At 37.2% G+C, this 278,316-nt stretch overlaps 9 protein-coding genes across 10 annotated transcripts; 4 read left to right on the top strand and 5 right to left on the bottom strand.

The window, feature by feature from the left end:
• The first annotated feature begins 788 nt into the window (after positions 1 to 788).
• On the top strand, positions 789 to 14,769 carry LOC125227139 (aromatic-L-amino-acid decarboxylase-like). Its single transcript, XM_048131361.1, has 5 exons — positions 789 to 1,040; positions 12,020 to 12,140; positions 12,425 to 12,538; positions 12,918 to 13,037; positions 13,342 to 14,769. Exons 1-5 carry the CDS (start codon positions 961 to 963, stop codon positions 14,407 to 14,409), a joined length of 1,503 nt encoding a protein of 500 aa, XP_047987318.1. The 5' UTR covers positions 789 to 960; the 3' UTR covers positions 14,410 to 14,769.
• Positions 14,770 to 14,903: 134 nt separating this feature from the next.
• Positions 14,904 to 16,202, bottom strand: LOC125227140. Its single transcript, XM_048131362.1, has 2 exons — positions 15,921 to 16,202; positions 14,904 to 15,309 (listed from the first exon to the last, which is right to left on the bottom strand). Exons 1-2 carry the CDS (start codon positions 16,084 to 16,086, stop codon positions 15,173 to 15,175), a joined length of 303 nt encoding a protein of 100 aa, XP_047987319.1. The 5' UTR covers positions 16,087 to 16,202; the 3' UTR covers positions 14,904 to 15,172.
• Positions 16,203 to 18,653: 2,451 nt separating this feature from the next.
• On the bottom strand, positions 18,654 to 25,844 carry LOC125227391 (cysteine desulfurase, mitochondrial-like). The gene is given in 9 exon segments (XM_048131699.1): positions 18,654 to 19,372; positions 20,235 to 20,367; positions 22,219 to 22,392; positions 23,575 to 23,694; positions 23,697 to 23,858; positions 24,752 to 24,917; positions 25,127 to 25,381; positions 25,513 to 25,592; positions 25,663 to 25,844. Coding segments are annotated over 9 exon segments (1,362 nt in total). The 5' UTR covers positions 25,781 to 25,844; the 3' UTR covers positions 18,654 to 19,218.
• An 11,402-nt stretch (positions 25,845 to 37,246) lies between these two features.
• Positions 37,247 to 40,729, bottom strand: LOC125227310 (negative elongation factor E). The gene is made up of 4 exons (XM_048131594.1): positions 40,279 to 40,729; positions 39,522 to 39,675; positions 37,931 to 38,110; positions 37,247 to 37,468 (listed from the first exon to the last, which is right to left on the bottom strand). The coding sequence occupies exons 1-4, from the start codon at positions 40,544 to 40,546 to the stop codon at positions 37,264 to 37,266; spliced, it is 807 nt and encodes a 268-aa protein (XP_047987551.1). The 5' UTR covers positions 40,547 to 40,729; the 3' UTR covers positions 37,247 to 37,263.
• A 6,864-nt stretch (positions 40,730 to 47,593) lies between these two features.
• On the bottom strand, positions 47,594 to 51,415 carry LOC125227308 (ras-related protein Rab-30). Its single transcript, XM_048131592.1, has 3 exons — positions 50,943 to 51,415; positions 50,612 to 50,856; positions 47,594 to 48,152 (listed from the first exon to the last, which is right to left on the bottom strand). The coding sequence occupies exons 1-3, from the start codon at positions 51,120 to 51,122 to the stop codon at positions 47,954 to 47,956; spliced, it is 624 nt and encodes a 207-aa protein (XP_047987549.1). The 5' UTR covers positions 51,123 to 51,415; the 3' UTR covers positions 47,594 to 47,953.
• Positions 51,416 to 58,450: 7,035 nt separating this feature from the next.
• On the top strand, positions 58,451 to 65,057 carry LOC125227482 (MPN domain-containing protein CG4751). The gene is made up of 7 exons (XM_048131808.1): positions 58,451 to 58,964; positions 59,051 to 59,167; positions 60,241 to 60,475; positions 60,996 to 61,089; positions 61,566 to 61,735; positions 62,271 to 62,519; positions 62,734 to 65,057. The coding sequence occupies exons 1-7, from the start codon at positions 58,779 to 58,781 to the stop codon at positions 64,353 to 64,355; spliced, it is 2,673 nt and encodes an 890-aa protein (XP_047987765.1). The 5' UTR covers positions 58,451 to 58,778; the 3' UTR covers positions 64,356 to 65,057.
• Positions 65,058 to 65,447: 390 nt separating this feature from the next.
• On the top strand, positions 65,448 to 90,525 carry LOC125226865 (chitin synthase chs-2-like). The gene is made up of 23 exons (XM_048131017.1): positions 65,448 to 65,615; positions 66,008 to 66,099; positions 68,691 to 68,935; positions 69,422 to 69,588; positions 70,488 to 70,818; positions 71,746 to 71,948; positions 72,599 to 72,914; positions 73,541 to 73,761; positions 74,291 to 74,370; positions 75,406 to 75,557; positions 77,199 to 77,672; positions 78,318 to 78,518; positions 79,152 to 79,378; positions 79,768 to 79,935; positions 82,328 to 82,633; positions 83,296 to 83,525; positions 84,841 to 84,958; positions 85,435 to 85,587; positions 87,139 to 87,315; positions 87,830 to 87,997; positions 88,780 to 89,017; positions 89,283 to 89,425; positions 89,898 to 90,525. The coding sequence occupies exons 2-23, from the start codon at positions 66,011 to 66,013 to the stop codon at positions 90,039 to 90,041; spliced, it is 4,551 nt and encodes a 1,516-aa protein (XP_047986974.1). The 5' UTR covers positions 65,448 to 65,615; positions 66,008 to 66,010; the 3' UTR covers positions 90,042 to 90,525.
• A 1,140-nt stretch (positions 90,526 to 91,665) lies between these two features.
• LOC125227607 (chitin synthase chs-2) lies at positions 91,666 to 139,712 on the top strand. Of its 2 annotated transcripts, none has more exons than XM_048131952.1 (23): positions 91,666 to 91,802; positions 105,472 to 105,574; positions 122,386 to 122,630; positions 122,935 to 123,101; positions 123,407 to 123,734; positions 123,807 to 124,006; positions 124,390 to 124,708; positions 124,785 to 125,005; positions 125,099 to 125,366; positions 125,559 to 125,821; positions 126,027 to 126,237; positions 126,460 to 126,660; positions 127,042 to 127,268; positions 127,523 to 127,690; positions 129,298 to 129,603; positions 129,713 to 129,954; positions 130,173 to 130,329; positions 130,530 to 130,682; positions 131,024 to 131,200; positions 136,926 to 137,093; positions 137,702 to 137,945; positions 138,264 to 138,409; positions 138,818 to 139,712. In XM_048131952.1, exons 2-23 carry the CDS (start codon positions 105,483 to 105,485, stop codon positions 139,010 to 139,012), a joined length of 4,698 nt encoding a protein of 1,565 aa, XP_047987909.1. In that variant the 5' UTR covers positions 91,666 to 91,802; positions 105,472 to 105,482; the 3' UTR covers positions 139,013 to 139,712. The 2 variants fall into 2 exon arrangements, with proteins under 2 accessions (XP_047987909.1, XP_047987911.1); XM_048131954.1 differs by lacking the exon at positions 131,024 to 131,200 and adding an exon at positions 131,394 to 131,570.
• A 363-nt stretch (positions 139,713 to 140,075) lies between these two features.
• LOC125227608 (COP9 signalosome complex subunit 8) lies at positions 140,076 to 141,812 on the bottom strand. Its single transcript, XM_048131955.1, has 4 exons — positions 141,652 to 141,812; positions 141,464 to 141,534; positions 140,869 to 141,050; positions 140,076 to 140,414 (listed from the first exon to the last, which is right to left on the bottom strand). The coding sequence occupies exons 1-4, from the start codon at positions 141,703 to 141,705 to the stop codon at positions 140,164 to 140,166; spliced, it is 558 nt and encodes a 185-aa protein (XP_047987912.1). The 5' UTR covers positions 141,706 to 141,812; the 3' UTR covers positions 140,076 to 140,163.
• Positions 141,813 to 278,316: the final 136,504 nt, after the last annotated feature.

Genomic DNA, 278,316 nt, shown 5'->3' on the forward strand with positions numbered 1-278,316 from the left:
GGCTTTATGTCAACAATTTCATAATTTTTCGCATTTGTATCAGTGTGTGATTTTTCTTCAACATTTACTTACTGTAGCAATAATCATTTATCATTATTACAGGTTGGCTGAGAGTTATTAGAAGTCTAGCGACTTCTAATTGTTCTAAGTCAGCGATGTTATGTCTGGAGATAAATAAGTATAATGACTCAATAGTTTTGTCATTGATAACAATAAAAAATAAATAATGATAGGTAGGTAATTAATCGTCTTAACACGTCACAAAGAGACCACAACACTTAATCCATTAAATACTTAGGTACTAAATATTAGAATATAACCTAACAGCAACTACCTATAATATGGTCCAAAATGGACTTGAATATCTTCGTTCAGATGTGTTTTAAACCCCCATCTGCTGCAACCCCCTCTACCGTCCTAGCTACTTACTATACACCCATGGTATCTAAGCCAAAACTTCTGACCTTCCAAAATACAATAGCAGTTCGTATTTAGTTGTAAGCACTACAAGGAGGCAAGCAAACGATTAAGATAAGTCGCGCGCACCTTAACCTGGCCTGTAGCCAGAATACAGTCGCTTACGCTCCGTGGCTAACGACAAGGAATTGGCACGCACCAATATGGGAGAGCGATAGAGAGAGATAACTTCATTACACTACGGCGCATCAAAGATTGCACTCTTGGCTACAGGCCCGGTGCGAGAACTCGCGATTCTCATAGTAGAAAGCTTATTGCTCGTGCGCATATAAATCCAACTCTCAGGCTTCGAGACACCATTGTCACGCAGATCGCCAACTTGGCAAGTCTTAATTAACTTGGTTGATTAAATCTTGCTCATCGGACGTAACGACTTAACCGTTTTATCTTCGGCTTTTAAATTGAATTCAACAAGAAGCTAGTTATTTTTTTATTCAAGATTGTTAATTATAATTTGAGGCGATAGTGTTTGTGTTTAAAAAAATGAATTCTACGGAGTTTCGGGAGTTCGGGAAGGCGGCAATCGATCTTATGGCGGATTACTACGATTCCATCCGAACAAGGTAGGTAACAACAAAGTAGGACTATTCAAATATGCTCAAAAATTAAGGATAGGTATATTTTATTAACTTAAGACGATACAGCAGGGGTCAATTCTCCATACAAACGCTCTCGACTATTTCCTCCCTGGATTTTGAAGATAGAGCACTGATTTTTTCAACACAGATTATTATTATTTTTTCATCACATTTGCTGTTTAAAGGTCTCATTGCGTCTACGTGTACTGAAGAATAATGTACTATTTTATTCCCAAGGGAATAATGGATTTAGTTTTAAAAATTAATACAATCCGTCCAATACTTCAGGCAAAGGATGTTTCAATCAGCCAAGGATTTTATTTTTGCACAGCTAAAATTTGACTATTAAGCTATAAAAAAAAATTATATGGTATGCAAAATACATTTTATTTATGTTTTACAATTATTTCAGTGTGTTTTACATTTATTATGTAAATTTCCAAAAACGGCCTTATGGCGCAAAAAAGGTGTGGTATTCAAAATTGCTAACAATTAGCCAAAAATACTAAACGGTCCGACATAGATTCCGTCCGCAAAAAATAAATAATAATAATAATAATAGATAATTTCATTGTTATTCAGATTCTCAAATTTCGTTACGATTGATAAGTTTTGAAGGAGGAAACAGTCGGGAGCGAAAACTCGATTTTAAAGATTTTTTCGCAATATATTTTAACTGAGTTGTTCTGAATGGACATTTGTTTTCGATAAATCTAGTTAATAACACTAGCATATTTAACTAAAATTCCCAAATTGAAAAGGGGGCTCCTTTCCATTTTAGCATTTTTGCTCCTGTAGCGTCTTAATACACATGTAGGAAATGTGAAAAATCTTTTCTATTAAGAAAATCACCCAGTTACAGAGTTGAAGTATGTATAGACGATAGTTCATGTTCAGCTACCTAGGCGCATTTGGGTTGCACTGGTGGATGTTCTGTTGACTAGGTACTCTTTGATTAGAGTCCTTGAAAATTGAAACAAAATAAATAAGAGCAAAACCAGAAACATAATTAATATATTATAGGTAGGCTAGGCTAGTTGGTTATACGTAACCACTTACGAAAAAACTTATTACGGGTCATCTCAGATGTATGTTTCCATTTAAACAGGTGATCGATATTAGAGACCTTGTTTCTATAGGGCTTTTTCTAGCATTAAAGATATTTATGTTTTTATAAGTACCTGCGTAGTTATACTAATTATTTCTTAGTACAGTCTCAGTGACCGACATTTAAGATTTCGTATTTTTTTTTTTATCAAAAGAACTTCGTTATCGTCTAATTAAAAATTTAATATACCTTCTACCTAAAATTTGTTATAACGGTCTTTGCTAGCCTCAATTAAATGTATATTTTTAGTGTACCCCTTAAAAAACCCTATACTGAACTATTACATATATTTACAAGAACGTGTTATAACACGTTAATATATTGTCACTACTTTTAAAAAAACTTGTATCTTCGTCTGTCAATGAAAAGAAAATTGTAGTAAGTATGTATGGAATGCTTGTAGACTTACTGCGTTTTAACTTTGAGGAACATCGTGAGATACGAGATTTTTTAAAAGTAGTGACGATATATTATTATAAATGGGAAAGTGTGTGTCTGTTTGTTGACACGATGAATTGGCACGATTTTTTAAGTGGAGATAGTTGAAGGGATGGAGAGTGACATAGGCTACTTTTTGTCTCTTTCTAACGCGAGCGAAGCCGCGGTAAAAATAAGATAAGTGCAGCGAGGTTACATTTTGTTTTTCAACTTAAAATAAGTATCTCTTTATTCGGTACAGAATGCAAATATTGCAAATTTAAATGCAAACTAGCTCAGAACAGAACCTACTGTCTCAGATTAAATTTAAGTTTATACCTACTGTAACGTACTTTTAAATATCATAAACTAGCTTTTACCCGCGGCTTCGCCCGCGTAATAAAAGTATTCATTAAGATTTTTATTTGGATCCGTAGGGACCATAGGTTTCTCTGTAGGTATATTTATCTGCGATTATTTCGATTGCACATAATACTTTTGCTTGCAATGATTGTAGAAATATTACACATCGACCACAGCGTAGGTAATTCTATATACGCTGGGGAAACCTAAAACATCCCACATAGCCCGTATTTCGACACTATGATCGGTGGGTAAAAAGTACTTTTTCTATTATCCCTTACAATTTTTTACATTTTGCTTATACTTATCGCAAACGTAATCTTCAAGCAAGCAAACAACGATCGTCTTAGAGCACATTGATTGTAAGAGACCGCCGACCGATTATCCGTATCCCGCTAACGATACCCATATTATCCGTATCCGTATCGCTATCGCTATCGCTATCGCTATCGCTATCCCTATCGCTATCCCTATCGCTATCCCTATCGCTTTCCCTATCGCTATCCCTATCCCTATCCCTTATCAAGATGTTTAATGATAAGTATAACACTTTAAGTTCTCGCGCTTTGTACACATTATATTTAAAGTCACATACAGGTCGAACGCGATTAATTAACATTATTTTTACCTTTTTTCCCAACGTTTCGGCCAGGTTGCACTGGCCGTGGTCGCGGAAGACTGACGTCCCAGCAAAATGTCACCGGAGATGTAAACAACACAAAACTACCCGATATTAATTTATATAAATGTTCGGGGTAGACAAATAAATATAATCTACCCGCTTTTAGTTAATGTTTATTTCCCACCATGTTTATTTTAAAGGTAAAAATAATGTTAATTAATCGCGTTCGACCTGTATATGACTTTAAATATATGTTTAATGATTTCTTATCAAGTGCTAAAACATAAAGTTTCATGGTTTTATCATTTAAAATTAAGAAATCCCATACAAACTTTCAACCTCTTTTTCAACCCCTTCATCCCTTTTTTTCGAAATAAAAAGTAGCCTATGTTCTGTCTCAGGGTCTAAAGATTGTCTGTTCCAAATTTCATCAAAATCCGTTGCGTGGTTTAAGCGGGAAAGCGTAACAGACAGACAGACAGACAGACAGACAGACAGACAGACAGACAGACAGACAGACAGACAGAGTTACTTTCGCATTTATAATATTAGTATGGATAGCAATTGTCAATTTTGTATAGACCACAGAGATATTACAGTCAGGCGCTTGTACCTATTTCGTTCTCATATTGAGCGATTTTTAAAGATAAATAATTACTTAGTATAATTATTAATTACATTAATTACCGTATGATCACGGAATTGAAACGGGATAATTTTTACAAAAAAATATTTATTGTATTAGCACTTAACAAATACAAAAATAGTATTAAGTACCTATCTTTTAAATTTATAATGATCCGAAAACTTATCTCCACTCCATAATAAAATTATAACATTGCGTGCTTTCTAAAATCCGACATTTACTACTCGTAGATTATAGACAAATCGATAGGGAGATGTTTCTTGTTACAGAAAATCTAGACTACTTCTCAACCTGAAAGAACAACATAAGTGTCGCTACCCCTCTCCTAGCCGCCTACGGTACATTTACAAGTCCGTAAAGGAGAAGGATGGCAACTTATTTGTGTGTGTATGGTCAATATATATAATGACCACCAAACAGAATGCATGGTATACATACCTGACTTCTCTATAGATGATTCATCATCCACGCTCACGCTGTCCCAACCTTCTCGGGGGCAGGTGAGCCTCTAATCTGCTTCGCTTGCTTTATGTTACGGCGGCTGATTGTCACTCCGTGATCTGTGGGTTTTAAGTGCTCATGAATATGGTATTCTCCTAACAACCGTCCCTAGAGCATACATCATCGTCATACTACTCATACTAAGGATTGATCTTATTCAACCAGACAGGGTACACCAAATACAATGTCCTCGGACGCCTACACGCCCAAGTGGATAGTCGAGACGTACCGCTACACTACGGCACGTCTGTCTGTAGCTCGGCGGGTGTGAGGACGTGCTGAACTGTCAACACCCTCGTACCTATCATACCGACTACTCTGGAGAACTCGTCTTCCAGGATTGAGAACAGTGAGGGCCGTCGGCGTACCTCTCGACCCCCGGCGACCTCGTCTTTCCGGGCTGAGCTAGGTACGCTGCCGACGTGCCCCTCGACCCCCGGCGACCTCGTCTCTCCGGGCTGAGCTGAGCACGCCGCGGACTCGCACCTCACCCTCTGGCGATCTAGTCTTACCAGGATTGAGAACAGTGAGCCGTCGACGTACCTCTCGACCCCCGGCGACCTCGTCTTTCCGGGCTGAGCTAGGTACGCCGCCGACGTGCCCCTCGACCCCCGGCGACCTCGTCTCTCCGGGCTGAGCTGAGCACGCCGCGGTCTCACCAGGATTGAGCATGCATGCTTACTCTAAGTGTGTCTACCTGTCACTTACCGGCACCTTTAGCGTGCCTTGTCTGCTCGCGCCTCTGGAGAACTAGTCTTCCAGGATTGAGTACCATACTTACTATTTAGATAGACAACTTGGCACCTAGTGGCACCTTTAGTGCGCCTTGTCTGTTACTAAGATAATCGAGGTAATAGCCTTTAGTTAGATATGGAAACAATTGTAAGAGATACCATTACACCACTGCGAGCCACCAAGTATAAATAAATACTTAGCTTTAGTCGTCTCTGCAATATCTGGATAGCACGTGGATCACTTCACTGTGTGTTACACTTTTAAGTACTGGCGCGTTTCTCGCGCCTCGTGGAATGTCTACGTGGCACGTAGTTTGACAACTTTGAGATACTTACTATGGCTCCACCCAGAGGGCGCCGCCAGTGTTGCCGCAGGGGAATATTCTTGGGGCTCTACAGTTTCGCTTGGTCGCGACAATAAGTACCTACTTAAAATTGCAAACGGGACTTATAGTCATACTACTTATGAAAAAAAAGCTGCACTTTTGGATGGAAGCAAGCCGCTTTGCATGGTGATAGTAGACATCATAGTAAACGATTTTTTCCGAGGATATCGAAATTTCATCCCTTAGGAAGCCGAGCGTAGCGAGGTGTTTTATGAAAATGAAAAAAATTCTATCTTTTTATTGTATCGTCCGATTTTGACAAAACGTATCTCAAATGAAAGGTATTGATTTGTGTAATTTAAAAAAAAATACAAAGAAAAAAAATTTGAAAGAGAAGTAAGAAAAAATAAAAAAAGTAAATTTACGTCTCGCACTGAAAATTGGAATTAGTACATTACGATACAAGTACAGAACTTGCGGTGCTAGTCTTGTAAAAAAACCGGCCAAGTGCGAGCCGGACTCGCCCACCGAAGGTTCCGTACAAACTTTCAATAGTTGATTCATCAATTGTTATTCATATTCTACTATAAATCCCTCTAGACTCAATTTCCCACATAACAAGTAATATTTAATACCTATACAATTTTATTATTAGACAACGTCCAAAGAAAATCAAGACTATTAGACTTCAATAGTTTACGTTACAACATCGTCGTCAGGACGCTCCTGATCCTGATCCGACTCCATTATATCAGGAAAAACGCGATGTAGGAAATGAGCGTTCAACGTACAGCGACATCTATCGGCAAATTGAGTAAACATTAGTGCGCGAGCTTAAAGTATGAAAGATGATATTTATGGGATAATTACTTATTGCGTGAACAGATTTTAACCATTTTTACGATACATTTTCCTTCAAAAAACGAAACGAAAAATAGTTTTGACCTAGTAACTTGACATTTACAGTTGGCCCCATTTGGCCCCCCTTTCGTTTTGACCATTTTCTATAATAAATATTAATAAATAAAAAAAATAGGTACTTTCAATTTAGTGAGGTTCACGATGTTCATAAATATTCCAAATTTTAAAGCGATCGCTTAAGTAGTTCTCGAGATATTTAGTAATGTGACAGACAGACAGACAGGGACAGAGCGACCATAAAGTTCCTTTTGTACCTTTTTGGTACGGAACCCTAAAAATCAGAGACCACTGAAACGTATCATCCTATATCATATATCAATATGAGCCTAATAGCCTAGGAACCATCCGGTCTTGCTACTACTGGGAAAATAACTTAATTCTAAAACAGTACTTTTTATGTCACCAAAAATTAAGTTTGGTAATTTGAAATAGTTTTTTTAGTTAAGCCACCAAAATTTGTGACAAAAAACGTATAATAGAATAAAAAAAATATTATTTTAATTCACTAAAAATCAGGCGAAAATGGAATCAGGACTTTTGTTTTAAATTCGACTACTTTAATTTATGACCTTTATAACACATTAAGAAACCACCTATTTTTGTGAATGATACTTCGTAGTAGCAAAACGCGGACTAATTAAATCAGTTATGACACAAGCAATAAAAGGACAAGTGAAGTTATGGTTGTTTTGTATATACATTATGTGTTGAAACACTATGAAAACTGAAACCACCCCAAAAACAAGACGGATGTTCAATATTTTACTAGCTCGGAATAACATTCACGGCAAAAATTACATAAGCAAAAAAATTGGAACAGACTTTTCGTTAGGATCATAATAAAGAAGAATAAAAATTAATCCACCTTTAAATGCTCGCCAAGAAGCGCTAAAACCACATACGTACGTACTGAAATAAGTATTTTCATATTCTTCTTACCTACAAACTCTCTACCATTGACGATGTAATTTCCTACATTATTTCAAAAGTGACTCATGTGTTCAACCGCATTTTCATTACATCATGGTATAATAATATATTTCGTCGCCACTACTATCGCTTAAATAGCTCAGGTTGTACTAGCGTAACGTAAAATGACGGACGGTCCTGATGTCGTGGGTTCGATCCCCGGCAGTCGAAATGAACTTTTTTTGGTTTTTATTTTATTTTTCTTTTACCGCCTTTTTACCCCCTTTATTTAAAATATTGTTTTTTTGTTGTATATAACATTTTATTTAATGCTGTGAGTAATTTAGGTACAGTCAAGATATTTAATTCCCTAGCCATTTTAAAATGTTTTTGACACATGTAATGCAATAAGGTCGAAAACTGTATTTCAGTATTAGTATTGATTGAAGTTAACCTAAGGTTCAACATCGTTCCTCCCCGCAACCGCAATACTCTGTCATAGCACAGATCAAATAATACTAGTCTTAGCTAACCATCGCTAGACGTTATGCCATTGAAATAAGGATTACAAATGTACAGTGACAGTTGTCCGGTATGACTCATAGATTTATATATTATTAAGCTAGATTGAGTTGTTAGGCCAAAAAGTGTGTCCACATGAGAGGGTAAAGTTGGGGCTGGTGTCCCTCTCGCACTTATTGCCACTGTCAAAATTATTTTAATGACGTCATCACTGTCATTATTTGGGGATACCAGTCAATATTCAAAGTTACTACCAAATCTACTAATACCGAATTAAAGGTTTTTTTTAATTGCGCAAATCTTTGGTTTTATGGCTTCATAATAATGACTTACCAATTCGCTACAAGGTATTAATATCCTTGCCTCGATATAATACAAAAATCATTTAAGAAGTTTATTAACTTAGTTATCATACAGGTAAAAACACTACTACTATAGTAATCTCTTTAACACTGGTCACACGTGCGAGAGGGACACCAGCCCCAACTTTGACCCTCTCATGTGGATACACTTTTACTATCCTAATAAGAACGTTTTTCTGCACCGGTGATAAAGTTCAATTTATTATGGCAAAAAAAGTGTGAGCTCAGTCCCTATTGAAAGTCCATGGTATGACTCAATGAAAAATTGGCTAAATAGTAATCGGAAAACAAGCAAAAAGGGTAGAATATATTTCTATAAGTTATTTCGTTGGATTACATTACAAAATTAATGTATAATACATTATAATACTCGTTTTAATTGTATAGATTTAAATAAATAATTTTATTAGTTCAAATTAATGACCGTCAAGGAACAAAAACTAATTGAGTCGCTATTAGACCGTTTTCACATTATCCGATTCGATAACGGATGTCGGAAGGATATCAATAGATGAATCCAAGATTCCGCCTGTAATGTATGGGATATCGGTCCGACATCCGATATCGGATCGGATAATGCGAAAAAGGTCTACATTTTACACTTTTGAAAACCAAGATTAATTAGAGTCAGTTGTATGGTCGGTATGTAGTGTAAATAAAAAGTCGAAAAGTAGTAGGTTCTTTCTATACTTTTTGCTATGTATTTTATATTTCAATAGGCAGGCTTCTGTACCCATATTACAGTACTTTCAATATATGCTATCCTATAATTAAATTCGGACACCCGCGTAGACACTTCTAATATTATTTGAATGGCATTACCAACATTAAATCTCCTTTTGAAAATAAATTTTAAAGAATATCCCACTATCAGATCAGAGCCACTGGTATTTAATTTAAAACAAATGCCTATAATAAATAAATCCGATTAACCTTTGGGTTGTCTGCTGTCGAATTTAATTATTTTCATAGAAAATATTTTAATTTGTATCCTTCCAGCTCGAGATTCTTGGAAGCCCTGTAAATTTTTCTTTGTGACAACAAGATATGACATGTCAGGAAATTTACACATACATACATTACATACATTTATTGTAATAAACGTAGTACAAGTGACCAAGATAAAGATGATACAGTAGGGTATTTTTAAAGTTTATGTAATGAAGAAGTAAAATTGCGGCCTTTTTTAGGTATTTCTATTTATGGAATAAATTGGAAATATCTAATACCTACATACTTATTATATATTGGTAGCGGCTCCATTCGTTCAATATTCGTTCGCAATTCATTTTGGCATTTAAGTCATTTGAGCATATTATGACAAAAGGTATTTTGATAAAGAGTTTTTAGTGTGTCGCAGTTCCATTTGCAATTTTGATACTTAGGTCTTTATACACTAAGTTGGTTATGGCATGTCCGATTTTTTCCTAAGCAGATAAGAAGTTAACGTTATTAGCATCAACAAGAATGTTATAAATGCAATTTAGACCCAGATTTTTAAAACATTTTTGTTATGAATTGTGCGTCCTTGTATTTAATGTCATTGCAGTAGCTTATACTTATCAACTTATAATATAAATAAAACATAAAAAAAATGAATTAAAGAAGCTGTAATATCTACGACCTACGTATGCGACGACTCAGATATGAACCCGTGACCTGTGGCTTGTAAGTCTAACGATAATCGCCGGGACTATACCTGGCCGTGACATATGGGTCGAAATTAGACTTTGCATAGCTTTCGCGTTTGTAACAAACGTTGCTTCAACGATTCTGAAGAATGGAAGAATACATTTCACAAGATGACGGAGATCTGTCAAATGGTAGACGAGAAAAACGTGAGATAGATGTATGTACTGACAAGTATATACTCTTTTCGACGACTGTCAAATCGCATGCCTAAAATAAATATGTAATTTTTTAAATTACTTTGGACTTTATTATCGGTGGGAAACGTCTGTTTTTAATCTACCTAAAATATTACTTATGTAGAAATAGGCATGTAATGAGGAGGAACACTCAAAGGATACGACAGATGGCGCCACCCTATTAGTCCGTGAGACGTGAGAGCGAGAAGCTGATAATTATGTTTTTTTCTCTCTCTCTCACATATGAATGACAGTGACATGCCTAGACTCTTGCATAGGCGCCGCCTGGCGGGGTAAAATGTCAGTGTGCCTTAACAAACAAACAAACGTTAATGTGTAATAGAAGAACAGAATAAATAGCATGCGACACGGCTCATCACCTACTCTCGGCCCAGCTCCACTGGCGTGGTGGTTTGCCATATGGATTCCTAAATGTAAGACACTAAGGTCCAAACCAAACCACGCAAAAAATGTAAATATATTATTAAATTAAAGTATTAAATAAAGGTCAAACTTATTGGGTGGATTATCATGCTGTTAATATTGTTAAATAGGGACAGTAAAAGTCAACCTCGTACTATTATCTGTTCCTAATTTGCCCGGTCAAATATTTAGATTTTTTATTTCCATATAAATATATTGGTGGTTTTTATATGCTAAATATCTGAAATATTATGTGCTATTCATTTCTGCTTAAAAATATCTGTTGTTATATTTGCTCTAGAGCACGTTAGAAAAAATTCAAAAATAAGAACGATATAATTTTCCATTTTAATTTTTCACGGTTAGCTCTTAGGCACCTATTACCAATACTAAATTACCTCACTGCATAAATTTCAACACCTGGGCTGTGCTAATCATCCGAGGCACGAAAGATTCAGACAATTTTATCTTATTATGCGTCTAATTGTCTACAAACCTGACATTAGCCATGTTAATTAGTACGCGATGGTAGGCAAATACCTAAAAACGGATGCACAATTTTCCTCCTATTGTTTGAGCCGTACAAACCGCTTTTTGCTGTGAAGTCCAGTACTTTCAGCAGAATCAATAATAAAATGATTATAGGCCCCAGTCATTGTCCGCAGATATTACGTCCATTCTTACATTGTTATCTAAGAGGTCAAAGTTGTTTGTGTAGATTTCCTGTAGTATTTTAAATTGGAACTTACCATACGGCTGAAATGCTTGATTCATATTTTATAAACATCTAAAATTTCATCTGGATGCGATATGTACCGGGTGTAAGGGTCGATCTCATTATTTAGGTTTATTTGAATTATAATCATACCTACCTGTAGTAAATTCGAGGTTAAGTAAGTACTATTCAGCGTTGATTGGGTCCGGTGTAAGAATAGACCAGGTAACAATCGTTCGAGGTTTGCGTTGATTGATTTCTTGAATAAAAATCCGTTTCTTATAGGAAAATATTTTTTTTTCCATATTTTAATCCATATTGTTTAAAACCCCCGACGCAAAAACGACGGGGTGTTATAAGTTTGACGTGTCTGTCTTTATGTTTGACGTGTCTGACTGCCTGTGTGTGTGTCTGTCTGTGGCATCGTAGCTCGCGAATGGATGAACCGATTTATATTTCGTTTTTTTTTTCGTTTGAAAGCTGGATTAGTCGGGAGTGTTCTTAGCATAAATTTTAATTTTTTTCAGGGATGTGCTGCCATCGGTTGAACCAGGATATCTATTAAAAATGCTGCCCGAAAACGCTCCTGAAGAGCCAGAAAACTGGAAAGATGTCCTAAAAGACTTCAATGAAGCAATAATGCCAGGCGTCTGTATTTTTTTACTCTCACTTTTAAAATGTTAAGAATCGTCATTTAAATATTTAACTATCTTCGAATCGATAAAATAGATTGTATTTCGAAAACGGATATTATCTGCCGTGTGTGATTTTTGGACCATGTGGGAAATGATGTTTTCCTGGATATTTTTCACGTCCTATACAAATCATTAAACGCCTATAAGACTTTAATGAGCAAATATTTTTAGGTTCGCAATTTCCTTCACTGAGCATGATATGTGGCTAACATAACAGGTTTTTTTTTTGTATTGTAGATAACCCATTGGCACTCACCCCAGTTCCACGCCTTCTACCCTACAGCTGTATCATACCCCGGCATCGTTGGAGGCCTGCTCAGCGACAGTCTTGCTGTCATCGGATTCAGTTGGGTTAGTTAAATCTTTAAAGACTAGTACATACTCCCCGAGTTACACACCATGCTCACAATTAATTTACCTCCGCCTGCTTGCAATAGCAATTCGGTGTGTGAGGGTGATGAAAAATCTTTTACTCTTAATAGCTACAGTTTTGCAATATAGCTACCTATACTATGTTCTGAACGGCAAAACGGAACTTTTGGCACACCTGGATTGGGTGATAGGTATAGGTGATGGATTGTCCAACGATTCCACTGTTTTAGATTTTACTCTTCCTCTATTTTGCCACAGTAAAGCTAGGTAGTTCACACGTAGACTATATTTATAGAACCTTAATAATATACATATGTCCATTGGTATTTTAGACATGATAAGTTCTATTCACTTTCAGATGTCAAGCCCCGCATGCACCGAACTGGAGGTGGTAACGATGAACTGGCTGGGCAAGCTGCTCGGGCTCCCGGAGGAGTTTCTCAACTGCTCTGACGGCCCTGGTGGTGGCGTCATTCAGGTACGCAACTCTGTATAAACTAGTCTAATTATTGTAATGTATGTGACCCCTTTAACACGATTAAGTTTCTAACTATCCTATCAAATCTTGAACATGACGGATGGATTAAATGGGGAGACAACCGGAAATCATACCTTTTGATTACAAACACCTAGCATTTGACTTCAAAGGACTTTAGCCTATCACCCACAAATAAATCTCTAATCATGGACTAATAAACATACCATGTGTGTGCCAATGCCAAAAAATTGACTCATCGCAAATTTCCGACATTCCCTTTTGCTCAACTTTACCTTTTTCACAGGGCTCAGCTAGTGAGGCAACTTTAGTCGGATTACTCGTTGCTAAAAACAAAACCGTGCACAGACTCATGGCAAACGATCCCAGCCTCGAGGAAGGCGAAATCAACGCTAAGCTCGTCGCCTACACGTCGGACCAATGCAACTCATCGGTTGAAAAATCCGGATTACTCGGCTCCATGAAAATGCGATTACTTAAATCTGACGCAGACGGAAGACTGCGTGGAGAGACACTTAAAAATGCATTTGAGGAGGACATTGCCCAAGGACTAATACCATGCTATGTTATTGCCAATCTTGGCACGACAGGCACATGCGCCTTCGACCCCTTATACGAACTTGGACCAGTGTGCAAGGACGCGAATGTATGGCTACATGTCGACGCCGCCTACGCAGGTTCAGCGTTCATTTGCCCCGAATACAGAGGACTAATGAAAGGAGTTGAATACGCAGATTCTTTCGACTTCAATCCACACAAGTGGATGCTTGTGAACTTCGATTGTTCCGCAATGTGGGTCAAAAACGGATACGATCTAATCAACACCTTCGACATTCAGCGTATTTATTTAGACGACGTTAAGACTAACATTAAAATACCTGACTATCGTCATTGGCAAATACCTCTGGGTAGACGATTCAGGGCTTTGAAATTGTGGACTGTTTTAAGAATATATGGCGCAGAAGGCATTAGGTCTCATCTTAGAAACCAGATCAGCCTTGCTCAACACTTTGCCAAGTTAGTTCGAGATGACGACCGGTTTTTGGTGGAGCCCGAGCCGTCAATGGGATTAGTGTGCTTCAGGCTTAAAGATGGTGACAGTGCAACACGCAAATTGTTAGAGAATTTAACAGAAAAGAAACAAATCTATATGGTGGCGGCAACCTACCGTGGCAGGTATATAATCCGGTTCGTAGTCTGTTCTCATTTAACGACGAGAGAAGACATTGACATCAGTTGGAAAATAATTAAACAGGAAGTTGACATGATCGTCTCGCCCAAGTTACACACCAAAACTCAAATCCCAGCATTAGGTCATATCGACATGAAGAGTTTATATGAAAAATCTAAGTAATTATACCTGCAAAATTATCAGAAATATTAGATAGATCCTAAATGAAAAATACCTATCTTACGATACCAACCTACATGTATAATAATGTATGATTGATATTCATTTTGCAAACATAGGTTTATATTTTTACTGCTTCAATTTGTAGTAGGAACGTAGTATTTGTACGTAAGTTATTCTTTCTAATAAGGGCACAAAATAGATTAGTTTATACCCCTAATATCTTAATGACTAAAATACTAATAGCGTTATTCATAAACGAGATACAAGGATCAATTAAATATTATTAGTTTGATTAAAATCTTGAACTACTGAAATGCCTTTTCTATTTGTATTAAAGGAATAAAAATAAAACATAACTAATTGAGGCTTGTAAAGTTGTATAAATAAGGTTTTTAGTATTTCATAAAACATAAAAATAATAAAGTGATTGTACATTACACATTGCATATTCATTTCCTGACCTCGGCTTCAGAACGCATAAAAATAAAGCAAAGTACAGTCTTATGTAAATTTATTGTATCAACTTGCTAAACGCAATGAATCACAAAGGTAGTTAAACCAACCTATTCTTTTGTTTCCGCGAACATTCATTGAAAGTCTATTAATTCCTCGTGTGTACCTATTGCATCAGCAGGGCACATGGTTCACACGCAATAGTTTCTCATTGTAATCATGACATAAAATCATGTCATGTCGCGTGCATCATGTGCTTGCCCTGCCGTTGCACCACTCTGCATCATCGCGGCCATGTTTTATTTCCCGTTTAAATGCAACTGCAAGTGTATCCGACGCAAAGTCCGTATGAGTATCCTTTAGGCATGCAGTGCTCTTGGCAGACGGATTCTTCTGTTGGGTCGTCGTATTGACAGGGTATACGGGCAGGGACAGGAACCTTGGTTTCTGAAAAAACAAATGTTTTATTTACCAGGGATTGAGTTAGGTACTCATTTCAGTTGTTTCCTACGGACCGTAAAACGAGATGGCTTTGAAATGAGGGATCATCCACATATTACGTCACACCAAATTTCAGGTTTTTGGACCCCTCCCCCCCCCCCCCCTATGTCACGCTTTTTTGTATCCCTTTAACAGGGCTTGTCACATTTAGTATGACCCCCCCCTCCCCCTTACACTGTGACGTAATATATGGATGACGCCTGAGGGCTGAGGGGTGACTTTTAATTCTAAGGCCTACAATATTTTGAATAGTAGCACTGATTGAATAGATTAAGTAATTTTATTTACCTTACTATTTTGCAAGGCTTTATGAATGTATCGTAAATCATAATCTAATCAATACTAAATTGGGACACGAACAGTTTGGTTAATCTAGCATAGCTACTTTACAAACTGTCTACTTACTTATTGGATAGACACAACTATGCTTTTCCGTAAACTAAACTAAATCTCACTTAGATAAAACCGCATGCAAACAAATAAATTATTCCTGGTATATCAAAATAAGACTACCGAGGATATAAAGATATTTAAATTGAAGGTAACGTATGACTTACCTGCTACAGGTGGCTTGGTCGTAGTCTTCTCTGGTAAACTTGCTACAACTGACTGGTCTACCGGTATCACTACATCTTGTCTTTCAGTCGTTCTTGGCTTCGCAACCGCGATATTCACTAAACAAATTGATACCACCAAAACAACTAGAGTACATTTAATCTCCATTTTGATAGTTGTATAGCGGTCAACTCGCGAGCGGCGACTGTTAGCAACCGCAACGCAACGTTACGAAATAGTGTGTAGAGGAGGGACTGAATGAACACAAGTCAACGAAAGGTTGCTTATATATGATCAACCCATTTTTAAACGCTTACGGTAGATGCGTCACAGCGTTGCCAACTTTATTTTGCAGTTCGCGATGTCGCTACTGTATATGCGCTCTTAAAAAATCTGTATGTTTGTTCTGTCAGGTTTAGTTGACAACCGGCTTCATTGTCATGGAATGGACTTTAATCATAGTTTTTCAATGAAAGATGAGTGAAGTTATTATTTCATTAATTTATGTAATTAATTCGAATATTAAATAATTATCTCCCAGTCAATTTTAACAATAGATAAAAAACTCAGTATAATAAATAATAATTTATTATGTACTTTATTATTTCATTAATTTATGTAATTAATTCGAATATTAAATAATTATCTCCCAGTAAACGGATAAAAAATATAATAAATAATAATTTACTATGTACTTATAGTAAACGACACAACCGGTAGTCGGTACCTACCTATTCGATTATGTACCTAGGTATGTACCTAATTAGGTATAAAGTAATTTCCTAACATACGGAAGGGTTGTTGCGAATCTAGCGTAGCTTGCTATTGCCTACTGAGCTATTGAATATCGTCACTACTTTAAAAAAACTTGTATCTTCGTACTCTGTCAATGAAAAGAAAATTGTAGTAAGTATGTATGGAATGCATATAGACTTACTGCGTTTTAAATTTGAGGAACAGCGTGAGAAACGAGTTTTTAAAAAGTAGTGACGATATAGCTTTTATACTCGGGCACAAGCACCTTGGTGGTATAAAACGCGGCCAATTTTTTAAACAAAGCGTAGAGTTAAAGGTTATAATTTGAATTTTGCGTCTTATTTAATAAGTTACTAGCTTTTGCCCGCGGCTTCGCTCGCGTTAAATTCGAAAATTGCGGAATGCTCCATACAAACTTCTACTCCCCCAATTTACGGAAGTGGGGGGTTAGAAAGAGACAAAAAGTAGCCTATGTCACTCTCCACTTAAAAAATCACGTCAATTCGCCGCTCCGTTTTGCCGTGAAAGACGGACAAACAAACAGACACACACACTTTCCCATTTGTATGGATCCAATATTAGTATGGATATATTTTTTATTTTCTTTATTTTGAGAACCCTCCATTCCGTTCGACACAGAAAACACAGTGCATACGGGTACCTATGTTTTGTGAATATACCTTTTTATTATAAATTGTTTGTGATTAAAAAAGCGGACTTTTAGAGCTTCATTTTATTAACATTTACATTATAATAATATATACTTAAATCAATTACAGATACAACAAATTATAAATTGTTTCGAGGTTGCATTTAATAAAAAGATTCTACGATTTAATCGAAATAACATAATATTTGAGTTATATTTTGGTAGCCATTATGCAAAAGAAGAATGTTTTTTTGTGTTTTACTATTATAGATGTATACAAACTCGATTGTAACTATTACTACTTGAGTTCGTATACGTCTATAATACTTACACGAACAAAAATACCTGGTCATAATATTTGAACTTTGTTCAAATGTTTTTCTTTGCGTAAATGTTCAGATGTAAACCGACTCTATTGTACTACATAGTACCAGGAAAGTTGTTTATAACAATGTCAAGGAAAAAACAACATATGTTGTATCAATATTGTGTCCTGTTCAACGCAACAACGTAACTAAACTTCCAGTGAAATTTAAAAACTCAAATAGATATTATATTGTTTGAATTATATAGACATTTTTATGCCACAATATTAAACTTAGTGTTTTCTTTGTCTTAAATATTACATCGCGTGTTACATTGTCAGTGATATTCTGATATTACTAGATATATAGAAAATAACAGCCATCTAAAAACTACCAAAAATATAAACAACCAGGGTGCCTCACATTTTCTAAACTTTTAAGACTAACAAAAAAAAACGCAAAATAAAAAAAACAATAAGTTGCTAATAAATATGCTTACAGGTGTAATGCGAAAATATTTGCCTTCGTATTGTTACGAAAACGTACTAACATCAACACTCTTAACTAATCATCGGTATGTTTTATGTCCTTGTAATAAGGATTACAAAATCTACAACTAACAGTGTTGCCGATAGTACAAGCGTGTCATGCTATTTCAGTCAGTCTCAGTACAAGTTGTACTGACATTGACTGAACTAGCATGACTAATAACGTTTCCGGAAAAATACGAAGGAAATCCTTTTCGCACTACATGCCTACGACATTTTATGTTCGCATTCACATTTCTACCAAAGATTTTCTGTAATGTGGACACCCTGATAACTATTTGTTCATAGCAGCATCAGCAGCCTATCCAGATCTCGAGGAAACTAAAAGCATTATTCGTTGTACAGTCAACCAATTTGAATCCTAGGCCACTGTAGAACCTTTGCACAGTAAACGTCAATGTGACTTCTTATGGCAAATAGAACATGGTTTAAATGAGACAGGGTTCTAGAGTGGCCTAGGATTCAAATTGGTTGACCGTACATAGGTCGATTCATAGAAGCTGGTCAACTAATAAAGTGGAAAAAATTATGAAATTTATCATTTCAAAACTTTTAATGATTAGTACTTTATTTAGACCAACTAATATGAATCGACCTGCACGTACATTAATTACGTCATTGACAAAAAAAAAACTATTACATGTAAATTACTAGAGTAATACAAATTGTAGTACGCCTTCTGTCGCAATATTATGGAACAGTGAGAGAGGAACATACAAACGCATCATTTGATACGAAGCGAAAGATTGGCATAAGATAGAACGCACATATACGGCACACATAGTACCTATCATAGGCTCAATTGCTTAAAAAGCGAAAAGAACGAAAGCTATTTTGTCCATCACGCCCTGAGTCTTGAGCCAGGTTTTCCTTTACGCTCTATATTATACGTCATACTCATACTTTATATACCGCATGACAGGATTTTACAAGGCCATCAATCAACAATACGACTTCTAATTTTGCTCACCGCATCTAACAGTATTTCTCGTCAATGACCATAGTAACAAAGGACATGCATAACTAACAGGACTCGACGACTTTAGTGCTGCGACCACTGTATAGTTTTGATGTCGACGCCTTCTTGAACCATCTCCCAGAGCGGGCTCATTTCTCGGAGGCGCTCGACGTGCCTGATCGTCTTCTCTGCTGTGTAGTCTACTTCGTCGATTGTCGTGAATCGTCCTAGTCCAAATCTATGGATAAAAAAATATTTGTAAATTAGATTTATCAAACCCTAGACCGTCATGCGCACGCCAATCTACACTACACTACAAGGTACACTACGTAATTGCGAAATACTTTGACAGAATTTTAGAAATCCGAAATTTATCATTCCACAATTTTTAATTTGACACAGTAAGATATAAAATAAATAAATAAATATAAATATTATAGGACATTCTTACACAGATTGACTGAGGCCCACGGTAAGCTCAAGAAGGCTTGTGCTGTGGGTACTCAGACAACGATATATATAATATATAAATACTTATATACATAGAAAACATCCATGACTCAGAAACAAATATCTGTGCTCATCACACTAATAAATGCCCTTACCGGGATTCGAACCCGGGACCGCGGCGCAGCAGGCAGGGTCACTACCGACTGCGCCAGACCGGTCGTCAAATATATAGGTCGTCAAAGATATCGATAACTACCTAATCATTTGTTTTGAATACTTATTTGATAACCAGAATAGTTTTGCCTTATCATGTGTACAGGAGGTTCAGTTTATGACATAAGAGATAAAAATGAAATGCTGATATAATTTTCAAGTATTTACCAACAAAATAATTATATTTTCAGTAAATTTATATAGTCAACTACACATATATTCGTAGCTATACAGTTTTGTATGTACCATATTTGTCATTCTACAGACTATTTTTTATGTCTGAATAGTAGATGATACTTTTTAACATTTTTAGATTTCATACCAAAAAGGTACAAAAGAAAAATGCCCTTTAGTTTATTTAACGTAAGGCAGGTTTTATTTGCAAATACTACGCATTCCAAAAACCCCAACGCATAAATACATGCAGAAGTAATTACCTGATAGAACTGTGCGCTAAATCTTCGTCTGTTCCAATAGCTCTCAACACATACGAAGGTTCTAAGGAGGCTGAGGTGCAAGCTGACCCGCTTGACAGTGCCACGTCTTTTAGAGCCATTAGCAAAGATTCGCCTGTAAACAAATTTACATTTTATGATTTATTCTTTAAAGCGAAAAATAATGTGTACTTATAAAGCATCGTAGAATAAGTAATAAAAAGAGTCTTGTCTGTCTACAGTCTCAAGTTCTTCGAAAAAGTAATGTGCCTACAATAGGGATTGCAATCCGGTCCGGCGGATCCGGTAATCCGGCCGGATCCGGTGCTTTTTTCATGCTACCGGATCCGGTGAAATTCGCCGGATCCGGGACCGGATCCGGGACCGGATCCGGTAATGTAATTTAATATGTTATAATAATGCAAAAAAATACATTTACGCTAACATTTGAACGTAGCTCAACAGGGGATTGCAATCCGGTCTGATTTCCAATCAAAAAATAATTTAATACGTACTTTTTTTGCATTACTAGGTCGTTTCGAAGTAAAATAATGTGCTCAAGTGACGCGTCAAACTTTCCGTCTTTAAACCTGTAGGTAGTGAAATCTGTGCAATTGTTTGCTTGGATGCACCAAACACTATCCGAAATCAAGACATATTGAGTATATTCCAGCAAACACCCATTAGTGAGGAAACCGCGACACAAAAAGTACATTGGCAAACAATTCCAAGAGTTCCCCCTAACGAAATAACGCAACCATTTCTTTCGGCTGGAAATCGCCTGCCACTGGAAGGAGCCTTGGCTCCGGGCGCCCTGTAAACTCATGGAAGCGGTCCATTGAGGATGAACTACGAGCGACCGGGTCGAGCTGGAGCGAGGCCACGAGGGTAGCTCAAGATAGGAAGGCACGGCGCGAGCTTGAGAAGGCCCTTTGCATCTCTGTGGTGATGTAGGACTACAAGAACAACAACGTTTTCAGCATGATATAAGAAGTATGAGGGCACATTGCTACAAGAATCATAAAAAAACAATTCAAAGCTTAAATATGAACATTTTTAAAAGGTATCCAGTAAGATTGTGGTTTCAGCAATAGCAAATAATACTAAGGTCAATTACTCTTGATGACTTTAATTTAGCTACTGTAGTTTTTTTAGTTCTTCTTTGCGTGTGAGAAAAGTTAAATGTAAATTAACACAAAACATAATTATCTTTTTTTAAATAGTTATCTCATAATGCATGTAGGTAATGTTATAATGTCCGTTCTTAATTGTGTCTTAAAAGCTCTACAGGTATTACTGTAAAACAATACAGTAAAAATAATTTTGTTATCCTATGAAAGTTTAAAAAGAACGAAAAAATTTTATTTGTGACTGATTATTTTAGTAAACTTTACTTGTTACCTGTTAAAAATGTTGATTTCTAAGCTTTCAACTTTTGGTTTATTAATCGTGAAGCAAAATACCATCATATTTCTCATATTATGCTGAAAACATACAAAAACAGTTACTATTTGGGTACTTTTAATCCTCAAGGCCAATCCGGCCGGATCCGCCGGATTGGGACCAAAATCCGGCCGGATTGGATATCAGACCGGATTGCAATCCCTAGCCTACAATCTACGGGTTTGAAAGGGGTTGGCAACATATGCGCGTGTCGTCATGGTGACTAGTTACCATTTGGTGGCCCATAATGTTTATTTGCTACTGACATGTAAAAATATACCAAACCACAGTATAATAAAGAGTACTATCGTACAGTATGGCCACTCCCGCTCCCCGCTGAAAGTGCCGGCCACCCCCTCTCGGTTACCTCATAGTTACCGCCTGTCAAAAACGCGAACAGTGTACCTGTCATATTTCACTCATACAAGCATAGTACGCATTCACCTACACGAGCTTAGACTGTGTGCTAGGAACGCACCTCTTTCATATATTTGATCACCAGTGTCCGAGGTGTGACCATAGTAAGAAATTGAACATGACATACCTTCAACATAAGCAAATGACAGATTGATACATCCATGGTAAGATTGTTCTGCGTCCCCGTTTCTGATGACGTGTGTCAGTTTTGAATAAATCTTGTCGAGGAATCTTTGTGAGAGTGTCTCCATCCAGGCGTGGTCATATTCCATCTCACGCTCGGCCAGTTCACAAGCAGCTCCTAGAATAAAAAGATAAAGAATTGATTTATTCTCTATGATACCCATGTTCAGCAACACGTTTGTTTTAGCAGGAGTGCTAGCTTACTGTCAGGCAGGCCTTATGCTTGTTTGCCACCTAAAGCGGCATTATAAAACCAACACAAGTAAATAAGACTATTACATTACTACCAACCAATTGTTTCTATGTTTCAGTTTATCTATCACAATATAATTAAAGAGGCTGGCAGTTAAACAGAATTTCAGTCAGTTAATTTGCAAAAAAAGAATTAGAATTTTCAGTCAAAAAAAGTCCTTCATTGGAATGACCCATTTTCAGCATGGATCTTCATCAGCTGAAATGAATCCAAACGCCTGCTAGAGAGTTATACGGTAATATGTGAGTGTGTTTAGTAAAACGTCCCACTTTGTTGGTTACCATTAAGGTGAGATTACTTGTATGTTTATATGAATAAACAGAAAAAGTGGCTTTATAGCAATCAACAAAGTGGGACTTTTTCCCGTGCACACTCACATATGAAGCTATCTTATCTTATACAAGAGGCGATGATATACATTTCTACCCCCTTATTCATAAACGTACACTAAAGTTATCAAGCCGATAAAGTTCGTTTATCCCTTTTTATCACACCATTACGTTGGAAAGGGACAAACGAACTTTATCGGCTTGATAATTTTAGTGTACGTTTATGAATAAGGAGGCTAGGCTTTAGGCTTGTGCCGTTTCGTTCATTGATCGGAGCGCTCCGATCTCGTTCAATTGCTCCCACGAACTAGTTCGCTCTTTTAGGTCTTTGCTCATTTAGTTCAGTCAGACCAGCGACCACTGCGGTCGGAAAGATCAGAACGAATGGGATCGACTAGTGTCAAAATGATACGAATATTCCACAGATAATAACAATTCCAGACCGAAAGGTTGTAAGTAACCGAATCTTAATATGAAAACTTGACGTTTTTGTGTCGCTTTGCTAAATAGCTCGCTCTCGGTCGGCGCAGTCACACACTCGTTCTCGATCCACACCGCTCGCGCTCGCCGATCCTATACTGAACTAAATGAGCAAAGACCGATTCTCAGAGCACGGAAAGATTCAGTTCATTTCGGTCATTGATGGGATTTTATTCCTAACAGTTCATAGTTCGTGAACGACACAAGCCTACTAAGCTTTAAGAAAAAGTGGTTTTACCTAATCCAACAACAAGAGGTGTAGGTACAGTGCCACTCCTCATGCCCCTTTCTTGCCCTCCTCCACTCTGTATCGGTTCAACGCGAACTCGTGGCCGACGCCGAATATACAGGGCCCCAACCCTTTGGGCCCGTAAATTTTGTGGCCAGATATTGACATCAGATCTATGTTCATCTTGTTAACATCTAGAGGAATCTTGCCCATGGCTTGTGCTGCGTCTGTGTGGAAGAATATTTTTTTGCTTTTGCAGAGCGCTCCGATTTCTGCTATAGGCTGTTTTACACCTGAAATTTTATGAAATATACACTCAATGAAATATACTTTGGTGAATTAGGTGGTCACAAAACTGTTCTATATTTAAAGTTGAAAAATGTAGTTGTAATTATTGTTAGACATGATACCCATTTTGAATTTCAAAAAAGTAATGAAAGGTGATGTTATCATGTGGGTTTGGATAACATTTGCATGGTAATTTTATTTTCTCAAACATGCAATGAAATATTGTCTTTACGTTCCTTAAAATGGGCTGGGAAGTATCGCTTTTTGAGCGCAACAACTCGAGAGGACTGTAAATGGAAATCATATTATTTTTTAGGCCTAGGCCTGCAAAGTAACTTTTTTTTATAAAATATTGTCCTTTAGAGCATTTTTTTTTATTTCATTGTATGTTTGAGAAAAGCACTATACATGCCTCGGGCGTGAAAACGGATTCCCGGCCTCTTATCCCTATCCGGCCTCCCGGCCGGTATATACCCACTTGGCCAGAAATCCGCATTTTCCCGGCCTCTGATGTAATGTACTATTTCAGTACAGATGGTGTTTTTACGCACTTGTGCGAGAAGTGGTTCATTATATGCCAGGTTGAAACATCGCAGTGCCATCTGTACTGAAAAACGTCGTACGATACACGTGCGAAAAGGAAATTCGTAAGTCATGTCGATTTACAACACTCCCTTTGGTTGTGTTTTAATTTAACGCCACTTGTTTCCAAATTCTTTTTTTACACACTTGTATTGTAATGTATTATTTTGTTTGTTTTTTGTTTTAACTTTAAGTTGAAGGTTTTTCAGTGAAGGCACTTCGTCTTTTTCTTTAGAAATAAATTAATTTATTCAAATTTCAAAATGAGATTTTTGCTTGTTATGTCACATGTTGAGAATAAAATGTAAAAAGTTACCTATTTCATTGTTGACTGTCATTATAGAAACAAGGCTTGTTTCAGGAGTGAGTGCCGCTTCCAGTTCCTTCAAACTGATGATGCCATTAGGTCCCACCGGCAGGTATGTAATCTTGAAGCCTTCGCCTTCTAGGGCTCTGCATGAGTCCAGTACACATTTATGCTCCTAAAAATGAAGATTAGGCCATTAAGTGAGTTTCAATAGGCTCATTAGAGCTTCAGTTGCATATGTATGAGTAAATAAAAAAACTAAAGACTTTAATCCCTAAGAAATGGCCAATGTATCAACTCTTTCCTTCTGTTATACTTATTGTACCAAATCTTTTTAGAAAACAAGACAAATAAACAATTACAGGGTTAAAAAAGGTGACTTACAATTTGAGTAGTAACAATATGCTTTTTCCTAGGTGCATAAAATCTGGCCACTCCTTTTACGGATATATTATTCGACTCTGTAGCTCCTGAGGTAAATATTATCTCTTTGGGGTCAGCTCCAATTAGATTTGCCACTTGCTCTCTAGCTAGTTCCACGGCTGCTTCACTCTCCCAACCGTAAGCATGAGTCCTAGAATGTGGGTTGCCATGCTGTCCTATGAAGTAAGGCAGCATCTTGTCAAGTACTCGAGGATCCTGAAATAGCATGAATAGTAAGTATTTAACCCACATACCATAGTGAAATACAAATATAAGTTACATATTACGCCAAAATATGCAGATAATATTTAAGTCGAACATCGAACTTCATGGTTATTAGCACTTACGACAGGTGTTGTTGCTTGAGCGTCGAAGTAAAGGGGCCGGCCGACCTCTTCATGTTTTAAAGAATATTTATCGTCAATATCTGAAAACAAATTTCGTTTATTACACGGTCTATTGCATCACAAATAACTAAGTGGAAAAATATTAAGTACCTGTACTGAGAAATTTGATATTGCCTTGTGTACACATTAAAATGCCGGCATCTTGCTGTGCAGATATTTTTGCAGTTTTTGAGAGCAATGTTATAACATTTTTTGATAAGCGAAACATTTTGCTATTTTTTTATGTATTTTTTATTACACCGCAACAAATCGTCAAATGCGCTCTACAAACTGTCAATGCCAATCTGATTTTTTTTTTTTTTTTTTTTTTAATTTATTGGGAGCATTGGCAACTTGGCCATCAGCTCAAACATACAATATTTAATAAAACAGAAGAAACAATTAAGTACAGGTATAACAATTACTATGTTAAACATAAAAGTAAATAATTGCACATATTTAAATGATAAACTTATGACTATTTAGTAACTACACAATACAATGTTTTATCAATAAGAAGTAGTTTCGATCAATTAAAAATTATTTACAGAGCGCCAATAGTGTGCATAACAAATTCACAAATTACAGAGTACAATTGTGGATATTTTAAAAGAGCCTGTACAGAGTTTGGCAGAACTTGAAAACCCGTATCCATGCACATGGCAACAAATAACAACCTCTGCAAATTAAATGAAGAACAGTTAAAGAAAATGTGGTCAAGATTACACAAATTAAAATTACAATATGGACAAGCAGCGGAATCACTTAATTTTAATCGGAAAAGATGTGCTGGAAAACGAGCATGACCAATTCGCAATCTACATATAGTTGTAATAAATCTCCTTTCTATATATTTTCTTTGATATTCAAACCACGACTTGGTGCTGGGAGCCTGGACTATTTCGGCTAGCCATTTGCCTTTAACTTCTTTGGATTTAGACCACGAGTTATTCCAACGTCTAATCATAAGTTCTCTAACAAAAGGAACTAAATCGGTATAAGGTACTTTTAAATTACAAACTTGAATATTTTCAGAAGATTTGGCTAGCGTGTCTACAAGCTCGTTACCAAAAATTCCTGAATGTCCAGGAACCCAGCAAAATTCAACAATTATATTTCTATCTATTAAAGAACTTAAACAGCTTCTTAACTTATAAATTAAATAGTTAACAGTTGCACTTAGACATTTATTTTTAAGAGCTTGTAAAGCGCTCATGGAATCAGATAGAATTAAAAAATTTGGTTTTATTTAAATAATTATCGTTAATATGCTCTAAAGCGTAAATTATGCCTAATACTTCAGCCGAAAATACAGAAAAGTAACTACTACATTCAAACACTTTTCCTAAGTTCAAAAAAGAATCATAAAACGCAAAACTGGTCCTATCTTTAGTCTTTGATCCATCTGTATATAGTTTAATAAAATCAGTCTTCATATCAAGAAACTCCAAGAAGTCATATTTTGATTCAAATTTGATGAGTTCAACAACCACGTCTCGCATGCTATCATAGTATTCATGTTCAAAACAGGGAAGCAAATGCGACCAATACACTATATCTTGGAATTCAAAATTTAAATACGTTATAACTCCACTTATGGAAGAAGAATTAGTAAGCGGTACTAAATTATAATTTGGTATGTTGACATAGGTCAAGTATCTATAAGCTACTTCATTATCACGACTAACTAACTTAAGGCCATATTTATCAGTAATATAAGATCTACGTATAAATAGAGGCACAATGCCAGCCTCTATCTCCAGAGAATTAATTGGAGATGACATCATAGCTCCAGTAATAATTCGTAGCGCCCTATTTTGAATAATATCTAATTTCCTTAAAAGGTGGATATTCGCATCAGCAAAAAACATACAACCATAATCAAAATTACTTCTAATAGCTGCGATATATATAGTCTTAAGAACCTTAGGGTCTGCTCCCCATTTTACTCCTGTTAACGACTTCAATATATTTAAACCTAGTTCGGCTCTTTTAGAAATAGTATCAATATGAGTTTTCCACGAAAGATCATAATCAAGAAATAGGCCAACGTATTTGACAGAAGACTGAGCAGGAATAACGCTAGAATTATATAAAACTTGAGGGTAATGCAAGCCATTTTGAGAAAAGAGAATTACAGAACTTTTGGAAACATTAACTTCAAGTTTTAGTGAATTTGTTAATATGTTATGAATACTACGCAGACAGTCGTTCATAATAGATTCACCAACTTTTATATCATTACAGTTTACATATAAAACCAAATCATCTGCATAAAATAAGTGCTTAACAGAATGCGGAATTTCTTTCATAAAACAAACCAAACTTAGTATAAATGTAAGAGGAGATAATACAGAGCCTTGAGGAGTACCCTTTGTAGAAACTTTAGAACCTATTAAAGTAGATCGAATTTTTAAAGTTAGAGATCTTTTATTAAGAAAATTAAATAACCAACGTAAAATATGCCCAGGAAACCCCAATATAGATAAACTTTTAATAAGATATGCGTGATCAATGTTGTCAAATGCCCCTTTAATATCTAAAAAAACAGCTAATGTATACTGATTAGATCGAAAGTTATTCTTAACATCGCCAATTAAACAACTTAAGTTATCTATTGTACTTTTACCTTTCCGAAAACCGTATTGAGTACTTGGAATAAGTTTGCTGTTTTCCGTAAACCACTCTAGTCTATTTTTTAACATTGTTTCAAAAACTTTCGCGAAACAGGATGTTAAGGAAATAGGTCTATATGACTCAACGCAATTAGGATCCTTATAAGGTTTGAGAATTGGAACAACGTGTTGTGTTTTCCAAGTTGGAGGAATACAATTATTTTGCCATAAATCATTCAATATTTGCAATAACACTTCTTTGGCGTGATTAGGTAAGTTTTTGATGACACTGTAAGAAATGAAATCAGGCCCAGGTGATGTATCTTTTTTATTTTCTAGTGCAGCTAAAAACTCATTAAAAGAAAAGTTGTTAACCATCCATTGGGCCTCCGGGAGGCCACAATTCTCAAAGTACTCATTAAGGTCACCATTTGATATATGATTATCGTCTGAAGCAATCCTGTCTAAAAACAGTGTCGAATTATCTGGATTTTGAAACAGATTTGAAGATGATGAAACTAAATTAAGTTTTGCATGCTTGAATCGGCGTATGTGATCCCAAATAATTTTACTCGATGTCATGCGATTAAAGGAAGAACAAAGATTAGACCAACACTCTCGTTTAATTTCAAATAGTTTTCTTTTCTTAAAGGCATCTAATTTTTTATATAAAATGTAGTTTTCTACAGATGGATATTTTTTGTATGATTGTAAGGCTATTTTGGCTCGTAAAACTACACATTCACATTCTTTATTCCACCAAGGAGTAGCTTTTAAATTTTTATTAAACTGGTAACATTTTTTAGAAAACGTCATTAATATGTCATGTAAAATACTCAAATACTTCGTATAATTTTCTAGAGGGTTATCTACAAACTGAAAAGCTTCATATTCGACATCACATAACTTTTTAAACTTGGCCCAGTCAATCTTTTTGAAATTTACATTAGCTAGTGAATTATCTTGGCGAAGATTAATACCCGGACTCTTAGATATTGGAGTAGGCGAGTCAAAAACTACACCAATGAGCAGAGGGAAGTGATTACTACTAAGAAGATCATCAAGAACAGATACCGAACAACTAGAGCTAAGAGCTCGGGATGCGAATACTAAATCCAAAACATTACCTTGTTGGCCAAACGGAGCAAAAGTCGTGATCGTGCCGTCATTTAAACAAACAAAATCAGAATTTTCTATAAAAGCATGAAGAGCCTTACCTCTTCCATCATTTTTTACTCTTGAACTCCAGGAGGAGTGATGTGCGTTGAAGTCACCTATTATGAGACGGTTATTGCTTACAAATTTTGAACACGAATCTTTTAATAAATCTATACTAAACTTACCATTTGGAGGTGGAGGTGCATATACACACAACAAATCTAGAAAAAAATTATTAATGTCAACAGTAATTAGAATATTTTGGAAATGGTACTGTGATGAAGTGTTGACAACACTAAACCTGAGTTTGGAACGGATAGCAATTGCAACGCCACTGTGGGGATGGTTAGAGTCTCTTCTAATGACAGTAAACCCAGGCAATTTTATAACTTTGCTAGGTGACAGCCAAGTTTCATTAATTAGTATGATGTCAACACTCTCATCACAGTTATGTAAAAAATGTATTAACTGACCTAATTTAGGAAATAGACTTCTGGAGTTCCAATGAAGTATTTTTAATTCTTTAAAACCTAACCTATCCATAATTTAAGTTGTGAAACTTGTTAAAAGCTGTTCTTTTACCATTTGGGAGGTTATAGGGATAGGACCAGAGGAAGTATTATTGATTTCTTTTTTCTTCAATAACTCTACAATTGTTTTGGTAATTGCATTAAGAACAATATCAGAGTTCAGGATATCAGCAATCACAGCACGTCCTTGAGGAGTCTTAGCAGGTGGTTTTTGCATCTTACTATTTGAGGTATTATTGGTATTGTTTTTAGGTGTAACAGCTACTGCAGCTGCCGTAGCATAAGAGAATTTGCCACTGATCTTGTTCTTAATTTGAGCAATTTTTTCCGCCTTTACCGTACAAGAATATGAAACTGCCGAATGGGGTCCACTACAGTTTGAGCACTTGAAGTCAGAAGGTGTGGGACATTCCTTGTAAAAATGTCCTGCCGAACAAATGGAACAAACTTGTGAACTTTTGCAAGCTCCACTACCGTGATTAAATTTGTAGCATCTGAAGCACTGCAGCAGTGGCCTGATGTACTCCTGTACAGGCATCCAGATGTGATCATAGATGACGTGGTCGGGTCTAGTTGCAGCCATAAATGTCACCAGAACAGTCGGAAGCGGTTTATATTGACCATTTTCTTGTTTTTTGGCAAATCGCTTCACACCGAGAACCATGCAGTCTGCTTTTAGTTCGTCAAGTAATGTCTCCTCACTGAGATCAACGGGAGCACGAATTATTCCTTGGCATTCAATACTATCGTAGGGGATTGTTGCCTTCCAGTTGTTGGCTTGTAATAGAGCATTGTTCAATAAAAATGCATTAGCATCTTTGGCACAACCAAAATAAACTTTTACATAAAAGTTACCCGCTGCTTTAACATACTGAACTCCAGTGACTTCTTTTAGTATCCTATTAACTTTGAGGATGTCCATGGGAATTTTATGCGTGGCCTCATTGGCATCGGACTGTAATAGAATGGCATATTCCTTTTTGGTCAGGTCTTCGTATATAGGATTGTGATCTTTGAAAAGACCACGCCTGCTTCGTATGTGGGTCATTTTTTGTTTACGTGATGTGCACGTATCATCAGAATCCGGTGTTTCTCTGTTTTTCTTTCTTTTTGAAGAAACTTTGGCGGTGTCTGTTTCCATGGGGGAGGGGCCGCCGCCCGCACCCCCGTTTCCCGGGCTCATCAAAGGTTTATTTCAAGAATTTCAATTTGTAGTTAGTTTTAATGAAAAAGATGACAAAATTATGTAGGTTTTGCTAGTAAAAAAGGACTTAAAACCCAATTAATGAAAAATTTTCAAAAAAGCCGCCTTGCTGTTTCGGATTCCCGCCCTTTTTTTCCATGCCAATCTGACATTGTTGACACTTGACAAGAATGACAGTATCCTCAAAAGACCGCTTTACACGTTTGTATGCAACATTGCTTACTCTGTTATCTATGGTTCCTTCTTCTGCATAAAGGCTGTACTACACGACACAATACAAATTTTATCCAAAGAGTAAGGAAATATATAACTGAAAAAGAGTAGCTACTCTATGGTAATTATTGCATGTATGGAAGGTGCTGCCATCTATCGGAGGACAGGCTAACTAAGGCGGTATACATATGCATACCTACATATATCAATGTATAGATATTATTTGTGGGCTGTGAGAATTTGTCTACAAAAGTATCACAAACATCATGAAGTCTTCGTACGCAGTTGTCGCAGTTGCGTGCAAAAGACTTCACGACGTTTGTGATACTTATGTAAACAAACTCACTCCATGAGGTTCTTTATTCTTGTAAATATCTTAATATTTTAAATTATTTATTATTTTGTAATACTTATGTAAACGTTTGTGATACTTATGTAAACAAACTCTCACTCCATGAGGTTCTTTATTCTTGTAAATATCTTAATATTTTAAATTATTTTGAAAATAAATATGAAAGATAAATACTGAGAACAAAGAGCCTATGTGGAGTAAGGTAGTAAGTAAAAAATCATGTTATTAAGAAAGAAATCAAATTTATTGAACATAATCCGTGATACATTGCCAATTAATTAATCGTCATCAGTAAGACACACACAAAATAAAGTCGCTGTCAATAGAATTTGTGAACTTGTAGTCAAAATTTCTTTAATTTCCATTCTAAGTCATCAGATACTGTCTAAATCCATGTGTTATTTAATCAATTCATATCACATTATGATCCTCAACCTTTTAAAATAATGAAATTGTGCTAAAATATTGATATTTTATGTGGTGGTTTGGTTACATTGTTGACAATTTATATTGACGGCGATTTTAAAAATTAACATTGATAAGACACATACAATCCAGGCTGTGCGGCCCAGGGAGATTAAATATGAGAACATATAGTACTGCCGTGATTAAAATTAAATAATTAAGCTGTTGTTGAGAAACTAGTGTTTGCAACTGGACATAATTAGGCCTTAAAAAACGGATTTTATCAAATGAACAGAAATTATGTAAACGTTTCATAATATACTATAGGTCTTTATTTTTTGTGTGTCTTATATTTATTATAATATAGTTGAGCAGAGTTTTTCATAAAATCCTCCCCATCATATAATAATTTTCCATCTAAAATTCTATTCATAGATCTACACCAACTGTATATTAATATGTTGATGCTAGTGTCCACAAAGCACTCTTTCACTTTTGCATTATGGTTCTCGCAATCAATGAAGTTGAAATCTGTAAACAGATCTATGAATGTTACTATTCTTAGCTTTATATTTGCCTTATAGCATTCATTATTTAAAAACGCAACTGTTGTGTCTTGTATTTCCTGAAAACACGCTAATAGGCTGTCAGAAGGATAGCAAAGCCACTTTTTGTGTTTTGTGTATTCTTTTGCCCTTATGTAGCTGTGCTTATCATCTTCTGGGTTGCCTAATAACGAGTTTTTACAAGTTTTGCAACCTTTTACAATCTTTTGCAAGACTTTTGTTAACGCCCACCCGCACACATAGCTTCTTTGATCAACCCCTGCATCCGATATACCCCCGCATTCAATTTCCATGGGCTCATCAAACAACACATTTAGGGATTGTGAGGGTGCAGATTTATTTTCTTTGCTGTTTATTAAAAATGACACGGATTGTAAGCAATCACTCGAGTCCTCTTCGCAATTTGAGTTGACCGAGTGATTGCTACTATAATTATTTAATAATAATGTTTTATAGGCACCCTCAAACCCCACACAATTAGGTGCCACATTACGGGCACCTAAACTCCGAATACTTCCGAAGAAGTTCTCTAGAGGGTCCTGGTTGAAGTTGCGAGTGAGCATAAATTCAAAAGAATACTTATGACACAACAGTTGCCAGATTACCTTAAAGCCTTCAATAGTTTTTATCAAATTCATTACTGATGGAACAGATTTAACAATTTCATTGGCATTGCGTTTTTTTAAAACAAATTTTACAGTTTTAAGTAGGACAAGAGCCTCTTGCCATAGAACATGATGAAGAGAATTTCTTTTTATAGCACCTGTGTACATTTTTCCAATCCGTGGATATAAACTAGACACATTTAAAGAGTCAAATAATTTGTCTATTGTAAGGACAAATGGTATTAAATTACTACACACTTCATCTACGCTTTTTCTGGCCACTAAATTGTCTGTTGCGACAGCCATGCTGTGACTGAACACTTGGGTTGCATTTTTCACCCTCATTTTTCTAATTTTTGCTGGGTCTATGTGCTCATTGGTCAGTTTAGGTAAGAGACGCAACTCGCCGTGTGATCTGTCAGCTTCAAACACCCGCTGAAAATACTCCCACTTAATATTTTTTGATATATTATTATGTACATATTTTAAATCTTTATTTAGTAAATTATTTCTTAGTCCTTTGATTAAGTGAGGAGTATCAAACAGCGGGATCAATTCATTTTTATTTATAATTATTATTTCATTTCGCCATTCCTTATTATCTTTGATATACGCTCTTTTTGCATCCATTATCAAACTGTTGATTGCGCTGACATTTGTCGACGATTGATCACACACGGTTGCTATTATAGTCAAACCAGTAGCTTGTACATTGGTTACAACATTAATAATAATTTCTTTTAGTTTACATGTCTTTAGTGCTTGTGTAAAGAAGTAAGCTACTGGTTGTTTAAAATTCTTCTTTACCCCTCTGACCATGAACACTAAAACATGATTAGCAAATTTTGCCGTCTTTTCACCATTTCCATAGTTTTCGAATCCCACAAGATCGTCTGTGTTACTATTATAGTGAATTTGCGGGGAAATCGACATTTCATCGAATATCAATGTGCACAGACGATCTTGAGGTAACATTTTAGACACAGTCTCTTTTAACTCCTTAAATACTAAATCGTTAATACCTGGAGATAATCTTATACTAGCAAGCATGGCCTTTAAAACTTTTTTTGATGGCAATGTGAAGTGCTTGCACATAAGCTTATAAGCTTTTGGGCTCTTTTTGAAAATTGTCAAAGAGAGAATTTTTTCATCTTGTGTGAACCTATGCCCTTTTTTCTTTTTTCGCCCTTCAAAAAATTGCATGCGAGTAAATAATTTAGCCGACTCTGGCATATTACTCGTTAATTTTTCAAAATCTTTTGCAGTAGCCAACTTCTTCTGCTGCCGAAGACGTAACTTGGCGGATTTTAATTTTTGGCGAAGTCTCCTTAATTCATTTTGGTGTTGTTGCTCCTTCCTTGCATTTTTGGCCTGGTATTTTTTCAGCAGATATTGGAAAGTTTGTTCTGAAAATAACAAGAAAAAAATTAGTGTCAAGATCCAGACTAAATCATACTCAGAGATTTGTAACGATTGAATTCCGGTAGGTTAGAAATTTTTACCACACCAACTGGTAAAGGCTCTTTTGATTATTTTGGGAACTAAACGCCACTAAACTTAGAATGTAGTCAGGTCCTCACAGAAAACCAGCGCTGCGGGTTGCCGCGGCGTCATGCTGAGTGAGGGTCCTATTTAGCGTTCATTTAGCGCCCCCTAACACACCTGGAGGCGGAGTGTAGAGAAATATGGACTGAGCTGGAACGATGCCAAGGTAGTGGCTCAAGATAGAAAGGCGTGGAAGGATCTTGTGGAGGCCCTATGCACCTATGGATTGCCTTAGGATATTCAACAACTTGTTTTAGTTTTTAATGATTCAGAGTTAAAATGTAATCACAGACCAGGGATATATGGTCAATATAAATCTGAAGTGATTTCCTGTTGATTCCTACCTGACCGACTCGCAAATTTGATATGGCTTGATATGTACTTACATACATACAATCACACATGTATCCCATAGAGGGGTAGGCAGAGAACAAGAAACTATTCAAGTTTCAAAACCTCTACGAAACACACTTGAAAACTAAGGGGTTGAGAGAATGAGAGACAACGAAATTGTGACAGGTTGCCAGCCTCTCACCTAAACCACAATTGAACCCATATCCCACGGTCGACTTCTATGACACCCACGGGAAGAAAGGGGGTAGTAAGAGTCTTAACCTGTCACCACACTTGTTAGAGAACAGACAGACAAGGTTACTTTCATATTTTTAATATCAATGTAGATTAATACAAAAAAGAATGATGTACTATGTATTATTACCTGCATTCATTTTCTTTCTTCTAGATCGAGTAGTGCCTTTTTCATTTACTGTCAAACAAGTACTTGCAGAAGACCCAGAAGGTATTGGAAATGTCTCTGCAGAAGGACCGGGCAGAGACCTCCCGGGCTGAGAGGGACTGGGCAGGACTTGGTTTGTGATGTCCATTAGAGGCCTTTGTTGCAAAAATTCTCTTCGGGGTCCACAGTAGCTATGGTCAGTCTCCACAATGCTTTTGATTGACTGCTGTATACCTGCAAATATAATATAATATCAATAAACCATATACAACAAATGGCATTACATTCTTAAGTAGAATCAATAGTTACCTACTCAATTTTGGCATGCAATATTTACTAACAAACTTAGGTACTATCAAAGCGGATCGAGTATTATAGAGTTACTGTCAAAGTAAAATGTGTAATCATAGTGCATAGACTGCCATCTCTCGACACAAGCTTAAAACTTTTAAACCTCAGTCTTGACAATTTGGCCCATGTTGTTAGCCTGATATGTGCTAAAATGTCATAAATTAATATTAGCGCCATCTAGCCCAGCGTTCCCCAAAAGTGTAACGCCATCTAGGCCACCATACCTTTTTCTCTAGGGTTTTTAGGTACGTTTTTTTCTTAAACTTTATCTTTGGTACTATATAATTATGCTTAATGCTAATAAGCAACAAGCTAGTTATTTAATGTAATTAGTTGCATCCACACTGAGCGAGGATGTGCCAATTCTATATAGACATGCCTTGGCCGAGACAGTGCATGAGTTTCCCATGCCATTTGAGGTTTGAATCAAAATGGGGCCTTATTTTTAACCACTTCATGTTTGGTGGAGGTTGTTGTAAAGTTGGTTGTATGTTTTACATAAAAGACTGTATTTACTTACGATGCAAATTCCTTGATGGTAATGCTGACGATAAGAGACGACCGAAACATCTTTTAGTAGAAGGATCAAAATGCTGATCACATATTCGCTTGCTTCGGAAAATCCGCATTGGATCTATATCCTTGAGATTGTCGCCAGCAGCTTCAACCCAAGCAGCGAATAAATCAGGGCGTTTATTAGGATCCGGGAACCGGTGAAGTGGTATTCCTTGCTCATCTAAAAATGAAATATTATATTTATAAGAACTTATGATGTTATAAACTTCTAATTATTATAAATAATGAAGCATCAGTTATTAAAACTTACCTAAGGAGTCACACCGAAATACGCAAAATCTCCTCCGTTGGAAGCTCATGTTGTAACCACAGCACAACGTTAGAACAATACAAAACTTAACAAACAACAATAATTATTAAAAGATATAACAAATAAAAAACAAAATAACTGAGATAAGATAACCTCAAAATCGCATCAACGTCCAAACCGAAAGCCAGAAAGTTGACAAGTATGACACTACATGACGTACAAGACGGCGGCTTTTTTTTTTTTTTTTTAGTTAGACTGTCGTCCAGTGGTGTCGCTGTCATCTATGCATTTGGATGACAGTTTTGAGTGTGCCCCCTCTGATTTTATCCATCCCTCACCAAAGAGCATTATTGAATCGCTAGGTTTTACGTCCCTCATGACGACAGGAAAAAAAGGGTAACAACTATGTAACAACTACACACGATTTTACTTATCTTAGCAAAGTCCCAGTACTCTTTACAGAGTACTAGGACTTCGCAAGAGAGGCAGATGACGGAACTTCGATTTTCGTCTTTTGCTTTAGGCCTTCAGATTTCTATGGAATCTAACATAGTTAAAGTAGGTTTGTTTAATACAAAAAAATGTAAAATAAGATTGTAACATTTATTAATCAAAGATATCTTCATAGACAAGCAGATTTCGTTTAGCATCTTTAGGCGGCGGGGGGTTTCGCGGCGACGCTGCTGGAGCCCAGGAGCCAGACGTCTGCGGGGGCCGTCTCGTGGTGGTCACTCGCCAGCCCTCCTCGTTGCCGTCCAGAGCCGTAAGAGCGAGAGCGGCTACATCCGCTGTGTCGAATGTCAGGAACACCCTGGAAAAAACATTTGTTTAGCTAGGCAATATAAAATCAGATTAGCAGTGACACCTTAGGGTAACTGCATACTCTTAGTAAGATCTGCCATAAGGTTTACAATTTACATTGATGATTTATACATCTGTTTAGATATTGTATGTATGTAAACACTTTATTGTACTTAAGACAAGTTGTAATTCATTGAGAGTCATTTCGTTTGTTTTAATAACCATCAGTACCATCACCAATGGAACAATTAATCTGCAACATTATTTGGTCCAAAGGTTTTGTGTGGATTGTGCATTAAAACGCATTTTACGATATAGCATGAGTTTCTTACACTTCTGACCAAGCAAGTCCATAGCATATCTGTTTCAGCACTTTCAGCTTTCACAGGTTTCAAAATTCCAAAATGTTAGAAAAATGTTTGCTAATGATTAAAAATTCAAACTATTCAAAGACTAAAAGTTGATAACATACTTGTCTTCATCGGGTTCCTGAGTATAAGTGAACGGCTCATAGCTGGCAAGGCGGCGCCGAATAACTTCCTCTGTAATCCGAGTGCCTGCCACCTGCAGTGTGCAGCTCTTTGCAGAGTGAGCAGTAGTTGTACTACCCGGGGTCTCACTTCCAGGTGGATTTCTTGGGCCCTTCTCTTCCCTTGAATTAAAAATTAATAATAATAAATTAATATTATAGGACATTCTTACACAGATTGACTGAGTCCCATGTTAAGGCTGCTTTCAAAAAAAACGTCAAAAGAATGTAAAATTGATAGTTTTAGTCGGTGAAATACTACACTTTCCGTTATCCAATAGATTTATTTAATTCAAGTTCCAGTTAGAGCATCTTATTATCTTGATTTTTATAAGACTGGATTTTTGAAAACTAACTCACTAAATTAATTATGAATTTTTCTCTAATGCACGTTTAGAAAAACGCACGTATAGAGCTGAATCAGTCGATCTTATTTGTAAAATTTGGACAATTTTGAATATTAAAACGGGTAAATTTATAATTCGTATATCCTGTACCACAATCATTTCAGACTAGATTTTTATTTTAAGTTTTTGAAAAAGAGTAACCTAGCCTAAGGCGAATTCAATTTTTTTCAGAAATTACCTAAAATTAAGTGACAATTTCTTTGAAAATCTACATCACATCGTAGTAAGTTTTGTACTAAATTAATCTGCAACGTTTACTTAAATTGCTGTTATGCCTTAGTGATTATAAATTGCTATTATTGATTTTTGCCAATTTTTTGAAAACGAGCCTTCACCGGTACAATTATTACCACTTTTGGACATTTTCTCATATTTTGTTAGACCAAGTAGAAAAAGTCCTATAATGTGATATATATTTATAAACTACTCGCAAAGCCCTTTAATTTGATACCACACACGGTATGATCGAGCGCTCGGTTGCGATTTCACTATTTTTAACACGAAAGCCCTCTTAAGCTGAAGATGGCTTGTGTTGCAGGTACTCAAACAACAGTAGGTATATATAATATACAAATACAATACATATAAAACATCCATGACTCGGGAACAAATATCTGTGCTCTTCACACAATTCACACAAATAAATGCCCTTATCGGGATTCGAATTTGGAACCGTGGCGTAGCAGGCAGGGTTACTACGCGCTAGGCCAGACCGGTGGCCTTGAACCCGGGGCTGTGGCGTAGCAGGCAGAAATAATGATTATAAACACTGACCTTTAACACTACAGACTTCTAATAAAAAGGTTCTTATTCTTATCACATATAAAACATACCTGTAACTTTAACTACCAAAGGGACCTTAGAATGCTGAAATAGAATGTCATTATCCGATGAACTACGAAACAACTTACGCTATTTGTTTACTTGTTTATTCGGTAAATATTCGGCAATGTAACCGAACTATTCGGCCGAATACGAACATTGAGAAACTTGCCGAATATGCCGAATACTGAATATTCAGCCCATCTCTACCTGTCGGCATGGAATACCACAAATATTATGAAGCAATGTTTGTGGTATTCCATGAAAGTATCTTTAAAGAATACAGTTTTAAAAATATAACATACTTATCCCTGGCTGTGACGAATGAATCATATAAATATTTGACTTTGGGAGTAGGCTTCTCTTCTGGTGGTGGGGGTTCTTGAGACGCGCTAAATGGCTGATAAGAGGCCACTCCGCCGACAGCGCCCGTAGATCCACTAAGCTTGCGTTCTCTTCCTGTAAATTGTTAAATAAATATTTAGGCACAGTATAAACCAAATATAATTTATTTTCCTGTAATTCTGACTGAGCTATTACAATTTAGACCCACTTAACATAGTATGCAGTACTTGATAGAAAGGCTTAATGATCATATATTATATTCTAACAAGAAATCAACTTACTTATATTTAAATTATTTAAGCTAACTATTAATACAAAGGTATTTATTTATTACTAGCTTTTGCCTGCGGCTTCGCTCGCATTAGAAAGAGATAAAAAATAGCCTATGTCACTCTCCATCCCTTCAACTATCCCTATTAAAAAAATCACCGCCATTTTGCCGTGAAAGACAGACAAACAAACAGACACACACACTTCCATTTATAATATTAGTATGGATGTATTTTTCTATTATACATGTGTTTTTAACTCAGGGGTAATAAGCTCAATTAAAGATTAATCCTGAGAATCACAGCTCTAGTCTAAGTTTCAAAATTATTCACAAAATAAGAACCAATACATAATTAAAGAACAATTTACTTTAGTTCACAATATAGGAAACAATTTTAATTTGTTTCTTTTTTTTGGGTAAACCAATGATTATTGAATATTTCTAACCTGCTCTTGGTCTTTTGAAGCTAGCATTCTGTGGTTGTGGTGGCGGGCTCTTGATAGCCTGTATTGCTCCGCTTTTGATCAACTTTCGTGCGATTTCTCGAGCGTCACGAGCTTCGGTCGGCCGTTTTGGAAGAACTGGCTTCTCTGGCTCCTGTTTGGGCGCCTTAAGGGCTTGCAGTGCTTTTTTCTTTTTTTTTAATTTCTGGTATTTCGCTTGAAGCATTAGTTCTTCCTCAGTAAGGTTTGAAGGGAAATGTAAATAGACCATGTTGTGTTCTTCAGAATGTAGTACACTTGTAAAAGAAAATGTTGCTTTTTACACGACTGCCCAAAAAAGAGTGTATTGTTTTGTGTGTTCCTAATTTTTCACTTATATTCAATGAGAATAATATTATTATATTAATAAGTATCACAAGACATTAGTATCCCCAACCAAAAACATTCACTTGGCAGTGCAGTGTTGCCAGCTGTGAACCACGATTTTATCCGATGTCGGTCGCAAAAATCTCCGAATTGTCAACCAATTCTCCGCCAGACCTTTGCAACCCATATGTTCCGTAACGCATACAAGAACCAGTTTTTTTCTAGCGAGGGGGGGGGGTCTGAAAAAAGTGCGTGCCTTTCGAAACCTTAACGTTGGTGGATTCAACAACCCAGAATATGGGCATATTGAATTACGCGCCTTTTTTTGTGCCAACATTTGGTTAACCGGCACGCGTTTTATAAAGACAATTGGCCGGTGAGCCCCTTTTTTAACATTTCAAATATGCCGCCAATTTTTAGTGCCAAATTTTGGTTCACCGACTACATTTTACACGCAAAAGCTTTGTACTCGCATTTTAATTTAATGGCTGCGCAGTTTGTAGCCGTCAGCGTCACCGACAGAGCTAAATAAAATATTTGTTTTTTTATTTATTTACAACATATCTGTTAGTGACTTGCCACACCAGAGCGTCGCGTGTCTGGCTTCCCACAGACAGTCTTAAAAATTCATAATCTTAAAAAAAACTTGTATGCAATCTGACAGTTCAAATCTGTCAGTGTCTTGTCAGTATCAGTTTGAACTGTCAGATTGCATACAAGTTTTTTTAAGATTATGAATTTTTAAGACTGTCTGTGGGAAGCCTCTCGGGGCGCGCAACGGACGTCCGCGCCACGCCACCTGAGTGTAATTCAAAAAGCGTCTCCTCAGTACATTTTGTATAGGAAGGACGTAAGGCGCGCCGCCAAGCGGCGCGGCGCACGCCCCGCCGCAGCCACACCACCTGGGTGGCCGGTCCCGTAAGGGTGCGCGCCCACGGCCGACAAAGTTGCTCGGCGACTTACGTATTTGTATGAAAAGTTGCGTTGCTTCATGAGCGCACTTTCATACTAGCCCATGGTCGCGACAAAAAAGTCACCCGTGAGCGCACCTTCTAAGCCTCTTTCTGCATTTCTTATGAAACAGCGTCCATCAGCGACGCGTCGAATCGCATTCGATTGTATGAGAACTCTATTCGACACAGTTCGGACGGACACTGACAGATCTGTCAGTATCCGTTTGAACTGTCAGTTTGTATACAGTCTTCATTTCATAATCTTAAAAAATCATATTATGAAATCAGATCGAGTGCATTGAAAATTCAGATTAATCGCAATCTGTCAGATCGATCTGAAAAAAAAAAACATAATTTTAAAAAAAGACGGACAGTTCGAATTGTATGGAAATCCGTGCACTAGATCTGATTTCATAAGGCAGGCCACAGACAGTGTAAAACCTGTCAGTTCAAACTGACAGATCTGTCAAATTGAACTGACAGGTTGCATACAAATCCAAATTCAGATAATGAATTTTTCAGACTGTCTGTGGCGTGCCTAAGACTGTCTGTTGCCGGCCTAAGGCGGAATCAAGCCGTATCACATCGAGTTCTCATACATTTTGAATGTGACTCGACGCGGCTCAATTCCGCCTCCGCTTTAATGGACGCGGTCTCATAAGAAATGCAGAAAACGAATTAACGTGGACGTAGTGGACGCCAGCAGGCTTTCGAGACGGTCAATTTAAGTGTTATGGCTTCTCGATGATTCCATTCCTCCACCTTCAATGTTTAGGATACATTTTTCTAATTTGCCGGTTTTTTTTACTGCCAAGATTTGGTTGACCGTCTATAAACAAAAAAAAATGTTTATAGTGAATTCATACTTTTTATTACTTAACGCTTTTATATCAGAAATGCACAGAACATTGAGAATATTTCAAATATTTAATTCATGCATTTAGGTTTTCCGAGCGGTTTAACTTTAAAAAATTAGGGACCTTTTCATAATCTCCGAAATTCTCCGATTGTATCTGATCTCCGTCAATTCTCCGCTAGAGGCTCAAATTCTCCGAAAATCGGAGAAAAATCTCCGAACTGGCAACACTGTGGCAGTGGCACTTTGCACTCTTCGCAGTGACGTGACAGTGACACTAGTGACTGAATACAGATAACAAACTTTTTTTTTCATTTTTTTTAAAGTATCGATTACAGGTTCATATCTGAAAATGGAATATTTTTTTCTCAAACATGCAATGAAATATTGTCTTTACGTTCCTTAAAATGGGCTGGGAAGTATCGCTTTTTGGGCGCAACAACTCGAGAGGACTGTAAAGGGATTTCATATTATTTTTTAGGCCTAGGCCTGCAAAGTAACTTTTTTTTATAAAATATTGTTCTTTAGAGCATTTTTTTATTATTTCATTGTATGTTTGAGAAAAGCACTATACATGCCTCGGCGTGAAAACGGATTTCCGGCCAAGTGGGTATATACGGCCGAGCGAGCGTGCGAGCGAGGCCGGATAGGGATACGACTCATTTTCCCGGCCTCTGATGTAATGTACTATTTTATGCAAAGCCTGTATTACAGCCTGGAAAGAGTGAAATTGAAAAGTGTCCGTCGTGTCGTCTCGTTTCCCTACACATATAAGAAAGGGACGGCACGACGATGTTGCCACTTTCTACTATATTTTTTTTGCCATGCTGTACATACATGGTGACAATGACAATACGCATACAAGGGCGGATCCAGGATCCAGCTTTGACTCGGAGAAGCGGAGGGAAAAGGGGGACATGGCTCTAGGGGTTCTAGGCTTAAGTGCGTTTTCACATTATCGGTTATCCGATCCGATATCGGATGTAGGACCGCCATCTTTGATTTTTGCCTTTGAAATCCTTCCGACATCCGTTATCGGATCGGAAAATGTGAAAACGCACTAAGGCTCAGGTGCGGGGGGTCATATCGTGATGATCCGACCCGGTCCCACACCTAGTGATTATTATAAAATAGAATTTCATAATTAGCATTTTTTATTTGTTATATGTTGTGTTGGCAAATATTATTATACGCTAACGCTATCGTGTTGATAATAATAAAACAATTCTGCATAAAAAATACAACTAATATAATATGTTACCCCTTATGTCAGACTTAATTACTTAATTAAATGTTACAACCAAGGATGATTTATACTCGTATGTATAGGATTGCCAAATTTCATACTAAGAATCGTACCTCAATTTTTAGCGCCACCTATTTTAAATACTACAATAACTCCACTGATGATGCCTACAAAATGTTTATTGACGTGATATCATGATATAAAAGAAGCATGTAATTTGTTGAAAAAATAAAAACACCCAAAAATATTTGGGGAAAATATGATTTTGGCAACTTCCAGGCTGCGAAACAGCGCCATCTAGTTTTAAGCCTAAAAGGCCCATACAATTTTAGGGGTACGCTTTTTAACCCCCGACGCAAAAACGACGGGGTGGTATAAGTTTGACGTGTCTGTCTGTCTGTGTGTGTGTCTGTCTGTGGCATCGTAGCTCCCGAACGGATGAACCGATTTCGATTTAGTTTTTTTTTTTGTTTGAAAGCTGAGTTAGTCGGGAGTGTTCTTAGCCATGTTTCATGAAAATCGGTCCACTATGTCGTGGTCGGGGGTTTTTTCAAAATTTTAATTTTGTGGTTAGGTTAGGTTATTTGGATGGGCTTTGTCTGTCCCGGTATTATACGTCCTTGGTTACAACACACAAGCATTACAAATATAGAGGGCACATGTTACAAACAGCATAGTAACGATTACAATATTGTAGGTATGTAGCACCATAACAAAATATTCTAGAAATTTGAAAAATTTGTATGCCCTCACATTTTTAAAAAATAATAAACATAATAAAAATTATTAAAGGTTTACTTTGGATATAGGTATTGTCAAATAAATTACATGTGGACAATTATGATGATTAGAGATATTAAAATTTGTTCACAGAGATACACACAATAATTTTTTTCAATGAATTTGAATATATATTTAATTGTGCTTGTGCACGGGAAAACGTCCCACTTTGTCGATATGGAGTTACGACTAGTTCCTAATACTACGGAACATAAGCTATCTTTTGGTGAAAAAATCATGTCTCTAGGTGCTATAGTTATTTAAAAAAAATTTACAAGTTTGCAAAAGCGAAAAACCGACAATTGAGAAAACGTTAATTTAAGTATGGGATGGTAAAAAACACACTTGTAGTGTGAAGTTATGCAGTGGTGGGTATCAAATTAATCGTCATACTTTAGGGATTTCGAATAAGTCTAAATCACGCATGTAATCATAGTATTTTTAATGTTACGGAGACTTAAACATAAAAACAGAACAAAAATATCTCAACGTGAATATGTCTATTTTTTCGAAATTTATAGCACAACATGCAGTTTTATCATTAAAGTTGTATTTATAAATGTAGAAATCATTCTATGGATGCCCTTAGTTAGACTGTATATTAAAAAGTGAATAAAAATATAATTGAAAATTATACTATTAAAAAAATACAAATGAATGCATAACAATTAAAAACATATGATTACTTAAAAACACACTGATCAAGCATAAAAAGTATGAAAACATCAAATATTAACTACTTTTTTATGCAAATAAAGTTTAGTGATTTTCTGTAGGGAGCGTCCCACTTTGTCGGTTTACTAAACGTTAGTGCTTGTTCAGTGAAGTGTGTGTGGTATATTAAACACATTTTATCTATGAGATAAAGGTTTGTTATTATTAACATAATAGTCATTGATACTAATGTCGTTTGTTTGATCTATTTTTACGGAATTTGAACTGAATATATTTTCGACTCAAGTTTAGTGACCCACTTTGTCGGTCTAGTGGTCCACAAGCTGAAAATTAAGTACAAGTATAAAATCAGCTTTTAAATCATAGCTGTCATGTTTTTCGAATTAGCATCCATGAAAATGTTTGCGATAATAATATATTTTTAATTAATAAGAGTTTAAAAGTCTATAATCTATAATAGGTATTAGGTATTAATTAATCATAAGTCATATCGAAATAGACGAAATATAACTTTTAAATAACTGTTTATTATTCATGAGATTTTGTGACCAGATTCTATGATAAAGTAAAGTGTTATTGTCGAGACAGTTTTTGGTTTTTTCCATAAAGGACTTCGCCAATAGTGTGTACGGCGCTAAAGACTAACGTGACTTGACTGTGATTCTTCTTCTTCTTGTCCTAAGCCTTATCCCATCATCTGGGGTCGGCTCTCCTTGACTGACTGACTTGACTGTGATATTTGCTTAAAAGAACTAAGTGTTTTCACTTTTGCGTTTTCTAATAATATCGCGAAGGTCTACAGGGGTCGTTCAGATAGGACGTAAGTAGATTTATTAAAATTATTTACCCCGTCCCCCTCTCCCTCCAACACCCTAGTCAGCAAAAGTAAGCATAGCTCTTACCCGATCCCCATGCTTATGTAAACATATTACGTAATCATCATCTAGACCCCTCCCCCCTACCTCCCATGTCATTAAAAATAAGCAAAGCAAACAAAATCCCCAAACCTCTATGCTTACGTAATACATGAACGACCCCACAGCTCAGCCCAGAGCCACTAGTATGTAATAAATTATATTTTTGACTGAAGGGATCCATAGAACTATTTCTGTCTTTTTAGCTTCAGAATACTTTTATATTCAAACTGCATACATGATTTTGACTAATTTGAAATCCTTAAAGTGTGGCGATTTATTTGATACCCATCACTCCATAACTTCAAAGTACAAGTGTGTTTTTGCCGTCCCAAAGTATAAAAGTTGTCGCTTTTTCACTATTGCAATATTTAAAATCATTAAAAAAAAACTATTGGACATACAGACATCAATCAATCTTTAAGCGTTATGGCTCCATCGATGTTGTCGATGATTCCGCCAACGTCAAGGTTTAAGAAGGCACGCGCTTTATGAAGACAATTGGCCGGTGAGCAATCAGCTGGGTAGATCAGATGAGGATCGAATGTAGATCTGCCTAAAACAGAACCAGGACAAAACACATACAGACATAATTCTTTCATCAAAAGATAGCTTAAGTTTTGTTATATTACAACTACCTACTCATTGAAAAAGTAAGAAGTTTTCCCTAAAACAGTCACAATAGTATGATATCCACGGTTTTTTATGTAACCGACAAAGTGGGACGGTCGGCACTCACTCAGCACTAAACTTTGAGGCCCTGAAAAGGTGCTTAAATTTGACATTTATGCACCGGCATCAAAATAATAACTTTATTAGAGTCTTATTAATCAGTTTCTATTGAAAACCGATTTTCGGTAGGTTTTGCCATATTTCACTAAACTGCCCGTAGCTCCGTAACTAGAACCGACAAAGTGGGACGTTTTACTAAACTCACTCACAATTATTAAATTACATGAACTAGTACTGAGTGAGCCATAAAATTGCGTTTGGAACTTCAAAAAGGTGCAGTTGTCCCATGGTGGCACTTGTAATGTAGCAACAGACAAACATAAAATTGTTATTCAAAAACTGGCTGTATATTATTAAACTAAACACTTTCATGATCATAAAATTAAAGCTTCTTTTATATACTAAGTATATTTTATAATGTCACAAAAAACCTACATGAATAAACAAAAAATGATTTTACGTCAAAACATCTTGTAAGTCACACAATGAAAACTAGTTTACATTTAGAGTAGGTATAGAACATTTAGTTTAGAGTAAATGACTACATAGTAAGATACATGTAGGCATAATAATAATTAGATAGTGGCAAAGCGAGCTTTTTCTCCTAGATCAAAGAGGATCGAGTATTATAGAGAGTTACTGTCGAAGTAAAATGTGTAATCACAGTGCATAGACTGCCATCTCTTGACACAGGCTTAAAACTTTTGAACCTCAGTTTTGACAATTTGGGCCATATTCTTATCTTGATATGTGTTAAAATGTCAAATATTAATATTAGCGCCATCTAGCTGAGCGTACCCCAAAGGTGTAATGCCATCTAGGCCACCATACCTTTTTCTGTATGGTACTGAGGTACGTTATTTTCTTAAAACTTTATCTGTCTATACGGAGTTGTCGGAGTTATATATGTCTTTGCCTAGATGTACTTTACCACTCTTACCAGTGTTTTAAAATGTATAGCCATTCCCAATTTAATTAGGCAAACATCAAACAATCATCACATTATACAGGATATAGATATACACATACAAAAAACATAGGATCTATCAATTTACATAGGAGAATGATTTTGAAATTTTGTAGATTCCCTTAACATTCGTAAACAATACTTATGAGTATATTAGTTCCAAGTAAATGTTTAAGCTTCAAAGCAGGTTCAGCAACTACAGCTAGGATCTTCAGGTGGCTCAGGGTTTGATATCTTAAAACTATCATGATCTAAAGTCTGCAACTCAATCCTGGATCTGTTTGATTCCACCAGCTGTAACGCAATGTCAGAAAACATTTCTTCAATGCCTTTGCCGTTCTTACATGATGTCTTGTATGTGGTGTTTATTAGATTGTGACATTGTTCACTGAAAAAGATACATTTTATATTTTATTTATCCGATGTATTAGAGTGGTCAAGGTAGTCCTACTCAATAATATCTGACCACACCCGTATTGTCAAGTTGTTTATATGTGTGTTAATATGTTATGAGCAATCATACTTTTGAATGATGAATGCTTAGAGATGGTAGATACAACACTGTTTCTTGGTTTAACATTGGACAAAAATCTACAATGGAGTCCTCATATAAAGAAACTAGCAAGCAAATTAAGTTCAGCCGCATACGCCGTTAGGAGAATCAGGCAACTGACTAATGTTGAGACAGCTCGCCTAGTGTATCATAGTTATTTTCACAGTGTAATGTCATACGGTATTCTGGTTTGGGGCAAAGCAGCTGACATACAGACTATCTTTGTATTACAAAAGAGAGCCATTCGTTCTATTTACAACTTAGGAACACGTGAATCAGTAAGAGAACTCTTCAAAGAAATTAATATCTTAACTGTAACTTCCCAATACATTTATGATAGTATAATTTATGTTTTAAGAATTTAGACTGTTTCACTAAGAATTCTGATATCCATAATTATAACACTAGAAACAAAAATAAGCTTGCCATAAAGAAGTTTCGTGTCCGTAAAGTACAGAAGTCATTTGTTGGGCAATGCATTCATTTTTATAATAAGTTACCTGACACTGCTTTGAGATTACCCCTCCCAGCTCTTAAGAACTACTTAAAAAAATCATTGATGTTAAAGGCTTATTACAGAGTCGAGGACTATTTGACAGACAAACATGCATGGCCCGAACCAGAAACTACAAAAAACGAATAGCAATTAAAATAATTGTATTATGTATAGAGGACACAGTTCAGATAAGAAAGCACATCAAATATTTTATATTTTATGTTGTGTAGGTAAATTACATATTTAATGATATTGAGATTCATATTATCTTTTTCTTCTATGACAATTTGATATGTTTTCTCTGAAGAAGAACGACGTATTATTAAGCAATAATATAATTTATTGAAATTGATTTCCTAGAGTACCTAGTCTGTTCATATTCTTTGATGAATACTTTTGCATGTTAAATTGTATGTTGTTATTTAATGCATGTTAATTATAAGATGTAATGTTTTGAAAAGAAGTTGCCCGCCGAGTTTCTTGCCGGTCCCATAGTGGATACCCCCCTCCCAACTGAGGGGGGACTGAAATCTTCTCGAGGCTGAGGCGTAGGGTTAGAGCCGGCGTAGCTTTATTTGACGTTCATATGCGCATTGTAATATGCCTACTTGAAAAATAAATATTTCATTTTCATTTCATTTCATTTTCATTTTCATAAAGGGTGTGCCAGGATAAGCTATATGATTCTGCCCCCGACAAATTTGGGCTTATAATTTTTATGGTTGGTGTGGCTCTACATCAGTAATTAATGTGCAAAATTTGAGCACCCCAAACTTTATAGTTTTTGTAAAAAAAAAAACGAAAAATCATTTTCCTTTGATAATTTTTTTTCTAGTAAACCGATTTTAGTATAATTTACATATGTTGTACATTGAGTCAAGATAGTTATATGACATAATAATATTCTCATTGTGTCATAGCAAAAAATAAAAAAAAGCTGATTCAACTTTTTTTTTAATTACTTACAGGTTAGAGACCGCTCTAGTTTTTTCGCCAATAGTACATCCACTAATAACCTACAACATATATTTTTTTCAAAATTTTATCTGTGGGAGAACATAGAGATATCTTTACATAAATTACTTTACATACATTTCCTAGACTCGCCTTAATATAACATAGTATGAAATGTGTGCAACCTCTTTAGAGAAACGTGCAGATTACATACCTACATAATACTGGCCACTTACATTTCGTCACATTAAATTAAAAAAAGTTTTAAAGTAAAAAATATAAAAAACAAAGTGTTTCTTACTACTCCTAACTCCTTTCGATTATAATATGTTAATAAAAAGCAACAATATGAGTTTTTTAATTAATTATTACCTGTAAGTAATTTAAAAAAAAAAGTTTAGTCAGCTTTTTTTTTATTTTTTGCTATGACACAATGAGAATATTATTATTTCATATAATTATCTTCACTCAATGTATAACATATGTAAATTATACTAAAATCGGTTAACTAGAAAAAAAGTTATCAAAGGAAAATGATTTTTGGTTTTTTTTTTTACAAAAACTATAAAGTTTGGGGTGCTCAAATTTTGCACATTAATTACTGGTGTAGAGCCACACCAACCATAAAATTTATAAGCCCAAATTCGTCGGGGGCAGAATCACTTAGCTTATCCTGGCACACCCTTTAATCATAAAAAATACTTGAACATACTTCTATTTTGTAAGCACTGTTTTACTAAAATGAAAGTTTCTATACAGATACGACCTTTGTACTAGTTTCATACTCATACTAACATAATCATAATAAATATTTAAAAAAATTTAGATTTGCTAATCAACATACCAGAATGTTTCTATGTCAGTATCAGTAACCTGTGGAGAAGTTCCTTCAAGATCAGACTTGTTTCCACACAAAAATATTTTGGCGTTTTCAGCATATGTCACAATATCCAGTAAGTGCTGACTCAAGACATGGAAAGATGAAGAATTGTCCAAGGAAAACACTAAGATGGCAGCTTCCGCAAATTTATAGTAGCTGGAGGTAACAGATGCAATTCTCTCCATGCCTCCAGTATCCCATAACTGTAACTGTAAAAAAAGTATGTACTTATGTAAAAAAAATGCATTTTACAAAAATAACTATAATTTAGTGTAGTGGTAGAGTTAGGACTGACCTTGATTTCTTTGTCTCCAACCTGATAAATCTTTTCAAAATGATCGAGTCCCAAAGTAGCTCTTCTGTCTGCATTGGGAACAAAGGTGTCATTGATAAATCGACGGAATATAGAACTTTTCCCAACACCATATTCTCCACATAATATTACTTTAAGAACTGGGGTTTTAACTACAGCCATCGTTGATCTTGCGTAAACAAGGTTACACAAAAACTGAATTGTATAATTAATTAAGACGATTAGACCGGATCATCTTCAATGATACATGAAATTTGTCGACACAGCGTATATTTTATTGACCATGTATGAACTTTTCTAGATCGAAATACAACGAATTCGTTAGATAATTATGGTTTACAATAGTGCATTTATAACAACATTTTATTTTATAGTTTACACTCAATAAATAAATAAACAATAATTTCATTCATTAATGAAAGAAGTAGATACTTGTCTTGAATTAACACAGAGTAGTAGAAATAATGAATGAATGTCAAAGTCAAAACAAAATTTGTCAAATGATGCCACAAAAATGATGCAAATACGTCAATGTTTTTTTGTAATTGCAGATGCGTATTCCACTATTTATTTGGACGTAGTAGTAAAATTAGTAAAATAATATTAAGCTTCTGTACCGTTATTTGAAGCCTATTTAATATATTGAGAGACAGCGATACTGCTTGTAGATGCGTAGCGGTTCACAGCAGGTACCTACAGCTGAAACACCTGTAAACAACTTGCAACTCCAGTTTTACGATTCAGGTTTCCCCTTCCACCAGGCGACCCGTGCCGTAGGGACGGCAACGATGTCACAGTATAAAGCAGTAATAACTCTTCTAACAAACTTCACTCCGCGCGGTGTGTCGAAAACTACTCTCCATATGCACCGAATACATGCAAAACTGGTAAGTATTGGGCTGGACAGTCGGGGCCGCGTTCGCGCGCTGTGTTGACGTGTTGAGTTCGGGAGAAAATGACGTCAGCACCGAAGACATATTTTCGTTACTGTAGTGTTTATGGGTGTATGGAGAACAGTTCTCAAAATGCGGAAATGTCAGAATGTTCTTTAGAATTCCTAGACACCCAGAAAAGTAAGTGGTTGTTATATTTTTGCAGTGTTAGGTACATTATTGCTTACGTAAATGGCGTAAAAGTGAGATTTAAAGCTAGAATGACACATTAAAATCAATAAGGATTTATCTGTAACGACATTTAGGTAGATGCTGCGATCTATCTAGCTCGAAAGTTTGGTACCTACTTAAATATTGTGCAAACATCTATTCAAACCTTTTATGTAAATACGATTTCGTCAGTATTTAAGAAACAAACACGTACTTGAATCTTTATTAGATAAAAAGGTAGAAAGAGCGTTGGTACTAGCATAGCGCCATACACAGTTACTACGAGTAGGACAGTAGCACAGGTACAACCCTGCGTGACCTTGCGCAGTAGTAACGACCGCGTCGCCGCTGCCGGAGATTAACTACTGATTTATCCTTATACTGTGACGATGTTTCATCATTGGCGTTCTGTTTGTCGGAACGTTCGGTTCACTACAAAAAATTTCTTAGAATTCCTTAATTCTTGGAATTTTTTGTAAGTTTAATCAAAAATATCGTTTTAGAAAACGGTTTTACCGTTCGTTTACTATTATAAATTAAATGTTTTAGAAGCTGAGCACCTGATCGATTCACTTTGAGCGCAGCGTGTCGCGTAAGTAAGCGATTTTTTATTTCTTTTTCAGTTATTTTTTTCAGTAAATCGATTCGTCTTAAGCACGGAACAGGTCAAGAAAGTAAAAATTGAAAAATGATCTCCTTGTCCTCTTTGAGACTAAAACAGTCCTAATTAAAGTCGTAATTGACGCGATTAGTGTTTGTTTTGCCTTGCGACCGAAGATGAGCCTGTGCTGTGACCTGATAATTTCCGTGCGTGCCCATTGTGGTAGGTACTGTGCTGCGGGATAAAATTCCTTTACAATCTCTTTAAATAGATTGATATTCTGTAACGGAATTCAGAAATAGATCAAAAGTCGAAAGTTAAAGCCTATAGCCGCCGGACTTGGCAAGGGCGTCAATAAATATTTATTGATTCTAAGTATCATGTTGGCTTTTATATCCGATCCCTGTGCGCCTTAAAATCGACTTTCCGCTCTAAAGAAAGGTAACTAACAAACCTATATCATTAGCGTCTTTGGGGAACATGTTTGTGTAATCCGAAAAATGTTCCGTAAATAAATATGGGCAATTTTAAATGCACAGTACGGCATCGTCAGGGATACCTCTGAAAAATGTAGTTTGGTAATGTTCTTATGCCTTAATCAAATCTAAGCCGCTTGCCAGTGGAAGTAAAGGATTACAAAGTGAAACTCAGGTATGTGGAGAGTTGTATTAATTACCAAATATAAGTTCCGGAAAAAGATAATTGAGAAAATCCGCATACGAGAGAGTCACTCTTTAATCCTTAACTATAATAATAGCGTTTAATAACGCAAGGCGAGCGTATTTGATTAATTTGATTACTTGGCTGCTGCGTAAGCAGAGTAAAAGGATGCATCATTGCACTAGTTTACTAAAAACTTCTTACCTGCGCAAGGTGTGAAGAAATTTACAACCAGTATGTTTTTATTTTGTGTATAGTCCGCTTAAGGATATTAAAGGCTAGTATAATAATTATTATTCTGTGGAAGCAGGCATTAGTGGAAAAAATATCAAGTGTTAAGACGGTGTAAAAGCACTAGTCTAACACAGTAGGCAGTGACCCTGTCTGCAGAGCCTATGGTTCTGGGTTCGAATCCCAGTATGGGAATATGTTTGTGTGATGCACACAAATAGCGGGACGTAGTTGAACGAAAGAGAGCCATCCTCTGAAAATAGCCTTTTATTTGAATGGCTTTTCCCTTTTTACGTTGAGATTATATTCAAATAATTATGTTTATATGAATTGGATCTTTTTCCTTTTACTACGTCCATTTTTTCCCGAGTTACGGTTGTGTTATTATGTATTTAAGTATACATATGTCTATAATAAGAGTAATATGTCGCCTTGCTACCATAGTACAAGCCTTCCTCAGTTTTTGGCAAAATAGATTCCCCAATGTCTATTTATTTTGGTACCGATAATAAATTTCCCGCTTATTAAGGCTTATGAGTATTACTATTTATCTAGATAAAAACCAGCCGTCTGCGCAAGACGTGCATCTTCCCATTTTCATAATTCCCGCCTGCGCAAGGTGTGTGAATAATATGATTGTTAAGACAGCTGAAAATTTTGCAGTCTGCGCAAGGCTTGCAATTTTCGTGACTCAATTTTCTGCCTGCGCAAGGCGATTAAATATTTTATTTAGCCTGCTGAAAACCTACCGCCTTCGCAAGGCGCGTGTTTACATATCCTGCGTCACAAGCAGATCAAGCAGATGTGGTATAATAGGTATAATACAATTAGCATGGTTCTAAAGCGGTTTTTGTCGGCCTACGCAAGGCGTTTTGAAACTTACGTGTGATGGAGGAAACAACACAATATGATAACGCCTCCTAAGCTTAGTACCAAGTGCTTACTTTGTTAATTACAAAGTCATTTTGACAGGGGTTATATATTTCTACTGCGGAATCACTTCCCAGTAATCATTAAATAGTCTTGAGAAGACTTGTCAAAGCGGACCCCAGGCCTTCACAGGCCGGGGCCGGGGCCAATGCCGGGATAACGCAAGGAGGATGATGTTGAGTCTGGTGAAGACTAAAAAGATTATCACAGTTATTGCTGGCGACTTGATAAACGTGGTTTCTTTTTTTTGTGGAAACTTTTTCCACTATATAGTTATCTACTACATATGTTATCTTTGTCGTTAACGACGTTTGAAACACCTAGCTCACGCTGACGCGGAGTGAGTTGACACGATAATATTCAAAATTAACCACGGTTTTATCAGCCTACTTATTTAGGTTTTAAAGTGGGATTTGTGGTCATTTAATCATTTAAGTAAACCTTTTGATAGTGTTGATGCATATCAAGGCCGCAGTATTCTTTGGTTCAGGATATTAACCGTTTCCCAAACATCTTAAATGGGTTATTTATTCTATTATTTTAATCAAATAGTTATCTAGCCCGCTGGCCGCTCCGGCGCCACATGAGGCCAATAATCTAAAGATCAGATTGCTTTGGACTGTTTTAGGTCATTAATTTGTTCAGTTAAGCCCACGTGGGCTGAACACATTTTAAGGAATTGGCTATGTGGATGAAATAGCAAACATTTTTGCATAGTTTTTCGCTATGTAAGAATGCAGTTGTGATATGTTATTACATATTTTGAGGCTCCAGGAACGACCTGAACCAATGTTACAAAGAACCATTACATTAAAATGTGTTCACATCCTCATAAAGTAGCACGGGGTGACTCGTCTACTCATTATTTAGTCCGAATGAAACAATACGTATTTAAATTATGAGTTTTAGGTTAAGATTACCGCCATAACACGTTTTTAAAAATAAAAGGGGGAAAAGGACACCTACGTAAGAAGTGATGAAATGTACGGGTTAATAAACCCAACTACAAACTTAAAACGCTGTCATATTACAGTTTTTAATCTGTTTTTTAAATAAAGTAACCTCTATGGTTAATAAATATATCACATTCATGGGGTATTCGGAAAACTATTTCTCATACCTAATCATTGTTTTTGGTAACAATATTTTGCAAGATAAGTACTTGATGTGGTTTCAAAATGATTTTAATACTCATATAAAGATGGACCGTCAAAACAATTTTAAAGCTATGCCGAATAAGCCCATGACCCATGGGGTTTTATGAGTGTCTCAAAATTTTGTTTGGACCTCAGATCTCGGAACTACAGATCTAGGTACCTTAACCTCAATATCATATTCTTCATTACAAAACCAGAAGGCTACGTCATGCCATATAATGGAATGATTATATATCTTTATGCTTCCAACGAAAATCACGGGTCTTACCCGCATACATACGTATCCTTAAGGAGAAAAATATTTGATTGTAACATCTTGCGCTTTCATAAGCTGGTTACCCAAAACGAAAAGGCATTTATATACGAAGAAAATTCTATCATCAGCATTGGCTTAACATGTGTACAAATTACAAATAAAACGCTTCGCACATGTGCGTCTAGCCGCCTAGGCGTTGTTAGCCTATGCCAATCCTTGGCTTAACAGAAAGTACATACATATTGGGTAAATAACTAACAAAAAAATATTAGGGAACTGGGAGAGAACTCTCCAGACAAAAAGTCTAAGGTTAAGTTGTAGCCTGTTAACCAAGGCAATTAAAAGTTGAACTGTTGTAGTACCACTACTACCAATTGCACAGGAGGTACTTTGTTTAGGACTGTATTCATACATGGATTCAATGACCTTAATACGTATACTCATAATGTATAACGAATGACTAAGTTATACTTATACAAAGCCTCAATAGTCTTGTTACTTGATATACTTACACTTCCTTCCTGGATGATAGATTCGTTTACCAAAAGAGTATCTTATGCTTAGGAGTTTTCAATGACGAAAAATTCACAAGTGTGCTTATGATAATAAGACTTTTTAGAATGATTAGATAATTTTTTTTTAGCACTTACCAAACGTGCCCAGATTATTATTTCCGTTAATAAAATTGGAACCACGTTACACATGGGTTCAGTATGGGTTATACCCAAGAGGCCAAGAATATTTCCGGCATACTAGAATGCTCGGGAAAATTACTAAAATTAGATTTCATAAAACGAATTAAGTACATCACGAAAGAACCATGATTGTCGGAACATTAGTTATACCATGGGTATTAAGGTTTTCAATAGCTGCGCACATTAGTGTTATACACTTTTAAAGTTGTAGCCGATTGAGCGAAATTTTTCTTCGCTACCAAATTTTGCCATGTCATAGCCATAAGGCAGTAATTATAATATTCACTGTCTATTATGTAATGCTGTAATTGCCGGAAATAAATAGTGACTATTTGGATAAGGCATTAATGAATGGATCAGTTCCTTAACTGTTTTCTATAATATCATATGTAATAATATCATGTCATGCAAATCAATATATCAATATAATGTACCTATGTCATGTCTATTATTCTATGATACTGAAAAGAGATAAACGAGTTGCGAGGAATTTGACACACAATCCAAAACTTTTTTTCGCTTATACCCTAAAAGTAATGATACTGCAATAACCCTACTTACTGGCAATTGCAGAGTCGGGGTCAAAACATTAAAAACATACTAAGTGTATTAAATTGAATATTATAATGAAATAAACGTAAACATAAGTCATGACCTGACCTTGTTAGGGGGATGAAATAAAAAAGTAACAGGTTTTTCATAATTTATTTTAATATCATTATGGGTATATACATAATAGGTATATACATAAAATTTAAAAATGTTTCAAACTTTCCTTACCGACGAATAATAAGTTACAATAGAAAAATAGGTCACTGTGCACTTATCAATTCAGTCACTGCAGCTGCTGTCAGCTGCAATTCACATTCCTCCATATAGGTACACAAGGTACCTATCTGATGTGTGAAGTGCACTTGAAGTTGTTATTTCCATTGGCGATTCAATTAATCACATTGGCGTTTCTTGACCACCAGGCGAATACAGACACGTCTCAATATATTAAATAGGCTTCAAATAACGGTACAGAAGCTTAATAGCAGCGTTTTACCTTACAATAAAACGCATATTAAGCGAAATACCTTATTTGAAGCCTATATTTTTAACTACGCCTGTGGCTACAACACTCAGTTGCAATAAACCAAGGCACATTTATTTTTCCATTTGAGGGTATTTGTTGTTCGCTGCTAGTAAACAACATTTTTAGACTATTCAGTTTCGAAGATACGTCTTTATTTCATTTCACATTTGAATTCATAAATGATGCAACTGTTTGGTAAGTGGTATATTGCAACTTCGGTTAAATTAATATTTTGAGAACCAATGATGAAACATCGTTGCCGTCCCTACGGCACGGGTCGCCTGGTGGAAGGGGAAACCTGAATCGTAAAACTGGAGTTGCAAGTTGTTTACAGGTGTTTCAGCTGTAGGTACCTGCTGTGAACCGCTACGCATCTACAAGCAGTATCGCTGTCTCTCAATATATTAAATAGGCTTCAAATAAGGTATTTCGCTTAATATGCGTTTTATTGTAAGGTAAAACGCTGCTATTAATCAAGTAAGGCACGCCACATTTTTAATTGCTAAAACTGAATTAAAGTTAAAGAAACCGACGAATATACAAGTTGTTGGAAGGTCTATAGAAGCCCCGGATTTTAAGGCTCCGCGCACACGGGCGACAAAGTTGCTCGGCAACTTTCGTATTTGTATGAAAAGTTGCGTCGCCTCGTGTGCGCACCTTCATACTAGCCCATAGACCGAGCGACGGAGACAAAACAGTTTTGTCGCCCGTGTGCGCGGAGTCTAACCGGATGTCGTATTTTTAAAAAGTAAAAGTTTTGTCTATGCTGAAGCGTTTTGTTTCTGCAATTTGTCGAAAATCACCGATTGGCGATTTGCCTTGTTTGACATTTGATTGATTGTATCGGTTTTGGTTTGGTTACATTATTAATTACGATACAATGGCAGAAAAGTGTTGTTAATGCTATTCTTCAGTGACGCGGTGCTTTATATCCTTTGATCCCTTTATTGGTGCTTTCAACACAGATTTAAATAAAATACCAATACGAAAGATTACATTTCAATCAGTTCCAGGCCGGTGTTGTGCTTTCATTTCAAGCTCTGCGATGTTTTTATCTAACTTGTGATTATAAGTTTTAAATAATACAGTTGGTATATCAAAATCGCCATGGATCTTCAAACGTCCCATTTGGCTGCTGCTTTGATGTCTGGCACTAACTCTTATGCCACTAATACAGCACCAGAGGCAGTCAAAAGTGCTCCTGATGAAGTTAAGGCTGATAAACCTACCGAGAAAGAAAGTTTAGAGGAAGAAAAAGAAGAAATTGGAAGTGGTGAAGAGTTTACAGATGAGGCAAGTGACTGGTATAATTTAAAATTACCTAAAAATGTGTATTTTCATACATTAAACATTATTTTTATGTGGCTTATTTGTATTAGGAATCTGAAACACAAGCAGGGAGCAAGTCTACACCTGGCAGAGGTGTGACCCTACAAATGTTATTGGAGGAAAAAATGTTGGAGCCAGGCAATGCTGCAATGACAATAGAATATTTGGTTAGTATAATTATTTTTCCCCTCACTAGCTCGGAAACACGTGTTTTGTCCCTTAATACCAGCGGGTAAAAACGCATTTTATCCACTAGTGGATAAAGTAATTTGACCTTGAATATAGTCAAATTTTCTGCTTTAAAATTAATAAAACTGGGTGAATCTAGTGATTAAGACGATTTACCACCTATAGAACTACTGGAAGCCATGATAAAGAGCGTTTTTTGTGTTGTACTTCCTCGCTATAGTGAGGGGAAAAGTTTTGTGTTACACATGGATGCAAACGTATTTTACTTCTCGTGTGTTGAAAAACCAAATACTATATAAACTCTTAGAGTTAATATGTGCAGCTTCTGACGTTTCCCATACAATGGAGCGGCAACAATTTTACTAGTGCCATCTAGCGGTACGAGTTGTTCAAAGTAGTTTGTCAGACTTTTATTTTAGTAAATTAAAATAGAAAATGCGATTACTTCATCTACTTTAACATTTTTAGACGGAATAAAACAAAAAAAATAAGAATGTGTGACTTTTTTTAATTTTATACTGTATGAACTAAACTATTTTGATCAATTCATGCCGCTAGGGGCGCTAGTGCGCGTGTTGCCAACTTTGGCACCAAGCTGCACGTATTAACTCGTAGAGTTTACATAGTATTTGAAAAAACTCACCAAGCTCAGGATTCTATTCTCGAACCACTCGCTTTGCTCGTGGTTCAACTAGAGAATCCTTTCGCTTGCTCGTTTTTCAGTCCCACACTCGGCGTTAAAATACAACTTTGCACCCTTGTATAACAAATAAATATTACAGCTTGCTCCACTTCAAAGACAGTACCTATGTATGTTTTGTTTTTATTATGCAGTGAATGACTTAAACACACATTTAATTAAATTTATTGGCAGTTGTTTTGATTGCAATACCAAACATGATCCATTATAATGAAACAATAGTCTACTGTTTTGTCATTAACTAGCTGTATTGTGTGATAGTCACTTGAAGTATTTTGAATTTATAATATTATGTGAAAACCATTTTGCATTTATGTTTCTGCAATTTTAAATATCTTTTTTTGCTTACAGGGTCAAAAATTTGTAGGTGACTTACAAACTGATGGTAAAATTAAATCCCATGAGACTGAAACTATATTTTGCTCTCCGTCCGCTTGGGCAATACATTGCAAAAGAATTATAAACCCTGACAAAAGGTCTGGATGTGGCTGGGCATCTGTCAAGTACAGGGGCAAGAAACTGGACACAATCAAAGCCACTTATTTGAGGAAGAAACAACTACAAAGGGAAAACATGCATACTGATGGTATGTTCATTATTTATTTAAAACCACAATATCCATAAGCTCAAAGGGCATAAGGCGGTATGGAACCTCAAGGCACAAAGGCACAAAATACCCCATTTTTGTTTTATTTGTCAGCCTGTTGTGTCCCTCTGTTGTGCAAAGGCTCAATCTCTTTCTCCCATGTTCACATCTCAGTCTATGACAATCTTTGGCCAATCTTTTTAAAAGGGGGTAATGGGCGAAATAGTTTCCTTATGTTCTTTAGCTATCTTGTTTTTCACTCCCTTTCGCCTAGATTCTAGAGTAATTGATAATATGAAATTGAAAATGTAGGGCTTAATGCCAGAAAACATTCTCTACAAGTCTATCATGTGCTAAACCACGTTTAAGTTTGGTTTGGACTTAATGGTGTCTGTTATTTCATTTAATGATTACTGTATTAAAAGCTACATTCATTTGAGTAATGACAGTGAGTGTATGAGGTATTTAAGTGATGTGTTATTTCTATGAACAAACATATAATATTAATTTTTATTTCCAGAGGAAACTGAAATGGAAGTGGAAAATCCTCCAGAACCGCCACCACAAAGGGTTGTGATGAAACACAACACTGTACCTAACAGGATGATGCAACAGTAAGTTTTTTTTAAATGTTACATTGGTCGCAAATAAGCACACAGTGGAGTCTCCATAGCCTATAAACCTGCAACTTCAGGGGTGTAAAATAAATATAATTATAGAAAAATAAACTTGGGCTACTAGGAAAATAAGATGTTACTATAATAGATTTCATTTGATTTTTATATTTATAAGTAGTGTTAGATTATCAAAATCACTGGATACATTATATTCGACCAAATATTTCATTTAGACATTACTTAACTTTATGTTTTCCTAATTATTCTGTTTGCCGTTCTCGTTCTTATCAATCAATGTATGTAAGAACACAAATTTTTTTTTATACCACGCCGGTGGCAAACAGGTGGCCTGATGGAAAGTCCGTTAAACAGAAAAAGATTAATCACTTTTTAGGCCTTTCACTAGATTTTTTTTCACTGTATTAATTATAATTACCATACAAAATACATAAAACATGTTCTGTTTGTTTCAGTGATGCAAATATGCTCATAGAGGCAGTTTCATTCTCTTCTGTAGGGAAAGTGCAGCCATTTTTGGTGTCAGTAAGTTCTAATGCTTGTCTTATACTTGATATACATTGTCATCTGAAGAAACAAGAAGTTTATGGATACCTCGCAGGAACATGGGACCTTAACAGTCACAGTAAGTATCATAATATTTAAAATAAGGGTCTCAGATCAGAGGGTCAAGGAAAAAGAAATAATAATAAATAAATAAAATCAACTTACAACTAGGGAACAAATCAAATTATTTTATTGAATATTTTTTGATTTGTTCTTTTTTCAAGTAGTCACACTACTATATATAAATTATAAATTGAAGTAGATATCATACACGAAAGAAAAAAAGACAAGGCCCACTGGTGGCCGAGCCGGGAAACGAACCCGAGTCTTCAGCTTACGCGGCTAATGTCGTTACCACTAGACCACCCACCCGCCACCACCCGGCTCGGCCACCAGTGGGCCTTGTCATTTTTTCTTTCGTGTATGATATCTCAATTTAATATAAACTTATTAACGAAAAATATTAATCGCGTCGTATATAGGCGTCAATTGAGCCAAGCGACGTTTTTTTGTTCATGCCTGTTCTGTCTCGATACGTTTTGGGAGACCCTACACTATTTATATTTTAAAAATCACAATTTGACTACTTGGAACACTGTTCATATTACTTACAGATGTGATGATAACTCATACATTCCCTTGCTTAATAAGTAAAAATGATCCCAGACCACGGGTACTAGTCGAACTAGAGATCCAGATGGAAATTGAGAAGCTTGGCTTAACTCTCCTTGGATGGTATCACTCACACCCGACGAATCCTGCCATGCCCAGTCTGAGAGACTGCGATAATCAGTTGGAGTATCAAATCAAGATGAGAGGGCCGTCGGAGATTTCGTACATACCATGTATTGGAGTCATATGTTGTAAGTATTTAGTTTATTTGTATTTGAGGAGTTGTGGAAATGGTCCAAGTAACCTGCACTTTTAACTCCAAGGCATTGGGCTGAATGAAGACTGAAATTGTAGTATGCAAACCTACATTGAGCTCAACTTGCTGTGTTCTTTGCCAGGTTTTCTTGACGTTTTATTTTGGCTTTTTACTTTTCCGTTTCCTATTGACTTTTAATTATGTTTCAGCCCCTTATAATCCAGAAAGTCCTGTCCTGGAGTCTTCATTGACCTGCTTCTGGGTGATGCCACCGCCGGAGCAGCGCCCCACGGAGTACCCGCGGCCCTTACTGCTGCAGTATAACATGATCCACGACACGCACCTCACTCCACATGCCATGGAACAGATCAAAAACAGCATTAAGTATTACTTCACTTATCCCGATGATACTTTCGTTAACTTCAAGGACAACTTCAAGCCAGATATTACATATCTAGACAAATTAAAGTCCACCTTGATGCCTAAATTCCCGCGGGAGCAAAGCGATGGTCTATTGTGGCATTTTATACGTGACGAACTAGGCTGCTCCTCTGAGCATGATGACAAAATCGACTTGGATGCTTTATTGGCAGTACCTCAGCCTATCCCCGTGTCAAAACCAAGTCAAGCCACATCTATTCCGAACTTTCCATCAGTTAGCACATTGCAGCAAATGGTCAGCAGGCCTGCAGGAGTACCCCCGATTAACGTTTCTTCAGGTCTCGGATCCGCTTCTCCCCACAAGTTTGAAACGCCGCCGTTAAACATTCCTCTTATGCCAACTTCATCTAAATCCTCTAAGTCAAGTACTCCATCATTACCATCAAGTTATCCAACTGGCTTGGATATGTTAACAAGCATGGCATTAGGCTTGGGGACATCTAACATGCCGATGCCTTTAGGGGCAGGCAGTTTGGAAAGTCTCGCCGCCGCAAACAGTATGCTAACAGGTCTCACGCCAGGGATGTCGTCTAGTTTAGCGGCGAGTCTGACCGGTGGGAAACTTCCTGACCCGCCTTCATATGCAGCTTCTTTACACAACTTGACAAGCAGCATTGGCAGCTACGATAAAACATCTACCAGCACTTCGACCAGTACCACTTCCGCGGCTCCCATACCCGCCAGTATTGCCTCGAATCTCATGATGAGCTCGGCAGACATTGCGAATGCCTTGTTCTCGGCTAGTAAATATTCCAGCGCTGGAATACTAGGAATACCCGATCCGATGTCCAAATCTACATTAGCCGCCAACAATATGTTCTTATCGCCATCTTTGATGAAAATGCAGGAGTCTCTCATGAAACCACTCTCGAGTAGCAGCCCTATCAGTACTAGAGTAGGTTTGGACCAGAGTCCACTCATGAAGTCTCCTCATGATTTACTAAAAGGCAACAAAGACTACTTGCCACCAGATTTTGGTAGTATCGGGAAGTCAAAATCAGACACCCCATTGGATCCCATGAATTTGACTGAGACTACGACGTCTTCAAAAGCAGAAACATCGAAATCAGACAATATTGACCAACAGGCGACCGATTTTAGCTTGCCTTCTAGGGTTGGTGGTGAGTCATTTTTGAATCAAATGCTGGAACTGACGAAGAAAACTACAATGCCCGATTATTTAGACTACAGTCAGCCGTTAAAGCTGTCAAAGTCTGAAGACTTATCTGCGCCAGCACCAAGCCACTCGTACTCGAGTACGGGGAGCATCGTGGACACAATATCGCAAGTTGCGATGGGCAATTACTCGGGCCACGATGAGCCTATAGATTACGGCAAGGAGCAAGATTATAGCACGACGCAAAGTACGGCTGGCGAAAATGGAAGTTAAGAATCTCATCTGTGCTACTTTTCTCATAAGTATTATATTAGCCTACTAGTATTACGTATTTGAATGTATTGTGTAACTAATGTCGTCCAAGCCTAAAGCCTAAGGTTTTTTGTCGTCACTAATGTTGCTAGAAGGATGTTATAGGGAGAGTACATAGTAGAGGGCAACAGCATGTTTATTGGCGCGAAATGCACTTGCTATACCGTGAAGTGTCAATGTCCCCTTTATGTTTTCGATTAACGCGCACGGTCTCTATTGAGATATAATGAAGTGCAACAGAATTTTTTGGAAAATATAGTCAAGTGTGTTTGGTACGAGAAGCATTCAACTTATACACTCGAATATTTGATCATTTTAACGAAATATGTTAAGAATGTGTGTGTATGAATTGTGATAAAATATTGATCGGTTTTGATACGCGCGAATAGTAAAATATTCGAATATTATGAAATGGTATGAATTTTACAATGATCAGCAAGATTAACTATCCCATCGAGTGATGAACGAATGTTATTGAAATATGTTATTTTTTTTTATGGTATAGGAGGCAAACGAGCAGACAGGTCGCCTGATGGTAAGCGATCACCGCCGCCCATGGACACCCGAAACACCAGAGGTGTTGGAGGTTGCCAAATTAGTATTGTAATGAAATGATTGCGTGCAGTATTTATTTTACACTTAATAAATTAATATTAACCTCAATTGTGTCACTCATTTTATTATCCTGTTTATTACCGGATTATGTCGTGGAAAGTAGATAGCTGTCAATTTTATCAGTTCATCGGAATGCAGAGATTAAGAGGGAAGTCCCTCGTAATAATTGCATAGAAAATGAAAATCTTATAAGAGAAAATATCAATTTAAACTTTATACTAATATGACCGGTAATATTTACGTAATTATTTGCAACAAATATTAGGTGCACGTAAATAATCTATACACAGATAGCAAATATGATAATAATATGTTATTTCCTTAATTCACAAGGAACTGAAATCACGGTCGCTTTAATGATTTTAGATAGCGGCTAAGTACGTAATCAAATCGATAATACAATGAAAGATAATTACTTGTAGGTATTTTATGCCTCAGATGGTTGACAACCCTACAGTATTACAGGCCGGTCTACTCAATGTATTAAAATCTATTGTTTAGTTCACAAAGTGATCAATTGATTTTACTGTGATGTTTAATTATAATTTTATACACAATTCTTGTGGCGGTTATCCAAATTACGTTTGAAAAGGGAATACCAAAAAGGTGAGTATATTTCGAATTAATTTTTATTTGTTAATCTCTAAAGTCTGTTGTTCGGAAAGTCGCGATAAGAAAAGGTACCTGTCTACATCAAGTCTACATTTGATTCCATACATATAACGACTCTTTTCTTTCCCTAAATAAAAATCTCTGAATACTGATACAAATAAGAATTAAACGCATTGTTTATTACTTAACTGTACAGGAACAAGTTTTGCGTCATAATAAACAATGTTGTCCTTGTTTAAATAACGATTAATGGTAATAATGATTTAACTATTGCAGCGAGTTTTTAAGTTTTTTTTTTCACATACGCACTGCTAGCAGCGTTAATACGTAATTATTGCTTTTTTATCACTTTGTTTGCTTTAAAATGAAAATGGCCGCTGTTGCAGGAAATGGCGATGTCCTCCGGTCTGAAAGGACGGAGAGACAGTGATGAAGATTCTGACGTGTACACGCCGCTCTTCAACGACGAGGACTTTGAGTAAGTTCTTTATCATTCTTAGTTTTAGGAGTAGGACTATAGCAAGCTATAGTATTCAAAATACTTACATTACTTACCAACTGCCTTGGCAACATTTCCAGGCGATTGTTTATAGAAAAAATATATCGTGCACATGTACCTACCTATGTAGTAGGTATTGTAACTCGCTAACTCGTTAGGCCCCCCACAGACGGGAGACAAAACTGTTTTGTCTCCGTCGCTCGGTCTATGGGCTAGTATGAAGGTGCGCACACGAGGCGACGCAACTTTTCATACAAATACGAAAGTCGCCGAGCAACTGTTGCCTCCGTGTGCGCGGAGCCTTAGACGTCATCATCCTCCTTGCGTTATCCCGGCATTTGCCACAACTCATGGGAGCAGAGGGTCCGCTTTTGACAACTAATCACAAAATTTGGCGTAGACACTAGTTTTACGAAAGCGACTACCATCTGACCTTCCAACCCGAAGGGTAACTAGGCCTTATCGGCATTAGTCCTGTTTCCTTACGATGTCTTTCTTCACCGAAATGTGACTGGCAAATATCAAATGATATTTCGCACATAAAATAAATAACGTTTGTAATATTCAAATAAATTACTTGCTAGTACCAAATTATTTTTTGTAAGAGTACGATATTTTATTGGTAGTTTCGACGAAGATTAAGATTACGATCTAAAAACAGTAGCATAGCATGTCATGCGAACAGTGCGTACATACAAGCAAGATGATTAAAATCAAAATACTTATTGAATGATTTCAACGTCCGCTGATGATAAGACAACATAAAGCTTTATTTTGTTAATAATGATATGAACGGATAAACAACAGATTTAAATTGCTAAGTCTGGTTTTTATTTGTGGATATTGGCATATAAAGGATATCTATATAACTAACCGTAAGTGTTTTGACTATCTCCCAGTTTGTACCTTTGCGAAACGATCGATGATGATATTATATGGAAATTCCTTACAATTCTAGAAACAGCCCGAAATGTATAGCTTACTCTGCTCCCCCCGCTTACCTGCGTGCGTAGCTGAATGCACAAACGCTCACGAAACGCTATCGAAACGAAACGCTCGTAGATATCTATCTCTATCGCTCTTGCGTATTGGCGCGACAGAGCCAGACTACCTTTCGCGGCGTTTCGTTTTCGTTTTGCGTCGTAGAAATGCCATTCGACTTCGGGGGCTTTCTGCGAATGCAGTCTGGCTCTGTCGCGCCAATACGCAACGAGCGACAGAAATAGATTGCATTTCAGAAATGCCATTCGGCTACAGGGCCTGTACCCTATACGAGGAATGCATTTAAAAACCTCGTTTTAGTGTGACAGTGCACATAAATGAACGAAATCGTTGTTTATCAATAGGTAATCCGTAATTCCCGGATTATCTTAATCCTTTTAGAGAATATTGACTAAATAATGACCTAATACGATAAGAATACTCACAGGTCTCACAACACCAAACTATATAAAATACCTTGTTTCGGTGTCATACTTACAAATTCATAACTTTTGTACTTATATAGGAAAATGAATAAGATTAGCTAGAACCACTTTAGTCTCATTCGGAATAAGGTGTGAATTATGTACCTATAGAAATAGACATGACGACACAGATACCGGAGACATGGGTCATTCCTCAACATATTAGATATGCATACGAGACATTAATATGAAAACTGTTTAATTGTTAAAAAATCACAGAGACAGTAGAGATAAATAAAGTTCGTTTAAATATCTACGTATAGTATTAGGCTGGTTTTAGCACACCTCGGACACTGGCGATCAAATATATGAAAGAGGCGCGTTCCTAGCACACAGTCTAAGCTCGTGTAGGTGAACGCGTGCTATGCTTGTATGAGTGACATATGACAGGTCGACTGTTCGCATTTTTGACAGGCGGTAACTGTGAGTTAACCGAGAGGGGAAAAGTGGGCGGCACTTTCAGCAGAGACGTACGCACGGATCCAATACTGGTTTTGTACTGTTTTAGTGAGAGCGGGACAAATCACATATCCGTTGCGCAGACGGACAGCCCCATATTACCACTCTATTGGGGTATATCCTCGATGGACACTGGCGATCAAATATATGAAAGAGGCGCGTTCCTAGCACACAGTCTAAGCTCGTGTAGGTGAACGCGTGCTATGCTTGTATGAGTGACATATGACAGGTAGACTGTTCGCATTTTTGACAGGCGGTAACTGTGAGGTAACCGAGAGGGGGTGGGCGGCACTTTCAGCGGGGAGCGGGAGTGGCCATACTGTACGATAGTACTCTTTATTATACTGTGGTTTTAGCGTCACGCGCCATACTGTAAGTTCAAGATTTTAAGGACGGGTCCGCGCGGACTCAACTTCATGCATTATACTGTGCATTAAAACCAGCCTTGGTATCTTATGCAACGTCTATTATATGTATAGGTAAACATGTATCTCTTCCTATTAGAGCAAAATGCATGTTAATCTTCACCGGAGTTTTTCATTAATATCATCCGTACATGGCGACCCTGCCGTGTAGCCTTGTGCTGCGCTCGCCAATACTTCTGTAGTAAAATTAGTCGCTGATATATATTTTTTCAATTTACAGCCAGCGAACCGCACAAGAAACGAAAGGATGGGACCTGTTCCTCGAAATCCCCGTGAAGAAGGAGAGTGGCTCCATGGCCACGACAGAATGGATAGATTTCAGTGTGAAGATTCTCAAAGTATTGGCATATATCGCCGTGTTCTCTATTGTTCTCGGGGCGGCGGTTATAGCTAAAGGCACGCTGCTTTTCATTACGTCGCAATTGAATAAAGATCGAGAGATCATCATTTGTAATAAGGCGTTGGGTAAGTTTATCAGTAATTATTTAATTTTACTATGCTAAAAATAAGCTAATTGGTATAAAATATTCAACGTCAAGTCTATATTGAGAATGGAAAGATTGGAAAGGATGAAAATATTCAGAGAATAACTATGAAAATGAAATAGTCACTGACAAACTTGCATTTTCGGTAGAAAATTTCTAAGTGAGAAAAACCTTGTCCTACTTACGGAAATGGCTTGAACTGGCTTGAACTGACAAATGACTATTAAGGCTCGAACGGTAATGTATTGAGGCTAACTAATCTAAGGGAAGTAGTTTATTAACAAAAGCAGCGGTATTATTATCTGGTCCTGATCAGGCCGTCCTTATCGCACTTACAAATAGTGCGATAGTGACGGCCTGCTATTTTATCGTCTATCGCGCGACCATGCTTCCCGTGCTGTAGTACGTGAACGAAATAACAAAATAAACTTTTATGCCAACAGTCTAATCGTAACATTTATTTCAGCATTGGACCAACAGTTTATCACAGTTTTGACCTTAGAAGAACGGATATCATGGCTGTGGGCTATTTTCATCGTATTTGCCGCCCCAGAAGTTGGAATCTTACTGAGGTCCGTCAGGATTTGTTTTTTCAAAACTGTCCCTAAACCGACTAACATGCTTTTTATTGTGGTAAGTCGACAGGTACATTATTTTTTTATTGGATAGGTTAGTCAGTCAGTTTGTCCGCCATCCATTTATGTTATCAAAAGTGTGATAATCTAAATTTCTATTGAAAAACTACCTAGAAAATGATTTCATGTGTAAGCATTGATTATTATGTTATCTTGTGTGTAGAGTCAACCAATTAGAATCCTAGGCCATTTTAGAACCATATCGTATTGACACCGTGCTTTGTTTGCTTTAGAAGTTAATTAGACTTTTATTGTGAAAGGTTTCTACAGTAGCCTAGGATTCAGATTGGTTGACTGTATGTCAATTTAAACGGTTTGACATGATTGACGGCCTCAGGCGAAATATCAATCGTTGACTAGATAGACGACCTAAGACGAGATCTAAGACTAGACTACAGTATAATAAAGAGTACTATCGTACAGTATGGCCACTTCCGCTCCCCGCTGAAAGTGCCGCCCACCCCCTCTCGGTTACCTCACAGTTACCGCCTGTCAAAAACGCGAACAGTCGACCTGTCATATTTCACTTATACAAGCGTAGTCACTGCAATGGCACAATTTCGATATCTATCAACCCCTTTTTGCCAAGAGTGGCACTGAAACTTTAGTAGTTCATGTGCTCTGCCTACCCCTTTATGGGATACAGGCGTGATTATATGTATGTGTATGTATGTATGTACAAGCGTAGTACGCGTTCACCTGCACGAGCTTAGGTTGTGTGCTAGGAACGCGCCTCTTTCATATATTTGATCGCCAGTGTCCGAGGTGTGACTAGACGCCGATCGAACAGCAGACTCTGTCAATGTCGCGCCCATAACGGATAACAATAACGGTCAGCGTTTGTGCATTTGCTTACGTAGGTACCCAGATATTCATTGAAACTTGTTCTTTCCCCAGGCATTCTTCATAGAAGCCATTTACACTTTGGGCGTTGCTCTTTTTCTTCTTCTAATTCTACCAGAGTTAGATGTAGTTAAAGGTGCCATGCTTATGAATGCCCTATGCTTCGTGCCTGGAGTCCTTAATGCCATCACCAGAGATCGTTTCGACCCTCGGTACCCCGTGAAGATAGCTCTGGACGTGTTGGCTGTGTCGGCGCAAGTAACGTCATTCGTTGTGTGGCCTCTCTTGGATGGGACGACTGTTCTGAAGTTGATTCCTGTTGCCGCCATTTTTATATCGCTTGGATGGTGGGAGAACTATATCAATGTCGACATGAAAACTTCTTGTAAGTAAAAAATTAAGAATATGTAACACGATCCTAATTTGTACTTGTTTACGTTAAAAGGTCTCTTTTATCAAGAGGATATATACCGGGATTGACAAAGCCCATACAAAAAAGTGTACTCTTGAAATGTATGGACCATAGATTTATATATTATTAAGCTAGATTGAGTTGTTAGGCGAAAAAGTGTGTCCACATGAGAGGGTAAAGTTGGGGCTGGTGTCCCTCTCGCACTTATTGCCACTGTCAAAATTATTTGAATGACGTCATCACTGTCCTTGTTTGGGGATACCAGTCAATATTCAAAGTTACTACCAAATCTACTAATACCGAATTAAAGGTTTTTTTTTTAATTGCGCAAATCTTTGGTTTTATGTCTTCATAATAATGACTTACCAATTCGTTACAAGGTATTAATATCCTTGCCTCGATATAATACAAAAATAATTTAAGAAGTTTATAAACTTAGTTATCATACAGGTAAAAATACTACTACGATAGTAATCTCTTTAACACTGGTCACACGTGCGAGATGGACACCAGCCCCAACATTGACCCTCTCATGTGGACACACTTTTACTAGTCTGATAAGAACGCCTTTCTGCACCGGTGATAAAGTTCAATTTAGTATGGCAAAAAAAGTGTGAGCTCAGTCCCTATTGAAAGTCCATGGTATGGACCTTTTAGGGATAAAACTAGATGGCGCTGTTTCGCAGCCTGGAAGTGGCAAAACTCGTATTTTCCCAAAATATTTTTGCGTGTTTTTATTTTTTATAAGAACAAATGATTTCTTTATTTTAATGTCATGATATCACGTCAGTACACATTTTGAAAAAAAATAATTTGTAGGCATCATCAGTGTAGTTATGAATATGATAGTATTAATAAGATTGTCAATCCTATATTAAATAATCAAATTATGTTTTACAGCGCCAACCGTCCTATACCTAAATAGTCTACGGGAGGGCATCAAGAAATCGCGTTACCACATGCAAAGGGTTCTTCCATTGGCGAAGATCGTTATATTCATGTTTTGTACCATGATATACTTACATGTCAATGAAGACGATCCTGTGTCGTTCTTTACGTCCGTAGGCGAAGCGTTTGGAGAACGAAATTATACAGCGTACGAGGTAAGTTATTAAAGATCTGAACGATATGACGCAATATAATCGGCTATAGAGAGAAGTCAGAACCCCCTCCCCCCGCCCCCCTCCTCCCCACCTCTGGAAACGAAATATAATACAAACACTTCTCTCTACAGCTGTGTACATCAACAAACTCGAAATGAAAATAAATATTGTATCAGAATGACTGTAATGTAACTAGAAGTCACTAATATATTCCCATACCGTTTTTGAGCTTCGATTCATGTTTTACGTTACTATGGTTAACGTATGGTTAACGTGAATCGAAACTGAAAAACGGTATAGGAATATTTTGCAAGGCTAGGCAAACATACTAAAGTGTTTTAGTTGACTGTAGCACGCATATACCTCTAGAACACGTTTGAGATATAGATATGTATAGCTTATTATGTATCGAATACATTGCAGGGCCTGGGTAAGTAGTCGAATGGCACAAACGCTCACGAAATGAAACGCTCGTAGGTATCTATCGCTATCGCTCGTGCGTATTGGCGCGACAGAGCCTACCTTTTGGGGCGTTTCGTTTTCGTTTCGCCTCGCATAAATGCCATTCGGCTACGGCACCTGATCCTACACCGTATCAGCCACTAAACACTAGGTAACACAATTTACTCAATAATACTTCTCATTTTCAGGTCCAAGTAGTAATAAGCGACGTCCTAGAAGGCTTATTGGACTTTGAAAAGACAGGCGGCACAACGGACATACCAGTTCACTGGCCAGCCGCACTCTGGGTCGCTCTCATACAAGTGGCAAGCGCTTACGTTTGCTTCGGCAGCGCTAAGTTCGCCTGCAAGATCCTCATACAAAACTTCAGCTTCACATTTGCTTTGAGTCTTGTTGGTCCGTTGACTATAAATCTGTTGATTGCGTTCTGCGGACTTAGGAATGCCGACCCTTGTGCTTTCCGACATACGATACCGGACTATCTGTTCTTCGAAATACCTCCAGGTATGTAGGCCTCTGCACTTTAATTTCATTCGAAATGGGATGTCAGAGCCATGAACTATTTAGCCAGGGATGGGACCTATATTAAAAATATATTGACATTATATTTTGCAATTTTTTTCATACGTGACGTATCATACATGATACAAAGTATCAGCAAGTATGATTCGTTTTTGCGACTTGAATTAAAAAAAACTTTACTTAACTCCGGTAAAAATTCACCCAAATCCAGACCTCCAGACTTTGTAAACACTATATAATTTCATACACGTATTGATAAAACTATTTGAGTTAAAACCCCCTCTTCTTCTTCTTCAACCTAGCGTTTTCCCGGCCTAGCGCCAGGGTCCGCTTTTCTGCTCTGTCTTCTCCACTTTGCCCGGTCTTCGGCATCCTTAGGCGTGAGATTGTTCTCTTGCTTGTTTGCTCTCACGACTTCCAGCTAGCGCTTCTTAGGCCTACCGGGGCCGCGTGACTTAGAGCCTTGGACAGTGAGATTAAGGCATCTGTTTCCGTCGTAGTCTACCGGTCTGCTGCGTATATGGCCATACCATCGGAGGCGGCTTTCCTGCAGCTTATCCTTAAAACACCTTAATGCAAAGTATTAATCCAACTTCATTTTATTACAGTATATTTCCTAAGAGACTACGTGGGCCGCGAAATGGCCTGGATATGGCTATTATGGCTCATGTCTCAAGCATGGATCACTCAGCACACCTGGCAACCGAAATGCGGCCGTCTCGCTGCCACCGATAAGTTGTTCGCCAAACCGTGGTACAGCGGGCCGCTTATAGACCAATGTCTGTTGTTGAACAGGACGAAAGATTGCGACGTTGACGTGGACTATGACGTACGTATTGGTTCTTTTTTTTTAAATGATCGAACACATACAGGCGGTATTGAAATGCCTTGATATGGCTAATATGGCTCATGTGGCAACTAAAGCGCGGGTGCTCGCCGCTACCGATAAGTTGTTCGCAAGGCCATGCGGTGGTACAGCGGGCCGCTTATAGATCAATGTCTGCTGTTGAAGAGAACAAAAGGTGTACTATGACGTGCGTATTTTTATATACACACAGAAGGACTCAAACGGCCTAGGTGTGGTGTGTTAAATTTTTGTCGCAGCAATAGATCAAACAAATCGCGCAAATGCTTTGCGAGAGGCGCTAATTTGTGAGTGTGTATAAAAACATCCCACTTCGTCGATTGCTATAAAGCCGCTTTGTCAGTTTATTCATATCAACATACTAGCAACTGTCGTCTTTACGGTAAGCGACAAAGTGGGTCGTTTTACTAAACACCCTAACATTTAGACACTGTAAGGATAACGACGAATGACAAAAATAGGTATAACTGATAATGAAAATACGATGTTGCAGGAATTAAAAGAGGAAGATGAGTCAGTGACAAGCTCCGAACGAGATGCGTATGACGCCCATCCATCAGATAATATTACGAGGTACAATATCTCAAACATCTATCCTCCATACATTTTCTTTTCATTAATTTGATCCTTAATGCAAGTGCGTTTGTTTGAAAAATAAATACATTCTTTCGGATGAGGTTATAGCAGAGTTAGTGTCAGGCCTGAGTGCACGCTCGGAGCGTTCGGCGGGGCTGTGTGTCTGTCAGTGTCTTTTTGACACATGACAGCGTCATAACGGTCCAGCCACGACATTGGTCTAAGCGCGACAGCGGTGAGCGGCAGCCATACGTGCGAATGAAAAGTCCCATCGCTGTGTCTCGCTCCAATGTATGGCTGCCGCGCTTAGACCAATGTCGTGGCTGAGCCGTAAAAACGTAAACTCGCGCAACCTAATGAAATTTTAAATAAAATCCCGTATTAATATTTAAAAAAATCAAGTACTTAAAAACAATATTACGCTTACTTTAAAGTTTAAACATAATCTAACACATGTTGCATTTTTGCGGATCTTCGTTAGTGTGTATTTTACGATGTTAATTTATCACGCAGGATTAACTTATTATGTCATTTATCATTCATTTTTATTTTTAAACTAGCGCTGTGGCAGAGTCTGTCATTTCGATTCAAATGACATTTCAGTGAAAATGAAAAATTGTTTAAGTTTGGTTACAATATTTTATACAATTTACAATAAGCTTTGCTAAGAGTCTAGTCTTCAGTAAGTTGATAGAAATCGTATATTTGTTTAAGCGCCTCCTTGTACACAGGGCCTACATAGGGCCTAATCAATTCAACCAATTCGAAATTAATCGTTAGATTTGGCGAACGATACGTCTTAGCCACATCGCAACATACTTCAGCAAACGAGCAGACGAGCCGCCTGATGGTAAGCAGTCATCGCCGCCCATGGACATAAGCAACATCAGGGGAGCCACTTATACTTCAAAACAAATGTGTCAATAATGTGAACTTATAAATCCGGGACAATAGTCATTTCGAATGAGTATTACACTAATTTATATGGATTCGATAAGATAATTGTATTCATTGTGACTATGACTTTTACAGAATATACATTTGTGCGACCATGTGGCATGAAACAAAAGACGAAATGATTGAGTTCTTAAAGTCCATCTTCCGCTTAGATGCGCACCAGTGTGGGAAACGCATAGAAAGGAAATACTTCAATATCATGTCACCAGATTATTATGAGCTTGAGGGTACGTATTTTTAATGGTACCTATAAATGGGCCATTTTTTCAAAGTTGTCTACCCCACTTTTTTTTTTATTTGGAAATTTTTATGTGTTTTCCACTCAGAATCGCGAGCTCTTTCAATCCTAATAGGAGAAAAAAAGTGTCCCAAGGTTTTTTCCCATTCCGTTACGAAGGTTCGAAAAAATGTATGGAAATCTTGGGACATTTTCTTTCTCCTATCAGGATCGAAAGAGCTCTCGATTCTGAGTATGAATCACGTAAAAAATACCCATGTTACAAAAAAGTGGGGTGGACAACTTTGAAAAAAATGGCCTAAATACTCGAAGCCTGTGCACACCGAATGCGTATGTATATACAAAGATGGCATGCGTGACTGGTACAGTCAACCAATGAGGAGGCACACTCAAAGGTTATGACAGATGGCGCCACCCTATTAGTCCATACGTGAGAGTGAGAAAATGATGTGTTTTTTCTCTCTTATATATGAATGACAGTGACATGCCTAGACACTTGCACAGGCGCCGCCTGGCGGGATAAAATGTCAGTGTGCCTCCTCATTGGAACCCTAGTCCCCACTCTACAACCATGTCAAAATGACAAGCAGTAAGAGATTTTCTTACAATCTGATTTATAACGTCACTATGGTTCTGCATGGTTCTGCAGTGTCTGTACGGTCAACCAATTCGAATGGCCACTCTAGAACCCTGTCGTATTGACACCGTGTTGTATTTGCCATAAACATCGCATTGGTTTTTACTGTGTAAAGGTTCTACAGTGGCCTAGGATTAAAATTGGTTGACTGTACATACTTGCGTATCCTGTGTAGAAGCAGCTTGTGTGTTCTGGTCAGAAATCGGACAACTGGGCGTTATTTAAACAACATAAGGTTCATTATTCCGAAAACTTCATACAAATGACGCCCAACTGTCCGATCTCTGGTTCTGGTTCATTCGAAGCAAGGACTATATAATACCGAGACAGACAAAGCCCATACAAAATAGCGTACCCCTGAAATGTATGGGCCTTTTAGGCTTAACACTAGATGGAGCTGTTCCGCAGCCTGGAAGTGGCCAAAATCATATTTTCCCCAAATATTTTTGCGTGTTTTTATTTTTTATAAGAACATGCTTCTTTATTTTAATATCATGATATCACAATACACATTTTGAAAAAAAAAAAATTTAGGCACCGTCAGTGTAGTTATGATAGTATTTAATAGGTGGCGCTAACTATTCAATGTAGGTACAACTTTAGCTTCACTTCAGTAAATAGGGCCGGTGCTGTTCAAGCGATTTTCAAACTGTATTAAACGGTTCTGACGAATGGTTTAACTGCACACGACTATTATTTTCCTGTGGTAGTTAGATTGGCTTTGTATTATGTAATATTCTACAGTTTATCTTATTATTATTGGGGGTATTGTGGGCCTTTCTGCGTCACGTCGACCAGTAGTGATCTATTGTGACGGCCCTTCGTGATTAAATATCCTTACTTATGCCCGTTGAATCCAAGAAGTTCCAGATTCTTTGGTCTTGTACCTCATAGGGTTGCAATACATGCCGCCCTAAGTAGGTACTTCTCTTTGGCATCAGTGGTCAGTCAGGACAGTTTATACAAGATAGCTTACCATAAAATTTCTTACAGCACACATATTCATGGACGACGCCTTCGAAGTATCAGACCACAGCAGCGAAGAATCCCAAGTGAACCGTTTCGTCAAATGCCTTATAGACACCATGGACGAAGCAGCCTCAGAGGTCCACGCAGCCAACATCAGACTCAGGGCACCCAAGAAGTACCCCACCCCTTACGGAGGCAGATTCGTATGGGTACTACCCGGGAAAAACAAGCTGATTTGCCACCTCAAGGATAAAGCGAAGATAAGACACAGAAAACGGTGGTCTCAAGTCATGTACATGTACTATTTCCTAGGTCACCGCTTGATGGACTTACATATTGCAGTTGAACGTAAAGAGAAAATCGCTGAGAACACATATCTTTTGGCTCTTGATGGTGATATTGATTTCCAACCTTCGGCGGTGACTTTGCTGATAGATTTGATGAAGAAGGATAAGAATTTGGGAGCGGCTTGTGGACGTATTCATCCGGTTGGATCAGGTTTGTGAATACCAAACTGTAAATGTGACTAAAGGAAATTTGTTGACGCTGACTTTTCCTGATAACGCAATTTAAAGGGCAAAGATTATAAATATAGTGTTGTGTTCCTGTCGGTGAGTAAGTGTTGTGTTCCTGTCGGTGAGTAAGGCTGCCAGAGCTCAACGGGGGTGCGGTGTGCTGATGACGGGAGGACTTACGGAACTAACTTGTTCCGTTTATTGTCCTTTGAGTCGTCGGCAACCCGAACTCTCCTTAGAACTTGTACACTCCTTTTTGCTGTGTACTTAACACAGCAAAAGGGAATGTACAAGTTTCTAATGGGGTGGCAACGCGCATGTGACACTGTTTGAGTTGCAGGCGTCCATAGGTTACGGTGACCGCTTTACATCAGGCGGGCCGTATACTTGTTTGCCACCGACGTAGTATAAATATTACCTAACGAGCTTAGATTTGTTTCATTTTGGCGTTTAGTCTTAGCTCTTTATTTGGTAGGGCCGTCCCAAACCAACGTCTTTTGAGCATCGGCATCTAGTTAGCGATATGGAAAATGGAAAATGGTATCTTTGTCCCGGAGACGCTAGCGGGGGCAGCCCTAATGTTGAAAGATTCTAGTCTATTCTATTCTATTCTTCTCTTTTTTTATAGGTTTCATGGCATGGTACCAAATGTTCGAGTACGCCGTCGGCCATTGGCTGCAGAAGGCGACGGAACACATGATCGGCTGCGTACTCTGTAGCCCTGGCTGCTTCTCACTCTTCAGAGGCAAGGCTCTCATGGACGACAACGTTATGAAGAAGTATACGCTCACGTCGCACGAGGCGAGGCATTATGTACAATACGATCAAGGTTCGCTATGAAATTTATTACTTTGTATAAAAAAGACTGGCAAAATAGAGCAGAAAATAAATAACGTCACCGTCTATGTAAAGCGTTTTTGCATGGCGCAACTATTTAGACATTTTTGTATTAGAACGGTCACGGTAACGGATCGGCTCAGATACCGCTGAGAAGACAGTGTGATGGCGGATCTATGTCGTCTACAAGCCAATGATTGGCAGGAAGCTGCGCAGGATCGGGATAGATGGCGTGCTATCGTTTTGGAGGCCAAGATTCTCTTTGGATCGCAGAGCCATATTAGTTAGTTATTTCTACTCTTTCTTCCCAAGCTGTAGCTTTTATCAACTTGCAATGTTTGCATGAGTGTTCGAGTGTACACATATAAAACTAAACTTGATCCCCTTCTCATTATTCCATTGGTCCACTTCTCATTCCCTGTAGTGCCAAGAACCTGCTCGGCAGTCGAGTTGCTCTATTCGAAGCCGCTTTGTAGCGCAAAGAAGACGTAGGCAATGAATGCATTAATTAACACTTTGTTGGACACTAGGCCAGATACAATAGAAAGAACAATGGGGTTACATCTATAAGCGTCTATTGGCCACGAAGGTGTGTGAATCACTCGCTTCATTTTTTAAATTTCAGGTGAAGATCGATGGCTTTGCACCCTCCTTCTACAGCGCGGGTACCGAGTCGAATATTCAGCCGCGTCCGATGCCTACACGCACTGTCCGGAGTCATTCGGAGAATTCTACAACCAACGGCGACGCTGGGTACCATCCACTATGGCCAACATTCTTGATCTACTTGGCGATGCCAAGCAAACCGTCAAATCTAATGATAATATTTCGACACTGTATATTGCTTATCAGGTAAATATAATCTCATTTATAAACCGCAAGTAAAAATATTTGATGCGGCACGCAACGTCCTGAGTCATTCGGCGAGTTCTACAACCAACGGCAACGCTGGGTGCCCTCCACTATGGCCTACTATGGAATCGAAACCAAAGACGACGTCAAATCTAATGATAACTGTGCGTAGCCGAAGGGCACAAACGCTCACGAAACGAAACGCTCGTAGATATCTATCTCTATCGCTCTTGCGAATTGGCGCGACAGAGCCAGACTACCTTTCGCGGCGTTTCGTTTTCGTTTCGCGTCGCAGAAATGCTATTCGGCTACGGAAAACTATTATGCAATACATTTGTAACTCATTTATGTTTTCAGATGTCGTTATGCTTATTTATATTTTTTTTCAGATGTTATTGATGGTGGGTACGATCCTGGGCCCGGGCACTATCTTCCTCATGATGATTGGCGCTATGAATGCCATCACTGGGATCAGCAATGTCAACGCGCTCATATGGAACTTCATACCCGTCGTGCTGTTTATTACTGTCTGCATGACTTGCAAGTCTGAAACACAGGTCGGCCATTTTCTTTTTCGACGAATAGGAGCTGTCACGAATGGAATGAATGAGTGAAATGGTGAATGCTAATATCTATGGGAATATATATGCATGTTTTTTATTTTATTTTTTATACAATTCTACTAGTTATTAAATTACAAATAAATAAAATGTAACATGTCCAAAATATAAACTAAGAAAGTAGAAAAAAAATATTGAAATCACTATCATTTTACGGGCAATTTAAACGCGGCCGTTTTGGCGCGCTCGATCAAGCGTAATCTGACGTCACACGTCTGGCCGTACACACGAGTGGGAGTGAGAAAAGAATATCACTTTCTCGCTCCCACTGACAGACGTCAAGTGTAACATGACGTCACGTTCGTTTTGAGAATTTTTGCGGGAATTTAAAAAGGTCACTATTTAAAAATTAAATTTTGCTATTAAATTACTATAAACTAGAGATGGGCCGAATATGGACTTTGCCGAATACGAATATTCGGCCGAACATTCGGTTCAGCTCTTACCGAACCGAACATTCGGCCGAATATTCGGTTACGCCATATTTTTAAAGCAAATGTTAAGATTAAAACTATGAAATGATTGATAATGTTTATACATACTACAACTATGTTCTTATAATTTAGTGGATAACTAAAACTTAGTTAAAACAACTCTGAACTCTTCTCAACTCTTAAACTACGGTTTTTTTAACTTTTTTACAAAACAATTGTGTTTATATTTTGACGCATTTTTAATAGTTCCTTAGAAAGCTACTAAAATAGGAGCTTATTATCCAATGGAATACGTAAGATCTTCATTAGTTATTTACTTTGTTTATTCGGTAAATATTCGGCAATGCAACCGAACTATTCGGCCGAATACGAACATTGAAAAACTTGCCGAATATGCCGAATACCGAATATTGGGTTGGCACAAAAGTAATGAGACACTTGGTTTACGTTTTATATTTATTATTATTATTTCAATACAAAAAGCTTAGTCGATGATGTAATCACCATTAGCATCTATGACTTCTTGCCAACGATCCGGCAAAGTTTGGATGCCTTTCGCCCAGAACTCTGATGGCTGTGCCTCGAAAAAGTTGTTCAACTCCACCTGTACATCATGGAAATCATTGAATTGTTTACCCCGCAAATGTCGTTTCAGGGCTCTAAACAAATGAAAGTCTGATGGTGCGAGGTCTGGAGAATAAGGTGGGTGGGGTATCGTCTCCCAGCCCAAGTTCTGCAGCTGTTGGCGAACGGTAGATGCGACATGAGGTCGAGCGTTATCATGTAGTAAAATTACAGTGGCTCGTCTTCGTCGTTTTTTCTTGATAGCAGAAGATAGTTCGGTGAGCTGTGTTGAATATTTGTTAGCGTTTACAGTTTCATTGTGGAATAGTTCATGAAACAGCATGCCTTGCGAGTCCCAGAAACAACAAAGCAAAACTTTTAAGCGGTTCTTTTGACTCAGCTTCGGTTGAGTTGGTGGCGTTTCTTCTCGAGGCAGCCAAAAAGCACGACGTGTATCGTTCTCATAATAAATCCATGATTCATCTCCCGTAACCAGATCAGTCAAAAACTCTTTACGTCGGGGTCGCAGCAAAAGTGATTGACAGATGGCGACACGGACTGCACGACTGGCGTCGGTAAGGATGTGCGGTACCCATCGAGCCAAAACTTTTCGATACCCAAGCTCATGCAGATGGTATTCCACAGCGTGGTAACTGCAGTTAAGTGCTTCCGCTAATTCACGAGTAGTAGCATCAGGATTCGATTGTAGTTCGCGGCGTAAATCGTCATCATTGAATGCAGGTGGTCGCCCTGAGCGTGACTGACTTTCAAGGCTCCTGTCTCCTGATTTAAAACGGTCAAATCATCTGGACACCGTGGCATGGCTTGTACTTCCAGCGCCCAATGCAGTGTTGATATTGTCAGCCGCAGCCCGCGCACTGTGGCCTAACAAGTACTCGTATATGTAAAGTGTTCGAACTTGTCGCTCGAACATTTTATTTCAATCTAACTAAACCAATCACGAGGGCGGCTTTATATACCCTCACATTAGAAGTACCTAGAATGTTCTACAACATACTAGAATATTATCGAAAACAATTAACTTAAGAAAGGAAATGTATAGAGTTTTGTAGAGTGTGTCATTACTTTTGTGCCAACCCAATATTTACCGAATATTCGGCCCAGCTCTACTATAAACTATTTTCAAAAGTATTTTGTAAAGCTATGGTTTTAGCAATAAAGATTACAAATAAAAATATTTTGGCAATTTTGGAGTTGCCTGCATATTCCCTGTTGTGTGATATGATATAATTTGAAAAGAAGTTATTGCACTTAAAGTCTTACTATGAAAAGTCACAATGTTCCTAACAAAATTATGTTTCTGATTACAGCTAATGCTTGCATCGGCCATAACATGTATATACGCCATGTTAATGATGATGGTCATAGTCGGAATAGCTCTCCAAATGGTCGAGGACGGTTGGCTAGCTCCTTCTAGTATCTTCACCATAATAACATTCGGCATTTTCTTCATAACGGCCGCGCTGCACCCTCAAGAGATCATATGTTTGTTGTATCTGGTCGTGTATTATATCACGATTCCGAGCATGTACATGTTGCTGATTATATACTCCTTGTGCAATTTGAATAACGTGTCGTGGGGTACTCGAGAGGTTGCGCAGAAGAAAACTTTAAAAGTAAGTCTTATTGAATTCCGTTACTACATAAAATCGTCAAATAAAAAAAAGGAGCTGGTAGCCTAGCGGTAGGCCGTTTTCACATTATCCGATCCGATATCGGATGTCGGAAGAATTTCAATAGAAAAAATCCAAGATGGCGCCTGTAATGTATGGGATATCGGTCCGACATCCGATATCGGATCGGATAATGTGAAAACGCACGTATGAGCATGCGACTTTCAATCCGGAGGTCGTGGGTTCGAACCCCGGGTAGTATCAATGTTTTTCGGAACTTATGTGCGAAATTCAAATGTCATTTGACTCATTTGATATTTGCCAGTCGTTTTTCGGTGAAGGAAAAGATCGCGAGGAAACCGGACTAATTCCAATAAGGCCTAGTTACTCGTACCCTTCGGGTTGGAAGGTCAGATGGCAGTCGCTTTCGTAAAACTGGTGCCTACGCCAAATCTTGGGATTAGTTGTTAAAGCGGACCCCGGGCTCCCATGAGCCGCGACGAATGCCGGGATAACGCAAGGAGGATGATGATAAAATTATCAAATCAATTTAATTGATAACCGATAAAGTAGAATCGGTCGGTTTGTCAACTTTAGTAAACGTGTATGAATAACGGAGTTAAAATTTTATTTTATCGTGTATCTAAATTACGTATTTTTTAAAGGAAATCGAGCAAGAGAAAAAAGAAGCAGAAGAAGCCCAAAAGAAAATGGACACACAGAGCGTTAGAAAAATGTTCGGTCACTCAGACGACGAAACGGGTTCCATGGAGATGAGCGTCGCCGGCTTATTCAAGTGCATGTGCTGCACTAACCCGAAGGACCATAAGGAGGACTTGCATTTGCTGAAAATCTCGAATGAGCTGGAGAAGATTGGGAAGAAATTGGACACTCTGTAAGTACAGTCAACCAATTGGAACCCTAGGCCGCTCTATAACCATGTCAAAATGACAAGCAGTAAGAGATTTCTTACAATCTGACTTATAACGTCACTATGACATAGTTCTACAGTGGCCTAGGGTTCCAATTGGTTGACTGTACATTACTACGTTTATGTTAATGGTTATAGGGAACAGCGGCTCTGTCGCAATGGAGCCGCTGTTTCAGTGCCGCAGTCGCATTTGATGCAGATCCTCTTACGTGTGTAGTGTAGAAAGGAAAGGAAAAATCTGTCAAAGTAAATCAGTCGCAAGTGTTCAATTGTCAGCTTGAAATTATAGTTACAAATCTCCCCGGTGGTGGCGCTAGGAGACCACCAAGGCATTGTTGCACATGAAATATGAGTGAATTACGCTGTCAGCGATGATAATTTTTACAAGCTTTTATTCAACTTGCCGTGTTAGTATGTTAGTGTGCGTCAAAACGTAGAAGCTAAATTTGACCGACTTCCCGGTTTCCGCTTAAATTTTTGCACACATATGTAAATTACGTGACAACGCAATATTATGGTATCATGGAGCTGATCTGGTGATGAAGCAGAAAGGTGGTCATAGGAACCCTGTCATGAAACGTCGTATCCCCATCGAGTAAGGGTTTTTTAGAAACGTCTCGGAGAGCAGTTAGATGACTGTTGAAAGAAAGGTACAGTCGGCGATAAAAGCTTGTGCCAAAAATGAATTTTGTGCAAAAAACTTATTTTCAGGTGGGGTTTGCATTTGTCATACCTAAAGATGTTCCTTTTCTTTCTTCTCTCCATACTACTACGTTTGTCTTTAGTAACCTACATAATTTTAGTCAGTACTGCGCAAGAGCCTCTTCTATTTTTCGCCACTCGTAACGGCACAGAATTCGATTTAGACAGAATAGAAGAAACAAGTTCATCTATTTGTATAGGGGCCGAGCGTGTCAGATTTTGTACTGAACTTGTTACTTGCCTGTGATTTTAAATTTATCTCAGGCCCTTGAGTATTCGTATTTTTTGTGTTGTTGCAATTAAATATCACGTAACGAGGCATTTTTAATGTTTTTGTTGACTTAAACTTACAAAAATTGACGCCCGAAAGCTGCAAGCTGCGATTAAAGACGGACAACTCAGTGGAATTTACTGAGTTCGTTTGACACGCTAAGTAGATACGTTTGCTTGATCTATGGTATATATGACATCTGTGCGTAACGGCTTTGTGTGTGCTCCCACCAGTCGCAACAAAATTATTTGTACCTACTTATTAATTTTCTCAATTTCTAATAAGAAAATTGTTATGTTTATTCAGCGGCGCCGTTACCGAAGCATCCGAAGCCCCGAGGCGGCGGTCCACCTTGCATTTGCGGGAGACACATTTATTGGATGATTTTGAAGAAGAGGATGACGTTTCTGCTGACACACCCAGGGTAATGATTTTTTTCTTAATTGATATTTCAGACCTTCAAGTACCATAACCTGATTTCAACACGTTGAACTGGAGGAGCTCAACTCAAGTGATGTCTTACCGTACAGATGGTGTACGGTACGCAAGTGGATACGAGTACTCACACTTCTCATTTACTAGTCTGATTACTTACATAAGAAATCCAATCTGTAATGAATGAAGGAAACACATTGAAAATGACACACGTGAAAGACAAGTTTTGCAAATCTCAATTTTTGTCGACATACGTGTCACAAAAGGCAGGCAGGCACACATGTACAGTGAGCTGCAAAATTGCATAGAGAAATGATGAATGAATTCATTGATAAATTCGCCATGCACTTTTGCAGCTGATAGTACATTAGAGCCTTAAGAGCGTGTCAGATATTTCTGCAGCCTTCTTTTTGTACATTAATTTATAGGATACGTTATGTTCATATTTCTTTGGTATTTTTACAGGAAGAGAGAGACGACCTGATCAACCCCTACTGGGTGGAGGACCCTGACGTGAAGAAGGGAGAGGTGGACTTCTTGAGTACTGCTGAGAACCAGTTCTGGAAGGACTTGATCGACACCTACTTGAGACCTATTGATGAAAATAAAGAAGAACAGGTTAGTCTATTAATGTTTACTGACAATAAAAATACTCTAGTATAAATGTGAAAATTAAGACAACTTTACATACTTACCCCCCCCCCACATCTAGCGTCTCGCGAGCGTAGCGTCGGTCCAACTGTATGGAAAAAGGCTTTGCCATACAGTTGGCCCGACGCTACGCTCGCGAGACGCTAGATGTGGGGCGGCCCTTATATCAATCTGGTCGCACACATCGCACTGTCAGCTCAATAAGACCTGAGTTGAGGATTCAGTAGAAGACAATAGTCAGCGGCTGATCGAATTATCCACCAGATATAAAATTAACTTTTTAACAAAAAATAAAACCGCCTTCAAAAATAAGCGCGTTACAAAACACGGAGAAACTAAAAAGCAAAAAATAATAAACCATTGAATTCAGATTTCTTATCGTATTGCAATAATCTATACATCCAAATTATTAACAAATCAATTATTTTTGTAGTCGGTACCAGACCTGTTCGTCGCCTTGCTATTGTCTGTTTGCCCCACCCAACCATACACAGGCTGGTACCGACTCCAAAAATAGTTGATTTGTTAATAATTTGGATGTATAGATTATTGCAATACGATAAGAAATCTGAATTCAATGGTTTATTATTTTTTGCTTTTTAGTTTCTCCGTGTTTTGTAACGCGCTTATTTTTGAAGGCGGTTTTATTTTTTGTTAAAAAGTTAATTTATTTGTTGATTTTTAGTGGTTCCTAGTGATATTATATGTATCAGTCCGAATATATGTACAGTAGTGAAAGAATTATCCTTTAACTCCTAACCATTGAGGAGTTGACCTTCCATCATCAGCTCAGCCACATAAAATCACTACCGTCAGGCGTAAATACTGGTGTACCTTTTAAAAATACACTAAAAACATTTCATGTGCCTATAACATTTGAAGAGTTCCCTCGATTTCTCCAAGATCCCATCATCAGATCCTGACTTGGTGCCAATGGGACCATCTCGGGGTTATACCCGTTCGATCAAAAAAAAAATTTTGAAAATCGGTCCACGATTCTCGGAGATATCGAGTAACATACATACAAAAAAAAAAAAAAAAAAACATTCAGTCGAATTGAGAACCTCCTCCTTTTTTGAAGTCGGTTAAAAAATCCTAGGCACATCATAAAACGACTCATTGTACACACGAAACCAATGTATTGTCTCCCTGTCGTAGTCCGTAGGTCCGTAGGCCTCGTAAGTCGGCAGGCGCTTTAGTAGTGCTCCTATTTCTAACTAGATAGCGTCACAAACGCTTAGCGTAGCGATCTATCCATAGCGAAACGTGACTGTCGTTGACGCACTAATATGGTAGAGTGATATAGAGACACAAAGCGTTTTGTTGTGATTGTGACCTTGCCTGTAGTGCCTGGTAATTAGTTAGACTGAACTTATCACATCAATAAATTTCATATGAATGCCGTCAAATTACACAGAAAGGATCTAAAAATATGGCGACGGTTTTTCAAAAACTCCGTTCTATGAGCCTACTGCACCTTAAGAAGAAAACAGTTTCCTAAAAATGCTAACATTTCAGGCTCGTATCGCAAAAGATTTGAAAGACCTCCGCGACAAGATGGTGTTTGCGTTCGTGATGCTGAACGCGCTGTTCGTAGTCGTCATCTTCCTGCTGCAACTCAACCAGGATCAGTTGCACTTCCAGTGGCCTTTCGGACAGAAAGTCGACATTGCGTATGACGACGAATCTAATTTAGTAAGTATAGTTATTTCATGACAAATGGGCTAGTGTACCGGGATTCGTGGAGGTCAAGGGGAGAGGCCTATGCTCAGCAATGGGACGCCCGGGAGTTATGTAATGGAAGAATAGGGGCATTTCCCCTTGACCTCCATTCCACAACTCCCTTACAACGTTATAGGCTAGAAAAATAAAACATTTAAATAATCTACTTAGTTGTAATCAAAATTGTTTGCTGCCTAGAGATTTGGTACAGATCTAGATGGAGCCAAACCAATAGGTTATGAAATAAAATGTTTACTCCTTAAACAATTGGCTCGATTTTAACTTTGAAATACGTCCAAAATTTGCTCTAGATGCCATAAAGATCGACAGAGACGGTGATATAGGACTATTAGAAGACTTCTCCATTTGTCAGAATTTGTAATGGCTACTTCCAACTCTTTCCAGCCGTGGTTAGCCTGGTTCAACTAATCGCCTCCACGCCACAAGGTTTTTGGTTTCTGATTCTGATATTCACATGTATTTTTAGGTACTAATCGAAAACGAGTACTTGATGTTGGAGCCGATCGGGTCGTTGTTCCTGATATTCTTCGGTTCCGTGATGCTGATCCAGTTCACCGCCATGCTTTTCCACCGGATGGGCACTCTAACGCATCTCTTGTCCACGGTCAAGCTGAATTGGTACTGCACTCAGGCGGTAAGTTATGGTTTTACTTGTTTACCATAGCTTTAGCAAGAAGGCGCTGGTAGTCAAGCAGTACCAAAGCGTTTTTAGAACTTATTTGTTGGGGATTTCATCACCAGGGTGTTTTCAAAATAAATCTCGAAAATCGAACTTCACCAGATCTGGACGTGTTTGGGCTCATTCTTCTCAGAATCACGAGCTTCTTTACGTCACGATTTTAGTATGAACCTACTACGAGCGTGACGTATTGGAAGGAAACTAGAATTTTGTATAGAAAATTTGGGACACATTTTTTTTATCGTCGGGATCGAATCAACTCGTAATTCTGAGAAGAATGAGCCCAAACACGTCCAGATCTGGTGAAATTCGATTTTCGAGATTTATTTTGAAAAACATCCAACAACAAAACCTCTGGTAAAAAGGTCCTTATGCTTCATAAGGTTATTTTTTATGGAAATACACATTACCGTTCATGTCTAATGATATTTCCTATGACAGTATGTCTTTTTTTATACGTAGACAACTTAAAATGACTATATAAAAGAATCTTTAGACTAATATTGTGATTGTAAATGTATATTCTTAACAATGTAAAAGTGCTTAGGTACTGTAAGTATTTAAATAAACAATATATTTAATTAAATTGAAATAATTGAGTTGAGTACAATTTTAATGCACATGTAAAATACGTAGGATCGCAGGCGACCACGTTTTGTAAATTGCTTACCATCAAGCGGCACGTATGCTCGTTTATCACTGATTCTACACAAACTAACCGTAAATTCCAATTACAGCCCACCAATTCAACCCAGCAAGACGTCCTAGAGACCCAAGTGTTCGACATAATCAAAGAGTTGCTCAACAATAAGAAGATAACAGACGACCCAGTAGCAGACGACGGTATCGACGCGACGCATGTGTCGAGACGGAAGACTATTCAGAATCTGGAGCGGCGGCGGACGGTGAAGCCGAATGAAGTTAATCTGGAAGCTAACTTTGAGAAAAGGCTATCGTCTGTCATTCAGAATCCTAGTAAGTTTGCCTGGTTATATAATTATGACGGTTTTAGGATATGATCGAATGAGAATACGCCAATCGTATTTCTAGGAGAAGACCGTCTACAAGTTCCTCGTATCTATAACTAAGTACTCCACTTACAGAAGGCCGGCAGATCAGACGGATGATCTTTTAGAACAAAAATGTTACATATCGGTGTTCTCCACTTGATATTACTTAATTAAAGATACATCATAAAAAAACTGTTCATATAAATTAATTTTTGTCTGCTTCTAATCAGAATCTGAGATCCTCGCCCGGCTACCATCGCTGGGCGGCACAGAGGCCGCGCGGCGACTCACTCTTCGTGCGCTGCAGGCGCGTCGAGACTCCGTGATCCAAGAACGACGCAAATCACAAGGCCAGCTCGGTCAAACCATCCCGGTTAGTAACTTAAGCTCGACATATGATCAGAACTAGAGTCCGGGGTATAGTCGCAGGGTATAAATGATCAGAACCAGAAGCTCTCGTAGGCTGATATACTCTATCATAGAAGTATGTTCATAGGCAACATGCCGTCCTTTTTCTTCACGTTGGAGAAAAAGAGAGGCACAGGCACCTATGATCATACATATGATAATGTACTATCGGCCGTAGGATTACGAATGCTAGGTGGGTGCGATTTTTAGCTTTTATTAATTATTCTTGTGAGGATTTTTCTTTGTGCTTAGGAGAAATAGCCTTCTTGCCCTCGACTTTATACGATAAACAAGGTGACTATGTTAAGCTTTATAGGTAAGTTTTTGTCTCAAGTCCTTCAGATGCCTGTGTTGCATACACCTCATATTTATATAAAACATGACACAGTTAAAGACTCCAATCTGACAGCAAACCTAAGTCTGATCTTTATTCGCAGCTCCGCCAAGATCTAGGCCGGCCGTCCACCTCAGGCGCATACGTGAACAAGAGCTACGAGCCAGCCTTCGACAGCGATGATGAGTCGCCGCGCCTGCCGCGACGCAGCACTGTGAGATTTAGAGAACCGACAGATTTGATGTAAACTGTATTTATTAGTCAATAGATTTGGAGTTAGTGCCGTAGCTTGGTTGTTTTAATTGACTATCTTCGCACGCAATTCCGAGTACCCGCTCTTGAAGAGCCTGTCAACTTCAGGCGCATACGTGAACAAGAGCTACGAGCCAGCCTTCGATAGCGATGATGAGTCGCCTCGCCTGCCGCGGCGCAGCACCGTGAGATTTAGAGAACCGACAGATTTGATGTAACTGTATTTATTAGTCAATAGATTTGGAGTTAGTACCGTAGCTTGGTTGTTTTAATTGACTATCTTCGCACGCAATTCCGAGTACCCGCTCTTGAAGAGCCTGTCAACTTCAGGCGCATACGTGAACAAGAGCTACGAGCCAGCCTTCGACAGCGACGATGAGTCGCCGCGCCTACCGCGACGCAGCACCGTGAGATTTAGAGAACCGACAGATTTGATGTAACTGTATTTATTAGTCAATAGATTTGGAGTTAGTACCGTAGCTTGGTTGTTTTAATTGACTATCTTCGCACGCAATTCCGAGTACCCGCTCTTGAAGAGCCTGTCAACTTCAGGCGCATACGTGAACAAGAGCTACGAGCCAGCCTTCGACAGCGACGATGAGTCGCCGCGCCTGCCGCGACGCAGCACTGTGAGATTTAGAGAACCGACATATTTGATGTAACTGTATTTATTAGTCAATAGATTTGGACTGAGTACCGTAGCTTGGTTGTTTGAATTATTTACCTTTGCTCGCAATAGGCTAGTTTCCTACTAGTCAAATCAGTTTCTTTTTAAGAACTGTCAAACTGATTTTCTAATATGGAGTTACTATAAAATACTGAGGAGTGACGTCACAGTCAATTGACATGGGTAAGGTAAATGGGGATATGGGTAAAATTGTGGCGTAGACAAGAAACTGGCAATCTGTCACTGCAATGTCACAATTTCGTTTTCTTTCAACCCCTTCATTGCCAAGAGTGGCACTGAAACTTGAGTAGCTTCATGTGTACCCTTTTATGGAAATATAGGCGTGATTATAAATGTAGGTAAAAGTATATTATTCTTTTATTCTGAACAACACAAACATACAGTTATAACTGTTAGATAAAACTATAAATCAAGAGAACCCAAGTTCCATTCGTGTTGTTGACACTGAAAGGAGAATAGAACGTTGCTTACAGTTAGAAATTTAACTTGACCGTGAAACCAGTAGTCGGGAGGTCAAGTGTATTGTTTAAATTTATCGCCTTTGTATAAGGGCCTATGCATTACAGCCTCTATGACCTCATCGCTTATGAAGTAATTTCTAATAAAGAAAAAAAAAATACAAAAGAACACAAAAAAAAATCTCATATTTATGATGGATGGCGTGAAGAACTTGATAAGTCGAGATGCTGAAATTTGAATTTAGAATATATTAAGTATTATGGTTCAGTTTTGGCCGCCACCACCAACCATCCACCGAAATTATCACTCACGACACATGGGACCCCTGACCTTATGCGAAATTTGAACAAAGATCGAGATCTAATTCAGGTCTGGGAACAGATTGGGACATAGAACAGGCGTTTAAGGTCTGAGTCACAAGTCAAAAGAGTGTCGGAGGTCCGCCTCAGACTCCGCGGGCCTTTAGTGAGCGCGGCGCCTTCACTCCGAGCGCACGCCGCGACCATGCGTTGTGAACGCTCGCGAGTGCACTCTACGCCTTATTTGAATATTGTGAAGTGACATTTACGGATATTTTGGATTTTTTTAACACTCCTCACATCTTATAAGGTAAGTTGTACACTTTAGATATTCTTAAGTTCATCCTTTGACCTTTTCAGTTTCACGTCTATCACCCGATCAGCTGCGAAAGTATGCAAAGTTATCTTATAACAAAATGTTCTTGCAGTTGCATAATACTGAACGTGTAACTTACTGGCGGGACCAGTGAAGCTTTTCAAGACTTGAAAAGAAAACTGCTAAAGCCTCTAATTTTGTGTGTATTTTAAGTTGTGCGTTTGTTCTGGTTCAGTTTCACTCGAGAAAGTTGCGAAACGGTTTCTCTTTATAAGTATCTGTTAATCATGAATGGTTTCTAACATCGGACCCTTCGATTTTCTATGGTTAGAGTGTATAATTAGAGAATTAGTGGGATCGCGTACATATTTGCAGTCATACGTAAACAAAAGTGAATGTAGGCGTTAGAAGTATGAATGGGAAACAAGGACAGACGTAATTAAAATTTCTATATGCTTTTAGAAACCTTGACTTGTAAGTAACACGATGGGAAGATTAATTCAAATTAGTAAACTATTTTTAACATACGTTTTCTGGAGCGGGAAACTGTACCAATAGAATAGTTCTAATTCCTAAGCTTTAATCATTTTGAATGGATTGATTAAAATGTTGTCCAATGGGTACATCAGTTACATAGATTAGATACCTAAGTATTTATCCAACGTAAAACATAAGTCCTATTCTCGTCAAAACCCCCTCTAATTTTTTGCCCCAATCCCTGGACACTGGGAAGGACATGTAGTACATAGATAAGCATTTTTACAAAATACGAGTAAACACGTTCAAATAACGGACTTAATGTTTCAAGACGTTACGCAGAATACACAAAGGTTGCCATGAACGCACCATCGCATTTACCTAAATATACGATTAATATAAAAAAATTAAAAATTGCTAATTAATGTATGCATATTTCATATAATTTGTGGCTCGTGTCAAATTATGTGCATATTGAAAGGAGCGCAGCCCTGCAAAAGGCCTCGCACGCATCCGGTTCCGGCAGAGGGTCGTTCTCACTTTGAGCAACAACTATTTTGTGATTTCCGCGACCATAATTAAATGCAATTAACAAACCGACCTTACGCACTGGCTCGGCAACTTGTGGGTTCACGTGAAATTCTTGTAATTTAGAATGCATTTATATCAAATTGTGGTGTCGTTAATTCGAACATTAGCTGGCGAACCTTGCGTAAGCCGCACAATAGTTTGGGTCATTACTGGTCAAGTCCCAGGCGTGATCGAGACGCAAATTCCCATGAATGTAATTAGATACACATTATAGATTTGACTGTACAATACTCCGGTAGTAACCCTCAAACGCTAATGCATAATCCTTGTATTAAACTCACTAGTATATTATGCGGTGTTAATCGACAGGTGACCTTTAACACCCGATGATATGAATATTACAAAACTGGACGCTGCGCCTCTGACATTCGAAATGTCGCAATAGAAACGTAGTCATCTCGAGAGTTTTAGTCATCAAAGTGACACGTCTTCATAATTACTGAATGTCAGTCGTTTACCAAGTAATATTGTGAAAAAGCGAACTATTGTGTTCAAACAATGTATCATACAATGTGCAAACTGCAGACATACAAGTAGGTACGCATTTCGGGCTAAATAGAGAAGTGAATTATTAATAGGGTCGTGACTAAGTTTGTCGTTGTATCTAGAGTTTGCTCTTATTTATTATACTTACTTGCACTAGGACTTACGCCTACGCTTGCGCACGAGAACAAAGAAAGCTGAACATAAATAAAATACGTAATACATATAAACATTTATTTGTGAAGGGTATTCAAGATAACGTCTTTTTCAGCTACATAACGAAAATTACCAAACTTTTGAGTTATCAATTGATGCGCAGTCGACTACAAAGAGATGTATTTTAATAAGGTGAAAATGTGGATACATCTATTTGTAGCCGACTGTACATAACTTAAAGCGTCATTTTACGCTGCGTATCTACAGAAGTTCTTAGTTCAAATTCTTCAACGAAGCTTATAAAAAAAGATTACAACAGCCTTGACAAATCAGTCAAATCCAGTCATTGGTGAGTAAACAAATAGTTGCACTTTCTCTTGTTTTGACCTCGTTAACTATTGATATTACTTACTGGTTACATTGGCAATGAGGGGGTTTCCTTTTTTCTAGAGAAATCGCACGTAATGGCGCATTAATGATGGTTAAATGTTATAATAACATTTATGATCACAGTTAGAATCTCTTCAACCGATCGTGTAAGATTTGTAAAAAAAACAGTGATTTTTGCCTAGTAAGTAGTGAAACCTCTTAGTTCGTGTGGCGTTGCTTATCAATAACAATGATAAGTATCATTGTTCAAAAAGTTTATTTTAAAATCGACTTTGATTTCGGTAATATCCATGATTATGATTATATTAACTTGCGCGATATCAAATTTTACAAATGGTGGAATTAATGCCTTATGGCATACTCTACCAGTCATTATAATGTACTAGCTTTTTTTCGCGGCTTCGCCCGCTTTAAAAAGAGGAAAAGTAGCCTATGTCACTGTCCATCCCTTCAACTATCTCCACTCAAAAAATCACGTCAATTCGTCGCTCCGTTTTGCCGTGAAAGACGGACAAACAAACAGACACACACTTTCCCATTTATAATATTAGTATGGATTAGTATGGATGTAGAAATAACAAAAAAAAATTAGTATAGTTCCAGGTTATTGTTGCTTTGGGTAAAATATTAATAGATTTAAATATTATGCAAAAGCGCGAATGATTATAAAACCAGCTACTTATTTTAATGAGACTAGCTAGAACTAAACCAACCTAGACTTGTCAAAAGTGATATTAATTAAACCAATTTAACCTTTATTGCAATGTCGTTGTCAAATACGACTTTGGTCTTGTATCTAATTATTTATTAATGATATTTGCTTTGTTCAACGCAAAAATCCATTCAATAATGAATGTATTGATTTGTTTTTAATAGTCACGCGAGAAACCAGTATTAAGAAAGTTAAAATCTCATTTACGAAAATAAAAGTGAGTCAGGAAACTGCGCGTGAGCATTACAACTAAGAAAAATCATATCTTTAGAAAAATGGGAAACTAGGAGAAAATTATCCATGGGTGTAATTTTAATTAATTAATTAGACATTTTAGTATAATTAATGTTTAGCTCGCTTATGGCTTACTTGTAATTTATGTAATTACTTAAATGTTGTTTGTTTCTCGCTTAAGTGATTTGTAATCTTAGAGAAATAAAATATATTTGAACTGAAGATATCTACTGTACGATCGTATAAAATACCCATAAAATTTGAAATGATGAAGACATTCTAAAGAGCCATTACCAAAAAAGCGTCTATTGATTGAATCACATTATTTTGTTTAGACAAATCATATGTAACAAATCTACAATATCGAGGAGGTCATACAACGTGCCTACTTGTAGGTATGTTTATGTTTGTGTGTTGAGTTAATTCATAGCATGAGCTCATTAAGGAACCGTGATTTGGCCATTTATTTCGAACGTTAATTGTCATTCATATAATTATAACTGCCTTCTTAACGACTCGTAAGGAATTTCAACCTCGACTGTGGTCAGACGAAAGCGGACCAATATTAGCATTACGCCTTTAGTAAGTTGGGGAAATTTCGGTAAAAATGGCTACTTTGTTTGAAGATGCGTACATGCGATCAGTAGGTAATTGCACTAAAAGAAAACCATAACCATTATAATCATGGTCGTTGCCACGCGTATGAAATCAAAAGTATCGTGTGAAAACTGAAAGTCACAGGTAAAAACACGGGTTGTGTGCTTATTATAATCAATGATGTAGCAAATCGTATTGTTAGTTAAATAAGAGGATTAATGTTTTCTATAGGTATGCATGATTCGAAATGGCCGCTGTGTAAAAGACATCAACGCGCCATGCGCCTACGCAACGATGTCTACAGGACTTACGTTGTAGACTATGTGGGCCTTATTATTTATATCTTATTATATTATAATGAAATGACAATATCGAGTATTCTCGTTGCATAATGAAAATCATAACTTCTGATTAGTTGATAAGAGTGATCACATCGCAACTCAAATAATTCGTTTCTGATTCCCTAAACTAAACAATAAAATATATAGATATGCTACTAATAAAATAGTTAGATAATAACTTTCGCTAGAGTTTGCGTAGCTCTGAGCTGTCAATAACCGACTGTAATACCTGATACGCAACTCTGTAATTAACATTATCGTGATAATCCCCAGGCTGTGGTGCAATCGGCTCTTTAATTCGTATCAAAGTTAGGGCAGGTTCAGATTAAAGTTTTCTTTTTGGAGCTATAGTGTTATCTTTCATCAGTAGCCCATGATTAGGCACTAGTCCGACCAAATCCCAGTGAGCGATGAGCTATCAGCGATAGAAATGAACAAAATATAGTCGCTCCCTTGGTGGGACTAGTGCCTTAGATAATCCAGAATTCCAAGGTGCCAAGGCGACGAGTACTTGCGTTACGATACAGCATCTAAATAGTTTTTTATGCAACAGGCGTTTAAAGGAGATCATAAAAGACGAGTGGCGTTATGTAGGGTTTTAAAGATCTATGCACGACCCTGTGAATGACGAATAACAGTTCGGGAGTAGAAAAACATTTGTAACAGATGTGTTTGGTTTGTTGTTTCCGTTTTAATTAATACAGTGCCGTGCCAGGATAAGTAGAACTACTCTTAAATCTAACCAATAAGATCCCGATTCAGACATTAGTTCGCTAAGGAGCGGATACGATAGGCATGTTGGCCACGCAGCCTGATCTTATTACGTAAACCCATCGACCAGATGCATAGCCAAATCTACTATGACCCAAAAGCAGCTAAATATGTACCAAATACCAAGCCACTCGTCATCTTCTTAATTACACTTAAATACATTACTCTAATGGCAGTTATTTTTCCATGAACTGCGAGCCATAATTGTGAACTTTTATGTAAATGTGCCCTTATTCCATTGCAAAGTAGTATCTAATAGTCAAACGTGAATGAGAATGAGTGAAAGTAGGCTGAGAGAATTTTAAGTTTAAAGACGGATTTGTAGAAGGTAATAACCAAGATAATATGAACTAGCAGAAAATATTACATATAATATAAATACATACCTATTAAAACTCTTCAGTAAACGAGAAGATCCATTTTTATATCAAATACCTAACATAAGTATGTACAGTCAAAGTATTGAACATTGGTACGAAATAACAAAAATATGTCTAATTATAGCCTTATTATCCTAGCATTTATTTTTTTTATTTTTATTTTTTTAGGGAATTTTAGGTCAATTGTACTCAGAATCACGAGTACTTTCAATCTCACTGGGAGACAAAGTGTCCCAGAATTTCCATACATTTTTGTTACTTTCCTCTTTTGTTACCCCACACAACATGTACGGAAAATGGTAACAAAATAAGAAAAAATCGTATGGGACAATTTTTTAACTACTAGGATTGAAAAAGCTAGTGATTCTGAGTAGAAATAGCATTTTTTTTTCAAAAATATCACATTTCATAAGAGTGGCGAAAAAACAGAAATGCTCATCTATTCTGTACATTAAGGTAAAATACGTTACGTACGTAAGCACTTGGCACTCAGTCCGTGTCCGTCCATTTTCGATATCTTGTCTTGACTGTACCTACGCTATGATCTATTCTGCCGTTTAGATATCTAACTAACATTTAACCCTTTTAAATGCATGAATTTTTCTTTTAACGAGATATTAATATATGTGATAGACAATGGTTTTCTGACTCTGGGAAAAATAATAAAAAAATATTTAAGATCGATTTTTATACTAAATCAGTGTTAGAAGTTAAATAGGCCAAATCTTATTTATACAAATATATCGTAATTGGTAAGTTTTCTTTTTAAAAATTTACTACTATTAAAAAGGTACACTATTTGTGAAACCTTTAATGATAAAATATTTAAACATAACCTAATTACTAACTCCGAAAAAATCAGCCTAAATCACATACTAAAAATCGCCATCGTCCTGTTTTTACGCACTTTTCCGCCATTTCATCTTAATCCTCAAATAATAAATAGTAAATCATTATATTATTTAATTTATTTAACTGTATATTAAATATAAATAATGAATAATAATTAAGAAATAAATGTGATTTTGGATAGCTACATATAGAGCCACGGGCCATCAAATATGTGATGCATATATACATCACCATGCATTTAAGGGTTAAGATCTAACTAGATTAACATAACAATACCACACAATATAAATACTTTAATAAATAGGAAGGATAATTGCATACATGTAATGTAACTGTCCAAGCAGCCGCGAGCGGACGCGCCGAGGCCGCGCCCGCCCGTGCACGCTCCGCCGACTTTCTGGCACGAACTTATGTTGGCCACGCTAACACTAGCCTATTATTTGTTTAAGGAAAACTATATCACTTTCCTTTTCAAATAGATAAATAATAAGTAGTTTATTCTCCCAAGGAAAGCACGTAGAGCAACGAACAGCAAATATAATAAAAATAATGGTTTAAGTAGCTTCCTAATATATAAGTAAGTACCTTGTTTCCCAGTTTGAATATAGAGTTTGAATATAATTCAGGTGGGTTATAGGCTATTACTTGTTTTTAACCCCCGACGTAGAAACGACGGGGTGTTATAAGTTTGAAGTGTCTGTCTGTCTGTCTGTGTGTTTGTCTGTCTGTGGCATCGTAGCTCCCGAACGGATGAACCGATTTCGATTTAGTTTTTTTTAACCCCCGACGCAAAAACGACACGGTGCTATAAGTTTGACGTGTCTGTCTGTGTGTGTGTGTCTGTCTATCTGTTTGTCTGTCTGTCTGTGTGTGTGTCTGTCTGTGATATCGTAGCTCCCGAACGGATGAACCGATTTGGAACTAGGTTTTTTTGTCTGAAAGCTGAGTAATTGTTTGAAAGCTGAGTTAGTCGGGAGTGTTCTTAGTCATGTTTCATGAAAATCGGTCCACTGCGTCGGGGGTTTTTTCAAAATTTTAATTTTGTTGGAAAACTACATAATATCATTTTTATTCGTCAGCTGTTTTGTTTTCCTAATTGCCTATACATAGAGTTCAGGAAATTGCCAGACAGAGGCATACCAAGCTAAGAGTCTTTTCGGAAAGTCAAGAGTCGTGAAATGTATGGGTCCAATACATTCCACGACTCTTGACTTTCCGAACAGACTCTAGCAAACGTGCTGTGTCCGTTAGTTTCTTTTTCTGCACTCAGGAATTCAGGATACAATTTTGATTTTGTAGTGTCCGAAAATTAACTAAACGCCACATGTAGAATTTTGAAGAACGACAAGAGTGTGCGGAGAGTGTGCCTTTGTTAAAGTTCAGTACTACCTGTATTTTTGTTAAGTTAGTTTTAAAATATTTCTTATAAATATGTACTGGTCCAAGTCTCCCGAACTTCTTTTATCCATTGGTAAAATATAAGTTTGTACAATTTTGTGGGTACATTTTACAAAAGTTAAAAATAGTGCTTAGGTATTTGCGTAAATACCGACGTTTAGTACGAGCAATCTAAACAGCCAAATATACCAACCGTGTTCAACATTCCATCTCAGCAGACTCCACGCTACACATAACTATTGCATCAAAAACGTTTCCGACAAGCCATTAAACAAAGCATTCCCCGCCAAACCGTACATAGCTTAACGAATGTAAGGCAGTGTTGCGCAGTCGAAGGCTGTATCGATGGTAGAGGGGCGGGGGAAATCATTTTACTTACCGAGTGCAAGCGAACCATACTCTAAAACTTCCAGTATTACTGCAACTCTCTGACTACACTTTTTCAGATATATCGGAACGCGCGAGATGCTCAAAACGGACTGTAACGCCTTAATAATAGACGCGTGTTTAGATATTTGCGAGCACCATGGACGCTCCGATATATTTGACAACGACTGCAACGCTCTCGAGTGCGGCAGCACTAGCGTTGGTTTGTCTCAGAGTTGCGCTTGCGCTTGGCAAGCGACGTAAACGCGTGGCCAGCTGGCGGCCATCAGCAGTGAAAGTGAACACGGGCCTCGCCAGACCGAACTCGCCGCTAAGCTGAGGGCTTAAGCAACTTTGTTACACTTACTTGATAAGTGAACGATTTATTGCTACAAATCTGTAAAGGTCGTTCGGTTATCTAGTTTTTTGTGATCAATCGTTGATGTTTCTTAGACTTTTATTTAGTGTTTATATTGTCAATTAGATCAGTAGGGTACGTTGTATTAGAGCATTTGCCGCAAAATGCCCTTCATTTCTTTGTGATTAATCGCTCTATATCAAAAAGGCATGCCTGCGGTATTTACCTATATCACATTCCGAAGTCACAGGGGTCCATAGGTTACGATAACAGCCGACGACGTGGTAAGAAACTGTAATCTGGCAAAACTAATTAGAATTACTTAAGAGTACCTATATTGATAAACGTAAGTACCTATAAGAAAATAGCTTTTGCGCTAAGGCACACTCAAACCACTGGGTATTTTCAAACTTTTTGATCATAGGCATAAGGTCCAACAAAGGTATGAGTAAGGTGCTGTAAGTATGTAAGTTCAGTACATTAGCTAGGCGCTTATCTGCCTATGTATTTGCGAGGGCGAGCCCATTGTCCGGCACGACTGGGAGTCGCTGACCTTGCGGACCCTGAAGCGCCATTCCGACTTTAAAAAAACTGATCTTGACTTGATACTCGTAGCCAATATTGGGAATTTTGTCCCTCACTTGTACATTTGCATAATACATTAGGCCCTGCGAAGTGAGATAACGGCCCATTTATACAATGCGAGAACTCGAATACTACTTACGAGTTGTTTACATTTTGGTATTTGATTAGTGTTCTGAAATATATCTAACAGTTCGCATTGCAACTAAAATCGTATGCAAGTTGCGAGTCGTGTGGCCCTAATATCAAATCAGTTTCCGAATTAGTTGAACGAATGTTGAAGGTTGTTCCTGCTCTCGAACTGCTTAAGAAAGATATCTCTAATAAATATCTCCATCGTATAAATAGTGTAGATAGAATAAATATGGAAGGAGAGCAATGATTTGCAAGATATGGTTTAGGTATTATGGTAGTCAACAATGACGTAAGATGAGAAAAGGTATTATGTTAAGATTTTTAAGATGAACTTTCGACGATAGGTGCTAATGGTAAATGAAATCACAAAAGTTTATTCTTGTGCTTAGCTGGCGAGTCTGCTAACACACAGATATTTGGATCAAATCCAAAATAAGAAACAATATTAAGTTCAAAGACTCACTGACGCGCGTGTCTTGTTTTAAGTAAGCGTGATGAAGAGTCGGATGGAAATATTTGCTGCAATTGGACATAAGTATTTTCATAGCATACCTAAGTGCGTTTTCACATTATTCGATCAGATATCGGATGTAGGACCGATACCCCATACATTACAGGCGCCATGTTGGATTATTTCCATTGAAATCCTTCCGACATCCGATATCGGATCGGATAATGTGAAAACGGACTAATGGATATGTAGGTGACATGCAGGTCTGTCTGCAAGTTTAAATCTCGCTTGAGTCATTATTATTCAGTAAAAAAAATCAGACTCCAACAAGGCAACACAATGGCGCCCACAAGCATAGGCACCGAGCAAGGACTAGTTTATGTACATATCTAGATAGGGATAGTATAAAGAATTGAGTAAATTCTTAGCAATGGAGCAGGGTGGATGACCGGCAAGGTCAGGGATCGCGGTGCGCGAAATGCAACATCTCTAGACGTGATTCATGCGAGCGATACTTGGATAGGTAGCTTTAAATTTGCTGGTTACATTATGCATGGGGTTTCAGGAAGGTTTTGGTATATTTTATAATGTATTCTATTAAGTAGGTATGTAGGTACCAAGGTCTTAATAAACGGTGTGGAATAGTAAGCTAAGATATTCTGCAAAACTGGGATTCTCGATTCCTAGCATAGACTTCCGTGGACTGTGGGTGGCACTCTGGTTGAATGCTCTTTTAGGTATGGTAAGGTGAGGTAGATGAACTCGAAAGTATCGATTCCATAGAGAGACAGAAACCATACGTATGTTCTTCAATAACCGATATGGAAAAATTACGTCAAGAGTCATTTAAACGTTTTATTTCTTGATCTATATTGGATAGAATAACTTGTGCCAGTTGTGCCGTTTGACCTTGTGACACAACTGCTTTAGTTACGCGTCAAGTGCCTTTCTGCAATAGTTCTAATTATTTAATTTTGTAATTAATTATTACCATGAACACGGTATTGGTGAATGACACGTTTTAAAAGCTATTTTAAGGCAATATAATGATAACGATAAAATGGCAACCAAAATTCTATACCTGCTTGAAAAATATGAATGTGATGTCACATTACTTCTGATGTAATAACATAACCCAAAAAAAAACCCGACACAGTGGACAGATTTTGAACACTCCCGACTTTACATACCCGAATACAGCTTTCAAACAAAAAACTCTTCCGAAATCTAAATCGGTTCGTTCGTTCGGGAGCTATGATGCCACGGACAGACACACACATAGACAGACAGACAGACACGTCAACCTTATAACACCCCGTCGTTTTTGCGTCGGGGGTTAACAAATTAAAAAAAACCTTGAAAATAGGTAAAGTAACTATGACTAAAAGCTAAGTCGGTAGCAATTTTTACAGTCAAGTAAACATCATAAATAATATAATCATAGGAGTTTAACACTTTCTCAGGCTGTGCTATCAAAATCGCTGCCAACTTAACTTATCTCTGTCTGACTTTATATAATTCTCCATGGACTCCATGGTCAAAGAATAGGTACAACAATATTAAAAATATTCTAAAAAACATTGATCGCTTAGAACTCTCGAACGCATATAATATGTAGGTAATGTACATACCTACCTAATCTACTTTATATGTACCTACGAGTATATTGAGTTCGATGCCAAAATATGGTAAGTTGCAAAACTTGGAATTCTGGGTAGGTACGTATTCTAAAAGAATCTGGAAATACCCAGTCTTGCTTTTTAATGCAATTCCTTACGTGAGTCAACAATGAATATTTTTCGCGAGTTTATCACGAGCAACAGGCCGATTTTAACTTACACCAAAGAGGATCGAGTACCTACCTATTATAGAGAGTTACTGTCAAAGTAAAATGTGTAATCACAGTGCATAGACTGCCATCTCTCGACACAGGCTTAAAACTTTTGAACCTCAGTTTTGACAATTTGGCCCCTATTCTTAGCTTGATATGTGTTAAAATGTCAAATATTAATATTAGCGCCATCTAGCCGAGCGTCCTCCGAAGGTGTATCGCCATCTAAGTCACCGTACCTTTTTCTGTATGGTTTTGAGGTACGTTTTTAGGGTTCCGTAGTCAACTAGGAACCCTTATAGTTTCGCCATGTCTGTCTGTCCGTCCGTCCGTCCGTCCGTCCGCGGATAATCTCAGTAACCGTAAGCACTAGAAAGCTGAAATTTGGTACCAATATGTATATCAATCACGCCAACAAAGTGCAAAAATAAAAAATGGAAAAAAATGTTTTATTAGGGTACCCCCCTACATGTAAAGTGGGGGCTGATATTTTTTTTCATTCCAACCCCAACGTGTGATATATTTTTGGATAGGTATTTAAAAATGAATAAGGGTTTACTAAGATCGTTTTTTGATAATATTAATATTTTCGGAAATAATCGCTCCTAAAGGAAAAAAAAGTGCGTCCCCCCCCTCTAACTTTTGAACCCTGTGTTCAAAAAATATGAAAAAAATCACAATAGTAGATCTTTATAAAAACTTTCTAGGAAAATTGTTTTGAACTTGATAGGTTCAGTAGTTTTTGAGAAAAATACGGAAAACTACCGGTCGGTTTTTTCTTAAGACTTTATCTGTCTATAGGGAGTTACATAATATGTCTTTGCTTACACTGATATAAATTAGGGTCTTCTGAAGGATGTCATTCGGATATCGTGCATTTCGTTCGTGCTTGCCCGTAGGTGTATTGGCGCGGGCGAGACGCACGATGGATGAAAGATATCTTTCGGATATCGTTAATATACTTTTGAATGAGCTTATAGGCGTAGGTACTCTAGGTACGCGAGTAGCGGTACAGTCAAAGCGTGAAGATGCGGCCTTTTAAAATAAAAAGTCGTGATTTTGGCGGCAATCACTCATAAAAGTCATAAATATTTACTGAGACTACGAAATAAATACGTAATAAATCAGCTAGCTCTTGAAAGTCGACACAATTCGATATTTTTCATTTTCAAAAACTAAACTCAAACATCAAAAATATCTGATACCGACGAGTTCGTTAGTAAAGTTAGGCTGGATAATATAATTGGGATTACCACTTATCATTTGAACTTTGAACGCGTTAAACTCTTTTGTATGAAATTGAAAGTATTGAAACGACAGCTGTTAACTAAATAGGTCGGTTGATGAAATGCTGCAACAGTTTCCGCTGAAATTATAAAGAAACAATATAAAGCTCATCACATTTGTGATACATTATACACTTAGATTATGTAAAGGAGTCCCCTCTGCCAACAAACTGTCCTGCAGTTTGGCAGAAGATTTAATATTGTTAAAAAACCGGCCAAGAGCGTGTCGGGCCACGCTCAGTGTAGGGTTCCGTAGTTTTCCGTAATTTTCTCAAAAACTACTGAACCTATCAAGTTCAAAACAATTTTCCTAGAAAGTCTTTATTAAGTTCTACTTTTGTGATTTTTTTCATATTTTTTAAACTTGTGGTTCAAAAGATATAGGGGGAGGGGGGGACGCACTTTTTTTTCCTTTGGGAGCGATTATTTCCGAAAATATTAATATTATCAAAAAACGATATTAGTAAACCCTTATTCTTAGTTGACTACGGAACCCTAAAAAGGGTTTATTTTGAGAATAAACGATTTTATTTTTATTTTTTTTATTTATAAACACAAATTTTACGAATAAGTAAAAATAAACTTCTTAGTTCTACTTCACCTACTACGACTTGCTTCTCTCTCTAATAAGATAACTTTCTCCTTACTTCGTTTTTTTTTAAAGTTGAAGGTTGACATAACATCATCAACATCATATCAGCCTTTTATCGCCCACTGCTAGGCCTCTCTTCTAGTATGCCACTTGTCCCGGTCCTGAGGGGTCGAGCTAGTCTCATTCAACATAACATAAACATATACCAAAGACATACGAGTATATGTATATATAACTCCGTATAGACAGATAAGGTCTAAGAAAAAAACGTACCTCAGCGTACCACACAGAAAAAGGTACGGTGGTCAAGATGGCGTTACATTACACCTATGGGGTACGCTCAGCTAGATGGCGCTAAATATTAATATTTGACATTTTAACACAGATTGAGAGATGACAATCTATGCACTATGATTACACATTTTACTTCCATAGTAACTCTCTATAATACTCGATCCTCTTTGCATATATTAAACACTGGTTCGTTATAGAAAATAAATTGTTGTGTGTATTTACGAGAATATTATTATGAACAATAATTACAACAATAAATTGCTCTGATAATTAGGTTAGATTAAGATCATAATATACATGTAATGAACTATTCATAAGAGCTTGTAACTAGGCCTACATGAATAAATATATTTTGAATTTGAATTTGAATTTATTCTTGTTTCCAGAGTGGTGAAAGATGGCGACGTCGGGCGGCAAGCGCCGCGAGGAAGGCAGCGACAACTCGGACGACGAGCTCACGCCGCTCGCCAACGAGATTTATGGCGGCAGGTCGGTATATTTCATCTACAACTTATACAGTGTGTTCACCTACAACGGACTCTCTTGTCAGTGGTTAATATAGGACATAAATAAAATACAATTAAATGAAAAACTAATCTAAATTAAACTAAATCTTAAAAGTAACAAAATGAAATAAGTAAAATAATTAAAAATATATATATATATATATTTATATATTTACTATCTGGGGGCCGATTTTTGAATCTCGGAAATTCGATTTCGTGAAATTCGTTCAATAATATCTCCACTACTAGCGATTTCAATTCTACTAACGGAATCGAAAACGAGTGGTCTTACTACTAGTTTTAAAATTACTAGCCGTCCTTTTTTAAAGCCGTCCATTTTGGGCTGTGTTGGTAAATAAATATCTTTTTTAGGGTTCCGTAGTCAACTAGGAACCCTTATAGTTTCGCCATGTCTGTCTGTCCGTCCGTCCGTCCGTCCGTCCGCGGATAATCTCAGTAACCGTTAGCACTAGAAAGCTGAAATTTGGTATCAATATGTATATCAATCACGCCAACAAAGTGCAAAAATAAAAAATGGAAAAAAATGTTTTATTAGGGAACCCCCCCTACATGTAAAGTGGGGGCTGAATTTTTTTTTCATTCCAAGCTCAACGTGTGATATATTGTTGGATAGGTATTTAAAAATAAATAAGGGTTTACTAAGATCGTTTTTTGATAATATTAATTTTTCGGAAATAATCGCTCCTAAAGGAGAAAAAAGTGCGTCCCCCCCCCCTCTAACTTTTGAACCATATGTTTAAAAAATATGAAAAAATATCACAAAAGTAGAATTTTATAAAGACTTTCTAGGAAAATTGTTTTGAACTTGATAGGTTTAGTAGTTTTTGAGAAAAATGCGAAAAACTACGGAACCCTACACTGAGCGTGGCCCGATACGCTCTTGGCCGGTTTTTTTATCGCCCGTATAAGACTTACACACTGTATGTGGTTGATGGCTGAACTTGAGTCTTTATACTGTGATTAGGGGCCTATTGCATAACAATTTACAACTTGTATTACAAGTGGAACTCTCTTTCTTATAAAATGAATTGGAGGGGGACTACCGCTTGTAATATGAGTTGTAAATTGTTATGCAATAGGCCCTAGGTCATTTCCAACTGAAATTCCAACGGGGATTCTAGAAAATGATCCTTATTGCATTTGATGTATTAGGACCCTTTACACATGGACCATCACGTATTTAAATAAGTCGTAGCTACAGATTGAGGTTTAAAAACTTTAAAATAAGTAATCGGTGGTGTCAAAAAATCGTTATTAAGTAACTTGGTCTGACTAGGTATAAAACTTTGAAAGATTGCATGGGTTTTTATTATTAATATGTAAATGGGTACATCACGACCTTGCAACTGCGATTAAAATCTATATAGCTTTTCGAAGTTCTGTTATATCAAAAACTACGAGTAAGAATTATGGATGAATCAACTTTTTCTTGCCTGTTATTGCCATGGTTACGGTCCCCTGAGTCACGCTGGTTTTATCTGAGGACCGTAACCATGGCAATAATAGGCAAGAAAAAGTTGATTCATTCTTATAACAAGGAGAGATATCGTCACTACTTTAAAAAAAAACTTGTATCTTCGTCTGTCAATGAAAAGAAAATTGTAGTAAGTACGTATGGAATGCATATAGACTTACTGCGTTTTAACTTTGAGGAGCAGCGTGAGATACGAGATTTTTTAAAAGTAGTGACGATATATTCCTTATATATTTTAACGGCGATCCGTAAACTTAAGAAAGTGAACCACCTAGTACAACAGCGTAAATGAACTCCGACCAAATAAATCTATCCTAATGTGTTGCAGAAAAGTGAATAACACAGTACCTACAGAAGAAGTTCAAGCTTCTGAAGAACAGTCAACAGAGATAAAAATAACCTATCACGTCTTCACACATACCTAGCCACCTATTTATCTCAGTTATGGCAATCACGAACATTTGTCATACCGTAAGAAACGGATGTTCACATACACATTCCATTTACTATCGGCTCGATTCAAACTTTAAGATACGTCATATTAGCTCTAGATACGATATCAATATCACTAGGATATGTCACAGTCAAAAAACGCGTTTCTTCAAACACTTCACTTTTAAGATTAACATATACGGCCGAATGGCATTTCTGCAACGAAACGCCACCGAAACACCGCAGAAATGTAGTCTGGCTCTGTCGCGCTAATACGCAAGAGCGATAGAGATAGATAGCTACGAAAGAAATATTATCGTGAGCGTTTGTGCATTAGGCTACGCACACAGTACTTCTACTTAAAATTTTATTCAAAAACGTGACGTGGCTACACGTAAACTTTTCGCTAGCCTCATTTTGTGCGAGATGTTATCAGCGCGCCAATCAAGACTTTTTGGAAACACAGCACAGCTAAATAAAATTATTCATGGTAGGTATCGTATTTAGCGTAAATATAGAGAGAAGTATGTATTTTAAAATTCTAAATCCAGTGGGTGTCGAAGAACAGTAAAGTTCACTGATTACGTGAACTCGCGTTATGTTGCGTATGACATCACCCGGTTTTCGGCCCGCCGTCACCGCACCATAGGGTCATCGTATCGAGATTCCATGCTGTTTTTTGCCGTTCAAGAGCTTAAATACTTCCTTGGTTATTAGAACGATTAAATATAGACACTGTTGTCTGAGGTGAGGTGTGTAAAGTTAAATAGAAATACATAGCCAAAGACAATGCTTGATTTATGAATCTAAAAAGATGAATATAGAGGTCAGAGGTTGTAAACAATTAGGAATCAAATGAGATTTATGAGTTAAAATTTAAGTATTATAATATACTTAAGCAGTATGAGTATGTGTCTGTATGAAGCCTTAAACATATGAATTAAAACATACATTCTACATCATGTTTTATGATTATGACATAATAACTGCTCATACAGTGAGCCTCTCAGTGAAAACCATGTGAATTTGTTATACACGATTACAGACTTAGAGTGAAACTGGATATTTGGTAACAAAATGACAAAAATACATTGCGCTTATAAAAACATTACATAGTTAGTTACAGGACTTCCAGGTATTGCCTAGTAACTTATTTTACTATAGATATACCTAACCGTTTGGTTAACGGCAAAGAGGATCGAGTATTATAGAGAGTTACTGTCAAAGTAAAATGTGTAATCACAGTGCATAGACTGCCATCTCTCGACACAAGCTTAAAACTTTTGAACCTCAGTTTTGACAATTTGGCCCATATTGTTAGCTTGATATGTGTTAAAATGTCAAATATTAATATTAGCGCCATCTAGCCGAGCGTTCCCCAAAGGTGTAACGCCATCTAGGCCACCGTAGCTTTTTCTCTAGGGCTTTGAGGTACGTTTTTTTCTTAAGACTTTATCCGTTTATACGGAGTTACATATGTCTTTGGTTAACGGTAATAATATGAGTACATTTAATTGTTAAGTAATAATGAGTAATCTCCTATGTTAAACAAGCAATTAAAAAATGCTGCAAATGGATTGATAATAGTTTAATCTATTGCATTGCAATGTCCTGAGTTCCTTTCATAATGTGCTAGAATATTTCCCAGTGTAGTCATCGTAGGTGGCAAGAGACCTTATTGAAATCGTACTGTTTCGTAAATATAACAAATATGATTGGCCTATTAAAGTACATAATGTATCTCCTTACTTCATACACATTCCTGTTCGCATACACTCGTTATTTCCTGCTAAGCAACACAAAGTAACAGGAAATTGTAACCGACAGTCTAGTTCCGGTTTTAAAAAGGTTATGATGTTTTCTTTCTCGACTTCTTACCTTCACAAGAGTACAATACTCGATCTTTCCTGTCCTGTCTCAAGTGTATTCGAAAACGCGACGTAATGTAAAAGTTTCAGTAATCTGTGCAGCCTTATACGAGATTTCGAATAGCGTGCCAAGCAGGATGTTTTAAAACACGGCTTTTCTAAGAAAATGAATTTACCTACATTAGGGGCTTTGATTTCTTTAGTGAAATGAAATTTGAATATTCCGCATCAGTAGATATATGAATATCTGTGGATATCTCATAGTTTCAAATAAAGACATCATCTAAAATGTTTATTTATCTTCTATAATTTTCCTTGCACCCCTTTTTCATGCTTTAGATAGCTACCGAAAAATAGGTTGGCAAAATAGGATTTTCCTATAAATAAGTATCTTAATAAATTTCGGAATATTAAAGCAAGTCACAGTCGGCTGTTTCTTTTTGTTCTCGGTTCACGTTCACCGATCGGTCACCCGGCCCGGAACCCGCTCAAATGCCAAGGTTGACAACTCAGCGACACAACTTTCGATCTATTGGCTGCGCCACATTTTTGCGGCCAACTCGATTCTTTATTATACAAGCCTACAACTTATCGTAATCATTCACATACTTTAAATAAAACTTATTTTGCAACACACTGCCCTAAATTAATACTAGTTTTAAGATTGTTATCATTGCTTTGTTATAATAATGTGAAACTAGTGCTTCCAATTTGCTTTCGCCGACCGCCATGGCTACTTATACGTGCAATAGGACCTTAACTGACAAGGGTATACGTGTAAGGAATACCAACCCGCTGATGTTCTACGTACAAAATGTATTTAAGTAGGTTACTACAACCAGCAATTTAGTAGCAGCCTAGCAGCGGCGCGGATTGAAAATGTGTCTATTTAAAAACTTGTGCTTATTTAGATTGAACGAGTTTAATATCGAAATTATGTTGAAGACACAAGTTGGCCAATCGTAAATCGCAAATTAGGTGTCACAGTGGACCAATCGTAATTTGACATCTTTCATTATATTAGAGGTCATTAAGACAAATAAGTGTTTTAATATTTTCATCCAAATGCGTTTCCAATTCTGTGCGACTATTCCGCTTATGGGCATTAAAATTAAACCACAAAATAAGACACAAAGAATTAAAAGGCAAAAAAGCTACCCAGAATAGGCACGATTGTTACAAAACCTACAGATATGGGAATCAGACGTGCATTACGCTTTATGGAGCTTTTACCCGAACGAAATGATGGTCGTTGACCTCTGGTTGGGCATTGGGCAAGAATCTGAAGATGTTGCGGCTTGCATACTAATAAACAAACATTGCGCCGAGTTCATGTTTATGGTTTTTACCGTACGATAGCTCGGGACTCTATACGTTAGGTACATTTTGCTATAGCACTTTGTTAGTCTTGGGTGCTTAAATTTAAACTTTATAATACATATAAAAGTAATAAAATTTTACAAATACAATAAATTTAAATATCAAATATAATTTTAGTATCACATCACACGTGATGTGATGTCATGTTACCTACCTTCATAGGTGATTGTGTTTAGTAAACCGTCCCACTTTGTCGGTTACCATTAAGGCGAGATTTACTTGTAGGTATGTTTATATGAATAAACTGACAAAGCGGCTTTATAGCAATCGACAAAGTGGGACGTTTTCCCGTGCACACTCACATAGCTTTGGTAATAAGCTTGATGTCCGATTAGCCTCTTAACAAACGTTTAGAGCTTCAGCAACGCTGCAGCAACGGAAATCTGACGATGTTTGTGTCAATTTCCGTGACAATAACACAAACATTAACTACGTTGAACATTCTAAACCACTCCTAAATGGACTTTAGCGTGAGTTTATTAAGGAGATTGACAGTTACACATTCTTGTTTATTGCTGCTGCAACGATAGGACAGTGATGATAGAGATGTCATATGTAACTATTAGTTATTATGTGTGTTAAACTGGCATTAGTGGCATTAACCATATCTCTTTAAAACAAGTAACAAAAGAACAAACGAAAACGCAAGTGCAGAGATCTGACAAAACGACGACGAATGACATAAGGCCCAGTAATGATGATTACTAACGATTCGCTCCAGGCTCAATCTGTATCGAAGTTGCATTACAACACTGTCAGCAATCCATTTACAGGTCCACCAACTTATATCACGACTTACCTCTTATCAAGATAAAGTCTTCTATTGTTTACATTGGTACAGCTCGAGTCTACTCCACTGCAATAGATTGACGTGAGTCTTTCGTAAGTTTTCGTGAGCTCGTGCGACATTGAGCGATCTATTGTTCGGAAACGCGGCGCAGGCGTCGGGCTCACACGTCGCTCATACCACAGTATAAAGCAGTAATAACTCTTCTAACAAACTTCACTCCGCGCGGTGTGTCGAAAACTACTCTCCATATGCACCGAATACATGCGAAACTGGTAAGTATTGGGCTGGACAGTCGGGGCCGCGTTCGCGCGCTGTGTTGACGTGTTGAGTTCGGGAGAAAATGACGTCAGCACCGAAGACATATTTTCGTTACTGTAGTGTTTATGGGTGTATGGAGAACAGTTCTCAAAATGCGGAAATGTCAGAATGTTCTTTAGAATCTAGACACCCAGAAAAGTAAGTGGTTGTTGTATTTTTTGCAGTGTTAGGTACATTATTGCTTACGTAAATGGCGTAAAAGTGAGATTTAAAGCTAGAATGACACATTAAAATCAATAAGGATTTATCTGTAACGACATTTAGGTAGATGCTGCGATCTATCTAGCTCGAAAGTTTGGTACCTACTTTTTATATATTTTTTTTTATACAACGTCGGTGGCAAACAAGTATACGGTCCGCCTGATGTAAAGCGGTCACCGTAACCTATGGACGCCTGCAACTCAAACAGTGTCACATGCGCGTTGCCACCCCATTAGAAACTTGTACACTCCCTTTTGCTGTGTGCCTACTTAAATATTGTGCAAACATCTATTCAAACATTTTATGTAAATACGATTTCGTCAGTATTTAAGAAACAAACACGTACTTGAATCTTTATTAGATAAAAAGGTAGAAAGAGCGTTGGTACTAGCATAGCGCCATACACAATTACTACGAGTAGGACAGTAGCACAGGTACAACCCTGCGTGACCTTGCGCAGTAGTAACGACCGCGTCGCCGCTGCCGGAGATTAACTACTGATTTATCCTTATACTGTGCTCATACTTACGACAGTCTGGATCCAGTCGGAGGAAGGTCATGCCATTTTATTAATGCACGATTTGGAATTAGGCTCGACCTCGATTTTGTTATAACAATAAAAAAATATCTCAGATATTCACCACTCTTGGATTTAGAGGTAGTATTGAAGCTTTTCAGTTAAAGAGTTGAATTCAGCGATAGTCTGCTTCTTTCATAAAGATGGTTGATCGATGAGGCGCAAGGTGACTTTAGAGATGATCGGATGGCTAACATCTATACCAGGGTCACCTAGCATTTAAAAAGTTTAATAACGTTAAATTGTATTGTACCTGAGAACATTCCCGGGTTGATCCATAAATATGTGCTGGCATAGCAGTTAATCAAACACATTCTTCGATAAGTCGGACTAACAAGACGTTCTAAAACCTCTGAGATTAAGGTAAAGTTCTGATCTATCGAGACTCGAGCTGTCTGCATAATAGCCAAGTCAGTGCTAATCGAGTTCTATGGATGCATCACCGCGCTGTAGTTCCTTCTGAACACTAAATACTTATTTACTTAGTGCTCTCTTATCTTTAATTACACGGAAGAAAGAAATTGAAGAAGAGTGACTTTCATTTGCCTTGCGAGTACTTATGCGGAGTGGCGTACGCGATCATACTGGCAATTAACTGGTAAACACTGACTATAATTTCACGTTCCGTAACCACTGCTGCAGAACGAAGAACTCACTGCACAGTGTTTGCTCTAGATCGTATGGGGACAAAATCATTTCATTACTTTTAGATTGCATATAAGAGTATTGTCAAAAAATTACTAAAAAATCAAGGTAACCATTAATTTTATGCTTTACAACCTTCGCGTAAGTTTAGTATAGAGGTACTTACCTACATTAATTTTGTACCAAAAGATCTATTTGGCTTTTCATCGCCAGAAGAGAGAGAGAGACAGTTCTTAGGCATATGGGGCGTGAGGAAGGATCATTCTACGTGGAAGAAAGGAAGATCCTTCCTCCTTAGTCATAATTTAAAAATCTCAAATGTACGGGATTATTGCACACTTCAGTAAGTATGTGAGTAAAATATTTCCAATGAAACTTTTTATATGTGCAATTTTTTTTATGGACGATACTCGTAGTAGGTATGTAATGAAAACACTATAAATAAAGAATATCATAAGCTAACATTTAATGTAGGTATCGTGAGAATTCAAATGGAAATAAATATATAATATGATTTTGCTGAAAAGCATTGTTTATGTCCTAACGCGAAATTAATATTTTGTCCACACATGAACGATGGCGAATCACCATTCGGTGTGGTGGTCGTCCGCTGGCCAAGCAGTCGGTATTGCGATCGCACCGTTCGCTGTCCTCGATCATACATAACAATGAGTTATTGAACAATATTCGTACTGACAGGACGCAGGACACGTTTATACGCTCCCGAGTGACCCTTGCAACTTTCCCTTTACCCTTCAGTGATGTGTGTCTGAGTGTATAGTGATTCTGTTTTGTTCATAATGAGTGACCATGATCGGAAAAGCTACTACGAGAAGGACGAACAGGAAGATATTTACGCGCCAAATAATAATAATTCGTTGTACAGCAATGGGACTTTACACTACTGTAGCATTTACAGGTTATGGTTGTTATGAATATTGCGTATTTTAATTGTACTAATTAAACAGCATGTAAGAATTACAAAACAATACCTGTCTTGTCTGTATGCGTTTGATGGAAGGCGTTACGTATCACTTAAATGTAATCAATCAATGCACAACTTTCTAATTTCATTCGCTTGGTGTAGAGCTCGGTACTGGTTGGTGGACTTGGTGGTGACACCATAGTATAATCACTGTGTAGTTAGTTGCAAATTAAAGCCGTCCAATTGTCCATCAACGCTATATATTTCAAACTTTATGCGCCTTTATGAAAAATATCGCAGAATCAAAATCTTTGACATTTTTTCTAATTTAGAGCTACCTAGACTTATTACTAAACACGATTATAAAAAACAAAATTAATCGAGAGTAAACATTATGCACTTATGTTATCTTAATTTCCGTAAACGGGGCAGTCGTGTTTCTCAGACATTTGCGGCGCGATTCGAACTTTAAGATATTTTTAAGATACGTCAGATATTAGTTCTAGATACGATATGGATCAAATATGTGTTGATTTTTAATTTTTTTATATTGTTGTCGATATAATTTTTTTTCTACCTTGCATCATGAGCTTTTGCCAGTTAAGTAGTTACGATTTCTCATATAACTTGTAAGGCATTTCTCATAATATACCGTAAGTGCGTTTTCACATTATCCGATCTGATATATGTCGGACCGATATCCCATATTTACGCCGCCATCTTTGATTTTTTTTCTTTGAAATTTTTCCTACATCCGATATCGGACCGGATGATGTGAAAACGCACTAAGTCGTAGTCATTCTCGTAATTCAATGGGTAATGAAACATTTATGAAAAAAAATCGATCATTTTTTCTCATTTGATCGAAAGAGCTCCATCGTTCTTCAAAGAAAAAGAATCAAAAATTTTAAAAATAAAAAAGTTAAATCGATAACACTTAAAATAAAAATCCCCATCTGTCAGTGTCAAAACCGACTATTTGAGAAAAGAACGTTTTGACTCTGACATATCCATATCGTATAGAACTAATATTTGTCGTATCACACATTATCTTAAAGCTCGAACCGCGCAGTTTTGCTTAGAAAACCGGCACAATGTTGTGGTTTCGACACTGGGCGGTGGGGCGGTGGTACCTTAGTTGTGACAGTACACGGGGGGTTTACGTAAGGTAATAGCTGGTTGGTAGCCCAATTAGCCATTACAACGGTCGCAGTGCATGCCTTTTGATATACCATCGAGGAACAATGAACCGTGTTAACTATTATAAAGCAGGTTATTATTCTCGAGATATTCTATGTGTTTAACAATCCGACGATTTAGGAAACATATTAAATATTAGGATTAGGAAACAAAGAGTGATATTTGACACAAAGACGCGTGTTAAACAACTTAAGTTACATAGGCAATTACCACTCTATGAATGGAATTCATTCACAAAGTAAGCACGCGTTGCAGTAATCAAAAAACAAAATGGAAATATTTATAATATTCTTGTCACTATGTCATTACTAAGATAAGATATAAAGAGAATAACATCAATAGTTTACCATTGTCAATCAACTTTTTCTTATAATCGGAACGATTGGAAACGGATTTACTGGGAAAAATGCGATCTCATTTCAAGTTAGCAGTGATAGCACGCGCCTAATTGCGTGAAGAAGAGGTAAACTAACAAAAACAATAGAATGTGCGACAACTTGGTAGGCGACTGAAGACTGTGTTGTGTTCCTGTCAATAAAGTTGGCAGATAGCTCAAGGAAGATGCGACGTGTTAGACTAGACGTTAAGAGATCTCGCACGCGAGTTTCAATACAATGCGGCTTTTGATACGCCAGATGAATTGGATGTAATGTAATGTAACTCATGTAATTTGCGAACTATTGAGGTCAATAGTTCGCAATTTATCTAAAATCGTGGGCGAGTTCGCACGCCGTCGAAATAGGACCTAGACTCAGGCCAAGCTAAGCAGCGATATTAATAGGGCAGACTTTGTGCCATTAAGAGTTAACTTAACGTAATAATTTCTTAGAACTTAGAAATAACCCTTGCGCAGTCTTGAGTTCTATGACACCAAAATCGTTCTCAACCTACTTAGCTTGACTCTACCAGCCCTGGAGTTGCAGTCATTCTCAGACTCAAGCCCGTTTGCCTCCGACGTCAAATAAAAAAAAACATTACACACAATCGGAAGGAAGTCACGGTACCGATTGAGCAGATACACGGGTTTCTCTCATGACTCTCGTCAGCGTGCGTCGCGCGTGTGAAAGTTGTTTTTCTTGCGTCTGCGTCGATAGCATTCGCCGACTGGCAGGTTTTAAGAGCAGCTAATATTTCGTATCGTAGCTATTTATAGTCACATAGATGTATGGATATATTTATTACTCTTAAACAACACATACCTATTGGCCTACGTTCAGTTCAGGCATAGGTTAACTAGCATTATCGTTGCATGATTTTATGTATGTATGTAAACACTTTATTGTACATAAGACAAGTTAGGACATAGAAATACAGTATAGTTATGGTGTACAAAGGCGAACTTATCCCTATAAGGGATCTCTTCCAGTCAACCTTTGAGCGAATTGAGAGGAAAAAAGTAATAAAAACATGATAGACAAACGAACACTGTACAGAAAGAAAAAATAGTTCAATTCAATTATTACCCCAGTAATAATTAGAACATGCAGCCTATTATACCAATATATACAAATACATAAATATACATATATACCTTATATTTAAACAAATATATATATATATATATATATATATATATATATACATACATAAATACAAATATATACAATATCATAATTAAATTAAATAATTAGTACTCAACCAGTACACAAGTCATTAGATAGCCATAACTTATGCAAATTCCTCTTGAGTGATGCTACCGATTGGGACTGTCTAATAGACAACGGCAATTTGTTCCATAATTGTACAGCGCGCACTGTGAACGACTCCGAGTATGTCCGGGTCTTGTTAGACGGTACAGCAAGAGTCAGGTTTGCACTAGATCTCAAGCGATGACTACTACCAACTGCCAGGTATGTAAATCTCTCGGAGAGATATGGAGGAGAGGCTGGATTAAACAGGACATTGAAAAGCAATGTCAAAATGTGCACGTCCCTACGCCGACGAATCGGTAGCCAACCAAGCTGAGAACGGAACTCAGAGATATGGTCATACTTCCGTAAACCAAAAATGTAGCGGATGCATACATTTTGTAGGCGCTCTAGCTTATCAAGCAGTTCCTCCCTCAGGTCCAAAAATGCAATGTCACAGTAATCTAAAAGTGGTAACAAAAGGGATCGTGCAAGCGTCACCTTGGTGTGAAATGGGAGAAAGTTTTGGAGTCGTTTTAAAGAGTGGAGAGAAGCAAACACCCTTTTACTCACCTCAGCCGTATGCGCAGCCCATGAGAGCGTCCTATCCATGGTGATACCCAAATTCCTAACAGTAGAGGAGAAAGCGATGGGAATACCATCAAAAAGAATGTCGGGTACCACCATTTCCGAAAGCTCTCTAATATAATAAGGGCTACCAACAATAATTGCTTGTGATTTCTGTGCATTCACTTTCAAACCATAATTACATGCCCAAATGCGTATCGACTCAAGATCCTCATTCATTTGCCTGACAAGGGAACGTACATCATCAATGCCAGCCGCTGCGTAGATCTGTAAGTCATCCGCGTAAAGATGATAAGAGGATCTAAGGGAGGTCGTGATACCGTTTATAAACATAGAAAACAGCAGAGGAGAAAGCACGCCCCCTGTGTGAACACCAGCGGAGAGTTCACACCAATCAGAAAACCTTTCATCTAGTTTAATTCTCTGTCGCCTTCCAAACAAGTAGTCGCGGAACCAAGTAAGGCTGACATGTGAAAAGTTTAAGGATTGTAGGATGCCAAGTAAAATATCAAAGTCCACTGTATTAAATGCGCTACTGAAATCCAGAAGAATCAAGATGGTAAGTTTCCTGTTTTCAATATTAAGGCGAATGTCGTCGGTGACTTTGACCAGCGCGGTCACAGTGCTATGTCCGGGGCGGAATCCGGATTGGAAGGCATTAAATAAGGAGTTTTTATTAAGGTGAGAGAGAAGTTGACAGTTTACGTGATGCTCTATGACTTTGGATAAAACTGGGAGAATTGAGATGGGGCGATACTGTGAGAAAGAGATAGGATTGGAAGTTTTAGGAAGAGGAATCACGTGTGCATGTTTCCACGCCGAAGGAAAAGTACCTGATAACAAAGAAAAATTAATAATATCAGAAAGGATAGGAGGAATAAAGTCCGCTGCAAGCATGAGCATGTCCACGCTGAGATCATCTTCACCGACGGCTTTGGACTTTATAGATTTGATAATGGAGAGAGTCTCTTGAGGCGAAATTTTACTAAACTCAAAAGTAGGTAGGTTAGAGCGTACTGTGTTGGCCAAGTGTGATAATGTAGACAGTTTAGTCAATGGATCAAGAGGAACTGTAGAAGAACTAAAATGTTTATTCATACCATCTACATCAACCTCACCTAAGCAAGCTGGTTGGTTTCTACCCACTCCGAGCGACTTTAAAAATTTCCATAGCTTCGCCGGTGGACAGTCCTCGATCGAATTATGGATATAACGGCGCCTCGCATCCCTACACATTTTATTGCAGCGGTTACGGAGTGAGATATAATGTTCACGATTACCGTCTGATGGATCATGGCGCAGCTTTATACGTGCTCGATCGCGTTTCGCCATGAGTTGCTTAATATCCGGAGAGAGCCACGGCGCAGGATAGTGTTTCACTCGAGTTGGTTTTAACGGAGCATGTTTGTCAAAAATGGCAAGCAATATTCTATTGAAGTTCTCTACCTTTAAATTAATATCGTTAACAAGTTCAACACTTTGCCAATCAGCCTGTGAGAAATCACTATGCAGTGCTTGCAGATCTATATCGCGCAAATTCCTACGCATCACTACTTTATGTTTTTTTTTTGGTGGACGAATATTAAATGAGGCATAAATCAAGTCATGATTGGAAAAACCAGCAGCATTAAACTGACCATGGGATGATACCAAATCTGGAGAAGTAGTTAGGATGAGATCTAAAAGGGAAGGGGGACCATTGTGAGGAAAATGTGTGGCATTGAGAGGTAAAACATGAAGGTTTAATGAGGTAGCAAGAGAATAAAGCTTAGATGAGCGAAGATCAGATTTGAGGAGACAAGTGTTGAAATCACCCATGATAATTGTGTGATCGAATCGGGGCTCAAGATCCATAAGGTTATTTTGCAATATGTCAAAGTAGTCAACATTTAAAGAGGGACTATAAAAAACACCAAGCAGAACTTTTGAATGGTGCAGGACAACCTCTAAGAAAAGATATTCTGGACATGAATTGGAGTAGACACTAAGAGAAGGAGAATGAGAAACCACTTGACAAGCGAGATTACTTTTTATGTAAATGGCAACACCGCCCCCGCGAACTTCTGATCTGCCATTACTAGAACCAGTCCTGTCATTACGAATCAAGCAGTACCCGGGCAAAGGATACAAAGTAGACGGAAGCGTGGGTTTAAGCCAAGACTCCGAAATGAGTATTGCGTGTATATTTTTATTATCACTGAAGGCAGTTAGTAAATCGGTGTAGTGCGCTGGTATACTCTGTGCATTTATATGGACCACGTTGAAGTTTTTCACTGACGAGTCAAAAGTACAATGCAATCGCTCACATAGCTCAGGCACGTCAGACACGTCACTCAAGGAGTCATATAGACTTGAAGATGAAAGCGAGAAGAATTCACTATCTAAACTGGCATTAGAAGCATCGGACAAACTGGACATCGTGAGTACCATTATATATTATAAATAAAAAATAAAAATACGTTATATATATTATTCAAAATATAATACAAATACAATAATATGTAACAGATATATTCAGCTATGCTAGTAAAAATACACAAAAGAAACCTACAACACACCTCAATTGCTCGCCGGTTGCTAAAATAGATACAAAGAGAAAAAATAAAAGTACATGAATTAATATTTAAACAGAACAGCAAGAAATCTTAAACAGAAAAATAAGCCTGAACACCCCAGCATTAACGAAACGCAGCAACAATACGTCTGTACGTCATAATTTATGTCAAACTGACAGTTTGGGGTGACAGCGCTGTCATTAGCATTTTTATGAACACCTTAATTCGGAAGTAACAAAATTAATGTAATAATAATTATATTATAAAAAACCGGAGAAGTTCAAGGCCAAAATATTTAAAAACCACACAGAATGCACAAATGTAAAACCACGAAATAAGCACAGACACAGTTAAACCCATATATATTCATCGCGGACGTAGATTCGGCCGGCGCGCAGGCGCAGGCCCCGCCTGTCCTCCAACACCATGACTTCCCACCGCCGCCGTCGACCCTGCGGCCTGCTCTGCCGCCAGAGCAGCAGATTCTTTGGGCGCCGGTAGCGCCTCAAGTTCGGCCAGCGACGTAATCTTGCGACGCACTCCATCGTGACATTGGACCACAATGCGGCCCTCACTCGTCCAGCTACCTGTGACTCCGTACTGTTTGCGTGCTTCCACGAATACCGCATGCCGGGAACTAGTTAGGAACTCGGAGATAGTTCTGCCAGAGCCTTTGAGCTGCTTCTTGGCGGTCCAAACTGCATCCCGGGTTCTATGGCAGGCAAATTTAAGTAAAATAGGTCTCGGTTTTGATGGTATACGAGCCTTGCCAAGACGATAACAGGCCAGAAAGGAATGCGCTGATATTGACTGCATCTTTTAAATCTTATTACAGCTAGCTTACTAGGCTTGAATTTATGAGGATTCTAGACCATCTGTCTAAGTATAAGGATTTACAACCTGGTTTTGATCATGTCAGGCAATATTTGATACAGAATACATTGCGAAAGATATACCATAGTATTTAAGCGCGCAAGTTGTGCCAGGCCCTTCTTCGGGTGTTACTGGCGAGGTTGCGGAGGAGTGCCGAAACGTGCTTGCGACCTCGTCCTATAGCCCTGAGGCGGTAATCGAGGGGTTTTAGTGGGTAAACCATGGGTCTTATTAGCCTATATGGGAGTCCCACATAACCATTCCAGGCCGGTCCCTGCGCCTGGGATGGTATGCGTAAAGCATTTCCCCTCGTTAAAAAAAGTAAATAAATAAAATATTTTTTAAGAAAAAAACAACCGCCTTCCTTTGGGGTTCTGGTGATAAATACTTTCAAATGTTGGATTATGTTATCAATTCGTCTGTATATTTTTTAATGTTTGTTATTCGATATCTCCGTCATTTCTGAACCAATTTTGAAATCTGGATGATTCTGAAGTACTTAAAACAGATGAGAATGATTATCAGAACGGAACTCTAACCAGGGGCGGCTCACTCTTCATCAGCAGTTCCACTGCACCAAATGTCACTGTTATGGACGTAAGTGCATGCTGTTCTTATAAAAATACCAAAGTCACTATAAGTGTGCCTTTCAGATTTGAGGAGTTCCGTTCTGACCATCATCAGCAATTCCACTGCACCAAATATCACTGTTCTGGACGTAAGTGCATGCTGTTCTTATAAAAATACCAAAGTCACTATAAGTGTGCCGTTCAGATTTGAGGAGTTCCGTTCTGACCATCATCAGAAATTCCACTGCACCAAATATCACTGTTCTGGACGTAAGTGCATGCTGTTCTTATAAAAATACCAAAGTCACTATAAGTGTGCCGTTCAGATTTGAGGAGTTCCATTCTGACCATCATTAGGAGTTCCACTGCACCAAATGTCACTGTTCCGTACGTAAATGCATGCTGTTCCTTTAAAAACACAAAAATCACCATATGTATGCCTTTCAGATTTGAGGAGTTCCCTCGATTTCTCCAGGATCCCATCATCAGAACTGGTTTCTGAGAAAAATGGGACCAATCTGTATCCATATACATTCAATCAAAAAAAAAAATTTCAAAATCGGTCTAGTAACGACGGAGATATCGAGGAACAAACATTAAAAAAAAACAAAACATACAGACGACTTGATAACCCCTTCCTTTGAGATTTGGAAGGCGGTTAAAAAAAATAAAAAAAAGGCCCTTCTTCGGGTACTGGTCTGGTGTGTATGAATTCACAAATAATTCAACAACATTTTTCTCAAATTTCAGTCAAAGAACGGTGCACGAAACAAAAGGATGGGACGCCTTCCGAGAATTCCCGCCGAAGCAGGACAGTGGGTCCATGGAGAGCCAGAAGTGCCTCGAGTTCGCAGTCCGGCTGGTCAAGATATTAGCTTACGCTGTCACGTTCGTGGTGGTGCTGGGATCTGGGGTCATCGCCAAGGGCACGGTGCTATTCATGACGTCACAGCTGAAGAAAGACAGGCGGCTCGCGTATTGTAATAGAAATTTAGGTAAGTTTCTGCGTATTTTCTAGCGCTTGGTCAGATTAATAAATAAGAGTGTTCATTTGCTGTTAATTTCACACCGCTGAAAATTTAAAGAGGGCTGCATTTTAAAAATAAGGTCCCTTACTGGAAATTTCAGATGAGATGATTTCTCATAGCTATTGTGACATAGCACTTACGTACAGTGAGCTGCAAAATTGCATGGCGAATTTCTCTATGCAATTTGCAGCTTGTACCTTGACCTCCTTTAAATTCCCTTCGATGCCATTATAATCGGACTTTACTGAACATTTCACACTTAATTTTTCAGGTAGAGACAAGCAATTTATAGTAAGCCTTCCGGACGAAGAACGAGTGGCATGGATGTGGGCGCTGCTCGCGGCGTTCGCTATCCCGGAAATAGGAACAGTCATCCGCGCCGTGAGGATATGCTTCTTCAAGACTTCAAAACGGCCGACGAGTGCACAGTTTATTGTGGTAAGTAAAACACCACCACGATACTCGTATTTTGTTATAAATTAATTGCATTTAGCTCCTAAATTTGACCGACATAAATAAGTTAGGCGAATCTGTCTATTGCCATTTGATACTGATGGTATATAAAAACCCACGGATTACCTATACTGGTTCCTGTTAGAACCAAAAGTAACAGAAATCTGTAATCGATGATTTAAGTTTTCTTGTATTTGGGATATCTAATTGCACTTTTCATTGTTGAAAGATTGCAGCATCGCGTTTTGTTTTGCGATTTTAAACTAAACACTACTTGCTTTCTTTTACAGGTGTTCGTTGCAGAGTCACTCCACACAATAGGGTTGGGGTTGTTATTTTTCAAAATATTGCCAGAGCTTGACGTCGTCAAAGGCGCCATGATAACCAACTGCCTCTGCATCATCCCCGCGATACTCGGCCTACTCTCAAGAAACTCGCGAGACTCCAAGCGGTTCATGAAAGTTATCGTCGACATGGTCGCTATTGTAGCGCAAGTCACCGGGTTTATTGTATGGCCTTTGTTGGAAAATAAGCCCGTGTTATGGCTGATACCGATCGCGTCTTTGTGCATTTCGTTGGGATGGTGGGAGAACTACGTAACCAGACAAAGCCCTATTGGTAAGATACTTATATAATGCAAAAAAACATTAACTTACATTACAAGCGGCTTATTATAATATTTTCTTACAGGTATAATCAAAAGTTTAGGCAGACTAAAAGAAGAATTAAACCATTCAAGATATTATACTTACCGATTCATGTCGATATGGAAGATACTGCTGTTTCTGATGTGCATCCTGTTCAGCATATGGATGGAAGGTGACGATCCAGCGATGTTCTTCCAACTATTCAACGCTGGATTTGGACCACACAACATCGTAGTTGAAGAGGTATAACAAGAAAAATCGATCAAGTCAATTCAAGTCTCTATTCAAATGAATTAGCCATCCTCGAAAAACGAAAATAAACGTTGCATAGGGGTAGCTGATGATTGCATATGTCTATTAAACAACACATGAATAAATACTGATAGTAAAGCGTTAGTGCAACTCTTATCAAGGCATCTTGCTAGCTGTTTCTAACAGTAGAAAGTGTTTCTGGTTTCCCCTGCTTTCAAAGTTATGGCGATGATTAGTAAATAATTTCATAATGTACTTTCTACCATCGTAAATGTGATCAGCAGCTAGGTCTCTAAATAAAGACTTTCACATATTACATTATACAATCTAAATATAACATGATACTTAACTTACCTAATTTTGTCTCGTTTCAGATACAAATTCAAACAGGAGGCACCACTATTCCTGATCTAGTAAATGCCACATTAACCGGAGACTCGGTAGAGGTTGCAGCTGTTTACAAATCCGCCTTCTATGTTCTGCTTATTCAAATGTTTGCTGCCTACTTCTGTTACATTTTCGGAAAGTTCGCGTGTAAAATCCTGATTCAAGGCTTCAGTTATGCGTTCCCTATCAATCTAGTCATCCCACTGGTAGTGAACTTCTTGATCGCTGCTTGTGGAATAAGGAATGGGGACAACTGTTTCTTCCACGGGACCATACCTGACTACCTATTCTTTGAAAGTCCACCAGGTAACTTTAAATTTTTTGTAATTATTTGCTTACTTTCATCCTTGAAAATATTAACTTTATGTAATTATTTTTACAGTTTACACCCTAAGCGATTTTATTTCCCGCCAAATGGCCTGGGTATGGTTACTATGGCTTCTATCGCAAACGTGGATAACGATACATATTTGGACCCCGAAAGCAGAGCGTTTGGCATCTACGGAGAAATTGTTTGTGCTACCAATGTATAATGGACTGCTTATTGACCAAAGCATGGCGCTCAACAGAAAGAGAGATGACCATAAGGATGTAAAGACTGAGGTAAGGTATAAATACCTATTTATAACTACTCTAATTTTGTTTGGATATGGAAGAAAAAATATCTACAACAATAATTTGATTTATGAATTCCAGGATCTTGCCGAAATTGAGAAAGAAAAGGGCGACGAATACTACGAAACCATCTCAGTACAGTCAGACAACACTGGTGCTTCACCCAAAACCATCAAGTCTTCCGACCAGATTACCAGGATATACGCATGCGCTACTATGTGGCACGAAACAAAAGACGAGATGATGGAGTTCTTGAAGTCTATCCTCAGATTGGATGAAGATCAGTGTGCAAGGCGTGTCGCTCAGAAGTATCTTCGTGTAGTGGATCCTGATTACTATGAATTTGAAAGTAAGTTTTTTGCATGTTGATATAACTGGCTGACAAGTCGTGGTCATGGCTCCACACCTTTTAGTGTTAATGGACTGCCTTTACCGGAGTCTGTTAATCGCGTGAAGACACAAGACTATAATAAATCTACTTATATCATATGTACAATTGTAAATTGATAGATTTATTGAATTTACGTATTTATATTTACAGCTCACATTTTCTTGGACGACGCTTTCGAAATTTCCGATCACAGCGATGACGATTCCCAGGTGAATCGATTCGTGAAACTTCTCGTCGATACAATTGACGAAGCTGCTTCCGAAGTACATCAAACCAACATTCGAATCCGACCACCGAAGAAGTACCCGGCTCCTTACGGAGGAAGATTAACGTGGGTGTTGCCAGGAAAGACAAAAATGATTTGCCATTTGAAAGACAAGGCGAAGATTCGTCACAGGAAACGTTGGTCTCAGGTACCTACAACTAATATGTATTACTTGGTTGGTCGTATGGAGAGATCCATCCATAAAAAAAAAAACTCCTAGTAATTTTTACCTAAGCGGCTGTTCTAAGTATTATGTCATCTTTTACTAAAGATCCCCTAATGTGACATTTGCCTAATGTGCATATCACTTGACGTGCCTATTATTACCAATATATTACCATTCTATTCCATAGGTGATGTACATGTACTACCTTCTGGGTCACCGTCTAATGGAGTTACCGATATCTGTGGACCGAAAGGACGTTATGGCCGAAAACACGTATCTGTTGACTTTGGATGGAGACATCGACTTCCAGCCTCATGCTGTCAGACTGCTTATCGACTTGATGAAGAAGAACAAGAATCTTGGAGCTGCTTGCGGACGTATTCACCCAGTTGGATCAGGTAAATAATCTTGTCTACTTGCTTGCTTGCAAAAATCGAAACAAAGTCTTGTGTCTTGAGTAGCTTTTCTTTAGCGTTTCTCGCGTTGTATTACTCTCTAAAGACCCGAATTTCTAGCAAAGCCATAAGTAGGTACCTACTTATAGATTTTGTATTGGTTTGAACAACAATATTTTTTTGATGTCCTCTTTTAGTTACTAAGCCCAATCTTAAACATTTCAGGTCCCATGGTGTGGTACCAAATGTTTGAGTACGCTATTGGCCATTGGCTGCAAAAGGCAACGGAACACATGATCGGCTGTGTACTCTGTAGCCCTGGTTGCTTCTCGCTCTTCAGAGGAAAGGCTCTCATGGACGACAACGTTATGAAGAAATACACGCTACGATCAGATGAAGCCAGGCATTACGTACAATACGATCAAGGTATGTATGTAATACGATAAACTCAGATGTGATTTCATTTTTAATTTGTTTTAGATTAGTTGAAAAAAAATATTATTAAATTAACACCGGACTTGACCAGTCTGAAGAATTCGAAATCGAAGTGTTGGAAATTGCATGCGTAAAAATGCAGTACTTTATTAAAGGAGCAACTGAAGAGAAGAAGAATCGCGGTTAGACATCTAGATTGATAATCAACAATTCCTAGATTTTAATAAATGTTTCTAGGTAACCAACAATTTGGTCTCCTATAGACCGAATTTAGGCCGTTAATTTAACAACCATGAACCACAGAATGACTGTCAATTTTGAAAGAGTAAGTCTAAGACTTGATATTAATCCCCAACTTTTCTTCCATTCCAGGAGAAGATCGTTGGTTGTGCACCCTGTTGCTCCAGCGAGGATACCGAGTAGAATACTCAGCTGCGTCGGACGCGTACACGCATTGCCCAGAAGGTTTCAGCGAGTTCTACAACCAACGTCGTCGATGGGTGCCCTCCACTATCGCTAACATCATGGATCTGCTCGTCGACTATAAGCACACTATTAAGATCAATGACAACATTTCGACTCCGTATATTGCTTACCAGGTAACAAATCACTGCGTCATATTTTGTGTTTTCGCGTATGTTGCCGAAAGAAGTCTGTAGTGCATTAGAATGGAGCGAGAAATATTTTACGAGAGAAATAGAGGACAATAAAAAAATGGCTGTATTTAGAAAGGAATTACATGGAAAGAACCCCAACTGCTAAAGCCAAGTGGCACTGACACTTGAGCAGTTTTATGTGCTCTTCTGACAACTTTTGGACATACAGACGTGTGATAATTTACAATTAATTTCAGATGATGTTGATGGGCGGTACAATCCTGGGCCCTGGCACTATATTCCTTATGTTGGTGGGTGCCTTCGTGGCTGCTTTCCGGATCGACAATTGGACCTCTTTCGAATACAACTTGTACCCGATATTGCTATTCATGTTTGTCTGCTTCACGATGAAATCCGAAATTCAGGTAACAACAAAATTATATCGATAGATAAAACTATGTTATGACTAAAACAGGAAAGGAGACCATTATAAACGTAATGAGAAAAATCAAATTATGATAGCAGAAACAACGAAGTCAGCTGCAGCAGCTCAAAGGTGTAAAACGAGCGCAATAGAACTAGCGCAAGAGCGCAACTGTAAAACACTAGACAAGCAGCCTCAAATTCTCAATAGAGTTATTGCCATACGAGGGTCATGCCAAAAGAAATTAGATACTCAAAATTTACATACTTTATTCTTTATTACAGCTATCTATTTTTTCGAAGTATTCACCGTGAAAACGTATACACGTTTTCATCCGTCTAAACCACTTAGAAAATACCGATGACCACTCTTCTTTAGACACCTCAGAAATTTCGTAATTATACGCAGCCAACGCATCTTCTTTGTTCTCAAATCGCCTTCCTTTTAATTTTTCTTTAATTTTAGGAAAAAGATAAAAATCACAGGGGGCTAGGTCAGGGGAATATGGGGGGTGGGGCAGAATAGTCACGTTTTTTGAGCTGAAATAGTCAAGTGTTCTAACGGAAGTGTGCGGGGCAGCGTTGTCGTGGTGCCAGAGCAGGTGCCGGGTTCCTGACTTCGGCCGCTTGTCACACCAAGCTGACAGTACTCTTGGGGCACAAACTGTCACATACCATTCTGAATTAACTGTCTTTTGATCTTCTAGCACTATTGTAGCAATATGTCCCGTCTTGCAGAAAAATGAGGCAACCATTTGTTTTTGTGTGCTTCGGGTTCGGCGACATTTTGTTGGCGTCGGCTCATCTTCAAAACACCATACTGTGGACTGTCGCTTTGTTTCGGGATCGTAGTTATATAGCCATGTTTCGTCACCTGTAAGTATATCATATACGTTTTTGTTCTCGCCTGCGTCGAATTTATCTATCATAAATTTGCACCAATCCACGCGACGGTCTTTCTGTAAATCGGTGAGCTTGTGCGGCACCCATCTTGAACAACGCTTATGAAGAGACAGTTTACTATGAATTATAGTTTGCAATGCTGCTGATCCAATGCCCAGTTCACGCTCGAGCTCTACATATGTAATTCGTCGGTTCGCACGAATATTTTTTTCCACAGTCTTTACATTTTCTTTAGTGACTGCGGTTGGCGGCCGTCCGGTCTTCGCCTCATCTTCAAAGCTCTCCCGTCCTCTTTTAAATTCAGCAAACCAATTGAAAACAGTTGCACGTGAACACGCAGACTCTCCAAAAGTCGAGACTAAAAGTTCAAAACACTCTTGAGGTGTTAAACCTTTTTTAAAGTCATAATATATCATAACACGAAAATCACGTCAAGCTCCATTGTTGCGGAAAATTCCCGCCAAAATTATTTAGAAAAAAAAATAATTAAAAAAGGAATCCTAAGAATTTCCAAGTGTTCCATTTTTAAATTTATAAGCAGATAACCTACCTTTACATTGGTGTATAACTGGCCAGTATCAATCAAATGACCATGGAGTATCTAACTTCTTTTGGCATGACCCTCGTAGAATTGACTGAGCTGTGTTGAGTCGAAATAATACTTTCAGAAAATGAAGTGTTTTCAACATATTCGTTTTTGTTTCAGTTGCTGGTTGCTCAAATACTATCGACAGCGTACGCTATGATAATGATGGCTGTAATCGTCGGTACCGCCCTCCAGTTAGGCGAAGACGGCATAGGATCACCTTCGGCCATCTTCTTAATAGCGTTATCCAGTTCCTTCTTCATAGCAGCCTGCTTGCATCCACAAGAGTTCTGGTGCATCGTGCCCGGAATCATCTATTTACTGTCTATCCCGTCTATGTACTTGCTCTTGATATTGTATTCGATTATAAACTTGAACGTCGTATCGTGGGGTACTCGAGAAGTGCAGACTAAGAAAACAAAGAAAGTAAGTTCATATTGATCAACTTAGATATCAACATTATCAACCGATACTTACTTAACCTTTGAGATCAGGTGGCTAATACGATTTTTCGATTTTTTTCGAACGTTTTCAGGAAATCGAGCAGGAAAAGAAAGACGCAGAGGAAGCCAAGAAGAAAGCCAAACAGAAGTCCCTCTTAGGATTTTTACAAGGTGTAAATAGTAACGAAGAAGAGGGATCTATTGAATTCTCTTTCGCTGGGCTGTTCAAGTGTTTGCTCTGCACGCATCCTAAGGGCAATGAGGAGAAAGTTCAACTCTTGCATATTGCTTCGACGCTCGAGAAACTGGAGAAGAAATTGGAAACTGTAGAAAGGTGGAGTACATTTATAAATTTATGACATATTAACTCTACACTATTAGTTTTAACATTATGAATGCCACACCTTATGCGGCAGCATCGTGCCTTGTCGGAAATCACGAAAGTTGACATTGACCTTTGGCAGTGCGCGTCAGTCTTTCAGACTATCACTCAGGCTGTGGCGTTCAAAGGGTCAACATATTTGTTACTAATGAGATAATTTATAATTTCAGGGCAGTAGATCCGCACGGACTAAGTAGAGGACGGAAGCTATCGATAGGACACCGCGGCAGTACGAATGGCGATCACGGGTTAGATGCGTTGGCAGAGGACCCAGAGGATGAACACAACTCGGATTCTGATACGGACACCTTGTCTACTGTACCAAGGGTAACTACAGAACTTTATATTAACTATTTACCAATATTATTTTTTTATTTACCAAAGGCAAATAAAAAATAACAGTAGATATCAAACTAAATTGCCAATATACGAAAACGGTTCCTAAATCGTTCATTGGAGAAGCAAAAAAACAAAACAATGAAAACACCAAAATAAAATCCTATTATTCATTTGTATTATTTGTTTAGGAACGAAGAGATGACCTCATTAACCCATATTGGATAGAAGACCAGGATTTGAAAAAGGGTGAAGTTGACTTTTTGGGTCAAGGAGAACTGCAGTTCTGGAAAGATCTTATAGACAAATATCTATATCCCATTGATGCTAATAAGGAAGAACAGGTAAAACATGTTATACAGAAGCCATTTGTAAACACCTATTAGTAAAAAAACAAACTAATTAAATTTAACTTCTGTACCAAAATCCCATACAAACACGAATTAGCAAAGACTTTTTTTCCAAGAGGTCAAAACGAGAAAAAGACTAATAATGCTTACAAAAACTGAAAGGTATATCCGTACCTATTTATAAAGTCCCTTAATAACAGAAAACAAAAATAGAGTTTTAGCTTTTTTTTTGTCCTTAATTTTGTGTATACCTAGAACTTAAGTTTAATCAGTTTCTTTACAGGTAAAAATGCTATCAATATCATATTTTCATGTTGATCTTCCCCTAATTCTAGGAGCGTATATCCAGAGACCTTAAAGAATTGAGAGACTCGTCTGTGTTTTCATTCTTTATGATCAATGCCCTCTTTGTCCTCATTGTGTTCTTATTGCAACTGAATAAGGACAACCTTCATTTCAAATGGCCGCTCGGAGTAAAAACTAACATTACGTATGATGAGGTTACGCAAGAGGTAAAGTGACTTCCCTATCCAGCGCTCGGCCTTCAACGATGACTCGGGAATATGACCAACGATGACTTCGTACAAATATTTCGAACCTAAAAAATGACCCGTGCAGTGGTATTACTTCATGAAAAGTCATTCCCCATCACCCTTGAAGGTTGACGCAAAATTTTACTAAATAACTGTTTATGTACTTTTACAGGCTCGAATTGCTGCCGATTTGATAGAACTTCGTAATAAGTCAGTTTTTGCATTCGTTATGTTTAACGCGTTATTCATATTGATAGTGTTTCTGTTACAACTCAACAAAGATCAACTCCACGTGGATTGGCCTTTGGGAATTAAGACAAATATAACATACATCGAGGAGACAGGCGAGGTATAGCCAGAATTATCGAAGTTTGTGTCTCACGAGTCTAACGATCTTCTTCTAACCGGTCTGTCCTGGTTTGGCACACCAGCATGGGACCCCAACACACGGAGACTAAACTTCTTCGGCGACACTCTAATGGGCACATTCTAATTAATATCCGAATCCCAATGATTTTCCCGATTAGCAAATCCCAGTTAAAAGGATTAGGTTGCAATTGATGAATATTTCTAATCCTTGTTATAAGCGGTAGCGTTTTTTAAATGTTAGCTACGTTACTGTTGGTACCCTAGATCCGTTATTTGATATCCTAATTATAATATCACTATCCACAACTATCCCTGCAATTTTCACGTTATCCAAAATGGAAGATTGATGTTGACTGTGGTTATTAGGGTGGAGGTATCTTCTTATTAAACACGGTGACCGGGTCACTACTATTCCTTGTACATACTACACCTCGGACGACGTGGTGATTTGTGTAACAGGATAATGTCTTCTATCTAAATAGGTGCAATGGAAAGGCAATTCTATTTAATACAGTTAACTCCTAAGTTATAAGTGTTTTAATATGAACTTTCCTACTTTTACTCGTAGAGCCAATGAATTATTTTTAGGGCTGTAAAATGTAGTCAACGAAATAAGAAATATTTAGACATACATCGGACTCTTTTTCGGGTTTTAAGTTTAGTTGTAATACCATCGCTTAACTTTTTACTGCACTTGTCCTAAATAAAAATTGGTTCTGTCGAGGCAATAATTTATGTTTAATTTTACACATGATAGCATAAGGTAACTGTACACTATTCCGGGATAGTAAAATGTGGTACATTATTCCGGGATACTTTGGCTTTTGTCGCAAAATAAGGAAACTATAAGTAAAATCTTAATTTAATGCAGTATTTTATTAACTATAGATCAAATAGAACCGAAAAAAACAATTTTTGAATATGTATCATATCTTTTGAAGCCGTCAGGTACCTCCAAACGCGTCTGTCGCAACCACGCAGTGGTTTCTATGGGCGTGTTTGACGGTGAGCTTAACGCGGTAGCAGAACTTCTTAAGGGTTTAATGTGATGCGGGTAAGTTTATTTATATTAAATTTGTATCATAATTGTCTTATAGTTATTAAAAGACATTTATACCATCTTTTCAAATTAATTTAAAGCACATTTTAATTAAATTACCCGTTCCCGGAATAATGTACACCATTTTGACGCGGTGTACATAATTGCGGGAGTATCACGGAATAACGGAAACACTGTTCAATGTTTTCATGTTTTATTACTATTTGCGGTGAAGTATATTTATATATTTGATGTAAATTATATTGAGTAAAGATTACAAATTATAGTGACAAAATTACGGTACATATATTTTTTAGATTTAAGTCTCATAATTGAGTACGAAATGTATACTCGTTGAGTAATACGTGCGAAATATTGGAGTGTGGCATCGACATTAAATTTGTTTTATTTCATAAAATTAAAGCAAAAAGGTTACTTATTTCGATGTTTTGAGTATAATTGTTATATTATAATCCCGATGTACTAAGAAAACAATCTTGAATGTCTTTTAATATAGCCTTCATTTTGACTGTCGTAATTAAGTACACGACTTTATATGAGTGTGTCTTATTCCGGTATGCCTATATAAAGTATATTAAAAAATAATAACACAAAATAAGGTATAGAGACCCGATTATTATGTTTTTAAACTTCCTTAGTTAGCTAAAAATCTTTATACCGCATATTGGTTTGTCCGTCTTCCGTCTACGATTTAGCTCAATCATTATTAGTACTAGAAAGCTAATACATAATAGGATTTACATGAGGATAATACATAATAGGATACCCATACAACCATTTCAGTCGCAAAATCTTCAAATCAGTAACTAACTGTCAAATGTGACATAACGCGTGGTAACGTCGTGCAAACAATGCGACCGTATTGTTACAATAACAAAGTGTAGTCGTCGTGTGCACTCGTTACGGTAACAAAATGTGTACGAATTTGTGGCTGTCAATGTCACTGTCAGAATGACTTTTAACGACACTTTATTAGTCGACGTTTGCACACATAACGGTAACAACATGTGGACGAATTTGTGGCTGTCATTGTCACTGTCAGAACGGTTTCTGACAGTGACATTGACAGAATTTGTACACACATGTGTAGGTCTGGTTACCGAACTGCTCCTAAACCACTGTATCCGCAAATGACAATCTGAAATACGAAGGTTTCTCAAACTGTTTTGTGAAGTTGTGGACTGGTTGCTTTGAATCATTTAAATATGAGCGAATTAAATAATAATAAACGACGACGACCATTTAAGCACTCTAGTTGACTACGGAACCCTAAAAATGGCCCACGTACGCGTTAAAAGATTTTTCAGACAGAATGATAAACGGAGAGTCGTTTAGGTAAAATTTAACGAAATGTGACATTTGACGATTTTAATTTTTTACATAGCATATCAACTCCAAAAATATTGCCGGCTATAAAAACGTCCTGTACAAAGGTTGACAAGCGGCTACTAAAAGTATTACGTACTTAATTAAAATAATGCATGACATTTACCTTTCTTCATCTTCGGTATCCTCAAATGAAGCGTATAATGCTTCTATTCTTCGGCCTTCAGCAAAATTTGTTATTGCGGTGGCCTTGACTAGGCACCGCAATTGGACCCAGTCATTGGAGGGCTTTTCTTCCGCCCTCCTCAACCGGTCCAATTCATTCGGCTTTCTGTTCTTGGGCCACAATAAAATTTTATCCTTTACAATCCAGCAGCTCGGCACGCACGTAACAAATTTTTTTAAATCTTCCTCAGTGAGGACAACTGAGTACGGCATACTTAATGTTAATAAAGTTTGAGGATACCTGGAAAAAATGAATACAAGAATCCATCTTGAAAATCTTATAAATATTCACTGCTTTCGGTCACGCGTGTACGCTGCGACCATTTTGCGACCGTTTTGGTGACCGTTTGGTGACTGTTTTTTACATAGAATATTACCCAGTCTTAATCCATATTTTAACAACTTTGTTGGTTTTCTAGGCATTATTTTTATTATTTCACTATAGTATATACACCACAGCACTAAAACTTCACCAATCAAATAGTTATAAACACAAACACCGAGTAGTCAATAATATTATTGCTGGTTAAACTGAGGTAAATTGATGGCGCGTTGATAAATTTAGACTTATTTTATGAAATAACTCGAGCAATTTAATTGGCCATGGTAATTAGCCCACATTATACATAATACAAATGCAAACAATATTTACCTTTAACAAATTCTTACGCCATTACATTTTAATGTCAAATGATTTTATTTCTTTTTCACTTTGACGTCTCTGACAGTCGCCATTTAAAAAGAATGAAATGAACGAATGATTTCGGGAAAATGGTCGCCAAACGGTAACAATGTGTGCACGCGTAGTGCACACTTTCTGTCACTTCTGTGACCATTTGTGCCTGTTACCAATCGTCCCCATTTGGGTCGCCGCGACTAAACGTCGACCGTACTCCGACTAAACATTGAGACCCGAAGACCTGTGTGTACACAAAATAGGAGGATTTGCGTAGGAACGGCGACCGATTATGGTTATATGGGTAGACATATATACATATAAAATAGTACAAATTCGTCGGAGTCGTCGGACAGTCAATCTGTGTAAAGAACGGCCTATAATATTTATATATGGAGTACTATTGAATTAAATAAATTGCATTTGATTATATTATTTATATATACATACTTGAATAACGTATAATCACTATATATGTATAGCTCGGTGTAGCTCAGTGATCACCAGTACCAAAAAACTGAAATTTTCACGAGTACCATGCAATATTTATAACCGGCAATAGCTTCTGGATTGAAATTAAATTAAAAAAAAAACCCTACATTGTAAATCGTTTTTCATCAAACATGGCTAAGAACACTCTCGACTAATTCAGCTTTCAAACGAAAAAAAACTAATCTAAATCGGTTCATCCATTCGAAAGCGATGCGATTAGACAGACAGACAGTAAAACTTATAACACCCTGTCATTATATCATACAATCGTTATACCGTAATATATCATATTTCCTATCCCACCCCAACCCATCAAAACAGTGCCAATTATAAAAAATACACTCTGTATAAGCATCTATCAAACCGATATGTGCATTTATATATTTATGTAAACAATATTTTAATTCGTTTTTTAGGGTTCCGTAGCCAAAATGGCAAAAACGGAACCCTTATAGTTTCGTCATGTCCGTCTGTCCGTCTGTCCGTCTGTCCGTCTGTCCGTCTGTCACAGCCGATTTACTCGGAAACTATAAGTACTACAGTGATGAAATTTGATGGGAATATGTGTTGTATGAACCGCTACAAAATTATGACACTAAATAGTAAAAAAAAGAATTGGGGGTGGGGCCCCCATACATGTAACTGAGGGATGAAAATTTTTTTTTCGATGTACATACCCGTGTGGGGTATCAATGGAAAGGTCTTTTAAAATGATATAAAGTTTTCTAAAAAACATTTTTCTTAAAGTGAACGGTTTTTGAGATATCAGCTCTCAAAGTCGTAAAAAGTATGTCCCCCCCCTCTATTTTTATAACTACGGGGTATAAAATTCTAAAAAAAATAGAGGTGATGCATGCTAATTAACTCTTTCAACGATTTTTGGTTTGATCAAAGTATCTCTTATAGTTTTTGAGATAGGTTGATTTAACTGTAATTTTGGTTAAGTTATTGGTTTATTATATTTGCTGCTACGGAACCCTTTGTGCGCGAGCCCGACTCGCACTTGGCCGGTTTTTACATCATGCTTCAACAACGTGGACTTTAAAGGTATCCCGTAATTACGTACAACGACTCCCGGAATTAAAGCCATACCAAAATTGTATCCCGGAATAATGGGCAAACTAAGGGTTAAGTAAAACAACGGTAATTTTTATAAATTAGAAGTTACGATGCAAAATAGTGTCTTAAATCCATCGTAGAAGACTAATCCTTAAAATAAAATAATTAACACGACTAGAAACTTCGCATTTTTTTTACAATCCTCACTCAAAGTAGGAAACGTCTTAAGTTCCCGTAATATGGGACAGTTACCTTAAATGACGTCAAAAACATATGAATGCATTTTCTCACTGCACACATATTAAACAAACATGATTGTTTTTGGTGTTGTTCATGTATGGTGATTCAAGTTTCCTATTAATTTGCACATGTCAGTAACATAAATCACGACTTTCTCAATTTCAAACACACGGTCTAATAAATTTAATAATGATTGATGTTTTACATCTTTTACTTCAGTTAATCTTCGTATATTAACCATTTTTGAATATTTTTAGGTTTTAATTTCAAAAGAATATCTGCAATTGGAACCGATCGGTCTGGTGTTTGTGTTCTTCTTCGCGTTGATTTTATTCATCCAGTTCACTGCCATGTTGTTCCATCGATTTGGAACCCTTTCGCATATCTTGGCATCCACTGAACTGAACTGGTTCTGCACGAAAAAGGTACGTAATTCGAGAACAACCACATATACTTCATCAACCATTTACTAAATTTCTGCTATAGTTCGTAATTCTAAACATAATATTACTTAATAATAGGTAATAGTACATTGTGCAACAAGGGGAGGAAGTTGAATATTACTAACGAGGGTAAGTTAAAAAATTTAAAGACTCGAGTTAGTACCTAATATTCATACTCCCCGAGTTACACACAATGTTTTTCATCACACTCGCAATGTAAAAAATATGTAAATAGATGTAAAAAAGTTAAGTACGGTACAAGAAATTTCATTTTTCATTATTACCTTGGGAGAACGATTTTTCTATAGCTCACGCTCCGCCTGCGTGCAATAGCACATTTAAAGCGCGGGTGTGATGAAATAATATTTTGTGTTAGACCTTTCTTGACTATTTCATCGGACGGTCTCATCGAAAATTCAGGGCTGGAATTCGCCAGTAACATACTGGGATGAGAACATTTTAATGGCACTTTCACCTTTTCATGTTTTGTATCATTTTCTCTTTCATGTTAGTGATAAATTTATTTCTACTTTTCTACTGATATCTTAATTGATTGATGTTATAATATACATATCCTTTTTGTATTCTAGGCGGAAGACTTATCTCAAGATGCATTACTGGATAAAAATGCAATAGCAATAGTAAAAGACTTACAAAAACTAAATGGATTGGATGACGATTACGACAACGACTCGGGCTCCGGGCCGCACAACGTGGGCAGGAGAAAGACCATCCATAACTTGGAGAAGGCGAGGCAGAAGAAGAGGAACATTGGCACGCTTGATGTGGCGTTCAAGAAACGGTTCTTTAATATGAACGCTAATGATGGACCAGGTAAAATATTACAAAAACCTTATTATAAAATATCCAGGTCTTATCAAGTGTTTAACTGTTTATGGTGAGTTTAATTCAAGCTACGAACTATACTATCTGGTAAGCCCTCTGTTGGTACGTACAGTACGTTGAATAAATTCCGCCATACTTATAAAAAATGCCATCCATAGGTACCAAGTAATAATGCAATACTTACAACTAACAAGGTCAAAGACATATCTGCCCTTCTATGCAGATACGAATACAAAATTGCGTCGGACATATGTAGCGTCTTGTTATATGCTCTGCTTAAACAACCAACCTACTGTTAAATTTCAGGGACACCGGTACTCAACCGTAAGATGACCCTAAGAAGAGAGACGCTGAAGGCTCTAGAAACGAGGAGGAACTCCGTGATGGCGGAGCGAAGAAAATCACAAATGCAAACTTTGGGAGCAAACAACGAATACGGAGTAACCGGAATGGTAATACTAATAATACAATTAGAATATAAGAAATTATAAGAACTTTAGTTTGACACATGGTTTGAAAACGTAAAAATATTTGAGACCCGGAAGCCTTTTCCTAAATTTTATTTATTCCAAAATTAGGTTCCAAATTCAAAAACATTTGAATCTATAAATGTCTATACTGAGGAGTAAGCAGGATAAAACGCAATTCCATTGTATGTAAATGGATATCACACATTATATAGTGGCATCCTAAAGATAGCTCCCGTGACAGATTTTAGTTAGAGGTATACCAAGCAGCAATATCGATAGGCCTGCCAGTGTGTGTTATTAAAACGCCACAGTTTCATAGAAGTTTCACAGGCTATAAAAATCGCAGGGAACTCAGCTCGGCTAAGTTAGTTATTTTTCCATTTCCTTCAGATGAACAACAACCTAGTGGTGCCCCGTCATCGCACATCGACCGCCAACATATCGGTGAAGGACGTATTCGCCGAACCCAACGGCGGGCAAGTGAACAGAGGCTACGAGACGACGCTGGGTGATGAAGACGAGAGCAACTCCATGAGACTGCAGCCGAGGCCTAACCAGGTCTCCTTCCAGGGACGATACCAATAGGCTCTAGTGTTTTTCAAACTTGAAGGGTACGCTGACACATGCATTGAATGAGTGCACATTTGAAATGATTTAAGCTGCAATATAGGCAATTCTACTGGTGACCATTTACTTTTTAACCCCTCTTAGGGATGCTTAAACAAATCCGTGAGTGGGAATGTGAATCTATTGTTTCTAAGATGATCCATTATAATTCATTTCATTCATTCATTATAATTCATTATAAATAAATAATATGTACCTATATAATATAGTGATTTGTGACTATGGTATACTGATTGTCCTTAAGGAATTCAAGTTATTTTTGTCATGACATGAAATGTTAAAAAAAAAGAAATGTCACCGTACCCTTCTGATTTGTAAAAGACTATAGTGAGGCTGCCTCACAATCCTAAGAGTTGCCAAAACTACACATAGTGTCACCAGCTAGGTTAATAAATGTAGATACTCATTTTTAGAATAGTTTTAATTGTTAAGTTAAAATTAAAACTCATTTCTGTAAGCATTATACTGCTTGTGATATTTGAAAGAGAATTTTGTTACGGAACAGGAAAAGTCGCTAAGTAGGATATTTATGTAGACATGTAAAGTCTTAGGATAGTTTTAAATAATTATACACTGCCACTAAACTTTATACTTTTGTATGTATTTTTTTAGGACATGTTTAAATGATTGTAAAATAAATAAAATGCAATTTGTTATATTACAGTCTTTTCATATCCTTTTATCCTTGACTTTATATTAGAATCGTCTTTTCAAAAGAGTATTCTGTCCTTACCAGCAAATATTTAATTCGATGATTATTTTATATTGATCAAAAATGCAAAAAAAATCTACTGGGACTAATTGGCAAAGTGGACCCTAGGCTCTCATGAGCCAATGGCGTAAATAGCAAGACAATGTTAAGAAGCAAATAGAAAAAGAAGATCATAAATGTGCTTTGGTCCATGAAAACAACATCCAAAAATAGATACTGGTTCTTAACTATAGAGTGCTAAGCAATCTGGAGCACAAGACAAATTTCTGCTGATGATTTGGATGGAGGTCTAAAGTGGTAAAACTCTACTATTTATAATATCATTTATTACAAAACTTAATTAAATACCAATACTAAGTTATTATCTCACTGGACTTAAGATACAAAAAGCACTTACTTAATTCTCTAAGAATGTCACAAACTCGGTGAGCTTGAAGAGTTGGTCTTCGCTGGAGGTGTGAAGGGGGGTGGGTTGTGCGGGGGGCGTGGGGTCTACTGTGACGCCGTCCTCTCGTAGCGTCCACTTGCGCTCGGCGCATGCGCGTAGCACCGCATCGCGGCTGAGACCGGTCATGGAGACTACGGTGTCAAGGGATATGGAGTTGTACGAGCGGCCGATTAGGTAGAACGCTCGCTCGCGGACTCGCTCTGGAAGGGCAATAACACAGACAATTTAACATATATTATTATGGAAGAAGCTTTTTAAGAAAAATGAGTTTCTATCTGATCAGTGTCATATAAAAACTTGTTAATACCTAACTTAACAACTCCATGTAACCTCCGTTACATGGGATAAGGGAAAATTAGAATGATTCATATGAATTTCCACCTTAAGACAAATAGGAAAACAAGTCGTAAAATATTTTTTATCCATATGTAGTGTTTATAAGATACACTTTATGCAGTACAGCAACATCGGTACTGGGAGTACTTAATAATGTAGGCATAAGTAAAGGAAAGGTAGCCTTGTAAAAGAAAAGTACCTTATAGGATACATATCATATAGCACCACATTAGTATTGGAGTAATAGCATAGCATAGCATATTTGTCTCAAACACGTAGGATAAATTTTAAAAATAAATATTATAATCAATAACCTACCTTCAAGTGCTCTTATAATATTAGCTACAGGTTCAGTCCAGTTATAGCTAGCTAGAGCTTGGTATGTTCCGGCAAGATCCTTCTTCCACATTTTCTGTCCGACTGCCCAAATAGCAGTTATTTCGGGATTACTACTTGTGATGCTTTGTGGAATTCTTTTCCACAAAAACTTTGCGTTACACCTGGAAATAAACAAACATGAATTGATTACTAGTACATATTTTAATACTACAAAGCTAAAATTGCAGTTCCAGCTGTAGATATAAAAATGTTTTGTGGTTTTTATTCAAAATAACCTAGAATAGACTCTCGTGAAATTTGGTAGGTATTAATGGACTATAATTACTCTCCCAACTTGAGGGTCATGAGTCCATGGGGTATCGAAATTAATTGTAGTCAATATTGATGCACTACATTGAAGAGTAATAACAATAACATTAACAATAAACACTGAGAGTGTTTAGACTTGCACCAGCTTACCGAAATCCCAGACAAATAGTATTTTTGCTACAACTGATAAAGACTATGAAAGTCACTTAACTGTGAAACTTAAAATCATAAATAAATTTTAGAAAGAAAATACTTTGATACTTACAGGTCATTTTGATACAAATAAATAACTAAGAGCTGAGCATACGTAGAAGGTGAAGCAACTCCAGTGGGTGCCTGAAATAGTAAATTAAGTGGTTATAAATGATAAAGAAAAGACTTATTGTTATTAATGTAAGAGTTAGGTTATCATTTATTGAAAATGTATTCGCTTGGAATTGGGCTCATTCTTACTTCTAATTCCTGTTTTTCCAAGTCCACACAAAGTTTATCAAAATTAGATATCATTCTTATAACTGATTCTGGACTCAAAACAATTCTAAAATGTTTTGTTGTTTTGCCAAAATCGAGCTAAGCTTTTCATGTAGTGATGAACTGTCATTAATGTCAACTCAACTGCCAAGTTTTTTTTATAATTATGGCCTGGATGCGGGTTTTTGAGCCAATTTTCTATGGAAACTATTTCTGAACGCTAAATGGATCTATTTGACGTTTTAACTGTCTAATTCAAAAAGACTGTGGTTGGTTTTGTTTGTGTGTTTCGCCCGCTAAATACTGCTGAAAAAAATACTGTAAGTGTATTATAATTTTTGATTGCATATACGAGAGTGTTAACGTGTAGCGAATCATAATTTAACATACTTATATTATAGATATCATACAATAAAGATAACCGACCAAGTCCACCGGTAGACCAGCCTAGAATCAAACCTGGGTTTTCAGCTTACGCGGCTAACGTCGTTACCACTAGACCACCCGGCCGCCGTAACAATTGTATTGTTTATTTCTTAGATTAACGTTTATTTTCGTACAAACTTATTCGCTCTAACCAAGGAACAGAAATTGTATATCCAAAAATCGCTCGGATCGGATATAACTTTGCCCGTTTAGGATCAAGTACTTACCAATCACGGTGTTTTCAGTCAAAGTCATGTTCTTTCGATATGTTTAGGAAAATTAACGATAGAGGGCGTGAAAATCAATTATAAGCCGTAGTGCAAGTTGTTCGCTAGATGTCACTGTTACGCCTGCAAACTGGGTAATGACTTGTTTTCGTAAAATGTATAAGTATTTTTTTGACTTTTAAAATTTTCGTTAGATGTCGCTGTACCACCCGCAAACTAGCGAACGGCATTCTATGGCTAATTACGTGTATTAAATTGTAAATCGTCCCATTAATGCAAATACCGACTAAGTGACTTTTTGACGAAATCGAGTTTTTAGCACCTATAGAATAAGGTTTTCAAGGGCTACAATATGTTAAAACCCATGTATTGATACGACGCTGCATTCAAAAGATAGCTGTCGCATAAAGTTACTTAATGGTCAATTTTTTGCATTATAAACTGCCAGAATGTGATATGAATATGTAATATAAACTTTTATGCTTTATCCGCCAAGTAGAACATTTTAATGGTGTATAGTGTTTTTTTGCATTTAAACATTTTGTTAAAGTAGCCATCTTATGTTCTACAAAAAAGTTTAATGTGTACATATATGATTTTTGCAAATAAAACTATCAACAAAATTATTTATTTTAAGCCAGGCTAAATACACCAAATGTCTTTAAGATGTTTTTCCAGAAGATGTTTGTTTACAAACATCAGCAATGTCATACTACCAAAAAGTTGTATAGGGACTATAATTGGTTTTGCATGTGATGTGACGAAGGAAAGGATAACGGTCTATTACTGCAAATACCGACTATGTGTAAATAGGCGATTTTGAGATAATGCGGTTTTAAAATTTGAAGGCACGTTTTATATGAAAACATGAAGAAATGTACGGTATGTGTATGGCATTTTAAAACCTATATTTTTTTGTTTATTACTTTGTCGTATATATATTCAGAATGTATTTAGTTGACGATCAAATACGATTTAATTAACCAGTCGAATACCTACTTAGTTGGTTTTTCCTGTAGAAATAAATGTTTGCATATTTCTCTTCTTTATACATATAACCCATTGTTTGTCTTAAATTAAGCTTCGTTTTTCATATGATGTTTTCGTGATTAGCAAAAAGTGCGTTGAGAACCTCCTCCGTTTTTTTTTAAATTGGTTAAAAATACACTATCACAAACGGTTTAAGCTGAAGTAATCGAATTTAGTGTAATTTTATGTTTCATAACTTCGATGACCGTTACTAATTACAGTGTTACATTTAAATCAAATCTTTTTTGCCACTTCACCGACTGGTAAATTCTCTCTTAGTTCTTCGAAAACGGACGAGAGAGTTGCATTTTATCGACCAAATCTTGTGGTTTGCATTAGTGCAAGGTTATTTCATACTAATTTTAATTTGGTAACCCAAGCTGGTTGGAAAATAACCTTAAATTAACCTTTGAATTACGATAAATAATACAAATCGGTTCAGACGTCTGTGAGTAATCGCATAACATGTATCGTTGTTTTAACAACTCGAAGTGGAATTGGCCTACGAAACTAAATTCACTGCGCCAAAGTCACTGTATTGTAGACGTAAGTAGATGATATTCTTATTATTAATAAAATAGTGATAAAGTTATTAAACGTCATCTTCATCGCTGTTGATTCCCATACAGCGACATCTAGCATCTATTTTTAACGCCTTACCAGGTATGCGTCGAATCGAGCTCTGCATACATTTACAATGAACGGTGAATCCGATTCGACGCGTCGCTAATGGACGTAGTTTTATAAGAAATTCAGAAGGCGTTTAAGTTCATGGCGAGATCTGGATGTAGCACAAGGCAAGGAAATCAATGCCACAAATTGAACTCCAGTTCAGTAGAATCACCTCAAACCTCGTAACGTATCATACCATATTTCTATCTCGGTCTAAAGCTCGATAAACAACTAGCTATCTCTGCGTTCAAGAAAATGGACTTATGCAGACGTTTTGACAAAGGTATCATAACTAAATAGTACCATGAGTGCTTCCAATCACTTAATACCTAGTTAGTCTAGCATTGTCAGCCGTGTTACGGATGTGTTTGTATCGAATTCCACCAGCGATGAAGATGTTGTTTAATAACTTTTTATCACTCTTGCGCAGTAAGTGTGCAATCGCACGCAGGCGTATCAGGAATTCAGGAGTAAAAGAAAAAAACTTTTTCCCAAGGGAGTGTTTAAATTTGTATTTTGGACTACCATAAATACTTTTTTATCTTTTTATTGCAAGTGTGATGAAAAACACTGCGTGTAACTGGGGGCTTAAGAATATTGCAAACATGATTGCTTTAAATCGCCCCAGAAACCTATGTAATTACCGTTACACATTACTTTTTCTTACTTATTACCAAGGATCGTTAACTGCGAGCGAAATCCATTGAAATGACGTATGACAACCAGTTAGCAACCCTAGTACTTCAATGGATTTCGCTCGCAGTTAACGATCCTTGCTTATTACTTCATCTACGCCTACATTTTAGTGACTTTGGCGTAAATGATTACTAGAAAACTTTAAATAAACTATTACTTCAGGTTATTGTGCGTACAAAAACTATTTACCTATATTAAATGTAACAGTGTAGATAGTGAAATTTTGAACATAAATTATGGCGGACTTCGGATTGCTGAGACAGTGAACTAGTATGTAGTAAGTACCTTTGCATATTATGCTATTACCCAAAAACGCATTAACCGATTTGTAAAATTCTTTTTGTGATTTCAAGAGAATGCTATTGCGTTACTTCTTGTTAAATTTTACTGAAATCGGTTAAGGTATTTTGTGAAAAATCTCCTAAAACCGGTTGAAGAGGATTTTTTTCAAAAATTTTTTTTTGAGAATAATCCTTCAAAACCTCAAATAAAGTATTATTAATGGTTAGTAATGTTAAAAAACTTTTTATTACAAATGTACCACTTTAATTAACAATGATAAGTGAAGTTTTGTAACATAAAATTAGAGCAGCTATACTTCCTGCAGCTAAAACCGCCTATGTCATTGAGAATATTTAATATATTTTGAAATAAGTTCAAAACTTTTGTATATTTTTTCTTTTTTTGCAAATCATTAGTAAAGTGTATGAAAAGCAAAGCTTAATCAAAGGGAAACACTGCTTTATATGTATTAATAAAAGAAATATACACATTTTTATTTCTACAGGAAAAACCAACTAAGTTTGCTACTATTTTTTTAAAATCGTGGTTTTATCGGCAATCAAACACAGCCTGGATAATTTTTACGATTAAGTATTAAACAATACAATACGGGCTGTAGAATGCTGTATACAAATAGTAATTTTTTTCATGTTTTCATATGAAATCGTACCTTTAAACATTAAAATCGCATTATCTCAAAATCACTTTTTTGCACATAGTCGGTATTTGCAGTAAGGGGACGAAATATTACTATTTTCCTCTTTTTATGGCAAAAAGGTTAGCGTTCAAAAATTTATTAATGTGACTGATTGATGATGATGAATGACCTAATTAGAATTCCCACCATAAAAATGTGGCGTTCCATGTTTAAAGGGTCCACATGATTTATGTTCCCACTTGAACCTTACGGTTAGGTCTGCAGGGTCAGCCGCGGAGTATGCGGCCAAAATGAAGCATGCCAAATACTCTGCCCTGGAACCAATGTACGACTTTGTGCCAGTCGCAGTCGAAACTGCGGGACCTTGGGCTCTGGAGGCGAAGGAGTTTATAAGGGATTTGGGCCGGCGGCTAAGGGACAAGGGATGTGACCCTCGGTCCGGATCGTACCTGGTCCAACAGATCTCATTGGCTATTCAGCGTGGTAACGCTGCCGGTGTGGGGACATTTGAACCGGGTACGATTCGGGACGGTTTCATTTAGCTTAAAGTTATTATTTTATGTATGACGAAGCCTGTTGCGGATATCATCATTGGTTTGTTTGACGAAGCATGTTGTTGATTTGGATTTGTGGCCACATGACGAAGCCTGCGTTGCGGATGAATTTTCGCATGGGAGTAGTGTTAAGTACTGTTTTATTTTCAGGTTGGAAGTGTAATTTTTGTACATGTATTCTTGTTTTAACTAAATAAATGTTTATGTTCTAAAAGTAACCTTTAGGCATGGAAAGTCACATGAAAAGTTGTCGTAACTTAATAATAGATGGCGCTGCATTCGAAAATCTTGACTGATAACTCTATACCATACTATTCAATATACTCTATGTTACCAATCTCTTTTAAATATTAAATAAGAACAACAAGAACTGCACTATCCTTTGCTTATTTCAGCTAGAATTAGCGTAAGATAGAGACGGTATCATTAAGTCCCTGGTCAAGCTACACTGAAACTGAAATGCACTTTGTGACCTATCGTGAACTACGTTCGCCGTGTTGTCTCCTTGTCACACTTACGTGTGAAATTGGAAGTGCGACGAAGGGACAAGATTTCGGACATGGTTCGTGGTAAAGCCTGACCAGAAATATATGACTACGCGCCATGTTGCGGAATTTCATTAGAACTATTTTCTTCATACCTTATATACTGAACTGCCACCGCATACATATGAATAACAGCGCCCTCCTGACAATAGTCATAATAATATAAATAAAATAATTTTTTGGTCAGGCTTTAATAGGCCATCCTTGAAGTGCCAGCGGCGCCCTCTGCACAGAGTTCTGGTTTGGTTTGGATTGTATATCAGTTAATGTCACCTCCTTCAAATATTGCCGTACCGTGCCGATTATAACACCCTGTATACATTTCACTGTTGCACAAAAACATGCCCGACGCTACGCTCGCGAGACGCTAGATGTGGGGGGACCCTTATAGTTCCGACTCCTACAGAATCCGGTTGGCTATCATAATGGCTACGGACTTACCTAACCTATCGACGCGGAATCAGCTTACGACCACCAAAAATCCCTCGTTAGTTTGTATGAACATGCGTTCGGCTTTCCGACGCGTAAGCGTCTTCATACTAGCGAGCGATTTTTGGTAGGCTAGAGCGTATCTTCTTAGTAGTTTGTGGCGAGAGCCGATTACGATTCGTCGATAGATTTGGTTATACTCAGCCGCGCGGAATAATGAGCCTCTACCTACTCTCTGTTGCTGACCACGTTCGAAGAATTATGAGCCACTAGTTACGTCTTCGTTCAGGTGGCCTATTCCCATACCTGGCCTATTTTATTGGATATTGATTTGTAAGATTTCATACTTCTTGTGCCGATGCCGCATGATAATGACCAAGACACTGTAGCTTACGTTTTTTAGCTTTTTTGAAGTCTCAACACCTTTTACTGAGGTGTTTGGTCGTTCTAGGTAGTTGGGCGATTTTCTGACCTTTTTCTTTCGACTCCTCAAATGCCAAACATATCTGAAATTCGACTAGGTACACTATTTACAATTTCTATTAAATTCAAGTAGGTATTTCTATCGGCAATATTTCAACCGCCCAGGAATAAATACACCAGCAAAAAAACTGCCGCAATCTATTGAACATTAATAGTATTTATTAAAACTGTATATACATCTCCCATTCTCTTATTAAACTGATTTGCATGGTATCTACACTACATCTACAATATCATTTAGGGGTTAGATTCATAACGCTTACCGAGGTCATCTTCTCAATTAAACCAGTTTAACTTTGGTTGGGTACCGAATTGCAAGTTGTCATTTCCTTTCTAAAATCGACCTACTAGATAAGATAGGTAGGTAATTTTGAACAGCGCAGCAGTGATTTGGTAGAAATTAGCTGGTTTAGTGACTCCAACCATATACACGTGCATCTTGGGCTATGTCCCGGTTATTTCCCGGTGAGCTTTGAGGTGTGCAGTTATCAAATGATCAAAACACGGTTCAAATTTCATTCTGCCGAGGGTTACACATAATTGGCGCGAGATTTCCAAAGACGAGTGCTCTATGTCGCGACGACATACTGTCGCGTCAGTCATGTACTAGCCCTTATGATGATAGTGTAAGTCCGAATTGGCATTATTAATCCGCACACCAATCGCAGAATTTTGCGTTAAGTACTTGCCGTTCCGATTCAAACTGAACAACACATTTCGACATAGAATATCTTATCGATAGGCACTCAGCATAAATAAATGCGATCATTTTATTTAGGCAATGCGACCTACATAGTTATAATTGAATTTCACGGCTATTGACGGAGGGCCTGGGCGGGCGCTTGTCGACTCGTTGCGTCACAATAAACCGGAGCTGATGGACTGACGTGCTGAGTCACCCTTCAAATTATTATTGTCGCTCATAATGCTAATGTTCTCGTTATGCTTGTAGCGAATTTGCATCTTAATGCCTTTTATGACACTTACAAAATCGTATTAATATTTGTTTATGTGGTGTTCGTGTAAGATTTTTACGGTGGTTTAACGTAGTCGTAAGTTAATTAATCTGTAAGAATTTAATTAGAAAATTAATTAAACGATCTCAGGTCGTGCATCGGACGCGTTCAGTATAAGTCAATTCAATATACATATATATATATCATGATATGGAATTGACTCATACTGATTAAACTTATAATGTAAACACAACGTCTATACAAAAAATTGTGTTCAATACTTTAGCTAATCTGGACATCCATTCTTCCTTTACAACTTTAAAACAAAACAATTATCCATCCGTTAACTCTAGGTAATTATAATTTTGTTTATATTTTACAATTTTAAATAGACAAGAATACCTACTATTTTCGTCACACTCGCACACTAAATGTACTTTATCACGCTGACTTAGCGGGACTTATAGAAAAATCGTTTCTCCTTAGGGAGTTATGATTTTTTTAGTAGGTACCGTATTTAATTTTTTTTTAATCTTTTTACATATGTTTTATATTTAAACTGGGATGAAAAACATTGTATGTTACTCGGGGTGCAAGAATATTGCAAACTCGAGTCTTTAAATCGTAAGCAATGTCCACCATCCGCCCAACGTTGCACTATTGCACTACAAATGGTCACATCGAACTTCTTGCAAACAGAAGACAGACTGATTATTAACTTAAATAAAAACTTTACTTATTGTGTGAATGCTCGCCGGTTAACTGCCCCGTTCGTCATAATGACCCTAAACGGTACGAGTATCATATGAGTGAAAACCATTTTTGTGCGACAAATTCCTGTCTTTCACACACCTACCTACTGTTATAAATCATATTGTACTTCCGGTGAGTAAGGTTGCCAGAGCTCGATGAGGGTATTATAATAGGGCCGGCAACATGTTTACCATCAGATGGGCCGTTTGCTCGTTTGCTACTAATGTACATAGTATCAAAAAATATATGACGAACAGGCATAGAGAGAGGGAGAGTTGCATGGATATTCCAGTCTAGGGCTACATGTTCCAATCCGCCTGTCTGAAATGGGTCGATTGCATAATTTACGCAAGGTGTTAGCCACGAAGAAGGAACGTTTCGTCACTTTCACTTCTTGTCGAATTGTCCAATGGAACTTGTCACGCTTTGGCGGCAACCAATGGCCGCCCACCGCCCCGCCTCGCAGGATAGGCGTGCGCCGCGGCCCCGGCCCAGATTGTTGCAACAATACCTCACCGACACAATGGCTTCTGTAATCGTCGTCGCACTTGTCGCTGGAGTCGAGCAAACACAAGTTGTACCTATGTTACCCATGCTTCTATGAGTACGAGTATGTATACCAACTCGTAACAATCGGTATCAAACACAGATGTCATTATATACCATGGTACCATAGATCGAGCAAACGTATCTTCTTAGCGTGTCAAATGAACTCAGTCAAATCCATTGAGTTGTCCGTCTTTAATCGCAGTTTGCAGCTTTCGGGCGTTAATTTTTGTAAGTTGAATTCAACGAAAACATTAAAAATGCCTCGTTACGTGATATTTAATTCAATAACACAGAAATTATGAACACTCAAGGGCCTGAGACATATTTAAAATCACAGACAAGTGACACTTCAGTACAAAATCTGACACGCTCGGCCGCCATACAAATAGATGAACATGTTTCTTCTATCTAAATCTAATTCTGTGGTATCAAAAGTACCTATCTATATCCTGGGGGTCGGTTACACTAAACAACCAGTCACCGATAAGCGTTTTTATCATATAGGAAGTTCCGTATACCTCTGCTGCACGACGCTGATTAGTCTGTTAAATGTATGGTTGATGCAACTGGCCTTAAACCTGTTTTCCAGATTATATTAAAATTTTCCTCTCTCGCTTCCTTAATGAATTTCGGCAGTAGCTGAAAATATCCCATTTATTTTATTTATATTAGGATCATCTGAACACCATTGTTTTTGGTCACGCTTTTTTGTATCCCTTTAAATATCCCATTTATTTTATTTATATTACAAGTTACTTAATTATAGAGTTACAAAATATTTAGTGGTGGCTGGTCAGAGATACTAAAATGATATAGGAGTATGAGCATTCTACCGGGCAAATACCTAATTGTGTATACTAAAATCTTGCGCATGTAGAAACATTGGTAGAATGTTTATCTTAGAGCTTGAGCTATTAATAAGATATACGTGGAGTCAAAGGTTAAGTGTAACTGTTACTCCAACTCCATGAAATAAAATATTACAAAGTACGATAATAAAATATTTGTTGACACATGATTCGATTTTAGACTTAATATTATAATATACTTAACTAAAAACAATGAAGTAGATAAGAGTTTTGAATGATTGACGGTTAGTTTCATTAGACTTATATTGACCGTGATTACCTCCATGTTTTTTCGTGACCATGATACATATTTACATACATATTTAACTGCGTCGAAATATAGGAAACTCGACGAAAATCAAAAAGGTATTCTAGTCAATATTTACTGTCGAATGAAATAGGTTTCACCTTTGTACAAAACACTGAACTAGTCGTATATGTATTTAAATTTTCAATTCCTCAACTTTTGACGTATTTTGACTTCGTGCACCAACGTGACATCAAATTATATCGCATATGTTTCACTAGTATGTAGTTTCGCATTCGCATAATATAAGTAAACTACAAATACTATAATAAAACTGATAAATCGGAACTCACGTGGCACGGCGATCAAGAGGCCAAGGTAGATATACCCAAATTATGGAACAAAAGACATCAACGAATCATTTTCAGTAAATGTATTTTGGTTATTTTTATATTTTTTTCTATACTATACTTATATTAAAAATAGGTACCTAGTTTTGTTTAAGTTAACTCATATAAAAAGTATAAACTAAATATAAAATCTAGCACTATCGACGCGGATCTTCAATACCGCATAATAGTGACATAGGTACATATTCAACCTATAAGATCGGCCAGTTGTAGGAGAATCAAATAACTGTGGATAGAGTAGGCACATTACTCTTGCCCACATCCCAATCCTTTAACACGATTGGCAAACGAGTAGCCTATGTTTAATTTTAGATATGCAACAAATTATTGCGGGTTCAAAGGATTATTTCATCAGCATAAACATAAGGCATAACATACGGGCAAACACGATGCTAAGGTTTTACTCTAATAAGATTTTATGGTGCAACAGAGGACTGGCCGGTTCCCAGCGCGACCTGCGTGGGGTCACCGGGCATCGTAGACCGTAGGCTGAGCGACCATCGCGGAAAACCATTGAATACATACTATGATGACGATTATATTCCTGGCTGATGCTTACAACTTATGCTAAATTTCTGAGCGTATTTTGAGCACGTCAGCACACTACCTGTAGGAAGAAGAAGGACATTCCATACTGGCGCTTGCACTTTCAAGTAAGGATTTGACTTATCTGGCTAAGACGTTTATGTTAACAATTGACTATTTTACATTTACTTTTGTTGTTAATTATATTCAGTCATTTATAAATTATAGATTGGTTATCACGATTTGTTAAAAAACATCCATTAACATACATAAAACATGAAATTAAATTTGGGCGGTGATAGCTTCAGCAGTTTTAGTAGTAGCAGCTATCAACGACCCATAGGTCGGTAATGACTATAACGTCATGTTAAGTTTTTTCTTTCTTTTACAATATTATTCTTTAGAAACATAAGTATGTTTATAGATTATTTGAGACCCAAATAATAGTTTTTTTCAAAAAGCTATTAACGACATACACATTTGTACTTAGTTTTCTTCCTTTGACGTTGTAAAGTTTACTAAAATAACAATATTTTTGGAAAACGGATATTGTGTAAGACATTGTTTGTGAAGGAGTTTTACCCATAAAAACTGATTTTATGTCAAAAATTTTGAATATCACGTAATAACAAAGTGTTTAGTAGCCACAACAATAATAAAATAACAATAATAATGTTGTTTAATATGGGTCGGTCATACATTTTATGTTAGTGCTTACATATTCTTTCAACGACTCATAGAAATCGCTATTACAAACCATGAGAAGGTATGACCGATCGTTCCTAAATAAGTAGGTTATAATATTAAGGGTATTATTAAAGCCATACAATTATTACAAACATACAAGTTTTAACAAAAATGTGGCTTTGGTACCAAGAAGAGTTGCCTAATACAGCCTCTTGGGTTGTGCCTCTCTTGCAGCACTGTAGGAAAAAATATCACGACAAAAGTTAAATTTGTTTTACAAGGGGGCAAATTTGTTGTTTAACCGCACGTACAAATATTGATACCTACTATCTAATAATGATACTCGAGCAAGCTAAAGACTTCAATATTGATCCATGAGCGTAGCGAGTGGTTCAGAATGTAGCATCTGAGGGTTGCGAGGGTTTCAAGATACGAAGGTTAAACAAACTTTTAAAATTTTTAAAGTAACACAATATATAATTGTTTTGATTTGTGATTTCATTTTGTTTTATTTCTTAGTGGGCATGATAGACGTGAAAAATATTATATGAATAGGTACAAAAGTAGGTAGGAATAGGTACAATAGAAATGAATCTTCGATGACAATGCTGAACATGTTTTTAATAAATTACCCGTTACCTGTGGACTATGCCACTATACTAGGTGTTGCTGTACTGTGTACTCGCTGGGCGTTCAAGTAATTACTCATACTTATAACACAATCGGTAATAGCTGCTTAAAAATCGTTGATAGCTTCATATGCATTTTTATGGATCGCTAATGGTAGCAATCGACTCAGTAATTTAAAAATAGATTTTTAATATCATAATGTTTAATTTGAGTACAAGTAACACAATATTTACCTTTTTTAATTATCATAGTATCACATATAATAGGAAAATAAAATGTTTGAACAACGGGTATACTTAATAATTAGACCCGATTGTAAAATTGCCTTAAGGGGGGCGTTAATAGCTGCGTTTACCCTAATATGGAATTAATATGAAATCTAATTGAGTAACGTCACGGTCAACTGATCCACTTTATATCTTTCTATTTGATTTATAAAATATAAATTGGAGTTAAAAATAATTCTGTCCCTGTTTTTCTTATAATTATTTGATGCTTTATTTCGTGCATGGTATAAAATATTTTATTTTAAGTACAGTCAAGTTGCCTATTGTTTGTGACGAATCGCTTTCTGTCAAGTCCTCTGTGGCGTTTTGTTTCTAAATTAAATATTCCGTAGATATCTATAAGTATGTATCTCGGATAAAGTAAAGAATTAGTCATTTAAAGCCGTATATTTAATACGAATATGTATACAGTTATTGATTTTAACAGCAGTCTAATTAGAATCCATTGAAGTATAAGGTACCCAATGAAGATTTTCAAAATGAAAACAGGGTTACTGGTACCTACGTATTAACTACATGTTTTTATGGAGCTAAATAAAAATAAAATTACGCGATCATTTTTATAATAACTAAATATTATTCCTGTTGCGAGTTTCGTTTAGTACAATGCCTTGATTCCAACAACGCGCAATTTTTTTGCATTTTGTTTATTTTCTGCTGCGAAGGTGAATCCAAAAATTTTCAAAATGAAAATTTATTACATACTAGCTTTTGCCCGCGGCTTCGCTCGCGTTAGAAAGAGACAAAAAGTAGCCTATGTCACTTTCCATCCTTTCAACTATCTCCACTTAAAAAATCACGTCATTTCGTCGCTCCGTTTTGCCGTGAAAGACGGACAAACAAACAGACACACACACTTTCCCATTTATAATATTAGTGTGGATGTGGTACTTTTGATCATATAGGTACATTTTTACATCGGTATCTCATACTACAAATGCTTTATAGACTACGATATGGCTATACTCTCGCCGCGCCGACAGCGCTCACAGACAAATACAACAAGACGGCCCTTACAGGGCGACTCGCGGTCACCAAGCATACGACAAATCGGGTGTATAAAAGTTTGAACGCGTGCGACACCGATCAGTAGCGCCCAAGTATACGACCCGCTAACAGTGTTCGTGTCCGCTCGGGAAAAAATCTTAAATAATTAAATTTGGTTGCAAACAATGGTCTCTTGCAGCATAAATTGGTGTGGCAAGTCTTCTAACACTTCCACATATAAAAAAGATGGAATAACATTCCACAGTTTAACAATGCGATATGCTATCCCATTCACGTACGACTATGGATGGGGCCATGTAAGTTTATGTCTGTTGCGGGAACTTCGTACCATGTGCTACCATTTTATGAAATATAAAAAAAGCAGATTTGTAATTGTGAATAATTATCTAGAGTCTGTAGTGTTATTTAGTTGATTGATTAGGTTAGAATATTTAGTTGGTAATTTAACTTACATAGTAAACGTAAGTAAAAATGCACAGTTTAGTTATTAGGTTAGTAGAATGATTTTTATTGAGGTGCTATCACAATCATCATCCTCCTTGCGTTATCCCGGCATCGGCATTCGCCACGGCTCATGGGAGCCTGGGGTCCGCTTTGGCAACTAATCCCAAGATTTGGCGTAGGCACTAGTTTTACGAAAGCGACTGCCATCTGACCTTCCAACCCGAAGGGTAACTAGGCCTTATTGGAATTGAGGTCAACATCATAATCAAATATGAAATTTAATCTATGGCCACGTTTCTGGTCCATCAGCAGATCAGCTCCATCCATTGATGACCATTATGTGTGCAAAATTTCAGCTCAATCGGTTAACACTTTCGCTACCAAGAACCCGACTGTCGGGTACACCGCTCGTAGAAGCTTAGCCGATTACATGGGTTTCCCCGTATGTAGCGAAAATGTCGTAGCGCCGCGTATAGCCCGGTTTCGAAAGTGTTAAAAATATCTGCTTTAAAAGTCGCATGATTTCACGCGAATATACTAACATTGCAAGTTAAATAAAAGCTTGCAAAAACGCCTAACTTGCGCATTTCTTACCATTACTTGTAGAAATAATACTTTATAACTAAATGAATATAAATAAGTTAGAAAAACTGCTATAATATTATAATTTGTTGCAAAACAAATTCACCACAGTACTGGTACCGGTACCATTGTCTATAATAGACATGTCCCATTCCCATCCCTACGGCTAAGCGTATAGGCGCGCCATTATTTGAAACGACCAATGGCAGCACCGTGCGCTCCCGCCTCACCCCGCAAGGATTGGTGATTTGCGTCGATTAGCGAACAATATCGCTGGCAATAGGCTTCTAGTGGGGTGTTCTGTGTACTTAATGAATGTTAGGTATCTTAGAAATTAACTTGCAAAACAATTGTATTTTCTTTATTGAAATGTAATATTTTCTTTGAGGTGTCCTGCTCTACTTATGACAAGCGTAAGCGCAAAGTTTGTAGTCAAACGTCCGGAAACTAAAAGCACTTAATAGGTAGGTATATATATATGTTAAATCATTTCAACAATGGGTATGTGACACATTACGAGCGAACATAGGCGACGAGTCCGAGGGCACCAAACATAATGCCCACTAATTAATGCAATTAGCCCTGCAAATTGCAGGTAAGAATGAAATAATGAGCGTAAATTGAACCAACTTTACACTTCTGATTTATTGTCCTGCACTTGCACGATTTCGTCGAAAGAGAAAACGGACCAGTTCAGACGGATATTACGGGCACGGGCAGTATATAAAATTGATAATGAATATTTATAAAAACTTAATCACGGTTCACCGTATTTCCCACCGGGTCAGGAGAAACCATTAATCAGAACATTTCCACTTAATCATGCAAATGTCGTTGTTTTTTCTCTACAATTATTTTTCACTTAATGCTTTTTTGCGTTCCGACGAAAAACAATTTAGCGTTAAATTTACGAGTTTATTGAAAGTTTCTGCCGCTCATGTGATGCGTAGTGTAGAGCGTAGTGCACGATGTTGTTTTGTTTAACTCTTTCTATCAGTCTTAGATATCAAAACAAATCGTAAAATGTATTACGCTTGCACGCTTACCTATTTAACAAGTAAAATAACTCAGTTATTTTAAATATTACACAGGCCAATTCGAACAAAGATACACCGACATCAGTATGATATCTTAATGTTAATATTTGCTAGTATCTAACTTGTATTTACTTATTTCGTAAATAGAGCGAACAAGCCGCGCAATGACCAAATGACATCAATTTAGAAATCATTCCAGTCAGTCTACGTTTGAATTGACTTGTTCATTAGATTATACGTAGTATATAGTATACTAGTAGTTGACTGAGGCAGATAAAATTACATCCATAAGTTACAAAACTAATGGTTACTGGTCAGGTGCTATACGAAATTCAAATGTGATAGCCTGGATAGCCCATCGTCCATGTTTGTAACTTTGGTCCAAGGCCTAACCCGCAACTGCGGTTTACCGAAAGTAGTTTAACTTACAATGTAACATACCTGTTTGGGTTTTCATTTAGTTTCCAATTAACATGATTAGAGTCTGTTATTAGTTACTGCAAGGTAATTCAATTTCATTATTTATAACCTTATAATAATCTTATAAAATTATCTATTTAAATATGTTATAAACACATAGATTTTCCTTTTGCTTTAATATTACGTTGCCGATCCAAACACATCGCACCCTCGCTGAGCTTTAGCAATTTTATTTACTGGCAGGAACAAAATAGAACAATTTGCATTGGGTTTTAATAATATTTGCGTAAAGATTTAACCTCTGAATTATTTGTTCTAGTAATCTTTATTTTTATTGACTTCTCCCCAATCACATTCCTTCGAAATTAGCAATAAGAAAACGAACTTAGGATGCCCAATCAAATATTACCTAATCTAAGAATATGTTTCGATTAGAGACATATTTGGTTGAGTGGGAGGCAATTTATAATGGTTGCGAAGCGTCGACAGAAGCGCATGTTTTACGACTATCTGAACAAAGTGTCGCAACGGTGGGTCCGAAGCACTACGAGTGTCACGTTATCACCAAACGTTTAATTTAAAACGTTAAAATGGTGGTCAGATGATGGAGTGGCTACGAATCGTGCCAAGGGTCCCGACATAATAGATAAAATAACAGTAAGCAAGCGTGCTGCGGTTTCTATTACCTAACATCACACATGAGTGTGTGAAAGGTTAGGTGCTATAAAGTTATAAATCATAATCCAGCGTTAGAACCGTGTTTATTGATTCTGTATGTACCGTGATGAGTATACAATGTTTAATTCCTATGAATTGAAGGTTTCTCAATAAGGTAACATAACTGACAGTTGTTAGTTGTTAACTGTCAACCGTAGCATAGTCAAAAAATAATCGGTGCAGCTGTAGGGAGCTGTTGTAGCTAATCAATATCTAATAGAGTATGTATGTATACTTGTATAGGTACTGTCGTTTTTTCTTGTGTGGTCCAACTGCTAACAACTGACAGGTTTTGAGCGATGGCCGCCGTAGCTTCCTACACTGACGCAGCATTGTCACAAAACAATGGTCCCGAGATATCTTTAATCGCCACAAAATGGATTCTAATTGGATCCGCAAACTCCGTCCGGTTTTGGCTGCTCGACCGTGAATGTATCTGTAAACAAATCGTTCAAGCCAAGGTTATGATAAGATAAAACGTGAAAGTCAATCATTAAACGCATTGTTCAGAAAAGGCATTTCAATGTAATGTTGCTCTGTAGAACTTTTACCGGTTTTTTCAATTATAAGTAAAAAAATTAAACTGAACTGACCTCATGACATTTGTCATCGAAAAATAATTCAAGAAACTAACTATGTATGCCTTGATAATAATATCCATTTAATTAAGCAGAAATGTGCTGCTGTAAATAACAAAAATGTGGATGTGTTGCCCGGAGCAGTTACGACATGATTTTCACCTCATTAACTTTATTTATGTGCATTCAGGTCAATCCATCGATAAATGTCCCAGGACGTATGAAAAAATGCACGGTGAGAATTTCGCATCGATTAAATCGACTACACCTTATAATTCGAAATTAAATGAAAGATAAAAGTCGAATATGCGTACGGTGATTCAATGTGTCGTTTAGTACAACAAAGATGTATGGAAAGTTTCTGTCGAAGGTTGTATAATGTAATGAGTTCTTTCAACGTTGACCGTCTGAATTGCCTTTACACTTTAATTTTGCCGGTAAATTGGCATTGATTGCCTGCCCCCAGTTGCTTTAATGCACCATTCAGACTAGAGTTATTTCAAACATGTATGTTCTGAAACAAGTAAAGAAAAGTGGTTTGTTATAGCTTTATACATATAGCCTTGTTGTTTATGTGGATGTATGTTACCCACCGTAACATCAGGAAATAAAAATAAATAAATAAATAAATAAATATTATAGGACTTCTTACACAGATTGACTGATATACCACATCTTATCTGTTGGTACAAAAACCATCAGGCCTCTCACATAGTACTTGCTGCTAATGTTACTTCTGACATTAATATTTGCATTGAGCGAAGATACAAAGGCTTAAACATCTCATCACCGGCTCGCAAAGGATTAAATAGACGGCTGGACGGCGCGCTCGATCAAAGGATGATCGATGTGCGCGCGCGCATGAACTGCGGCTCACGCGAAAGTTTATTTTCTGTCAGATTTACAGAGCGCCTGAGTGCTCGTAAATTTCCCACTATCGGCGAATAACGTAATACTTGTATATAAAAGTCCATTAACGGTTATTGAGTATATTTTGCTACGTTGTTTTGAATGCGAAGGCACATTAAGATTGTCGATTGCGTTTTGCTCTTTTTGCAAGTAAGGTTTAAACATGAGTTCTCGTGACATCTTGAAAATAATGTGATCACGGCCTTATTTTTAATATAAATACAGGGTCACAAGTATTGCTTAATTTCTGTATTAATATATAAATATGACACATACAATTTAGAATTGAGCAGTTAGGTCATCTTCGGGGTTTCCCTCTGTAAGGTCGAATTAGAAATATGGAAATCTACAGGAAAACCAACCTACCTAGTGAAACTAGCTCACCAATGGTATTGAATATTATATCAAAATCACCAATGGTGGTAAATATTTAAAATATTGAAGAGCCAATGGCAGTTCCAGCAGACAAAGCGTAATAGAAGGCTTCCATCAAGATGGACTGACAATGAATCCACTCTATCCATGGATGAGGACAGGGTATGACCGGTCATTGTAACCGTAACAGTCTTTTTTTGTACAGGATATTTTTTATGATAATAGGAGGCAAACAAGCAGACCGATCGCCTGATGGCAAGTGATTTCATTTCATTTCATTTATTTCATTTATTTATTTCATTAAACAATACATGATTGTGTTTGAAATCACGGACATAAAATAGACAATACAAGACAATTTGTATATGCTAAAAATATATAAACTAGAGCAAGCAGACATTAACTTCATGATTATTATTATACAGGACATTTCAATCAAGCATGCTTGTATTTATACTATTTATACCAATACATAATCCAATTCAATTTTCAAATCACATTACAGCTAAAAATTAATAAATCATGTCACAACATTAATTAGGTACTCGCCATGAAATCCACTACTGAGTAAGGCACTGGTCTAGCAGGATATTTTTTAGTTTATTTGCAAACTTATATGTACATGCTACAGATTTAAGGTCTATTGGCAGCTTGTTGAACAGAGTTATACCCTGGTATGATTCTGCTTGTTTCACAACTTTCAGACGGCTAACAATAGAAAGGGGCAAATTTTTGAGCCTTGTGGCCAGTCTTGTGGTCCTTTCTTCAGGAGATTCAATGTCATACAATTGCTTTACCAAATCCGTTAGAACCACCAGAATGTAAAGGCTTGGAACAGTCAGTATTTTAAAACTTTTAAAAAACTCTTTGCATGAGATCCACTGAGGAACTTTTGCCATGATTCGAATAGCTCGCTTTTGTAAAATAAAAACAGACTGTACGTTGCACTTGAGACTGTTGCCCCATAGTTTAACACTATAACGTATCCTGGATTCAATTAACGCAAAGTACACCGATTTAAGTTGACACAACATTAGCTCATCCCGTAAGCTTCTGAGTGCGTAGCAAGCTGAACTAAGTGAGGCAGTCAGCGAAGTCGTCTCTTGCTTCCAACTAAGCCGTGAGTCAATATGTACGCCTAGAAATTTAACAGTCTCTACTTGGTCGATCATAGCACTATCAAAATGAATAGTCAGCAGATCATTATTTCTTGCTGTGGTTCGGAAAAGTAATACATTTGTTTTTTTGCAGTTGAGCCTGAGATTATTTTCTTTGAACCAAGTACTGAACAAATCAAGTGATTTTGTTACTCTCTCACTCAATTCAATCATTGTGTCGTCAAAAACAACAGCATTTGTGTCATCCGCAAATACTACTAGCTGAATACACGGCAAACTGTTGTACATATACTGTATCATGTCATTTATAAATAAAATAAATAGGATTGGGCCTAGTATGGATCCCTGAGGGACGCCCGTATCCACATCAGTAGTTCTAGATTTGACGCTTATTTCTGCGAAGTCTTGCATCCACTTAATTTCCACAAACTGCTTCCTATTACTAAGATAAGAACGTAAGAGAGACAGCATTTTGCCCCTTACGCCGTAGTGCTGCAACTTGAGTATCAATATATTATGATTTACTGTATCGAATGCTGAACTGAGATCCAGGAAAAGACCTGCAACCTTCTTTTTTTCGTTTATTTGTCTAGTAACATCTTTAATCAAGGTGATTATTGCTTCGTTGGTACTACTTTTTTGGTAACCTGACGGTTACTCAGTATATTGTATTTATACAGAGTGGGGCCTAAACTTTATTCTCCTTATACTGATCAACATTTGTTCAGTAAAAATAACCATTTAAAGTTTTTTCTGAGGTAATGTATTGCGAATTCTGTTAAGTCTAAAGTGTGACAGTCATATAATGTACATTGAAGCTAATATTTATTTTGTATGAAAAATAAGAAAAAATAAGATTTCATAATTTTTAAAAGTCACTGAACAAATGTTGGTCAGTTTAAGGAGTATAGCCTACAGTTTAATTTTTTGCTTTTATTGCTTCAATATCTTTTATTAATCTCTCCAGTAACTTCGAGAGAGTTGGCAAAAGAGATATTGGCCTATAATTATTAGGATCCGACTTTGATCCTTTTTTATGTACTGGTATCACTTTCGCAATTTTAAGCTGGTCTGGAAAACAGCCAGCCTCGAAGCAATTATTAAAGAAACAAGCTAAAGGCCCCGCAAGTAAGTCAATATTCTCCTTGATTATTGTAATTGGAATGTCGTCGTAACCCGTTGAAAGTTTAGTTTTTATTTCTTAACCATTATTTCTAGACGGGGTAAATAGGTTAATTACCGGTAATTAGGTTGGTTTTCCTGTGGTTCATGGACACTTCTAACACAAGAGGAGCTTAAAGTGAGTTCGCAGCATTTAAGCTACACTACACTAGATGTCTCCCGGTTGATGTTATGACATGATTCTGCGTATATTGGGTAGTACCTCTGGTGTTTCGGATGTCCATGGGCGGCGGTGATCGCTTACCATCAGGCGACCTGTCTGCTCGTTTGCCTCCTATCCCATAAAAAAAAACAATAGTTTATTCTTTTTAAATAATTATTTACCTATTATCTATCAAGTAGGTAAAGCATTTCTATTTAAAGTTAACAAACACATGACGTTTTATTTGCTGGTATTTGTTCATAAGCATGCTATGCAACTATGTTATTAGATCCCTTTATTGCATGTAGAAGGTAAATAGGTAAATAATAGATGAATATAGCTAAAAAAATGGTCGAATGCTCTATTATTGACGGCTGTTTCATACCGTTGATATCGATGTTTTTAAAGAAACTCTGGTATAAATAGTATAAATTTACTTAAAATTCATAGGTCCAGTATCTAGTAAACTGCCTAAAATTATAATAATTTACGTCAGGCCTAACATTGTATTAATAAATTGCAGGGGTCATCACAACTTCACAAGGCAGTGTCAAATCGTGGTTAGTAAACGTAATGGCGGCTTATCACATGAACAATGTTGCGGTATGGAGCACAAATTGTCGCCGACTTCACACCGAACCTGGCGTGAAATGGCCAGTTAGTGAGTAATATCATGTTATTTGGAGGCGACAGGGCGAGGGCGGTCGTGACGCCGCGATGGCGCGGCGCGGGCCGCGGTCACGAGTCGCTCTGCTGACCCCACAAACCTAACCCTGTCTCCCTTCACGAGTCCAGCGATCAAAACCAACTTTATCACCTAACTGTACCCAGCACTCATTCGTGCCAACCCTAACCGGTACATTTACAAACAGGTGCCACTAACGTAACGACTGTAATGTCTTAATATCATCTTATAATGTAATGTATAAATTAAACTGAGCTCGAAATGTGTGATACGAAATCCTCTGGTTTTTAGTTTTAACTATGCGCCTTAAACGTTGTTTCTCTCGTAAACGGCTGTAATTTTATGAACGTTTTATTGAAGCCGGCTCTGTCGGCTGCGCGACTACACAATCAGTAATCAGCAGACACGTAAATTGTACGACTACAGTATGCTCGTAAGTCGTAAATAGCTTAAATAGCTGCACACTTCAAACTAAACCTGACAACGTTGATCGGGTCATCGACGTTGCATCACCGTGTTAGAGTTGCGTTGTCTACCTAGACCGATACGTACTTACCTACCTGAATCTGTTAACATGCTAGCCAGTAGCCACAAATGAAGTTGCTTTTGATAACACACTGTAGGTAATGATAAATAATTATTACGATTTAATACCAAAATTATGTTCAGTAAACTACATAGGTAGTTGTGATTTTGAGTACCTACACAGCCACATCTCGGACACTGGCGATAATGGCGATCAAATAATTATATGAAAGAAGCGCGTTCCTAGCACACATTCTAAGCTCGTGTAGGTGAACGCGTGCCATGCTTATATGAGTGAGATATGACAGGTCGACTGTTCGCGTTTTTGACAGGCGGTAACTGTGAGGTAACCGAGAGCGAGGTGGGCGGCACTTTCAGCGGGGAGCGGGAGTCGCCATACTGTGCGATAGTACTCTTTATAATACTGTGACACAGCTACTAAACTAAACTATGGTTCATTCATTAGGCAGAGTAAGGGCCATACAAGTTGCAATTGGGTTGCAGTACTTGCATTCGCGTCTGCATCGGCCCTAACCTGTTCATTTCTATTTCATGCTGCGCGTGTTAGGAGTACTTTGTGTACAATTATCGTTAATTCAGTACGCTAGTACTTGTCTTCTGAATGAGAGCGGACTTGCGGTGGCGGTACTACGTGCGCATCGCTAAAGTGGAAAAGGGAAGATCGATTATCCGTACAAGAGTTGACCTCTTTTTCCTCCCTACATATGAAAAATATTGTTACACAATATAATGTACACCTGTTTATTTTGTGTCATGTAGAACCGTAGGTAAATGGTGCTATTAAGTTCAGAGTGAAATTTCAAAAGTTCCTTACTCTCATAATAATTTAAAAAATCGAAACAGTCAAACGGTCTAAATAGGTCGACTGGGGGTCAAATGTAACTGGTCCATTTTTTCCATGTTTTACAATGTTTGCATTATTAAATAGAGTGTCCACTGGTTATAATATAGTAGGCGTGTTCAGTGGATACGTGTAGAACTCGACGTCATAGTGTAATAATGGAAAAATGGATCAGTTACAATTGGCCCCCAGTTGAGATGTGCCCCCCTGTACCTTAGAAATGTTTCCAGCAATTTTAATATTCACTATTGGCTGGGTACAAAGTAGGTGGTGGGAGAATCACGAATCAATCGCAGCGCGCACCGTGGCCAAAAAAGAAACTGTCGGCAGACTAACTGTCACTTTTTACAGCGAAATTTACGTATCCGTGCATTTAAAGTAAAAATAAATAAATATGCGTCCCGATACTTGCTGCGTAGTAAACTGTACGAACACTGGGAAAAACAGTGATCACAAATAAATAGTCGTCTCCAAATATAATATGAAATGCGTTATTGGCTAAAATCGGTTTACTTCTTTATTTACATACTAGCTCTTGCCCGCGGCTTCGTTCGCGTTTGAAAGACACAAAAAGTAGCCTATGACTCTCCATCACTTCAAATATCTACACTTAAAATATCACCTCAATTTATCGCTCCGTTTTGCCGTGAAAGACGGACAAACAAACAGACACACACACTTTCCCATTTATAATATTAGTATGGATTTTCGTGAACTTAACCATGAGAAATTCCGTATGTACTACTTGAAATTTATTGATTGCGAGTATTCCGACATTGTAGACAGAAATTAAAAAACGTGAATGTTATTATCGACATCGATATTATAAATTTATATGGTCTAATATTTCATTACGCTATTTCATTAGAATTATTTGTTTATTTATTGTAACCGCCAGGTGACGCTGTCATCGTGCACCCAGCCAATATACAGAGAGGAAAACAGGGACTACTTTTGTATCGAAAAGCGGTTTCAGGGCGGCAGTCCTCTTTCTTCTTAATAGAGGCGGGCTAGCTTTCCTCGGCTCCGCTATAAATTATCACGAAGATCATGTTCCGATATTGTAGTCTTGTGCCAGGATCTAGACAACGTATGGGAGCTTTACCCACGATGCGACTGGTCCCTGTATCTGTGTTTATGTAGGTTTCGTCGTGTTTTCGTGTCCGAGTACGATCTAAGGTGAGCACCTTTACGGGCTAGTGGTTAGATAGGTTAATCTATTGTTGGTAAATAGAGATGAAAGTCGTTGCGCTGCGAAATATGTACATAAATAGGCTGGGTTATCTAAGCTCCGGCTCGGACTAAGTAAAAAACAGGCGTAAACTAAGATGTTATAATAGTAATTTTAACGACAAAATTGCGCAAAGATATTAAATTCCTATTCGCATGTGTGCCTAATCGTGTATTGTACAACATTTAACGGTAGGTACAACATGACCAATTAAGATATTGACGTAGACACGTAAAATACTGGTGACTTGTGCAGTCGTGTCGAATGAAAACAACTTTTCTTCCCTCGTAACTATTTTTCACATTTGTACCGTTAAGAAATCTGGAAATAAGTATTTCTAATTGTTCCAACAACAACAAGTTGTGTTGAAACAAGAAATGAAATTGAAAAGTTAACAATTAATTAAGTAAATTTATGACTTAACAAGTTTAAGTTTCATGTCACAAAATAATAAAGTAATTGAAGTTAATTTGCATCCTTGCCGGTAGTTCTAGGAAATAAAATGGCTTACTGGGTGGCATGTCCAAGCCCGAGCACTCTACTTTCCAAAATGGTCATTACAGAGGATCCTACGTAATGTTGAAATATTAAGAGAAGCGTAATAAATTAAAACTGCTGTATAATTTCTGTAAGAAAATTGCATGACGTCGCGGGGCGTGGTGGGGACATATGTAATTTGGTGATTTATATTATGAATCTCAGTAATTACCTCCATTACGTTTACTCTGTCAAAAATCGGTGCAAGTCCGCGATTTAAAGTCAGTCGTGCACGTTAGGGCCGTCACGGGTAATCTTTTACTGGCGAATCTTAAAAGGCTTTTAAGGTAGCGTGTTATTGGGAGATTTGCAATACATTTTTGCGCTTATATCGTTGTGGATGTTACGCAAGGATGGCCGGGAACTGGTCCGACCGGCTCCGGATCTGGGCCAGGGCAGGGGCATCTCTCCGTCAGCTTCGAGTATAGCCACTAATAGATACTGAACATCCCGTCGCCGCTAGCCGTTTCTCGTTGCGAAGCAAATACTCTTTAAGACGCTACAGGAGCGAAAATGTTAAAATGGAAAGGAGCCCCCCTTTCAATTTGGAAATTTTAGTTAAATATACTAGTGTTATTAACTAGATTTATCGAAAAAAAATTGTACATTAAGAACAACTCAGTTAAAAGATATTGCGAAAAAATCTTTAAAATCGAGGTTCCGCTCTCGACTGTTTCCTCCTTCAAAACTTAATCAATCGTAACGAAATTTGAAAATCTGAACAACAGTGAAATAATCTGTGTCGGACCGTTTAGTTTTTTTGGCTAATTGTTACCAATCGTGAGTATCACACCTTCTTTTGAGCCATAATGAAAAAGGCCGTTTTTGGAAATTTTTGATTGGCTGTAGCATCTTTAAAAATAAAAATATCAAAAAATCAAAACGGTCCGACACAGATAAAAATAATAATAATCTGTGTTGAAAAAATAATTGCTCTATCTTCAAAAACCAGAAAGGAAATAGTCGAGAGCGTTTGTATGGAGAATTGACCCCTCCTGTATTATCTTAAATGTATTCTTTTTAGCAAGGACGATATAATACCAGGACAAACAAAGCCCGTACAAAAAAGCTTACCCCTGAAATGTATGGGCCTTTTAGGCTTAAAACTAGAAGTGGCCAAAATCATACTTTCTCCAAATATTTTTGCGTGTTTTTATTGTTAATAAGAACAAATGACATGCTTCTTTATTTTAATATCAATGTTATCATACGTCAATACACATTTTGAAAAAAAAAAATTATAGGCATTATCAGTGTAGTTATGATACTACAGGTGCTTAATAGGTGGCGCTAAAAAAATTAGGAAATTGATTGATTCTTAGTATGAAAATTGTAAATCCTATATAAATCATCCTTGTTTTTAGTAAACATTAAACCTAAATATTGTGGATTGTTTTTTTTTATAAATATCGTGGATTCTGAATATTGTGGATTGTCTTTTTTTGCGGGATATTTATGAAGCTAATTTTGCTAATTGTTTAGAAGACATTGATTATAGTATTTTATGCAACTGGCGTTTAAGTGAGGTCAAAAAAGACGAGTGGCGTGAACAATTTGAGGCCAAGCCGAAAATTGTTAATAAAAACGTCACGAGTATTTTTTGACTCAGTTAAACACCGTTACATATAATACTTTTTCTACGACCATTCAATTCGTTTTTCATAGTTTTCTAGAATTACTTTCGTGAAATTCGCACTGTTTCCTGTATTTTGACTTGTCGGTCTCCCCTCTGTTTCTGCACTCACCCTGCCGCCCGCACTCCCCCGCGCGGCCGCCAGCCCCCGGCGCCCCGAAAACCCCGCTATATCTACTAAAGGCTTCCTAACAATGCTTTAAGAGCTATATCGTATGCGTGGGTGCGCGGGGCGCCGGGCGGAGGCTGGCATCTTTTATGTAGGGTTTTAAAGATCTATGCACGACACTGTAAATGATGAATAACACTACGGGAGTAGAAAGTCATTATGCTCTTTGTCGATTCAAATAAAGGATAACTAGTAAGTACCGAATAGTTACAGTGGTACCTTATTTAATCGACTATTGTTTTCCTCATTTCGTAAACCACTGACCAGTAAAGAAGGGATTCGCCTTGCTCAACGTAAGTTCCACAAAGTGCTGACATTTCATTAAAATATATTGAAATCGTGAAATGGGGCTTGCATCCTATTGATTGAAGCGGTGCGCCATTGCCAGCGGGCTGCGCGTGCGTTCGTTGTAATACACCCTGATATTGATTTGTTTCGTGTTACGACACGATATTCGATTATTTTACTTAATGGCCGGCAAGGCTGCGCTGTGCACACTTCCACGAATGTTGTGCGTATCAATTCATGGAAATGCAGTTCCGGGTAAATTTTATAATAATCTTAAAGGGCGCCTGCTTAAATCTATATGTTCGCAGATATTTCTAAATATATCAACTGAGATACGAAGTATTTTCAAACCTTAATAAAATTTACTTATAGATATGTACTTACTTATTTAGATTTTACAGGTCACCGTATAGGTAAAGGTCATTGAAAAATGTATTAAACAATCTCGAAATCGAAAGCAGCGGCTATAATATTTGAGCTAAAATACTAAAAAAAAAATCTAAGATGGGGTGTAGAGGTACAGAAGTGCTAAATAGAACAAATATGTAATATTGTCTTCGGTTACCGCGATAGTTACTCATGAAATAAAACTATGGAAACGGATTAAATCGCGTATAATGAATTTAAAATACATCCCGACGTTTCGAACTCTTTACAGCGTTCGTGGTCAACGGGTGACTGAGGAAAAATTAAAATGTGCAAAAGCTACCCACTTACGAGAAATATTAACGAACCATGACCACAAATAATATAGATTTCTAATGATTGATTTGATTTTTTTTTTAATATTGTATAACTAGCTTTATTAATAGTGTGTGAACCTGCCTTAGAAATCTATATTATTTGTGGTCATGGTTCGTTAATATTTCTCGTAAGTGGGTAGCTTTTGCACATTTTAATTTTTCCTTAGTCACCCGTTGACCACGAACGCTGTAAAGAGTTCGAAACGTCGGGATGTATTTTAAATTCATTATACGCGATTTAATCCGTTTCCATAGTTTTATTTCATGAGAACAAATATGCTTCATGTATAAATTGTTGCATGATGGATAAATACCTACATATTTTTTCGTATTTAAAACCTTCTAAAAATATGAAGCTACTAAGTAACATGTGGTATATTTCTTAGCTGATAAATCTAATTTATTGGTAGCTCGTGCAATCATGCGCATGTTCCCAGTAAACACAGAGTTTATCTCCGTAAATAACAAGACAGCGGGGAGATTCATTAGGCGTCGATCCGTGTCTAGCCGCCCCGTAATCGAAGCAATTGTTCTCGGAGAAATTCAATTACCTATTACTCGAGAAGTCGCGAAATATCGGCCATTGGGCAACCGTCGTTAGGACTCGGCAATAATTGCTGGCGATTTATCTCGCTCCTGACTATAATTAAATGCTTAATAATTGAAGGAGCGTTGGCCCGTCTGATCAATAAATTGTAGTCTCAGTCGCGCTTAGTCATGGGCTGTTTGCAGGAGTCCCCCGGTGGGAATGTTCCCCGTAACATGCATTGCCTAAAGGGGGTTGATACAACAACAATGGCAATTATCTTACTTAACAATGAATGATTGATAATTAACACGTAACTCGTCCTAATAATAAAATTGCCAATGTCATTGCATTTGAGCATTATCGCGAGAACAATCACCAAAAATATTTTTCTACGGTAGGTAAATTTTGTTTTTCCTACTCAGAATCACGAGCCTTTTCGATCTAGGACAAAAAACAAGAGAAAAAAAAATGCTACCAAAATCCTCTATTATTTTACATACTTACTTGTACAAAGTGTTTCAAAAATGGCAACGAAGTGAAAAAATTAATTAGGGACGCTTTATTTTACCTAATAGGATCGAAAGGGCTTGTGATTCTGAGTAGGAAAACATGAAATTTAGGTACTTATTTTCGATAAAAAATCTTTTTTCGCGAATATGCCCATTTATGATGTTTCCGTTGCCAAATAATTGTCAGCTTTGTTTTATAAATGTGCGGATAAAATGTAATTGATTTGAATGCGCGGCGACGAGGATCGGAGCTGTCACTGTCAGTTCAGTTCTTGTGATTTCGCTAGAATGGTTTACCGCGAATAAAATTCAAATCCCTACAGTAGCTACCAATTGTGGTAACGAGAGGAACGCACTTTTAAACAGTCTTTCTACGTCGACGATGCTGGAGTTGTCATTGTCCATTCCCGAATTATAACCCGAATCCCTTAACATTCCCGGTAATTTACCCCTACATTCCCGCGATGTCAACGTCACTAGTCGCACTGTGCGATATTGCGGCGATCGTGGTTCGTGCTCGTTGTAATTCCGCCGCAATGGTTTACCGCGAGGGTAGTTCGACTAGTCGGCTCTCACGCTTCTAGTGACTAGTAATCGTTTATGGGCGACCTGCTGTTATTGCATTTATTAGTTTATTTCTGTACAAATTAGACTTCAACTTGTAATTAATTTTGATTTAAAGGATCTTCAATGAGGAATATTTATCAACAGGTCAGTGCATTGAAGACATGTTGGAATGAATTGCCTAAGTTACAAGGGTGATTTACAAAAAAAAGTGCAGATATCCAGTAATGTGTATTGTTAATAAAAAATAATCAAATAATCACTCAATTTAGTGACAATAATTAAACATTATATAAATCAAATTTGCTTTAAATCAAAGTGATGCCTTAGTGATATAATATTCCGCGAGTTGGTATTGGTACAGTGGCTTGACAGCCACTGGGCAGAAAGCGGTGTACCTGTACACCTCTCGACACCCTTGAGTTCTCACACCGGTGTTGCCCTTGAGCCATCTTGGATGTCGCTTTTTGTGGGGGCCCATCTTATGGACCAGTCACCGTCTGCCGGAAATAAAATTGGATACCATTATATTCGGCAGGCGTCCGGTTTTTTATTCCATAGCCCATGAGTATTTAGTCCATCACTTTCATCCAATAGCCCAGTTCATTTTAGATTCCATTAACTGTCTAATAGTCCTTAAAGCCTGGCGGGTGCTGCCTCTGCGTGTGTCCTATGATGCGGGCAAGGGCAACATCCGCTCGGTGTACCCCTTACATTTCATTAAAGTGTCAAAAGGGCCTCTATGCGTTGGCTTCGGTCCCGCGCACGCCTACCAAAGGTCCGGAACACCATTGTTCCGTGATAGGAAGGAAATATTTTTATTTATTACAAATCTTTCTTGTATAGGTATACTTAGGTACAACTTCCGAGCACATATTTGTACGCAGAGTGTTTTGCCCGTATATACTTATAGGTTAGGACGCACGCAGAGGCAGCCTCTGCCACTTGCTAGGTTCTGAGAACTGAAAAACTGTTTGAGAGTTGATGTTTAAAATGTAATGGACTGTGTGCGATGGATTATGTACTGGCCCTTGTGATGTAAAATAATCGGATGCTTGCCTTATAAAACAGTAGGTATCAACTTTTATTTTAAATACTCGTACAGCTGTTCAGGTCTAATATTACCATTGGATTGAGCTGATCTGGCGCTCACGAAACGCTCACGAAACGAAGCGCTAGTAGATATCTATCCCTATCGCTCTTGCTATCGCAAATTTCGTGACAAGGCACTAGTAAGCTGCTAGCTTTTGTGCCATTAATGCGTAATTAGAGCGACTGAGAAAGATACCCAATATGAGAAATTTGGTGTTCACGGTAGGCCTAGGCTAATGTTGGAGACGAATTTCACGCGACAAATAACGCGGAGGGAGGCTAGTATTATAATTATAGCAGCATTCTTTATTGCACTATGTTTTTTCTGAACGTTATCAGTAATAGTAAAAACACTAGCCAGTCGGCCTATAAATAGAAGTATGTATAAAACATCAATTACTCGATAGTCTTCAAGTTATGTGCAGCAAAAATGCATTAACCGTTAATAAGCAAAAGTGGCGAATGCAAATTAACGCTGAATACATCTGTCGATACTATACGAGTTGTTTCAATTGTATGAATTTGCTCTTCAATAAATTATACGTTTCCCTTATAAGGGTTTAACACTGGAACGTTTTGCTTAGGTTACCAGCGGCCCACACCGCTATAGCCAATAAAGTCTCTCGCGTGGAATACAAAAGAGGTCTCCAGACTAGCTTCATTGTAAACAATCAGTAGTATGGAAAACGTGATCCTAACTGTAAATTTATGTGTAACACACTGCGTTAAACTCCTCTAAATAAATTTCAATTGTCTGTTGTCATTTGTTATTCCGAGTAATAAATCAAAGTTTATCGGAGATCGTCGTTGGGACGTAACGGGTCCTATATCGCGAATAATTCAACATTATCGGCAGGGGTGTCAGGAACAAAGCCGTTTATATTAATATGCATGAACATTGCTAGTTCATAGTGTTAGAGTGTTCCATGCTTAACATCATTATAGAGATAATAAATAATAAGATGTTATCATACTTTATATTTAAGTAGCCTGTGCATACTTATGTAAATATGATTGTACTTAGAGGCCCATTGTTAAGTTATGTTATGACATAATTAATATTTACCCATAGATAGCCCTATGTTACAATAACTCAACCGTTCAAACTTGAATTTTATGTTAAACAATTGAATATGATATTGAAATGTCACCTGTTTTGTAAAGCCTATTAATAGTTGGACAGATAAAAATATATTCGATAAATGTTTTAAGTTAGCACCTGAAGACTGGTGAGGATTTTGTGTAGATGTAAGAATACCTACTTATCAAAATTTGTTATTTATCAAACGCAATCCTACAAACCAAGATGATGAAACAGTTGAAAATTTGCTTAAAATTATTCTACCTACCACGCTTGTGGAAGAACTTCAACATTCGTATCGCTTATGGAAAAATAAAAAATGGGTAAATTAAGAGACTTATTGAGAGGCCATGTGACCGCCAAGGACAGTGCTATTTAAAATTCATTGTTTTTGTATTACTGTTTAATGTAAAAGTAAATTAAGTACATTTTCAAGAAATGTGACTGAAATGAAGGTGCAACATAATCCACAATACTTCGATAGGTATTTCACCCTACTAGGAGATAATGCAAAGCCTTCGTCGCTAACCCGGTATCCCCAGCTGACATCGGTGTCAGTATTGGTTATAAACCGTGAGATGCCGCTAAAGATTTGGGTGCCATTTTACCAACGATAATAATTACGATGTGCGAATATTGCGGTTCCTGAGATTATGCTTTGACAAATCACGACTTAGCAATTCCAATGCAGCAGATTTAATGTATGGGCGGCAGTTTGCATTCTAACTACGACCCCACGGGCCACCTCTTTCCTAATGCACGCTTATTTGAGCTTTTTAACCTTTCATCCGCTTTATGGGTTGAGCTTTGAGGAACAATAAGCATAATGTAGTTATTGTTCCCGAATAAACACTGCTCGTGCGCATCATTAGTGCATGCTTAGCGTGTCGCATTCTCTCGGATGTCAACCGATAAGAGGGTTATTAAGCTCATATGAGATGTTATCTGTGTAACGCACGTTTATGAGACTACAATATACATAAATTACAAAGCATTGTGCGTGAAGTGCAATATTTTAATAATAAAAAGAGGTATCAGATGTTTGTGTTTATTAAATTGACTGACGAACTTTTTACTGTGAGTCATAATCTAGCAAATTTAATTAACTGATCGTCGATTCCATATTGAGTTCAACAACAATTTATATGGCGATCGTGCAACAATATCCACCTATTTGCTAATGCACGATATTAGCTACGGCTTGTACGTACACGGCGGAGGGTTGAAAGGCTGCGCATTGCCTTAAGTTTTGTAACAGAGTCGTTTTCTATTACATGCTCAATGGGGCAACGCCCGGGGCGCTTGTTTCTATTCGGGGAACAGAGGTTATGTAAGTGTTAACAGGGCTGTCGTCAATAAATCACTCGAAGAAGGCCCTAAGATTCAGATATTTCAACACTCGGTTCAACTTGTACCAACTTTGACAAAGAGTATTTTATAGGTGTACCTACCTACTCACTTATTGGTATCGAAAATGTTAAAATTATATACAGTAGTACAGTTATTGAAAAAAAATGCATACTAACGAAAAAAAAACTTGCGAAAGTTTATAAATTCTGAGTTTAATTACGACGTCAAGTGACGGGGGAGTTTTAGAAGTACCAGCAACCCCACCTGTTGACGGACTAATTAGGCTAATGGTAACCCTAAGCTGGTGGTTGTCGAGGGGGTAAGGGTGGGGAGAAGGGGCGGGGCGCCGCGGGCGGGTGAAAGGGCTGGGCGTAGCGGCGTGCGCGGCGCCGCCTACTTGCATTTCACCACCGCGGACGTTCCTCGCGTGCCCTACTTCTTGGGGCTTCGATCTTGGTGTTCCATTGTTTGCCAACAATTGTGACCTATTTCCTGTACAATGGGGCATAAACATTACGTGGAAAGAGAAATGAATCGGGAATGTGTGAGGGACTTTTTGAGTAATGCTACATTACACATTTATTAGACACATATTCATCTAATAACTTTACTGATAGTAACAGAGGTAATGACGTTAGCCGCGTAAGCTAAAGACCCGGGTTCGATTCCCGGATCAGCCTCCAGTAGACTTGGTTGATTTTTTTATTTCGTGTTTGATAACTTTTCAGTTCATAGTCGGTACCCTAGTACCTAAGTTTAGTTCTAGATTCTAATAATTGTTTGCTTTATTGTTTAGGTACAATAATCTCTCACCTCAACGACTTGCTATGTTAAAATGGTGAATTGGCGATGGTGTAGTGGTATATAATAATAGCCTTATACTTTGCCTATGCGCTCGTGGAAGTCACATACCTACGTAAGATAAGACTACGATTTTTAATTATCGCCAGGCATTTGTCTACCACTGTTATCAAGTTATCATATTATATTCGTTAAGAGCTAAGTATTAGGTTGTTTAGGTGCTATACTTACATTAAAACTCATATTTCCAATGTGTAGTCATATTATAAATGCATTTATCTGATTATCTATAAGGTACAGTCACCGGCATAAATATGTGATGATTTCTGTGCCTTGTCACATTAAGGTTTTGTTTGAAATGTCACGGCCTAGCCACGACAATGGTCTAACGGCCTAGCCACGACAATGGTCTAAGGCGTTTTGCGGCAGCGGCAAGCGGTAAGTCACAAAAACAAAAACGCAGCGCGCGCGAGGCATGCCACGACCTTGCCGCTGTTCGAAATCGCGCGCGGGTTTTTACGGGCCTACCCGCGGGAGCGGCGCGCGGGGCGGCGCGCGACAAGAACAACTGTAGTGCGCCGCGCCCGCACCGCCACAACATTACAGCGGCGCGGCCGGCCTAGGCGGCTAAATGGGGCTAGCGATTCCGCGCGAAAAAAAACATTTTGTTTTTATTATGAGCGTCTTGAACCCGAAACCTTTATTTAATAAAAATTTAATTGTACTTTCGCGTATGTAGTAAGTAATAATGTTTTCAAACATATTTTGTATAGTATTTATTCGTATTTACTCTTAATTTTTTTCTAAGTGTTTATTTATATTAAGTATCATTTAACTAGCCATAAAATAAATTCCATGTACTTAGTCATCACACATATTCTCTTGTACAAGACGTAATTGACTAATTAAAGCATTCTATGCACTTTACAGTCATATTCGACAGTAAAAAACATGTTTTTAAATATGAAAACGTTCTAGCCGCTCCTAGGCCCTGCCGCCGCTTCGTACGTGGCATGGCTAGCGCCCGCGCGCGTTTCCCGCGCAGCCCAGCCGCCCCGCTCGCCGCCTTAGACCATTGTCGTGGCTAGGCCGTAAGGCGTCTTGCGGCAGCGGCAAGCGGTAAGTCACAAAAACAAAAACGCAGCGCGCGCTAGGCATGCCACGACCTTGCCGCTGTTCGAAATCGCGCGCGGGTTTTTACGGGCCTACCCGCGGGAGCGGCGCGCGGGGCGGCGCGCGACTCAAACAACTGTAGCGCGCCGCGCCCGCACCGCCACGACATTACAGCGGCGCGACCGGCCTAGGCGGCTAGATGGGGCTAGCGATTCCGCGCGAAACAAAATATTTTGTTTTTATTATGAGCGTCTTGAACCCGAAACCTTTATTTAATGAAAATTGAATTGTACTTTCGCGTATGTAGTATGTAATAATGTTTTCAAACATATTTTTGTATAGTATTTATTCGTATTTACTCTTAATTTTTTATTATGTTTGTTTATATTAAGTATCATTTAACTAGCCATAAAATAAATTCCATGTACTTAGTCATCACACATATTCTCTTGTACAAGACGTAATTGACTAATTAAAGCATTCTATGCACTTTAGAGTCATATTCGACAGTAAAAAACATGTTTTTAAATATGAAATCGTTCTGGCCGCTCCTAGGCCCTGCCGCCGCTTCTAAAAGTACGTGGCATGGCTAGCGCCCGCGCGCGTTTCCCGCGCAGCCCAGCTGCCCCGCTCGCCGCCTTACGGCCTAGCCACGACAATGGTCTAAGTCGTCTTGCGGCAGCGGCAAGCGGTAAGTCACAAAAACAAAAACGCAGCGCGCGCGAGGCATGCCACGACCTTGCCGCTGTTCGAAATCGCGCGCGGGTTTTTACGGGCCTACCCGCGGGAGCGGCGCGCGGGGCGGCGCGCGACTCAAACAACTGTAGCGCGCCGCGCGGGCGGTGCCACGACATTACAGCGGCGCGACCGGCCTAGGCGGCTAGATGGGGCTAGCGATTCCGCGCGAAACAAAACTTTTTGTTTTTATTATGAGCGTCTTGAACCCGAAACCTTTATTTAATGAAAATTGAATTGTACTTTCGCGTATGTAGTATGTAATAATGTTTTCAAACATATTTTTGTATAGTATTTATTCGTATTTACTCTTAATTTTTTATTATGTTTGTTTATATTAAGTATCATTTAACTAGCCATAAAATAAATTCCATGTACTTAGTCATCACACATATTCTCTTGTACAAGACGTAATTGACTAATTAAAGCATTCTATGCACTTTAGAGTCATATTCGACAGTAAAAAACATGTTTTTAAATATGAAAACGTTCTGGCCGCTCCTAGGCCCTGCCGCCGCTTCTAAAAGTACGTGGCATGGCTAGCGCCCGCGCGCGTTTCCCGCGCAGCCCAGCCGCCCCGCTCGCCGCCTTAGACCATTGTCGTGGCTAGGCCGTTAGACCATTGTCGTGGCTAGGCCGTCATACGAAATTCTCAAACGATTAAAAGCGACAAGGTACAGAAATCATCACTTATTTATGCCGGTGACTGTATGCCAACTTGTTGATCTACGACAAAAAACTTGTGGGTGCTACATGTTCCTACGCAATAACTGCACTTCCTGATACCTTACAGATAAACAAAAATCTAGCACTTATTTAATAATACGTTTTTTGTCAGTGTCAGCTTGCAACAGATTCCGGGCTATAAAAATGTCCTAATGAATAGTTGTGTCTAGACAATTTTCATTAAATCCGTCTCCAAGGTTAGGCTCGAAACTAGTTATACAAAGTCGAACAATTAATATGATGTTGTCATAGGTAAGTCTCCGCTCCTTTTTGACTGATCTCTATTTTTAACAGTTTACTTCTACAAGACATATATGTATATTAAAAGAGGGAGCTTTATTTTTTATGAGGATTTATTACCAAAACGTCTTATAACTGACTATATTATTATCTATATTGACAGACACTGCGTAACAAATAGTATTTCGGTGTTAATGTAGCAAAGATTAAGATTAAATAACCATAGTACCGTGACTTCGCGAGCTTCTAAAGCGAACTGTTTATCTCCCTATTGTCAATGTGTTACAATTTATTAGCTTTTTGTTCGAAGAAGCTCCAACTAGAATACGAGACGCTCTCCGATTACATGCTACCGTTACTGCTTAAGGACTGCAAAACAAGGACACCAAAAGGCATGGTGTGGTGTTCGGGTAAAACAATGGACTGTAACTTTCTAGGAATTTCTACTGCCTGCTCACAATTATATAATTCATTGCCCATTATTGGTATTTACCATAAAAACTTTGGTTTATTGGTGTTTCGCAGTCCGCGTAATCACCGGTTGCACCAAACAAATCGTGAACATTACAAGTCTGATATGTATTTACGCGAGCGCCATCAGAACTCGTAATATGCTAATTTGATAGGAAACTAGCGGGGTTGCGGAGCGCGCTCGCTGATTTGATAGTCGGCTGCTAAACTGCTCGCGAGGTAATTGCGCTGAAGGCTTCAATTTAAGGCGCGATTGTGGCGCGTCTGTGTTCTAAATAAGACGTCGTTGCACGGAGAGGTAAAGAGGCCGCATTACTCTCATTGAGACCTGAGGCCTGCATTACCGGCCGCCGGGGGCGATGCGCGCGCCGCGGAGGGAGCGCCGTCTAATGTCGGTCTAACCACTCAACCACATGCTTCTCCAAATTGCACCAGCAAATTTAGGTGTCTGCTTATCACGAAACGCTTGCATAAACTATCCAAGCCCACTATTTTATTATCTATAATGATTGATGTCCTTATACAACTAGTATTTTGACAGGGGATTCTAGAGAAGTGGACGTGACTTATTCGCCAAAGGACTCGTGCCGCCTTGAACGTTTGAACAATTTGTCATTCCTATATCGGGATCTTAATATCTCAATCTGTGCTGCGATCATGCAATGTCTCGGTTATAATAGGTAAGGCTAAGTTCATTTCAATTTTCAATGACAGGTCTATTAACTTCCTCGCGGGTGAGTTACTGGTTAATAAAGCACGTCATAACAATTACCCGAGCATGTACGTAATCTAATTTAAAATTCACCAGCATTGTCTATTAATCTCGCGGGGCGGACTCGGGCACGACGCGGTTCCTCGCGTCATCGCTGCCGACACTTGTACGCAATGCTCGAGCTATGCTGGCTTGCTGAGCTGTGCCCATATTTTCGCGGCGATGTCACAGATCCCGAAAGGTCGGTGAACCAAAACCCCATTGTTTTGCGTTGCGTCAACAGAGCGTCTGCATCGCGAGATACAATGAATTGAATTTGTACCGTACTATTGTTACAGCAATTGCGTGACTGATATACCTAACAATTTATAAACTAACTACAGATATTATTATTACGTACATAATTCTAATTGCGTGAAATGCTGATTTAGCTGATGTAGAAACAACTGTGAACCGCCAGCTTAGTATCTTCAAGCTTGTAGATAAATTTACTATGTTCTCAACTCAGCTGGCATTTAATACGAAGATCTGTAGTTTATGTTCTTCTTAACTTACAGCGATGATAGCTCAAATTACTTACATTTCGATTATACTTAAACCGCAATTATAGTGACAAATATATTTTCTTCTAAATATCCGTTATTTAATTGTACTTCATTTAAGTTTGAGTATTTTTTTAACGGTTCCTTTTTTCTTAATGGTAGGTATATATTATACAAAAACGTCCAGAAATGTTCGTGAACTTTGAAAGCAATACGTATACATGTTACATTTTCCCTTTTTTTGTTGTATTAGAAAAGTACCAAACTTATTATAAGTAACATAAAACAGATAAGTGCATTTTACCTAAATGCTATTGATCGTCAGGTAATTCGTCAGGTACCATTTCACATTTAAGCTTTGATTAATCACATATTCGTTTTTGCATTCAAGATCTAGGTCACTTTTTTCACGAACGTTTATGATAATCTAGCTTAAGCCACTTAAGTAAGTAGGTACTATAAGTATTCGAAGAAACTTTATTTCCATTTGGAAGTGACATATCGATATATTTCGTTCTTGACATTTTGATGTCCAGTTGTATTCCGGATATTCCGTAGTGTTCAATTCAAGTATGAGAAGTAGGAAGGAACCTATAATAATATGAAAGAGTAAGTTTGAAAGGGTAACTTTAAGTGCGCAAAACAAAAACAATAAAACAAATAAAGATATTCTAAAAATAAAACATACCACGATAATATGGACAAAAAATATTGCACGTTTAGATGGCGCCGCACCTTTTTGATGCTCGATTGGATGACGCTAATATTATTGTTTAACAATATTATAACATATCTGGTGAAGGATAAGGGTCAAATTGTCAAGACTGAGGTTCTAAATCTCTAAACCCATGCAGTGTAGAGAGATGACAGTCAATGCAACTTGACTACATACTGACAAATACATTCTCTTTGAAGTCGAGCATGACGCTTCTACATATTGGTTCTTGGAATTGGTGATCATGGGAAAATACCCCAAGGCTTCTTAAATGGTTGCAAAGTAGTGAGCGAGACGCACCGGTGGGCACGAATTGACAATAAGAGCAAAGTTCAGCGCGGTTCAGGCCCGGGACCCGAGAGGAATGTAGGGGCGCGGGCGGGAACGAAGTGCCACGGTACAAATACCGATTACAATGTGCCTACTTATTGAATTTCGTCATCTACTCAAACTCTGCCGATAGCGAAATTGCTGGGTATTGAGGTTGGCTGGTGCGGATAAACTGTTTGGAACAGGAACAGCAATTATGGGTTAGATTATTGTTTCATTGTAATATAGTCTAAAAGTAGTAGGTTTTTACGTACAAATATTTACATATCTATGCATTATATAGAATAGTTTCCTACAGGCACCTCTCATTTAATCGAGGTTAGCATAGCATAGAACCTTAGAAGTCTATTTCCATAACTTCTGCTTAGAATTGAAATTGTGGTTAAAGAATTTTATTAATCTCAAAAGAAATTTACATTTCACTTAATGAGATACATGCATCAAATTAAAATTCATATGCGCACCGCTGTACAACTGCACTGGATACTGATAAGCGCGCTCGATCGGCAGCTCGCCAGGGCCGCATTTAGGTTTGGATTATAGAGATGTTATTTAGAACATATGTTTTTAGGTTAGTTTTAAAATTTTTCATGGTCTGAGATTCTTTTATATTATTAGGTATCTTATTATATAATCGTGCTCCCTCAAATTTTATATTTTTGGTGCCATAATTTTTTGTGCGGGGAAACTGTACTACTAAATGGTCTGCGTTGCGAAGTCTACAGCGTCCTTTTTCTCTGTTAGTGAAAAAAACTGTTTCACAGTGAATCTCTTTTTTAATTATTTTTCTTATTAATAAACAAGTATTAAAGTTATATATTTGATTAAGAGATAGAATTTTAGTTTCTGCATATATTTTTTAGTGGATGTAAGGAAATCGTAGTGGAACAGTGTCTTGATAATTTTATTTTGTATTACTTGAAGATCCTTTAGAGTAGTTTTGGCCGCGTGTCCCCATATTTCTATTAAATGATCTAGATGCGATTTGACAAGTGAATTATAAATATTATACCTAATTTGGCGCGGAAGACATTTTACAATGCCGCGAAGTGATCCCAGGAGGGATGATAATTTGGATCGAATTTTAGCAATGTGGGGTTTCCATGTGAGATTACTATCCAAAATCAATCCTAGATATTTTTCTTCAGAAGAATGTTTTAGCTTAATATTATTTATGTTTAGATCAATATGGTTATAAATTTTCTTATTTTTGGATTTGAATATGACATAAGACGTTTTCGATATATTGACTGTAAGTAAGTTGCATTGAAACCATCTGTGTATATTATCAAGGTCTTCTTGAGCAAGCACTAACATCTTTTCTAGCGAATGACCAAAGTAAAAAATGCACGTGTCGTCAGCATACAGTGAAGTTTCACCGTGTAGTTTAAGTTCACTTATATTATTGACATAAATCAAATATAACAATGGTCCCAATATGGATCCTTGTGGGACACCGTAATTTAGGGTTTGTGAAGTGCTTTGGAAGCATCCTATTTTTACTATTTGACGACGATTTTCTAAGTACGATTTAATTAATTCATGTGCTTTACCAGTAATTCCGATGTCCTCTAATTTATTTAATAGAATAGAGTGGCTAACGGTGTCGAATGCCTTTTTTAGATCTATAAATATTCCAAGGCCAATGTTTCTGGAGTCGATATTGGATTTAATTTTAGTTACTAGATCAATGGTGGCTGAAAGAGTACTAGATTGTTTACGAAAGCCATATTGTCGCGTGAATAAGAAATCAGTTTCAGTTAAATAGTTATTAAGTCTGTTATATATGACTTTCTCGAAGACCTTCGATATTACTGGCAAAACTGAAATGGGACGATAATTATTAGGATCTGTTTTGACGCCAGATTTATATATTGGACATACTTTTGCAACTTTGAGATCGTCTGGAAAGGTGCCATTTGAGAGATGAGTATTAATACAGACGGTGAGACCTTTTAATATATGGTTTTTCAAACATTTTAATGCTTTTGTACTTAGAGAATCAATACCAACACTGCAATTAGGGTCTAAACTATCTATTATTTTTGAAATTTCATTTTCAGAACACAGGTCAAAACTGTGTAGTTTATGAGATATTTTCGGAGTGTGGGTGAGTGTATACGTTTTGTTATTATGATACTGAGCTGGTATTTGATTCGCTAATTGTGATCCTATATTTGCAAAGAAATTATTAAAATATTCGCATATCTCAAGGCCGTCAGTAATTAACCCGGATTGTGTCATGATATTTGGAGGAGCACGGTTACATTTTATTTTATTTTGAGACAATTCGTTTATTAAAGTCCAGGTTTTTTTAGGGTTATTTTTACATTTGGTAAACAGTTCGTAGTAGTATTTGTCCTTTGTTTTAGTTATAAGCTGAGTTACTTCGTTCCTTTTTCGCCTTAGTTCTTCCTGTAGGTCTTCATTTCTTGGGTTCTTTTTCGCTTGTTGCCATAAGCTATTTCTTTTGTTTATGTCATTAATTATACGTTTGTTGATCCAGTCATTGCGAGGGGCGTTTAAAATTTTTGTTTTCTTGATTGTATTATTAGCTATTAGGTTTTTTATAATTTTCTTCAACTCCACGTAGTTATGCGCAGAAGATTGGAAGTCGCATGTCTCTGCTGATTTCTTCAAATTCTCATAATCAAGAGTTTCGTATTGTATGCGCTGGATTGTTTTAGGATTCTGTTTCTGCATTTCTAGAACATTTGTGCATGGTCTGATAATGAAGAATCCAGCAAAGATAAATTGAAGTTGATATTATTTATGTTCGTATGTATGTGGTCTAAAATAGTCTTCGTCGTTGCCGTTGTTCTTGTTGAATGTTTCTCGTCGATTTGATTGAGGGTATAATATCCAACTTCTTGTACTGTGGCTGTATATTTAACAGTTTTAGAATCAAATGGTGTTAACAAATTAATATTAAAATCACCAAAGATTATAGCTCGGTTTCTTTGTAATAACTGGTGTTCAAAATCTTCTAAGAAATTGTTGAAATTTGTATCACCGGGTTTATATATAACTCCTATGTCGATAGCCGGTTTATTTAGATGAACCCACAGATAGTTATTTCCATTTGTATATTTTTCTTCTATTATTTTATGCTTTAGATCATTTCGTACAAAAATGGACACTCCACCTCCTCTTGCGTCGTTGCGATAGTTGAAATGATGAGTGTAGTTGGGTATTTGTATAGATATTGCTTCTTGTTCAGTTTTAATCCATGTTTCGGTCAAGACGATCACATGAATTTTATTGCCAGTCGATTTTAATATACATTTAAGTTCTTCTAGCTTGCCAGGGGTAACTATGCTGCGAATGTTTGTATAGAAGCAGTTTATGGAATTTGCATTTAATTTTATATCTTCATAGGAACTTAATACCTGAAGCTTGATATCAGAGTTCTGTTGTGTGTGTAGTTTATCGCTTTGTTTCAGTTTTTAAATTAATTAAAAAATAATAATAACGTCAAGTTAAAATGACTGCCTTTCTTTCTCATAGGCAGTAAATTTAATAGTTAAGACATAAAATAAAATACATACCTAACAATTTAATCGCTCTATAACTTTAGTAGCGGATTTTCATATACAAATATTTTTAGAATAAGTACCTACTTAAGTAGATTGGAATAGCAAGATTAAATTAATTTAATACATTTTCTTACCTTTATTTAAATTAAGTTACATTATTGAATTGCTACACAAAATTGAGCTCATTATTTTTTTATGGGGCCCATATAATACAAATAATAGCGACGGATGAAATGATCAGTGAAATACACGCCTGTCATTGAACGATTGACAATATAATAAGCAGCTCAGGTGCCCGGTCACTGGGTCGGCCGTACAATGCAGCTTTATTTGCTGCCCTACCACCGAAATTGTCTTCTAGGAGAGCGGTGCTTGGCGAAAGTTACGGTATGCTATAACAGACTTCACGCATGACCCGCGGGTCAGCTGCACACATTCTGACACATGTCAATTAAGGCTCCCCGCCGCTGGGCGCGGATTGAGTGCTTGGACATGTTTGTGGAAAACCTTCGTCACCGGGATTGATTCATTACTCTATTCGCTTAGCCGACTCTCGGCTACGATTTACTATCCCTCTGTGTTCCCATTTGCAACCCGCCGTTTAAATCAGAATCTAATGGTTCATTATAATTTTTCCCGAAGCTTGCATTTAAAATGATCTTTATTTTCCATATTTAGAAGCAATTAAGTATACCTAGACCAAATACTTAGTTGGCTTATAAATAGTTATTAAAAGTTTAATGTGTTGCAATGCTTACCGCGCTTATCTGGGGCAGCTGGTCAAAAGAACCAAAAGCTACTACGTGAAACGTCTATGCATTAAGCTTACCTTAGAGGGGTTAAAGTTCCATATTGGTTTACCATTATAATTGGTTGAAAAACAATGAGTTTCCGAAGCTGTCTTATTTGTAGGGATAAAGACAATTACATTGCATTTGAAATGCATTTGTTATCCGCGGCTCATTACGGCGTACATTGTGCCGGTTCGTTATTTCCCAAGTGCGTCTGTAGTTGGCAATTTACCGCCTCGTAGATCGATCAGCTCCTATTATTGGAAGAGGTCGGACGTGTTCAAACATCGATTTCGCGTCGTTAATCCGAGTCTCAGCTCCGGAGGTGAGAGCTTCGCAGCCTAACCTCACGTATCGCATAAAACATCCCGACCTGCCTAATCACAAGGATACTCTCTAAAATTATCGAGAACCCTAATCATTACTGCAATAACTAACAATTATACGCGACTGCACATCATAGTATCTGCAATCAGTGTCTATTTAAGTGTAGAAGCGCAGTTACTGAATAACACTTTTGATATTTATGTTACTTTAATAACACGCTCGGGTAGGTCAGTGGTTTGTTTTGAGTGTGTACCTATTACAAAATGGGTTGTTGTGATAATAACTAGGTAGTGGGTACCTATAATTATTTTCAGTCACTCTAAAACTCAAAAAGACACGTTGTTATTTGTATAACCGTTGTTAACATTAAGACTGAATGCTTCTTCTATTCTCCGTGCGGTAAGCGTCAACTTTTTGCACGCACTATATGAAACATACTACAAGTTGATGCCGCTTTTGTCGAACAAAAAACTAATTCATAATGCAAACCTCGGGCACCTATTCCTTACTTTCCTGCATTTTTGGTTTTTAATTAGTTAGATCTGCTTTATGAAGGATAACTCTTATATAATTGTTTTTAACTACTTGCATAAATTATGGTCATGAAGTAGTTTAATTACATATTAATATTTTAATATCTCATTAAGTAAAAGTACCTTCTTAAGCAATGAAAACTAAATCACCGTATACACAATAATCAATGTACAATATGTTGATGGAACACGGCTGGCGGCCTGGCACTAATCGTACTAAAGTTCTCAAAGCACATTTTATTAGTTAGAGCGTTCAAAGTCTCATGATAATTGAATTCTAGTATGTAATACACGACTTTGTGACTACACGACCAAAAGCATTCGCAATACGTACTCTTACTATAGATACTATGCTTTATGATCAGTGTCATTAGTGTTAATTGGACGCTTCAGGGCTTAATTTACTGGTCAAATTGATAGCCGCGATTGTCAGTTTATTAATTTAAATTAATAATTTATTTCTGAATTGATTGCGAACGATTCAATCATTATTATGATTTATGTGTATTAATAGACCTTTGCATAAAAATCAATTAAAAATAAGTAGTACGTTTAACTTGTAAATAAACATGTATACAAATATGTCATCAGCAGACTATTTTGATAGTACATAATTTACAATTACGACTCGTACTTAGACGAAAGGTTGTATTCACTGAAGTTTCAACGATTAACCTGTAAGTTTCTTAAATCGTTTGTTAAAATATTGATGAATAAAATATTTAAGTACCTCTCTATATGTTATAAACACAGAAGTCCATGAAGTTTACTTGATTACGAAGTAATAGAGGTGAATAGGGTAAATAGTGTAAATTATTTGCATTTCTATTAAAATCCACTTTAATAGGTAGCTAGTTTATAACGTAAGGTACAGCGGGGCAAATCTCGACTGGGGACAAATGTAACTGGTAATTTTTTTCCATGTTTTACAATGTTTGCATTATTAAATAGAGTGTCCACCGGTTATATATGTTAGGCGTGTTCAGTGGATACATGTAGAACTCATCATCATAGTGTAATAGTGGAAAAAATGGATTAGTTATAATTGCCCCCCAGTCGAGATTTGTCCCGCTGTATCTTATACAATTTAGCCGTCAAAGCCTTTACGTACCATGAGTCTTTGACGTTTAAGAATATGTTACTCGACAGCGAAAATTAAAAAAAAAAAATTAACCGATATAAATGTAGGTATGTAATTTTTGGTTCTAGTAAGTAATCGCTAGGGGGCGCTGTACCTTTTACGCTATCGACATGACTTAGATATCCACTAAATTCATTTTCCGTGAGGATCAGGTGTTTTCTTTGAGTACACCAATTTGTTCAACTACCTATATTTGATCGATGTTTTGCGCTTACACAACGCGTTATTGTCAGATTTACTTGGGTGACCCATGACCTGAACTGAATGAGAACATTTGAATCGTAGATATAATTTTGCAACAAACGTGATCGAGTTTAGTGTAAGACACTAAAAGGGTATACATGTTTGATGACAGTTCTGAGTAACTGATACCTAGTTCAGTTATAATTATTCTCGGAAACCTGTTAGCGGATTTACGACTTCGTATTTCGTAATGTGTTTATGACGGGATGGGTTAACTTTGGAGTGAAGGGACAAATATTATATTGCAAATATTTAATGAATATTTGTTTAATTTACATACCTACGCGAGATTATTATGATCGTAATTAGTTAATTACGACCGTCTTGACGAACAAAACGCTTGATTAAAATTTAGATACCTCTTTTTGTTTTCATTGTAATATCAAGCATTAATACTATCAAGTGTAATAGAACTGCAGATGAAGACTAAAATGAAAAACGCTTACACGACAAGTACTTTTTAGTACGTATGGTTTTTCCGCACTTGTTCACAAAGTAGCACATTTCTTGTCATGTCGAAACTTCAAAGGGCAATGCACCGAAAAACGTCTTAAGTGCAAAGAAAAAAATCGTAATGCACTAAATACGACGGGGTTAGGCGAGTGTAGTTGTCTAGAGGTGCACTGCAGTCATATACATATATGTATATGTTGTCTTTTTAAACTGTTTTCTAAAGTCGCTTTTTTCTTTTAAAGATGTTTATTGGAACTCATAAGTGGACTACTTGTCCTAAATCCTAATGTTTGTGCGAAGAAATTACGCCGAGTTGAACACAGGCGTGTAGTAATATGTCAATAAATTCATCCGCAACCTGTTATTATTTCTGTTAAATATTCAGTAAGCTATCTATTAGCCTTCAATACGTGTAAGCTTCAAGTTTTGTGGGAACTGCTTTTAATCTTTCCAAAGAGAGTAATTTCTATCTAGCTTTGCCCAATAAATAACAGCGACACACTTAAGAAAATACACACTCGCTCCTTAAGTTCTCACCAATTAAGGCATTATAACTTTAATTGTGTCACGAATTGCAGTTAATGCGTAAGGGCCCATTTACACGGTGAGAGAACTCGTATGCGAATTTCATTACATTGCGGTATTTGTTTGGTGTCTGAATTGTATGTAGTCTTAACCGTCAGCGATGTAAGTAAAATGGCATGCGAGTCCGCGCGCGTCTAAATGAGCCTTTAGTCTCATTAAGAATGTTACCTATTCTAGCAGTCGTCCCGCGCCCGCGCTTCCGCCAGCGATCGGCACCGCGGCACTGCCCCAGCACGTTCGCTTATAGCTCGTGATTGTGGCCAATTATTTTCTGTTTATCTCTAATTACGCATGCGCTGCCAACGTCGCGGCTTATCGCGGATCTGCCCTTCGCCCTCAGATCCGATCGCTTTTGCTAATCAGCTCTCAATCCGTTTACATGGGCCATCACTATTTAGTTAACAGTTGCAAAACAAATTGCTAAATAATTCGTATTTTTACGATTATTTTATGGCGCTTGATTGATTGTGAGTTGGGTTAACTATTTAAAAACCCTTAAAATCGCTAACGCATTTGGCTTTGTCGTACTAATATAGAAGAGCAATAGAAAGATAACTAAGTTACGCTATGGAGCATGATCTTTTTGCCGCTAGTCTACGGACCTAGGAAGTTTTATTTTAATATAAATTAAATATGTTTTTATTTTTCAGGGTTTTTCTAACACTCGCGTGGTCAGGACAATAACGGCGCACTGTAGACGACCGCCCGATGGAGGATTTCACATATTCGAGCCCAATACAAGTATGGTAAATTAGCTAGCAAAGTACCTAGTATCGGAATAGTTTCATAGATAATAAAATAGAACTCATGGTAGTATCAGCTTACTTTTCATGTGTAACAAGATAGACTGTATAAAACGCTCTGTGTGCAAATACTAATATTTTTACACTAAGTACTTACTTAAAGTAGCTGTAAAACGCTCTATGTGCAAATAATCCATAGATACATACAAGGTCGACATTTGTTTATAATGTTCTTTGGTATTATGCGATCAATTTCTGAGAAAGAACGCAACTTCCGGCCTCAAAATACCAAATTGCGGTCTTAGATTATTTCGTCTTCTCCAATGAGTCAATGAGAACATTTTTTTTCAGAACACACTTTAATATCAACTTTTAAATTGAAACTAACTTTAGGTACATAACTAATGGTAATGGTAATCTCAAATGAAAATTATACTCCCATGTCTTCCTAATTTTACCCATTAATATTTATGTACCTATTTTACATAGACTGCGCATTTATGGGGTGCCCATAAATGCGTTTTCACATTATGAAAAATCGGATGTAGGACCGATATCCTATTCAAGGCGCCATCTTTTCGCGTATAGAAATTCGAACCATTTAGCGCAACTGTGTGCGTAGCCGAATGCACAAACGCTCACGAAATGCTCACGATAATATCTCTTTCGTAGCTATATATCTCTATCGCTCTTGCGTATTGACGCGACAAAGCCAGACTACATTTCTGCGGCGTTTCGGTGGCGTTGTGCGTCGCAGAAATGCCATTCGGCTACGGGGCCTGTAAAAAGTGACAGCTTCGAAGAAGGTCGTCAGTGGGCGCCTTAAATCAATCCATTCGTTACCTTTTAATGAAGGGTGAAAAATTGGTCGTGTTACACGTGTCATGTTGTACGGACAGGAACAGGACGCTGTGAGGCCTGTGAGCGACGATCGTGCGTGTGCGCCCGCGCCGCTCGGACGGCTTTGATTCACGGGCAACTTGTGCAACAGGGGCCTTATTCGACATGGTCAAGCTCGTATTCTTTTGATATTAACATTTGATTTTGTCACATAATTAAATCAAGACGATCAATGGTACGGTCGAGGAAATTGATTCTTTAGCAGTTAGCGGTTCACTTTACGTTTGATAGCTCTTAGCATTAGTATGTGTCAACCAAATCTACTTGAACCGCAAATTGCTAAAGAATCAATTTCCTCGACTGTACATGCGATGTTAGTTAAAGTATAGTTAACCCTTATGGGGCGACGTCTATAGACGTTGCTCGCCCGAAAGGGTTAATTTACAAATTGAAAAAAAGTTTGTTTTGTTATTCTTAGGTCTACGGTTTATTACACTTGGTTTAGTAGTCATTCTTGTCCCCTAACTGTGGATTGCTCATGTATATGTAGGTACCTAATTTTGGAGTAAGTCAATTTGAAGTTCATGATATTTCCCTCATTAACGGAAGATCAACACGATACGCACAAGCACATAGTAAAATAATAATATTATTACCGTACCGGCGGCTATATTTCCGAGCTCATATAACCCGGCAACCTTCAAATCAAGAGTGAACAGGCATCTTCTGGGCGAGCTCACTCCATCGTAGGCCACGTCTTTGCCTTTGGCTAGTCTGTGGTCAAGAGTAAGCCCATTTATAATAAAAAAAAAGAAAAGACAGTTCCCATAAAACCGAAGTTTGACAATGGTTTAAGGTCAAATCACGCTGTCCTTTTCAAAAATCAAATAATTAATTAATTATCCTACATGTGGTTGCCCACGCAAAGAAAAGTCCAGTTGTAGCAATCAATAATTTCTGTGCCAAACGAAGTCGAAAACAGAACATGTGAGTGTCATTGTCATAGCATACCACGGACGTAAGTTTTCGCACATCGAATAAGGGCCCAGGCTGACGTGTCAGTTTTTCGGTTCGCATTCATGCCGGTGAAATTAGGGTGCATTAACAACAAGGTCAATGCGGCCGCCGTGTCCTGTTGGCTACCAAAAAACGCCAGGCATGCTTGTTTATTAAAATGCACTCGGGTTTTTAGGATTTATTCAGTTTTGGGGCTTGTGGTTGCTTCCTGTATGAGCTTTCAACAAAAGAGCTGCAATTAACATCATTGTAGGGTTACTTAACTTAATGACGGCTTTTCTCTACCATAAATGTTTTTTAGAAGGTACTTAAATAATTTGGTTTGGTTCTTTATTAGCACAAAACAACACCTATCTACTCGTAGGGCATATTATTGTGGTATGTACTGATTAGGAAAATTTAGAAGAAAATATTTGCGACATTATTTTTTTTAATGCACGGTCAACATGTTTCATTGTATTCAACACTATACCGATTATGCTCTTAACTAATCGTAGTATCGTCCAGCAAAATGTTAATGCCCAACGTTAATTTAATTTTTAAATTGTAATGTTCTAATAACAATGAAAGCGCTGCTCAGGATCACAATCGGCTGTTTTAATCTGCGGTAGCAGAACATCTTTAAAATCACATTCTAGATCAGATCAGTTAGTCATTGGCGGTGTCTTATCTGACGCATTTATCTGGCAGGCGTGTGAGAAAAAGCCAATCAACCACCAACAGACATAATCCTTGAATGAGGTGACTAACTGTACACCCGGTCTACAGCCGAAGTGACAATCGGTGACGCTACGTACCGATCGAAACGCAGTCTGGCTCCGTCGCTCCATTATAGAAGAGCAATAAGGAGCGCTAGTTACGAAGTTTGAGCCATTGTGACGTTGGCTACGTACCCAGTTATGAAACTCTATTTAGCCAGACGAGCGTACTGATCCGATCTGACGGGCTTAGCGCTGTAGCCAATGCTTTGAATCAACATTGCATCGATGATGATGGTTTATGGCTGGTTAATAACGAAATATTAGATGATGTTTGTAATGTTTTGAATCTCGCTATCCATTACAGGTATTAAAGGCTTAGCAATAACAGGTAAGGCTAATGTAACCATTCGTTTCCTACTATCACTGACATCAAATACTCACTACCCTCTATATTACTATTCATAAAATTTTATGTACGGCGTATCTGTTATTGGTGAAATTAATAAAAGGCACATCAGACCTCGGCATTTGTGTTATGCGCAATAAGCATACAAATGTTTTAATGTTCATGCAATGTAAATAGTTAAGATATCTAAATTTCAGATTTATTAACTAAACTCTTTGCTGATGACATCTCGGTTGTAGTCAAATGCACAGATAAAAACACATATAACGATGACATAAACCATACCGTCCATAATATAATACACTGGCTGAATGACAACAACCTACACATAAATTTGACTAAAACTACATACATGCAATTCCTTAGCAGGTTCGGAAACAAAGAGGACATTACACTAAAATACGAACACCACGTTATAACAGAATCTGACGAAGTAAAATTTTTAGGTATATTAATAGATAATAAACTGTCCTGGACTCCACAAATTCAACAAATATGTAGTAAAATAAATCGTTTTGCTTATGCACTTTGGAGACTTGCCAAAATAACAAACCAAAAGACTGCATTAAAAGCCTACCATGGCTATGTTGGTTCAATTTTGAGGTATGGGGTTTTACTATGGGGTAACTCGGTGGAAGTAAATAGGGCATTTCTAGGACAAAAACAATGCTTGCGTGGTATATGTGATGTACATTCTTTAGTGTCATGTAAACCATTATTCAAAAAACTAAATCTCCTGACTGTGCCCTCTTTGTATATCTTCCAAATGTGCGTGTTTGTTAAGACCAATGCTGACTTATTCTGTACAAAAGACCAAGTATGCCATTTCAACACGAGGTACCCAAACCGGCTATACTGTCCGCGAATAAGAACTGACCTATGTCGTCGAAATTGTTTCCCTATGGCCATATGTATCTTTAATAAGTTGCTCTTGAATATTAAAACTCTGACATTAAATGAATTTAAAACGACACTATTCCAGTGGCTATTAGAAAAGACATTCTATTCAATAAAATATTTTTTAAATAATTAAGTTTAGTGCTCTTGACCTAGGATATTGTGATTATAACTTTTATTTTAATGTATTATTTTCAACTTATTTATTGATGGTAATGAAATGTAAATTTAAATGACTGACTAGTAGTATATTTGCATGCCTTTTGTCAATAGACATTTTCTATTTATAAAAATGGCCTAATATTTTATTTATTTAATTTTAATTTTACTGTAGGTTAAGATATAATTTTGCATGCCATTTGTGGCTAAACATGTATTGCTACTCAAAAATAATAATGTACCACCTTACCATGTTTATCGCAATAAAGTAATTCATTCATTCATTCATTCATTCAAAAATTTATTTAATATAAGATAAACATGTCAAAAAAAAAGCCTTAACTAAAAATAATTACAAATAGTAATTAGTCAATACCGCTCCGCATCACCTCCGGTGCAAAAGTGCCCATAATGCTTGCGGCATTACCCCGTTGGATCGCTATGGCCGCCAGCCTTTGCACCAGAAACGATTCGGAGCGCGGGTCTTCTCCATTTAACCTAAGTCGACGGCCCACGTCACGCACAAAATGCTTCGCGTCCGCGCCCCAGCAGCCCGCCGTCTCCACCACAAAAAGATATCTAAATAAATAAAATAATCTTTAATTATGATTTATTTTATACTTTATTGTACATAAATATTACCTACTTCCTCTTCCAGTCATCCCTGGGGTCCATAAGCTCTTGAATCTCTTCCACAGTCAAAAAATCATGTGTACATGAGTCATCTAAGCTACTCTACCTAAACATATAATTATCGGGTGGCAAATGTATTGCACGCATACATTGTGATGTGATAATATCTGAGGTGAGGCGGTCGTTAGATGAGATTAGCGAGATCAATTACTCAGTTCTCACGGGTCGCGGCGCGGGCGTCCCTTGCCTTCTAGCCAAGAGTACAATCGTTGACGATTCGTAGCGCATTGTAGTTATCTCTCTTTGACGCATTTCTGTGTTGGCGGGACACAGACAGTTGCATGTCGTTCCTCAAGAAGCGTTAACAATTTTATTGTACTTTAGGTTTTAGTGGGCTGATGCGACTACGCACTGATACCGATTCCAATGATCCACTGCGCTTACGCGTCTACAACTGGAACACGCGTGTTCTCTACACGACTAACTAGAGTACACGTTTTGGGGTTCTTAGGCTATACTAGCTCACACCGACTATGTCAGTAGAAAATAGCGCTATATTGGCGTCGGACGTCAACGTTTCATACCTACGTTTTCTAATGTTACTACGAAACGCACCTTATGCTTGGAACACAGCAAACTTAAAACGTTTGATAACGATATTCCGGTATTGATAATATAGAGCACGATTGTGACGTCTATTATAAATATTCAAAAATAATCATCAGTTACGGATTAGAAAATTTATTTAAATAATGAAAATCAAGTCAACTTTGACACTTGAAAACTAATTCACCTTGAATGTAAGTTATCAGGAAAATCGATTAGTCCTACTTATTCCACGAATTAGAAAAGTTGAGAATACTTAAAAAATATATTTAAAAATATGTAAAAAATAATTTGCCCGAGGACAAAGCAATGTCACTTTTTTCATAAAAAAACAGGCTATGGCATTATAAATAATTTAAATATCTCACATCTATTTTCGAGCGAGTTGCAAGCGAAGGAACGCGTACCAAATCATTTTATAATAAGTACACAGCAAAAAGGAGTGTATAAGCTTCTAATGGGTCAGTAACGCGCATGTGACACCCCTTGAGTTGCAGGCGTCCATAGGTTAAAGTGACCGCTTTCCATCAGGCCGATCGTATGCTTGTTTGCCACCGACGTGGTACTCAAAAAAATGCCATGATAATCGTATAGAGCAGAATTATTTTCTGCTAGCAAAAAGTGGGTTAGGGTTAGGTTATTTTTTTAGTACAATATAAGTCCTACCAAATTTTCTAAGTATAGCATATTCTTAGGTACTTTGTATGAACAAAACAACGATAGCAAAAAGGAAATGAAATACAGTCCCAGAGGCATGCATCCTCAACACACATGACTCGCTATCAAAACAGAAATAGGAAGAAGATGGACAACTTTTTACCGCCTAAATATTATGCAAGCAAAAATCTACGGAAGTACTCTTAATTTAGAAGATTATTTTGCTCATTAACATTATGCCAGCATAAGATTCGATATTATAAAATCTGCGGAACGATTTATGCCAAAGCATATTCTGAGTACGGTTTTCCTGCCAAAAAAATTAATCTTCCAGAGTGATGCCTTAGATTCGATAGAGTAAACGTCATGAAAAGTTAAATCAATTGTATAGACGAAGTTGCCAGCACACCCAAACACCTAATTTCTTACCCATAAGTATAATATTTTGTCGACCGTTATATTTTATAAGATTTCTTTATTTTATTAAAATGATAGCTCAGGTGATGAGTGCCGAATGTATAAATTTTAAATGTACTTTTTATGTTAATTTGCTATATAAATATTTTAAAAGAATTGTATGTTTTATATTAATAGGCAGCCGTTTTCCTATTAAACTGTATCTCTTAAATTGTTTCCAATATAATAATTCAGTCGCCAAATAAATAGTTGGTACTCGCGTCTCAATAAACCGTAGCCTTATAAATATTTATGAATAACGCTGAATTTTATTTTGCTGCATTTTAAATACCTATTTTTCACGTTTTACCATACGGTTTTAATTTTAACACGTTTATATCTATATAATTAAGAACAGTCTGAATACCTAATTGATAAAGCTTATCTGACACTGATCAAAATATGCTAAATGACTATTAAACGTATCAACGCAATCAGGCGTGATATTAGTTTTAGACTGACTTAGATCTCATGCATTTTAATAAAACTGGGTCTAAACCGGCATTCAAATTTCAAGTCCATAAATCAGTTTAATTAATATTTAAATAGGCAATACATTTGAATAATTGTCTAATAATATTAATCTGTTTGTGTATTTTTTATGCTGAAAGATAAATCAACCAGGAATGTTATAGAAGGGATGATAATGATAATAATTATATGGTATGGGAGGCATGGGTATTAAATAAATATAACAGGCACTGCACTTAATCAAGATTTTTTTTTAATAAAACTTAATATAAAGAAATATTTACCTATGTAAGTATGTACAGTCAACCAATTGGAACACTAGGCCACTGTAGAACTATGTTATAGTGATGTGATAAATCAGATTGTATTAAGAAATCTCCTACTGCTAGTCATTTTAACATGGTTGTACAGTGGCCTAGGGTTCCAATTGGTTGACTGTACATACCTCTCTAGATATTTTTTTAAGGTGAAGGAAATACATTTTTTAAATAATGAAAATCAAGTCAACTTTGACACTTGAAAACTAATTCACCTTGAATGTAAGTTATCAGGAAAATCGATTAGTCCTACTTATTCCACGAATTAGAAAAGTTGAGAATACTTAAAAAATATATTTAAAAATATGTAAAAAATAATTTGCCCGAGGACAAAGCAATGTCACTTTTTTCATAAAAAAACAGGCTATGGCATTATAAATATTTATGAATAACGCTGAATTTTATTTTGCTGCATTTTAAATACCTATTTTTCACGTTTTACCATACGGTTTTAATTTTAACACGTTTATATCTATATAATTAAGAACAGTCTGAATACCTAATTGATAAAGCTTATCTGACACTGATCAAAATATGCTAAATGACTATTAAACGTATCAACGCAATCAGGCGTGATATTAGTTTTAGACTGACTTAGATCTCATGCATTTTAATAAAACTGGGTCTAAACCGGCATTCAAATTTCAAGTCCATAAATCAGTTTAATTAATATTTAAATAGGCAATACATTTGAATAATTGTCTAATAATATTAATCTGTTTGTGTATTTTTTATGCTGAAAGATAAATCAACCAGGAATGTTATAGAAGGGATGATAATGATAATAATTATATGGTATGGGAGGCATGGGTATTAAATAAATATAACAGGCACTGCACTTAATCAATATTTTTTTTAATAAAACTCAATATAAAGAAATATTTACCTATGTAAGTATGTACAGTCAACCAATTGGAACACTAGGCCACTGTAGAACTATGTTATAGTGATGTGATAAATCAGATTGTATTAAGAAATCTCCTACTGCTAGTCATTTTAACATGGTTGTACAGTGGCCTAGGGTTCCAATTGGTTGACTGTACATACCTCTCTAGATATTTTTTAAGGTGAAGGAAATACATTTTTTTCCCATGATATAAAATATTCATGCCAGATAGTTTCTTCATTCCGTAAATATTTTTTTCCACTCCCATTCGTCATTTACAGTGTCGTGAATAGATCGTTAAAACCCTACATAAAAGATGCCCGCCCCCGCCCGGCGCCCCGCGCACCCACGCATACGATATAGCTCTTAAAGCATTGCTAGGAAGCCTTTAAGGGATATAGCGTGGGTGCGCGGGGCGCCGGGGGCTGGCGGCAGCGGCGGCGCGGGGGAGTGCGAGCAACAGGGTGAGTGCAGGAACAGGAGAGGCCGACGCGTCAAAATACAGGAAATAGTGCGAATTTCACGAAAGTTATTCTAGAAAACTATTAAAAAGTAAGTGCATGGTCGTAGAAAAAGTATTGTATGCAACGGTGTTTAACTGAGTCAAAAAATACTCGTGGCGTCTTTATTAACAATTTTCGGCTTCGCCTCAAATTGTTACTCACGCCACTCGTCTTTTTTGACCTCACTTAAACGCCAGTTGCATAAAATACTATTTCTACTACATGTTTGTACTAAGTAATCTTAATTGCACGAAAGAAAAATTTTGCAGTACTTTTGTAGGCGGACAATTATGCTTGTTTAGTTATAGAATATAATTACCGAAATAGTCGCACCCTAATTTAGTGTACGGGCATTAGTTAGTGACTGCCCTGCTCCCACGATGCGCAGATAAGATTGCGACTGACTGATGCATAGGACAATATGTAATAGATCAACGGACAAAAATATGAAGCTAGTTGTCTCGAATAATAGCTCATTTATTGAGATAAGTGTCTCCTTCGACTTCATTTAGCTTCGGTGGAGATTACTAATAATTACGAAACGTTCAAACCAGCAGATACGTTGGGAGGTAATTGCAAATGAAAATATTGCATTTAATGCTCACTGAGTAAATATGTAGATGCAAAATGAAGTATTATGCAAGTGAGTAGGTAATCTAAACGCTATGTTTAATGAAATGACTTTTATTACTTAACATAAATAAAAAATATTTAAGGCTATATCTAGTATTATTTGTAAGACACTAGTCTATAATTAAACCAAATAAAATTAGTAATGTTAATACTTATTTTTGTATTAGCATATTTTTTACATTATGACCACACGATAAATGTGTCTGTATACATGGTGAGTTATGGCTCAGACCACTCGAGTGACCTAGACGCTCTCTCGCTAAACTCAATAATGAGGTTCAAATGTTAATAACTGTACTTGTCAGAGTACACATAATACACACGTACTTGCTGTGTACATGAATGCTGAAACATCATTAAGAACGCTGTGGGAAGCACTACACTTACATCGGACATGTTTTACTTTTTTTACACACGATTAAGAGTCAGGGTGCGTAGCGGAATGACACTAACGCTCACGAAACGCTCACGAAACGAAACGCTAGTAGATATCTATCTCTATCGCTCGTGCGTATTGGCGCGTCAGAGCCGGACTAACTAGCGCGGCGTTTCGTTTTCGTTTGGCGTCGGAGAAATGCCATTCGGCTACGCACGCTGTTTACCTAATAGATAAGATTGAAAACATCGTTTTTTTAAATTGAAATTTATAGACAGAAATTAAAATCAAAGATATCAAAAGTTCAATTATTAACGTACGAGGATAAAATTCCCTGAAAGTTGGCAAAGGTGACAAAATTTTACGCATACGTTGAATTTCCGATTTTTCAACATACATAGGTACTTACACTTTCTTAATTCATTAGCAGAAACGTCTGCAATCGATGTCACTAGGCCATCCAGATATCCAGAGGCCGTGAGTTCAAGTCTCACCCATGGCAGACATTTTCCACTTTTAAATTTATTCTATTTATTTAATCCTAGGTACTTACACGTCAAATTCACTCTTATAAATCTACGAGTAACCGACCGAAACTTTTAGTTACCTACTCTTAACGTGTACTTCACATAAGATGAATCAATTCCTCATCAATGAGGCAATGAGCAATAAATTGAAAGTAATAGCTGCGGCAGTGTTTGTTTGAGTTTTACACAAAACCGAAAACTCTAAATGATTAGAGAAGCTGTATAAAGTAGCTGTGTTCTAAGCTATATATGATTAATGCAATTAGCGCGTAGTTATGAAGAATTAAATTGAAGTGAAGACTTAATTTTAATAACCACAAAATTATAATTTTGAAAAAAACCCGACCGCGACATAGTGTACCGATTTTCATAAAACATGGCTAAGAACACTCCCGACTAACTCAGCTTTCAAACAAAAAAAACAAAATCAAAATCGGTTCATCCGTTCGGGAGCTACGATGCCACAGACAGACACACACACAGACAGACAGACGAACAGACAGACAGACAGACAGACGAACAGACAGACAGACACGTCAAACTTATAACACCTAAAATTAAAAAGGGGTTAAAAATAGAAATGAAAAGAAAAGTCATGAAGAATGTGAATAGACGCTAGACGAGACGTCTTCCTCGACCCCCTCACGCAACTGCAATGATGATGCAAATTCGGCCGAGAAATCTCGTATCGCACACTTTCATAACAATCCGGTGATTGATTACATAAATTTGAATACTATGCGGTTAAAGCCAAATTAAATTCATCCGCGGCATGGGATAAAACGCAGCCGATTGAGCCTTATTCCACTTGACTAAACTGATGTTCGGCGTTGATTCTGCGTTAATCTGTATAAAATCGCAAGTTGTGGTATAGGTATTTATTATCTAATTCAAAGTAATCTAAGTTTGAAAGGTGATTAGTTACCTAACGATCAACTGTAAAACTTAGGCATTTGCAGTCCACAGAGTGACAATTAGTGACAAACAAACCAAAGAACTATAAACCGTAGTATATCCATACTTCCATACTAATATTATAAATGGGAAAGTGTGTGTGTCTGTTTGTTTGTCCGTCCTTCACGGCAAAACGGAGCGACGAATTGTAGTGATTTTTTAAGCAGAGATAGTTGAAGGGATGGAGAGTGACATAGGCTAGTTTTTGTCTCTTTCTAACGCGAGCGAAGCCGCGGGCAAAAGCTAGTAGGTAATAAAACAAAGTTGAGTTTTGTTAGATCTTAATATCATTACTTCAATTAATACGTTTTGTACAGTTTATGGAATCAAAACTTGCTAGAATCAACATGTCACACCATCCACTGTAGATTTTAAAATGATGTCACTTTAACAATGAATGTGAGTCGAATAATGCCCCTGATAAATTGCAAGAGGCATGATTAAACGGCCATCGCGATGTGAAACTATCATATTAAAGCCTGTCGTTATGCATATTTCGTAGTTTTAGCAGTCCTTAATTGATAGAAGATGGAAACTTAAACACCGCTTTTGTAATATATCAAAAATCTTGGTCAAGTGCAACAACAATATGAAAACGAGTAAATAAATTTTTTTTAGCTTATTTTGTTGATGATTGATTTACAGTTTTACCTTTTGAACCTATTGTTTAAACAAAATTGTGAGTGTGTTTAGTAAAACGTCCCACACTGTCGGTTACCATTAAGGTGAGATTAACTTGTATCTTTATATGAATAAACTAGCGCCTTTATAGCAATCGACAAAGTGCGACGTTTTCCCGTGCACACCCACAAATAATAGCTGATAGACGAAATTCGAATAACACATTTTTTGACAGCCGAGTTTTGTTGTTATAAATGGAAATCGTATGATTTGAAAAAAAAAAAAACAAGGAATCAATTACTGCCTCATGTCATCAAATTCATGAAAGCAAACCCATTCACATAATCCTGAGCACAATCAAGTCAATGTTTCAGCCCAAAAGGAGCTTCTGTCGTAGGCATGTTCCTTGGAGGCCTATCTTGTATCTCGACACCACGTAATCTATAGCTGCAGAAGCCGGCTGTAGGTGAACGTGTGTGGAATTTATGTAGCAGGATATTGTAGACAAAACTTACATTAACAAACTTTGAGATAGAGTAAAAGTGGTAGTGTTTCAGTAGTGTACAATTCTGACAGTAGATGTCGCTAGGGGTGATGGAAATCTGCTGTGTTAGTTGGCGTCTTGGTAGCTTAGATTAAAGACATTGATTTTGTATTTTTTTTTCTAGTGTAATTATATTTGAAAATTTGTAATTTATGTAAATAATGTAAATGATTGTAAATACCTTATAAACCTGTATTTGCACGTACATGTACTTTATGCGAATAAACAATCTGAATCTGAATCTGAAAGAGCACTAAGCCAGCGATCTAGTGATCGTGGGTTCAAGTCCCACCAAAGACAGTGGTGTCTTTCACTTTATCTTTAAGCTTAATAGCATTTTTAGCAGGTATGCCAGGTATTTTCAAAAATAACCTTAATATTGTATGAGAAATTTGAATTTTCGTAGTGCCGGACATCACAAATTAGCCGAAAGCAGTGAAGCGCGAGCTGTAGCCACAATAACCCCATATTTTCGTCTTATTATAGTAATTAAGTCTATATAAAACCACCCGCAATTATTATAATGATTAAACACGTGCGCTGAAGTGAAGCGTACTGGTCGGTTTGCCGGACAATGGTTCCGTACAATTATCGCCATTGATTCTGCGGTTGGACGTAGGTACCTTTATTCCCAAATGTACATTTGACGTATCAAAATTAAATTATACAATCGCGTTCGATTCATACATTCACTTGTATTCACGGCAAAGGTTAGTGTAACGCACGCACAGTTACATTAAATTGGTATTAGATTTTGGTTTCTGAATGGGGAACCTGGGGGAGGAAATAGCAGGTGGGCAGTGAGAAAGTAGGGAACCTACATGGGTTCTCATGATTATGGGAAAGTAAAATACATTAATAGCATCAAAAGTTAATTGTAAGCATATTTGTAATAACTATTGTTAACATTGACTGTCAGGAATCTTAGAATTTACAAGTGAACTAGGCTAGGAAAGCAATAGATTTCTATCTGTACATAAACAACCACACACAATACGATAGTTGCTTAGATTTCAACGCGCGGGACAATATTTATATTATTTTCTTTACAAGTAATTACCTCATCATCCTCTTTGCGTTATCCCGGCATTTGCTACGGCTCATGGGAACCTGGGGTCTGCTTTGAAAACGAATCCCAAGATTTGGCGTAGGCACTAGTTCTACGAAAGCGACTGCCATCTGTCCTTCCAACCCGAAGGGTACGAGTAACTAGGCCTTATTGGAATTAGTCGGGTTTCCTCACGATGTTTTCCTTCACCGAAAAGCGACTGGCAAATATCAAATGACATTTCGCACATAATTAAGTTCAGAAAAACTCATTGGTACGAGCCGGGGTGCGAACCCACGACCTCCGGACCGAAAGTCGCACGCTCTTACCGCTAGGCCACCAGCGCTTTTTCACAAGTAATTACTTATAATATTTTAATAGATACCTAACCCAATGGTACTGATATTTCTGAGATTTATATGTTCGCTCTGCGGGATTCAGTTTTATGACGACTTAACTAGGCTTTAGATTGGCATGCTCATTAGTAATTGACAGAAACAGCACTCGGCACTAATAAGGTTCATGCGCAACAACCTAGTACAGTTGTGAATCAACGACATCAACGTGCTCATGAGATTTAAGGAAATTCTAACTTACATTGACATATTTAGGATATATAAAAGATGTGACTCAGCCATAGCACGACTCTTTCGTGCAAAACTACGGGAAAGCTGAAGCGAGACGAATGACGTTCGAATGATATCCGTTAGATGCCCTAAAGGTATCAAGTGTAAGTCAGAATTGACCTGTTAGTCAATGGCTTCTTCCTAATGACTTCCAAACTCGTCCGATTAAAACAAGTACATAGTGAGTGGTCGCCTCTTCTACCAAAAATGGATGAGTTGACATTTTAGAGATAAGTATATATAATGTAAGTCAAGTACAGCCAGTAAAACTACTAGCTTAGCAAACCCCATCCTATTATCATTGATTCATCATCTTTATTCTCAAAAACATTAACCTTTTAATCGCCAAATATGTACTGTGTTGTTACTGTCTATTATTGCACTCACCCCGATCAGGCAATCCAATACTTGAGGGTATTTTTCCTTTTATCAAAAATGTATACAATAATTATAAATTATAATGTACCTACTTATGTACTACGCTATGCATTGATATAAATTAACTTTACCAAAGCTTAAGGTTTTTAGATTCACACGCAAAAGCTTATTTACGATTGTCAGTTGATAATAGTCGACTGCAGTATTTAAACCTGAACTGTCTAACACCAGCATTAGCTGAAAATAAATTATATTTGAACTTAGTCGATAGTGTAAGGCGTGAATAAAGCATTGTGAAATCGTTAGCTGGCGGCGCAAACGCCGTAAATAATTGGAAGCGCACTGTTTGTACTAATGCCCGATCGAAGAGCATAATTCCTCTTTTTGAATTGAGTCATAAATTTGTTATTGGAACGTAGCGGTTCGCACAGTTCGTAGCGAACGTGGGTTGACTTAGGAATCCAAACTAATAAAATAAATGCGAGGGGAAATCTGTCTGTTCGTTAGCTTCTAATAGTCAAACAAATGGTGCGATCTACATGAAATATATTAGCCACAGCTGGCTGGCTTTCATTCAGTTCTGTGCGGAATAGTATTTTATACAATCGTGATATAATACAAAGCTTTTCAATCGAGTGCCATGTTTAGGCCACGAAGCTTGCTGAGTGGCCTAATAGTACGGTACGAGAGTGAAAAGCTTAATTATATCACTATTGTATACAATACTTTTTCTACGAGACATCATTTTCATCATCAATGGACATCATTTTCATCATCAATTTACATGACATTTTTGCACTTTGTTGGCGTGAAAATTTCAGCTTTCAGTCAACGGTTACTGAGATTATCCGTTATAAGGGTTCCTAGTTGACTACGGAACCCTAAAAATATCATCATCCAAGGTAAAATTAACGTTAATAGCGTCATTCACCGTTGTATCAACATCGAATTACCTAGCAACCAATTGTTTATAATATCCGTCTCTGATTGGTCGATAACGCGATAGATTAAAAAAAATGTGTTTCAGATGCAGGATAATTTGCCAGGTATCGCAAATAAGTATAGAAATTGTATGAAGTTCTATTTTTGAAATTATTACAGTTAACTAAAGTTGAGTCGGAACTGCCATAGAGTATCCAACACTGAAAAGTTAGCACTTATAGTTTAGTCTGTAGTGTCCTAATTGACAGATTAAAGTCGACGAGTAGAAAAATTCCTTTTTCTCCAATATGCTAGGAAATATTCAATTATTTACCTTGTTGTACTCGGTTTTTATTTTTGTGGTAAGAAGTATTTCAATTGTATTAACAATGACATCTTATTTTTTTATAATTGGCATTTTTGTATGATTAGTTGCATATGCAGTGATTCTTTTTTTGTCACGCTCAAATTAAAACTAAAATTGCCTATTCCCGGCTCCTGAAAAAAAAATTAGGTATGTACCTACATAAACATTTTCCGCGACGTTAGGCAGACATGGGTTCTCCTTTACCTAGGTAAAGCTACTCTAAGCTCTAGAGCTACTCTTAAAAACTCACGCTCGCAGTGTTTCCAATAGCGAATTTGTTAGTCAAGCAAGATTGCGGCACGCAGTATTTTGACGTGCTTGCATCGCACCAGCCGACGGATGACGTAAATATGGACAGAAGCTCACCAACACCACGTTGGGAGTGCACAATCAGGACAAATTAAATCGTATTATGTCTATAAACAACCTTTGACCCCGACTACTTGCTTGTTAAAAACAAATTTGACTTGCAGATCAAATTGTTTTTTTGGAACTGTTAAAATGATTAAATACCTACTGTGGAATTGATATGAAACATTCAGTTTTTTTGTTTATTAATTTCAATAGTGACGTGATTCCATGAGTCGTGTCGAATGCCGGGGTACTTAACGCTGCAACAGCTTTTGAAGACTTAAAAAGTAGACTTACTACAAGCACTGTCAGTTTAGCTATTCCAGCATTATACAAGGGGGCAAAGTTGTATTTTAACGCCGAGTGTGGAATTGAAAAACGAGCAAGTGAAGGGATTCTATAGTTGAACCACGAGCGAAGCGAGTGGTTCGAGAATAGAGAATCCTGAACTTGCGAGTTTTTTAACACACGAGAAGTAAATATATTTTGCACCTGAGTGTAACACAAAACTTTTCTCCTCACAATAGCGAGGAAACTACAACGCAAAAAAATGCGTTTATCACTGCTTCCAGTAGTTCCACAGGTGGTAAATCATCTTTATTACTAGATTCACCTACTTTTATCACCTAATTTTAAAGCAGTTAATTTGACTTTATTCAAGGTCAAATTACTTTACCCACTAGTGGATAAAATGCGTTTTTACCCGCCGGTATTAAAGGACAAAACACGTGTTTCCGAGCTAGTGAGGGGAAAAAGTTATAACATATTCCCTAATAAAAAATAATACTTTCCCATGCCTCTTGTTACCTATTTGTAAGTAGTGCGTCAATAACTTCCTCGTAACTGTACAATATTCTGATTAAGTATACAATTAGGCGTAGACGGTCGGAACAACGAAAGCATATTTCAGCCGGCGCGGGCTGTCGAAGAACAATGGGTACAAGCATCGCGTCACGAGTCCCGACGTATTGCTATTACACGTAATGCGAATAAATCCGATCGGGCCAATAAGTGCCGGCGCGGGTCAAATTGCCAATCTACATGACCCTTTTACGATGCGAATAAGCAAAATCACTCAATACGTCTTATTAATGTAGTGAACTAGGAAATGTGTGGTTACTACTGCGTTTACTGTGTTGTCTATGTTTGATCACATCATGAGATGAGCATCGTTTGTGTTTTGAAATTAAAAGATTTGGCATATTAATATTTCAAGATGGGGTTGGAATGAGGTATATTTCCGAGAAAGGGAATCTAATTATCATCATCCTCCTTGCGTTATCTCGGAGCCTGGGGTCCGCTTTGACAAACGGTTATCTAGTTATAAAATATATAAATACATACTGGTAGAGTATTAACTTTTGGGTCTGTTCAATTAAATACGAAAGCAGCAAAACCATCCCTCAAGTTTCCCTAAAAATGCACAATGATAATGATATCGAAATTAAGTGTTTATACATAGAATACAAGTAATTGATCGGTAATATCTTTTTCCCCTCACTAGCTCGGAAAAACGTGTTTTGTCCTTTAATAATACCAGCGGGTAAAAACGCATTTTATCCACTAGTGGGTAAAGTAATTTGACCTTGAATAAAGTCAAATTAACTGCTTTAAAATTGATAAAAGTAGGTGAATCTAGTAATAAAGATGATTTACCACCTGTGGAAATACTGGAAGCAGTGATAAACGCATTTTTTGCGTTGTAATTTCCTCGCTATAGTGAGGGGAAAAGTTTTGTGTTATACTCGGGTGCAAAGTTGTATTTTACTTCTCGTGTGTTAAAAAACTCGCAAGTTCAGGATTCTATTCTCGAACCACTCGCTTCGCTCGTGGTTCAACTATAGAATCCTTTCACTTGCTCGTTTTTCAATTCCACACTCGGCGTTAAAATACAACTTTGCCCCCTTGTATAACAAATAACTATTTCAGTACAGATGGTGTTTTTTTACGCACTAGTGCGAGAAGTGGTTCATTATATGCCAGGTCGAAACTTCGGAGGCTCATCTGCACTGAAAAACGTCGTACGATACACGTGCGAAAAGGAAATTCGAAACTCGTGTCGATTTAAAACACTCCCTTCGGTCGTGTTTTAATTTATCGCCACACGTTTCGAGCTTCCTTTTTTACGCACTTGTATCGTAATGTACAATTTCATATTTCTAAAAAGGAACAAATCAGTCAATTCTAAGCCATCTTTGTTGACACAGTTGAAATAAAATAAAAAATGATTGTTCGCCATATTTGGTGAAAACATAAAGAAAATTTAGCTCTAATATTTTATGGATATGGAAGTAAATAGTGAATTTCAAGCGATCATAACAATATTTTAAGTATGTATTTGTATAAAGATGAAGGTCCACTTCATTGATAGTAATTAAATTCAAACATTTATTTATTTATTTATTTTATTTATTTGCAATAAATAATGGATTTCTACTCGGATGCTCCACATAAATATTACATTGTATAACGAATCCCATAAAACTCTCGTAACGAATTCATGTTTATAACTTTAAAACGACCTAATGCAATATTGATGCTTGCGATGCGGCGTCTAGACGCGTCCAGTACAAGTTCTACCGATTCGTTCTTGTAATATCGGTGTAATTTATTTAATGTTAGAAATAGACCTCGCTCAGCACAAAGAATATTGGCTTTCACAACGGAACCTGGCAAATTTATGTGCCGCGAGATTTAGTTAGCGCCCAGTGTTCGCACCAATCACGAGGGCTAAGAACATCGCCGGTAGAGCCTATACCATGAGATGTTGACGTTGTAGAACACGTTACTCGATCGATAGCTTAAATGTCACGGAAAATGACATTCATTGTATGGAAAAAGTGAACAGCGGCCCTAAACGGTTATTTTTTGCTATAGAACCAAAAACTAGATACATGAATTTTATGTGACGTATATATATACCATCAGGTAACGTATTTTAAAACATCACAAACTCATGGTCTAGGCTTATCAAACAAAACCCTTTGTTGCACCATTAATCGCGAAACGTTCGAAATAAACATGTTAGATCACGCACCTGCCAACTCCCGTCAAGCCCCCGTTATATCATGAAATATAAATGTCTAATTATCTAGATCGACAAACCGAACGTTAGGTAAAGGTGTTTATAGAATTACATAGGGATCGATTATAGTAAACTAGTAATTTTGCAGCCTACTACCACATTTGCCTAGTATCGCCTTTAGCTAGTGCTGTTACTAGGAATTATGAGTGGTTGCTGTGGCCTTCCACCTGCTCTTGAAAAACGTTCACGTAATTACGCTAATAATTGTTCCACTTATGTATAAACATTTCTAGAAGAATTAGCATTGCGCGTGGTTGGGGTTAGTTGGGCTAAATTCTTATATTGTTGATGGTTTCCTGGCAATTAAAACTGAAGCACGTGCACAATTCACACAAATACCTTCATAATAATTATTAAGTCGTCTTATTAAATTCAAAGAAACTGAAATTATTAATATTCTGTTATAATTGGCTCATACTTTTTAGCCTGTCTATTGTTGACAAAGGGATGTATTTATATTTAGACAATAATTAATAGAACATATATTTTTATCAGTTGATTGCATCAGGGACCGGGAGCAACAGGTTGTACAAGATGCGCACGCGGCTCCTAATTGATGGCACGAGGCGTTACAGTTACCGCGGCCACTTTTTAATTGGTATCAGACGCCGTTGGTCTAGCGGCTGGCACAATGCGTCACCTGTATGCTGTGGAATAGCCCTCATCGTCCTCATAATTTAAGAGCTTTGGTCTTGTCGGTGGAGATGAGTGCTGTAAGAACGTGCAACTTTCAATTTGCTCCATGGAGAGCGGGATCAAACACCGGCTTGTACTAATGAGTTTTTCGGAACTCATTTGACATTTCATTCATTTCAGTCATTTGGCATTTGTCAGTCCCATGAAAATTTTATGAAATGAAAAACTGACCAGTTGGCATTTGCTTTAAACTGGTATTTATAAGTAAACAGATGAAACTACTTTAAGATACGCAACTATGGGAACAAATTAAATTATTTTATACAAATATTTTGATTTGTGTTTTTTATGTAGTTTTTTTCTTTAATATAATTATGACATCCTATTTCGATTTTCTACTTTAAGATGTTAGAGCAAAAATATAGGCATTTGCTTCGGAGATTCTCAAGAAGAGAGTTTGGCTAGGCCAAGTCCTGCCGCTTTCTTAGGGCATCTCGTTAACTCTCAATACTTTGTTGTATATCTGTTAGACACTATTTATGATAATTATGTGAACCGAAGGGCGTTAGGAGTCGTAAAGTAGGTATACCTATAAACAAGCCAGATTTCCTTTTCGATTTAGTTTTAGTGTTACATCTTAAATTATTTGATTCCGGTAGCTATTTAATGATGTTCACAAGTATAAATTTCTGATTTTACGAGCACATAACCAAACATGACAAAATATCGTTGTTTGAGTACACACACAAAACAAGCCTATTTCTTGAGCTTTCCGTGAGCTTTAGTCAACCGGTACTATGTGACTGTAATACCTACAGTTTTATATTTATATTTAGTTAATGTATTAAAAGTAGGCTTATTTTTCCCAGTATATATGTTTTATTTTTATTATTGTATGACACACAGCTATTAACACTAAAAGGTGTTATTTTTTACCATCCCGGTATGTCCAGTTATTTCCTTTCCCGACAGGGAGGTCCTAGACGCGCGCCTGCGCCGCGCATCGCGTGCCGCCGCGTAACGGTCCCAGCAGCTGATCGCACTATTGTCCTTTAATTAAACTCAATAACGCAAACATTCTACTTATTTACAAAACCGGATAATAATTAGACGATTACTCTAACGAGGTACGGTCGAGTGCATAATCATCTTCACATGCCAAAAATATATACACGTCATCGTCACTAAGACAATGACAATAAGGTCGTGCATACATTTATATTTTTATGTTGCTGTGTAACTCAACTGTACCACCGTTGAAAATTTAATTGTTGAAACACTTGCCTTAATAAACTTGAGGGCGGTATTTATTTTCTGTGGCACAGTCCCTACCTAATTACATTTCCAACTTGACTCGTGCTAATTTTACATCTGCCTTCAATGTACGGGCGACTAATTTGAATTCTAGGCCGCTCTATAACCCTGTCTTATTGACACACAATTTTATTTTCCATAAAATTCAATTTGAGGGTTACTGTGAAATGGTTCTACAGTGGTCTAGGATTCAAATTGTACTGCACCGCCTGGAGGAGTACCGTTTGACTGTTCTGGGAACTAATAACGCGTTATTTCTCTAATTGTGTTTGAGTTGTGCAATTTTCACATTAAACAGCATTCGCGTTTGAATCTTAGGACACGCCGCCGATGTACCTACTAGGGTTTAGTCTTGTCGATAATTAATAACCAATAAAATAAAGTTCTAATATGAAATCTTATGGAAATTACTTGTGTAGGTATGCAATGCGCAGATAAAATCACAGATAAAATAAATGGCTAAAAATACCGATGGAAGCTTTTAAATGTTTAGTAGGTACTGACTATTTCTTCATTTAGCTAAATCATCACAAAACCTTCAGCTTTAGGTGCAAGAATATTGCATGTTGCATCAGCCAAAACTGAAAAATCAGACACTGTTATAGAAATTTTTACAAGTTTTGAACTGTTATAGAAATAAAAGAAAGTTACCCTAATCAGAATCGGAAAAATTGACCTGGATCTTACGAGGATACTTCTCTAAATTTCCTCTAGAGTGCAACTGCATAGTAGTTAGCGTCAGTAAACGTCAATTCATACAATAAATATGACCATTGGCCACAGAATTCGTGTCAGATTTTGTACTGAAGTTGTTACTTGCCTGTGATTTTAAATATGTCTCAGGCCCTTGAGTGTTGATAAGTTTTATGTTGTTGCAATTAAATATCATGTAACGAGGCATTTTTAATGTTTTTGTTGACTTCAACTTACAAAAATTGACGCCCGAAAGCTGCAAGCTGCGATTAAAGACGGACAACTCAGTGGATTTCACTGAGTTCATTTGACACGCTAAGTAGATACGTTTGCTTGATCTATGGTTTATATGACATCTGTGCCATTGGCCGACTTTATTGACCGAGAGGTAAGCCCTTAAAGGCGACTCCGGCATGTATGCGCTAAGGTTTCGCTGATAACGGCGCTCCATGCAAAAGTTCCCGCATCGTCCTCCTACGCGTCCACTCTAAGGTGCAACTGCTATCTAAGGTGAAATGGTATCTAATGGCAACCCTGATAGCTATAGACGTCTAATTAAGCGCGGGCCTGGCTAATTTGACGCGTGAGCGCCCGCGCCGCCCTGCGCCTAATGAATGGTATCGCACACGTTCATCTCACCACGTCGCTTCGTGCGGCGCAAACGGGAATCTAATGACTGCTCTCTGAAAGCATTAACCGATCCGATTAATAGCATTACCTATTTAATGAAACGTTTCAATACTTTAGCTTAGTGCGCTCAGAAGTAAAAGGTAAGTTTTAGCTTTGGCGATGCTTACTTTTGTCCGCATATTTTGATCCGGATTCGCATATCTGGCTCTCGCGAAAGTGAGCAGGATCGGTAGTTATTTCGAATTACTATCTGTTATCGCTATTGGAAAATGACAGATATCAGTATAATTATGTATTGGTATCGCACAAGTTCATCGCGCAAATGCGGCAATCTAATGAAATTACTGTTTTCCGAAAATATTCGATTATGACTCCGTCGTTCGTTCGTTAAGGTGGACTTCCGAGCAAAGCGGCTCTATCGCAATGGTCGCAGCGTCAGAGTCGCTGCTTCAGTGTCGCAGCGGTAACAGACGCAGGTTCGCTTCCGGGCGACGCGACTCTGGCGACAGTCGCCATTGTTTTTCCATAGAATTCAGGTCTAGGCCTATAGACATGAAGCAATCTAGGATGATGAACTCTTGCTCCTTTACCTAAGGATCATTATAGTATTTACAGATATAATATTTAGACTCTTAACAATTATGAAAACCTTGAAAAATAAAACATTTTGACGTGAACGATGGATATCTCAGAAACTTGTGCTGGTTAATTAGATAAACATAGTTCGATATTATTTTATTAACGGTTATTTGAAAATCTTGCGCCAAAAATATCAAGAAACTACGTGCTATCGCTGCGGCAGAGCGACAGTGCTATGCCACGCCAGGCATACCACGGCCGCTATCGCCGGGCGACACTGACGCGGCGTCACTGTCGCTGCGTTAGTGAAGCTGCGCTCGGAAGTAAGTTCATACATTTCCATACTGCATAGTACTATCGCTCTGTCGCCGCATCAGTGTGGCTGCGTTAGTGACGCTGCGCTCGGAAGTAAGTTCATACATTTCTATACTGCATAGTAATCGCTCTGTCGCCGCGTCAGTGTCGCTGCGTTAGTGACGCCGGAGCCGCTTTGCTCGGAAGTCCAGCTTTAGTTTGCTCATCATTATTAACGGAAAAACGTGGCCACCACATTGCCGATTAGTAAATAACGCAAACTATAAACAAAATAGGTAAAATATATAGAATCAGTTTTATTCGTAAACACACAAACAGTACTTAAACAATTAATATAAATTATGAATGACATAGAAGAATAAAGTGTAAACGAATGGCTCAAATTCAATAAGGCTTGTGCTTTAGAGCATACAAAAAACTGTGGTAACCTCATTCTCACTATGTCGTACTTAATTTCCGTATCAATTCTCTGTAGCTTATAAAACCTAGGTACCTTGTTGGTATTACGAAAAGTGCAAAAATTCTATTACACCACTTACTTTAACATTACACAGATGCTTAATAAAATAGCTTTTCCATTAGTCTTAACAATCTACAACTAGCTTTGTGCGTGCATAAACACATCAGCGGCGGCTGCGCTCACGTCGGCACCGATGACTGTAATCAGCATTACAGCCTGATGCAAACACTGAATGAACATTAGCTTCGGTTTTCTAAGACCTAACTTAAGACGCTACAGGAGGGGTCAATTCTCCATACAAACGCTCTCGACTATTTCCTCCCTGGTTTTTGAAGACAGAGCAATGTTTTTTTCAACACAGATTATTATTATTTTTATCTCTGTCGGACCGTTTTGATTTTTTTGATATTCTTAATTTTGAAGATGCTAGATCCCATCAAAATTTCCAAAAACGGCGTTATTGATTATAGCGTAAAAAAGGTGTCGTATTCAAAATTGGTGACAATTAGCCAAAAAAACTAAACAGTCCACCACAAATTCTTTCATTGTTATTCAGATTCTCAAATTTCGTTACGATTGATTAAGTTTTGAAGGAGGAAACAGTCCAGAGCGGAACCAAGATTTTTTTGCAATATCTTTTAACAAAATTTTTCTTATTTAATCTACATTTTTTTCCTATAAATCCAGTTAATAACACTATTATAATCGTATTCGAAAGGGGTCTCCTTTCCATTTTAGTATTTTCGCTCATGTAGCGTCTTAATCTTGGCTCTTACTTTTCCTTTCCTACTAGTTACTGTTATGCTTGAGTAGGTTTTAATGCATCTTGAAATCCTTTCCGATAACTCAACCGTTTGAATTTCGACAAGTTTATTATGTAGCAGCGTATTATGCAATCCAGTTTTATGACGTTCGTCACTTTTAATTGGAACCTGCTTATAAAAGCTCATTTTTGTGGTTCACTAATTTAATCTAGATTTAAATCTATTGTACCAGAGATTTTGTGCGCCATAGTAGATCTTGCTTCATTGTTTAGCCACGTAATAGCATTTTTTGTACTTCAGTTAATCAAAATCACTTTTTAATTAAAATCAAGTTATTTTAAGCACTTAACGCACCTGAGTGAGCACTGTAGTTAAATGCGTTCAAAAATGATATCTTCACTTTTTTTTTCAATTCATGACCGAAGAAATCGTGATAAGTTGTTTGTAAGCTGATTTAAATAAATACCTATAAATGTTCATTTTAATTGACCCTCTGCTGTGCTTTTAAAGCCATTTAAATGTCTCAATATGTTGTTAGCCGATATTCGCCAATCATCAACTCATCTAATTTTATATTAACATAGAAATGTTTTTACGTGTGCGTGTTACGGGTATCGTGAATAAATAAATGGATAATAAGATTTTTTTGGCTTAAGTATTAAAAAGTATGTGGCATAAAACAATTTCGCTAAATTTTATATTATATGATGATACTTGGTACAAAATCTGCACACTTAATATTATCTACCCAAACTGATGGTGGTGGGAAAACGCTGCTAACAGGGTCGAGTTCCAGTGGAAAAAACGAGGGGAGGCCTTTGCCCAGCAGTGGGACACTAAAAGGCTAATTAAAAAAAATGACATAAAACCCTAACGTATCCCACTTCGACAACTTTGCCATGAATATTATGTCAAAAAATTACTATCATTATAGTATCATTTAACTAAACGTTATTCTGCGTTACTTGTTATACAAAGTGCATTTCTAACCAATATTATTATGTCAGATGAAGCATATCTGTCCATATTATTAAATTAAAACGGGACTTACTTGTTTTATATTTAACCCGACGTTTCGCATTACGTCCGTGGTCACGGGTAGACTCTACACCGGACAGTCTACCCGTGACCACGGACGTATGTAAGTTTTACAATTTAATAATATGATGAAGATCGTGTTAGTTTAAATCAATACATATATACTCGTATTTACCAAAGCGAATATTGAACTATAAAATTACAACCAAGTAAAACACTTATTATGGCGTAACTAAAATGAAACATAATGTACTATACAATGAAAATTTAACGCGCAAACAATTATGTTATTAACTTTAATTTGGCGTCGTTAAATAAAACAAAATGTCGACTCGGTTTAATTAGGTAGCATTTATTTTGAAATCGAATTGCGCCACAAATAAGGGTCAGGCTCCTAATTGCATTGAAGAAGTAATTAGTTGAATGATAAAAACTGGCCATAGAACATCTTAAGTATCAGCCTCGGCTTCAGATCATTTGGATATATACAGGGTGTTTAGTTAAAAATCAATCATACAAAATAAATATTAGCTTCAATGTAATTTTGTTGTCATTGGGTCTGTCACACTTTAGACTTAACAGTATAGGATCAGTCAAACTTTTGCTAGAATTTTCGGGGTACTATGTATTAATGGGTCCAGGCCTGAACTCACAAAAACTTTGTCACATACATTTTCAAAATCAGACAGGCAAACTGTGTATACTTCTCACGAAAATGTTTTTCGCAGTTTCGGCGTTTATTCCATTTTTTTTTATTTAATTAAAAATTAAAAATTGTTTATTCAGTTTCAGTAATCTTTTACAATGTACAAAGGTCGGTATCTCTTTTTAAGTACCTATCAAATACCTGTATTAAGAGGCACCGCTCTTCCTTAGTTGGTGTAACAGAACAAGCGTCTATGACGAGGAAATTGACTCGTTATTACATATAAAACTTACGGCGAATCAACTTTTCCTTGACCAACTTTTTGGTACATATTTCCTTTGGGATTTCATTGGATATTTTGACAAATAATATCTTTGAAGCTTTATCACATGTTTAGTCACGTCTTCACTCATAAAATTCACTGTTATTTGATGCAAAACAGGTTGGAAAAACATATTTATCAACAAACTACGTTCACATGGACGAAATACTGACACTGACAGTTTTTCGACTGAGTGGCGTTCCAATATTATATCTTGATTTCAATTATAAGTCATAACAAAACTAGTTAAAAACCTTTGATAAAGTAATATTTGCATATTTATATTTACCACAATATAAATGTTTCATTACGTACTAGGAATCAACAAAAGATATCTCCATCTCACTCTAAAACACGTGCAATCATGCAGATGTTACTATTGAGAAGCAAAAACGTACGTGCTGAGAGAATATGGACGTTAAATGTATAAGGCGTACGGCTTAGTAAACAAAGTAGTTATGATCTTTTTTCTTATCGTATCCCAAGTCCCAATTTTGTCCCAGTTATATCCCAAGTCCCAGGTTTGTCCCAGTTATATCCCAGGTATGTCCCAGTTATATCCCAAGTCCCAATTTTGTCCCAGTTATATCCCAAGTCCCAGGTTTGTCCCAGTTATATCCCAGGTATGTCCCAGTTATATCCCAAGTCCCAGGTTTGTCCCAGTTATATCCCAGGTATGTCCCAGTTACATCCCAGGTTTGTCCCAGTTATATCCCAGGTGTGTCCCAATTATGTCTCTTATAGAGAATCTATAAAAGGGTCGGAGGGAGCCGACGCGCGTCATTCTTAAAATATCTACAAGACTAACAGTGTCTCTGGCTTTCGTGTGTTATACTGGGCTTGGGCGTCTTTATTTACTTACAAAAGGCGTACTTTCTCACCGGTCTCAAAGAGTCCAACTGTTAGATGGAAGTGAGGACTTTCACGATTGACGAAAGACATTAGGAGTAATCCTTGCTCACTTAAGTCGGCAGTATTTGAGGCTGGGGTCCTATATATATTTATATTTATTTACTCGGTGCTCTAGTCCATGCTGGCGTTGGTCGCTGGGGATTTCGGTTGTGATCGATCCACATCTAAGTAAAGTTGATCGCAGCTGGGTCTCTCATGTGGCTGGTACTGGTGTGTCCTAGAATACTGGATATATACACGGATAGGGCGATCTACTCTCTGCTACCCTAGCCCGCGGGCAAGAGCAGAGGGGGGGATCAGAACACAAGCCTATAGGTTGCCTATCTCAGCTTCGCTGGCTGAACTGTACAGTTCTAGTAGGGATACACTTGTACATATTCTGAACACAAGATCTATGGTAAGTGAGGGTCTGTGTTTCAGATATGTTAGAGTAGGGAAAACGATAGGATTAGGGTAGAGTCACACACTATTTCTATGAAAGTAGAGTTCTTTTATGATTGGTCTTGGAATATAATTGGACAACGTGTATTGTGGAGAAATAATTTAACTACTACTATTTATATGGTTTAAATGGACTTTAAATGTGGTGTTTACTATCTTAAAATATGTGGTAAAACTGGTAATTTATAAAATCTCTTATTACTTAATTTTTTTGAGTGAAATTAATAATTGTGGTAGCAATTTCTGATCTTTCGGTGTGACTGCGGGACACTTGGTATTGCTAACTAGTTTTTCAAGGTAAATTCTATCAAGTTGGTTAGGGAAACAAACTATACTTTGGAATAAAAAGCATAGGTTTGTTATAGGGCCCAGTGGCATGCGAGCGCCGTCCACTGATGGAAAGTCAAAAGCTTAGAAAAGTTAGTAGACTTGCTTAGTTCTTATAAAAGTTAGCGACTGCTCGGTGTTTCGATAAAACATTAGAAAGATCGAGAAGTTATGGTCTATTAGCAGTATTGGGGAAAGGGGGGTTTAGCTAGGAAACAAAACAAAATAAAAAAGGGGTTAGTTTGTAGATAGATAGCCCTTCAGGCTTACTTGCTTAGGATGCCCGATAATGTGGTTTGATTGGGCCTAAGGATTCCAGACGGTATCGCAAGCCCTTGCCCAAGCCGGGACCACTAATAAGGCGTAGCGGATGATTACCAAAATATTTTTTAATATTTATTTCATGTATGTTTCACTCACTAACTTTTATTCTAAAATTTCTTCATCACGTCATTAATTTTCTCACATATAACTTTCTAGGCCTAAATATGATAAAATACTCTTCTATAACACTATATTATTATGCTACAATAACCTTTATTCTTCTTTAAAATATAAATAAATAAAATTTTAAAAATTAGTCAAAAATACAGCTGATACTCATTAAAGGATCTAGGTTATCGCGGTTCACATCGAAGGGTTCTACTTATTCACGCTAGACGATCACAAGGCCAAATTTACGGGGTATTTTTAAAGGGGGGTTAGTTATACTAATGGTTAGTCAAGTAAGTAAGTAAATAAGTAAAGGTGAGCGGAGGTTTAGTTACATTGGTAGTAACAATAGCATAATAAGAAATAAAATTAACATCTTAGTTAATAACAAAAATGTATGACCTATATGTGACTTACATGTAATCTTGTAAATTTTACTCTGTATATAATTATGTAGACATAATAAAAATTAGTGATTAAATAAATACCTTGCATATAAAAATATATGTGATGATACTGATGATACTACTCTATATGGCAGCGCTGCAGTTTTTCTCGAGGACTAATTATAATTTCTATCAAGCGCGTACGCAATTGCAGTAGAAAGGGCTACGATGACGGAATATATCCAAGGATATTAATTAATCCATCGTGTTCTACAGCTTCCCTCAATGTTTATAAAAACCTATGACATTCCTGTGACTATAGGGTAACTACGTAATTGGTATTTTACAAAAAAAAACTAGCTAGGTAACACTGTTAATTAGCCTTATTAATACAGCTTAGAACATAATTTAGTTTTTATTTATTTTTCCCTTTTACCATCTCTATTGCTTATGACGAAGGTAGGTAATTTAAAAATATTTATGAACATAATTATGTTTAATACTTTTATGATCTAACAAATTATTTTTAAGTATCTACTTATATTTGTGATTTTTTTACTCCCGCTATCCAAGCCAATAAAATACTTGATACGAGTAGAAGCTGGTGTACTATACATGACGAGTGATTTTTTTCAAAAGAGCTCATTCTTTATATCTCATAGAGAAATAGGTCCTTTTGAAAACACACCACAGATAATGTATGGTTCATTAACATAAAAAAATAAAAATATAGTAAAATAAAGAAGAAAGAACGAAAGAAAAAAACATTTATTGAGTAGGTACAGCACACATATACAGGACAAAATGGTGAAATACAAAAAAATAAGAAAGAGATAATAAATACAAATACACAAAAAACATCCTAAGAAAATTATATACCTACACACACACACACAGAAAATTACACTTGTGTCTCCAGCAATGTGTAGGGAAAAAAGGCTTTGAATCAGTATGTTGTTCCAAAACGCAAGCGAGGCGAATTGCAACGCTGTTAGTAAAATGTATTAAATGGTTAACGGCTTGTTAACAGGATGGAAGGAAAAACGCAACTGCGCACGATTATCGCGATCGCCGCGGCGACTGGATCTCATTGCCCGCGCTTATCCGACAATTTGTCACAGGCTGACAACATTTTCGGCCACTTGGATAACGTACAAAGAATATACTTAAACAGATTGGTCGTTTAAAATAAAATTCGTAAGAGAAATAAGATTTTAATTTTATTTTATTTATTTTTTTCTTATTGGGGAAAAAAAGATATAGACCTAATCTCACACAGACAAGTTATAAAATCGTCATAATCTATATTATAGCCGTAGAAAATTGGTTTCATTAAATCACAATGTACCCTAAGAACTACCAAAAACTTTTAAGACTTAGCAGTTTAAGATTGATAACTCATTTTTTAACGTCATAATTAATAGGTTATAGCCGAAAAGTTTTCTATTCACTTCAGAGAGCATAAATGTAATAAATCCCAAAAACTTTTTGGTGATTTCGGCATTGTGCATTGATCCCATAGTAAAAGTATTGCTCATTGTGATTTACGTATTCAGCCCCTAAATTGTTGCAGGAATAAATAAACACACTGTATAAAGTAGCGTTTTTTAATTTTGTTCTTATACAATAGACGAATTGCAATTTTATCAAACAGTAAGAACTGTGACCCACTTCATGCATCCGGTCTCATTTGCTGAAACCTTTAAGCTCTAATGCGTAAAACAAGATCGTAATTCACAAGTCTAATCCTAATTATTCCCATCTGAACACGGCATCGTTAGCATCGTCTACACGTCTATTAGGTCCGCGATGGTAGTAGAATGGTTCATAATGAGTATTTACTAGTGCCTGGCCTAAACATCTTTTAGCCGAAACCGAAGGTGACTCTAGTTTCAACCGAAACGGAAACTGAAAGAATGTTACAAAATTACTTTTATAAATAAATGAACACCTGGACAGGACCGCGTGTAAGTTGTACCTATTAAAATAAAACATCGTTTGCTAAGGGAATAAATTTAAAAACAGTTGTTCTGTTTTTTATACAATTCTATTAACTCTATAAAACGAAATAGGCAATTATCAATTTATCACCTTGTACTTAAATTTCTAAAAGTCTAAATCAACCCGTCCCATTTTGTAATTTTCAGCCTAGAAACATTTGGTTCGGCCATATTTTGTCCGAAACCAAAACATATTTAGGCCGAAACTGTCCGAAACCGAATGTTAAGTCGGACTAGTATTTACATAAGTGTCAGTCTGCGCAGGACCCTCGCAATCAGCCGGCTAATTACCCCGGCGCGGGCGCACGACTCAGCTAAAAGGCTTTAAGCTGTGTCATTTGTTCGCGGCCATAATGGACTGATAACGGATACAATTGCGACTTTTTCAGTTAAACTCCAAGTCGTGCTATTTCGATGGGTTTAATGAATGATGATCTGGCGGAAGAAATAAAACGATTGATTAATTAGGCACTAAAGCTTTGCAGTGTTTCAAGAATGTTAATTAATTATATTTTCTGGTAGCTTTAACTTATTGGATGTGACAACTTCGGTAATATACTGTTCAAATGCAAAATGTTAAAACAGTTTCCATATTATGCGGTTACGTACCTATCTAGAAATTATGATCAAAGAGTTTTCTAAAATGAACTGAAAGCTAGCTTTTTAAGCTTTTTAGTAAAACAGTACGCCTGTACATTAAGTTTGTATACCTACCTATACATATTTGTGCACTTTGGTTGTATTCACATCTTTGGTGCTGATTTTGTCTATTACCAACCGTATTCCTTAAAAAAATCCGATCTATTTAAGTCATCTCGTAATGATCTACGAAGCACGTAGCGTAAAACATTCTTACACGGTGTAAGCAGTTAAACTGTCGTAGCACTTGATGAACATTCTAGTCATGTGCTATGTAGCTATTTACTTCGTTGTTAGAGATGATTATGATCAAACTTTAATAAATTCAAAATGAAACAAGCGTGAATGTAAAAATGTGTTAGATATTTGAGTTTTTATACGTTTTACACTAGAAACTTACCGTTACCGTTAGGTTTTATTGTTATCGCTTATATGGCCACCCACACGTTTAATATTAATTGCTCAACATAGAAACGTGTGTTCAATGCGTGATTCAAGGTGACGAGCATATTAGTCAAATCTCACTTTTAATAGTCCGAGATTAGGAACCAGAGCACGTGGCATCGTGAATACAACAATTAATAATGCTTTAATATTAGATAATCCTTTCTTTTGTCTCTTACGTAAATCTTCGTAATTATTCGATTGGTAGCTACCATAACTCACGTCATTTGCATTTATAATATATTTCTGTCTAAATAAATTACGAGGCCCAGAAAAGCTTACACACCAAAGATTTATGTTGCCAGATATCTCGGACAATAAACAACGCAACGCCATTGCTGTTGACAATCAAGATACCTAGGCTTTAAGTGAGCGAAGTTAAACGCACTTAAGGGCGTGATATTGTGACATCCGTTTAATTCTGAGGCAAAATTATAATAATTTCAGTTAATTACGGCATTCATTGTGGCGCGAGGCCGGACTGTATCTCGGCACCAGAATTATCGCATGTGATAGTCCTCGCCGCTGCCGGCTCCACAATATTTAAAATCTGACCAAAGATTTCTAATGTATGAATAAGGCAATTCCTATCATTTAGATTTCACTCCGTCGTTTGATACGCTGTAGTGGAACGCTACAATCACAGGACAAAACTCAAGTTTGACAGTAGTTCAAGGTCGAATCATGTCGTCCCTTCTAATCCATAGTACTATCCTTTTCGGCAATTCAGGGTTGAATATCTTCGTTATCTGTTCGCTAAGGGATATCAAAAGCAACACGAACCAAACGGAGCCTCAATCGCATTCCGATTCCGTTCGGGTTAGTCCTACCACTGCTACAATGCGATTGGTTGATGAGTCCGCATCACGCGTGCGATTGGTTACAAACACTGTGCGCTTGGCTCGCATTAGTGCAAAATGGTGTCAATTGGCGTGGTCACGGTACTGGCACAATTTTTAGGGCCCGTATGTCGCGTCCTTACGAAGTACTATATAAATCAATGACTCCAACACAATGAATTAAGGTAAATTAAAAGCCTTTCCGTGTCTTTTTCCGCAAACAGACGCTTAATCTTCGTGTTGCTTTGTCTTCCTATAGAATATAAAGGCTTACAAATTGACGTTAACTGCAACCTGTGTGGCTTGTTCTTAAAAATTACAGTCCCTTTGCACTTTTACTGAACTTAATTTTTAGGACCACTTAAAAAGTGGATAAATGGTTGTAACCACAAGTAATCTTTGCGTTGAGCTATGAACCTGTATAAAGGGCGTGAAGCAAAATGTGCGAAGGCCTCGTAACCGAATTATTCGATTGTTTTATTAGACAAGAGATCGTAAATACGACAAGTTTAGTGTGGGACAGCGCTCCACCAGCCATAATCGTCATAAGAAGTGATTTTTGTGGAGACGCAGGTCGATTAATAAACCGCCGTGTTTATGGCCGCCTCTCTCGCAATATCAATTTTGATCACCTGATTCAGATTATCATTAGCCACGTTATAGCCGATACGACCTTATTCATGAAAGTTCAATTTGCTATAGTAAGCAATAAAAAGCGTTTTTTTATTAATATTATTTATCGTACTTCCTACATGTTCTATGTTGTGTGGCTATTTAAAACTGCAGTGCAAAGACTACGGTTGCATTAAAATGTAAGCCGACGCACGGTGCGCTTAATCATCGCGGTACTATGAGTGACTTTTTTTACAAAAGGGTCGTTATGCTACAAGAGTTTCCTAGGATCGCAGTGTCGTCATATAGCGGCCGGCTCCATACTTTGGACTGATTATCTGATGGAAGCAACGATAATCCCAGAAAACCAGAGCTTAAGGAAGTTTCTATCTGAAATCGCCACATAAAATACTTAATCAGATGGAACCTTTAGGCATGAACGCCACGTTTAATGAGAATGTTGCATTATTTCCTGCAGCTAACACAGCTCAATTAACCTTAACAATGGCGGTACATGGCATATTCATTCGCTGACACATATTACGTAGACACGCGTTTAGTGTGATGGTTTAGACTTGACAGAGTAAGTGGTGTGTCTATCATGGAACTTTAGATGACTATGTTTGAAAGTGTAATGCGTCATATAAAAATGATTATACCTACATATATGACGTCAAAAAAGTATTATATCTATCTATCTATCATTCTCACTTTCTCGACACGTGGCAAACCAAGAACAAACGGGTCTCTCGCTCGTTTTTGCCCAGAACGTGCAAGTTGTGGAACGAGCTACCTTCTGAGGTGTTTCCCTTGCGCTATGATATGGGGTTTTTCAAGAAGCAGGTAGTTAGGGTTCTTAAAGGTCGGCAACGTATAATAAGTGGCTCCCCTGATGTTGCTTATGTCCATAGGCGGCGATGACTGTTTCCCAACAGGCAGCTCGTCTGCTGGTTTGTTGCCTATTTCATACAAAAGACAATAACAGTACCTAACAGTAACAGACAATAACAGTACCTAAAATTGATTTCCATTGTACAGTCGACGTCATAGATATGGTTAATTGGTTACACTTTTCTTTATTTACCTGATTGAACTCTTAACAGTGACCATTCTTGCTTAAGTGTTCTGTTACTTGAGTGTTAGTGCCTTTTCACATTATCCGATCCGATATCGGATTTCGGACCGATATCTCATACATTACAGGCGCCATCTTGGATTTTTTCTATTAAAAAAAATAGCTTTTACAAGACAAGGCTTTCAATTCCATATAAAATGGTGGGTTAACCTCCGGTTAATCCTCCAGTGTCGGTGCTGCAAGTGACCCTTAATTGAGTATAAATATAAACAGTAATACATTTAATTACACTGTAATTACGTACCTACACTAACATTAATAATGATTAAATACAATTTAATTAGCACGCACTCACATTTTACTTATCGTACATTTTAACTTAAAGAGACAATCAATACTTAAGAATAAAAATAAGCATGGCTTGCAAATTCTCTTGCTAGAACATCAATTTAGATTACAGCTATTGAGTCCATCTTCCTTCGGAGCTTACCAAGATCGTATCTGCTATTGGTGTTATTAATAAACTCATTTTTCATAGCGATACTCATCAGCGTAATCCGGAGTCAGTAAATGAAGGTTCCCACGTCATAGAAATGACAATTGCAATCAGTTACAAACCTATAGATTGTGTCATTCACGAAGTCGCGTGCTTTGGTTCGTATTGAATATGCAATTAAATGATAGATTTGTCAAATCCCTGCGTCATCGTGAAGGAACTACATACATATATCTGAACACACGTGTATAAATAGTGAGGGCCTATTAGAAATACCCAGTGTAGTGAAGAAATTAGAATTTTACCACGTTTTAGCATTTCTTTCAGCACTTGTGCACTGAAACTTGAGCAGTTTTATGTGTTTTGCATACTCAATACAGGCGTGAGTTTATGAATGTATAGTTATTAAAACTATTTCATTCATTCGTCATACGTGTTCCCTCGCTCTCTATACAAGTGATAAAGAAAGTGATAAAATATCGATTAACGATCGTCGCGGTAGGCCCTTAACACCAGCACGTCTGTAAAAGTAAACATGCCTTACCTTAATATGGCTATAAAACACTTTCATTACATTTCACATACCACAATATGAACTCGAGTGGATAGTTTGGTAGCGAAAGTGTAATCATTGTTTTCTCTACGCACCACGCACGTTTACGCCGATTAATATTAACTAAAGTCGTGTTTTGTATGATTACTTTATTGCGCTTTTATAGATTTTTTTGTCTTTGATGTTGATGTCTGATGATCATGGTTCTTGTGGCCATTACAGACAGATTCTGAACATACCTACTACTTATATATTACATAGGTACTTTTTATACGAGATAAGTATCGTAAGGGCGCCAAGTCTAAACCACAACTCAATGTATTTGGGTTAACCTTGTTTATAATAAAATTCCAAATTCACCTATAGCTTAAATAATATATGTAGTTCCTGAATAAAATTATGGTGTTTGACAGTCAAAATCGAACATAAAAGGCTGGTGACAAACCCACTTACAGACGTGTACATATATAGTATATGACTAAATTTATAAGGATTATGCTCCTACATTTTGGCTTATTTAAGACTTTTAATATTTTTTTTAGTATTGTGAAATGAGGACTAACTACTTAACTAGTACCAATCCTAATTAGCTATTTCCTATTCATCAATTATATCTTTATAGTTTGGAATGTTTGGATAGATCTTTATGCTAAAGGAATGAACCGCTACAGGGGAAATACTGAGAAATTACTTTAAAAGGTGCACATTGTGAGGAAATCACATTGAACGGTATGGGAATGTTAATCACTATATTAACGAGACAGAATTCCTTACTCAGAACGTGTGAGTATATATCAAGTCAATTAATCTGAACGAATAATACCCATATATCTAAAGGTAAACTGAGTCAATTGCTCCGGCTCATTAGTTACAATTGAATAATGGAACATGGCACGATGTAAAATTACAAGGCCAGGTCGCTCGGTGTCGCGACGAGCACGGATCCACACTCACCTCTCAATCCTTGACCCATCCAGAAGAGGCTACTCTAACAGAATGCATCTCTGTCCTGTCGCCGTACGTAGATAAATAGGTATTTAAAATACCACTCTCCGTGGGAACTGTGACGGGCGCCCGAACCGCGATAACCCTGCGCTCGCGCCGCCGCGCCGCGCCGCTCGCTCGCTGCAGGAACCAAGTCGCGGATCAAACAATGAACTTCAATATCGAAATCTATTTGGTTGCTTAATTTCGTAACTAACTTAACCTATCGGCCTTTTTTATCTATGCTTTTCTTTTTGGTAAACCGTACTGTCGGTTTAGAAATAGGCTCTAAAACGTGCACGTTAAGGGCGCAATAGTCCAGCAATGTTAATCGATAGTGCACTTTGAACTGTGTTAGTGGCGGGCAAGAGTTGAAAGTTCATCGTAAGGTACGCTCGCTTAGACGTAAGGCTGCACGCTGCGAGATGTCATCTGGACCCCCGCAGCGAGTTGCGAACAATATTGTCTCCGCTTTTGATGCATCGTGAATTTTAAAATCCATTCATATTCCCCTAGTGAATTACAATCATGATATGAAATGTATTCAAAGCTTTTACTACATCGCATAACACCAACACACTGCTTAATAAACTGCACGTTATATCATCTAACGAGTGCTTGTTATTACCGTTTTGCTAACAGTAAAATACGACATATTTATTATAAATTATATACTTAGTTACCTTTAAATACTTTTTCTTGATGATTGTATTCTCTTGTCACAGCTACTAATATATCAATATATAACATATCAATATCACTCACTAGGTAGATACATTGTATATAAAGCACTTAATAAGAAACTTAAATAAATAAGTGATTCGTGTAAGAAGAACTTCAGTTATTTTCTCACAGGCTGCCAACATTTTGCAACATACGTACCTTATACTCCGTCATAAAATTCATATAAAAGATTATCCGCCAACAATAAACACTAAAATATTAGCTGTTATTTCAAGACAATAAAATCAAGAACAACTCAGTATGGAACTTTTAACTTTCACTTGGTGTAGCTCAACAAGTCACGAATGTTTTTCAAATATTTCGCAAATATTTTCTGTAATATGTATGTACTCGTATGTGTGTTTCTGTAATCAAATCCACAACTTTTATATTTCCTTTATAATCTCAATCATCAATCATACAATCACACCCATATCCCATGAAGGGGTAGGCAGAGCACATGAAACTACTCAAGTTTCAGTTGGCAAATCCTCCTCCTTTATAATCTATATTTCAAAAATTGTGGTTTTGATATTGTATTAGGTATACTGCCCAGTGTTCCATAATAAAGGTATATGGCCATACCTACACAGTGCTAATCAATATTATCTACACAAATGCAATATTACACATAGGTTGTTTGAATTATTTATTAACCAGATGAGGAATTTCTGAGGAAAAAGAACTTGCATGGAACTAATAGCTAAAAACATATTGAAGACCCAATTTAAATACAAAAAGTGGCCCAGGAACCCTGTACTTTTTAAGTTCCACGTAAACGTTTGTATAGTTTGGTTACACTACTTAAGTTTACAAAACAATTACATAGTTGCATAGTTACGATATGCCAGAACTTCTAGTGTGAATTCGGACATACTTATTTATATTTATGTCCATATAGCCCACGATATCTTAAGTAGGTAACCGTACCCAGGTTAATAAAATTAAACAATTGCTTAATTATTGATAAATCTCTTTACCTCTTTAGAGATTAATATACAATAACTTTAGGCAATAAATAACCTTGTAACAATACGCACCATACAGTATACACCCTATTATGGCACGATTCTAGTACCAACCCGTTATCTTTATCAAATCTTATTATACTTCCTATTGGTGATTATAGAATTCAAACCATATTTGAACAACTGCCGACCGCCGTATAGTACCGGCGAGTTTAGTCTAGTTATCGGCGAGTGTATAATAGTTTTGTTTTTCATTCGATCGTAGCTACGAGCTAATGTGATTTTACACATTAACACACAATTGTACTATCATTTAAGTAGCTTGCCTCACTTGCCTATTGATAACTAGAACTAAGAAGTTAACGAAATACTAAATTTATTTGCGGTCATATTTGGTCATACGATAGGATTTTCTACGACTACCTTCTTTTTCAAACAAAAGGCTTTCGGTATGAATACTTAAGTTGCAGTAGGAAAGTAATACGATGTAGTGTTACCTTATTACTAGTATATGTGTTTAAGTAATACGTAAATCACAGATTACTTACAGTAATATGTAACTATTAAACTACCTACTGACAATCGATGTGATCTCTGACTTCAATATTTACGAATATGATTTTACTCGTATATATCGTAGGCGTATAGAACAGTATATTATACGTTAACAACATGTCTGATCTATAAACATATTTTTTCTGGTTGGTGATAAAGCGCCTTTTATAAAAAGTTTAAAAGAAAAACGCATCGTTATGTAAATTGTAACAACATTCAACAATATTTATAAGTCAAACGAGCAATAGTTGTAGCAATATTTACAAATACTGGAACCAATAATTAAACTATATTTTTTCTTTTGATTCATTCAATAATGTATTAATAAATATAATGACCGACTGCACATTGCCAGTAACTGATGCATTTAAACAGGATGCGCTTGCACGATCTTACCTAAGGCGCCTTAACAAATACCGAATCCATGGCACAAACAGCAACACCTTTAACTGACTATCGTTAGACTTTATGCCGTGGTAATAGGGATCACAAATGTGTTGACAGTGTTGCCTGTTGCTTGCTGTTCTATATAGTACGGGCCGTACTTCGATGCCGACGAAAGGATTTATGCGAACATTACGGGTTTCTAGCTCGGCATCATGGTCACATCAAAATTTTTTCTATCAGTTTTGTGTGAAGACAAGTACCCTATGTGAGCAAGTCTCTTTTTGTAAGTAATTACCTACTATTTGGATGACATGTGTCTATGTCCAGCAATTAAATCATAAAGAAATAAAAATAAAGACATTAGAACATTAGATATTGTTTGACATTGTTAAGACATTAGAGATTATAATTATAAGAGCTTATTGTAAATAAAGATTTACTTGTGTCAATAATAAATATTGTAAGCATGTCTTGAAATAGTATTCCGATAGTATAATAGCGTCAAGGATGATTGGTTGAGTATCGGGTAGAAAAGAAATAAAACCCTGATGAGTGATGAAAATTGAGATTACAATGTTGGGTACCCCACAAAAAAAAAAAAAAAAAAAAAAAAAAAAAAAAAAAAAAAAAATCGAGAGAGCTCCGCTAAATGCGTTGTAACTATATGTACCAAATTTTAATAGTGGCGTGGCTATTTTTCTCCACAAATAGTGTCGCGGGCTCCGCTAAATGCGTTGTAGCCATTTGTGAATGAATTGAATGAATTACTTTATTGCGATAAACATGGTATACATTAGTTGGTACATTACTATTTTTGACTAGCAATACATGTTTAGCCAAAAATGGCATGCAAAATTATATCTGAACCTACAGTAAAATGCCCTTCTTTATTAGTAGCGTGACTATTTTTTCTCCACGAATTGTGTCGAGGGCTCCGCTAAATGCGTTGTAGCCATATGTGCCCCACTTTAATAGTGGTGTGGCTATTTTTTCTCCACAAATTGTGTCGAGTGCTCCGCTAAATGCGTTGTAGCTATATGTGCCCCACTTTAACAGTGTCGTGGCTATTTTTCTCCACAAATTGTGTCGAGGGCTCCGCTAAATGCGTTGTAGCTATATGTGCCCCACTTTAACAGTGTCGTGGCTAATTTTTTTTCATGAATTGTGTCGAGGGCTCCGCTAAATGCGTTGTAGCTATATGTGCCCTACTTTAACAGTAACGTTGCTATCTTTGTTCACAAGTTGTATCGAAGGCTCCGCTTAAGGCGTAGTAGCTGTTTGTGGCACATTTTAACAGTGATAGGCTATCCATTCAACTCAATTCAAAACCTTTAATGGCATAAACAAAACATGTCAAAAATACAAAAATAATAATACAATAAATAAGGAATTAAAATAATCTTAAACAACTTAGTCAAAAAATAATGATAAATTTAAATACTAACCATAATTATATATATAAAACACAAGAAATTAAAACAAAATGTTATCATTTTAAATTAAACTTACTATGTAATTCTCCACGAATGAAGTCAAGATCTCCGCTCTCTGACTGTTGAAACTTTGTGGGCTCCACTTTATTAGGAAATAAATAAAATAAACATTAATAGTGTGATCTTTGCTTCAAAACTGTATCGATGGCTCCACTTTTATAGATACATTTTATAGAGAACATTGTATTTATAGCGTTCTAGCTATATGCACATCAAGTCAACCTTAAAATGACTATATTTTCTCCACAAATTGTCTCAGGAGCTCTTCTTTCGTTCAAACTACATTGAGAATTCCGGTCTCACAGTGCATTGTCCACTGTGTTTTTTCAATCGGTTTACGCTTCGGTGGATTCACGCTTCTGTCGCTACGTTCATCGGTCACTTCGCTCTTCGCTCGCAACTCCAACGTTCTTAGATTGCTTCTCTCCTCGCTGTATTCAATCTGTTTATTCTTCGGCCGCTCCGCTCCTTGGTCTCTCACAAATTAAAGATAGTAACATTACTCCGCTTTAAAAGTGTTAATGTTAATGAGATTTACATTATCTCGAGACTTGTTAATCAGATTTAATGTAATGTAATGTTGTTATATAACTTATGTAGGTACCTACCTACTTAACGCACATTATACAGAATGAATATAAGAACACTTTCGTCTAAGGATTGAACCAATGAACCAATGATTGAACAGTAAACAAAAATGTAAATCTTATTTTCCTTAAAATTGCTAATACTATTGCTCTGACAAGACATACAATATAATGTTGCTACACCATATGAGCATCATGCATACACTAAAATAATAAAATATACGCCGTATTAACCCTTCAGTCATAGCTCTATGACCTATACCACAGCCTATACCTACACAAATCACTTTACAATGCTTAGTACGTGTCATCATTAATTACTCGCTGTTATAATAGTTATAATAATGAAAATAAATAATCAAGGCGCAATAAATCCCTTTCAGGGTGGCTAGCCGAATGGCACAAACGCTCATGAAACGCTCACGAAACGAAGCGCTAGTAGATATCTATCTCTATCGCGCTTGCGTATTGGCGCGACAGAGCCAGCGGCGTATCGCTTTCGTTTGGCGTCGGAGAAATGCCATTCGGCTACGGGGCCAGGCGAGCAACGACTATACCTGTACGTTGCCACATACGCATTAACTACCTACATCCTACACTTTAATTAACATACCTCGATTGAAAGAGAAATCTAATACAATATTTAGAGCTCTAAACTATAGGGGAATTGTGGTACGGAAAACAGGGGCTGACTCGTGGGTGGTGCACATTATCTAGGCCTATATACCCGGGGCGTAAAATCGCCGATGGAAACTAATACACACAATATAGTTGTGCAGTTATGCAGAGTTATTGCAGCCGTGAACAGCTAGATTAATAAATCCAATTAGAAAATAAAGTTTCCAATGAAATTAATATTTAAATTTGAAATCCCTGATTGACATACAGTCTCGCTTAGTAACTAGAAAGTTTAAATAGTTATGATAGTTGATTGTATAACCCAACTACATATTTTCTTTCTTGTTAATTGTAGTTTTGTATCACAATACATAGTACAGCTTGTAACGTTATTTTATTTTATTAGTATGTATGTTTGTTGTTTGTTACTCCCTCAATTAATTAATAAAGGAAACTGTGGCAAGTGTGGAATAAGCAGAACTGTCTTCTGAAGGATTACCGGACAAACACACCTTTAAAAAAGTTCTAATGCTTCAGGTTTTTGGTGTTCATGGGTGACAGCGATCTGTCTGCTCATTTGCCTTCTTTACAACTTTACAATCAGATGTTAAAATTGAATGTTGTATATTTTGTCCTCAAAACATCGGCAATAATTACATAATAATTAAACTAGTAACTAGCTAAGTTTACTTCTTCCTTTTAAGTATAGGAGCCTTTTTTGTTGGCATCTATATAAATTAATATAATACTTACCAGGTTACTTATGTTATATGAACAAAGTGATATGACGTTTTAAAACAATATTTAGAAAGTAGTATACTAAGGCATTGTATGGACTTACTTTTTAATTGCATAGTAACTGAATTTGACTTTTAATTCACCTTAGAATATAAATAAAACATTGTAACTGCGTATGCTTATTGCTTGCATTGCCAATGCACAAAAGGGAATTTGTTGCTACGCATAATTTTACATGAGATTTCTTGTACATCAGAAAAACCTTAAATGAAAACTGATGAAACTATAATGACCTTGACTTTAAAACGTAATTAATACTAATTTAAAAACATTTCATTAAAAGCCAAAAAGCGCCGTTCTAAGACCTTAGAAGTTGCAAACTAATCAGTGTTACCATAACCAGGGAATATCAAAAACATTCATAAAGCTTAATATAATTATAACATTTTCAATAGGTTATATATAAAATAATAGGAATAACTTAACTTTAAATAATAGGAATAACTTTTAATTTGCTTAATGACGTCATCATGACGTCACATCATCAGATAATACCATTAAGTAGGTACTCATACGAAACTTAACACTATATCATATTTTGATGTTCTTACTTTATTTTATTTTCGCATGCAGTATTTGTATTGACATGCAAGGCTCTGAACATCTGCATAGTAAATAATATTTGTTGTCTCGGATTTGGATAGGAAGTATAATTAATAATCAAACGAACTTACCTGTGAAGTTTTTATTAATTATATTAAATAATGGACCGATATCCATGTTCATAAGTTGAGTGGATTAGGATACTAACGAAGCGATGGGAGATGCCACATAAAGATACGGCACCATTATAAACGTTTTAATGCGTTCTCCCAATTGTTAGATATATCATCGAATATTGTTGTCCATTATTTTTATGACTTCATAAGTGGTCTATTTTGAAAATGATAAGCCGAATATGATGACGGGTACAATAAATGTCAGCGAAACTATAGAAAAAATAAATCAAAACTACTCATACATATACCCAACTGTCCAAAATGTTTAGTTTACGATAACAGCACTATTGTAATTGAAAGTTTTTAATAAACTGTACACCAACTGAAGTCACTCGTCAGATAACCACTCACGACGCAATCGCACGATCGGTCTCGATTTATAATAGATATCTATCGTAGAATGGAGAGGCGCTTCGTATTTTGCATAAGTGACGCTTGTAAGTTGTGGCACAATGCCCTATGGCCTACAATAAATTGAGTGGAGTACATTGGTCGGACCTTGCCGTTCGACTTAGTTTTCTGCAATGAGCCGCTCGCAAGCTCGCTAGCCCTTCGCTCTCCGTCTGAACGGGGCTTCATCATATTTATACACACTGATAATAAAGTTACTGTGCAACTGTGCACGGTTTAGATCTATCTACATACATTCAGTGCAATATATTTCATAAAATGTATTTGTATGCATTAAACCAGTTAAAACCAGAGGATAAACTCGTTAGGTATGTTTAGGAACCGTACATACCGGTACCTAATTGATTATGTTCTTCGTATAATTTTCGCGACAGTCGACAAAAAATATAGTAATCAGGTTGCTGATTTTAAAAATTCACATAAATCTTTATTGTTGTCCAATTGAGTGAACTTCCTGTTTCGACCGGTTGCTCGAACTTGCGCTGCGGCACTTCCAAATAGGTATTCTGATATTCTTTTTCTTTACGAATAAAAATAGAGCAAAACACGTCGCCGGGTTTTTATACCCGGCGACCTTGCAGCCGAGTGTCTTATTGATTGTGAAACAGTTTCACTAAAAGAAAAAAAAAACGAAAAACGCTCGACTCGCACCAATAAAAAAGGTTCAGTTTTATTTAAAAATAGGAAACGTTTATAATAGTGTAACTGCTGTTTAAAATCAAATGATGCTACCAGTAGCGCGTCAATTAATCAACAGCTCGACTATTTGACCTTAGAGGATTCACTTTTACTTTTTCAATAACTCACTTATTGAATATGCATGAGGAAGCCGTGGTTAATAACATCATTCATCAGTTGTGGAGTGTTAAAGGTGTTTTTAACCCGTCTCCCGTCGTCGCCCATGTCTTCGTCCGCGCCTGGCTTTTTTTAGCGGACATGTTCTCCTTAATGTGACGAATTTATTTGATTGACAGTCTGCTCCGAATGAAAAATGTAAGACAGTACCTACCTACTTTTGGTACGAGTATTAAGTATGTTATACATTTTAATTTTATAGAATTAATAATGCATAGGGTTGCTTATTAAATTTTTCGAAGTTAGTTATGTATATGAAAAAAAAATTAAGTATTATTTGCACATTTCCATCGAAAGTCTGGACATATTGTATTTTTATCCGTCGTTACTGGACCGATTTTGAATTTTTTTTGATTGAATGTATATTGTATATGCATACAGATTGGTCCCATTTTTCTCAGAACCCAGTTCTGATGATGGGATCCTGGAGAAATCGAGGGAACTCCTCAAATATGAAAGGCACACTTATGGTGATTTTTGTGTTTTTTAAGGAACAGCATGCATTTACGTACGGAACAGTGACATTTGGTGCAGTGGAACTGCTGATGATGGTCAGAACCGAACTCCTCAAATCTGAACGGCACACTTATAGTGACTTTGGTATTTTTATAAAAACAGCATGCACTTACGTCCAGAACAGTGACATTTGGTGCAGAGGAAATGCTGATGATGGTCAGAACCGAACTCCTCAAATGTTAACGGCACACTTATAGTGACTTTGGTATTTTTATAAGAACAGCATGCACTTACGTCCAGAACAGTGACATTTGGTGCAGTGGAACTGCTGATGAAGATTAGAACGGAACTCCTTAAATCTGAACGGCTCACTTAATAGTGACTTTGGTATTTTTATAAGAATAGCATGCATTTAAGTTCAGAACAGTGACATTTATTTAGTTATGTTTGTTAAGAATATTGAGTTTTCAAGTCAAATTTTGTCAAGCTTCGATTTCTTATAATCGGATTCATGAGGAATTGAGGAAACTCCTCAAACGTTAACGGTATACGCATATTCATTTGTGTTGCCATCAAATAATTAAAGTATTAAAAGCAGTTTTAAAAAATACCTACACATTTCTACATATTCCAACATTAGCAAGTAGCTTTCACCAGAAACCCAAAGGCGGCGGTTTTTTTTTCTTAAAAATTATATTTTATGAGTAACAATTAGACACCGAGTACAATTATGAGCATAATAGGATAAGTATTTAAATTGGTCAAGAATATTAACATAATTAGTAAGGACAACACAAGTAAGTAAGAAGGGTCAGATCAGGTCAAACCGGAGTTGCCTAATGTCATTCCCAGTGAATCTGTACGAATACCTGTCAAAAATATAAAGTTAGTATGATTGAAACGTCAGCATTTTGACATCTATGATCAAATCCGAAATGAAGGTTGATTCAACCTTGCGCTTTAAATATAAAACTAGTTAAAGAGTAATATAATCTCTAAAAACAACGTCATAAATCAGTCTCAAATCACTCAATTATAATCATGTATGGCTGAACTGCAACTCTTGACAATTACAAGCCCGAACACACACTCGGTTACATCATTGCATTATTAAGCTCAGTCGATCATTCTAGGGTATTCATTGTATCATGGCCAGTTTACTTTAGCCACAGTATAATAAAGAGTACTATGCTTTAGCGCAAGCCATTATGAATATAAGTCATCTCCTTTTGGTAGCGGAAATTAAGTTTCGCGTATAAATATTATCTAGATTATTCTATAATGCATATAATATACAATCTTGATTAAAATAATATAATTGTTGTATGAAATAATGATTTTCATAATAAAGTATTTTGTATATTTTATGCTAATATTTGTTCATTTGTACAAAAAGTTTTTTTTTATTAGCAAGTATATGTATTTAAAAAGCTTTTGTTCATTTGTATTAGGTATATATTATATTCATCTCATCAAATTGCATCTGACACAAGAAATTGCGCAGAAATGAGTCAGAATATTTGCGTTTCATTGTACAATATTACATCATTTGACTATAGGATAATTGATTATACAATTTAACACTTATTGTTCTACCTTTCACTAAGCATATCCATATTATAGGATAAAATTAAAGACGACAGAACACTCCAAATGAAGATTTTCGTAGTGGAAGCCGAGACAATGGCCGTTCTCACAGCGTCCTGCCGCTAGAAAGTCGCTTATCAATTCAATTGTCAGCGCCACGCCCGCGCCGCGCCGCCACGCCACCGAGCTAGGAAGCCGCCCGCGCTATCAGACACTTTATAAACGGAATATCGATATAATTTTGTTTCTTGTTAGCTTCTAACAGGTCTAAGAAAATATATAGGTTTATATTTAGGATTAATATCGTAATCTTTATGAAAAGTGTAAATTTGAAAACTTTTGTGAATTGCTCTAACTTGAAAGTATTAAACATGTAAAATCGGGCATCTCACGTAAAATTATCGAAGATCGCTCGACATGTTTCGCTCCGTAACAAGGAGCATTTTCATTGAGCACGTGCGATATCGTTGGCGCGATGAACAATTCTACAATGTCATTGTCTCAAGGTAGTTTTATTATTAAAATTTGAAAGTATGTTTAGAACTAGAACGCCCGCACTATCTGATTTGGCTAGCGAACAATATTAACCCTTAATAAACGGAGCATCGATACAGTTTTAATTCTTGTTAGTTTTTATTTAACCTGCTTAAATTTAGATATTTTTTCAGAATGGATATTTATTTCAAGTATTTCAAGTCACTATTTAAATCTCAATGATATAGCAAGAACATTTAGCAATTCTATTTTGTACTTATTTTAAAATATGGTATGTATCTTAAAAAAAAGTTCGCACATGGATGAATATTTAATAGATTACGGAATCGATAATATATCCATAGAACAATATAAGCTTTAGCCCAATGAAATCATCGATTTGAATAATAATTCAATATATCATTACACATAGTATCATCTCCACTCGGATTCTAAGCTCTGCGTTGCCATCTTATTGTAACGATATTCAATTGCCTTCTATACGAATCAATGAGTCCACAAATTGGATTTTTTTATACCTAATATAAGCTTCAATACTCTTGCATACTTGTATTATTACATACGTCACACTATGACGTTGAAAGTTGAAGACGATTGTTAAGCCAATAACCTTAAATCATCATTAAGCGAGCTTTAGCTTAAGCATTGTCTGACAAGCTAACAAGCTTTGAGAGTGAAACTTTCTATCATTTTCAGAGTTACATACCTATTGATTTTTCTTTAGACGCTTGGAAAAGTTAGACTGTAGCTATGGTGGTAACGGGCCAAATTAAATGAATGATAAGGATATGGACTAAGGATAATTTTATTGTCTGAAATGTTCCATTATGATTTATTCTCTGAAACTGAAATAAAAGACATTCAACATGATTATAATTTGTACCATGTCAATAATTTGATCATCGGGCCTAGCTCTCTAGTGTGACATAGTTTATCGCGTCGGTTCATCTGTTTTGACACCGACAGATAATATATTATTTGATTTACTTTATCTATGTTTTTTCATTTATTTAAAACCAATATAATCAAAATCGTGCTGGATAAGAATAGGTCACAAAAATACTTGAGTTCGAAAACAAAAGAATATACTTGTTTGCATTTTTACTTACACGTGTATCAATATTTCCTGATACCCATCGATATCCAAGGTCTGTACGAATTGAGTGGAACATGTCTTTGTTTGACAAGGTTGCAATCGCGAGGCCGAGATGTACCTAAATTTAAAGCTAAATGCGATTGTGTACAAATACTTGAATCATAATAAGAAGAATTTAGGGGCCACCATAAATTGCATTCAATAAGACCTTAACTAACTTTAACAAGGCGTCTAAAGTCCAATTACTTAGCTAAACACAGACATACAAGCATTCGAATAATTTGTATTGCAGCGCTCCCACATGCATTGGGTGTTATACATGTGTTATATAAAATTGTGTGACAAGGACATTATAAAACACTAGACATTCTATCATGATGTTCCTATCATAGAATATTATAAAACCAGCAATATCCGAACAGTTTGTACATTTGAATCACGTCTCCGATTTTGATAAAAATTGGTAGGCTGGATAGAGTTAATGATGCTGAGCAAGATCCACTAGGTATCCCAAAATGTCCCAGGTAGTTTGCATGAAACTTTCCTTTTTTGTTACCGAAAATGTATAGAAGTCTGGTATTCGTGAATTAATCAAACAATTAATAACAGCCAATGTCGGAACACCATTAGCGATTCCTGCGTCTGAAGCGCGACTGAGCGTTGATGTCTTTTACACCGCGCGCCGTCTGTTGCATATTAAATTAAGTCGCCTCACTATCTTGTATAAAACTATTCCATAATAAAACGACAAGTGCAGGCTTATCCGTTGATAATAAAAATAGAGAGTCAGGACACGGTGCTAAGCACGAGTGCGAATTAATGAGCATATTTTGAATTAACCGCCCTCGCCCAGGTCGCGCGACCAGTCGGTAGTCTTTGTCTAGGCGCGTGGCCTAGTCTAAGATACAAAATATGGAATTGGTAACCTCATGCTTTATTTTGTTGTGATAAGTAATAAAATAAATGATAGATAATATTCACATTGACATCTTGCATAATTGTTTGACTTGAAAATCGAGTACGAACGGTAGATATGGTTTTATTTTATCTGTAGTTATTTAATTGTGTGCTATATATGAAGGCCTATTTCACTGATAATCTAACTGTAACAGGTTGCCTTACTAAAAAGTTAGTCTAGTCCATAGTTGCCTAGATTAATAGATTTTTAATCTAAATCTAGAAAAACGTGGACTGGATTAACTATTAATATGAGAACTGTTACAATTAGATTATACAAATACATATAAAAAATAATCTTTCATTTGACAAAAAAGTAAATAATAATTGTATACTTACTCTAATCATTTTTATAAATCTTATTCTTTTTGTAAAAAAATTTTATCGACAACGTATGAGGATAACAAATTACCTATCCATCCCTCCTACTAATAGTAAATAATTACAGTGATCAGGAGCAGGTGGCGCGCACGCGACGCATAGAAATAGAAAGCCACATTGCAGTAATTATTCAGTACAGTTACCCGTAATGGGCCGTTTCAAGAAAGCTGTTGAGTAAATAAGTAGCAGGACGCACCGGGCCTCCTGGCTACACGCTCCTCATAACAGGAATTCTTGAGCGGTTCATTTAAGAGGGTAGGGACTAATGATTCTCCGAACGAATGTAATCCGTTTTCCTCCCTAGGAAAAGGGGTGATAGAAAGCTGAAATTTTCACGATTTTTACACATATTTAAAATTGAAAACGGGACTTAATCTTAATCGCATATTACTATGTTTTAAACATCATTTCAATTCACCGTCCGACGTTTTAAGGACGGCATTGTCCCCGTGGTCCCGGAGCAGACCAGATGCTTAAAACATAGTTTGCAGATGTTTAAAACATAGTAATACGCGATTAAGTCCCGTTTGCAATTTTAAATATGCTTAATTAAAATGATATGAATTTCGAGATATAGGCACTTTTTTCCTTTTTTTAATTACGTTTCACTAACCCGTATCAAAAACCATGTCATTTTTATTAAGATCAAATTCACTTTATGTGATAGCTAATGAGATATATCGTATCCTATCACCTCTTTTCATTTTGGCGTTGGTTTTAGGGACACCCGTATACCTATATCACTGAAAATATTTTTGGGTGAATCAACTTTTTCTTGCCTGTTATTGCCATGGTTACGATCCTGGTTTTATGCAAAATTATGCTACTTAAACTATGCAAACATGCATTATTCTGGTGTTAACCAGCCCTTTCCTTAATTTGCCACCTACAAACATGGACTACATGCATGCTTACATAATTTCAGTAGCATGATTTTGCATAAAACCAGCGTGACTCAGGGGACCGTAACCATGGCAATAACAGGCAAGAAAAAGTTGATTCACCCTTTTACACAAACGAAGACCTGGGGCCCGTTTCTCGAAAGGTACAAGACTTGTATTACAAGTGCGCGAACTGTCAAATCGTATGGGTTGTCATGGAAACACACTTGTAATACAAGGCTTGTACCTTTCGAGAAACGGGCCTCTGGTGGCTGGCGGTAAAAGCGTGCGACTTTTAATCCGGAGATCGCGGGTTCGAATCCCGGCTCATTCCAATGAGTTTTTTTTGGAGTTTTTAAGTGCGAAATGTAATTTGACATTTGTTAGTCGCTTTCGGTGAATAAAAACATCGCGAGTAAACCAGACTAATCCCAGTAAGGCCTAGTCACCCTTCGGGTTAGAAGGTCAGATGGCAGTCGCTTTCGTAAAACGAATACCTATGCCAAACCTTGAGATTATTTTGTCAAAGCGAACCCCAGGCTCCGCAATAACGCAAGGAGGAAACTTATGAAAAACCGGTATCAGTCGTCCTGTTTCATCTTAACCGGCCAAGTAGCGATATCCATGCGATCTTATTAAACTTGCACTAAAAAATAACTAGAACTTAATGCAATTTATCACGAAACTTGCAACGAGCCGTGGCCAAATAGCTGTTTTACATATTTATGTTTACCTATTTGTCAATCATATTGGTGTCGGATTACAAGTCTGCTGTTGCATATTGCTAATGCATCTAGTCATCTAAACAACTTTATCATTTATAGTTTATTTCTTAAAGTCATACTAATAAATGATTTATTCAACTTCAATAAGTATATTTCCATAGTTGAATGTTATAAACATAAGAGATGGCAGCACAACCGTGTTCGCAAAATTAGTTATTGAGTCAGAAGTGACGTTTTTTCATCGTTTTTCGGTTTATTTGACGTAATAGAATTTCGAATCGGTCCAGTAATGGATTACCTACGTATTCCATACGCAGCGCGTAATGACCCTGCCTGCTAAGCCGCAGTCCCGAGTTCGAATCCCGGTAAGGGCATTTATTTGTGTGATAAACCATATCACGCAAAATAGGCGCAAGACGTCGAGTTGCGGAAAATCGCCCGTCTACAATAACAATAACAATAACAAACACAGATATTTGTTCCCGAGTCATGCTCATGGATGTTTTCTAAGTATGTATTTATCTGTATAAGTAAGTATTACTTAGCACCCATAGTACAAGCTTTGCTTAGTTTGGGGCTTGGTTGATCTGTGTCAGGTGTTTATTTATTTATTTTTATCCTTTTGACAATATTAACGGTTTTCCTAAATTAAATTACCGGATAGGTACTTCTTAAGCTTTGAATAGGTACCAGTCAAACCCTGGTCTAGTACTTGACGTTCGTTGACAGGTACAAGATAGTCTACAAACATACTATTATTTTATGGCATAAAAGAGCTATATCGAGACGTGAGCGAGTGGTCGGGCCCAGGGGCGTATTCCGATTAAAATAACAGGTTATGAATTTGATCTGGATATGATTTGTAGGGTTGACTGGCATACTTACTAACGAACGCAGTGACAGTATGTCTTCCGTGAGAAATGACTCCATGTTTTTCTAAAGTATCTATCTTTATAACCAATAGGAGTAATCTTCTCGTGGGTGAGAAAACTGAGAAACTACCGCGGCGCTCATATCCTAAATCCTAAGCTTTTTATGTCAAAGTGATTTTCTTGATGTTTACCCGTCAAGTGCAAGCACTTAGTCACCACGGAAGTCATTATCATAGTTCATCACATGTAAATAATACGAGTACCTATTGGCTTAAAAGGATACTATCGTCTAATGTAGTCTACGAGACGATTGACGGTAAAGAAATGTCGAATTTGAACTGATCATATTCATAACAAATCTAGCTCAATTTCATACCCTGCTATTAGAATCAGAATAAGCCATCCGGGTGTCGCGGCTCGCGGGAGCGCTCCCGGCGCCCGCGCAGCGCGGCGGGTCACAGGTTAAGCGATACTTTATTTTGAATAATTTATATGTCGGCCCGCGATAGACGGCCTGCCCTCCAGCTTGTACTGCTTATGGTAATGCGGGATATCTCGCATTGCAAATGCGCTGAATGTGTCGCCACCAGAGGGAGCCCAGATAAGCCGGAGGAATTCTCCTCGCTACCACGATCCTACATAAAATACCTCGTACGAGACGAACGGCGAGTTTCTCCACTTTCAGGGCGGGTCCGTTATTACTCTACGGCTTATGTAACTTTTTATAAGCACCCTCGTTGCCCGCGTACAGATCCATAATGGATGTTGAGTTATTGTGTGTTCATTAAAAATGTCAAAAGAAATGTTAAATGGCAATCGAAACCAGAACAATCGGTCAAAAACACAAAGTTAATTAAAATGTAGAAGGTTCACTACCATCCACGGTAAGACAGGTCGTACGTGCAGTTCGCTAGTAAGTTAAAATTCACTTTTAAGAAATGGTCATTAATCAAAATTAATGGAGTTATTATCGCACTCGGACTTTCAAAAAATATTTATAGCGGACATAAATCAGTGTTAAGGGCCGTAACGAAGCAGTGCGGTGAGCTTTCTAGGACGAACGGGCACGCCTGCGGGAGCGCGACCCTAGAGGTACGACTTCCAAAACGGTTCTGAAATAATTAACAACTTGACAATTTCCCCCATTCGATATAACCCATTGTTTAAAGCGTATTTGAACGTTTAACAACAAGAACGTGATAGTATTAAAGAAGATTAGGATTCTCTCTCTGGATATTGACATTAATTAGCTTTACTAGTTATTCAAATCGACGCTATTTCTCCGAATGTGCTTATCCTCGTGAGTTCCAGACCTTGGCTGTTGAACCTTCTCAAAAACAACACACTTTTAAATATATTATTAAACAGATAAAATTTACTAAATAAGAAAATATATGTGGTTAAAGTAGTGGAGGTAGTTGAAGGGATGGAAAGTGACATAGGCTACTTTTTCTCTCTCTAACGCGTGCGAAGGCACGGGCAAAAGCTAGTATAATTATAGTTACATTACATTTTTACGATCTCACCAATCACGGTGCAGAGTAAGAGATAAAATCAAAAACCACCTCAGTATCGTTAAGCCCTAAATGAGCAAACGTGATAAATCTTCGATCTGCAAGCTCTCGACTAAGCTTAAATAATTGCCTAACTCTTTCATTTCATCTAAAATCCAGTTGTTTAGTTGCGTATTTCACAAGGTTGAGGAGCAAGTGAGAGCTAGGTGTTTCGTAATTATCGTATTATTATGGTGATTTATGGTATTTTAAGATAATGCTCCGATAACAGACTCAGCGCAGAAAGTAACTTTATACAAAATAGCGAACAATCTGACGTGATATTTTTAATAGATAATAATGTTGATGGACGACAGCGGCCGCCAGGGCCGCGCGAGCGCACCGTGGGAATTATATTTCGGCTCCGAGATCACGATGTTTTGCAATCGCTTACTATATTTAGTGATATCAGACTCTAACTGTTATTATGATTCGTAATAAGTGCCATTGTGTTCGATTCCGTTTAATCGCGATAAACGTAATGATGACAGAAAACGTAAACACTCGGCGAGTCGAGACCGGGCGTGAAAAGAAGACGAGTATTATCACGAATAAAGTTATAAAGTACCTCAGAAATGGTAGTGGGAATCGATTAAGCGGATACGGTGCAACGCAAGGTTTGTTATTGTACGGGTTTCTTCAGATACGGAAACGAAATCTGGTCGACATGAAAAAGATTAAGAAATTGACGCGCCGCAGTGGCGAGGTAACTTTGATTATAATTGGCAGTATATTAACAAACAAAGTGGTGCGAGGGGCGGGTCGCTGACATATTTATGTGTCCCGAGCGGTGACCCGGGCCGAGGGCCGCGATGCCAATTTACCGAAAGCGCGCGGGTCGCGAGACACTTTCTCGGTGCGGCCTGCCCGCTGCCCGCTGGCCTGCATGCGTACCACCATTTTCATTATCGATCGCTTTCATAATTCAACTGACATTTTTGTTCCACTCAATTGCTTTGTGGAAATGACTTTTGAAGCAAGGGGCCCAGGGCCCAGGCCAGCCGATGCCTGGCCGAGATATTGATTTGCAATATTAAAGGTTCATACGCATTTGCATTGCCGCAGAGGTATGATAGACTTTGTTTACCAGTTAAGTACAGCATTTGTAAATGATTTATGAACTTATAGGTAATTATGACAGATTCCATTGCAATGCTATTTAAGTTGCACTTCATGTGTAAAATAAACAAAACAGCCGATATTCGATTTTGTGAAATTTTGTTGATTCATGTTATTCACAGACTCCAACGCTTCATGAATCCTAAGTCTGTCTAATGAATACTCAATGACCTACTTATCAAGTTAGACATCACACTCGAGGTCGTCAAAAATCGAAACGCAAATCTACCTAACAAGGTTCTGTCATATTCATCCTTTTCTACTCAAAGAAACAAAATAACTTTCAAATATATTTTAGTTATTATTAGTTTAAACCTATAAGGAAACCAAACTGTTCATACATTTCTATGATTGCAGATGCAGCGGTGCAGGTTGAACGTTAATGTTTTAAAGATGTAAGACGTACGTACACGTACAATTATTTAAATATTACTAATACTACTTGGAATGTAAAAAACAATATTTAATCATGTACATATTTAATTTACACTATGCTTGCATGAGCTTTTTGTGACTAGCTAGAGTGGAATTCTTATTTTTGGCAACCGCATTTACATTTATGTAATGATATCAATGTCGAATTGGCTTATACATATTTATTAGTGTTATTTATTACCCCATTTATTTTGAAACACAAAATGCCTTGAGTGATTTAAATGGATGTTTACATAAAGGGGCTATTGTATTTTCACTTAAGCGTAATCATCGGGGTCTATCTTGACCACGATTCTGCATTTTATATCAAGTACAGATTTATTTTGCTTATTTATGACTAGGAAAGTAATTTCTGTATCTAATATACATACCTACCTGTAGCATGTTATCCAATATTAATAGTAGATGTACCTTTTACACATCCCATAAAATGATGTTATGATGTCATTAATACCGTCATTGTACAGTCAGCAATACCATTTATGTAGCAACTTTGCATACAATTGTCTATGCAGCTAGACAATTTTCTCTGCCCTGCATGTCAACAACGGAAAGCTGTAAATAGTCGAATCTGAACGTAAATAATAGAGGTAAGTTATGAAGCAACAGCTATTTTTTATTGTCAGACCAGAATTTAGATAAGGAATGTGGTACCTAGAAATACTAATAATAAATTATGCGAATGTATCGGGTAAACAGTTTTTACAGCAATGCGATGAACTGCAGTACAAAGGCGACCTTGCAGCAGATCACTTTTAGTTGCTTTATTTGTACAACTACACTGTGTTCAATACGTGCTAAAAAGTAATATGTAAGTAGTTAATAAATGAACGAATGGTGCTCTTTTTAAACTTATGAAATGGGTAGTTCAATTAAATAAAATGTGTACAAAAATAGTAGGAATCTGTTTAAAATAATGTCTATAAGTCAGTATCATATTCTGATCGGGAAAAAGTCGAAGAATATTTTTTACCCGCGAAATAATTTTCATTTTTGTGTGGAGGGAGGACTGGGTGATTTATTAAAAGACAAAATGGTGTCTGTAATTTTTTCCCTTATTAGAACACGATACAGAATAATGCCTTAAAGAGATCCCAACAATTTTTGTTACACCTTGTCATTTTACATACACATATTTAATTTCTTACTTAATTTTCAGATTTCATTGTTAAACGTTGCTTTGAAAGAACGAGCGATGGCTAAGTAAATTGATATCGTTGACAGCCGAGCCTGTTGTAAGATATTACACAAAATGGTTATAGCTAAAATAATGGCGTGTACAGGTAATTTAATTATATGATTATGACTGTCTCAACGGACGACAATGCGTACATCGGAGAAAGTATTGGTGAAACCTGGATAAGTGAGACTTCAAGGGACGACAAAATGTATCTCACTTAAAGAGGTATTCGACTTATTCAGGGTCTCAGTTAGACAGGCATAATAAAATGTTTGTCTCATTTACAGAGGGTATCACTAATAGAGGCCAGAATAGGGGATATGCCAGTTATAGAGGTGATAAATAAGGTGTTTTGCATATATGTAGTAGTTATTATTTGTTGCATATTTACTACTTAAAAGAAAAGGTACTTAAATAGACCTTGCATTTAAATCAAATATAAGACTCATTCTTATAAGACGTCATGGTGTCTTAGAAATTTTATAGGTAGGTATATTATGAAAGTATTTTTTTTTTAATTTTTATGTTACTTATCGAGATTTTAGCTTTAATTACTTTAAAATAACCAAGAAATCCCTCAAACTCACCAGAATACGAAGGATCAATCACGTAATTTAAAGATAGGCTAAGCATTATTAAAAATATGGAAATAGATTATCAATAAAGTCCAAGTTACAGAGGTCATAGATTGACTGTATCTCAGATACAGAGGTAAATTCCTATAAAATCCTTAACAAACAGTTAAGTTAATATACATTTCAAATATAGTCTCAGTAACAGAGGTAAAATACACACTCTGTCTCACTAACAGAGGGAAATGTGACTATAAAATCGAAGAGGCTGATCTCAGTTATAGAGGTCTGTTTTATCTCACTAATAGAGGTAAATCGGTGCGAAAGTATCGGGACCGCAGCTTGGGTCCCAACTAAAGAGGTTTCTTACTTATCCAGGTCCCACTTAACCAGGTTTCACTGTATATGCAAATAAATCATCACTTGGGACAAGTTGGCGATAAGCGTTGTTGAAGTAATGTGTTGTGTGGACAGGCGACAGAGACATGCGCGACATCGCGCGACAAGCGCGGACAAGTGACAAGGCTTGTACGTCGTCGGCGCAGGCGCAGCGCCTGCTGCGTGCGTCGCGTGCGCCTTTCCGCGCCGATCTTCGTCAATTTTGCGTGAATTATAAGAATCTTCCCAGTTAGTAATATTTGCTGCTGAAATGTTTATATCCGCTGTGCATAATGGTATTTATTTAACTATCACAAAAATATAATTTATATAGTTACCTACTTATCTCGAAAAGAGAAGGAAGACGCAAACTTAGGGATAAGTTCGCGTTTTTACTTCCTTCTTCTTTTTAGGGTTCCGTACCAAAAAGGTACAAAAGGAACCCTTAAAATGGCGCCGCTCTGTCCGTCTGTCTGTCTGTCTGTCTGTCTGTCACATTGCTAAATATCTCGAGAACTACTTATGCTATCGATTTGAAATTTGGAATAGTTATGAACATTGTTAACCTCTACAAATTGAACGTATAATTTTTTTAAATTTATTAATATTAACTAGCTTATCGCTATCGCTATCGCTATCGCTATCGCTATCGCTATCCCTATCGCTATCCCTATCGCTATCCCTATCGCTTTCCCTATCGCTATCCCTATCGCTATCCCTATCCCTATCCCTATCCCTATCCCTTATCAAGATGTTTAATGATATAACACTTTAAGTTCTCGCGCTTTGTACACATATTTAAAGTCACATACAGGTCGAACGCGATTAATTAACATTATTTTTACCTTTTTTCCCAACGCTTCGGTCAGGTTGCACTGGCCGTGGTCGCGGAAGACTGACGTCCCAGCAAAACGTCACCGGAGATGTAAGCAACACCAAACTACCCGATATTAATTTATATAAATGTTCGGGGTAGACAAATAAATATAATCTACCCGCTTTTAGTTAATGTTTATTTCCCACCATGTTTATTTTAAAGGTAAAAATAATGTTAATTAATCGCGTTCGACCTGTATGTGACTTTAAATATATGTTTAATGATTTCTTATCAAGTGCTAAAATATAAAGTTTCATGGTTTTATCATTTAAAATTAAGAAATCCCATACAAACTTTCAACCTCTTTTTCAACCTCTTCATCCCTTTTTTTCGAAATAAAAAGTAGCCTATGTTCTGTCTCAGGGTCTAAAGATTGTCTGTTCCAAATTTCATCAAAATCGGTTGCGTGGTTTAAGCGGGAAAGCGTAACAGACAGACAGACAGACAGACAGACAGACAGACAGACAGACAGACAGACAGACAGACAGAGAGTTATAAGAATCTTCTTCTTCTTATAAGAATCTTCCCAGTTAGTAATATTTGCTGCTGAAATGTTTATATCCGCTGTGCATAATGGTATTTATTTAATTATCACAAAAATATAATTTATATAGTTACCTACTTATCTCGAAAAGAGAAGGAAGACGCAAACTTAGGGATAAGTTCGCGTTTTTACTTCCTTCTTCTTTTTAGGGTTCCGTACCAAAAAGGTACAAAAGGAACCCTTAAAATGGCGCCGCTCTGTCCGTTTGTCTGTCTGTCTGTCACATTGCTAAATATCTCGAGAACTACTTATGCTATCGATTTGAAATTTGGAATAGTTATGAACATTGTTAACCTCTACAAATTGAACGTATAATTTTTTTAAATTTATTAATATTAACTAGCTTTTACCCGCGGCTTCGCCCGCGTAATAAAAGTATTCATTAAGATTTTCATTTGGATCCGTAGGGACCGTAGGTTTCTCTGTAGGTATATTTATCTGCGATTATTTCGATTGCACATAATACTTTTGCTTGCAATGATTGTAGAAATATTACACATCGACCACAGCGTAGGTAATTCTATATACGCTGGGGAAACCTTTATAAACATCCCACATAGCCCGTATTTCGACACTATGATCGGTGGGTAAAAAGTACTTTTTTCTATTATCCCTTACAATTTTTTACATTTTGCTTATACTTATCGCAAACGTAATCTTCAAGCAAGCAAACAACGATCGTCTTAGAGCACATTGATTGTAAGAGACCGCCGACCGATTATCCGTATCCCTCTAACGATACCCATATTATCCGTATCCGTATCCGTATCCGTATCGCTATCGCTATCGATATCGCTAACGCTAACGCTATCGCTATCGCTATCGCTATCGCTATCGCTATCGCTATCGCTATCGCTATCGCTATCGCTATCGCTATCTCTATCGCTATCGCTATCGCTATCGCTATCGCTATCGCTATCGCTATCGCTATCGCTATCGCTATCGCTATCGCTATCGCTATCCCTATCGCTATCCCTATCGCTATCCCTATCGCTTTCCCTATCGCTATCCCTATCGCTATCCCTATCCCTATCCCTATCCCTATCCCTTATCAAGATGTTTAATGATATAACACTTTAAGTTCTCGCGCTTTGTACACATATTTAAAGTCACATACAGGTCGAACGCGATTAATTAACATTATTTTTACCTTTTTTCCCAACGCTTCGGTCAGGTTGCACTGGCCGTGGTCGCGGAATATTAATTATAGAAAATGGCAAAAATGAGAGGGAGCAAACTGTAAATGTGAAGTTACTAGGTCAAGTGGGGTATCGTTAGAAGAAGCTCAAATTGTACATATCAAAACTATTTTTCATATTTTTTTTGTAGTGAAAAAATTTTGAAGGAAAATGTAAAAAAATTACTAGGTCAAGTGGGGTATACCGCCCCCCCGCCCCCCCCCCCCTTATCTCCGAAGTTTACCGTCGAAAAATTATGAAAATTTTACGAAACATTGGTTTTGTGCTATATATCTCAAAATAAAATCATGTCTGTACTTTGGAAATTCTTTATTAATTAACAAAAAACTTTTCAGATTTTAACTTTCAACTTACACACCTTTGCGGATGTATATCGTTCTTGAAATGAATGAGATTTTACGTAATATATCTTCTTTTGAATAAAATAAAAACTGCCGAAATCGGTTAACATTATAAAGAATTATCCCTGAAAAACCAACATACTATACAGGTCGCGCAAATTAGTTAGCTAATTGACCGAGAGATGGCGCTATACACAATAATTATCATCATTCGTTTTTTTTTTTTAATGTGCTTTTTTTTGGGAATTTAGAGTGAAGACTCTATCATATCCGCAGAATCATGACGCCGTGATGTCCAGGAGGGACAACTCGGGGAAAAGGAGAAATTATGCCTGGTCCCTTAGGGGGCCAGGTCTTATTGACTCTTAAACAAATGTCATGATAGTCGGTGTTAGTCCGTGTTTTGTCTAGGAGTGTCATCGAGTATGTCTGTCTGTGCGTGTAGTTGAGATTGAAGAGCCGGGGCGAGCGAGTCACGCTATTTTAAAAGAAGAAGTCGTGGTGTTCAGGTTGAGTCAACAGCGGCCGCCTCAGCCGCCTGCCTTTGCGCTGTGCGCACTAGTTCGTCGAGGTTCTGAACGAAAAGATGGGGTTCCATCACTCTTTTGCCCTTTTTCAGTGCTAACGACAATTCATGCATTTTATCAAGTACGAGTCGGAATTCGTTTTCTCTTAGGTGGGTAATTTCGTATTTGACTATTGTTGCTGATGAGAAATGAAGCATAGGCGGGTCGTTTAGTAGACGCTGTGTGATCGAGTCGTCCGGGTCCAGTAGAATGTTTTTGGGACGGCGCCTGCCCATTTTGGGATCCGGAATAGGGCTGTAGTTTGAGGGAGCTACTATGAGCGGATTTGGGTGATGCGGACTGTTATCAAAAAAAATTCTGGCTGTGGTTTTTATGAAGTTCTTTACTGAAGGAAGGTTATAGTCACGATGGAGGTCCTCATTTGTGATATATTTTTCGCAATTTGTGGCTTTCCGGAGAAATTTATTCTGTAAAACTTGTAGGGAGTTTAGGTTTCTTTTTGTAGTGTGGCCGAATACGAGTGAGGCGTAGGTGAAAATTGGTCTGACGCAGGTTTTGTACAAGGTGATTTTACTGTCAATATTCATTTTGCTTTTTTGATTTAATAGAGGGTGAAGTATGCCTAATATCATTAGTACATACTGTATACAGTATTTAGAGTTATCTGAGAAACGAGATTATTTTAACTATTGAAAGTTTGTACGGAACCCTCGGTGGGCGAGTCTGACTCGCACTTGGCCGGTTTTTATTATTTTATATCTAATATTTGTCTGTTTTGCTTTGGTGGTACAAGTGTATACTTAAGTTAAGTACTTACCTTTCTTACAAACCAGAGAGCTCGTACTTTAACTAAACTTTTTACTTTTACTAAATCATTATCAAAAAACTTAATAAATAGGTAGACTAAACAATATATTCAGTTGATATGGCTTAATTTTAAAATATAATTGTACTAAGATATGTCAACATAATATTCATCACGTTTTATACCTTACACTTGGGGTTTATTAACAAATAGAATTCTATTATAATATTTTATGCAACTGGCGTTTAAGTGAGTATTTTTTGACTCAGTTAAACACCGTTGCATACAATACTTTTTCTACGACCAATTTCTAGAATAACTTTCGTGAAATTCGCACTATTTCCCGTATTTTGACTTGTCGGCCTCCCCTCTGTTCCTGCACTCACCCTGCCGCCCGCACTCCCCCGCGCCGCCGCCACCGCCAGCCCCCGCCCGGCGCCCCGCGGCCCGCTACATCCTTTAAAGGCTTCCTAACAATGCTTTAAGAGCTATATCGTATGCGTGGGTGCGCGGGGCGCCGGGCGGGGGCACGACACTGTAAATGACGAATAACAATACGGGACTAGAAAAAATAAATTACGCATGGCGTAAGTCTATGTTCGGCGATTCCTATCAATTAATATTAAGCGACGGCTATAGTATGTTAAGGTATACATAGGTAGGTACTCGTGGCATGAAATTCAATTCCCCAAACAAGTAAAGTGGGTCAATCTGATATAAAGGGGCTATTGAAAAACGAAACCGTAGCAATAATCAAATCACGCAAAAAGCTCTCGCGGCGACTTGCATTGCGACAGCGCACCGCCGCCATATTGTAGTCGCTGCAACGTACGTTTGCAAAGAAATGATCAATAAATTTGTGCCGTCAATAAAGATATCGATCAAAATTACAGGGTTCCGATGATTTAACAAATATGAGTGGCTCGCCTGCGTGGAGCGCGCGGGGTGGCCTCTTGCCTCTTCCGTGAAATTGTAATGTAATGGCTCTTAACAATAATTTTGCTTGTCCATGAAAGCTGAACCAATTTCTTTAATTACCACCCGAATTGAGCCGTTGGAATCACTTAATTAAACACAAGAATCTCTTTATTTGTACAGATTTTACGATGCTATTCGTAAGAAACGTTCGATAATGCGTAGTTTGTAAACACGATCAGGGTTAATGACTTCCATCGCTTTGTATTAAAGAAAAGGCTGTATTTATAAGCTACGGGAGCCGGAACGCGGCAGCGGACCGAGTGGACGTCGCCAATTTGTTCTTGGCTTCTCATACATAAATCACTTTCAGGCTTATCATTTCGCCTGCATGATTTCAGTGCTCCTTGAAGCGTAAAGAACTGGGACGGACGTCCATAAATAAGCAGTATACGATAATGTTTACTGCATGTAAAGAGTGCTTATTATATAAAATTACTGTTACATTTTACATTTTAGAATTTTATTCTATGTTATATGATATTTTTTTTTATTTTTATAAAGGTACTCTGCCTGATAACGTTATCATAATCCTAGTGTTATTTTGGCATTATGCTGCGGCTTGATAACTTAGGCAACCTGGGACCTGCACGACAACCTCATCCATAAAAGTGACACAGTTGTTCATAATATGATATCAACTAACGTTTTACAACCCTAAGGAAAACCTATCAGGATTATCTTTAGAATGTTCTTCCTTAATGAAAAACAAGTGACATAAACTACTTCTGTAAACATTTTTTAGTCGCATACCTCGAAACCAAAAAATCCTTGTAGTTTTTCACCTATTCGCGTTTCGCCGCGATCTCAAAATTTCTAAACAGTATTTTTTTCTTGTAGTATGATTTTTGGTCGCCAATTACAATGGTGTATAAAAATCATAGTATATTTATTTTCCTGTCTTTCTTCACTGCAGTCGCTTTTCACCTGAATAGATATTTGTTTGTAATGCGTTATTAGATATCGTGATATTTCCTTCAAGCTCTATAGTTTTTTAAATGTATTTCGCATTTGTAGTTTTTCTCCTGGTTATATAACCTCGTTGTGCATATCACTGATATTACCAAGATATTACTAATGCAAATGTTGATGTTGATATATGTCCATTTGACCACGTATTATATCCCAGTGATATAGCCTTTTTTTTATACCATTAATACAGGTAACATGCGACTAAAAATATTTGCGGCTAAATGAATAGGCTATTGATAAACGCTACATAAAAATCTGTAGGCCTAGCACATGATGGCCGCGGGAGTATGTCGCCGCGAGATAGACTACCCGTCCTTATGTCATTAATACAGTTAGAAGAAGACGTGGCATCTATCTCGCGGCGACATACTCCCGCGGCCATCATGTGCTAGGCCTACTGCTATTGTTGTAAAAATCTATTGAAAATATATGCGGTTAACTAAATAGGCTATTGATAATAATGCTACATCAAAATTTGCTACTGTTGTAGAAATATATTAAAAATATATGCAAATGCCAAAATATACCATCGATATTATACGCTACAACAAAATATTTACGCTATCGCGGCAAAACGCAAATGGGTGAAAAGCTACAAGGATTTTTTGATTTCGAGGTATACGACTAACAAATGTCTGTAAAACTTATTGGTACGAGCCGGGGATCAAACCCGCGACCATTGAGTGCAAGGTGCAAGCGCTTTTGCTCTATGCAGAATGCAGATGTTAATGAAATAAAGTCTTTGTATTTTGATGTTTGTAATGAATAACAAAACAAATGTTTATGTTAAAGGAAGATTTTTACCTCACCTACTTATGTCGTTATATCTCATATTTTAAGAAAAATTAAGAAACATCAAGTTCGCTTATATGTTAGAATTTCTAACAAACAATTCCAATGGCAGTAATGACAAAAAACATCAAGTTGTGAAAATAAAAGTAGAAACAATCTTTTTAATTGACGAGCGCATCAGCGCATGGTAGAGTTCATGACTAAGTGAACTTTCTATGGGCAGTAATTGAATACCGAGGCGAGGTGGCGAGCACGTAACAATGAGCGGCAGTCATCCTAGTGTGCCTTACACCCAATAAAAAGTTGACACGAGTCTCATTAACGCCTTGCGCAAGCTCGAAAGCGGCCCTTGGGGCGCTCGTTGCAGAGACAAGCAACGCAAATTACTTTGGCACCGTTTGACGGCGGGAAATTTCATTACCACGAGCACATATCATTATTATCTCGCCGGCAATCTACATATTTTACTCGGTAATAAATGCGCGGGTAGTTTCACTTTCCGACACTGGTTTTCGAAAATGACCCGACTTTATAAATTCGACGCGCGCAGGTCTCGTGAAGGGCGTGTTACAGTTTTAAGTGAATTTCTTTTTGACCTCTTGCTCCATCCAAGGTGCTGCTCGTAATTACTTGCACAATGACATGTAATTTCGAGAAAATAACAAAATTTGACATTTACACAGGTAACACTGGTGGGTTAATTAAAAATAAAATCTGTATACTTCGGTTTGTATTAATGTCAATCACACCCTCCGCTCGAAGTAATTGCTACGTATGCGAGGTTAAGTCATCTCGCCATTCAACAACGTTGCACTGGCTCAGTTTGAAGATGACTTCGTACGAGTGCAGTAGTAGATATACACGCCCGAGATAAGCAAATAAATCGATTTTAACTTAGTAAATATTTAAGTGTATTTTTCAGCTTAATTGCAACACTATTAAAAAAAATTAAGTCACATTAGTATTTAAGTGAAGTCAGTAGTCCATATAAATCCATCCATCACTAAAGGTCACAAACGTAATCGTAACCTTTGGTATTGCAATTTTTAGCAACCTGTTTTTCTGCCCATATCGTATATTTAAGCTTACCTTTAAATGCAATTTAAGGAAAATAATCCATGTCAGTGATTTAAAATAACGTAGCGTCAAGTGCAAGACGCAAAGTTTGTTCAATACTCGTAATGCTTTTGTTTTTATAACATGTAGGTCTCAGCCAACCACGGGGCCCATTTCTCGAAGCTACAAGTGACAATTTACAAGTTGTAGTCAATGTCTAATATGACAAATTGGAAAGAGACTTCCGCTTGTAACTTGTAACTTTCAGTTTTGAGAAATGGGCCACTGTTAGTTTATTTATTCCATGTTTTATGTCTTTCAGTGTTTCACATAAAAAACCTTCGACGCCAATATTTTCTGTCGGGAGTGCAGAATCGTAATCGACCTTCTTCTGTATAAAGGTTAGGTTAGATAAAATTTAATAAAAATAGGACTGATTTAACTTCGTCTTCGTCGTATAGTTTCCTGTTTATTTACATACCATTACTTAACATTACCAACAGAGAATCTTCGCGCATCCACGACACATACAACAACACAGCGAATACTTGTTGCTCTGTTATTGGTGTTTTCTATCTAAAAGTGTCTATCTACTTAAGTCTACCTTTTTGTCATAATAAGATCCCTTTATAACCCCCGACGCAAAAACGACGGGGTGTTATACGTTTGACGTGTCTGTCTATTTGTCTGTCTGTCTGTCTATCTGTTTGTCTGTCTGTCTGTGTGTGTGTGTGTGTCTGTCTGTAGCATCCTAGCTCCGGAACGGATAAACCGATTTAGATTTAGTTTTTTTTTAAAGCTGAGTTAGTCGGGGAGCGTTCGAAAATTTTAATTTTGTGGTTATTATGGCAAGTGTAGTCATAAAAAGGTCCTTTAGGTAACTACCTACAGGAAAGACACAAATATAATTTAGAGTTTGACCCGTTTAACATGGATAGGTAACTGCATGTTATAGAGACGACTTTGGACTTTTATTATCGCAAAGTAAACGGAACCCAAAGGAATAACAAAATCGATGCAATTACCTTTAAGGCTTAACGTGTGACCACATCGATAACCGAAAAGCACCTTAATTTTCTTAATAATACGACACCCACCATCGTTTAAATTCAGTCGACGTTACAGAAAATGTAAATTTAAAATGTATTATTAATTCGGGCATAAAGTTTTGCTTTCGAATTCGATCAGGCAACGGGGCTCGTTAGCCACCGAGAGCCGACAGGGTAATGACAGGCACCGCCCCTTGTAATCAGCAGAGCGTGATTTTTGCCTACCACCACATCACACTCGGAAATCATTTTGTGAATTTAATTTTTTTCGCAGTTATCAAAGTCTTCACACGTTTCTCGCCGCCCGCTAAGCGTATCATTACGTGCGCTGAAGGCGCCAATTACTCGCTCGTGTGATGAAAAGAGGCTTTCACAAAGTACCTACTGTACGCAAACAACCTTATGAAAATATGTGACCACTATTATTGATTATGGGAACTTTTAAAATTTCATTGCAGCTTTCTGTGTCCTAAATTATATCTTGTAAGTAATTGAAACTGCAAACTAGGTAAATGAAAGATGGGGCACATATTCTCCTATATTTTTTGGCATTGTATAGATACAGCTGGCTGTTTTAAATATTGTAGGTAGTTATTAGTTGTTAAACATCCGTTGCTCTCGATCTGAACGAGATCGCGATAGGCGGCAGCTGTCGTCGCAACCTTGCCGCGCGAACAGCTCCGAGACGTCAGTAATTATTCCACGTCGTCGAAAAATTAAGGCAATACGATGAACCCGAAGTTAATGCGATAAAACACCGCCACAAGGGAACCGCCCGAGCGGAATGCGACTCAACTCCGAACTCGAGACTTTATTCGACATTCTTAAGGGCCCTTTTACACGGTGCGACAACTCGCATGTGAGTTTCATTACGTTGCGGTTTTTGATTGGTACGAGTATGATGAATTGTGTGTGACCTCAACAGTAAGTAATGTAACAAAATCATCTATAACAGACACAACTGTCAATTTTAAAAAAATTCAACAAAACCGTATTAATCGAAAAAAATATAATGTTACAAAATCAACTTTGAAATATTACTAGGTATACGGTTTGTAAATAGTTTTGGTATCTATATTTGTCGGTATTTTGGCATTTTGTCACCTAACTAGGGTTTGCTATTGTCTAATTTTGACCTAATCGACAACATGCTATTTTATCTACATCGAAGAATCAGTACGAAACATCAGTTTTGGCGTGTCAAATAAAGCTCCAGTTGTCACGGAGGGCAGGGAAATGACAGCTCGGGTGGTGAACACGAAACCAGTATCTTAAATGGATTACCGACGCTACTTATTTTCTGCTCTCGCGATTGCGTGACGGACTTTAATTACCAGGAGGTGTCGATTCGAAAATTGGCATACTACTTTAAATGTTTTTACAAATCATAGTTATTAAAATATCGGTGTAAACATATATTATTTTATTTTCTTTAAAATATTATTCGTTTTGTTTTATTTATAAATTGTGAAAAGTAATATCCGGAACTGCCAACCGAATTCGATCAGAAACACACTTTGAGACTGAACATTAAAAATAGACATCAGCTCTGATGCTACAAAGTTGCAATAATTACAATTAATTTATTCATAATATGACCAGGATGTTCCAAACGATTTTTTACATAAAATATTTATAACGTAATCTATCACTGTCATCCAAATAATAATCAGAGACATTTGCAAGTATAAAGCTGAAATAACTACCTATAAAAAGTAAGAAAGGTGAAGGATAGGTCAAATTCAGAGAACGAGGAAGTGTACGTGTCTCGTTTTTAACGACTGCATTTAAATTCGAAATGCGAAACCATCCAATTTCATTAACTGCATTTTTTACTAAAGTTGCACTCGGTGTGTTTATGTTATGGTCGCTTTCGTCAGATTCAAGGTGCGAATAACTTTTTAACAATGCTTTACAAATTTAATATGATGATTAAAACAGTGTAATATTAACAGTATTAACACCTCAAGTAAGCAATAAATTATGAGCTCAAGAGCTATAAATTACTTGTATATTTCCTTTTTATGAGGAAATTATAACCTAAGTAGTGTTGGCATCGGGCTGCACCGCTGTGGTGTTGTTGCGCGCTGCGCCGGAGTCGACTGCGGACGGTATCAGCCGCTCTATCTCACGCCCTGTTACCACGTTTCTCACCTCCAGACGCCACCTCACCCGGCTGAGCCTGCCTCGATACTTTATCGCCCGCAATCGCGCCACTCATCTATTACTCGAACCTTACCCACTAAACCAAATGTCGATCGGATGACCTACTCAACCTTATCCTTCCTTTTGAGGAGTTGCGAGTGACAGCCACGCTGAGGGCCTGTGACTTTGGTTTCAAGTCTGACGGGTGTTTTGACAGACCCTTAGCTTATGAAAAACTAGTAGTACTGATAGTTCATTTTCAATTCATTAGAGTAGGTATGTAAACAAACAAATACATCTTCGGAATAAACCAACTCAATCTGATTATTACGAGTATGATATCATTTGATTGGGTAATTTTCTTGCTGCTCCTGGCTACATATTCAAAATCGTTACTACTTATGATAGGTGAGAACAATTTTCAGTGGTTACCGCTGTTGACAACTTGGTGGAGACTAGTGATCATTCAGTCGTAAGGGTCGAGTCGTTATGTGCTAATGGGAGATGACGGTAATATTCGAACAATGCGTATAAGATAACGAAGAGATGCTGTCCCGATGGATCTGTGTTTTTTTAATCAAAAACGTTACCTACTAGCCGGTCGCTGTATCGTATCGCTTTGATATCTGAAGACAATGGTTGAAATGGGGCGGTAAGACTATAATTCTCCCAAAGAGTTTTAAAACGAAATGTCATATTCTTGTCAATTGCTTGTTCATTGAACGCAGACTCTGTCGTCAGTAGTACACATTTAGACACGACATTGAGTACCTAGTAAACCCACTTACATATGCAGATACGCAACTGTCTATCAAATGCATCTTCCTTATGAAGTAAGCGGTCATAAACAATAAGCGCAGTGACTATTCCGGGTTTCCATTTACAACACTCAATTAGTACTTAACAGGTAAATGTTGGTGCCTGTAGATATATTAATAGCGCTGGGTTGGGTATCGTCTGGCTCAACAATCTCAACATGCATACTATTATTGAGTAGCCCCTATGGTATTGTGTAGCTATTTAACAACAGTACAACATGCAAGTCCCGGAAATCATAAACGATAGTCTTTAAACTTAAACTATGTGAATTTCAACTCACTCTACCGTCTAAACATGTATCTACTATTGTATAACACAAGTTTTGGCTGCCTAGAGTTTTGTAATGCTAACAACATTAGGTTAGTAATTAATTAGTGAATATAATGACTGCATCGGCAATTTCCATCAGATAAGATTGTAATTAAATGCTTTACCCTCAATGCAATAGGTACAAAGGCGTCCAAAGAACTTGATATCCTCCAGCTTGCATAATATTCATTTTCATGATTGAATTAGAATTTGAAATTTTGAATGCTACCTTTTTCTCTCGCTCCAGTAACGCTGCAGCAGTTGTCTTTCGAATGTTACTAAGAGTTCGTCGTTAGCTATGGATCGCTAAATAACAAAATGTTCAATAATTTTTTGATTGTTGTACCTTCGAGCAGCTGCCAATTTATTAAAGTAGGTATCAATTCCATATCCATATATCTAATCATAAAGTGTCAAATAGACTGAATCCTTTCACATTACGCCTGACTGCCCTCATGTGAACCTAATCTAAATTTCGTGGGACTTAACCCAGCCATGCGGTAGAAAGAACAGACAAACAAGGTCTTAAATTTGTTTTTGAACTTAGTCACTGGGAATCTGGCATTTAATTTACGGTAGTATCGAGGCCGATCACTCAAGCAATAACATCTAGATTGACTAAGCCGTTTTATATTTCTAATCCTTATTCAAATCGCTTTTTGCCCGTCTGTGTAAGAGCTAGGCGTTGCTCAACACTAATCTAGAATCTAGAATCATCATAGCCCGCTTTCGCTGGCTAATTGTCTATAATGTACCTAACGTGAACCATTTCGATAACGTAATGTCAACGACAACGTGTCTGGTCTGTGGCCACATTTTGCGCAAGCATTTCAGGCAAATTATTATTTTATCGAGCGTATTTTTGGAGACTAGTGCATTAAACTGTCACAATACAGATAAACCTAAGTTTCGCCATTAATTAGATACTTATTCTTAGTCAACTTTTTAAATAATTAGTACATACCAGACTAAAATAAGTAGTGCATAACATTTGATAGATAGATACAACTATTTACATATAAGTAAGGTAATAATACCCACTTATATAAGTAGGTAAAACGTATTTTGGTACAGCAATAAGTTTTTAAGAAGTTATACTACGTATTGGATTGGCGCAAGATTATGTCGCCGTGACATAGACTACCCGTCCGTATTTTTTTTTTAGCCTGCGTTAGTGTCCCACTGCTGGGCAAAGGCCTCCCCTCTCTTCCTCCACTCGACCCTATCACTCGCATTTCCCCACCAGTTGGGATAAAATTTTTCCAGGTCGTCGCACCATCTCCTTTTTGGTCTGCCTGTACCTCTACCTACACCATCTATCGTAGTCCGTGTGTCCCACTCGGTAACCATTTTAGCCCACCTTTCAGGATGCATGCGGCAGACGTGTCCAGCCCAGTCCCACTTAAGCTTAGCGGTCTTGGCACCTACATCTACTACTCGAGTTCTGGAGCGCAGTTCCGTGTTTCTGATTCGATCAGTTCTGCGAACACCCAGTATACTGCGCTCCATCGCCCGCTGACAAACCTATACATTAATTCAATTAGAAAAAGTAAGTACCTACGCGTGGTCTATGTTGCGGCGAGATACTGTCTTACCAATCATATGCTAGCCCTGCTGATATCATAACATGCATTATAAGTACGCATTATATGTATATTTGTTGTTGTTTGTTGTCAATGGCACGCTATCTCTACAGAGGGGCAGACGCGGCTCGTAAATTATAAGCAGCTTATTAAGATAAATTAGTTAGCGCTTGCAATATATTATTAAGCAGCGTTATCAGTCATTATTAAATCGATTAAGACAAGTCTCCATCTTAATCAAATTTATCCGCAATATGACCTTGTACCTACTCGTAAGGTGCTACTTTAATTATATGCACTGGTTGGTAAATGTTTTCATATTTAACTAATTACGGGGAACCGTATAGTTTTAGTGTAGGTATTTATCAATCTGCCAAGTAAACATCAAGGTTGCGTTATAATGGTAATTATTATATTTGCATTCATTTGCTATGTCGTCTTGTTGGCTAAATTCGTTGTCAATATGAGTACATAAATTGTAAAAAAGCACTTCTGCCATAAAAACAGCTCACTGATTTGTCACAGTGGTATATCAGAGGTAACAAATGTAACAATACCATTATTTCAATTTCGAAAAGCTCCTAAACAAGGAGGCCTCTTTTTTCTTATCCCTTTTAGGTCCTGAAATCTTTTTCACTATATTCTCCCCCCAAACCCTATGCTGAAACATACTTCCCCTACCATCTACACTTATTCATGCTGAAACTAAATTATACCACGAAGTTTCCACACTTCAACTCTGACAGTCATTAATCATCGATCAATGTTAATAGATGAATTTTATAAGCGCTTGCGCGCGCGCCGAAGCGCACTGACCGCGACTACCGTAAGCACCTCGTCCTATTTGAGCAGGCTTAACCACAGAATAAATAATAGTAAGTACCTACAAGATACAGAAGGGACACTTCCTACAAAACCGATGTTTGACAGCAGCTCGGAGTCAAATTGTATTGTCCTTTCTAATGCACGGCTAGTCCCTTTCGACTATTTAGGGTTGTCAAAAATCAAGAAAGCGAAGTCAAGTTATACCAACCCTCATAATTGCTACGTACGTAATTGCTACGTAGCAGAATGGAGCCGGAATCTCCCGATCTGGACAGTCTCCTATCACTCGCTTACGTTTATTTATTTAGGGCTGCCAAAATTCAAGGACTTATCTGTGGGCACACGCAAAGGGACGTCAAATTGTACCAACCTTAATAATTGCTAATAAGCAATGCAAGCCGAACAGAGCCGGTACCTCCCAATCGAGATATGACCGACCACTGGTTTACGACTATTTATTCAGGGTTGTCAAAAAGGTACTTATCTGGCTTAAGTAGACGACTCAGATTCACGCGGTCTAAATACACCGGCCATCACAATGCATCAGCACCGACCAAGTGAAGGGCACAGAATTCTTGGATTATTCCAACTTGTCTTTTTCAATGTCAGCGTTTAAAATAATTGCATCACAATTTTAAAATGCGAGGCTTTTGCTTTTAAGACGCTTTAAAGCGTCGTGTAATAAGATTATTTCCTGGAAATCATGAGACACTTCTTTGTCGGGCTGTAGGTATTCGTAAATAACACATTGTGCGTAAATGAGAGTTGCTTAATTTTTCTACTGAACTGTTTATCCGCATACTTTATTGCATTGAACATTACTATCATCAGGAAAATAAAATGAATAGCAAGTCACTAAATGTAGAGATTTCTGTATGTCGTTAGATAAATAAAAAAAAAAAAAAATCCTTATCTGTAGGTAGTGCAGGGCCAGGGCCTATTCGTTACTCCAAAACTTCCCTTTCAGTTTTGGTCAACGTAATGGCTCTATTGTATGTCGTGATCAGGAACTAGATCCAGTATCCTTTATCTTTGAGTAGATATATTAATAAATAATATTCATATAACAAACGTACAAATCATAAGAAATTGGTAAACAGTAAAATATGCACGTTCCATTTAAATTCGTGAATCGATAATATCTTTGTGTACCTACTTAAGTATTGGTTATATCTCAATTAAATTAGTCAATTAGTCATATAAGGACAGGTGACTATACAAATATTGTCCTATATGACAGACACGTCTACAATACGGTACTGTACCTTACGCTAGAAAAAAAAAACAAGATAAGAATAAGTACGCATGCTCGTGACCAGCCGGCGGCCTTCCATAGCAGACCACAATTATTTACATGCAATTACGGAAAATCACTCTCTCTGCGGACTTATCGTCCATTGTTTCATGTCGGAAACGATTTTGACAATTGACGGCCTGGTACAGTCACCAGCAGAAGTCGCTAGGTGGACGAGTAGGTCAAAACCACCGGACATGCAAATTCTATTAACAATAAAGTCCCGTCAAGATAATTTTGAATTCCTCACTCGGGTAGCTACTTCAGCTGCTGATTGTACCAAACTGCGGTAAGCTACAAATGTGTTAGTCCAATCAACGGGAAGTGTTGATACCCTACAATAATTTTCCTAAGTACTAAGTGCATTTCATTATAAATGAGAGTAAAGAGTCATCCATTTTTTTACCACATGAAACTTTTTACATGCCTGCCAGTGATTTCATGTCATAATGGCAAATAATATAGTTTAAAAAAACGAAACATCCATCTCAAAAACCGCTTGATTGTTGAATGGGGTACAACGTGGGCCGAGTTCTATTGTAAGCCGATTTAAACACAGCTTAATTCCGATGACGTCGAATGATTTCTGGAATGAGATTGCTACATCGCAGATGAACATTTCGAAACACTTTTGTAATGGTATTCAAATTATTCTGATCGAAAATGAGTATAGCAATTGCCTGTTCAATATTTTGCTATAGTCTAAGTGTAGGCATCTAATAGTTGTTACTCAATGGTAGTACGTATCCGTTGGTGAAATAAGAAAACATGTGTCGGTATAAGATAACAATGCATAAAAAAACTAATTGAATATTTTCGAGACGAGATGGCACCTATTACCTCTTACACAACAGTCGTAGCTCTAAACTATACTAAATACAAATACATAATTATAGATTCAGAGAAAACATGACTTGAACAAATATATGTGTTCATTACATAAACAAATTGCTTCATATTCCCTTAACTATTACATGTGTAATATTGTATGTATTATATAAATAGAAATATTGTATTGTAGGTATTATATAAATAAAAATACATAAAACAATTCAATGACCCTTAACACTTTTTCAATATAATTAATAATTACCTACTTTATACTTTGTAAGCCATACGAAGTTTACTTACTTGCCTTCCAACCGGTGGTTAATATAGTAATAATGTCCCTGTCCCTGTCCCTGTCCCTGTCCCTGTCCCTGTCCCTGTCCCTGTCCCTGTCCCTGTCCCTGTCCCTGTCCCTGTCCCTGTCCCTGTCCCTGTCCCTGTCCCTGTCCCTGTCCCTGTCCCTGTCCCTGTCCCTGTCCCTGTCCCTGTCCCTGTCCCTGTCCCTGTCCCTGTCCCTGTCCCTGTCCCTGTCCCTGTCCCTGTCCCTGTCCCTGTCCCTGTCCCTGTCCCTGTCCCTGTCCCTGTCCCTGTCCCTGTCCCTGTCCCTGTCCCTGTCCCTGTCCCTGTCCCTGTCCCTGTCCCTGTCCCTGTCCCTGTCCCTGTCCCTGTCCCTGTCCCTGTCCCTGTCCCTGTCCCTGTCCCTGTCCCTGTCCCTGTCCCTGTCCCTGTCCCTGTCCCTGTACCTGTCCCTGTCCCTGTCCCTACCCTATCCCTACCCTATCCCTACCCTATCCCTATCCCTACCCTATCCCTATCCCTATCCATCCCCTTATAAACGAACAAAAATAAAAGCCTTAGAATCGAACTCCCCGCGAGCTACCGGTCTGCTTTCCGGTAATTACCGGGCGAGGTCATAGTCATTTATTTTATTCATTTTTCTGTCTATTTCTAAATAAGTAATGATATTTGTTGTGATTGCTCACTCATTCTAATGAGATTAGGAATGCCAAATTCAAACACAATTAATTGAGGTCAATAATTATATCTTATCGCTTATACTCCAAAAAGTCCTGAATTCTAATCTAACCCCATCGCCATCCTAACTCATGTCCTAAAAAGATGATGAGGTGAAAACCACCTATAGAGGTTGTTTTTAAAATAGTCTTTTATAGACCATAAATGGTTAGGGATCATTAATTTGTCTGTTCTGTCGGCTTAGCCGAAGTGACATTCGTTGAGGATACTTAGCAACTGGCTCTGTCGCGCCAATATGGAAGAGCGATAGAGAGAACTAGCTACTATACACTACGGAAAGCAATTATGACGTCCGCTAGGTAGTCTAGGTACTGATATTCTTGTAAATTTTGGCGCACGCAAGACACATGAACGAATAAGAAAATTTCCCCATGTTAATATAATTTTGATACAAAAAATTCAAAAATAAATATTCCAATAGGCTCCCGGCTCTTTATGTCTTGAAGTTAATGCGAATTTAACACAAGAAATTCAAAATTATAAGTTCGAATAGGCTCCTTAGGCTCTCTATGTAAAATAGAGAGTAAAAGTATAGTAAAAAGTAAAGTAAATATAAAGTATGTGTTGAAGCTAATGCGACTTGAAACAAAACATTCACAAATATGTGTTCGAATAGGCTCCCTAGGCAGGCTCTCTATGTGTTGAAGCTAATACGAAGCGTCAGCGCGGCGGCCGTAAGGTGTCGGTCTCGGCTGGGAATCGCCGCGGGCAGTAGCTCACTCGCTCGTAAAAAATAGCACCAAAGCTAATTTGCGCAAACAATCGTCCATCATCACGTATGGTTGTTACTGGAGAAACGCTTATATATAGTATTGATGTATGGATTTTGAAGAACAAAGAAGTTAGCTCAGTTTTATTTATCATGTTTCACGCCATCTCATCTTAGGCACGCCACAGACAGTCTGAAAAATTTATAATCTTTAAAAAGATTTGTGTGCAACCTGTCAGTTCAAACTGACAGATCTGTCACTGTCAAGTGACAGGTTGCATACAATTTTTTTTTAAGATTATGAATTTTTCAGACTGTCTGTGGCTTGCCTTAGAGTAAGGCGGGAAGGGCCTAGGTGTCAATTTATATATGTATTACGTGATAGTTCGGAGATCACACATTGGCCCGTCTCGCCCCGTTCTAACGTAACTTTTCCTTTATTGCCCGTGTTGCCCGTACAAAGTAGGTACAATATTAATGCTAACTATCCGGTAACATGAAAAAACCTACTTATTGTTAAAAGATAAAATTTTTAACTCCTGTAAAGTCCATTGCAAGGATTAAGTATGACGTGCAGGTGAGGATGGAAAGTTTCTATTACAAGTTTTAAATCAGTAACAAGTACAAATAATGACGGTTGTAAACTATATCTATATATCAGTCAGTAATATTTGGTAATATAAATATGAGTATATTATGTAGGTAAGCTTCTACTTGTATGTTATCTTCTGAATCACAATCTTACTCTGTCACTCGTAATATAAAGTAAATACAGCTGCATAATAAAATTAAGAAACTTTAACGAAATCGAAATGCAATGGGGAAATTCACATGTAACGATTACAAGCCAAGTTGGAAACAACATGACATGACATAAAGTAGGTGGTTACACGCAGCCCGAGCTCGCCTGCCACCGGCTTGCCACTGACTTGAGGTGAACACATTGCCAGCTCATTAAAAACGTGCATTATAGTTATCGAATCATGGTAACTAATTTGATCTCACAAGCCTAGTTAACGACGTTAACATGATGAAATTATATTGGTTTTTCTCTTGCTGTTAATGTCACCACATGAAAAGCTATAGCAATACACCGAAGAGAAATTTCCAAAATTACGAATGTTCCCATAGGAAGTTCCCGGTATTTTTCTTCGCAATTTTATTGCCAAGCCGTAGTGCGTTTTCACATTATCCGATCCGATATCGCATGTCCGACCGATGATATCCTATACATTAAAGGCGCCATTTTTGCATTTGAAACCCTTCCGACATCAAAAATCGGATCGGATAATGTAAAAACGGTCTTAGAGTAATAGGGTAGTGTAAATAAATAATAATAATCCAAGAAGGAAAACGAAGGCTACATTTATATGAAAAGTTGATTTCGCGCGGCCAGTCCCCTAATTTGTTTTGAAAGAGCGCCCGAAGCTACTCTCCAGGAAAGCTGTGTCATAGGTCGCGGAGACACGCAACGTTCGCATGTAAGTCGCGCCGTACAAGATAATTAATTCCTACTCCACTCCGCAACTTCAATGGCCAATTAAGCTCTTCTTAGCTGTGGTGAGAAAGATTTTCAAAATAAGGATAAGGTTTCATATAATTTAGACTAAACATTCTCGTTGGTTCAACGCTGTAATGCGATTGGTTGATAAGTTTACATCACACGGCTACATAGACTGCCGCTTCTGGTCTCATCACATGGAAATCTCATGGAAGACCAACACTGGAAGTCGCCAGTAACTGGCTGAGATGAGACCACTTTGTGACACTTTCTCCTGTTATTTTGTTGAGGTTAGTATTTTTTATTTGTATATGTTTACGAGTAAATGTGTCATTTTCCAGCAAAACGTCCCACTTTGTCGTTTGCCGTAAGGACGATTGACGGTTGCTCGTTTAAATATATAAGGAAAGCTCGTCCTTATGGTAAGCCACCAAGTGGGACGTTGCATTAAACACACATAAATTATTTCCCATTACATATAATATATACGTATGCTATATTTATTCAAAGTCTGAGAGAGCTCGGAACGAGTTTTGTGAATAGAATTTAGTTTTATAGTAATGTTAGTTTTAATAGAGTAGTATTATATTTATTTATTTATACGTATTGGTGCACTATGTCTGGTAGCCGTATGCCACGTCCTTGTGAAGTAATATGTAAGTCAATGAGCGCCGATATCTTACAAACTCGCATTACGGTATGTCACATCCTATCGCACTTTGTTAACAAGACATTAGGTTAGGTTAGGTTATAAGGTTCAGTATTTATTTTATAAATTTACCAAGTTAATGTCTTCTTTTATAACTATTTATTGGTTGGCACAACATGCAGTGTCTATTTATTCAGATAATTATGTGTGTATTCTATGCAAAGAGTAAGGAAATATATAACTGAAAAAGAGTAGCTACTCTATGGTAATTATTGCATGTATGGAAGGTGCTGCCATCTATCGGAGGACAGGCTAACTAAGGCGGTATACATATGCATACCTACATATATCAATGTATAGATATTATTTGTGGGCTGTGAGAATTTGTCTACAAAAGTATCACAAACATCATGAAGTCTTCGTACGCAGTTGTCGCAGTTGCGTGCAAAAGACTTCACGACGTTTGTGATACTTATGTAAACAAACTCACTCCATGAGGTTCTTTATTCTTGTAAATATCTTAATATTTTAAATTATTTATTATTTTGTAATACTTATGTAAACGTTTGTGATACTTATGTAAACAAACTCTCACTCCATGAGGTTCTTTATTCTTGTAAATATCTTAATATTTTAAATTATTTTGAAAATAAATATGAAAGATAAATACTGAGAACAAAGAGCCTATGTGGAGTAAGGTAGTAAGTAAAAAATCATGTTATTAAGAAAGAAATCAAATTTATTGAACATAATCCGTGATACATTGCCAATTAATTAATCGTCATCAGTAAGACACACACAAAATAAAGTCGCTGTCAATAGAATTTGTGAACTTGTAGTCAAAATTTCTTTAATTTCCATTCTAAGTCATCAGATACTGTCTAAATCCATGTGTTATTTAATCAATTCATATCACATTATGATCCTCAACCTTTTAAAATAATGAAATTGTGCTAAAATATTGATATTTTATGTGGTGGTTTGGTTACATTGTTGACAATTTATATTGACGGCGATTTTAAAAATTAACATTGATAAGACACATACAATCCAGGCTGTGCGGCCCAGGGAGATTAAATATGAGAACATATAGTACTGCCGTGATTAAAATTAAATAATTAAGCTGTTGTTGAGAAACTAGTGTTTGCAACTGGACATAATTAGGCCTTAAAAAACGGATTTTATCAAATGAACAGAAATTATGTAAACGTTTCATAATATACTATAGGTCTTTATTTTTTGTGTGTCTTATATTTATTATAATATAGTTGAGCAGAGTTTTTCATAAAATCCTCCCCATCATATAATAATTTTCCATCTAAAATTCTATTCATAGATCTACACCAACTGTATATTAATATGTTGATGCTAGTGTCCACAAAGCACTCTTTCACTTTTGCATTATGGTTCTCGCAATCAATGAAGTTGAAATCTGTAAACAGATCTATGAATGTTACTATTCTTAGCTTTATATTTGCCTTATAGCATTCATTATTTAAAAACGCAACTGTTGTGTCTTGTATTTCCTGAAAACACGCTAATAGGCTGTCAGAAGGATAGCAAAGCCACTTTTTGTGTTTTGTGTATTCTTTTGCCCTTATGTAGCTGTGCTTATCATCTTCTGGGTTGCCTAATAACGAGTTTTTACAAGTTTTGCAACCTTTTACAATCTTTTGCAAGACTTTTGTTAACGCCCACCCGCACACATAGCTTCTTTGATCAACCCCTGCATCCGATATACCCCCGCATTCAATTTCCATGGGCTCATCAAACAACACATTTAGGGATTGTGAGGGTGCAGATTTATTTTCTTTGCTGTTTATTAAAAATGACACGGATTGTAAGCAATCACTCGAGTCCTCTTCGCAATTTGAGTTGACCGAGTGATTGCTACTATAATTATTTAATAATAATGTTTTATAGGCACCCTCAAACCCCACACAATTAGGTGCCACATTACGGGCACCTAAACTCCGAATACTTCCGAAGAAGTTCTCTAGAGGGTCCTGGTTGAAGTTGCGAGTGAGCATAAATTCAAAAGAATACTTATGACACAACAGTTGCCAGATTACCTTAAAGCCTTCAATAGTTTTTATCAAATTCATTACTGATGGAACAGATTTAACAATTTCATTGGCATTGCGTTTTTTTAAAACAAATTTTACAGTTTTAAGTAGGACAAGAGCCTCTTGCCATAGAACATGATGAAGAGAATTTCTTTTTATAGCACCTGTGTACATTTTTCCAATCCGTGGATATAAACTAGACACATTTAAAGAGTCAAATAATTTGTCTATTGTAAGGACAAATGGTATTAAATTACTACACACTTCATCTACGCTTTTTCTGGCCACTAAATTGTCTGTTGCGACAGCCATGCTGTGACTGAACACTTGGGTTGCATTTTTCACCCTCATTTTTCTAATTTTTGCTGGGTCTATGTGCTCATTGGTCAGTTTAGGTAAGAGACGCAACTCGCCGTGTGATCTGTCAGCTTCAAACACCCGCTGAAAATACTCCCACTTAATATTTTTTGATATATTATTATGTACATATTTTAAATCTTTATTTAGTAAATTATTTCTTAGTCCTTTGATTAAGTGAGGAGTATCAAACAGCGGGATCAATTCATTTTTATTTATAATTATTATTTCATTTCGCCATTCCTTATTATCTTTGATATACGCTCTTTTTGCATCCATTATCAAACTGTTGATTGCGCTGACATTTGTCGACGATTGATCACACACGGTTGCTATTATAGTCAAACCAGTAGCTTGTACATTGGTTACAACATTAATAATAATTTCTTTTAGTTTACATGTCTTTAGTGCTTGTGTAAAGAAGTAAGCTACTGGTTGTTTAAAATTCTTCTTTACCCCTCTGACCATGAACACTAAAACATGATTAGCAAATTTTGCCGTCTTTTCACCATTTCCATAGTTTTCGAATCCCACAAGATCGTCTGTGTTACTATTATAGTGAATTTGCGGGGAAATCGACATTTCATCGAATATCAATGTGCACAGACGATCTTGAGGTAACATTTTAGACACAGTCTCTTTTAACTCCTTAAATACTAAATCGTTAATACCTGGAGATAATCTTATACTAGCAAGCATGGCCTTTAAAACTTTTTTTGATGGCAATGTGAAGTGCTTGCACATAAGCTTATAAGCTTTTGGGCTCTTTTTGAAAATTGTCAAAGAGAGAATTTTTTCATCTTGTGTGAACCTATGCCCTTTTTTCTTTTTTCGCCCTTCAAAAAATTGCATGCGAGTAAATAATTTAGCCGACTCTGGCATATTACTCGTTAATTTTTCAAAATCTTTTGCAGTAGCCAACTTCTTCTGCTGCCGAAGACGTAACTTGGCGGATTTTAATTTTTGGCGAAGTCTCCTTAATTCATTTTGGTGTTGTTGCTCCTTCCTTGCATTTTTGGCCTGGTATTTTTTCAGCAGATATTGGAAAGTTTGTTCTGAAAATAACAAGAAAAAATTAGTGTCAAGATCCAGACTAAATCATACTCAGAGATTTGTAACGATTGAATTCCGGTAGGTTAGAAATTTTTACCACACCAACTGGTAAAGGCTCTTTTGATTATTTTGGGAACTAAACGCCACTAAACTTAGAATGTAGTCAGGTCCTCACAGAAAACCAGCGCTGCGGGTTGCCGCGGCGTCATGCTGAGTGAGGGTCCTATTTAGCGTTCATTTAGCGCCCCCTAACACACCTGGAGGCGGAGTGTAGAGAAATATGGACTGAGCTGGAACGATGCCAAGGTAGTGGCTCAAGATAGAAAGGCGTGGAAGGATCTTGTGGAGGCCCTATGCACCTATGGATTGCCTTAGGATATTCAACAACTTGTTTTAGTTTTTAATGATTCAGAGTTAAAATGTAATCACAGACCAGGGATATATGGTCAATATAAATCTGAAGTGATTTCCTGTTGATTCCTACCTGACCGACTCGCAAATTTGATATGGCTTGATATGTACTTACATACATACAATCACACATGTATCCCATAGAGGGGTAGGCAGAGAACAAGAAACTATTCAAGTTTCAAAACCTCTACGAAACACACTTGAAAACTAAGGGGTTGAGAGAATGAGAGACAACGAAATTGTGACAGGTTGCCAGCCTCTCACCTAAACCACAATTGAACCCATATCCCACGGTCGACTTCTATGACACCCACGGGAAGAAAGGGGGTAGTAAGAGTCTTAACCTGTCACCACACTTGTTAGAGAACAGACAGACAAGGTTACTTTCATATTTTTAATATCAATGTAGATTAATACAAAAAAGAATGATGTACTATGTATTATTACCTGCATTCATTTTCTTTCTTCTAGATCGAGTAGTGCCTTTTTCATTTACTGTCAAACAAGTACTTGCAGAAGACCCAGAAGGTATTGGAAATGTCTCTGCAGAAGGACCGGGCAGAGACCTCCCGGGCTGAGAGGGACTGGGCAGGACTTGGTTTGTGATGTCCATTAGAGGCCTTTGTTGCAAAAATTCTCTTCGGGGTCCACAGTAGCTATGGTCAGTCTCCACAATGCTTTTGATTGACTGCTGTATACCTGCAAATATAATATAATATCAATAAACCATATACAACAAATGGCATTACATTCTTAAGTAGAATCAATAGTTACCTACTCAATTTTGGCATGCAATATTTACTAACAAACTTAGGTACTATCAAAGCGGATCGAGTATTATAGAGTTACTGTCAAAGTAAAATGTGTAATCATAGTGCATAGACTGCCATCTCTCGACACAAGCTTAAAACTTTTAAACCTCAGTCTTGACAATTTGGCCCATGTTGTTAGCCTGATATGTGCTAAAATGTCATAAATTAATATTAGCGCCATCTAGCCCAGCGTTCCCCAAAAGTGTAACGCCATCTAGGCCACCATACCTTTTTCTCTAGGGTTTTTAGGTACGTTTTTTTCTTAAACTTTATCTTTGGTACTATATAATTATGCTTAATGCTAATAAGCAACAAGCTAGTTATTTAATGTAATTAGTTGCATCCACACTGAGCGAGGATGTGCCAATTCTATATAGACATGCCTTGGCCGAGACAGTGCATGAGTTTCCCATGCCATTTGAGGTTTGAATCAAAATGGGGCCTTATTTTTAACCACTTCATGTTTGGTGGAGGTTGTTGTAAAGTTGGTTGTATGTTTTACATAAAAGACTGTATTTACTTACGATGCAAATTCCTTGATGGTAATGCTGACGATAAGAGACGACCGAAACATCTTTTAGTAGAAGGATCAAAATGCTGATCACATATTCGCTTGCTTCGGAAAATCCGCATTGGATCTATATCCTTGAGATTGTCGCCAGCAGCTTCAACCCAAGCAGCGAATAAATCAGGGCGTTTATTAGGATCCGGGAACCGGTGAAGTGGTATTCCTTGCTCATCTAAAAATGAAATATTATATTTATAAGAACTTATGATGTTATAAACTTCTAATTATTATAAATAATGAAGCATCAGTTATTAAAACTTACCTAAGGAGTCACACCGAAATACGCAAAATCTCCTCCGTTGGAAGCTCATGTTGTAACCACAGCACAACGTTAGAACAATACAAAACTTAACAAACAACAATAATTATTAAAAGATATAACAAATAAAAAACAAAATAACTGAGATAAGATAACCTCAAAATCGCATCAACGTCCAAACCGAAAGCCAGAAAGTTGACAAGTATGACACTACATGACGTACAAGACGGCGGCTTTTTTTTTTTTTTTTTAGTTAGACTGTCGTCCAGTGGTGTCGCTGTCATCTATGCATTTGGATGACAGTTTTGAGTGTGCCCCCTCTGATTCTATGCCTAAAGGGCCCTTTTGCTGCACATGCAATAACGGTGAATTTCCGTAGGAAATAAGAATAAAATGTCCTTAAAAACAAAAAGATCCTATAATGGTTCCGTTTTATTCGTCTTGAAGTACAAAGCCCTAAAAAAAATTAACTTGATAATGTAATTGAGGATACCAGACCGCACTACAAAAAGCTCGAAATGTCAATTTTAATTAGTAAATAATAATCAGTTCAAGTCCAAAAACCCAATAAAAAAGGTTGCAATACATTTGCTAATAGCCATATTACTTTACTTTAGAGGTGGCTATCAATCTTCATTACGCGTGTAACCAGCGCCTGGTGGTTAATTTTACATAATACACAATATTGGAATAATTTTCTAGAATCCACATCTCATCCAAACAGTATTTTTTGTAAGTTTAATAGCATCATTCGCATTATTAAAAAATATTAAAAAAATATCTTCTTATCCAAATTATCCAAAAAGCATTTAGCAATTACTAATTATTAATACCTGCTTATGCTCTAATTTCATATTTTTATGCTAAACAACCACGTATAATATATTATGACACAACCGAAGGTGGGTTAGTTGAAAAATAGAAAACGCAAGCGAAGCGACCGCGTATTTTTTCCATAGCCACTTAATAAGTCTTAAAAAAACTGCTTCGCATATGCGTAAAATTAAGAACCTATATCTGAATAAAAATAACAATTAGCTCAAGTGCAACAATCCATAATAAAGGAAGGTTTACTCTAGAGGTGGCTATCAATCTTCATTACGCGTGTAACTGGCGCCTGGCGATTAATTTTACATAATAAAGTACACGTGAAAGTTGCATACCGTTCCTCAGAGCTCGATAAACAAGCAAATTGGTTTGCACTTTAAACACTTGCACTAAATAGTACTTTGACCTAAAATGTCGCATTGTGAAGCAACTTTATACTTATGTATATACAATATCGGGAATTCTTAGTTAAGTTAAAATAAGTTTTTATAGCCGCAGTAATAATATTAGACATATTAGTGCACAGGGTACTACTAATTTGGTAAAATATATTTACAAGAAGGCATAGTCCAAAATAGAAGATGAGATTGTCATACAAACGTAGTTCTAGGTTTTCTCCCTAGATATATTAACGATATTGAAAATCATCAAGCATTGTGTTGTGAGCGCCTTTGCAACATAAGCAATCGTTTTTTATTCATCTGAAAAGTATAAGTATAATTCATACTTACTATTTCCTTACGGCATAGTATTTTCCCTCTACCCTACAACATATCCTTGTTTATATTCTTCTTATTTCAAATGTTATTATTAGGGGTTATTATTAAAAACAAATTGCCATTTATGTGTCAGCAGTTAAGAGCGGAATGCGCCAAATTAATGACGACATAATGATGCAACTGATCATTTAAATTCATCATAAACAACAATGTAGGGTATAAAAACATTTACTCGTAACGTAACTTGTTAACGATTTCCTAGTCTCAGGAAGAAAAAGGACAATAAAAGTAAATTGTTAAAATCTGATAGCCATTATTTCGATAAAAAAGTTCCCATTAAAGTCGTTACAGAATCGTTAAACGTTAGTTTACAGCCGGAGCTGTGGTCGTGGATAGAACGGGCGATGCTATGTCGTCGGCGCGGCCCGTGCGCGGGCGCCTTTCACCGCGGGTCGCAGGTCAGGGCGCGCTCAGGTGCTCCGCCCTCGGCGCAGCGCCCCCCGCCGCACGCCCCGCGCACCCCTCGCGCCACCCCGCTCACCCCGCGCGCTAACGGCCCGCCACCATTGCCCTATTCAGCTGTCGCCGCGTGAACAACGCCGCGTCGCCCAACACAACAACCTCACTTATGAATTATTCCAATGCTCTACACCGTTTAGAAACTACAAAACAATACCAAATGTAATAATAAATTTCTGTATGCTCGTTGTTAGCTTTCAGGGTGGTACTCACCTTACTTTACGAGGTACATGTTAGCCTTTCAGGAGCGCGCTACGACACAGCGTACGTAATGAATACATTATACTCAATGAACATTGTATGGGTACTATGGATACTCGGTAATCAGGTACCGAAGCGAAAGTGGTACTTTATTTCAGTAATCAAGCTTTAAAGTAATAACCGAGTGTGAATGTTTTGCGAGATTAACGTGATAATTTCCTGTTACCGAAGATAATGCGTGAATCAATTTGTGTCGAGTGCAGTTCGGAGGTGGGTTAGCGTGCGAGATGCGTCGTTAGGGTAATGCGAGCGTAGCGGCGGAAGCTGCGCACCGAGCTTTCGGCGGTTCCCACGGTGCCCCTCCCCGCGCCGTTGCACAATGAGAGGTGAACGCGGATCTAAGCAATCGCTTAACCTCGCCCACTGCGCCGGCGCCGATCTGTACCGTACTGTTCTGCCGTGTAAGCCTGAGATACATAAAATCACTATCTTACTATTATGTTCAAGTTTCTGATAACTAAAATTTATTCCAAGATTGTTATTTGGCTCAGCAGCCCAACTAAGAGAATGTTTTATCGATTAAGTACAAAGTCATTTGATAAGCGTATAACATTTTCTGCACATATTTTTTCAAATGCTGTAATAAATAAAATAGCCTTTATTTCACTATCCCTTCATCCTGTGTTGCGTGCTAAACACTTACATCTAACCATATAAACACTTATTAACTGTGTAAAAGTATATATTTAATTAAATATAGTTTGTTTCACTTTTTACTTTATTTTGGGATCCCCTTCTGGGTAAAGGCCTCCTCCAGTTTTTGCCATGTCTCTCGATCTTGAGCTAAATAATGCCATCCCATGCCGGCAGTTCTCTTTATGTCATCCGCCCAACGCTTGAGTGGGCGTCCTGATGCTGTAAAGTAATATTAAATATTCAAATAAAGCGTAGGATATATCCTACCATGTCCTACGCTTTATTTGAATGTTTAATATTACTTTTATTTGTCAATATTGCCATTTAAGTTTCGAAGTCAGTTTAGCCGATTTTTCGGTTAAACTATGTGTAATTTACCAATATTTTTATAATTTTTAATTGTGCCATTGTTTCTAAAAATTAATATTTGGCAAAGAAGTTACGCAGCTTCCCAAACACGAGCACCAAAACGACCTGTGGTCGTCCAACAAAGAATGTGCCCATCGGCAGCACAGGGGTTGAACGGTGATTTGAGTGGTGCCGATAAGAATACGAAAAAATTAAAATAATGCTTTTGCGCGGAACAAATGAAGTCCATCAAAATATAAAACATTTATTCAGTAAATAGGCCACAGGGGAACGTTTATAAGTCATACCAAAGAGGATCGAGTATTATAGAGAGTTACTGTCAAAGTAAAATGTGTAATCACAGTGCATAGACTGCCATCTCTTGACACAGGCTTAAAACTTTTGAACCTCAGTTTTGACATTTTGGCCCATATTCTTAGCTTGATATGTGTTAAAATGTCAAATATTAATATTAGCGCCATCTAGCCGAGCATTCCCCAAAGGTGTAACGCCATCTAGGTCACCGTACCTTTTTCTATAGGGCTTTGAGGTACGTTTTTTTCTTAGACTTTATCCGTCTATATGGAGTTACATATGTCTTTGGTCATACCTATACAAAATATTTAACATTGAATTGAAATTACAATAATTGATAATACTCATTTTTTAACTATGTAATGTCTAATGTATAACGAACGCTACTACAGTTTAAATCAATATACAAACAGATACAAAAAAAGTATAAAATTACAGAGGTGCAATTGACTCTAAATATCTCAACTTAAGATAACACGTATGCTTAATCTAATTATCCTTAGAAGTGCATAGGGTCTCCGAGAATCACCACCAGAGGGCCACTTGCACCACCCGCCTAACTCAAGGTTAGTGGGCTGTCAACTGTCAAATTCCATATATAATTAGTGGGTTAACCTCGGGTTAACCCTCCAATTTCGGTGGTGCAAGTGACCCTAAGTAAATAATCGCACATGGAAATTATTGTTTATGGGTACTCCTTTTAATCAGTGCTGCACGGGAAGCATGGTCGCGCGATAGACGATAAAATATCAGGCCGTCCCTATCGCACTTACAAATAGTGCGATAGGGACGGCCTGCTATTTTATCGTCTATCGCGCGACCATGCTTCCCGTGCAGTTAAGGTAGCAGTAGCACTAATTCATTTTATACATTTTGCAAGCAGATCAACGCATATTACTATTTACTAACGCAAAACTGTTTAATAAGTAAAATGCATGTCATCAATATTAATTATATTTTCCCCTCACTAGCTCGGAAACACGTGTTTTGTCCTTTAATACCAGCGGGTAAAAACGCATTTTATCCACTAGTGGGTAAAGTAATTTGACCTTGAATAAAGTCAAATTAACTGCTTTAAAATTGATAAAAGTAGGTGAGTCTAGTAATAAAGATGATTTACCACCCGTGGAACTACTGGAAGCAGTGATAAACGCATTTTTTGCGTTGTAGTTTCCTCGCTATAGTGAGGGGAAAAGTTTTGTGTTACACTCGGGTGCAAATGTATTTTACTTCTCGTGTGTTAAAAAACTCGCAAGTTCAGGATTCTATTCTCGAACCACTCGCTTCGCTCGTGGTTCAACTATAGAATCCTTTCACTTGCTCGTTTTTCAATTCCACACTCGGCGTTAAAATACAACTTTGCCCCCTTGTATAACAAATAACTATTACAAGGACTTACATACATCTAAGACCGTCATTATCCAGTTAGTTGGCAAACGAATATTTACACTTAAGTGTTTGCCTTTGTTTTGGCTTCTGAAATATGCCTAATATTTGTACAGTAGTGGTTACTAAAATGGTCATTTTCTCATTTCACACTTTGCTAACTGCTGCTGGAGTTGTGCGACTTCCATTAGCAAATATGTTCATACAAAACGTTTAAATTTTTTTAAATATAGTTTGCGTTGTAGATAGTATCGGAAATGATCTTAATTAAGCAACAGCTTTTAACGACGTATCGAGGCTAGCGAAGAATAAACCACGCTTTCTCAATGATCCATCATCTTAACCGACCTTACCCATCACTACGGATTTATAATTAGGCATGATACTCGTACCTGCAGATATGCAGCACAAAATTATGTCATCATAAGCAATTTTTAGGGTTCCGTAGTCAACTAGAAACCCTTATAGTTTCGCCATGTCTGTCTGTCCGTCCGTCCGTCCGTCCGTCCGTCCGTCCGTCCGTCCGTCCGTCCGTCCGCGGATAATCTCAGTAACCGTTAGCACTACAAAGCTGAAATTTGGTACCAATATGTATATCAATCACACCGACAAAGTGGTAAAATAAAAAGTGGAAAAAAATGTTTTTTTAGGGTAAATGTAAAGTGGGGACTAATTTTTTTTTTCATTCCAACCCCAACGTGTGATATATTTTTGGATAGGTATTTAAAAATGAATAAGGGTTTACTAAAATCGTTTTTTGATAATATTAACATTTTCGGAAATAATCGCTCCTAAAGGAAACACTGAGCGTGGCCCGACACGCTCTTGGGCAGTTTTTCTGTTTTAATTCGATGATTTTATTAATACTTTTTTTTATTTTTGAAGTAAAAAGATAAAGATCAAAAATGTACAGCGATGACCACAATTCACAAACAATATTTTCATTATGGCGGCAGTGACGGCCAACGCCAGCATAGCCGTAATCTTAAAAAGAGCTTATGTTTATTAAAAATGTAG

Source organism: Leguminivora glycinivorella, chromosome 6 (assembly GCF_023078275.1).
Source record: "Leguminivora glycinivorella isolate SPB_JAAS2020 chromosome 6, LegGlyc_1.1, whole genome shotgun sequence".
Taxonomy (NCBI): Eukaryota; Metazoa; Arthropoda; class Insecta; order Lepidoptera; family Tortricidae; genus Leguminivora; species Leguminivora glycinivorella.

What these genes read in the sequence shown, in the direction of transcription:
- LOC125227140 (XM_048131362.1), bottom strand. Translation starts at nt 16,086, where the DNA reads ATGGAGATTAAATGTACTCTAGTTGTTTTGGTGGTATCAATTTGTTTA. An exon ending in GACCAAGCCACCTGTAGCAG is followed by an intron (nt 15,310 to 15,920) that starts GTAAGTCATACG and finishes TTGTTTTTTCAG; the next exon opens with AAACCAAGGTTCCTGTCCCT.
- LOC125227482 (XM_048131808.1), top strand. Translation starts at nt 58,779, where the DNA reads ATGGATCTTCAAACGTCCCATTTGGCTGCTGCTTTGATGTCTGGCACT. An exon ending in GGAAAACATGCATACTGATG is followed by an intron (nt 60,476 to 60,995) that starts GTATGTTCATTA and finishes TTTTATTTCCAG; the next exon opens with AGGAAACTGAAATGGAAGTG. An exon ending in CCTAACAGGATGATGCAACA is followed by an intron (nt 61,090 to 61,565) that starts GTAAGTTTTTTT and finishes TGTTTGTTTCAG; the next exon opens with TGATGCAAATATGCTCATAG.
- LOC125226865 (XM_048131017.1), top strand. Translation starts at nt 66,011, where the DNA reads ATGGCGATGTCCTCCGGTCTGAAAGGACGGAGAGACAGTGATGAAGAT. An exon ending in TTCAACGACGAGGACTTTGA is followed by an intron (nt 66,100 to 68,690) that starts GTAAGTTCTTTA and finishes TTCAATTTACAG; the next exon opens with CCAGCGAACCGCACAAGAAA. An exon ending in ATGAAAATAAAGAAGAACAG is followed by an intron (nt 85,588 to 87,138) that starts GTTAGTCTATTA and finishes CTAACATTTCAG; the next exon opens with GCTCGTATCGCAAAAGATTT.
- LOC125227607 (XM_048131952.1), top strand. Translation starts at nt 105,483, where the DNA reads ATGGCGACGTCGGGCGGCAAGCGCCGCGAGGAAGGCAGCGACAACTCG. An exon ending in GTATTGTAATAGAAATTTAG is followed by an intron (nt 122,631 to 122,934) that starts GTAAGTTTCTGC and finishes TTAATTTTTCAG; the next exon opens with GTAGAGACAAGCAATTTATA. An exon ending in TATTCACCCAGTTGGATCAG is followed by an intron (nt 126,238 to 126,459) that starts GTAAATAATCTT and finishes TAAACATTTCAG; the next exon opens with GTCCCATGGTGTGGTACCAA.
- LOC125227308 (XM_048131592.1), bottom strand. Translation starts at nt 51,122, where the DNA reads ATGGCTGTAGTTAAAACCCCAGTTCTTAAAGTAATATTATGTGGAGAA. An exon ending in TTGGAGACAAAGAAATCAAG is followed by an intron (nt 50,857 to 50,942) that starts GTCAGTCCTAAC and finishes CTTTTTTTACAG; the next exon opens with TTACAGTTATGGGATACTGG. An exon ending in ACTGACATAGAAACATTCTG is followed by an intron (nt 48,153 to 50,611) that starts GTATGTTGATTA and finishes TATCTTTTTCAG; the next exon opens with TGAACAATGTCACAATCTAA.
- LOC125227139 (XM_048131361.1), top strand. Translation starts at nt 961, where the DNA reads ATGAATTCTACGGAGTTTCGGGAGTTCGGGAAGGCGGCAATCGATCTT. An exon ending in ATGAAGCAATAATGCCAGGC is followed by an intron (nt 12,141 to 12,424) that starts GTCTGTATTTTT and finishes TTTGTATTGTAG; the next exon opens with ATAACCCATTGGCACTCACC. An exon ending in CTGGTGGTGGCGTCATTCAG is followed by an intron (nt 13,038 to 13,341) that starts GTACGCAACTCT and finishes CCTTTTTCACAG; the next exon opens with GGCTCAGCTAGTGAGGCAAC.
- LOC125227608 (XM_048131955.1), bottom strand. Translation starts at nt 141,705, where the DNA reads ATGATATCTAATTTTGATAAACTTTGTGTGGACTTGGAAAAACAGGAA. An exon ending in TGGAAAAACAGGAATTAGAA is followed by an intron (nt 141,535 to 141,651) that starts GTAAGAATGAGC and finishes TTACTATTTCAG; the next exon opens with GCACCCACTGGAGTTGCTTC. An exon ending in TATTTGTATCAAAATGACCT is followed by an intron (nt 141,051 to 141,463) that starts GTAAGTATCAAA and finishes GTTTATTTCCAG; the next exon opens with GTGTAACGCAAAGTTTTTGT.
- LOC125227310 (XM_048131594.1), bottom strand. Translation starts at nt 40,546, where the DNA reads ATGGTCTATTTACATTTCCCTTCAAACCTTACTGAGGAAGAACTAATG. An exon ending in TTCGTCACAGCCAGGGATAA is followed by an intron (nt 38,111 to 39,521) that starts GTATGTTATATT and finishes TTTTAATTCAAG; the next exon opens with GGAAGAGAAGGGCCCAAGAA. An exon ending in CAGGAACCCGATGAAGACAA is followed by an intron (nt 37,469 to 37,930) that starts GTATGTTATCAA and finishes TGTTTTTTCCAG; the next exon opens with GGTGTTCCTGACATTCGACA.